Raw genomic sequence first — 288,358 nt, 5'->3', positions numbered from 1 at the left:
AAGATGAAATGCGGAATTGATACAAGGAGAATGCTTATATTTTCTTCTTAGAATCTTTGCAGGGCGCTGATCCATGAACTAGCAGAGAAAACCCGGGCGTTAACGAGTAAGGCGAAAAAAGAAACGAACTTCAGCACAAAAAAAAACGGTACAGCGTACCCAGAGTAAGACAATGGAATTGCCATCCTGAGTTTAATTGGACCTGATGAACTCTAAGTGATGACTTTATGAACTTTTTAATTGAAAAACATCGACTAATTTTTGTGAAATGAAAATGAAGCTCAAGGGGAATAACGCATAGGATTGAGAATTCCCCTGGAGCAGTTGACATGCAAATTGTATATATTAGAATTACAGAATTTATTTTATAAATTTTTATGTATGATAGATGGTCCAATACCTCCTATTTTGTTTACCTAAATGGATCAAAAAGGGTTGTAAATTACATTATGATGACCGAACTTATATATGTATCACCCAAATGTTACATCTCTCTGTTGCAGATATTGACAGTGGGAGATCTCTGTTATGGACATGCATCAGAAACAGATATGTGTCATTGAATCTCTCCATGCAGAAAAAAATCAATAATTCACCTAACCCTGTTGAACATTTACAACACCGATGCAGTTGATGTCAGCACATTTCAGACATGGGTTCGTCGATTTCAGAGTGGCGACAAAGATGTGAGAGGCTAAGCATGTTCTGGGCTTTTACAACGGAGGCATCTAAAGAAGCGCTGGTGAATAGTGATCGGTTCAATTTTTTCTGCGTGAAATGGGTTGCTTTACTAGAGTCTCACACTGTCAAATTCTGCAACAGAGAGATGAAACATTCAGGTCATAAATGCATAAGTTCAATATCATAACAATGCAATTGCAACCTCTTTTGATCCATTCGGGCGGAATAAAAATAGAAGACATTGCTTATAGAAGTTCTATCGTATAATATGGAAAACTAACGTTAATTCTGACACTGCTATATTGACACTTCTGATTTTTGGCTGTGATGCCTCTCTTCGGTTCAAAAATTATTCTAGGAATTGTTTTGATAAACAGTATCTTTGATATAAACGCACGGCTAAAAATCTGGGGCTTAACATTTGATGAGTATAAGACACAATTGGGATCACTCTTCTTACTGAGGAGACAACCATCAAAGTGTCCCTTCATATATTTAAAATTTAAATTGTGAGACAAGTGAGGGCTTTCATCGGTATGCCTTCATACTATCGTCGGTTTATAAAAAAAATTCCGATATCGCCGAGACATTATTTCGTCTGACGAGGAAACCTGCACGTTTTCAATGGGACGACACATGTCAGTCTGCCTTTGACAAACCAAAAAAGAAGCTCGCAGATATGGTAATACTAGCTTATCTCAGTGAAGACAAGGACTACAGATTGTATACGAACACCTCCGATCATTCGATCGGTGCATGTCTATCACAAATAGTCTATGATCAGTGGGAGGGTAACAAGGTAGAAAAACCTACTTACTTTTTATCCCATAAATTGAGTAATAGATGTCACAAATTGTCTATGATCTCATGAATTGACGACGAGATGGTCAACGATAGAAAAGGAAGCATATGCGATAAACTATGTCCTTAATAAATTAAATCACTATTTGCGTAGTGCAACGTTCACCATTTATTCGGATCATAGACCCTTAGTAGATTTATTGAACTCATCCATACAAAATAGAAAAATACAGACATGAGTTTAAGTATGGCTGGCATAATTGCATCAAACAGTACCTGAAGTGTAAAGACAATGTTTTTGCGGATCTCTTGTCACGCACTGCGGATTCGATCCAGGACAATGATCATCCCCCGGTAGAGACAGACAGCAGGAATTTTGTAGTGATTGCAATAAACTCGAATCCCTTCGAGTTTGCATCGTATAAGAACGCGGAGGACTCATTGGTAGAGCATGAACGACCAACGTTATAGGGTATAGATTTAATTAAGAAACAGGAGAACGATAAAGAAATTCGAGATTTAAAGATGCAGATGAAAAACAGTAAAGCGCTCATAATGGAACAAAAGAAGTTTATAGTAATGAACAGATTAATGATTAGATTATATGAACCGTCGCATCTTAGGTAAAGGATATTAGTACAATATCATATGGGCGCAGAAAAGATATTTTATGCTAATAAACAAAAATATTTATGGCCGTGTTTGTTTTGGGGGGAGAGGTAAATGAATACCTAAGTAAATGTATCCAATGTCAATTTAGGAACAATACTAGAAAGTACAGTAAAAAGATGATTCGCATAGTAAAACTGAGTCTGTAGGATTTACGATTGGTGAGTTAGTTTGCTATAAAAACCATCAAAACGGGAGTAAGTTTGATGTAGTCATGGTAAAAGCAAGATATGTCTCTTATAGAATTAAGGATCAGTTAAGAGTTCTCTAACAAAGGCGCATGCAGAACATCTCTAGACAGCGTCTATCGAGGAGTAGGAAGTCCTTACGACACAGAATCCGTTAACTGCATTGGCTGCTCCAAGGCAAATCTAGTAATTATGACAGTGAATCAGGCACAGAGCAGGTTGATTTTCCTGTGCAGAAGTGTTGCCATCAACACGAGAACTCGGATGACGAATCTGATGTACCGTCGATGGAGTAAAAAGTCATGAAGCGTAGTATGTTGGTAAATAGTTTAGATGCAAGTTGTCCCCTATTCGCGTCACTGTTTGAACCCTAATATTTGATAGTATTAGAGCTCAAACGGAGATAAATAGGAGTAGCACTGAGGCTGAGAGAGTTGAGAATAACGAGGAGAAAGGAAATTTTTTAGGGTGAGAAAGGGTTTCTAGAAAAGCTATGATTCTCCCATTCTATAGTAATGTAAATTATTTCTCCGATGGTTCAAACAGAAAATGACATTTGGAAAGATAGTAGCTGCTACCTGTTACAACAGAATATGTGAATAGTTGAAAAGGTTAAACATTAACGAAATTAACTCGAGCAGAAGCACGGGACTATCTAATGTCATTTATCTGATGTTTCCTTATTATGTATATGCATTTTCTTTGTTTGTTTATGAACGTATTGTTTTTACAAATTAGCATATTTATATATTTTTCCCATTCCAATGACATTTTTGTTTTCACTTCAAATAAAACACCATTGTTATCCTTGTCTTTAAAATAATTCTATTTCAGTACTTTGCTTTGTTTTAGGAGTCATTCCCGACGCATGTTCATTAAACATCGACGGTAAATTGAATACATATACATGAGCAGAAAACTGAAAAAAAAAGGAAAAAGAGAAAAAAATCTGATTCATGAACATGAAATTGATTCCATTGAACAAAAACACTTATGTGTTTTTGCATTATTTTGTAGAACTGTGGAATGCATTCTGTTTTTTCTTTCTTTTTTGTTTAATAGTTATTGTATTATTTTGCTGGTTGATGTAAATATTGGACATGGCAGAGAGGAGACTTGAATAATAAAATATATATGTAAAAAATATTTTTTTGTAAATGAAGGAGAGGAATGATGGATATTGAGTCGAAGCGACGCCGATAAAATAGTTGTGTGCACACACGCACATTCAAAATTTATTTTTGATCTACATTCTTGTGTTCTATAAAAATAATCTGAATTGTAATTATCACTGAAAACAAAGAAAGGCTTACATTCCATGTCAAGGAGTTAGAATTGCGTGACGCAAAATAAAGAAAAATAATCAATTATTTTAAATATTTACATTTGAATTTAAGAATATTGGTTGATGTTTTTATAAGACATGGATAACATAAACAACCAGAGAGGAAAAGAGAAGGCCGACAGTCGTCCAGCGTGGTTAACATTTTCCGTCGTCACCTGGCACATACACACTATTACAGCTAAACGCAGTTGTTTGTTTCGTTTCTTTCTCTTCTCAATGGCCAAAAGTAAATTGTAAATAAACTTGTATGTTGACAAAATTCGTCTGTGTTGATTTTGAGAACAATGATAAAAAGATTGTCAAGGTACATAATTTCGTAAACATCTGAAAAGTGCAAACTAGAAACGTATATATACATTCAATAACCCAACACTTAGATATATCTAGGGCTACTACCCTAGTATCCCATGCCATATCTAGTGTGTGATATATAAGTTCAGTGTTTATGGTTAGGATATCTCTTGTAGAACGAGCTTACCTTAATGATAGGAAAAATGTGTAATATCTATTAGGTGGTGGACTAGTACTTGATTGATTAAGAACTCAAAGATTTTAGCGAAGAGAGAAAGGAGGTTAACGGGGCGATAATTGAGTGGGTAGTTCTTTCACTAAAATCCTTGAAAACTGGTATCATAGAAGCAATTTTCAGAAAAGCAAGATTCGATAAGGCATTTACTGAGGAGTTTGGAGAGAACTTGGGCAATTTCAGCAAAACATCTTTAATAGTAAAGTCGGGATGAAACTAGGCATACACGCCTTCAAGATGTCTAGGTGTTTTATGATACCACGAACATGAGAATGGATGATTTTCGAATCATTGAGTGTGGCTTCTCTCCTAAAAGGGACATTTGGGAGGGGGTGGTTTATTGGGTCTAAGGTGAAGTTGGAATCAAACGTTGAGCAAGTAGGTCAGCCTTCTTGGCTGCCATGCAAATAATCTCATAGTTGTTGGTTAGAGGGATAATTGTTGATTAGTCGTTATTTACAACACTGTTTAAAACTTTTCAGAAATCGAGTTCATAATTTCTGCGAATAAATGCTTGTGATCTCTGTATTGTTTCTCTTCTTTTCGGTTATTTCACAATTATTTTTAGCTCCTATATACTTTTGTTCATTTGTACTGGTTTATCTCGAATAAGTTTCCAGAATACATGCTGCTTTTGAGCAATGGCAGCTGCACAAGCCGGAGTGAACCATTGGGGATAGTGAGGCTTACTATAAAACTCTCTTGCGGGGACATGTGCTTCAATTGCTGCTTTAACCGATTCGGTAGCCTCATTTGCACACTGTCTCACAGGAAGAGAAAAATAATACTCTATGTGGCATCTCCGAAGTGATTCCGTGATAGCTTCCCATTTAGCCTTCTTAAAATAACTTGTCGTTTTGAGCAGTGCCTCTTCAACTTGGGGGTCGATAGTTTTAGGTAATGTTTCTAATATCCCAACATAATCAGCATCCTTGTGTGGGATATGGACATTTGTTATACAATCCTCAGGGGCTATGGTCAGAAATAGGTCCTGATTTGTGACTTTCTGATTCTGAGAGTCTGGGAGACGTGTCCAAAACGTGACAGTCTGTTTCAGCAAATCAGATATAGAAAAGCCATGTATTATCGACTGGTAGTTCTTTTCGGACCCAAATAGCTGATCAACTGACAATATCAATTTCGAAACGCACACGTGAGACTTTGCTGTCAATCTAATCACGACCTCTCCTCTGTGGCGGAGACAAACGTTTCCTTGTGCTGTTAGCATTTGAGGTTGATTTCAATAAATAGTTATTTTATTTTCGACAATCCAATATATGTTTTATTCTAGCCATGTGGCTCAGCTTCAACTAACGATTATCTAATTTTAGACAATCAAACAATAATGTTTCAGCTAGCTATGTATCTTAACCTAGCACACCTACTCTGTCGAACGACCTGTTAGTAAACGTAATTATTATTTTATTTTTGACAATCAATCATATTATAACGTGTACTTCCAGTAAAGTGCGTATCAATGCTAAGTACACATTATTTTTTGTCCGATGACCTATCAATGCTCCCCGGTCTGTATATTTTACAATTCTCTCGCAGAGCTTTATGTGTCGTGTTATGATAATATTTACGAAAATCATCCCCAACAGAAAAGGATTATCACAGTGCTCAAAAAGCTGTGGGCTCTTGATTACATTGGTGATCTTTTAAAGCAACGCATTTCAGGTGAAAACAGTACTACCTACTACTTATGTGTCATGGAGAAATTAGCATAAATTTTAAAAAATCATTCCGAAAAAATGGTCCAATAGATGATGCGGTAGAAATATTTTAAATAAAAACATAATTACGTTCCTTGTTTAAAGATGGCGGACCCTAAATTTATGTCAATTAAATCAAGGGTTATCTCCCTTGTTTGTCATACTGGACTGGTTAAACAACTCTTCCACATTAAAACATGCGATGAAATTGTTTTTTACTTCTAATTATTTTTCTACTGGAATAGTTTTCGTAACTTTTTTGCATTTATATTATTTTTGACATCATATGTACATGAAATTCGTTGCTTAAAAACATTATTGATCTAAAAACGCACAAATATGTGATTAGTAGCATTTTAGAGTCACTCTGTTATCTTGTTACGTTCATGATTTTGGAGGATTATATAACTTTCTTCTTTTGCTAATGAGATTGTCTTATTAATATCTTATCAGTTTTGTTTTTAGTTGAATATAAGAGAACATGTCCGCTTTCGTAAAATCTTCGGCAGCTGCTTTTAAAAGTTTCTTCTCGACTAATTTTATCACGGCTTCAGCAATTATGTGTTTCTTTTTGAGCGACCATATTGCATTTGATATCATGGTTTTGGCTATAAGAAAACGTTAAAAAAATATAGAATGTTGGCGTTATATTTACCTCTGCAAGTGCAAGACAGGTTATGTTTTTTTTAATTTTTTTTTTCACTCCAAACAAGGCACATTGCCACTTGGAACGTAAGAGGCTACTGTTTAGGATCGTGTCTAACAGATGACTGTGGAGATTAAGCAGCAAAATGTCTGGTCACATTACATTTAAACTTCTATGGATTAGTACCGTTAGAAAAGCAAGAAACAGGATACGCATTTCAACGTCTAGTAGTCCGACGGAAGAAACCTTTTTTATTGCATTTTCATCCCAACCAAGGCACAGTGCCACTTTGATGTAGGGGCCTACTATCTGGGGCATAATTTGTAGGGATACTATGTAGGGAACTGAGCAGCAAGATGTCTGTTTACATTACACTTGAACTTCTGTATGTCAGTACAATTGGGGAAACAGGAACCTGGAAGAGAATTCCAAAGTTTAGCAGTCCTAGGAAATAACTATTAGAATAGAAGTCTTTCTTACATTTAGGGATTTCTACTGTGTAGGGGTTGGAGTTTGCTGCTTGTCGGGTTTGTCGGGGGTATTTACGTCGAGAGGAAACTATTTGCATAGAATACTCTCCGGTATCTATGGATCTCAACAATAAAGGGGGATTTTTCTGCGTGTCTGGTTAGTCTGGGTTATGTACTTCGAGGCTGGCACAAGTGTTATGAGTTCCATAAAATTACTTGTAAAACAGGCGACATTGCGGCAATTTGATAAAGTTTTAGCTTGGCTGATAGAGTAAGACTTGTTAGACTCTTTTTTTACTATAGCCAAGAGTGAATGACTACTGGTAAATGCATCAGTCCAGATGTTAGCGGTCACGTTTGTTGGTTGGCGTGTCATTATGTTTGTATACCAGCTAGCATCGACAAAACTTGATCAACCGTCATCAGCAGTATTCATAACTAGCAGTTCAGTCCGGCATTGCTCAGGCCCTATGTACTGTTTATAACTTTATGTGCATATGTGTATATATATTAAAAAGTTTGGGCTCACGTCCAGGTAACCTACATCTAAAATTTCAAGTGTAAAGACCCAAAATTGGCGGAGGAGTTTGGTCAGGTTTGCAAAGATGAACTCTTTCAACTTTGACCTTTTAGCAGCCAAATATTCGCCCAAAAACTGATTAAAAAGCTTGCTGTATGTCTGAATACCCTTTATGTAAAGTTTCAAATGTTTAGACCCAACATTGGCTTAATAGTTTGCTGGAGACCGCAAAGGTAAAATTCTTTTGAACTTTGACCTCTTGGTAGCAAAATTTTCGCCAAACCCCGATTAAAAAGCTTGCCCTATATCTGAATACACTTTATGTAAAATTTAAAAACTTATTGAAGGAACCTCGTCATTCCGACCGCTTTTTTTAGGAATAAATCTTTTTAAATGGTGTATGCTATCGTATTTTTGCCTAGCAAGTAAATTCTGTCCAATGTCTCTGTAGCAGAATTAGCAGTAACCAAAATGAGAAATAGAGCTTACCTCGGATACGTCTGTTTTGGGTTGAGCGAAAGAGAGATTTCCAAGATGGCGTCCATGGGCTTTTATTAGCGTTTACCCAATGTGATTATCGTTGAATCACGTCTGCTCTCGCTAGATTATGCAAATATGTCGTTCCCGGCCGCTATAAAGGCAGGACACTGGAAAGGAGAGGGAGCGTTCTGCACATTGTGTGTAGGTGATTCTGGCGAGTAGATTGTGCTTGTTACGACCCACGTGTCTGCGAGAAGCGAGTTTTTGTTCCGTCTGTTTTTAGTTGTATTTTTTTGTTTTCCTACTACATTTTTGTTTCAAGCTATTTGGGCTCGACTATGGCGAAGGTGCGGATAAGCAGTGATATCATCAAGCCGTTCTCTGGCGAGGGAGACGTTGTAGCGTGGCTGAAAAAAGTTAGACTTGTCGCACAACTTCAGCAGGTGGATGATGTAGCGAGTCTGCTACCTTTATATCTGGAAGGTGATGCACTGGCCCTCTACATGGAAATGGAGGAGGACGATCAAAGAGAAATAGAACGGATTGAGGCCCGATTAAAGGAGGCATTTACCGACGACGCGTTTGCAGCATACAGAAAAATAACTATGGTTAGATGGGCTGGCGAACGTGTGGATGTTTACGCCAACAAAATCAGGCAGTTGGTTGGATTGGCCGGATTCACAGGAGATGGCTTAGAGAGACTCACAAAATTGACTTTCGTCACTGGGTTCCCTGACGCTATCTCAATTACTCTTCAACAGGTACCGAACATCAAAGTCCTGACCATGGGGGAACTAATGTGGAGTACAAGAATTTTGACGACGACTGGGGAACACAATCAGGACGTGGTTGCGGCCACACGCTCACCCAACAACCACAGGGCCCAGAATATTCCTGTTAGTGTGACCTGTTTCAAGTGCAATACGAAAGGCCACTTTGCAAAGGACTGTCGAAAACGTGGAACGCAGTGTTACCGTTGCGGTGAGAGTGGACACTGGGCTCGGAATTGCTCGGGAAACGAGCACGGGGAGGACGCATAAGCGCTAGTCTCCTTCCCCACCAAGATGCGAGCACGACGCTCCCAGTGATAAGCATCCAGATTGACAGGACGCGATGTTTGGCGCTTATTGATACAGGATGCTCTAGGACTATTTTACATGCAGACCGGTGTCGGTCTTGGAGAAAAACGAACATAGATGTCAAAACAATCGGTGGAATGTCCCATGCATGCTGCGGTGTTGGAGCGGTCTCTGTGTCCACTGACGAAGGTGTGTCTGCCAGAATCGATATGTTGGTGGTGCGTGACAAACCACTGGGGTTTGACTTACTTCTAGGGATCGATGCCATAAAAGCTCTGGGCGGTGTCGTTGTCAACCCTACAGGATCAGTGCGGCTGGGCGACAGGAAAAATATTAAATGCGCAGCCATTTCTATTAATGAACCAGATTTCACCGCCACCTTTGATCATCAAAACCGAACGTGGACCGCATCGTGGAAGTGGTCTGAGGACCACCCCCCTGAAAGACTACACAATCGAGTATCAGAATACCCAGTGCCGGCGGAAATCCGTGAAGAAAACACGCAGGAGCTCCGCACCGGGATAGATAATGGTTGGCTCGTGCCGTACCCAGAGGATAAATTGGGACCTCCCAAAGGCCTAATTCCCCTGATGGCTGTGATGCAGCAGAACAAAGCCAAAGTGTGCCCGGTAATGGACTACCGGGAGCTAAATCATTACGTAGACGCGTTTACGGCCAACGCAGATGTTTGTGCGGCTAAGCTGCGCGAATGGAGACAAAAAGGTGCTAACATGTCTCTACTGGACCTCAGGAGAGCATACCTACAAGTCCGGGTCCATGAGACACTGTGGCCATACCAGACTGTGGAAATCGATGGGAAAAAATATTGCCTGACCCGTCTGGGGTTCGGTTTGAATGTGGCTCCCCTGATCATGAGAGCAATTGTCAGCAAAGTACTGTCTCAGGAAGAAGTTGTAAGCCGTGCAGCATCTGCTTACATCGATGACATTTTTGTCAACGAGGATGTGGTGCCCGTGACCCATGTAAGAGAACACCTAGCGCAGTTTGGGTTAGAGTGCAAGAACCCGGAGCGGTTGAAGGACGGTGCACGGGTGCTGGGATTGGCGGTCTGGATGGAACACAGTGAACTACGGTGGAAGCGAGGAAATGCAATTCCAGAAGCTCCCAGCATTGTTACATGACGGACAATGTTTTCCCTGTGTGGTCAACTTATTGGGCACTTTCTGGTGTGCAGTTGGCTTCATGTGGCTTGTGGAATACTCAGAAGGAGAGTAAGTTCGGTAACGAAGGGCTGGGACGATGAAGCAAGGGACGCCGTACTGCATCGTATGATGTTCGAAACCTTGGAATCTGTGCAGCGGAACGATCCGGTCCGGGGAAATTGGTGTGTGGATGGCAAAGAGCTGAATGTATGGGTCGATGCTAGCTCCCTAGCAATTGGTGCAGCCTTGGAGATGCACGAAACTGTGTTGGAGGATGCATGTTGGCTGTGACCTGAAGGTGACTCTCAACATATCAACTTAGCCGAGCTGGATGCCGTATTGAAAGGTATTAATTTGGCTCTACAGTGGCAGAGCAAAGTGCTACACATAAAGACAGATTCTGTGTCTCGGACACACTAACTGGAAAGGCGCGACTGCACACCAAAGCAGCAAGCGAGATGCTTATTAGGAGGCGACTAAGCACTCTAAAGGAGCTCGTGAAAGAGTATGGGCTGACAGTGGACATGACGCTGGTTCCTTCAGCACGAAACATTGCTGACCGATTAACACGAGTACCACAGACATGGTTTGAGGCAATGAAAAAGAAAAACGGGCCTGACCCGGTGATAGGCGCGGTTCACACAGATGAGCCGGATGAGAGTCAAATCATGGCTATTCACAAAGTTAGTGGACATCCGGGGGTGCGACGCACTACCACTTTGTCAGGAGAAGGTGCCCAACCACAACAAAAGCAACCGTTAAAACGGTCATACGGAAATGTGAGGAATGTCAGTCCATTGACCCAGCGCCGGTCAGGTGGGAAAAGGGAAAGCTGGAAGTTAACAAGAATTGGCAAAGAATTGGAATGGATATCACGCATTATAGCACCTTCCATTTTTTAACTCTGACAGACTGTGGCCCATCGCGTTTCTCCATTTGGAGGAAATTGGCAAGGCAGGACTCGGCAAGCATGATCCATCAGTTGGAAACAGTGTTCCTCGAGCATGGCTTGCCGCACGAAATCCTTTTAGACAATGACACGGCTTTCTGCAGCAACGCATTTCAAGCATTTACACATAAATGTGGAGTTCACTTGCGATTCCCTTGTGCGTACGCTCCAGCCGGGAATGGCATAGCGGAGCGATGTCACCGTACAGTGAAACGAATAGCGGCTAGAATGCGCTGTCCCATACAGGAAGCTGTCTACTGGTATAACATCACACCAAGAGACAACACATCTGCCTTCACTGCACCTGCCAACAGGATTTATAGATACGAAGTTCGAGTAAAGGAGACCAATCTCGCAACTGCGTCCGCAGATCCCAAGGACAGCTCTTACCAGGTTGGAGATCGCGTGTGGGTCAAAAGACCGCAAAATCGATGTACCACGAGGTTCGGCAAGGGTGAGGTGACCAAGGTAATCAGCCCGCAATCGATTTTGGTGGACGGTGTGCCTCGCCACGTGAAAGATCTGCGCTCTCGCCATTATGTTGTTACATCAGAGGAAGAGGAAGACAGTACAATATCTTCTGAACGAGCAGAGAGTATGATGTAGGACGATGAAGAGCCATATAATGCACATACGGAAGAAGCGGAAGAGGGACCACCCGTCTTGCCTTTACGAAGGAGTACCCGACAAAGACGGATACTGCCCCCCTGTCCCTGACCTGATTGTAAAACACTGCCTATGGAACAAACTGGTGGCAATAACGGTGGTAATGAGGAAGATGACAGGGAGGAAGTGCTGCCTCCATTTCTTCGAAGAAACACCCGGCAAAGAAGCCTGCCCCCATGCCCCGTTTGTGATCATGAGATCAGGGGGGGGGGAGTGTAGCAGAATGAGCAGTAACCAAAATGAGAAATAGAGCTAACCTCGGATACGTCTGTTTTGGTTTGAGCGAAAGAGAGATTTCCAAGATGGCGTCCACGGGCTTTTATTAGCGTTTACGCAATGTGATTATCGTTGAATCACGTCTGCTCTCGCTAGATTATGCAAATATGTCGTTCCCGGCCGCTATAAAGGCAGGACACTGGAAAGGCGAGGGAGCGTTCTGCACATTGTGTGTAGGTGATTCTGGCGAGTAGATTGTGCTTGTTACGACCTGCGTGTCTGCGAGAAGCGAGTTTTTGTTCCGTCTGCTTTTAGTTGTATTTTTTTTTGTTTTGCCTACTACATTTTTGTTTCAGTGTCAATAATGATATTCAATCTATTGCACTGCTGGTATTCTTTATTCCTATTTACAATGCCTCCCCACGGACAGAGTTAGACACCAGGATCATTTTTTTAACATGGAGAAAAGGAACAAAAATAAAAATTGTCTCAGTCGTGAAGGATTTCTCCTCCACTGACAGAGAACAAAAAATTGAAGTGCAGCATCTGAAGAACAGATACTACACTTTGAGATATTAATATTTTATTCACAGGAAAAAATACAATTGGGAAAATGAACAAAAAAATTTAGGCACAGGGCCAACTCAAAAACAAGGGGGGATGGTGAAGTTCGATAATCCATCTCGTCTTTATTGGAAATTTTTAAAGATTTCTCTCTCGGTCAGCATCTTTTATAAACTACAATCCGTTATTGCCAAGAGATGAACACGTTCTGTTATATTTTGTGGTAGTACCAAAACACAGAAGGAACCTGCTTCTCGTTAGGTAAGTTTGTAAATGCAAGCCATTGACAATAGTGAAGCCACTGTTTCAGATGTCGTTAGGTAAGTTTGTAAATGCAAGCCATTGACAATAGTGAAGTCACTGTTTCAAATGTTGTTAGGTAAGTTTGTAAATGCAAGCCATTGACAATAGTAAAGCCACTGTTTCAAATGTTGTTAGGTAAGTTTGTAAATGCAAGCCATTGACAATAGTGAAGCCACTGTTTCAAATGTTGTTAAGTAAGTTTGTAAATGCAAGCCATTGACAATAGTGAAGCTACTGTTTCAAATGTTGTTAGGTAAGTTTGTAAATGCAAGCCATTGATAATAGTGAAGCCACTGTTTCAAATGTTGTTAGTTAAGTTTAGTAAATGCAAGCCATTGACAATAGTGAAGCCACTGTTTCAAATGTTGTTAGGTAAGTTTGTAAATGCAAGCCATTGACAATAGTGAAGCCACTGTTTCAAATGTCGTTAGGTAAGTTTGTAAATGCAAGCCATTGACAATAGTGAAGCCACTGTTTCAAATGTTGTTAGGTAAGTTTGTAAATGCAAGCCATTGGTAATAGTGAAGCCACTGTTTCAAATGTTGTTAGTTAAGTTTGGTAAATGCAAGCCATTGACAATAGTGAAGCCACTGTTTCAAATGTTGTTAGGTAAGTTTGTGAATGCAAGCCATTGACAATAGTGCAGCCACTGTTTCAAATGTCGTTAGGTAAGTTTGTGAATGCAAACCATTGACAGTAGTAAAGCCACTGTTTCAAATGTTGTTAGGTAAGTTTGTAAATGCAAGCCATTGACAATAGTGAAGCCACTGTTTCAAATGTTGTTAGGTAAGTTTGTAAATGCAAGCCATTGACAATAGTGAAGCCACTGTTTCAGATGTCGTTAGGTAAGTTTGTAAATGCAAGCCATTGACAATAGTGAAGCCACTGTTTCAGATGTCGTTAGGTAAGTTTGTAAATGCAAGCCATTGACAATAGTGAAGCCACTGTTTCAGATGTCGTTAGGTAAGTTTGTAAATGCAAGCCATTGACAATAGTTAAGCAACTGTTTCAAATGTTGTTAGGTAAGTTTGTAAATGCAAGCCATTGACAATAGTGAAGCCACTGTTTCAAATGTTGTTAGGTAAGTTTGTAAATGCAAGCCATTGACAATAGTGAAGCCACTGTTTCAGATGTTGTTAGGTAAGTTTGTAAATGCAAGCCATTGACAATAGTGAAGCCACTGTTTCAAATGTTGTTAGGTAAGTTTGTGAATGCAGGCCATTGACAATAGTGAAGCCACTGTTTCAGATGTCGTTAGGTAAGTTTGTAAATGCAAGCCATTGACAATAGTGAAGCAACTGTTTCAAATGTTGTTAGGTAAGTTTGTAAATGCAAGCCATTGACAATAGTGAAGCCACTGTTTCAAATGTTGTTAGGTAAGTTTGTAAATGCAAGCCATTGACAATAGTGAAGCCACTGTTTCAAATGTTTTTAGGTAAGTTTGTAAATGCAAGCCATTGACAATAGTGAAGCCACTGTTTCAAATGTTGTTAGGTAAGTTTGTAAATGCAGGCCATTGACAATAGTGAAGCCACTGTTTCAGATGTCGTTAGGTAAGTTTGTAAATGCAAGCCATTGACAATAGTGAAGCCACTGTTTCAGATGTCGTTAGGTAAGTTTGTAAATGCAAGCCATTGACAATAGTGAAGCCACTGTTTCAGATGTCGTTAGGTAAGTTTGTAAATTCAAGCAATTGACAATAGTGAAGCCACTGTTTCAAATGTCGTTAGGTAAGTTTGTAAATGCAAGCCATTGACAATAGTGAAGCCACTGTTTCAAATGTCGTTAGGAAAGTTTGTAAATGTAGGCCATTGACAATAGTGAAGCCACTGTTTCAAATGTTGTTAGGTAAGTTTGTAAATGTAGGCCATTGACAATAGTGAAGCCACTGTTTCAAATGTTGTTAGGTAACTTTGTAAATGCAAGCCATTGACAATAGTGAAGCCACTGTTTCAAATGTTGTTTGGTAAGTTTGTGAATGCAAGCCATTGACAATAGTGAAGCCACTGTTTCAAATGTTGTTAGGTAAGTTTGTAAATGTAGGCCATTGACAATAGTGAAGCTACTGTTTCAAATGTTGTTAGGTAAGTTTGTAAATACAAGCCATTGACAATAGTGGAGCCACTGTTTCAGATGTCGTTAGGTAAGTTTGTAAATGCAAGCCATTGACAATAGTGGAGCCACTGTTTCAAATGTTGTTAGATAAGTTTGTAAATGCAAGTCATTGACAATAGTGAAGCCACTGTTTCAAATGTTGTTAGGTAAGTTTGTAAATGTAGGCCATTGACAATAGTGAAGCCACTGTTTCAAATGTTGTTAGGTAAGTTTGTAAATGCAAGTCATTGACAATAGTGAAGCCACTGTTTCAAATGTCGTTAGGTAAGTTTGTGAATGCAAGCCATTGACAATAGTTAAGCCACTGTTTCAAATGTCGTTAGGTAAGTTTGTAAATGTAGGCCATTGACAATAGTGAAGCCACTGTTTCAAATGTCGTTAGGTAAGTTTGTGAATGCAAGCCATTGACAATAGTGAAGCCACTGTTTCAAATGTTGTTAGGTAAGTTTGTAAATGTAGGCCATTGACAATAGTGAAGCCACTGTTTCAAATGTTGTTAGGTAAGTTTGTAAATGCAAGCCATTGACAATAGTGCATCCACTTTTTCAAATGTTGTTAGGTAAGTTTGTAAATGCAAGCCATTGACAATAGTGAAGCCACTGTTTCAAATGTTGTTAGGTAAGTTTGTAAATGCAAGCCATTGACAATAGTGGAGCCACTGTTTCAGATGTCGTTAGGTAAGTTTGTAAATGCAAGCCATTGACAATAGTGAAGCCACTGTTTCAAATGTTGTTAGATAAGTTTGTAAATGCAAGTCATTGACAATAGTGAAGCCACTGTTTCAAATGTTGTTAGGTAAGTTTGTAAATGTAGGCCATTGACAATAGTGAAGCCACTGTTTCAAATGTTGTTAGGTAAGTTTGTAAATGCAAGTCATTGACAATAGTGAAGCCACTGTTTCAAATGTCGTTAGGTAAGTTTGTAAATGCAAGCCATTGACAATAGTGAAGCCACTGTTTCAAATGTTGTTAGGTAAGTTTGTAAATGCAAGTCATTGACAATAGTGAAGCCACTGTTTCAAATGTCGTTAGGTAAGTTTGTGAATGCAAGCCATTGACAATAGTGAAGCCACTGTTTCAAATGTCGTTAGGTAAGTTTGTAAATGCAAGTCATTGACAATAGTGAAGCCACTGTTTCAAATGTCGTTAGGTAAGTTTGTAAATGTAGGCCATTGACAATAGTGAAGCCACTGTTTCAAATGTCGTTAGGTAAGTTTGTGAATGCAAGCCATTGACAATAGTGAAGCCACTGTTTCAAATGTTGTTAGGTAAGTTTGTAAATGTAGGCCATTGACAATAGTGAAGCCACTGTTTCAAATGTTGTTAGGTAAGTTTGTAAATGCAAGCCATTGACAATAGTGAAGCCACTTTTTCAACTGTTGTTAGGTAAGTTTGTAAATGCAAGCCATTGACAATAGTGAAGCAACTGTTTCAAATGTTGTTAGGTAAGTTTGTAAATGCAAGCCATTGACAATAGTGAAGCCACTGTTTCAAATGTTGTTAGGTAAGTTTGTAAATGCAAGCCATTGACAATAGTGAAGCCACTGTTTCAAATGTTGTTAGGTAAGTTTGTAAATGTAGGCCATTGACAATAGTGAAGCCACTGTTTCAGATGTTGTTAGGTAAGTTTGTAAATGTAGGCCATTGACAATAGTGAAGCCACTGTTTCAAATGTTGTTAGGTAAGTTTGTAAATGCAAGCCATTGACAATAGTGAAGCCACTTTTTCAACTGTTGTTAGGTAAGTTTGTAAATGCAAGCCATTGACAATAGTGAAGCAACTGTTTCAAATGTTGTTAGGTAAGTTTGTAAATGCAAGCCATTGACAATAGTGAAGCCACTGTTTCAAATGTTGTTAGGTAAGTTTGTAAATGCAAGCCATTGACAATAGTGAAGCCACTGTTTCAAATGTTGTTAGGTAAGTTTGTAAATGTAGGCCATTGACAATAGTGAAGCCACTGTTTCAGATGTTGTTAGGTAAGTTTGTAAATGTAGGCCATTGACAATAGTGAAGCCACTGTTTCAAATGTTGTTAGGTAAGTTTGTAAATGTAGGCCATTGACAATAGTGAAGCCACTGTTTCAGATGTTGTTAGGTAAGTTTGTAAATGTAGGCCATTGACAATAGTGAAGCCACTGTTTCAGATGTTGTTAGGTAAGTTTGTAAATGTAGGCCATTGACAATAGTGAAGCCACTGTTTCAAATGTTGTTAGGTAAGTTTGTAAATGTAGGCCATTGACAATAGTGAAGCCACTGTTTCAAATGTTGTTAGGTAAGTTTGTAAATGTAGGCCATTGACAATAGTGAAGCCACTGTTTCAGATGTTGTTAGGTAAGTTTGTAAATGTAGGCCATTGACAATAGTGAAGCCACTGTTTCAGATGTTGTTAGGTAAGTTTGTAAATGTAGGCCATTGACAATAGTGAAGCCACTGTTTCAAATGTTGTTAGGTAAGTTTGTAAATGTAGGCCATTGACAATAGTGAAGCCACTGTTTCAGATGTTGTTAGGTAAGTTTGTAAATGTAGGCCATTGACAATAGTGAAGCCACTGTTTCAGATGTTGTTAGGTAAGTTTGTAAATGTAGGCCATTGACAATAGTGAAGCCACTGTTTCAAATGTTGTTAGGTAAGTTTGTAAATGCAAGCCATTGACAATAGTGAAGCCACTTTTTCAACTGTTGTTAGGTAAGTTTGTAAATGCAAGCCATTGACAATAGTGAAGCAACTGTTTCAAATGTTATTAGGTAAGTTTGTAAATGCAAGCCATTGACAATAGTGAAGCCACTGTTTCAAATGTTGTTAGGTAAGTTTGTAAATGCAAGCCATTGACAATAGTGAAGCCACTGTTTCAAATGTTGTTAGGTAAGTTTGTAAATGTAGGCCATTGACAATAGTGAAGCCACTGTTTCAGATGTTGTTAGGTAAGTTTGTAAATGTAGGCCATTGACAATAGTGAAGCCACTGTTTCAGATGTTGTTAGGTAAGTTTGTAAATGTAGGCCATTGACAATAGTGAAGCCACCGTTTCAGATGTTGTTAGGTAAGTTTGTAAATGTAGGCCATTGACAATAGTGAAGCCACTGTTTCAGATGTTGTTAGGTAAGTTTGTAAATGTAGGCCATTGACAATAGTGAAGCCACTGTTTCAAATGTTGTTAGGTAAGTTCGTAAATGTAGGCCATTGACAATAGTGAAGCCACTGTTTCAAATGTTGTTAGGTAAGTTTGTAAATGTAGGCCATTGACAATAGTGAAGCCACTGTTTCAAATGTTGTTAGGTAAGTTTGTAAATGTAGGCCATTGACAATAGTGAAGCCACTGTTTCAAATGTTGTTAGGTAAGTTTGTAAATGTAGGCCATTAACAATAGTGAAGCCACTGTTTCAGATGTTGTTAGGTAAGTTTGTAAATGTAGGCCATTGACAATAGTGAAGCCACTGTTTCAGATGTTGTTAGGTAAGTTTGTAAATGTAGGCCATTGACAATAGTGAAGCCACTGTTTTAGATGTTGTTAGGTAAGTTTGTAAATGTAGGCCATTGACAATAGTGAAGCCACTGTTTCAAATGTTGTTAGGTAAGTTTGTAAATGTAGGCCATTGACAATAGTGAAGCCACTGTTTCAAATGTTGTTAGGTAAGTTTGTAAATGTAGGCCATTGACAATAGTGAAGCCACTGTTTCAAATGTTGTTAGGTAAGTTTGTAAATGTAGGCCATTGACAATAGTGAAGCCACTGTTTCAAATGTTGTTAGGTAAGTTTGTAAATGTAGGCCATTGACAATAGTGAAGCCACTGTTTCAAATGTTGTTAGGTAAGTTTGTAAATATAGGCCATTGACAATAGTGAAGCCACTGTTTCAAATGTTGTTAGGTAAGTTTGTAAATGTAGGCCATTGACAATAGTGAAGCCACTGTTTCAAATGTTGTTAGGTAAGTTTGTAAATGTAGGCCATTGACAATAGTGAAGCCACTGTTTCAGATGTTGTTAGGTAAGTTTGTGAATGCAAGCCATTGACAATAGTGAAGCCACTGTTTCAAATGTTGTTAGGTAAGTTTGTAAATGTAGGCCATTGACAATAGTGAAGCCACTGTTTCAAATGTTGTTAGGTAAGTTGGTAAATGTAGGCCACATGTTTCGATCTTGCTTTCATTCACCATATGCCTCTGCATTCACCAAATTAGGTCTGTGTTTTGTGAGGGAAGTCATCCTTCTGTTAAATGTGTTTCTGTGTTTATCTGAACCAAGATAGTTTCTTATCACACAAAAGAAGACAGCTTCTGCTACTTTACTCCTATCACAGAAACCCAGTTTGGACTAAACCGCAATTTTGCCAAAAGGAAACAACAAGCAAAAGAGAGATCACTTTAAACAGAATTACCTTTATCTATAGACGGATACAACTCAACACTCTTAATTCAGCTTAACAGATATTCATCAGCGTTTATTTTTTATAACTATCTTCCTCTATATTTTCTTTGCATAAAATACATGCTACAATATTCCTCAGTTTTTTTAATTGTATTATGCTTTATAAGACTTCCGTTTTAATTATTTAATTAGCCATAATTTGTAATTTAATAACCCAAGTTTATAAGTGTCTGTCTATGATCTTTATTGTTTAATTCTCTTAACTAGTTGCTATCAGTCCCGCCTCTATCATTTTCTTTCTTACTATTGACAGTAGAAAATAAGAAAAACAAGTAAAAGAATAAATACTGAAGTAGTCGATTGTAAATAAAAATTGTAAATATATCATCATGGGCAATAAAATCATTTTATTCATAACACTAGCCAACACATTTTTGGTGCACAAGATTTTTAAGCTGATTTAAACTAATTTGGGGGTGCTGCTTCATATTCATTTTTTTATCAGGTTAATCTGTTGAGATACTTGCTATTTTATACATTTATTCCTTTAAAACTAGGTGTTCTGCCTATCTGTCTTGAAGCCATTATCTCCCTTTAAGTTTCTCCTAACTAAAAAGTTACTTTCTTCCTAATTTCCTCTTTCAGTTGGTCTTTCCTTCGTTTTTGTAACCACTGGCGACACAGCATGCTTCTTTCGTTTTTATCCGCTCCCATCCCCGGCATCATTTCTTATTCTGGACAACGTGTTTGTTTACCTTGTCATGCAACGTGACATTTCATGTTCCATTTCTTTACGAAATAATTCGGGTTTTCAAATTCTTTGATTGCTTCATTTTTCTACCCTCATTTATTTTTTTTTTTTTTTTTTTATTACATTTTCACCCCAAACAAGGCACATTGCCACTCAGGTGTAGGGGGCTACTATCAGAGTCAGCAACTACGGGGGCACTATGTAGGGATTTGGGCAGCAAGATGTCGGTTCACGTTGCACTTGAACTTCTGCATGTCAGTACAGTTAGGGAAGCATGATCCTGGAATGGAATTCCAGAGTCTAGCGGTTCTGGGGAAGAAACTACTGGAGTAGAAGGATCTTTTGCATCTAGGGATCTCTACTGTGTGGGGGTGGGATTTAGCTGCCTGTCGGATTTGTCGAGGGTGTCTGCGACGTGGGGGCACAAGTGTCTGCAGTTCGTCAGAGCACTCACCATTAAAATACTTGTAGAACAAGCAGAGGGATGCAACGTTTCGTCGATGGGACAGAGGCTGAAGATTAGATGCCAGTTCAGGGCCTATCAGATTTGCGACTCTTTTTTGAATCTTGTCTAGGAGCAAGAGACTAGTAGTAGACGCACCAGCCCAGATGTGACAACAATACTCCATACATGGGCGAATGGTGGCCTTATAGAGATACAGGATACTTTCAGGTGTCAGTAGTTTTCTAGCACGGTAGAGAGAGCCTACCTTTTTTGCAGCGACCCTGGCAATGTTTTCAATATAATTGTTCCAGCTCATGTTTCCTGTGAACGTTAGGCCAAGCAGTTTGAAAGATGTACTCTCAGACAGGGAGTCACTGGCTATTGCTATTGGTGGCAGAGAAGGTTTCTTGTAGTTATTGAAGGAAACCAGTTTATGTCCCCATTCCACTACAGATTGGAGGTCATCCTCTAGTGTTTTTGCCATTTCTTTAGATATGTGTTCATTTGTTTTCCTGTCATGCCTTTTATAGAGTGTAGTGTCATCAGCATATATACCCATCTCAGAGGCAGTTTTGTCGGGGAGGTCATTAATAAATATCAGGAACAATAGAGGTTCAAGAATAGACCCCTGAGGCACTCCCGCATTTATATCACACTGTTTAGATGTTCGACCGTCGAGGACAACCTGGATTTTTCTCTTGTCTAAGAAGGATTCAATTATGCTAAGTATTCTACCAGTGATACCGTATGATTTAATTTTCCTGAGGAGAGCCTTGTGCCATACCCTGTCAAAAGCCTTAGATATATCTAGAGCTACCGCTCTGCCCTCCCCCGCTTTATCCAGTGAATGGTATATACGTTCAGAGATTACAGTGAGAATGTCAGCTGTGGAACAGGCTTGTCTAAATCCATATTGTTGGTCAGTCAGAAGTTTAGCGTCTGTAAGGTGCCGGACTAGAGCATGGTTAATTATGGTCTCAAATATTTTGGCGAAAAGTGGGAGGAGGCTAATGGGGCGATAATTTGATGGGTCAGTTCTTTCGCCAGAATTCTTAAATATTGGTATCACAGAAGCGGTTTTCCAACAGCCCGGAAAGCATGATTCATTAAGGCATTTGTTGAAGAGTTTGGAGAGAACTGGAGCTACTTCGGCTGAGCACTTTTTTAATAGCACAGCTGGGATGAGATCAGGTCCGCATGCTTTGGAAGTGTAAAGTTTTAATATGATAGCATGTACCTGAGCAGGGGTGATTTTTAGATCGTCTAGCGTGGCGTCTGTCCGCAAAGGAAAGTCAGGCAGGGGGTGGTTGGTAGGGTCCAGTGTGGAGTCCGAGGCAAACCGGCTGGCAAGCATATTAGCTTTGTCGGTTGCTGAGCAAACAACCTCGTGATTGTTGGTTAGTGGGGGAATTGTTGATTGCCCATTGTTTACTACACTGTTGTAGATTTTCCAGAAGTCACGATTTCCTAATTTTTGTGCTTCGATGCATTTTTTAGTGGTTTCAGTAAATTCTCTCTTAGCTGTCGCTATTTCTTTCGTAATGTTATTTCTCGCTTCTATATACTTCTGTTTGTTTGAACTGGACTTATGTCGGTTAAGTCTGCGGTATGCATGCTGCCTTTGAGCAATGGCAGTTGCGCAAGTCGAAGTAAACCATTGGGGAGAGTGGGGCTTGCTATAAAATTTCCGCACGGGAACATGTGCTTCCATTGCTGTTTTGAACCATTCAGTGGTCTCATTTGCGCACTGTTCAACAGGAAGAGAAAAATATTTCTCCATGGGGTATCTCTGATAAGATCTCTGATGGCTTCCCAGTCAGCCTTTTTAAAATATCTCGTTGTTTTGAGCACTGGCTCTTCAGTTTTGGGTCTAGAATTTAGGGCGATTTCTACCATTATCACTGCATGGTCAGCGTTCCTAAGTGGGCTGTGGGCATTTGTTGTACAATCCTCGGGAACTGTGGTCAGAAACAGATCTAGAAGTGATGCTTGTTGTTCTTGCTGGTCAGGGAAACGGGTTGGAAACGTAACAATTTGTGATAGGGAGTGAGATATAGCAAAACTATGTGTTGTGCTGCCCGCTGCATCTGTGTGAGTAGAGAATCCAAGCCAGTTTTTGTGGTGAACATTAAAGTCGCAAAATACATGGACTTGGGCGCTATTTTCAAGGGAGAGTGCTGTGTCTATACTGTCGGAGACTTTGTTTATTATTATTATTATTATTATTATTATTATTATTATTATTATTATTATTATTATTGTTTTACTTTCTCATACCTGTAATTTTTCTCTTTCAGTTTTTACTTTTCTCGTTAAATAAATACACCTGTGGATTAGTTATAGTCTTTAGAGTCGTTATTTTTAAAATAGTTTATATGACTGTAAAGCATAGGTGCGTTCGACGACAGTACATTCTAGTTTCATAATTAAAATTTTAGGTTGGTATTGTGGCGTGTGTTAATTGATTATGACATCACAAATCCAAAGTAAACGTCAAATTCGCTATACAATGAGGCATGCAGTTGGTAAGAAGTGGCCACTGAGTATTAAATAGGCCTACCAATTGTTAAATATTTTTGTTGATTTCTGGGTCAAAGTAAGGTTTATTCTTTTAATGTTAGGAATCTATAATATAAATCTCACCTGTCTGCTTAAATGTATGTATGTATGTATGTTTCGATAGAGACGACGGATTTTCACAAGATCGGTATCATAAAAATTATGACATTACAAACCATAAAGTAAAAACTCAAATTCGCTATACAATGAGGTATGTAGTTTGTAAGAAGTGGACACTGAGTAGTAAATAGGCCAACTGATTGTGGCATGTTTTTGTGGATTTCTGGGTCAAAGTAAGGTTGAGTCTCTTAATGTTAGGAATCCATTTATAAATCAAACAGGAAATGCATTATTTTACTTTTGTTATAGATTTTTGAAACAAAAATAAAGCATAATTACATCATCTCCTAGGCGACGTTGTTTAAACAACCAAATGTGTTTTGCTATATTTGCGGGGAATATACGTTGTAATCCAACAAGAAAAAAATCAGTGAAGTTGTTAAATGGGCTTATCTTGCTTACTTCAAGTAATGCTGGATGATCAAGATAACGCATATTGTATGTGTTGAACATCTTTGACAGTGGACAAAAAAGGATAGAAAGTAACTTCGATGTGATATTCCAATGGTCTGGCGTGAACCGAAAAGCCATTTCGATGACTGCTATTCTGCGCAGTCAAAGCGAAGGTAATGAACAGAAAGGACAGGAATTCGTTGACTAGAGATTGCAATCTTTCCAAAGAATCTTCTGAACGTTTTGCACCAAAACTCAAAGAAAAAAATATACTTCAGCCTGGAACTCTCATATCCCTTTACAGAAAACACCATATTGCATTCTTGCTATCCATATATTTATCTTAGATAAACGACATAGTATATTTCAACGATGTTGCTAGCCTGCTGCGGCAGCTTCGTGTCAAACAGCATCATTCTCAAGATTGGCGCCTTTTTATAGACAGTTCCTAAAGAAGTTTAAAATGTGTTCTGTTAAAAATGGGTCCAAATTGAAAAAATCGTTATACATTTTGTACATTCATCTTAGTTTATTTTGAATTTTTAATCAGTTCATATGAGTGTCATGTTGGTAGAGTGGTAACGTCACCAGCTTTGAATGCTACAGTTTTGCTTTCGGTTTCGATTCTATCTGATGGCACCTAAATACTTGTTTTTACTTTTGAAACCAGGACTAAATAATAACATATACGAACTCTGGACAAATTAAACTATTTAAGCGTATTCTACGACCGAGCAAAGTGGGGCGACCCCCCCCCCACAAGTTAGTTGCAGATAGATGTGGTGTTATCTGCTGAAATTTAATATTAAAAGATGCAAAATAGACATTATCAAAGCTAATCTAAAACACATGTTATATTTTGTGTCAAATCTATAGTTATGCAATAATAAGCATTTAATCGATTAATTTATATCTATATATAATATATCATGTATAAATTTATATCTATATATAATATATTATGTATAAATTTATATCTATATATAATATATTATGTATAAATTTATATCTATATATAATATATTATGCATAAATTTATATCTATATATATAATATATTATGTATAAATTTCTAGAATCTTTTATTAATCGCAATCCTATTTTGTGCAGAAACACGCTCAAATTTAAATATTTAATTTATTTATTTTGGACTAATCAGAAGACGTACAAAGCTGAAGCTCAAAACAAACTTTTGTTTTTAAATTTCGTTTTCGTTTGCGCGTTGTGGTTTTGATTTCAATAATTATTATCATAATAGTAGATTAAAAATAAATGATAACACTAGTTAACAAAAATATTTTTGTCATGAATAGGTGTTTTACTCATTTGTGTGTACTTAATACAAATTTATAAAACAGTTTTATGGTTTTTAAATAGTCTCATTTAAGTATATAAACATTATATACGTGCTTATTTCAATGACTGCTGGATTTTTCGTCTGGACCAAAGTGTCGTAGGTTTACAGTAACAGATGCCACATACAAATTCATTACATTTAGATTAATAACTACTATCCTATAAAGCTTACGAACACCATTTCAGACATATTTAGTCGTGAAATTGCATCTATGAACAACACCATCACAATCGCAACATCTTTAGAGAAAGGGGTCCATATTTTTCTCTTTGAATATTAAGACCTACCATTGCTACAAGTTGTCATCGGGACAAATTCTACACGTTCCATAGATTATGTGATTTCACCGACCGTAACTGGCTTTCACATACATAGACCTAACATAACCTTTCCAATTACCGATCCATAAATGATAATGGCTTCGTCAAAGTCTGCCCATTCTGATTAGCTGAGCTCTGAAAATTCTCATATCAGAATGCAAATCTTCCCTTTATAAACGAACGATTACTAAAATTAAAATATGGTGTCACTAACAAACATATTACTTCGCTCGGCGTCAAGTTCATTTAATGCTTAGGTCATTACAGTCGTTTGTGTGTGTGCGATACAAATCACTCCAATGGTTGCTGTGTAGCTGTCAGACTGCTGTTCCCTATTATTCTGTGTGTAAAGGGGTTACTCTTCCCATCTCTCTCTTACTATCTCTATCTCACTGCGCGTATTTCCCTTCGCTGATGGTTCTTATTATAGTTCATGCATGCGTGTGTTTGTTTAGGGGTGTTCAGTTGGACATTCGTCTTAAAAAAACAAATAGATTTTGTTGTTAAAAAAAATGCAAAATAATATTAGCTGTAAATAAATAATACAAAATGCAATTTTTCTTGAAAAAATGCATACGAGGGTCGTGCAATAAGTAATGTCCTGACCCACTTCAAGTTGCCTGTGCAATGACTTATATCATTACGGGTTATGTGGCAAATTACAGCTCTGAACTAATTGTGGTTTCTGTTTTACAGGTGTTTGAACTGAGTCAGGTGTGAAATGGAGCCTGTTGAATGTCGAGCAGTGATCCGGTTTTTGTATTTGAAAAAACGCACACCACAGATGACTTTTGATAAAATGAAAGGAACTTATGGTGATAATTCCCCATCATATGACCTTGTAAAACGCTGGCATCGTGAATTCAAACATCGCAGGAAGTCTGCGGAAACATCTCCCAAACCTAGTCGCCCCCCCCTTTTGCCATTGATGAGGCATCTGTCCATCAAGTTGAAGCTGCCATTTTTGAAGATCGGTACATTACTATTCGCCAAATAGCCCAAGATGTCAAGATTAGTACAGGGTCTGTGGAAACTATCATTCATGGCCATTTTCTTATGCATAAGGTGTCTGCCAGATCGATTCCCAGGTTGCTCACATCATTCCAGAAGCTAGAACGCGTCGATTGCTCGAGGATGAATTTGGAGATGTACCAAGAAGATTAGTAACAGTTTTTTAAAAGACTGATTACACAGGATGAACCTTGGGTCCATCACTATGGTCCAGAGACCAAAGCCCAGTCAATGCAGTGGAAGCACTTGGACTCACTACCTCCAAAGAAGGCAGGGGTTCAGCCCTCCGCTTGCAAGGTCATGCTCACAGTCTTCTAGTACCAGGACGTAGTAGTGATGACAGATTTCCTGGCAAAGTCTACCACAATTACAGGAGCCTATTATGCTTCAAGTTTGAGGAAATTAAGGGAAGCTATCAAAATCAAGAGGCGGGCAAGATCAGCAAAGGTACCCTCCTTCTGTTGGACAACGCTCTGGTTCACAACTCGCATGTCGCCAGATCAGGAGCACGGGCGTGTGATTATAAAATCATCCCCATCCCCCATCCTCCCTCCTCTCCTGACCTTGCACCCTCTGACTTTCACCTCTTCCCAGCCATGAAGTTGTTTTTGAAAGGAAAGCGTTTCCCAGATGATGCAGCCTTGATTTCTTAAGTCACGTCGTGGTTGGAGGACCAACCTGGGGTGTTCTACAAAAACGGTCTCCAGAGCTGCATCAAACGATAGGAGAAATGCATAACTCTGGGCTGTTCCTATGTAGAGAAAACCTAATAACTGTGCCAAGTTTCGTTGCTCTACTCCTATGAGAAGAGGGCCAGGAGCATTACTTATTGCACGCCACTCGTATATATATTCAGTAATATTACATTAGATGTTTACTTTTCTATTTATTGTATTTCTATTTTTTCCGGCTAGTTTGTTTTGAAATTCGTCTTCGTTTATTACTTTGCTCAGCTTCATCCGGCGACTGCCGATCGAGGCCTAACCATAATTGACGGAAAATCACGATGATCCGAGTCAAATTCTGCATGAGTACTAAATAAAAATATGATGGGCGTTCTATTGTACAGGTCGGCCGATAAAAAGGGTGCTTCTTCGTTAGTGTAGCGAAATCAGACAGTCGAAAAGATTATTTTAAAAAAAAATACACAAAGATTACTACTTACAGTTTTGTCAATTTCAACAATAAGCAATGTTATTTACCTAATTGTCATGTTATGTCAAAATTAATTAGGTCTTCCATAATTAAACGAAAATGTTTGTTTTGTCTCAGTAAACACAAAGAAAATAGCTAAAGCTTCTATTTTCTTTGAAAATTATTTTTTTAATAATTATCGTTTTTCGTGAGTTTTGGATATTTTCATTACTGCGACATTGCAATTCGTTAAATACTACTGGTTTCACTTGAACATCAATATTGCGATAACAATTTTTCTACAATACCGAAGAAGCAATAAAATGTTTACGAATATTTTTATCCAAAAGAAATAAGGATATCTATTTGAGTAATAAAGCAACAGTTTGTCAAACTATTTCATTTTTAAAACTTATCCTACAACATTTTAAAATTCTTTTCTCCTTTCTTTCTTCCTTCTGAATTATGATTGGTTTTCCACTTACTTTTTTGGTTTATTCTCTTAAGAGTTTTATTTTTAATTTTTCCATCGGTTTATAAAACACTATGCTTTCATACATAAAGAAAATGTAAGTTTTTAATTTACTCAATTTTCTAGTGCGTGCTCACATAGATGTCCATAGTAAAATTAAACCCTAATGTTTCGCCTCTTTAAATCTAAGGAGTAACGACAGCAAACATTCATTGAATGGCTTCTACGGATATACCATTTTAATTTAAGATATTGCACTTCACAATTCGCTGGGCGTTTGCAATAACCATAACACGTCTCAAAATATTGTGTATTCTCAAATACTGAGAATATAAACATAAGAAACGTACATTTTGACTTTTTTTTTCATTTATGCAAAATGAGCCACAGCAACGCGTGGCCGGGTACAACTAGTTACAAATAAATAGGATACATAAAGAACATTGACGGGATACATATACTTGGATGAGAGATGGACACATTGTACCGCAGACAGTTAGAAATACGTTTTCTTAAATGGTCATATGTAGTTTGCATCTTAAATGTCACACAAGAGAATCCAACAGAAGTCTATCATCATACCGGGGATCCACTTGTCTTGATAGTTGATCTCTATCTTCGTAATGAGTTGGTGGATCTTTTTTCGTGCTCACAGTTTGATCTTCCAGGAATAATATCTAAGTACTTTTTTATTGGCCCAGTTGTCTCTATCACAATCGATATTCATTCTTTGCATATTGATTTTAATAAATTCTTGATATTTTCAGAATAATTTTTACAAATTGCATTATCTATCCCTCCACCTATAAAGTTGAGTTTTTCTCGCTCTGACATTGATGTTAAGAGCCTACTTTTTCTTATTATTTGGATTCATCGGACTATTGTTCTCATCTTGAGTGTCATTTTTACAACATTTCGGTCGATATAACCTTCACTCTTCTCCAGCTATTTCTTGTTGAACTCAGGAATGTTTTGTCGAGTCGGGAATTTGGGTGGAAACTCAAACGGAACCATTTATTTACTTCATATGGTTAGCATGCTATCGTTCAGTTAGCCATGAATGGGTAGAGGTTGTAAATAATTCGCAATAAAGTTCCCATTAAGATAATAGAGCGATACTAGAGCTATAAATATTTTTCTTTAAATGCTCCACGTTAAGAGGAATAGACACACAAGTATTTACTAATTTTCAAAAAGCTCTTCCTTTCATTAACATCTTGCGTGTTTCGTCCCTGAGCGTTGTCATATAAGAATAAAATCGTTCATCAAATTATAATTTGCACAACTTGGGCTTCATCAGCGCGTAGAAAGACAGCATTTCAAAAATTGTCACAGGTTTACGAATTTGACCTTTCTTATTAATACTTAATGTTTTATCGACAAGCGGAATTTTTCTGCATTTTTAAATTAAACCCACTTACTTTGCATGGCAATAAGCACTTGGACACTTATATATATATATATATATATATATATATATATATATATATATATATATATATATATATAAGTGTCCACGTGCTTATTGCCATATATATATAAGTTTGTTGGATATCTCATCGAACCAAAGGAGATACCAAGGAATCATGCCTACTTCGAATTGTTACATTGTCCTTTGGGGGATTTACGATACGCAATGGATCCTTTTACCTCCTTGTTATCAAATACTCTCACTTTAGGATTTACCATTCAGTTTGGATATGAAGTTCAATATTTTTCATTCTGAACCAATAGATGATTTTCCTTACTCTATGATTTAAAAACTTTACAAACTTTTAATTATCATTTTCTATGTTTATTATATATAGCAAATTGGTTATAAACCATTATAATATTTGCTAGTATATTTCCTCTGAAGAGATGGGTAAACATCGAAAACCTATAAGTTAAGGAATTCTTTGCTTTGCATTACTCTAGATTTGAAATTTAATCGTTTTACATCATAAAATATAATTTACTAAATTTTGATGAATATATATATATATATATATATATATATATATATAGTCTTTAAAGTTTTTAACATTTAAAACTATACAAAAAATATTTTTTATCATTCGTTAGAAAACCATCTAGTCAGTAAGTCATTTAATCACCTGCAATCACTGCATCAACTCGCTCTCGAATTTACTATGATACCAATAATTTATTTTTAAGGGATCATCAGTTGTTTACCATGAAACACTGTTTCGGGGATTTAAAAACAAAACAGTATGTTACATCATGGCTCCCCAGCAGTGTTGATCAAACACCACCTTCCTTAATCTTAGAAAGAAGACATGCTACAAACATTTGATCCAATTTCCTATTCTTAATCGCAATTACTAACCTTTTCATACTATAAAAATGTGCGTAATATATATATATATATATATATATATATATATAATGTATACATCCTATATATAATATTTTGATTGCAGAATTCCCCTTTAGACCAAATTACGGTAGGTTTGCAATAACAGATGCCAGATACAAATTCATTTTGTCTAAACTTTTACCCACCATCTTATGTAATTTTTTAATGCCATTACAAACACATTTATTCATTATAATAAAATCCTATCTTACTTCCTACGAACGACATCATCACGATTGCAAAGTTCATGCTGACAACATATATCAATGTCTATTCCGAAAGCCGTTCTCACCATGGCGAGGTTGGTCGTGTCTATATGCGGCGTTATTAATATGAGGAGAGTACGGTGTGTCTATTCCAAAACTCGTTCTTAACATTAGGGCGTTGGGGATTGGCCACCAATAACAACTATAGTTTCATTTTTTACGAGGCGGGGGCATGCTTCCACCGGGCAAGGCCTGTTAACGGGTCCTGCTAGTCATAATGAAAAAACGGAAAAAAGTATACAGTACCTAAGTTGGATATACCACAACTATCTCTCTCTCTCTCTCTCTCTCTCTCTCTCTCTCTCTCTCTCTCTCTCTCTCTCTCTCTCTCTCTCTCTCTCTCTCTTTAGACGTCTTACATACCATCTATTCGACACCAGCGTAATTTCACGACACAATTTTCACGGAATACACTACAGTCAGTAAGCAAGAACGACCGACCGGTCCACAGAGTTTTATAATTGTATTAATAATTTTATAATAATAGTTTTATAATTGTATTAATAATTTTATAATAATAATTTTATAATTGTGTTAATAATTTTATAATAATAGTTTTATAATTGTATTAATAATTTTATAATAATAGTTTCATAATTGTATTAATAATTTATAATAATAGTTTTATAATTGTATTAATAATTTTATAATAATAATTTTATAATTGTATTAATAATTTTATAATAATAATTTTATAATTGTATTAATAATTTATAATAATAATTTTATAATTGTATTAATAATTTTATAATAATAGTTTTATAATTGTATTAATAATTTTATAATAATAATTTTATAATTGTATTAATAATTTTATAATAATAGTTTTATAATTGTATTAATAATTTTATAATAATAATTTTATAATTGTATTAATAATTTTATAATAATAGTTTTATAATTGTATTAATAATTTTATAATAATAATTTTATAATTGTATTAATAATTTTATAATAATAGTTTTATAATTGTATTAATAATTTATAATAATAATTTTATAATTGTATTAATAATTTTATAATAATAGTTTTATAATTGTATTAATAATTTTATAATAATAATTTTATAATTGTATTAATAATTTTATAATAATAGTTTTATAATTGTATTAATAATTTTATAATAATAATTTTATAATTGTATTAATAATTTTATAATAATAGTTTTATAATTGTATTAATAATTTTATAATAATAATTTTATAATTGTATTAATAATTTTATAATAATAATTTTATAATTGTATTAATAATTTTATAATAATAGTTTTATAATTGTATTAATAATTTTATAATAATAATTTTATAATTGTATTAATAATTTTATAATAATAGTTTTATAATTGTATTAATAATTTTATATTAATAGTTTTATAATTGTATTAATAATTTTATAATAATAGTTTTATAATTGTATTAATAATTTTATAATAATAGTTTTATAATTGTATTAATAATTTTATATTAATAGTTTTATAATTGTATTAATAATTTTATATTAATAGTTTTATAATTGTACCACCTAAAAGTACTTCCCTTAAACTCATAGGCATAACATTCAGAAACAACATGAACTGAAACAAATACATTTAGATAATTGCCAACTGCGAGGAAGGTGTCCTTTTTTTTCTTTCTTTTTTACACAGTGGTCACCATTTATCAAGGCCCGGAAGCCAGTCAGGGGTAAGGGTTATTGCAAGTACATTACGTTAGTGTGGACATTTGATGAAGTGTTTACTTAAGGGGGCGGTTCATTAGGAATTTGTTAACGTTGGACTTGAAGACATCCAAGTTGTAGTCAGGTGGGAAGCAGGCAGACGGAACAGAGTTCCACAGGCGTACAGTTCTAAGAAAGCAGCTTTGTTCATGGAATCCACGTTTTGATTTTGGCACAGATAAAGAGTAGGGGAAAATTTTCACAGTGGATTCAGCTAGACGGGTGTTTCTCGTGAAAGATTGGCGAGGACGGACCAGTGATTGGAGTTCAGACGAGCACCTGCCATGGAAATAACGATAAAACAAGGAAAGGCTCGCAACGTCTCTTCTGTGGGAGAGAGGTTGCAGGGTAGAGAAAAGGGCATCCCTCACTAAGCCACGAAGTCTATTTTGTACTCTGTCAAGGCAGGATAGGCTTTTTAAGCAGCTCCTGCCCAGATATGGCAGCAGTATTCCATCCTTGGACGTACTTGGCTTTTATATAGATAGAGAATTGCATCAGTAGTGAGATATCTTCTGGGGCGGTAGAAGGATCCCACCATCTTTCCAGCGACCTTGGCAACAGACTTGATGTACGTGTTCCATTTCAGATCAGGAGTAAAGGTCAAACCCAGAAGCTTATCAAAACACGGAGCCTCTCCCAGACGAAAGCCATCCATCACAATTTATGCCAGATGGGGATCAGAGCGTTGATGATGTAAGGATAGGAGCTTGGTTTTGGATGCATTAAAGGTAACCAGCCACGTCTTCCCCACTGAACCACGCGCTCGAGATCAGAGGAGAGAGAATCAGAGAGAACTTTGTCATTTACAGCCTTTGATGTGTTGCCGTAGGTGGTCGTGTCATCAGCATAGATGTCAACGAATGATTTAAGTATGTGTTTAGGGAGGTCATTGATGTAGATCAGGAAGTGAGTTGGGCCCAGGATTGACCCCTGGGGGACTCCAGCATTAATACTACAGGCCTCTGATTTTTGTTCACCGACCACTACTCTTATGAGCCTATCGGAGAGAAATGATTTAATGATTGAGAAAACATTTCCAGTTATACCGTAGCTGGAAATCTTGTGAAGTAGACCCTTATGCCATACCTTGTCGAAGGCCTTCGATATGTCAAGAGCAATTGCCCTAGAAAGGAAGCATTTGTCAAGAGATTATGTAATCCTGTGAGATATAACCGTCAGCACATCTGCAGTAGATCTTGCAGAGCGGAAACCATATTGCGTGTCACTAAGAAGGTTGTTTCTGCTGAGGTGGTTGACTATTTCTCTATTTAATATGGATTCCAGCAACACACTCATAACACACAGGAGACTTATTGGTCTGTACTGAGAGGGGGATGACTTATCACCTGAATTCTTAAATACAGTGCAAACTGATGAGGTCTTCCAGGGAGTCGGAAAGCACTTCTCCTTAAGGCAGTGCTTAAACAGTTTCGTGAGTATGGGAGCAAGTTCTGGTTGAAGCTTTTTTAACACTATAATTGGGATGCCGTCAGGGCCAGTTGCTTTGCTGGAATCAAGGTTCTTGATTAGCTTGGCGACCTCATGCACGGATATTTGTATGTTACATAGCATGTTCTGTGTTATAGGAGGAAATACGGGGAGTTGATGGCCTTCGTCGCATAGGGTAGAATTAGCTGCAAAGTTCTTTGCAAATAGTTTGGCCTTATCTGATGCTGACGAGATGACCTCTGGTCCATTGATAATCGTTGGGATAGAAGGCACACTTCTGTTCAGGATCCTATTTGTTATTTGCCAAAACTGGTGGGAACTAAGCCGCTGATCAGCAACTTGGATTTAACAGACTAGGCATATAGCTCTCTTGCATTTTTTATTACTCTTTTACAGTGGTTGCTGGCAGTCTTGAAAGCAGCTTTAGTCTCAGTGCATCTATTACATTGGTAGCTATGGAAAAAGTGATTTCTATGCGCGATAGCAGCAGCACATTCTGGGGAGAACCATGGCTGGCTGTTAGGTTTTTGTTGGAATTTTTTAGATGGTATGAATTGGTCTATGCCTACAATTAACCATTCGGTCAGATCTGATACTATAGAGGACACTTCCTTTTTAAACATGGAGTGCAGAGGTAAATCAGATATGAATGTACGGAAGCTATCCCAGCCAGCCATAGAGTATCGGTATACAGCACGGTGGAGGGGTACGTCTGGGGACTTCTTACATTTCGTTTTTATCTTAACTGATACGACAGAGTGGTCGGAGGATCCTAGAGGAGAATGAACGAAACATGGCCTCTCTTTACTGTGCTAGAAGTTTACTCACATCCGAGATTATCCTTTTGTTCTAAAGCCACTATTCGCCCATGCCGATGAAATATTGTTGTCATATATGGGCTGGTGCATCTGCCATTAGTCTATCGCTTCTAGATAGCGTTCGAAAAAGAGTCGCCAATCTAATAGGTTCCGTATTGTCGGCCAAGGTCCTGTTGTATAGTCGGGGGTTTCATATTAAGAATAACATTCATATTAATGGGAGGAAGATACATTTATACATTTTATAATCTGTGGTTTCTTATAACATATATCGTACGAGGAGAGAGGGTGATCAATTCTTTTAACACAGGAGGAGACAGACATTACTTATGATGGTGAGGGGGACACATAACTTAGGATGGGTTATACAAAGTTTATTAAAGATGATTACACATTACCTTTGTTGTAGAAAGACGACACGAAGACGGCAGTTACAAAAATATGAGATGTTCTTTTATTCCATTTTATACGTCGAAATAATGATGACATCCAGGAATTCAAAGTCGACTACATGATTAAAGGTTTTCCCTTCGCTTCTAAAGGGACCCTCCTCTGACTGCCTTTGCTGACTACTCTCTCTGCCCGACTGCCCAGACTGCCCCCTACTTCGACTGAACTAGCTCCTATATTGAGAATTCATTTCTGCCATGACGTCATACGTGCGTCTGTAAACGTAATCGACCCACATGGCCTAATATTGCGTGGTTCGGCACATGTTTCCAAACCATTTCTGCAGGCAAAGAATTCTCACTAACCTATTTTTCGACCTAACTTATTTTTCAATATGTTTTTAAATTGCTATTGTTCGTTCTTCTCTAGCTGACCTTATTTTAATTCAGTTTTCATAAAAAGAATTAAACAATCAAAATTCCTTTACAACAACATATCTAAACTATTTTATGTGAAACTGAACAATGCAAAATTCCATTTCTGAACCTTGCTTACAAAGTTCAAATCTCGGTCTCATTTTTACTTATCTAATGTTTTTCTTACTTACAAGAAAAGGGGAACCTTTTCTTGTAACATTCCAACCTCTGACATAGCGCCGAAATTTCGCATCTCTTCACCTGTTTAACAATTACTTTAATGTAAGTGCTCGGACTTACTCAAAGTACTAGTACCTCCTTAATGTAAATACCTCCGACAAACCAGACAAGTAGAAAAATTCCACCTCTGCACTGTAGAGATCAGTAGATGCCGTAAAGCCGTTTACTTAAATAGTTTATTCGCTCGAACTGTTAGACTTGGAATTCCCTCCCAGCCCCCTGCTTCTCTGACTTTATTGACATGCAGAAGTTCCAGTGTAATATGAACAGATATCTCGCTGCCCAACTCCCTACATAGTATCCCGGCAAATATGGTCCAAAATAGTAGCATCTTACTACTTAGTAGCACTATGCCTTGTTTGGGGTGAATAAACAGTAAAAAAAAAATAAATAAATAAGCAAGAGACTTGTCCCCCCCCTCGACGAAAATACCCCCGACAAATCCGACAAGCAGCAAAGTCCCACCCCAACACAGTTGAGATCCGTAGATGTAAGAAATCCTATTACTCTAATAGCTTCTTCCCCAGAACTGCAGGACTTTGGAATTCTCTTCCGGTTTCCTGATTCCCCAACTATACTGACATGCAGAAGTTCAAGTGTAATGTGAACAGACATCTTGCTGCTAAACTCCCTACATAGTACCCCTGCAACTTAGGTCCCTGATAATAGCCCCTTACATCAAAGTGGCAACGTGCCTTGTTTGGGGTGAAAATTGAATTAAAAAGAGACTCAATGATGTTCACCCCTCCCCTTTTTATTTTGTATTTTTTATTTATTCATTTTATTTATTTATTTACTTTCCTTCTCTCACTCTCTCTCTCTCTCTCTCTCTATCTCTCTCTATCTATATCTCTCTCTCTCTCTTCTCCAGACAAAACTTCGAACGTCATATAGAATAACAAAAAGAAAAAAGAAAAACAGACCTCATGAAAAAAACGTCGAAAATGTTTGTTTATTTTTGTTTGTTGTTTAAGTGAGTCATTTTTGTTATTACTCGTTAATATACTATTATTGTTTTTTTGTTTGTTTGTTTGTTTGTTTGTTTTTTTTTGTTTTTTTTTTTTTTGTTTTTTTGTTTTTTTTTTGTTATTGTTATGAAAGAAAAAGTCACGAACTTTGTTATTTCAGATTTGGTAAATATTTCTTTGTTTTTGTCATGGGTGACTATAGCATTCAGCCAATTATAGACACAACTGATAACTACGCAACTAACATTATTTTATTGACGATGAAAAATGGCCCTCTGTGGCCATTAATGTGATAAAAGGGTTCGTCGATGACGCCAAATAATGTCTACGTCGTCATAGACAAATAACTACTGGTAGACATAGCTGCTTCCGGGGTGTTTTCAGAAACGACTATATATATATATATATATATATATATATATATATATATATATATATATATATACTAGCATTTCAGCCCGGCGCTTCCCGGGTGTTTGGGGGTGTATTTTGAGCAAAAAAAAAAGTGGTAGTAGGAAGGGAGGCTCGAATCCGTACCGCGAAGGGAGGAAAGAATGGGAAAAAACATGACTTCTTTGCTGTTATGACCACCAAACTGGAAGTGACGTAGGTTTAAATTAAGGCTAGACAATCGAAAGCGGAGGATTACTTTCGAAAATATCGGCGAAAAAGGCGACCCCCCCCCCTGTAAAAAAGTGACCAGTTGAAGGTGAAGTTATTAAAGTTTTTAGCCAATTTTCGATATTTGTCGTTTGAAAGGTCGAACTTCAACACGATACTGATCTTGCAAAAATCCGTAGCCTCTCTCGAAAGTTTAGGCCGACATGCTAACATACATAGATACATACATTTATATATAGACAACAAAAAATTTTCGAGCCAAACCGATTAAAAAGCTTGAATACACTTTATGTACAATTTCAAATGTTTCGACTAGAAATTGTCTGAGTAATTTGGTAATGACAGCAGAGGTCACATTTTTTTATAACTTTACTCCCTATTATGATCCCTTAGGCTTTGGTGTTTTGGGCTCAAATCATGTTTTTAAGTTAGATCCATGTCCGAGGAACCTATATCTAAAATTTCAATTGTTTATACCCAAATTGGCGGAGGAGTTTGGTAGAGTTCTCAAAGGTCAAATCGTTGAACTTTGACCCCTTAACAGCCAAATTCCTGGTCAAAAATGGATTACAAAGATTTTCCCAAATCTCAGTACCCTGTATATCACATTTCGAGTTTGTAGACTGAGAATTGACAGAGTCATTTCGTAGGGAAATGTACACAGATACATAGACACACACACAGAAAGATAGACAGACACGTTCACTTATATATATATATATATATATATATATATATATATATATATATATATATATATATTAATAGTTGTGATCTTACTAATATATACTACCGCCGGTCGTAAGATACTCTTAAATATGTTATTTTAATTTATGCAGATTACTTATCTATTATTATAGAGACAATTCTGTATCAATTATTATATAAAACATAGTATATATTAGTAAGATCACAACTATTAAAATATATATATATATATATATATATATATATATATATATATATATGATTAGGTGCCCTCAGCTAGAATCGAAATCGAAACATACAACTCTCTATCCTCATACTTTATCCATATATATATATATATATATATATATATATATATATATATAACTACTCCATTTACTCACATAAATTTAATATACGAAAGTATAGATTTATGCGTAAACTTAAAATATTTACTTCAAAAGTGCTCAATACGTAGGTAGAGCGAGTTAGTAATTTATAAAATATATATGGCGATTAAGCTACACTGAATATTCTGCGTTTCATCCACTATAGGATTCGTCAGGCTTATGCGCGAATTCTGTGGTTGCTTCTTGTTTTTATATATGTTGAGGATTTCTAGTTAGCCAATCAGCTTTCTAGTATCCACCGCGCCCCTTCCTATCAGCCAATGGGCATGCATTTTATCGAACAAAGGATCTGTTTTAGAACTAGGTTAGTGGTTTAAGGTAGATCTTTTCCATCCTTTTTATATATATATATATAAGTATACCTATGTGTACCCACATACATGCACATATATATATACATATATATATATATATATATATATATATATATATACATATATGTGTGATCGTTTATGAATATTCATGTTTGTTTAATTTATTTATTTGTTTGTTTTCTATTGTTATTGTTAGTTTTAAAGCTATTTTGTATCGCTATCCTAGAGTAAGTTTTATTTTGTGAACACAGTTGTTTGCTGTTTCTCGTCTACAGTTTAATAGATTTTGAGGTTCTTTAAAGTACAGGATATATATATTTTATAAATTACTATATATATATATATATATATATATATATATATATAGACATTCACCTGTCATCCGTTTTATAAAATATGGAATTACCCGATTGCCGAAGACAAAATTCAAGCAATTTCGTTTATATATATATATAAAAAAATATATATGTGTGTGTGTGTGTGTGTGTGTGTGTGTGTGTGTGTGTGAAAGAAAATTAAAACTATAGGTTAAACTTTGCTATCAAAATTTATTGTTCGACTGAATACTCCAAAAAACATTTTACCAATTTACAAAGTCCTTATTCCGCGGAGTTTCAAAGAATGCTATTTTTGTTATTCTTCTCATCAAAAGACATGAAGAAATCAGCAAATTATATTTGTACTAATGCTAGAATTTGCTAGCCAAGGCATTAAGTGAAACCGCAATTTATTGTAGTTAACCAGTTCTCTCTCATTATTCTATGATGTGACGTCACCGTTCGAGGGAGCGATGTTGCTCCCCATTTGGGATGTTGAGACCCACCCTAAACCCTGAGGGAGGCCGGGTAAATATGCTAAGATTGTCAGTTGCTGACCTGAGTACGGGAGACTGGCACATTTGATGTCCGTGACCTTCAGGATTGTGACCCTGATGGTGTAATTGATTTGCCGCTGAAAAAAGTACAACGACGAACACAAAAAAAAATTAATAATAGAAAGAGAGAGAGAGACAGAGAAAAACTTAAAGAAAGACACAAGGACGGTAGAAAAAAAGCACGAGTGATACACACATTTGAAAATAAGACGATCGCGAAGAAAAAACTATAATAGAGAAAAATTGACTGATAGTAACCCCAAAGAGAAAAAGAGAAAGAAAAAAAGGAAAAGAGAAAAGTTAAGAGAGACAGAAAAACGTGAAATTATAAAACACGAAGACAGTGAAAGAGAGGGAAAAGAAAAAGAGAAAGAACTTTTTCCAGATCTTTTTTGGAAACACGCGCGAACAAGAGAAGGGGAAGACGAAACAAACAACGAGGAGGAGAGAGGAGGAGGAGGATGAAGAGAGACCGGGACAAGAGAGGGTGAGTCTTGAGTTCTATTGTCTGCTGTCTGCTTAGCCTGTTCTCGGTGATAGCAGGAGAGAGAGATAGAGAAAGAGAGAGAGAGAGGGGCATATTAACGATAAAATTGTCGCCTGCATCAACGAATATGCTAAAGAGACAGTAAGGGGGTGTTGTTTAAAAGTGTTGATGGCACAGAGAATGTGAATAAAATTATGAAAGGGGTACTAAACGTGCTCGGCGTCCAGCATGTGTTGACCTCCCCTTACCACTCCCAGAGTAACTCCAAGGGTGAGCGATTTCACAAGACGGTGGTGGATATCCTGAGTAAGCTTGTTACTGATAATCCGGCTGAATAGGATCGGTCCCTCACGCAAGCCTTAGTAGCAGTGAGGTTCACGATGAATGAAACCTCGGAATTTTCGCCATTTGAGTTGGTGTTTGGGAGGGATATGATTCTCCCAATCGATAATCTCCTGAAGCCGCGTAGGAAGTATCTGGGGAGAAGCATCACCAGTTATTGTTGGAACAGCAACATAAGAGATTTGTCCAGGCCAGGGATAGTATTAAACGAGCACAAAAGAAACGGAACGCTCGGGTGAATAAAGATAGAAGGGAGGTGGAGTTCAAGGTGGGAGATCCCGTTTACTACAATGTGCAAACTCGAGAAGGGAAGCTGGATAAACGTTGGACTCCTTACTACCGAATAGTAGAGCAGATCGGCCCTCTTTTCTTTATAATCTGGGATTAGATTGCTGGAAAGATAAAAGAGTTCATGCCTATGACCTTAAGCTGGCAAAATTGGAATGTGATATAAAACTCGTCCCGCGAAAATCGGGGGGGGGGGCGCCCACGTAAGGCTACCTTGGTTCCACCCCAGGAAACGGAAACCTCCGATGAACAGGGTGTGTGTCCGTTCAACTCAACATAGATGTTATGAGGACGCTTAGAAACCGGGCTAATAAGGCAGCGACGCCAGTCCCTCTGGAACCCCAAGTGGCCGGAATTCGGCGCCAGTTCGAGCGGATTTCCGATCCGAGAACTACAGAAAGCGTCGGCATTGGAGATGGCACTGGGGAGGGATCGAATGCGGACAGTGAGACTCCGGAAGATTCTGACGGTTTGGGGGAGGAGGAGGATCAAATTTCCCTATCCTTATTGAAAGAACGGCTGTCGCAGTGAACGGAGGGTGCTGGTGGGGCGATGTTTCCAGTGGAAACGTCCCTAAAGGACAGGCTGAGGGGGGGGGGCACGGCCAGAGAGCGGAAGGGAAACTTTTGACCCCTAAATTAACTCGGATAATAACCTCAATGAGGCGAAATGTTGTTCGCTCAGGGTGAAAAATTGATGGAAAAGGGGAGAGAACTGTTGACGTCTTATTTGGAATATGAGTTGAATCGACTTCGTTTTTATATAGAATATGGAACAATCATTCCTAATTGCGAATTGTTACGAATATATATATATATATATATATATATATATATATATATATATATATATATATATATATATATATATAGTAATAATTGAACAAACATCGAGAGCGAGTTGGCTCTGATGGTAATGATTTTGATTAAATTACCTATAAATTGTGAAGGGAGTATTCCGGTGATTGAATTTAATTGAAAAAAAAACTGAAAAACAATGAGAGTATTATTTTTACAGGTTGTATGAATCTTGATGATCCCTGTTAGCTGAACTAGCATGTGTCTTATCTAGCGATATTCAGTGTTGTTGGGAATTAAACTTTTGAGAGTTTGTTTTTATGATTTCCAGCGGGAATAATTAGAGGTATTATTTTTGAGAATTGAATTTATTTGGGGGAAAATTATTTTTTCCCCTCGATCTCATCAAATTGAACAGATTTTAGTTGAATTCAGTTGAGAATAATTGAGGGCATTAATTTTAGCGATTAACGACTTTTGAGAAGAAAATAGAATTTTACCTCAGTCGGGAATGGTTTCTTAATCGAGAAATAAGAGTCAAGAGGCCGCTAATTGAGTGTGATTAATTGAAAATAAGTGTCAGTATTACTGAGCGAGGTAATAAATTAATCGTACTGCACCCAAATTTAATTCGAAAGAGATTTATATTTTTTTTAGATGGAATTTTCATTGCGAGTAAATAGTGCGCGTGGTATTCGCACATGAAGACATTCGTCAAGAACAGAATTTCTTGCGAGATATCGGGGCGTTAACTGGCCCTACGTAACTGCTTGGCTGGCGAGGCCGTTAAACATTACGCATTTTAATTAGCATTAATTAATTGGGGGCGTGTTAAGAAAAGTAAAAGGGCTGACGGTGGAAGGGGGCGTGTTCCGTTGTAATGATTGTCGGATGGCTCTCGGTTTCGGATCCGGACGGGGCTGACCTGACCCCAATGGTGATGCCTCCCCCCTCAGAGGCCCTGTGGCCATTCATGGGTGTGGTGTACGAGAATGGGGGGGGGAAGTAAGCGCACTATGAATGATATTATGCTGCTAGTGATAATGGTATGTGTTGTTGCCTACCATCATATGGTGTGTAAAAAGAATGAATGAGGAAATAAGGTGACAAGCATCTCGAGACTGGTTGCGCTGATAGCAAGGGAAACTCTGGCCCGACCTGCCTATAATTCCGGAGGAGAATGCAGATTCCTGATGCCAACATAAGATAGATCAATGTGCATGCCGAACCATTCCCGACGCCGAGATCCAGAAGCACTAAAAGACGACTTGAATATATATATATATATATATATATATATATATATATATATATATATTCTTCTCTTTCTTTTCTTTCTGTTTTATTGGAGTTCTTGCAGGACACTGAGCTGTGAGTTGCCAAAAGAAATCATAATGTAACTTGAATGAGGTGAGAAGAAGTCCTCAGTTCAAGAAAACTCTTACAAAGTGCTGAACTGGGAATTGCCGGTGAAATCTCAACTGCGACTGGTTAAGGTGAGAGAAATCCCCCAAGCTCAATAAAAAGCGGTGCTTAAGTACCCTGATTATTGAGAGACTGTGTTGTTAATAACAAAAAAATCTTATAAATTATGACTGAAACTCTGAAAAAAATGATAAGAAAAGGGGAATAGCTCTTGTAAACCCTTGATAAAAAAAATCCGAGTACTATTTTGAAAAAAAAAACATTACAATTTTAAATAAGTTCATAATTAAGAAATACAAGATTCACGAACTGAGAAGACTGAGTGACATTTGAAATTTTTGGAGTTGTAAATTGGGTAAAAAAAAAAAAAAGAAAAAACTTTCATGATGCAGGATGAAAAGAAAAAAGAAACTTAATAATCCTGAATGAAACAGTGGACTTCTAAATTTTATCACTTTTAATGAATTGTTTGTAATGACTTTCTTATGAACTTTTCTATGGGAAAAAGGGGAGAACACTCGTTTAAGGGTGGCTATCAGACTATGTGCATGTTATCCTTTATTGACAGGTAAATCAACGATGAGGAGAGGGTGTAAGAAACTTGGTGGCGAGCTGTGAGAAGGGCGGAACAGTGTGTTGGGTTTAGACCTATTGGTTCCGTACGAAGCAATATGTCTAAGGGGACGGATGTGACGTCACCGTCTTGAGGGATTGATGTTGCTCCCCATTGGGGAGGTTGAGACCCCCTAAATCCTGAGAGAGGCCTGGTAAATATTCTAAGATTGTCTGTTGAACGTTAATTGAATCCCGGACATCGGCGCGTGACCTATCAAAAAGGATGAGCATTGTACTTAAAAAGAAAACAGACATAAATTTTATTGTTTAAAAAATCCAATAACAGGAAACGTCAGAATAATGTAGAAACGAGAGTTGTACTTGTTTGCCTGGAGAACACCTGTTCAGACTATGGCTTTCTGAATGACAGGATTTGACCCCTTAGGGTCGTGTGAAAAGATTTCATTTTTGGTCCCAGATTTTCAAACCATGGATGATTTGCTTAATTGCACACTCGCAAAATGGCTGGTGATTCCTCTTTTGACTTTTGGTTGGTCTGGCAGATTACCCAACCCAACTCTGTTACCCTAATATTTAAGCAAACGCCCAGGTTGGTTTGAGCAGATTGATGCCAATTTTTGAGAAAGAAACACACTCCCAGAAACCCGCCCGAGACACTCCTCTTCATCGTGACCGCCATCCAGTGGACGAAGAATGAGATTTTTGTGAAACTTAAAAAGTTTTGGTGAACTGACGATGTACATATGTAAAAATCTGTAACTTTTGTGAAATTAACTTTTCGTAGCTAGAAACTGCGAGTGTCTCCTTTCCGGCGTGCATGCAAAGCTTTGCTTTTGCTTTTCAGCAGAAATCAACACAGAGACGAGAAGAATTTTTGAAGCCCTCCCGGAAAAAGACGATTACAAGCCACAGTTTCCGATGAGGTTAGAGGTCAGTTGCTGATCTAAGTACGGGAGGCTGGCACAATGGGACGAGCTATTGCCATCCAATCCTCATCAATGCTTGAGGAAACCCAACTTGCAAAACTGTTTAAACGTTGTCTTAAGGAGAATTGCTTCCCATCACCCTGGAAAATCTCATCAGTATGCCCTGTATTTAAGAATTCAGGTGATCGTTCATCCCCCTCTCAGTACAAACCAATAAGTCTCCTGTGCGTCATGAGTAAGTTGCTGGAATCTGTGTTAAATAGAGAAGTAATCAACCATCTCAGAAAAAATAACCTTCTTAGTGACACACAATATGGTTTCCGTTCTGCTAGATCTACAGCAGATGTGCTTACAGTTATATCTCATAGGATCAGCGAATCTCTCGACAGAGGCAACCTTTCTAGGGCAATTGCTCTTGACATATCAAAGGCCTTTGATAGGCTATGGCATAAAGGTCTACTTCACAAGATCTCCAGCTATGGTATTGCTGGAAATGTCTTCTCAATTATCAAATCATTTCTCTCTGATAGGTTCATAAGAGTAGTAGTTGATGGGCAAAAATCAGAAGCTCACAGTATAAATGCTGGTGTCCCTCAGGGGTCAATCCTGGGCCCAACTCTTTTCCTGATCTGTATTAATGATCTTCCAAATCACATCCTTACATCATTCGTAGACATTTATGCTGATGACACTACCATCTATGGTAGTACATCTAAGACAGTAAACGACCAAGTTCTCTCCGATTCTCTCTCCTCTGATCTTGATCATGTTGTACAATGGGGAAAGAAGTGGCTGGTTACTTTTAATGCATCTAAAACCAAGCTTCTATATTTACATCATCAACGTTCTGATCCCCATCTGGCATCAATTAAAATGAATGGCTCTCGTCTTGGGGAGGCCTCAAGTTTTGACAGGCTTCTGGGCTTGGCCTTTACTCCTGATCTTAAATGGAATACGTACATCAAATCTGTTGCCAAGGCCGCTGGAAAAATGGTCGGATCCTTCTATCGATCCAGTAGATATCTCACTGCTGATGCAATTCTCTATCTATATAAGAGCCAGATACGTCCAAGGATGGAATACTGTTGCCACATATGGGAAGGAGCTGCTAGAAAAGACTTGTCCTGCCTTGATAGGGTTCAAAATAGACTTCGTGGCCTAGTGGGAGATGTACTTTTCTCTTCGCTGCAACCTCTATCTCACAGAAGAGATGTTGCGAGTTTGTCTCTGCTTTATCGTTATTTTCATGGAAAGTGTTCAACTGAGCTTCAATCTATGGTCCCCCCTCGCCAAACTTTCACAAGAAACACTAGACTAGCTGAAAACATTATCAATAATTTTCCCCACTCTTTATCTGTACCTAAACCTAAATATAGATTCCATGATCAAAGCTTCTTTCTTAGAACTGCACGCCTGTGGAATTGTCTTCCGTTTTCCTGCTTTCCAGCTTTCTATAATATGGTTGTCTTCAAGTCCAACATGAGCAAGTTTCTGATGAGCCGTTCCACTTAAGTTAACAAATTTACCGAACTTCCATTACTATCGATTACTATATTGTCCTTTTGACTACTGTACACTCTTTAACCCTTATCCTTGAGTGGCCTATCGGCCTTGATAAGTGGTGACGTCTATGTAAAAAAAAAATAAATAAATAAATAAAAATCCAAAGATCTGCAATGGCTCTCAATCGAACTAGTTTGAACATCCCGGCTCCTGAGATCCAGTACCCGTACATTGTTTTTTTTTTTAGGGACTTTTCAAGTTTTGGAGTTGTTATATTTTGTACCATCAGAGAGATCCGACTTTGCCCGGTATTTATTTATGATCAACGAATGTTCCAATACTGTTATTGTCATTTAAATCGGTGAAATCGCCCAATTTTTAATCAGATCGATTGATTGCTAGCTCTAGTTGGGGACTCACCGTATTGCACCAAAAATAAAGTTTAAAATGCATCCAACTTCATCATTTAGAAATTCGACACAGAAACCGCTCTGATCAATTTTAATTGGTCCAAAGTATTCAATAGGGTTGACAATCACTACTTGGAAGCTGTTTTGTCTTTGGTGGACTTTTAGTCTACCCTTTCCATCCTGAATCCGTGCAATGGTGAATGGTTTAAGGTCTAACCTCTTCAATTGGTCCAGCTAATTCATCGGGGGCATCTTTTGTTTTATGGAAATCGAGGGCATCTTTTTGTTTTATGGAAATCGGTCCAGGCAATATATGAAGCCACTTACTATAAGGAGCTTAAAAGTACTACATACAGGGTCAAAAACTTGCCAACATTAAGTGTTAGATAGAATAGATACTGGCCCAGAAAACATCAAATCTTCCCTCTTTGTCAGAAACATCGCTTCTGGAATATGAGAACTAGAGAACATATATCGATGCTCTGTTTTTGCGTTTCCTTCGCAAGCTTAGAGTGAATCTGGTCCAATTCGGCATTACTTTGGGAGGTTCGTGCACTATATAATATTGAACAGCTGGGCTAAAATGCTTCCATAACGATGAAACATTTCTGGTATAGCAAGCGATTAAAAGTGCATTCTGGTTAGGCAAAAGCTTCAAGTAGCTGGCGTGGTGAATTCGCTTCTTTGTGGATTTTGAATTCGTCCCTGCGTGTTGTAATTAGTCATCAACACGTGATAAGCAACAAAGATGTATTTTGGGGGGCTGGAAATTATGAGGGGCGTAATTTGGCCTGTTCGCACGAAAGCATTTTACGGAAATAGGGGTGTGGGACTTTTGGTCCTATCACCACTTATTCGAATTTTCAAACACTCCCTGCAGAAAAATTTGGAGAAAGATTAGTAATTGTTGAGCAATTGCGTAGAGTTAGATGATTGAGTAGCCACAGTAAAAAGAAGGCCGTTCTGTTGAATCTGTTTTCTGTTAACGTCACAAAAGTAGGTGTTAAGAGTCGCTTATTAAGACTTGAATTAAATTCTTGAAATGAACTGAGTTTTACAAGTTTGTTTTTTTTCTTGCTATTAATCTAAGCACGGGATCTCTTTCGCGATTAGGATCACAATATTAATATAAGAATAAAAATAATGCTTGACTGGAGCACTTTAAATTCTTTGTAAAATTATTTATGTTGTAAGAAAAACGATAATATTACAGGGTGGAACGATAAAATTGTCGCCCTAGAAAAATGATATTATTCCATTTCCGTTTGATTAACACCGGTTTTCCTTATTTTTCCCCCCTTTTTGGCAGACCCTCTACTAGTTAGCCAGTCATATACAAATCCCAAGAGAGATAAGAGCTTTCTATCGTGTCGGAAATGATACAATGTTCAATGAGCGAGATTCGAGACGCACCGCAGTACATCCATCATTGTTCTCTACAGATCCAAGTTATGACAAGACCATTGCCAGCAGACTCAAAATGTAAATCCGGACGGTTCAATGCTCGCGGTCAGAAGTCAATAAAGTTTCTGGCCACGGCTATGGTCTTTGGTGTGGTTTCAAGTGAGGGTCACATCATGCGACTCGCATCTCTGAAGTCGTCTTGAAAGTCAGCACTAAAGTGTATCTGGATGTGTTAAAGAGTGTGGTGCAATTAGGTGGCTGCTGGCAGAACCTGGGTGTGGCAACAGGACTCGGCGCCTGCCCACAAATACAAAGAGACACAGGATTAGCTTCAGGAGTGCTACGACTTTGTACCCTTCTCTCACTGCCTCCTATCCTCCCCCGACCTGAACCCGCTGGACTACTTCGTTTGGTCATACGTCGGGAACATCACTAACATGACCAACCACAACACTAAAGCTTGCCTGATCGCCGCCATCCTCCGAGTATTCGCAGAACTACACCCGGCACTTGTGTAAAAGGCATGCTCTCAGTTCCGGACACGTATTGAGGAGGTGATTGAGGCTGAAGGCGGCTATATTGAATAGATGTAAGCTCAACTAAAGTTATCTGAATTGATTTTTTCAATAAAAGTTTCAAAATAAAGCTGTGGTGTTGTTTGCTTTAGGGCGGCAAATTTATCGTTTCACGCTAAGAACAAATTAAATAATAAACGTTTGAACATTCAACTAAATTTTCCAACAGATTTTCTATCAGTTTGATATTTTTTTCTTTCTGTACCAGGAACTTTTTTCGCATTGAAACCGCTATCTTTAGACAATGTTCACGTGCAACCGTAGAGCCTCAATACCTCCATACTACCCAAAGCAGGCCTGAAGATTAGTTGGCCAAAACGTGGTGAAACATTAACTAAGAAGACAATAATTACGGGGGGGGTATGTTACAAGACTCAGCATTACTATCCCGTCGCGATTAATCATCTGAAGAAGGCCAGAGGATGAGTGTGCCAAAACGTGGAGAAACAACAACAACAACTATGGTGATAATAGTCCGCAAAAAAGAATGAATTCATACATTATGAAACCTCGTCTCGAAGGATTTCAAAAATAATAAGAAAAACAATGAGCTTTTTGTTCGCCTGGATTGAAACGATTTGTTTGCTTTTCATTTGTTCTTTTTTTACATAAGCCAAGAGGCCACTCGAGGATAAGAGTGTACAGTAGAAATTGGACAATATAGGAATCGTTAGTAATGGAGATTCGGTAAATTTGTTAACTTATATGGAACGGCTCATCAAAAACTTGTTTACGTTAGACTTGAAGATAACCATATCGTAGTCAACTGGAAAGCAGAAAGACGGAAGACAATTCCACAGGCGTGCAGTTCTAAGAAAGAAGCTTTGCTCATGGAATCTACGCTTAGATTTAGGCACAGATAAAGAATGGGGGAAATTAGTGATAGTGTTTTCTGCTAGACGAGTGTTTCTTGTGAAATTTTGGCGAGGGAGGGGCATAGAATGGAGCTCAGCCAAGCACTTTCCATAAAAAAAAACGATAAAGCAGAGACGAACTCGCAACATCTCTTCTGTGAGAAAGAGGTTGCAGGGAAGAGAAAAGGACATCCCCCACAAGGCTACGAAGTCTATGTTGAACTCTATCAAAGAAGCATAAGTCCTTTTTATCAACTTCTGCCCAGATGTGGTAACAGTACTCCATCCTTGGATGTACCTGACTCTTATATAGATAGAGAATTACATCAGCAAATCTACTGAATCGATAGAAGGATCCGACCATTTTTCCAGTAGCCTTGGCAACGGATTTAATGCATGTGTTTCATTTAAGATCAGGAGTAAATGTCAAGCCCAGAAGCTTGTCAAAACATGAGGCCTCCCCAAGACGAGAGCTATTCATTTCAATCGATGCCAGATGGGGATCAGAACGTTGATGATGTAAAGATAAAAGCTTGGTTTTAGAAGCATTAAAAATAACAAGCCACCTCTTTCCCCATTGTACCACTTGCTCAAGATCAGAGGAGAGAGAATCAGAGAGAACTTGATCGTTTACTGTCTTAGATATTCTACCATAGATAGTAGTGTCATCAGCATAGATGTCTACGAATGATGTAAGGATGTGATTTGGAAGATCATTAATATAGATCAGGAAGAGAGTTGGGCCCAGGATGGACCCCTGAGGGACTCCAGCATTAATACTAAGAGCTTCTGATTTCTGCCCATCAACCACTACTCTTAAGAACCTATCAGAGAGAAAGGATTCAATAATTGAGAAGACATTTCCAGCTGGAGATCTTGTGAAGTAAACATTTATGCCATACTCTATGAAAGGCATTTGATATGTCAAGAGCAATTGCCCTAGAAAGGTTGCCTCCGTCGAGAGATTCGCTAATCCTATGAGATATAACTGTAAGCGCATCTGCTTTAGATCTAGCAGAACGGAAACCATATTGCGTGTCACTAAGAAGGTTATTTTTGCTGAGATGGTTGCTTACTTCTCTATTTAACACAGATTCCAGCAACTTACTCATAACGCACAGGAGACTTGTTGGCCTGTACTGTGAGGGAGATGAGCGATCACCTGAATTCTTAAATACAGGGCATACTGATGAGATTTTCCATGCTAACGGGAAGCAATTCTCCTTAAGACAATGTTTAAACAGTTTTGTAAGGATGGGCGAAAGTTCTGGTTGAAGTCTTTTAAGTACTATAATTGGAATACCGTCAGGGCCGGTTGCTTTACTGGAATCAAGGTGTTTGATTAGCTTGGCAACATCACGTACACATTTGCATATCACATAGCATGTTTTCTGATACAGGAGGAAATATTGGAGGTTGGCAGCCTTGGTCGGAAAGGTTAGAATTAGCTGCAAAGTTCTTGGCAAAGAGTTTGGCTTTGTCTGATGCTGACGAGATTACCTCAAGTCCACTTATGAGAGTTGGGATAGAGCACACGCTTCTGTTCAGGATTCTGTTTGCTATTTTCCAAAACTGGTGGGAACCAAGCCGCTTCTCAGCTACTTTGTACTTGACAGACTGAGCATACAACTCTCTTGCGTTCTTTATTACTTTTTTACAGTGGTTGCTGGCAGTTCTGAAAGTGGCTTTAGTCTCAGTACATCTATTACGTTGGAAGCAATGGAAAAAGTGATTTCTATGCGTGATGGCAGCAGCACATTCCGGCTGTTAGGTTTTTGCTGGAATTTTTTCGAGGGTATGAAATGGTCTATATCTACAATTAACCATTCTGTCAGGTTTGATACTATAAAGGACACATTCTTTTTAAACATGGAACGCAGAGGTAGATCTGATATAAATGTGCGGAAGCTATCCCAGTCAGCCATAGAATATCGATATACTGTACGATGGAGAGGTACATCTGGGGACTTATTACATTTCATTTTAATCTTAGCTGTTTGTTTGTTTGTTTGTTTGTTTGTTTTTGTTTTGTTTTTTGTTTTTTTTGTTTTTGTTTTTGTTTGTTTGTTTTTTTGTTTTTTGATAAAGTATAAATCGGATGGTGTTACATTTTTATTTTATTTTCTACAAATCGGAACTGCTTCACTGTGAGTCTGACATCGGATGCCAGGGATATGGGGGAATAGGAGGTATGTATGTTTCTTTGTAAGACACAAAATCAGGTCAGACAATATTTAATAAAAATATTTTTTAATTTAACGTAATAATAATGTACCAAAGCGTATGACGTTATTATGTTTTGTTTTGTTTTTGTTTTTGTTTTTTTGTTTTTTCTGACAAAGTATAAATCGGATGGCGTTACATTTGTATTTTATTAAAAACATATTTTCAATTTTTTCACTATCAAAATAAATAGATTTTACTCTTTTAAACTTTATCAAACAATCTTATATTCATAAACATTACGTAACAATAGCACCTAACGTTCATTTTGAATTTTACTTTATAAATAATTCTGTATAAAATCGGGTAGTATAATTTTCTTTTCTACTTTAAATGCAATTTTTTAAGTTTTAGAAAATCTTGAAAAGCTATCATTCAATATGTTACTTTTCTGTACGTTATGACTGCACCAAAATCTATGACGTCATTACGAGTTTTTATATATATTTGTAATTATTTGTTGTTTATTTTTCATTTGTTTGTTTATTTGATTAATAATTGCTTGTTTCCTAAATTCGTATTTGTAGTATTTAATTGTTTTCTGTCTAAATTCAAAATAGTATCGTCAGCAACAATATTTCTGTACTATAAATAGTTTGATATTGTAACTTTAAAACATGTTAATCTTTATTGTTTAAGTTAATTGCTTAATTTGCATGGTGTTACTTTCTTTTTATTAAAAAAATAACATATTTTCAATTTGTTCACAATAAAAATACATAAATTTTACTCCTTAAAATTTAGGAGACAATCTACGCAGCAATAGCATCCAACCTAACTATTCATTTTGAATGAATTTATATTCTTATTAATATTTGAGAAAGTATAAATCACATGTTCTTAATTTCTTTTCTATTCTGAATGTAACTTTTAAACTTTTAGAAAACATTATTTTGTAAAAGCAGCTATTATTCAATATCTTACCTTTTCGTTATGTCGCGACTGTACCAAAGCGCATAACGTCATTATCATTTGCTTTCATATTTTTGCAGTATTTATTGTTTGTTTTGAATTTGTTTTCATTTAATGTGTTTGTTCATTTAATTTGTTTGTTCATTTTAATTTGTTTGTTCATTTTAATTTGTTCATTTTATTTGTTTTCATTTAATTTGTTTGTTCATTTTAATTTGTTCATTTAATTTGTTTTCACTTGTTTGTTAATTTAATTTGTTTTTATTTATTGTTTGTTTTGAATTTGTTCATTTAATTTGTTTTCATTTAATTTGTTTGTTCATTTAATTTGTTTTCATTTAATTTGTTTGTTCATTTAATTTGTTTGTTCATTTTAATTTGTTCATTTTATTTGTTTTCATTTAATTTGTTTGTTCATTTTAATTTGTTCATTTAATTTGTTTTCACTTGTTTGTTAATTTAATTTGTTTTTATTTATTGTTTGTTTTGAATTTGTTCATTTAATTTGTTTTCATTTAATTTGTTTTCATTTAATTTGTTTGTTCATTTAATTTGTTTTCATTTAATTTGTTTTCATTTAATTTGTTTTCATTTAATTTGTTTGTTCATTTAATTTGTTTTCATTTAATTTGTTTTCATTTGTTTGTTCATTTAATTTGTTTGTTCATTTTAATTTGTTTTTATTTATTGTTTGTTTTGAATTTGTTCATTTAATTTGTTTTCATTTAATTTGTTTGTTCATTTAATTTGTTTTCATTTAATTTGTTTGTTCATTTAATTTGTTTTCATTTAATTTGTTTTCATTTAATTTGTTTTCATTTAATTTGTTTGTTCATTTAATTTGTTTTCATTTAATTTGTTTTCATTTGTTTGTTCATTTAATTTGTTTGTTCATTTTAATTTGTTTTTATTTATTGTTTGTTTTGAATTTGTTCATTTAATTTGTTTTCATTTAATTTGTTTGTTCATTTAATTTGTTTTCATTTAATTTGTTTGTTCATTTAATTTGTTTTCATTTGTTTGTTCATTTTAATTTGTTCATTTAATTTGTTTTCATTTAATTTGTTTTCATTTAATTTGTTTGTTCATTTTATTTTTTTGTTCCCTAAATTTATAATTTCAGTATTTAATTGTATTCTGCCAAAACAAAAACATCATAACCAACAATACTTCTGTGCAACAAATAGTTTGATATTGTAACTTGGAAATATGATAATCTTCACTGCTTAATGTAATTGCTTAATTTAATATTTTTATTTTAACATCAAAAAACATATTTTCAAATTGTTCACAATCAAAATAAATTAATTTTACTCCTTAAAATTCATTAGAGAATATTATATTTATTTTACTTTATGCATCAATAGCACCCAACCTAATTATTCATATTGATAAAGTATAAATCAGATGGTGTTATTAAAAATATTTTTTTAATTTAACGTAATATTAATGTACCAAAATGTATGACGTTGTTATGTTTGTTTCTTTCTTTCTTTATTAATATTGGTAAAGAATAATTCAGATGGCGTTACTTTTTTTTCTATTTTACTAAAAACATATTTTTTTAATAATAATAATAATAATAATAATAATAATAATAATAATAATAATAATAATAATAATAATAGCTATCATTCAGTATCTTATCTTTCGATATGTCACGATTGTACTAAAGTGCATGATGTAATTTTCGATCGAACATGCCTGCTTAACAAAGGTCGTGTCTTGTGACTAACTTTTCACTCGTAGAAAGGCAAGTGGGTACTGAGTTAATCAGATGAAGTCGTTAATGTCCTTTCGGGTTTACCGTTCATTTCAATTGCAACGCACGTTAACATTATGAAGTCGTCGTAGACAACCCTTAATGTTTTCTATTTTCAAAACGTGATGCATAACACATTCGCCTTATTTTAAGAAAGCTAATCGAAGTTTCCCCGTCCAAACAATTTATTTCAAGCCCAAGTGAATCCTTTTATTGTCCTTTCCGTCTTATTGAAGCCGAATACATCGTTTTATATCTTTACTGACAACAGCGACGACTAAAGTTCTGCGTCACTATGTTAAGTGAGGTGATAACTTCATTTCCTCTTTGATGCGCGATGGTAATTTCCGTACGACTCGTCTATGCAGCGAATCAATCGACTTCTGTCCGCACTTTCTAGTATAAGCATCGATCTACAATTAACAATTACAATTGGGCTTTCCAAACATCTATATAATACGACGTTAAGGCATTTCATATTTGTACTACGTCTGCAACATAGTGCATATTGGTTCTTGTGTAAATATCAACAGCAGCAGAGGATAGCTGGCTTGCGAACAGATTAACAGCAGCAGACGAAAAACGTGCAAATGCAAATTAGAAAGTGTACGCAAGTCGGCGCGACAAGAAAAAGACAAAAAGGACACCGCATGCTCGAGAAGGAAGGAAGAATGTCCGCGTCGAAGAGAATGGACGTGTAGAGCGGAGGACTGGAATGGTCCGGCTGTGGTCGACTTGCGGTCGGAGGAAGCAGAAATGTGTACACCAAGCGAGATGGATGATGGCGAGAGACTTTTAAGTGGTGTCGAGACGTGAAAGTGACAATAAAAACTTTTGTTAAAAAAGAAAAAATGTTAACCCAGATTATTTATTTATTTTTTTTTTTAATTCTATTTTCACCCCAAACAAGGCACATTGACACTGTGCCGTAAGGGGGCTAGTATCAGGGAGATACTTGCTGGGATACTATGTAAAGAGTTGAGCAGCAAGATGTCTATTCAAATTACACTTGAACTTCTGCATGTCAGTACACTTGAGAGAGCAGGAACCCAGGAAGGGAGTTCCAAAGTCTAGCAGTTCTGGGGAAGAAACTATTAGAGTAGAAGGCCTTCATACATTATGGGATCTCTACTGTATAGACGTGCGATTTTCCTACCTGTCGGGTTTGTCGGAGGTATTTACGTCGAGGGGTACAAGGGCGTGTATTTCATCAGAGCATCCACCATTAAAATACTTGTAGAACAGACAGAGGGATGCAACATTTCGTCGATGGGACAGAGGCTGAAGCCTAGATGACGGTTCAGGACCTCTCAGGTTGGCGACTCTCTTTTGAACGCTTTCCAGGAGCGAGAGACTAGCAGCGGATGTACTAACTCAAATGTGATAACACTACTTCATACATGACCTTGTAGAGGTACAGGATACTTTCAGGCGTAAGTAACTTTCTAGCATGGAAGAGAGAGCCCACCTTCCTCGCAGCGGCCCTAGCAATGCTCTCAATGTATCTGTTCCAACTAATAATCTCTGTGGTCGTTAAGCTGAGGAGTTTGAAAGAAGTACTTTCAGGTAGTGTCTTTAGCCATAGCTATTGGTGGTTGAGAAGGTTTATTGTAATTATTGAAGGAAACAAGCTTAGTCTTGGCAGCATAGAATGTGACCATCCATTTTTTACCCCATTCAACCACAGATTGTAGGTCTTCCTCTAGTGTTTCTCCCATTGTTATCTATTCGTGCCTGTTTCTTTCTTTATTGGTTGTATGTAACGGTAACCTTACACGTTATCACCTTACACACATGAGAGCAGCGAAAATGATAATTGGTAATTAATCGATTTTAAAGTAATTGTTCCAAAATCAAATTAAGTAGTCCCGTCGATGAAAAGTTCAATTTTAAATAAACACATTTTATTAGTGACATTCGTTTTATTGATTTCAAGAATATTTTGTCGACAATTATTTTTACGTTAAGAAGATTGAGGATATTTATTGTTTAAAAAGAAATTAATTGCTATGAATGTGTACATTTTATTTATTTAAAAAATGGCGGTCGTAAAATACGTTTAAATATATTTTAATTTGTACAGATTTTGTATTTATTATTATAGAGCTAATGCGTTATTGATTATTATATTGTACCCAATAGGATTTAAAGCAATGATTTAAAAAGTAAAAAAAATATAGCTTGTCTGGACTATTTGATGTTTCCTTCTCAACTCCTTTCCTGTCGATTCTTTCCCTTCCTACCTAACTTGCCTGTATATATTAAAACTAATTCTTTGTGCTTACGTCATTCGCCTACACAAAGACCTAACAAGGAACCTCTCAATCACGTTTACTCTTTGAAAACCTATTTTGTTTATGTATTTGACATTTTTCTTCATTTATTAATTGTTTCTAAGATCTCCTCTACATTCCAAAATTTAAAAACATTATTTGTCCTTGTAACACAATCTAATTTTCATACCGATAATCATAATAATACTCTTTCATAATACAATAACTTCTTTATATAAACATCTAACTTTTAATAATAATAGTCGATCTTAAAATCGACTATTAGCAAGGTCACACGGTGTCTCCAAGGAGGTATATATATATATATATATATATATATATATATATATATATATATATATATATATATATATATAACAGTCTTAGTCGTTACAGTTTGTGCTGTCGTCAGCTGGATAGAAAATAGCTAAAAATGAACTAGAACTAACCTTAACGTATATATATATATATATATATATATATATATATATATTTGTGTGTGTGTGTGTGTGTGTGTGTGTGTGTGTGTGTGTGTGTGTGTGTGTGTGTGTGTGTGTGTGTGTGCTTTCTTATTTATATTATGTCTCGGCAGTAGAATGAAAAGCATATCTTATTTTTCTTTTATTAATATTATTGGAGTTTTTTCCTTTTTCCCCTTGTACACATTTTTGTGAATTTTTCCATGGATTTCTGCCTATGGATTATTTTTGACCATCTTCTTCCAATTACGGGATTTCCTTGGATTTTACTTATGCAAATGGAAATTCAATTAACTTTCTTGAAGTTATATATTTGGATTTTACCGTCACTGGATTATTTATCTTCCACCAGACTATCCATTCACGTGTAATCACGTTTTTCTTCACCATATTCCCTCTGCTTCACTTTTTTGTCATCAACTAAGATCTTTGACTTACTTGTCGTTTCATCAAATACTTTTGCATGCAAAATCCGATCCCGCATTTTGCTAATTCCTACCCTCTGATGAGAAGGAAAGTATTTCTTCGAAACTCCGCGGATTAAGGACTATTCACTAATCTAGTGTTTCCTTTTCAGATTTAATATGTTTTTACCTCTTTTTCAAAGTATTTTTAACATGTTTTGTTAACTGTTTGCTCGTGTATATATATATATATATATATATATATATATATATATATATATATATATAGTCATCCACATACCGTACTGTTTCGCTGTTTCACAGCTCATCATATATATATATATATATATATATATATATATATATATATATATATATATATATATATATATTAGTAGTGGGACGATTAATCGGAATCGGAATCGTGAATCGGAAAAATCGGAAGATTTGGTGGTATCGGAATCGGTATCGGAATCGGAAAAATTGATGCCTATTTTCCGATGCCAAAACGATTGTTTTAATTGTCTTTTTTATTTAATCTTGTTTAAACCAAACTCTTCCATTGCTGGTAATAATGATAAAATAATAAATATTTATTGATTTTAAAATACCAGTAAAGCTAAAATCGATAGACCATGATCCACAAGTGCATTTTACATTTACGAAAATATCTGCATATTTAAATTGTGTTTTTACGAAAATCAGGAGAAATAACAATCTTATAGTTAAATAATTAGAGATTTATAAAGAATCGGAATCAGTAATTGTATTGGAATCCGGAATTTAGCACAGAATCGGTAATTGTATTGGGATCAGGTAAAATATTGGAATCGTCCCATCACTAATATATATATATATATATATATATATATATATATATATATATATTATATATATATATATATATAATATAAAGCTGACTCTGTGTGTGTGTGTGTGTGTGTGTGTGTGTGTGTGTGTGTGTGTGTGTGTGTGTGTGTGTGTGTGTGGTCATGAATAGGCTTCTATATAGTTGACTATTTTAAAACATTGATTACATATAATGATAGAAGATGTATCGAGACACAGGAATGGGTATGTTTGATCTGGCAGAACGGTGGTTCATTAAAATTGTGGGGTCTGCGTTCGCGCCTGGTTCATAAAGTATGGAAATAAAAAATTTAAAAATTTTTAAAAAATCGTTTACAAGTGTTGTTGATATAGATGTACATAAGAATACTTTGATAAGCATGTTTTAACTAAAATAGGGATGGTATAATAAAATTGCGGGTTCTGCGTTCGTGCCTGACCTCCATGGAATGGAAATTGGCACAAACTTTAATAAAGACTTTTCATATCTATCTGCGTAAGTATACTTTGATAATTATGTTTCAGTTTGAAGAAATATGGTATAATAAAATCATGGGGTGTTCGTTCGCGGCTGACCTCCATAGAATGGAAATATGTCACAAATTTTAACAAGGTTTTAATATAAATCCACAGAGTATTGTGATAAGTGTTTCAGTGTGAACAGGTATGGTATAATAAATTATGAGGTTTATCTATTTTATTCTTACTTTCATCATATTTTGCTTTGGTTTTGATGCCCCGAAATTCGAAGCTATCTCTTTACAACCCTTCCTTTTCATAACTTATCATATTTTCATAAATCAGAGTCTATTTTCTGTAGGTTTTTTTGAACCCAGTCAACGACGGGTACTTTTGCTAATATATATATATATATATATATATATATATATATATATATATATATATATATGCGCACGCGAATAAAAGAAATTTGAAGTTGATTTACGTCTGTTAAGTCCCTTTTTTCAAATTTAATTCCTTTAGTTGTTATTTTTATTGGTTATTTTTAACAGTTAATGACCCATAAAAAGGTCCAAAAAATGAAATCATTCTACCTGCCTCGTGTTTCGGATTGGAATGTAGTTTGTGAAAAAAAAATGGAGACAAACAAACATACACACAGACAGACATAGTGAGTTTTATATATAAGATTCAGCTTAAAATTACAGTTATTTGTACGGAAAAAGGAATAATATTTTTCTTAATAATATTGATTACTAGCAGACATTTATTATTTCAAAAAGTATATTAATTTTTAAGTTTCAAATTCACATTGTAGAAACTACTGCCTTAGTAATGTGGACTCTGCCTATTCCAATCTTACGGGTTTTTAAAACGGATTTCCACTTATTGTGAATTAAAATTATCAATTTTGAGCTCATGTATAGAACATTCGTGTATCGGGACGCAGTGTCTATTATTTACTAAGAAGACCCCACTAGAAGCCCTATAATGTAGAAGATTCCATATTTTTTGTAATAGACCGAAACTGGTTGGAATGTGCCTTGATATATGTGCTTAATGTAGCGTATAAATTAAATACACTCTCTTATCTCTATTATAGAAGAGACTAAAGATATACACGTAACTTTATTTAATGTCAAGGAATACTATTTAAGAGGCATTCTCATGGTTACCCAACTATTTAGCGAATACATAGTTAAAACGTCTCATTATTTGATAAGAAATTACATTCTTTACAGATATCATTTGCATGATTGCTGTAGGTTTTACAGGGTGGAACGATTAATTTATCACCCTAAAGGAAACAACACTACAGTTTTATTTTGAAACTTTTATTGAAAAAATCAATTCAAGTAACTTGATTATGTAGTAGAGCTAATATCTATTCAATGTAACCTACTTCAGCCTCAATCACTGTCTCGATGCGAGTCCGGAACTGAGAGCATGCCTTTTCTATAAGCGCCGGCGGGAGCTCAGCGAATACTCGGCGAATGGCGGCCATCAGGCTGGCTTTAGTGTTGTGGAAGGTCATATTTGTGATGTTCTCGACGTATGACAAAACGAAGTCGTCCAGTAGATTCAGGCCGGGGAGAAAGTGGGCCAGTGAGAGAAGGGTACAAAGTCGTAGCACTCCTGAAGCCAAGCTTGGATCTTTTTGTACTTGTGGGCCGGCGCCGAGTCCTGTCGCCACACCAAGGGTTTGCCAGCGGCCACCTGATTGCACCAGGGGATCACCACACTCTTAAGCAGATTCAAATAGACTTTGGTGTTGACTTTTAAGCCGACTTCAAAAATGTGAGAGTTGTAACGAAAACATAATTTCATTTCCGATGCCAGCGAGTGATGACTCAGGATTGTTTGACCTTTGAATGCAGTTACCAGACCAACGAGGTAACGGGGTTAACCTTTCGATCGTGAGAATAGCGCCTGCAAACCACAGGTGCAGCCGAGGAGGAGAGGATCTCCCCTGAGGTGATGTAACTAGTTGCGATTGGTCCAGAAAGCAGCGCCGGCCACCCTGTCATCTCACTGCATAAAAAAGTCCCCGCGCCGAAATCGGCAGATCAAGCTGAAACTTTGAATCAAATAAAATCGAAGGGTCGTCACCCCCTTCTCTTCCCGCATTCTTCCACCGCCATATCGAGAGAGAGAAATCAATCTATTGTTAGTCTTTTGGCTCATTGGAGTCTGTCAAAATACGGACAATTGTATATAAATATATATTTTTTACATCTATCTTGAATTAACCAGTAGAATAGATAATCGAGTATGTCTTCCTTTTATGTGCATGAGATTGATTCACTTCCAGCGTGACAGACCGACGAAACAGTGGCATATCAACCCGAAGGTGAAATTAATTCCGACATAATCGATGTACGGGTCCTACTACGCTGAGATACCTTGCGAAGGATCCCCTGCGAAGGACGTGCACGAGTCACATTTTATTGACTTGCGACAAGGATCGCTTCACATGTGGAGCCAGTAAACCAGTATCGAATCACACTAGAATTGCATCTGAATTGCAATATGTATTTTTTTTTTAACTCTGGATTACTGAGTTCGATTCTAGCATTTTCCTTTAATAAATATTATTTTCGATCTTATTTACTTCTGTTTCTCTAATTACCGGAGTTGCCCCCTTCCATCTGCAACACGTAGACAGACTGGCAGTTGTGACCAGTTCGATATATAGAATTAGGAATCATGGTCATTATTTTACATTAGAAATTTGCGAGCGTGACTGTAGTTTGTTTGTTTAGCTAATGTGTCACAACAAAATAGAAAGATGGTTCGAATAATAAAGAACACGTGTCGTATTACAACGTCACAGAATCGTTCGTGGAATTATGAGATCGGGTATTCTGATTTTGGGTGGTAGATACGGCGAATCGGAAAGCCGGTCTTTGGATCTCAAAGAGATGCGCAAAGACTTCTCGTGGAGGCGGCGAGAAGAGCCACATGGATATTGAAATTATAGAAATAACTACCCTCCCTTGACAGAGCTCAAAACAGACTTCGTAATCTAGTAGGCGATGCTCTTTTCTCTTCTCTGCAACCACTTTCCCACGGAAGAGACGTTACGAGACTGTCCCAGCTCTACTGCTATTTTAATGGCAAGAGTTCAACTGGGCGCCAATCTATGGTCCCCTTCGCCAATCTTTCACAAAAGATCATCTAGCCAAAATCACTCTCTATCGGTGCCCAAACCTAAACATGAACTCCATGAACAAAATTTCTTTCCTAGAACTGCCCATCCGTGGAACTCTATTCCGCTGGTCTGCTTTCCAGCTGACTATGATAATATTGTCTTCAAGTCCAATGTAAACAATTTCTTATTAAATCATCCTCGTAAATAATCTAATTATACCAAATTACCACAACAAACGATCATTACGTATCTGTTCTAATGACTACAATACACATTAAACCTTATTCTTGAGTAGCTTTTTGGCCTTAATATCTGGTAACCTATTTGTAAAAGAAAAAAGATAAAAATCTCCTCCTCCATTGAGGTAGCGAATTGGTAACGCACTTTCAACGTGGTAACACCAATGACTGAATAAAAACTCATTTGTGTTGGGAAATGTTTGTTTCCAGAGCCGAGGAGCAGAGAACATACGCAGGCAACTCATGGAATAAACACGCGAACGAAATAAAAGGTGCGTTCGATTTTATTGTGATGTAGATCACATTCGGTTCAACTACTGTAGACGGCTTTCTGGTGCAAGAATACTTTTATAAACTTCCGATTGTCGATATGCCGTAATGGTGAACATGTGGAAGTAAATAAGATACGATTCCCTTTATGAAACGAACTAAATAACAAACAGATATAATACTACGAACACTTAATGAACAATAGACGAACTGTATACAACTTATTACCGAGATGTGTCACATAATTGATTGCTATGTGGCAAGTATAGTTGTATTATGCAAGAGAATTTAACGAGTTATAAACACTATGTAAGAACACAACGAAATACAAAATATTACATACGTGCAATAGTTCAAAAAGATTAGGTAGTGTGTGTATGCGTGTTGCCTTTGTCAGTATGTATATGCGTGAATGTGTTGGCGACGGTAGTAGACACTGAGTGTACAGGTTTTGGTTTTGCTTTGTTGGTGTGCGCATGCGTTTTACAATGTGTGCGACTTGAGAGTTGCATTTCTCTCTCTCTCTCTCTCTCTCTCTCTCTCTCTCTCTCTCTCTCTCTCTCTCTCTCTAGCTTGATGGGCAGGGAAATGATGGAACGTAATATTTTGTTTGAAACTGTCTTTTACGGTGGCATAGCTGCTTGTACTGAATAAAATGTGAGAATAATGAAGCTTTTATTCAATTCGCCCGGCTCGAAAGAGTTCATTCTTCATTTAGGCTCTAATTATAATTTTCCAGCGCGCATAATTATTTTCGTGTGCGCGTTACATGATCGTTATTTTCGTCATTATTTCTTTGAGAGGCCGTGAGTTAGAACAGGCTAGCGTTTTCTTGACAAACAACGTATTAATCACTCTGCAATCGAGAGCATACCTGTGCAAAAGAAAATAGTTCGTAATTAAGTAATCCCCGCCCCCCCCCATAGGATACTCAAAACTTTTGTAGCGAAGATTTCGGGGTGAGAGTTCTGGCCCCATGTCCAACCTTCCCAGAAGGTACATACAGCACCTAGTCTTCCAAAATGGTTACCCATCTGGTACTGACCAGGCTCGACGTTGCTTAACTTCGGTGATCTGGCGAGAACCGGTTTGGCAACGGATTGTGCAGTATATTAATTAACTGATACATTTTTATTTATTTATTTATTTATTTATTTGCGGACTGTTATCCTCACCTTTATAGTTGTTGTTTCACCACGTTTCGGCCAACTATTTTCTCTAGCCTTTTTCAAGTGGTAAATAATAATAATAAAAATAATAATAATAAAATAATAATAACAAAAATAATAAAAAAATAAAAATAATAAAAATAATAATAATGATAATAATAATAATAAAAATAATAATGATGATAATAATAATAATAATAATAATAATAATAATAATAATAATAATAATAATTTAGCTGTCCCAGCTGACCACGGGGTGATTACGAAAGAAAAGGAGAAAGGGAGCAAATACGCAAAGCTAGCCAGAGAGTTAAAAGGGATTTGGATGATGAAGAAAATCAAAATAATATCTATAATAGTAGGAGCACTAAGAACATTCCCGAAAAACCTTGAAAAAAGGATGGGAGAAATTGGAATCAGAGGAATGGCTGCAAAGACATAACGACTAACGATAAAGAAAACGGCTGAAATATTGAGGAAACCCTTGAATGCGGAGAATAATACACATGAACCAGATGCGTGAGCCAGACAAACTGCTGCAGAGGCAACACACGAAGAAGCTTTACAGGGAATGAAGAACACTGAAACTGCATATCAACAAGTTCTACATTCCCAACACGCATCCCCTCCCATTGTCCCATCACCGTTCCCCCTCCCCCAAAAAAAGTGTGAAACCAAATAGCCGAGAAGGGTCAAGGAGGAGGGAAAGACTGAGAAGAGAGCGCTGACCAGACCTCCGCGGGACAAGCGCGAAGAAAACTGGAACCTTGGGGAGGTTTAGTGCCACTCAAATTCCAGTACAGACCAATGGTTGCTGCCAGCGAGAAATCAATGGCGAGAACTGTTGCGATAATGTAAATTTATTTGCAAATGTCATCGAAGGAGGTGGAGAGTGCTGGACGTCTGGGGAGACTTGTTGTCACTCAGCTTCCAGGGTATACCACAGGTTTTCAATCAGATATTTGATGACCTGTGTGAAAGCTCCATGTGAGCCAATAATAATAACTAGCAGGACCTGTGGAAATTCCACAGCGGCGTCTTACATATGTAATATATTGCTGCTGGACATTCTATGGGCGTTCAGCATGAATGAAGACCCCATCATATCATTCTAGCCTTTTTGTTAAAATTGTATCGCCCCCCCCTTACTAAAATAATAACTTTGATATATTGTCTGGGCTGATGATTTCATTACAAACACACCAATCAATTAATTACATTTCATCATTTTTCATAATTTTTGGATATGTTACCAATTTCGACTATAATTTTTCATAATTTTAACCCACATTAATGCCCAACCCTGCTAAAATAATAACTTTGATATACTATCAAAATTATAATCAAATAATGATGTAATGTTTAGCGTGTAAACGGTTTCAGGTATTCGCGGGACTGTTTTCATATCCCCCCACCCCACTGTTAAAAATATACATGAAATAAAGTAATGTTTAAATCGTAAACAGTTTCAGCCATTTTCGGGACTGACTTCATGTCCCCCCACTCCACTTTTAAATATATACTTTACTAAAGTACTGTTTAAATCATAAACTCTTTCAGCAGCTTTTCAAAATTAACACTGTTAGGGATTAGGCAACTATTACTTCGACATTAATTTCTGAGTGTAGTATCAGTCTCAGAATTCCAGTTACTTTGATAATTATATATATATATATATATATATATATATATATATATATATATATATATTCGAGAGAATTGTGTTATTTTTTTACCTACAGAATAACTAATAAAAGCAATTATTTCTTTAAAACTTTTGCATGTACCAGAAAGATAAAATCCTAAATTTTATAGAATAAAAACAAAATAATATAAAACAATATATAGAATTTTTAATTGAATTTGAAATTTTAATTTTACCCTAAAATCAATGGACACTTTTTTCACTCTCATATTAAATATTTTTTAATATTTTAAAATCGATTGAACTATTTTTCTGTCTAAATAAAAATTGAGAACATTTGTTATAAGAATAGGTTAAGTAAAACTTGTGAATAAAAAAAGCAAAGAAATAATTACATTTTTAACGAAATTAATTTTATTTTGTTTCGATAGACAAATAATAGAATTATTTCTTTTTATTAAACAAATAAGAAAATAGAAAATTAAATAAAACCACTAACGCCTATTATGAACCAATGTCAAATCAGTTGCACATATTTTTTTTAAATATAAAAAAATACTATCAACATGCCCCCTTTTTTAATTATGAAATAAAATAGCCTATTTGAAACAGTAAACATGTATTTTTTTTAGTTTGCGAAAGTTTTTGCAAAGTAAATCGGTTAATTGATCTATTGATTGAGTTATTTTAAAAGAAAGATAGATAAAAATTAAACGACAGTCATTTGAAAGATAACAGATGTAAGTGTGACACACAAAATAACATACACTATCGTATTGATATAGAGAGTATATAGAAGATAGTGGAATCCGTGTAAATTACATGAAATGATATTATTTCATAATTAAAAAAGGGGGCATGTTGATAGTATTTTTTTTTTATATTAAAAAATATGTGCAAGTAATTTGACATTGGTTCATAATAGGCGTTAGTGGTTTTATTTAATTTTCTATTTTCTTATTTGTTTAATAAAAAGAAATAATTCTATTATTTGTCTATCGAAACAAAATAAAATTAATTTCGTTAAAAATGTAATTATTTCTTTGCTTTTTTATTCACAAGTTTTACTAACTTGTACAGGTTTGGATAAAATGTGATGAGATTTGAGTTGAATATATAATTTAAAAAATGAACAATACACGAAATAATTTACAAAACTTCTTTATATACAATATTTCTAGTGAAAGTTGTTCCTCTTCTCTGGCCATGAGTAGATTTATTCTGAGGACAAATTTTCACTTTTACAATGTTCATAGACCTTGCTCGTGAGAAGGCTACATAAAGTTGTCCATGAGTAAAGCAAGGTTGTGGTAGGTAGATCCCAAATTTATCGAATGTCTGTCCTTGAGCTTTATTAATGATCATTGAATATGATAGGCGGACGGGAAATTGTGCGGAACAAATGAAATATTTGCATAATTAAGTTTAATTCTTAATTAAAACTCGTGCTTGAGCATTAGATCCTCTTATGATTGAAGCTAGAATACTGTGGTTATGAAGCTCCAATACTTCTAAACGTGTTCCATTGCATAGCCATTGCATTAATGACAGGTTACGAAGCAGCATAATAATAGACTCAACTTTGAGATTAAGACGACGAGGAGGCATACCGAAGGCGTAAGTGAATTTATGAATTCCATCGAATAATTATTAGCTTCCATTTCATTGTCTTCGTAGAATATCTTCATTAACTTCCAAACAATCTGCATTTTTTTTTTGTGACAAAATAACTCTACTTTTCATTTCGTCTTGTGTACAATTATCAAATATGTCTGATGCTAAAGAGTCATTGCATACACATTGTTCTGGAATATCGATCGTGTCATGAGAAACATTATCAAGTGAACTATAAAATTCCCAATTTGTAAAAGGCATTGTGAGAAAGCTTGTTCGTTTTCATTAGTCCTCATATTCTGAGAGCGCTTCAGTTGATGAAAATGGTGCCACATTGGAGACTTCTTTAGGCAAACATCCAATACTGCAGCAGGGGGAGCCCTAGGAACCACAGGCAGAATTTGCCTGAAGTCTCCTCCTAATATAATGACTTTACCACCAAATATACTATTATTGTTCATAACATCCTGTAAACAATTATCAATGGCATTCAATTCAATCGAGGGATCATTGACACCTCGTCAATATTGAAAACTTTCACCTGCCTAAGAATATTTGCTTGGTCAGAATTATGTGGAATATTTCATGAAAATGTCTCAGTACAAGGAAAAAGAAATTTGAAGATACTGTGAAGCGTTTTCCCATTTTTCAATAAAGTTACAATACCTGTCCAAGCAGAAGTACTAACAACCACATTTTGAACCATCAGGTAATCATGATCCATCTTAAATAGAAAGGTTTTACCAGAACCGCCGGGTGCATCCAGATAAAACAGTCGGTGCTCAGTCTCTAATCCTCTATCTATTGCACTTACAGCGTTAATGACAAAATCAAAAACATTTCTTTGCTCAATATTTAGTACTTCAGGATTAACTTCTTGAATTTCTTCCACATATTGAATGAAAGGAAAGCCATTGATTGGTTCTGGCAGACCATGCATCGCACAATTCATGCCATTTTCATTCAGAATCATGTTTACGTGATGCAGAACGATATTTTCTGCAATATTATTATCATATTGGCGTAAACGGTCCTCTATCATAAGGTGTTTGTTATCATTTCATAATTGTAAAGCATTTTGTAGTGTATTGAATAAACAAATCATTGCAAACACGTTAAGAACCTGCCGTGGCATTTGATATACAGCTGCCTCACTCAAAGCCATTTGTAGTTCGTTGTCATCTTTAAGCAGTTGTAATCGAATACAGGCATCGTTAAAGGTCGGCAATTCTTCACCTCCTACAGTTTTCAAGTCATCAAAAGAAGTTACACCTGGTAGATGAAGAAGAAGACGCATCCTTAAATGGAATTTCTCAGAATTTCTAGGACTGGCAGAGTACATTCTTGTTACAATCTGGCGGTGGCGTTGTCTTCTGGTCCAGGTGTTACTTTGCTTGTTGAATACATAATATTCAGGGATATCAATATAAAGGTGGGCTCTTGCATCCACGCCACTTTGGTTAAGTTAGAACCATGCAGTTAATTGTATGTCGTGCCCTTCTGCACGGGCAGCAGCCTGTCTTTGTTCACCTGACCTATAATAAACTTGTTGCTCATCAGGTAAATGGAGCGCCAGTCGATAAACTGTGTGTGATTATCCATATATTTTATATTCTGACAAACGCCAAAATGTTTCAGGCGGGGATACGTATCTACACGAAATATATTGCTTAATTTCATTATATTCATGTTCATTAGTTTCATTATTATTTGTATTCATTTCCATCATTGCGCAATCATAGACATATTTGCAAAGATATTTCACACTTTTTACCGAGATACACGCTTCTACATTAATGTGAGCACCATATTTTCTGAGTAAATATTTATTATATGGTACTACAAACCTGCAGTCAACCTCATGAACAACTACTCCAGCAGAATCTCCATTATTTCTGCGTCTATATAGAGGATATCCAGAAATATTTGTAATAGTCTCCTCCTGATACGACATAGGAGATTTCTTCTGATACTCTCCCTCTACCATACAGATTGATTTGGGATTAAATGTACCGCAGGGTCCATGAGTCATGATTTTTTTTCACTAATTGTCTCAATTCTTGATCATGTTCTGATGGTAATTCAGTTGAAACAATATTATCAATTTATTCTTTAGTTCTAATTTATCTTCTGCACGCAGCATGATTAGCATGTGAAAATGTGGGAGACCTCGTTTCTGAAATTCAATTACATGTATCGCAGCAATAGGTAATCCAAGTACGTGTCTGTCCTTTATGTCAATCATTAATTCATTGAGATGTTGTTTAAAAACTCGTGCCAACAAATCAGGTCTGTTCTGTGCCGTTTCATGCGGCTGTAAGTTTTCGATTACTTCTAGACATTTTGGATTGCAAGTATATGTTATGAATAAATCAGGCCTTCCATATTTGCAAACTATTGCCATTGCGTTTTGATAGCATTGTTGCATATTTCGTAGGTTCCCTGTGAAGGATGATGGTAAAATGACAGGTATTCCGGGATCTTCAGTTTCATCATTTCTTGCAAGGTGATCCATCAAGCCAGAATACATTGCAACTTAGTTGTGCTTGATTTTCTGCAATGAATTTCAAATGACAACCTTCTACTTTGACATAAGCATCAACTATATATTGCTGAAATAGTTTTCCACCATTGTGTATTGGACTGAAGTCACCTCTTATCGATAGAGGATATGCATAAAATTTTAGCATGGAAATTTTATTACGAACTCTAGTTTGCCTATTTTCTACATGAGGAATGTTTATATGCCATCCAAATTCGCCATGAGGAAAGAGAAGAGGGTAAATCATTGCGTCAAGATGGCAAGAGAGGTAAGATATCCTCTCCCTCTGTTGTCCTTCTGGATACACTATAATGTCACGATGGACAGGAGGTGTTCCATTATCACCGAAAAATATTACTGCAACTCCATCATTTGTTGGATTATTATATCTCCTCGCATCAGGGGCGGCAATAAACTGCATAGTTATTTTTCTGGGGGTAACATTTTGTAATGTAGGCCTCTGTTGCTCTTCAAGTTCGACATGTTTTTATATGCCCCTACATAAGGATTATCAACAATTGCTTGAGATATTTTTTCGAAAACTGAATATAAGCAATCAGAACTTTGAGTAGCATTTAACCTTAGATTTAATGCTTCATTTGTCTCAATTATATAGAGCTGTCCATATTTTCCTTCTTCATTTTCATTTGGATGTAAATTTGTTGCATAATGATATATTTGTCCTTGCAATCGAAAACAATACGGACCATGTCCTGGGGGTGGCTTCACTGCAGCGCCGAAAGAAGCAAAGACAAAGGAGGAGTTATAATTCCTAATGTTTTTTCTAAAGTCGGTTGAATCCTTGTCATTTACTTCAAACCATTCCCTTGGAATGACCGGATATTCTAGCAGGGGCTCAAGTGAAACTTTTCCATTATGACAGCAATTCAGAGACTCTCCGAAGAGCCTGGCAGTGTTCACAAATTACATTCATTGGGCCAATATAGAATCTATCAGGATTTATAAACTGAACACCATATGCATTATTTCTTCCTGTGTTATTTCTAGGTCTCCTATTTTCAAGTTCATCAGTCCTTCTCCTTCAGTCATGTCATTTCTTCTAACTCTCATATGTTGTCTGTTGGTGCTTCGTTGCTCTTGGCTTTCTTCTTCGTCCATTGCATACTTTCTTGTTTGCAACCGTTCTCTTGCTTGAGTGTTATTCAATTCTCTTTCTTCTTCATTCATTTGGGTCATTCTTCTCTGCATTAATTCTCTACTACGATCATTATATGCATTTCTCTCCTCCTCGCTCATTTGACTCCTTGTTCTTCGCATTGGTTCTCTGTTTCTATTTCGTTGGGCTTGTCTTTCATCCGCCGTGAACTGATTTCGCCTCCTGTTTTGTTGTTCTCTAGCTGCCTGTCTTCGTTGCCTTCCTCGTTCGTCCATTTTGAAGGCAAACAAACACAGTAGGCTAAAATTATAAAATCACACTTGAACAGAAAATGGTAATAAGTGTGATAAGTATCTAGCGTAAAAAAGTAATACTCTGTCAGCAAAAAAAAATTAAATTTAACCAAAGTCCGTGAACCAAATCCAAGATGGCCGTAATCGTCTGCTTAAAAAACCGTCAACACAATTACCTAAAAAAAGTGAATACGCTGGTACACGAAATTAAAACCGCACGATCCAAAATTGAAAGTTTGAAACCGAAGGCAAATTTTGAGAAACAACTATAAAAATATTTTATTGAAAACAATGTATTAATAAAAATAATTTATTTAGACAAATGAATTGTCATTTAATATATATATATATATATATATATATATATATATATATATATATATTAGATTTAATGTTTCAATAAAAATATTTTATGTAGAAAACAGGTTTCATTTCGCTAATAATGTGTCGCTTTTTTGGTTTGTAAGGTCAAGGATTTTCATGAAAGTTGGGGTTTATTAACGAAAACATCAGCCGCTCGCTTTCTCTCTCTCTCCCTCCTTCTCCCTCTCTCTCTCTCTCTCTCTCTCTCTCTCGCTTTCTCTCTCCCAATACACAAATGTAAAAAAATAAACAATGAAAAAAAAAACAATGAAAAAAATAACTGCTCAATATTTTGTCACCGCCGGCCGAGAGATTTGTTATCGTTTTTTATTACGGAATAACTTAATATTAATTATTTTTTAACAACTTTTGAAAGATAAAACCCTAAATTTTATAGAATTAAAAACATATATAGTGTTCGTTTATACAATATTGTAATAATAATAGTTTATTAAGAAAAATGAACTGTCAAACACAACCAAATTCCCGATGAACCGCCCCTTTAAGTAATGACACCTCATCAAATCCCCAATACTATAACAACGATACTATCCCTTTGATTACTGTACACACAATAACCCTTATCCCCGAGTGGCTCATGTGACCCTCATGTAATATATATATATATATATATATAGTTAATGTTTTTAGAAAAATATTTTATGTACAAAACAGGTTTCGTTTCGGTAATAATGTGTCGCTTTTTTGGTTTGTAAGGTCAAGGATTTTCATGAAAGTTGAAGTTTCATAATGTTGTAGTAGGTGTAATAATATATTAACGAAAACATCAGCCGCTCTCTCTCTCTCTATCTCTCTCTCTCTCTCTATCTCTCTCAATAAACAAATGTAAAAAAAAATAAACAGTGAAAAAAAATAAATACTCAATTTTTTGTCTTCGCCGGCAGAGTGATTTTTTATCGATTTTATTACGGAATAACTTAAAATTAATTATTTCGTAACAGCCTTTGAAAGATATAACCCTAAATTTTATCAAATTAAAAACAAATATAGCGATAAGAACACGCTAATCAAATAGAACCTCGGGCGTCCGTAAATGTGTATTCCAAAATTAAATGCCTATTCCAGAATTAAATCTCAACCATTCAAATTTGCCGGAAAGCGTGTCACACAAAAGAACACACACGCTATCGTATTAATATATAGATAATAATAATAATAATAATAATAATAATAATAATAATAATAATAATAATAATAATAATAAGTGTGAACAAAGCAGAACGTCCAACTTTTCCTCCTATAAAGTTTGCAAATTGTCACGATAAAAGTATGCAGCTAGCAAAAGATTAATTTTGTATTTTTTTATTTTGTTTTTTATTTATTTATTTAATTATGCTTCAGCATTACTATCGTATTTTAAACGTATTTCTCTCAAACTATATTAACCAGACATATCTTTAAGCATGGTAAAAAATGCATGTTGGTATTTAGCCCACCCTTCCCTATAACCATACTAAAAACATACCATGTGCTTATTTCAATAATCGGTCTGAACGAAGCCGGACTAGTTCAGTTTTTCATGTTAAGTTTGCAAGGTGTCGCAATGAAGGTCTGAAGTCTTGTAAATGCTATTTTTTATTTATTTACTAGCACTTGCTCGAGCCCTATATACTGTTCATAACTTTATGTGCATATATATATATATATATATATATATATATATATATATATATATATATATATATATATATATATATATATTAAAAAGTTTGACTCATGTCCAGATAGTCTACATCTAAAATTTCAAGTGTCTGGACCCAAAATTGGCGGAGAAGTTTGGTAGTCTGCAAAATTAACTCTGTAAATTTTGACCTCTTTGAAGCCAAATTTCTCCCCAAAACTGGTTAAAAAGTTTGCTGCATGTCTGTTTACCCTTTATGTAAAATTTCAAATGCTTAGGCACAAAATTCGCAAAGGTAAAATCTTTTGAACTTTGACTCTTAAAAACGATTAAAAAGCTTGCTCTATGTCTGACTACACTCTATGTAAAATTTCAGAAGTTTAGACCATTGGCTGGGTAATTTAGTAGAGACCGTAGAGGTCAATTTTTTAAAAACTTTGATCCCAATTATGACCCACTTAACATTTATTGTTTTTAGGCTCAAATCAAATTATGAAGCTTGATCCATTTCCTAGTAACCTATATCTAAAAGTTCAAGTGTTTAGACCCAAAATTGGCGGGGGAGTTTAGTAGAGTTCTCAAAGGTATAATCATTGAACTTTAACCCCTTAAAAGCCAAATTTCTGGCCAAAAAAAAAACGATTAAAAAGATTTTCCCAAATCACAATACCCCTTATGTCAAATCTCGAGTCTGTAGCCTGAAAATTGAAAGTGTAGTTTGGTTGGGAAATGTACGCAGACAGACAGACACACACACACAAACACACAAATGTTTTCACTTTTATAGATACATTATCATGGGTGCCCGGCATTGCCCGAGTGTTTGGAGGTGTGTGTTAAGCAAAAAAAGTGGTAGTAGAAAGGCAGGTTCGAACCCGTACCGCGAAGGAGGAAAGGAACAGGAAAAAACGTGACGGCTTTGCTATTGCGACGATCTCCAAACCGGAAGTGACATAGGTTTAAATTAAGTCCAGACAATCGAAAAGAGGAGGTGACTTTCTAAAATATTGGTGAAAAAAGCGATCCCTCCCTGTAGAAAAGTGCCCAGTTGAGGGTGAAGATATTAATATTTTTAGCCAACTTTTCGAAAGGTCGAGCTTCAAAACGATACTGGTCTTGTGAAAATCCGTCGCCTCTCATTTTTGCGTGTGGATCGTTTATATCTGTTGTCTTTTATGTAGATGTGATAGTGCTCCTTGTCCCTCTTAAAATGACAAACACTTTTTCTGTGACAGAACTACAAGTAAAACAATTCTGGGCTTGGTCTTGCCACAAACACCGCAACATGAAAAATGCAATTTATAAGTAACTAGCGGGGCTACCTGGCGTTGCTCGGGACCGTATAAACAATGAGAAAATTGAATTTGATTTTGAATATATTTGTTATTCTTAGAAGAGAGGAATTTTTAATGTCTATGTATCATTTGCTATTTCGAGCAAAAGAATATTTTACCTACCTAGGACGGGTATTACACGTATGAAATAATTGTATCTCCCTAGAGTAGGTAATTTACAGCATGTATATGAAATAATTTTACCTTTGCAAGGACGGTGAATATACAACACATACTTAAAATTATTTTACCTACACTAAGACGAGTAATTTAAGTACATATATGAAACAATTTTACATACTTTTTTACCTCAAAACGGACATTACTCTTTCCAACCCAACCCCCAAAAGAAAACGCAAGAGAACGTTTAAAATTAACATAATTATGCTTCTTTCTACCCACTACTATAACGATCATTCCCGGATAATGACATGAAATTTTTTTTTAAATATAGATTACCCCTTACAGAAACATGCCTAGTAAACTTTCATAGAAAACCAACAATATATATGTATTAATCTAATTTTGAGATTGTAAACCGTTTAAGCCATCAAGGAGACTGAGAAGCGGAGCAAATACATGGAACTGTCCAGAGAGCTCAAAGGGATCTGTAAAATAAAGAAAGTCAAGATAGCACCTCTAATAGTAGGAGCACTAGGAACAATACCGGAAAACTTTGAAACAACATGAGAGAGATTGGAATCAGAGGGATGATTGAGAAGATAAAATGGATAACAATAATGAAAACTGAAGAAATATTAAGAAAACCCCTTCAATGCGGAGACCAACACCACATATGAATTCAGACAGACTGAACATACAGAAACTGCTACAGATAAAAAAACACGAAATAACATCATATGGAATTATGAAAACTGAAACTGTATAATTGTAAGGTACCCGCTCTCCTGCGTTCCCTCTCATATTTTGCGTGTGTGTGTGTGTGTGTGTGTGTGTGTGTGTGTGTGTGTGTGTGTGTTGTGTGAGTGTCACCAAAACTGTGACCACAACAAATAAGTGAGGAAGGTAAAGAAGGATGGAAACACAGAGGAGAAAGCACTAGCCTGAACTCTGATGGATGTGTGCGCAGAGGACTAGAACTTTGGGGAGGCTTATTGCTACCCAAATTCCAATAAAGACCTATGATCGTTACCAATGAAGAATTAATGGTAAGCAGCTGTCACGATAACGCAAATACTTTTGCAATAGTTATCGAAAGAGGTGGAAATCTTGAAAGATTTGTTGTCACTCAGATTCCAGAGAATACCACTACTTGTTCTCAAAGAGTAATTTTTGATGATGGCCTGTGTGACTACGCCTATAATAATAATAATAATAATAATAATAATAATAATAATAATAATAATAATAATAATAATAATCATTATTATTATAAGAAAAAATAATTATAATAACGATAATAATAAAATAAAATAATATTAATAATAAAATAATAATAATAAAGTAATAACATAATTATTAATAATACTAAAATAATAATAAAAATATTAATAATAATATTAATGATAACAATAACAATAAAAATAGTAATAATAATGACAACAATAATAAAAATATTAATCATAGAAACATAATAATAATAATAATAATAATAATAATAATAATAATAATAATAATAATAATAATAATAATAATAATAATAATAATAATAATCCTGGTAGTGAAGGACACTAAGAAAATCAACAAAAGAGAAAACAGAAAGATAAAGGATAAGACAAGAAAAGAAAAACGGGAAGAAAAACAACTACATGGAAGATTCATAAAGATGACAAAAGATGAGAATAACGAAAATACATGGACATAGATGCGAAAACGACATATTAGCCGAGAAACTGAATCTCTTATAACCGCAGCACAACTCGATAAGAACCAACCACATCAGAGCAAAGATCGATAAAACACAAGAAAACCGTAAATTCAACCTCTATGAACAAAGAGACGGAACGATAAACCATATGGTAAGTGAATGCAGCAAACCGGCCCAAAAAGGAATACAAGAACAGACACGACCAAGTACGAAGGGCAGTACACTGGAAAATTATGCAAACAACTGCATCTCGAATGCACAGAAAAGTGGTAGAAACATTTTTTTTACACAGTGATCACCACTTATCAAGGCCCGAAAGCCACTCAGGGATAAGGGTTATTGCAAGTACATCACGTTAGTGTGGAGATTTGATGAAGTGTTTACTTAAGGGGACGGTTCATTAGGAATTTGTTAACATTGGACTTGAAGACATCCAAGTTGTAGTCCGGTGGGAAGCAGGCAGACGGAACAGAGTTCCACAGGCGTGCAGTTCTAAGAAAGAAGCTTTGTTCATGGAATCCGCGTTTTGATTTAGGCACAGATATAGAGTGGGGGAAATTTTTCACAGTGGATTCAGCTAGACGGGTGTTTTTCGTGAAAGATTGGCGAGGGGGGACCATAGATTGGAGTTCAGGCGAGCACCTGCCATGGAAATAACGATAAAACAAGGATAGGCTCGCAACGTCTCTTCTGTGGGAGAGAGGTTGCAGGGTATAGAAAAGGGCATTCCCCACTAAGCCACGAAGTCTATTTTGTACTCTGTCAAGGCGGGATAGGCTGTTTTTGGCCGCTCCTGCCCAGATATGGCAACAGTACTCCATCCTTGAACGTACTTGGCTTTTATATAGATAGAGAAATGCATCAGTAGTGAGATATCTTCTGGAGCGGTAGAAGGATCCCACCATCTTTCCAGCGACCTTGGCAACAGACTTGATGTACGTGTTCCATTTCAGATCAGGAGTAAAGGTCAAACCCAGAAGCTTGTCAAAACACGGGGCCTCACCCATACGAGAGCCATCCATCACAATTGATGCCAGTTGGAACTAAAAGTACTTTAGCAGCGTAGTCCGGTTGTAAAATATGCTCAAATATGATATTTTAATTTATGCAGATTTCGTATATATTATTATAGTCAATTTTCTATCGATCCTTATATATTATAAAGTTGTGATTTTGAAAATAAAAAATTATATCCATATGAGTTGGGTGCTTGAATCGAAACAGAAACCAAGACTTATGAAGAAAATAATGTATATATATACATATATATATATATATAACTACTTAATTTACTCACATAAAATTAATATACGAAAGTATAGATTTATGCGTGAACTTTAAGTATTTACTTCAAAAGTGCTCAATACGTAGGTAGAGCTAGTTAGTAAGTTATAAAATGTATATGACGATTAAGCTACACTGAATATTCCGCGTTTCATCCACTCTAGGATTCTTCAGGCTTATGCGCGAATTTTGTGGTTGTTTGTCGTTTTTATATGTGCATCTTCTATTGAGATTTTGATTGGCTAACTAAAATCTCTAGAGTGGATGAAACGCGGAATATTCAGTGTAGCTTAATCGCCATATACATTTTATAACTTACTATATATATATATATATATATATATATATATATATATATATATATATATATATATAACTTAAGTTCCTTCAGCTGAAACCGAAACCAAAACTTAATAAAGAATTCTTGGTAAAATTATTCATTAAAAGAAATGGAAGGTCATAACAATTGAATGACAGTCACTCGGAAGAAAAAAAAATGTAAGCGTTACACACAAAATAACACGCACGCAATCGTATTAATATATAGACAATAATTATAATGATAATTGTATGGTGTATCACTTCTCATGAATACAAGAGATATAAATAGTTGTTTTTGCAGTAATATGCATTTTCCCTTGTGTAACTAATCATCGTTTGTATTCCAAGGTGATTCTAAGAATTGTATATGCGTTATGTATATGCATGTGATAGGATGGGAGGGTTAAGTAATATGTGCTCTCTTTGTCCGTATGTATATGCGTGAACGTGGATCCTAGTTGGAATTACGAGCAGGCGATTATCACATCTTTGAAAACACTAGTCAGTGATTAAAATCTAATAAATATTTTTGTGAGAAGGGAAGTAACTCTTTTCTTTAGGGATCTTGCCTGTCTCAAAGGGATTTGGAAAGTCGGGTTATGCCTCCTTGCACTTTGCTTGGGAGAGATCATTTTGGATTAATACGTGTTCGAGGACACTCTACACGTAAGACATTTTTTGGACTAGAAGCTACAAAGCTAGAAAAAGGATCGAATGTATGTACAGTGGGCGCAAAAAGTATCCGATACAAAGCAAAAAGTTCATTTATTTTTATTACACAAAAGCAATAACAAAGTGTTATTCTAATGTATTTTTGTTTGATAAATACAAATCTCGTATCAAAAATCTTACATAATCACGCATTCACTAGATAATTACATAAATGTCATATCTAAGGTCCAAAAAGTATCCACCACAAGGAAAAAATAATATTAGTATTTAGTAATATAGCCTTTACTCGCCATAACAGCTTCCAAACGTTTGGAATACTTCCTTAGTGTGGCGAAAATTGTGGGAACGCAGACTTTCCTCTTAAACGGCCTCGGTGTGCGCTTTGCCGACGCAGGGTCATGATGATGAAAAGGGTCCAAGATGGCGCCTGCGGCCTTAAATACAGTCTCGCAGAATCTCGTGTGCTCTCGCGTACATATGCAAATATGCAAATTTGGAGGACTCTGTCTTTTAGAGAAACAGGCCATTAGAGCAGATGGGACAAAGGTGAAAACAAGTCTACTTAAAAAGTACCGACGGACGACGCTGCTGCAGTGAGTTGAGGTTTTGTGTACTCTTTTGTTTTTTCTTTGCAACAACACTTACAAGATTGTTACAAATGTTAACTGGAATTTTACCCCACTCTTCTTGGCAGATACGTTTAAGTTTTCTCAGATTCCTCGAATCTCTTTTTTGTACCATCAACTTCAATTCTCGTCACAGATTTTCAATTGGGTTGAGGTCAGGTGATTGACTTGGCCAGCCTAATACCTTTATTTCTTTCTCCTGAAACCACGCTGTAGTTGCCTTAGCCGTGTGCTTGGAATCGTTGTTCTGCTGGAATATCCAACCATTAGGCAAGTTCAAATACTCTGCAGACTTCGAAAGAGTATCGTCAAGTATAGCATGATACATTTGAGAATTCCATTTCCTTTCTATGACGTGAAGTTTCACAGGGCGGCTAAAGAGAAACAACCCCAAACCATTATACTTCCACCTCACTGTAGATATATTTTAGGGTCAAATGCTGAGTTCTTCTGTCTACAGACATGACTTACATTATTTTGACCAAATAACTCAATTTTCGTTTCGTCTGACCATAATATTTTATCCCAAACATTTGAAGGGTTCTCCAAAGGTTTGGCAAATTTCAGACTATTCTTGATATGAATCGACTTTAACAAAGGAGCTTTTCTTGGTTTCCACGATTGGAATCCATTCTTTCGAAGCACTCTCCTAATTGTATTTTTGCATACACATGTCCCAGATGTTTCTACTATTTTCTGGAGTTCAGAACGAGTTATTCGTGGATCCTTCTTCACTTCACAGACTAAAAGTTGAGCCATACGGTTAGAAATTTTTGAAAGACGCCCTGAACGTGGTAGATTTGAAATGCACTGGTAGGACTTCCATCTACGAATCGTGCCACCGACAGTAGAAATTGAGATATTCAACATTATTGAAATTTTTCTATACCCTGAATCATCCATGTGTAGTGGAACAATTAATTTTGTCTTTTTCGACAATTCTCTAGTTTTAGACATCGTATAAACAGTGCGACTAAGTTGAACAAAATAAATAATACGCCGTCAAAAGTTATCTGGATTTATGTAACTCTCTGAAGCATCACATAACAAACATTTGACTAATTAAAAAAAATATATATTACAGTTACATTTTCACCCCAAACAAGGCACATTGCCACTTTGATGTAGGGGGCTACTATCAGCGACATAAGCTACAGAGGTGCTATGTGGGGAGTTGGGCAGCAAGATGTCTATTCACGTTACACTTGAACTTCTGCATGTCAGTACAGTTGCGGAAGCAGGAACTCGGAAGGGAATTCCGAAGACAACGATTCTGGTGAAGAAACTACTGGAGTATAAGGCTCTCTTACATCTAGCGATCTCAACTGTGAAGGGGTGGGATTTTGCTGCTTGACGGGTTTGTCGGAGGTATTTACGTCGAGGGGGTACAAGTGCTTGCATTTCGTCAGAGCATTCACCATTAAAATACTTGTAGAACAGGCAGAGGGATGCTACATTTCGTCGATGGTACAGAGGCTAAAGCCTAGCTGACAGTGCGGGACCTATTAGGTTGGCGACTCTCTTTTGAACCCTGTCTAGGAGGAAAACTATTTTTCTTTGTGTTGGATACCTTTTGAACCTTAGATATGACATTTATGTAATTATCTAGTGAATGCATAATTATATAAGATTTTTGATACGAGATTTGTATTTATCAAACAAAAATACATTAGAATAACACTTTGTTATTGGTTTTGTTTTCGTGCAATAAAAATAAACCAACTTTTTTGCTTTGTATCGGATACTTTTTGCACCCACTGTATGTGTTTGTTGAATCTTATTTTTCTTAACCTTTTTCGCTGATCAAGACAACGTATTAAAATAGAAGTACTTCATTCCCTTAGTGATCTCGTTTAATGTAAAAAAATATTTTGAGAGTTAAGTTATGTTTCCTTGAGGATTCCAGAAAAAGAAAATCTTAGATTAACACGTTTTACAAACATCTTTTCAGATAATACGTTTTTAGACTAAGAAGTAATTCTTTTCTTCACTTGTAATAGGGAATAAATGTTGATAGTCGATAGATGAAAGACATTTCTAATTCTTTTTTTATATTCGTCGTGTATTTCACAAATACCATGAGTACACATCAATGTGAATAAAGATGAAAACATAGATATTAAATAAAAGATAAAAGCCGGTTAACAATCACAAAATATTCATAAATGCACACATTTGCATAAGGTTGAAAGCCATTTTATTTTAATAAAATGTTCATTTAAAAAGTTGAGTTCCCATATTGTAGATCGTTCAATGAAAAAATCAAATAATTTTATTAATGTATCTATATGTTAGTTTCTGTCAATGTGTATAAACGTGTGATAGTTTGATATTATTAGGCAGCGCATGTTGGCTTTATCAGTATACATATGCGTGAATTTGTTAGCGCAAAAAATAGTAAGAAAATTCATTCCGAATTAGTTCAAAAAGAATTGTTTTTGCTTAAAAACATACTTTCTAGTGTTTTTACCAATAGAAAATATATGTAAATACATTCATCGCCATTACTTAGTCTCTCATGCAAAAACTAAGTAGCGTATTTTTTATATAAAATTTCGCCAATATTTTTCTTCGTATTCGCTACAAAACTGTAAGGTAAGTTAAAGGTTCCTTCAGTTTTGACAGACTATGAATACTACCGATGTGAAATTTAATATTACGGACATGAAACTTAATATATAGGATATTCGAACCGATGCTAAACTTTATCTTTGGATTTTAGCCGGGAAAAATCGTTGCAAAATGTGAAAATTAAAAAATGGAATTTGCCAGGTGAAGGTCGAACAACGGCATTACGAATATGTATGCGTAACGTAATAGCTATTTGTTCATGTTTTGATTTTTAGCCTTGCAGCAAACATGTCTTCATAGGTCAGGAATTAACGTCAAAGGAAAAAGTAAATTGTAAGCTAAACGTTTGGTTTGATTCTTGGTGGTGGTGTACGAGTCATTTTTTTTTTAACTTTTTAAATCAATACTATATATGGGGTCCAATATAATATAATAATAAATACGAAATGTGCATTGATCAAAATATCATATTTAAACGTATTTTACGACCGGACAATGCCGGACGGCCTACTGAGATAGTTGCTTGTCAAGCCGCACTGATGAGCTGTAAAGCAGCGAAACAGTACTGTATGTGGATGAGTATAATGCTCCCTATCTTGGGTTGAGCATATTGAAAAGTGATATACAAATTAACGTTAGCGTATGAAGCGATGCTCTTTGTGTAAACAAATTTAGCTTAGGTACTTTGGACAATGTCAAAACATTGTTAATTCACTGCCCACATAACAGTAGCCATATAGCGCAATGGTTAGAAGCTCCGACTGTCGTTTGGGCGATCGGGTTTCGATCCTGGCTTGAGGTAGTTGCTTGTCTAGCCGCACTGATGAAACAGGGAAACAGTGCTGTATGTGGATGACTATATATATATGTGTGTGTGTGTGTGTGTGTGTGTGTGTGTGTATTCAGGACGACTGAAAACAGTGTCGAGATAAGCGCAGAGCACATATAGCACATAGAATTCTCAAATGGTCACCCATCTGGTACTAACCAGGCTCAAAGTTGCTTAATTTCAGTGATCTGACGAGAACTGGTGTGTTAACGTGATTATGTTATATTTATAAAACTGTAGAAACTAAGTAAAGATGACACTGTGTCGTTCTAAGTATATCAATAGGTACTTTTATATTCAATACACGTTTTACGTTCAATACAACTCGAACGGTCTTAATATAATTTCAGTTTAATATACATCAGAGGCCAATTAAATCTAATAAGCATAATTGTCGGTGAAAATTATGGTGCATAGTGACGATTGTAGAGACACATTAGTTTAAAAACTAGTCTGTACTTTCGCGCATAGCGAACACATAAAAGGAAAAGAATAGACAATTATCGCCCTTTTGATCTCACCTCTGTCAAACAGACGTCGACACTAGCTTCCGTTGTTTAAATATCTTTTCCTTTTTTCCTCTTTCCTCTCTCATTACTTTTCTCTTTATCTTTTTCCCGTTGCAAGCGGCAATGACGGACGACACACTACGCTTTCCAAGTCTGGTTTACACACGCAAACAGACTCGGTAATAAAACTATGGCGTACTGATACAGCCTTACAGAGGTAAGCTAAACTTTGCAAAATCATGAATGAACACTACAATCCATGAATTACGTCTGTAACAACTTGAAACAAATATTTAATCTCAGTTCACGCATAATCGTAAAGATCAACAAACAGAGGCGTATGCAGCACACACATGGTCTTATACATTTTCCACCAAATGGTACTGTCTTTATATAAAAATGTATAAACATTTTTTTACTTGTTTTAAATAAAGTCTACGGTTGTACATAAATAAAATCGGTATCAATTTGCATTAATTTACGTCGTCGAACACGTAATGCTACTGCAATAAATAATAACCGTAAATACATTCGTCGTAGTTTTTTACTCTCTCTCTCTTTCTCTCTTTCTCTCTCTCTCTCTCTCTCTCTTTCGCTCTTTCTTTCATGCTAATATTAAGCAGTGCATAGTTTTCCACATATTTTTCTTAATACTAACTATAAAGAGGTAGAATTAGGTAAAGATAGAAATTTACATACTGTATCAACACCTCTTACGATACGGATACGAAGTAGTACATTTAATTACGTAATTACTTTACAAAAAGGAATAGTCAGAGTGCACATTACTAAGGCAGTAGTTTTTAATGATGTGATATCCGAGTCTGAATTTCATGTAAGTCTAAGAAAGATTTTTGTGGCGGGATGCGCGTTTCAGAAATAATTGTTTTTCGCTGTAAAAAAAAACTACTTAATCAAATGAAGTGAAATTTTTTTTTCGGAGAACTTCAGTCTATAACAGTTACGTACAATAAAAATTATTTTTCAATATTTCCATTTTTTAATGTCGTCACTAAACTGTATAAGTACCAATTGTTTTTATTGGTAATGGAGAAGTTTGTCTAACTGTAACCAATTTTCTTATTAGCAAACGAAGAATACAGATTAGATATCAACATAACTCGTTCCTATTTAAAATAAAATTTTAAAAATTTCATCTTTTTTTTTTACAACTGCAATATGGCTTGGTGTGATTTGGTTTGGCTGTTTTGTTTTACGACATAGCAACCATTTTAGGGTTATTTCATGCTAAATCTAGCCATTTTGGTAAAAGAAAATTATGCTTCAGGTTCTTTTTATCTTCAAATATTTATTTGTGCTGTTTGGGTTTTTTGGTTTTTTTTCTTTTTTTGGGGGGGTCAGGTTTAATTATTTTGGTAAAACCTTTTATGGTTTAATTTTTTTAATATATTCAAATATTTATTCATGATGTTTGGTTTGGTTGTTTTGTAGAGAAAACTTTTGTTTTTGACTTTGCACAACATGACTAAGTTTTGCAAAGGGAAAGTGGGAAAACAATAACATCAATGTTTTGTTTATTTTAGGTCAGGAAGCCAGAATCTTCAGACAGCCTAATCTGGGAGCATCAGACTAGAAAGGAGAACGAGACGACAGTCTTCTTGAAAAATATTTTTTTAATTTATATTTGGTATAAATAAACTTCAGTATATGACTGGCTTGTCCAACAAGTTTCAGTTATCAATATCCAACAGCATTTGTTTTATTGCTATTTAACAAAATGAGATAAATACACACCTCTGCATTGATCAATATTAAATTCTATCTAATCGTGCTTTTTCTCCGAAAAAAAAAAAAGTTTTTGGGACAGCATCGAATAGATGAAGAGGATTTTTTGTGATTTCAACTGGATGAGACGATTCTCCACACTTTAATTGTCTTATTGGAATGGCTGTAGGTGGGAGGGGGCACTGTGGTGATCGTATAATAAGTATTAGATGTATTTTTAAAAAGCGTCTCACCTTCTTTAGAACAGCAGCATGGCTTGGTTCGGTTTAGTTTTTTCGTTTTACGGCATATCAATCCTTTTCAGATTATTTAATGCCACATCTAGTCATTTTGGTAAACGTTTTCTATGCTTCAAGTTCTTTATTTCTTCAAATATTTATTCATCGTGTTTGGTTTGGTTGTTTTGTTTTACGACGTATCAACTCTTTTCGGGTTAAGTTATTTGGTAAAAGCTTTTATGGTTTAACTTTTTAATATTTTGAAACATTTATTTGTGCTGATTGGTTTGGATGTTTGAGAGAGGAAAATTGTTGCTTTGGTTTTTGACTTTGCAAAACATGATTAAGTTTTGCAAAGGGGAAGGGGAGAAAACTATGCCATTAATGTTTGGTGTATTTTACGTCAGGAAGTAGATTTCTTCAGACCGCCTGGTCCAGCATAGACAAACATGTTTGGATTGTAGATTATTCTATGCGTGGCATTTTGTTTCATACGCAATAACTCTGACAATTTTAAGTCTACAGACTCGAAATTTGATATACAGATTTGGGAAAATCTTTGTAATCGGTTTTCAGACCGAAATTTGGCTGTTAAGGGAGTCAAAGTTCAACGATTTGACTTTTGAGAACTCTACCAAACTCCTCCGCCAATTTTGGGTCTAACCACTTGAAATTTTAGATATAGGTTTCCTTTTACATGGATCTAATTTAATAACTTTATTTGAGTCCAAAACAATAAATTTTAAGGGGTCATAATAGGGGTCAAAGTTTTAAAAAAATTACTGCTTTTTTATTTTTTTTTTAATTTTTTTTTTTTTTTTTTTTTGCTCAACATACACCTCCAAACACTTGGGGCACGTCGGGCTGAAATGCTAGTTTAAATATAAAAATCAGTATTTCTAGTATAGTTCCATGCTTTGAAGATATCCTCGATTTGTAAATGCATTAGTTCTGTTGTCATGAGATTATCCTTCTACGCATTACGTTCTCCTTGGAGACGGTGTAGTATCTGTTCTGTTTTCACGTCATCCTCACAGATTTAACCCTGCCAGATTTTTTCTTCTATGCAATCTCAAAGATAAATGGTGTCTTTTTTGCATTTGTCAAAGTCCCCCAGCATATGGCGTGAAATATTCAAACGTCTTTTTTTTTAAATATGAAGAGGCGTATATTTTCTGCACTTCTGATTAACTGAATTAAGATTCCTATGCTATTAACAATTGATATTTAAAAAAAAAAATGCATTCACTTCCATGAGCGAAGTTTCATTCTGAAAATTGTCTATCTCTAGAAAACAATACTGCCGGGCTGCTTCTCAGCTGACTATAACATGGTTGTTTTCAAATCTAATGTAAATAAATTTTTGCTGAGCCATCCTCTTACATAATCAAACTCTGATCAAGTTCCATATAATCGATCATCATAGTATTGTTTCATAGTCTACCTAACTTATTAATCCTCATCCTCAAGTAGCCCTTGGGCCTTGATAAATGGTAACACTTTAGTTTTAAAAAATTACTGCCATTGCTGATTATTAAGCACCATTCATTGATTTCGTATGAATCAGATGATTATTGTTGCCATTCATTTCCTTGGTATCTTTCTAATTAGAATTCTTTCTAAAAAAACGTGGACTAGTTACTGATGGGATCAGGTAGAGGTTGCTAACATCTTGATGTGAAAGTGTTTCTGTGGAACGAACTGGATTCGAACTTGGTATCTAGGTTGTCAGCCCGTGTCCTTGGCCACCGTTATCTCCCGGCTGCTGTTGCTCGAACAAGGTTCGATAATCTCGCGAGAATCGGTGTGTCAACGTGATTTATTCGTAATATATTATGTCAAACGAAACGCTCGTTTGTCATGTGGAAATAATTTATCGATAAATTTTAGTGTTGGGTCGATTAATCGGAAGTGGGAATCAGAAAAATTTGAATTTTGGGGTTATCGGAATCGTTATCGGAAAACTTTGTGCCTATTTTCTGATGCCAAAAACGATTCCTTTCATTATCTTTTTTTATTATTTGTTTTTTATAAACCAAATCTTCCACTGCTAGTAGTAATAATAAAATAATAAATATTTATTGATTTTAAACTAAAATCAATAAATATTTATTATTTTAAAGCTAAAATCTCTAGATCAATCCCCACAACTTTTTTTTTTTACGTTTGAAAAAATATACACACCATTAATGTGTGTATTTATGGTAATTGGAAAAAAATTATAATAAAACGTTTAGATATTCATAAAGAATCGAAATCTATAATTGTACCGGAATCGAGAAGTTATCAAATTTAGTATGGAATCGGTAATTGTATCGGAATCAGGAAAAATATTGGACTCGTCCCATCACTAATAAATTTATTTAAAAAAACAACTATTCTACAAAATAAAAGTCATCGTGCATTCTAGGGGTCGGGGATGTATAATAAACTTTAAACACATATGATCTGAATTTGTTGGTAGATTCTGCCACACGGTTAGTTCGGTGTTTCGTGCTGTAAATTCAATTCAAGAAGATCATGATTAAAAATTGAATTAACAGTCATGATGATAACCGATGCACGAATTCTTTCACAATTAAAAAAAAAATGAAATAATATGAAAACAAAAGTAATAAACAAGGTTCAAAATAAATTTCGACAAATTGCAAATCAACGATAATGTTAAGCATTTTTCATATCAATTGGTGGAAACCGACTTTTTACGATATTTATTTTAATGTTTCTTGGTTTAACTAAAAAGGATTAGATTTTCTTTGTAATTCAATAGGATCGTTTTTGTTTACGTTTATTTTTTTTTTTTAGACTGGAGGTATTCTTCATTTCGCTCGGAAGCTATGTATTCAAAGTATTGGGTTTAGCAATAGTTTGAATGATAGCGAAACGTAAAAAATGCTTAAACATCAATGTGGGAAGCGGCTCGTTAAGTGGTTAAAGATAAGGACTGACAACCTTATTTGTATTCTCTTTTAGGGTGGGGAGTTTAAAGAAGAATAAAATAAACTGTCTAAGCAAAACTGGGATGTAATTCCTGTCCAAGTGATTTATTAAACAATTTAGATGTTGGTTTACTATGTTGTTCGCTTAAAATGACATTCACATTATTTCTTTTCTTACGCGTAGCTCATCGGTTAGAGAAATCAGAAATTATTTCTCTTCTTACGCGTAGCTCATCGGTTAGAGAACTCGGAAAGTATTTCTCTTCTTAAGTGTACCTCATCGGTTAGAGCGGTCGGAAATTATTTCTTTTTTATACTCATCGTTTAGGGCACTCAGAAATTGTTTCTCTTCTTACGCGTAGCTCATCGGTTAGAGAACTCAGAAATTATTTCTTTTCTCACACGTAGCTCATCGGCTAGAAAACTTGGAACTTATTTCTCTTCTTACGCTCATCGGTTAGAGCGATCGGAAATTATTTCTTTTTTTACGCTCATCGTTTAGAGCACTCAAAAATTATTTCTCTTCTTTCGCGTAGTTCATCGGTTAGAGAACTCGGAAATTATTTCACTATTTATGCGTAGCTCCTCGGTTAGAGCGCTGGAAAATTATTTCTTTTCTTACGCGTAGCTCCTCGGTTAGAGCGCTGGAAAATTATTTCTTTTCTTACGCGTAGCTCCTCGGTTAGAGCGCTGGAAAATTATTTCTTTTCTTACGCGTAGCTCCTCGGTTAGAGCGCTGGAAAATTATTTCTCTTCTTATGCGTAGTTGGTCGATTACAGCAATCGGAAATTACTTCTTTTCTTACGCGTAGCTCCTCGGTTAGAGCGCGCGGAAATTATTTCTTTCTTGCGCGTAGCTCATCGGTTAACGCGCTCACAAATTATTTCGCTTCTTACGCATAGCTGATTTAACTGGCTTCATTGGTTAGAATTTTCGGAAATTCAATTAAAGGTGCTTCGTATTCCTGAGATTAGAAATATAAAACCGGCTGATACAGTGATCTCCATATTGAAGGGTTAGACGTACACCTATGTTGATAATTTTGCAATATTTAAAAAATTAATAATTATATATAGGAATGACGTCCAAACAGCAATGCCACCTATTTTTATCCCGCCCAAAGCTCCACACTTATTACCTGAAAGTTTCATCTATCTCTTCCAGATGTTGACAGTGTAAATCTCTAATAAATCAACCCATATTATTGACGTGTGTCAGATGCAGAGATGCGTCATTACATTCCTGGCAAAGGTGAATTTAGAATGGTGGTGGCTATGTAGAAAAATAAATTCTGGATCACAAAATGTCGCTCGTTTTAATGGTACCAGTCTCGTCTTTATAGATCTTCAACTTTTCTTAGTTTAAAAAATAGGAGGCATTACGTTGGGAACGAACCTTGTACACCATTTTGTTTTACAACCCTCAAGCAGTCCTTTCCATGCAACTTTCCATCTACAACTTCAGCTAATTGGTCCGCTACAGATCTAGCAAGCTCTTGGCGTGTTTTCGTGACTAGTTAGTTTTGCAGCGACATGACAATTAACTTTTATAAAATTATCGATAAAGAATCCTATTCATTGTCTGCAAGCAATTAATGTCACGAAAACATTGCTTCCAGCATCATTATGGTTGATTATTAAAGATTGCATGTATAAATGGTTCGATTCATTATATTCACTTTATATCATGTTAATTTGATTTATATGTTTTAGCGGTGAAAAATAAAACATTTGCACAAGTTTTCTGTAATATATTTTGTTATTATTTTTTTTATGTAATGTAATTTTCTAGATGTTTCAAGTCATGTTTAACGCACTTGAATGCTTTTAGTTATGTGTATTTATTTTTATGACATTTTTGTTAGCCCATTCTCTCTATAAAGTTTGGCATATTTGTATACGTTTATATATTTTTGTATACAGAATCTATTCTTTTTTTTTTACATGGGGGTCACCACATATCAAGGCCCGAAGGCCACTCAGGGATAAGGGTTAATGTGTGTACAGTAATCGATGAGATAGTATTGTAGTAATCATTAGTATTGGAGATTTTGATAAAGTGTCTTACTTAAGGGGGCGGTTTGTAGGAGTTTGTTTATGTTGGACTTGAAGACGTCCAAGTTGTAGTCAGGTGGAAACAGGCAAACGGAACAGAGTTCCACTGGCGTGCAGTTCTAAGAAAGAAGCTTTGCTCATGGAATCTACGTTTGGATTTAGGCACAGATAAAGAGTGTGGGAAATTATTGACAGTAGTTTCAGCCAGACGGGTGTTTCTCGTGAAAGATTGGCGAGGGGGGACGAGAGACTGGAGCTCAGACGAGCACCTGCCATGAAAATAACGATAAAACAAAGACAGGCTTGCAACGTCTCTTCTGTGGGAGAGAGGTTGCAGGGAATAAAAAGGGCATCCCCCACTAAATCACGAAGTCTATTTTGTACTCTGTCAAGGCAGGATAGGCTGTTTTTAGCAGATCCTGCCCAGATGTGGCAGCAATACTCTATCCTTGGACGTACTTGGCTTTTATACAGATAGAGAATTTGCAATTGAATTCTTAAATACAGGGCATACTGATGAGGTTTTCTAGGATGTTGGAAAGCACTTCTCCTTAAGGCAACGCTTAAACAGCTTTGTAAGTATGGGGGCAAGTTCTGGTTGGAGCTTTCTCAGCACTATACCTGGAATGCCATCAGGGCCAGTTACTTTACTGGAATCAAGGTTCTTGATTATCTTTGCGACCTCACACACAGATATTTGTATGTTGCATAGCGTGTTGTCTGTTATAGGAGGAAATACAGGGAGTTGATGGTCATTGTCGCATAGGGTAGAATTAGCTGCAAAATTCTTGGCAAATAGTCTGGCCTTGTCTGATGCTGACGAGATGACCTCAGGTCCATTGATGGTAGTTGGGATAGAACGCACACTTCTGTTCAAGATCTTGTTTGCTATTTGCCAAAACTGGTGGGAACCAAGCTGCTGCTCAGCTACTTTGGATTTAACAGACTGAGCATATAGCTCTCTTGCATGTTTTATTACTCTTTTACAGTGGTTGCTGGCAGTCCTGAAAGCAGCTTTAGTCTCAGTACATCTATTACGTTGGTAGCTATGGAAAAAGTGATTTCTGTGTGCGATGGCAGCAGCACATTCAGGGGAGAACCATGGCTGGCTGTAAGGTTTTTGTTGGAATTTTTTGGATGGTATGAATCGGTCTATGCATATAATTAACCATTCGGTCAGGTCTGATACTATAGAGGACACATCCTTTTTAAACATGGAATGCAGAGGCAGGTCAGATATGAATGTATGGAAGCTATCCCCGTCAGCCATAGAGTATCAATATACAGTACGGCGGAGATTCTAAGCAACACGATAAGTAACATAAACAGATCATTTTTGTGTAAAGTTAAAGGTGTGTGCCTCCAACGTATGTGTATATGCTTATATCTCTATTCATATAAAGTTTGGTATGTATAGATGTTTATATATTTCTATGTATAGAATTTATTCTTAAGCTAATTAGTTAAGAATTTGGGAACACAACAATGTAACAGTATGATAGAGTGTTCTTCAACTCTGGCAGTATTTACACTTTGTTGATAGAACCAGCTTGTTGAATTTATGTGGTCGTAGTGGTGATGTAGCATCCAAAGTTTTCATCTTCCTCTCTCTTTTGTGAGAGACTTATTTATATTGTTGTTGTTGTTGTTGTTGTCGTCGTCGTCGTTATTATTATTATTATTATTATTATTATTATTATTATTATTATTGGCCTAGAGAGAGTACCGCAAAAGACACAATCGCATGGGACTCCGGATATATTGGGAGGTGTGTAAGAAGGTTGGGGTGAAGTGTGCTGGAAAATGGTTTGAGGAGGTGGCTGATGAAGTGAGAACAAGTGAGGACGGCAAGGTAGAGGTATGTTTTTTTTTGTTTTGTTTTTTTACACAGTGATCACCACTTATCAAGGCCCGGAAGCCACTCAGGGATAAGGGTTATTGCAAGTACATTACGTTAGTGTGGAGATTTGATGAAGTGTTTAATTAAGGGGGCGGTTTATTAGGAATTTGTTAACATTGGACTTGAAGACATCCAAGTTGTAGTCCGGAGGGAAGCAGGCAGACGGAACAGAGTTCCACAGGCGTGCAGTTCTAAGAAAGAAGCTTTGTTCATGGAATCCGCGTTTTGATTTAGGCACAGATATAGAGTGGGGGAAATTTTTCACAGTGGATTCAGCTAGACGGGTGTTTTTCGTGAAAGATTGGCGAGGGGGGACCAGAGATTGAAGTGGGACAAACGTGTCATAACGACCAAGCAATTGGGACATAATCGTCCGGATTTGGTCATTATTGACAAAGTGTCAAAAAAACTGGCAGATTATAGACTTTTCAGTACCCTGCACAGGAATATGAGAGAGAAGGAGAATGAGAAGTGGAGCAATCATGCTCCATTGGCCTTGGAGATAAGGCGTATACACGGCGTTAAAACACAAATAATTCCGGTCGTAGTTGGTACACTAGGAGTAGTATCAAGTCGTCTGGAAGGACAATTGAAAAAACTACAAATCCTCGATGTTTTAGGCGGCCTTCAGACTTCTGCTATTGTAGGTACCACCAACATCCTTAGAAACCCCCTTGATCTTTGAAGCTCATGGTTTGGGGCCGGTGTTGAGGGAAGTCCTTTGGAAATGAATATCATCCCTTCCCAGAAAGATGTTGATAAACGAAATCAGGATTATTATTATTATTGCTGTCGAAAGTCATAAGCAGGTCATATACAAGAGCATTCTAAAAGTAATGCCTCCTATTTTTAATTCTGTTCTTATGTATCAGGCGGTATTATAACGTGCACTGTTATGATGACGGAACTTATGCATTAATGATCTGAAAGTTTCATCTCTCTGTTGCAGATATTGATGTTGTAAGGCTACTCCTGTAAGCTACTCCTGACATCGACGTGCGTCAAAAGCATAGATGTGTCATTGAATTCCTGGCTAAAGTGCATTAAGAGTAGTGATAACCATGTAGAAAAAATCTGGAACACAAAAGGGCGGTCGTTTTAATGGTATCACTTTCATCCTCGTGACTCTTCAACTTTTTGAGTTTAAAAAGTAGGAGGCTTTACTTTGGAAATTCTTTCATGTATCAGGTTGACAAGAGGTTTCTTGCGGAATTTTTAATTATATTTCAAATGATGTATTTTCAAATAAGTTTTCGTTATAATACCTTTACTTTATATAACATTTTAAATACCGTTTTTCGCGCTATCTAATCGTTTAAATTATAATCGTTTTAAAACAATTATGTCTTTTTTCAGAACGTTGAATATAAGATGGAAAAAAGCAAATTCGCAAAATTTTCTTATTTCAATTCAATCTAGGCCGAAAAAGGCAGCTTGCGATGTCAACGAAGCATTTGGCCCAAGAGCCACTACAAAACACACAGCTGGTTTAAGAAATTTTGTGGCGACAACGAGGGTCTTGAAGATGATGAGCGTAGTGATCGGCCGTCGGATGTTGACAACGATCAATTAAGAGCCTTAGTTGAAATCAATCCACGCATAACTGTTCGAGAACTTGCTTCTGAATTAGACGTAACGTATACGACAATTTCCAACCACTTGAGAGAGAATGGAAATATATATATATATAAATATATATATATATATATATATATATATATATATATATATATATATATATATATATATATATATATATATATATATAACGCGGGCCAAGACCTTGGATTAACCACTAAGGAGGCTGTCCTATCAGCAGGTGCAAAGTACTGAGGCTGCTTTGTTGCCATTTGGTGAATGGATTCTGGACCATGTAGTAGCTTCTGGTGGGGCCTCTCGATGCCATATTAGTGGGTGATTGTTACGGCTTTACCTTATCATGTTCTACAAAAGAAATTTTTTTTAAGTCTTCGTTTCTTTCTCTCTCTTAGTTTCCCCTCTCTGTCCTGCTCTAAGTAAATCTGACGACCTAGTCCACAAATTCCAAAATTCCATCATGACAAGTTTCAAGAAAAAATACACGATTAAACCCAGTTCTCCAACTTCCAACGTAGACCCCTACTACCATGTCTCCTTCTCCAACATCAGGAGTCTACGTTCTAACCTTCCAGAGGTTGAAACACAATTACAGGAGATTAAACCAGACCTTTTATTTTTAAGCGAAACTGGCATTGGACAGGCTATTTCCCTAGAAGAGTTCGCAATTAAAGGATACTCTAACTTAACTTCTAAATCTGACCCCCAAGATCGCCATAGGCATGGAATATGTGCCTATATTAAAGATAGCTTTCCATGTGTAAGGGACATCTCCAGAGAAGATCCTAACTTACTCTATATGTGCTTTCAGGTTGCATTAGCTCACACTACGGCATTTATATTTACTCTCTATCGCCCCACAACAGCGGAGTTACTATCTTTAAAAGCATATCTGAGAAAATTGACCAAGTCCTATCAACTTATCATTCAGCTAACATTCACGTATGTGGAGACTTCAATGTTCACAATGTGGAATAGTTGACCCACTCAAACAAGACCGATGATGAGGGGAGGTTCTGTTATGATTTCTCCATTGCTTATGACCTCACTCAGATTGTTCACGAACCCACCCGTGTGCCCGACAATGACGGCCAGTATGCGAGTCTACTAGACCTTTTTCTCACAACTTGCCCTGAACTATGTTCAGTTTCTGTTCTGTCTCCTCTTGGATCTTCCGACCACTCTGTTGTATCAATTAAGATAAAAATGAAATGTAATAAGTCCCCAGACGTACCTCTCCATCGTACAGTATATCGATACACTAAGGCTGACTGGGATAGCTTCCGTACATTTATATCGAATCTACCTCTGCATTCCATGTTTAAAAAGGATGTGTCCTCTATAGTATCAGACATGACGGAATGGTTAATTGTAGGTATACACCGTTTCATACCCTCGAAAAAGTTCCAGCAAAAACCTAACAGCCAGCCATGGTTCTCTCCAGAATGTGCTGTCGCTATTGCGCACACAAATCATTTTTTTCCACTGCTTTCAACGTAATAGATGTATGGAAACTAAAGCCGCTTTCTGGACTGCCAGCAACCATGGTAAGAAAGTAATAAAGAACTCAAGAGAGTTCTATGCTCAATCCGTCAAGTCCAAAGTAGCTGAGCAGCAGCTTGGTTCTCACCTGTTTTGGCAAATAGTAAACAGAATCCTGAACAGAAGCGTGTGCTCTATCCCAAATATTATCAATGGACTGGAGTTAATCTCGTCAGCATCAGACAAAGCCAAACTCTTTGCAAGAACTTTGCAGTTAATTCTACCCTTTGCGACCAAGGCTACCAACCCCCAATATTTCCTCCTGTATCAGAAAACACACTATGTGATATACATATATCTGCACATGATGTTGCCAAGCTAATCAAAAACCTTGATTCCAGTAAAGAAACTGGCCCTGACTCTATTCCAATTATAGTACTCAAAAACCTTCAACTAGAACTAGCGCCCATACTTACAAAACTGTTTAAACGTTGTCTTAAGGAGAATAGCTTCCCATCACCCTGGAAAATTTCATCAGTATGCCCTGTATTTAAGAATTCAGGTGATCGCTCATCCCCCTCTCAGTACAGGCCAATAAGTCTCTTGTGCGTCATGAGTAAGTTGCTGGAATCTGTGTTAAATACAGAAGTAATCAATCATCTCAACAAAAACAACCTTCTTAGTGATACTCAATATGGTTTCCGTTCTGCTAGATCTACAGCAGATGTGCTTACAGTTATATCTCATAGGATTAGCAAATCTCTCGATGGAGGCAACCGTTCTTGGGCAATTGCTCTTGACATATCTAAGGCCTTTGATAGGGTATGGCATAAAGGTTTACTTCGCAAGATCTCTAGCTATGGTATAGCTGGAAATGTCTTCTCAATTATTAAATCATTTCTCTCTGATAGGTTAGCTGCTAGAAAAGACTTGTCCTGCCTTGATAGAGTTCAAAATAGACTTTGTAGTCTCGTAGGAGATGTCCTTTTCTCTTCCCTGCAACCTCTATCTCATAGAAGAGATGTTGCGAGTTTGTCTCTGATGTATCGTTATTTTCATGGAAAATGTTCGACTGAGCTTCAGTCTATGGTCCCCCCTCGGCAAACTTTCACAAGAAACACTCGTCTAGCTGAAAACACTATCAATAATTCCCCCCACTCTTTATCTGTGCCTAAACCTAAACGTAGATTCCATGAACAAAGCTTTTTTCTTAGAACTGCACGCCTGTGGAATTGTCTTCTGTTTTCCTGCTTTCCGGCTGACTACAATATGGTTGTGTTCAAGTCTAACGTAAACAAGTTCTTGATGAGCCGTTCCATATAAGTTAACAAATTTACCGAATTTTCATTACTAATGATTACTATATTGTCCGATTTCTACTGTAAACTCTTTTACCCTTATCCTCGAGTGGCCTCTTGGCCCTGATAATATGGTGATGCCTGTGTAAAAAAAAAGACTCAAATACTGTAAAGTGAATTTTTTTTGTTTTTGTTCTTTCATTATTTCTTATATTATTGCTCTATCTACAACATTGCAAATCCCTTTATTACGATAGGATCTAATATAATCTTAATATTATTCAATTAAGTATACATATACATACATAAATCAATAAATAGAAATAGATAGAAATAAATTAATACAAATATATAAATATATATAAATGAATTTTAGGTACAAACAACAAACACATATCGTTCACGATGTCGTCTACTATACCGAAACGTGCAAACAGTTCATGTAAAAAGTGTATTGCTGTCCCTAATGTGGGTCTTTTGCATCTTAATACCTCCGGTTGGTCAGTTTTCGGCCAAGGTTTAATTGTGCCAGGTGATGCTTTTGCAGCTAGGGCGCAACCTCTGCAAGAGTCGATCGTCTCCATTCCGTCTTCGTTCCTGTTAGACCAGTAGACAGAGCTTCTCATTAAGTTTTCATGCGATTTTTCCAGAGTTTTCCGTGTGTAAATCCTGTAGAATTCTTTTCTGGGGAGTTTTCAGAATAATCACTCTTTTGTAAAATAGTAACACCTCGTCGCAGAACGTTATTGTCTGTCATAGCGATCTTGCTCTTGATGTCCGAAATAAAGTTGTCCTTTTCTGTTTCTCTCTCAGTTTCAGGTAGGGATACTGGAAGCTCTCCAATTGTGTTGCCTATATAATAAAATGACTGCAATAACAGATGACATATAAACATTCAATACATCTAGCCTAATGGCCAATATTTTATGTAGCTTTTGAACACCATTTCAGTCGTGATAATAAAATGCTACATTGCATTCGACTAGCAACACCATCACAATCGGAACATCTTTAGAGGAAAGACTCCTTACTATTCTCTCTAACTATTTAGCCCTAACACTATTACCAGTTGTCATCGGGGCCAATTATACTTTTTTCTACAGATACTGTGATTACACCCATCGTTTTTGGCTCATAGACACATAAACATAACACAATCTTTCCGATTTCCGATCATAAATAATATCGACTCCCTTCCAAAATCAGTTCATTCTGATTGGCTGAGTGCTGAAAATTATCATATTCCGATTCTTATAAATAAACGAGGAGTTACTAAAATTCAAACACGGCGCCACTAAGATACATTTTTTTGCATGGCGTCAAGTTCATTACATTTTTAGATTATTACAGTCGTATTTGTGTGTGTGTGTGTGTGTGTGTGTGTGTGTGTGTGTGTGTGCGTGTGTCTGTGTGTGCGTACGATACAAATCACTCTAATACTTGCTTTAACCAAACTGAGCATCAGTAACGCGTGCCCGGGTACAGCTACTTAAATATAAAATATTAACATTCGACAGTAGTCATTGAAAAAAAAGAGTTAAAATGAAAATAGGCTAAAACTAGTTTTACTTTTCATTAAAAAATTCGTAGACGTAAATAATAAAATGGTGCTTATGCATTTATGTTACCGTGCTATTTTTTAAAATCATATTTACAGTTGCATTTGTGCGTGTGTGCGTGTGTGCGTACGATACAAATCACTCTAATATTTGTATTAAACGAAGTGAACCACAGCAACGCGTGGCCGAATACAGCTAGTTGCTTATATTTCGGAATCAGTACGAAGTGCAACAATTATGGAATCATCAAAAGGTTCTGTCCTCTTTGGTATCAATCTTGATAGTCCTATCCGCCTGGCAAATTTGTTTTGATGACAGCTACTTCAACTTAAAGTCTTAATCTAGTAGGATAGTACCCAATCTCAGTAGTCTATTGGCAGCATACGTCTATAAACCTTTCTTGGGTCCGAAAATCGTCAGTAACAACTTATGATCGGTTTGTAAGTGAAAGTTCTGCCATGTAAATTACCGCGAATATGACACTTAAAGCTTCTTTTTCGATTTGTGAGTATTATCTCTCGGCTAAAATTAGGCTTCTCGATACATGGGCGATCGGGTTTTTGGTACCGTCGGGCATTATATGTAGTACACAAGCTCTAATACTATATGAGTTTGTGTCGCTTGTTACTATTTTTTCAGATTTGGGTCATAGTGCATAAGAATCAGTTTCGATATTAGAGTATCCTTGATTTTTTCAAACGCCGTTTGACAGGCGTCCACTTCCAGGTTGTTTTTCCTTTTTTAGTAGTTCATTTAGTGGGGCGCGCAAATCATACACGTTATTTATGAAGACTTGATAGAAGTTTGTTAGTCCCAGAAAACTTTGGAGCGTTTGTACATTATCGGGAGCAGGCATGTTCTTTATAGCTTCTGCTCTCTCACCGTCGGGGCGTCTTCCATTTTTATCAATTCTGTTTCCTAGGCACTTTATCTCGTTCCTGAGGAAATCACACTTTTCTTCTATTACATTAAATCAGAAATTTTGAATTCTTTTAAAGATCTCATGTATATGTTTGGGATGATCGTCTGCAAATTTACTGGCAATAACGATGTCGTCCAAGTAGATGAATGCGAAGTCGAGTCCACCCACCATGGTATCCATGACCTGCTGGAAAATCGCAGATGCGACCTTGACCCTGAAGACTAACTTCTCAAACTTGTAGACTCTCCTGTGTGCAAAGGAGTTTGGAGCATTCCTCTTTGACGGGGATATGTAGATATGCGTCACTTAAATCCCCCTTAGAGAATATTGTACCACCGTTGAGTTTGTGGAATACCTTCTCTGGTTTGAGGGGAGGGGTTACGGCATATTAAGCCTTCTATAATTATTTAATGCCGAATCCAGTGATTTTGAAGAAAAATATTTTAATAGAATATTTTTTAAGGTCGGTTTCTATTGAACCCATAGTTGGGACCCTAACAGGTACTACGATTCCAGGTAAAAGTGGACCTGAGAACAATGGTAATTAAGAAGTAGTTCCACATTCGCCAAAGCCCATAAGCTGGGACCTCACCATCGCATATAGTTAAAGATCCCGGATCATGTGAGGAGGGAATAGTGGTAATCTTTCAGAGCTGCATCAAGGCCTGTGGAAAAATACGCACAGACACAAATTTTGTTCGTTTTTTTCGTAACGTATACAGTAGTGGCAGTCCATTCACTGCTGGTATAAAAATTTGTTCGGCGTTATTAGAAAGGAGAATATCGTCTACAAATCTTACATAAATAGAGGGTTTATTGGTGTTGTTAAGTATCAGGTTTTTGAAATGACATGTAGAACTCACTAAAGATGGGTCCATTGATACACCGTCTATTTTGGTGTAAATGTTCTTTATGTGGTCGTAAAAGGGTGCTCCTGTGGTGCAGACTAGAAGTAATTTTTTAAGTATTTTTTCGTTAATTTAAGGGGAGGAAGAGATGGGTTTTTGTATGTGTGGTTGAGGATTATATCAATAGTTTTTTTTTGTTTTTGGGGGGAGTGTTTGTAAATAAACTTTCAACATTAAGAGAGGTGATTATTTTGTTGTCAGGTTGTTTAGGTTTAAGGATTTGTAAGAGTTCTTGTGTGGATTTTACATTATATTTACTTGGTAGATACGAGATAATGGTGTAATGTAGGACTTTTGTTAGAGAATAGAATGGGATGGTGAAATGATAGGTCGGAGAGGAGAGTTGGGTTTATGGATTTTGAAGGTTCCATATAGGTATCTGGGTTTGTAGACACCAATGATTTTGGGAACGTAGTGATTACCGATTTGGGCGTTGTTGGCAGTGATAAGTCTGTTGATTTGCGTTTTCATTTCATTCTTAGGGTTATTGCTGATTTAAAAATATTTTTGCGGTCGTCGAGGATGGTTTGTAGTTTTTCATGGTAGTTGGATTTATTTAATACTACAAATATATTTTTGTCGGCTTTTTTAATCGATAAGTTGAGGGTGGTTGTGGATTTCTAGCGCGACTTTTATAAGGTTGCGGGTTAATATTGTGTTGGAGTTTTGTTTGTTGAGACGGTTTTTAATGGATTCAGCTTTTAGAAGATCACGTAAACCGGGTTAGGTGATAATTTTGTTGTCCGCTTCGAGTTGGGTAATGTTTTCATATAATAATTCGATTTCCGCTTTTTTTTTGGGGGGGGGCGAATTAAATAAAACACAAAAACAAAAAAGCAGAAATTGAATTGCTAGGTTTATTCAGCCTATTTAATAGACACAATCTTTATATATATATGTATAGGGTGCGTTTTTGGAGCGGTAAACTTAAATTTAAAATATTTGGTTTATTTCAAAGAATTAATTCTTAGCATTTACAATTTAAATACAATTTCTTAGCATTTACAATTTAAATACAATTTCTGGTATATGGCCACGTGGACTGCACGAATATGGTGTAATTTAGAGGTCTAATTTTCACAAAGTCTACGCATTAAATTAGGTTGTATTCAGGCAATAAGATAGTGAATATTGTATTCTGAATAGTCTATTGTTTTTGGTTTATCCACAGGGACTTAACATATTCCCAAAGAAAATAATATAGTCGGGTTTAATCGCACAAACGAGGTTGTCAGTTGACATGTTCATTTTATGAAATTAATCCTTCATCAAATGTTTCTCTCAATAATTTGATCGTGTTATTTGCAATTTGCAAAGCTTGCTTGCTTGAGTGTCAATCTTGTTGTGATGAATTGCCAAACCAAGCTGAACTCAAAGTAACCGATAGTTGTAAAAAAACGTAATTAAACAAAATAGAGTTGTCAATTTAAAGTTCGCTGCTTCTAAAAAAAAACAATCTGCGTATGTAATAGCAGAGTCATGTGAACTAATTTGCATATTAGTTTTGAAAAGGTTAATTTAAGTAACTATTATTTGTTATTGATTATTTTCTTTTAAATAGAGAAAGTAATTATGTTTTGCAATAGTTTAATTTTCTGGATAAATATTTAGCACTAGCAAGGAGGGGGATGCTCAACCTTGCCGGGTCGTAAAATACGCTAAATATATTTTAATTCATGCACAGTTCGTATTTATTATTATTATTATTATTATTATTATTATTATTATTATTATTATTATTATTATTATTTAGAGCCAATTCTCTGTTAAATATTATAGTGTAACTATTACATATCAGTGATTTCAAAAGTAAATAAATGACTTGTATGCCATCAGTTAGAATCGAAACCAAACCATCTAGTGCTCCAGCTGTGTTTCTTATCGTTGGAGCTTACTTAACAAACAGATAAAAAATCTTTAAAAATTAAACCATTTTAGCTATGATTAGTTTTACGCATGCACACAAGTAATAGAACTATGTTGACAAAATGAAATGAATATTTTGCATTTCAAGTTGCAGATATATGTTTGTATTCGTTATTCATCCATCCAAACAAAACTTTTACTCGTTATAAACCATTCTTGATATATGATTACTATTCCCTGCTAATTCCAGTGTTATATGACTAGTAGTTTAAGAGTTTATCGTTTAAATATGTACACACACACACACACATCTACTGTTTTATTTATATAGATGTGTTCAAATGTTCCTTTGTTGACGTGGTCGTTACGCTTGGACCGTGTTCGTTACAGTTCAAAACTCTCTCCGACCCTTATTATTGATGGGAGATCTATTCTAGGGACAACTATCTTCATGATCATCATTAATACCATTTCATATCCTGATATCATTCATCGATAGATAGATAGATAGATAGATAGATAGATAGATAGATGGATTGATAGATAGATAAACAGATAGATAGACTAGCTAAGACATATAGATAGATAGATAGATAGATAGATAGATAGATAGATAGATAGACGGAAAAAATAGATAGATAGATAGATAGATAGATAGATAGATAGATAGATAGATAGATAGATAGATAGATAGATAGATAAACACTAACAAATGTTATTTAACATATCTGACATAGCTGACCATATCTGGAAAGAAAAGGAAAACCATCTATCATTATGGAACGATGTAAAGATTATAAATAGAGAGGAACGGTGAAGACTAAGGCGACTGAAAGAAGCAGTTAGCAGCACATATGCTGGTGATTAACCAAATGCTATAGAATAATTTTTTTTCTTTTGTATAATTCTATGTCGTCAAAAAAGTTTTATGGAAGTTCTTGCTGAGAGTGAAATACTTGGAGAAAAATAACAGCAGGCTATGTAACGTGGCCATTATGCTCAAACTGTTTTCGCTACAGTTCAAAACTCTCTCAGACCCTCGCGCCGTCTGATACCGTTAAAAAGGAACAAACAAACAAACAAAAATTCGACTCTGCTTTTTTTTTTTGTTTTAGCAAAAGGCATTTATTACCATTATTTTGCAAACAATTCCTGCTTTTTGTTTTTTTCTAACTATTCATTCCGTCTGCCATGAGATTAACAAAACCCAGATGTCTTGACACCAGCTTAAAATTATCTTCCCACCATCACGTGGCCACACGTCCATCTCATCGACCTGCGTTTTCCTTTCTCCCGACCTCACGCTAACCATAGCCAACCATTTCTTGCCTTCGACTTTACACGTCCATTATTTAATCTACGTAGGTAGCATGCTCTCCGTCAGCTATGGTTAGTTAGATCTTAGTTCGCAATTGCAAGGACCCGTGGCGCTGTGGATAATGTACTAGGTAAAATTCAGTTGTAAATGTTACATTCCTAGAGATTGAAGCTTTCATCTTAGTGCATGCGTCAAGGATTACAATGACTTATAAATTATTTTTTATTTCTATAAAAATATTTTTATTGTCAATTAAAAATTCTTTAAATAAATAAAGCTAATACGTCTCTATATTTATTTACTAACAGGCCACCACGCGTTGCCCGGTCGTAAAATAAATATTATATTTTAATTTATATAGAAACTGAGACATGTGCATGCGAGTATTATGTTTTTCCTAAACAGTTCACTTCTTGTAAGTAAAAAAAAATTCTCAGTTAGTCAAGTACGTTAACCATTAGGTTGACACGATCTTTAAAAAGTGTTCTCAAACCTACTTATTCTTAACATAAGAAATATGTCACGTGAACGGTTCACGCATGCGCATTCGTGAAATTGTTGACAAACAGATAAAAATCAGATGACTCCAAGTACTAATATTTCAGTTTTTACTTCTTAGCAGCCCTTGTTCCGGATGAAAACCTATTAAAAAAATGTCCACCTGTCTGAATACCTTATATCAAATTTCAAGTCTGTAGATAAAATACGTATAGTATATAGTGTTACATGATAAGGGCTGTCCCCTTTTCATGTAAGTATAAAAATAGAGAGATTTAGTTAAAATGAAAATGAAATAGAATAGACGAAATTCGAACCTCGTAATTTAGGTTTAGAAATAGATTACGAGAGAGAATTAGAAAATGGAATGTAAAAACAAACCATTGTTTAGCTTAGAGATAAAATAGTTTTAAGAAAAGGAATGTGCATTTGTCAATTCTGTTATGAAAATTCAATTGAAGAATGCAATAATAAGATAATTTAATAAACATGTTTTTAACATATTGGAAATATAGGTTACTGGAAATATAGGTTAAAATTCCTTTTGTAAACAAAAGAAAAAGTTTTGGACATGCATTTCCAGAACACGTGAAAGAATACACGTGTTTTAACATGTGTATGACGTCATGGAAAATAGGAAGTTCTCGATATAGTTAGAAACTTTATAGTTAAGCAGAGAGAGTCTGAGGACGAGAGACGACAGTCTGGAGTCCAGAGATGGACAGTCGAACGTCTGGAAGCGAGACGGTCACCTTTGAAACATAGAATTCTTGACTAAGAAAACCACCGACCGTTCGAAGAAGAAATAAACCCATCATGTGTTTTTATAAACGTCACCTTTGTGTTGTAATTCTACCAAAAGGTAAAGTGAAATTGTCATTATATGTCTTATATATCCTGTGTTTTAAAATGTCTTCACATACAATGTCTCTACATCTCATATCTACAATGTGAACACTAAGACTGTCTCAACACTGTCTCCTCACTACACTTCTAAGTATGAACATTTTATATATATGAATCTCTTCATAACACGAACACAGAACGCAACATCTCTCTTAATAAGACTCTCTAAGACTCACTTTTAATAAGACTTCTTAACAACGAACAATAACACCAAACAAAAAGAACAAATATAATAATAACAACGAATAACAAATAACAATAACAACAACAATAATAATAATAATAATAATAATAATAATAATAATAATAATAATAATAATGAAACCTATATAACAATAGGTTGAGAAGTGTTCTCACACGCACATTCTCAATTTTATAGAAATATAAATTTAGAGTGAGGACAGTTACCGTTTGAACAATCGTGTGAGGGATAAGGAACAGTTAAAAATGACCCAACCTTAATGTATAAATGTATATATTTGCACTTTGAGTCAACTTATGCCAAAAAAGTTCCATTTTTTTTTTCAATTTTGAACCCTTAGAAGCTATTTTTACTCGCTTATATATATATATATATATATATATATATATATATATATATATATATATATATATATATATATATATATATATATATATATAAAACGCTGGGAAAATGGTCGGATCCTTCTATCGATCCAGTAGATATCTCACTGCTGATGCAATTCTCTATCTATATAAGAGCCAGATCCGTCCAAGGATGGAATACTGTTGCCACATATGGGCAGGAGCTGCTAGAAAAGACTTGTCCTGCCTTGATAGGGTTCAAAATAGACTTTGTGGCCTGGTGGGAGATGTCCTTTTCTCTTCGCTGCAACCTCTATCTCACAGAAGAGATGTTTCGAGTTTGTCTCTGCTTTATCGTTATTTTCATGGAAAGTGTTCAACTGAGCTTCAATCTATGGTCTCCCCTCGCCAAACTTTCACAAGGAACACTAGACTAGCTGAAAACATTATCAATAATTTTCCCCACTCTTTATCTGTGCCTAAACCTAAACATAGATTCCATGATCAAAGCTTCTTTCTTAGAACTGCACGCCTGTGGAATTGTCTTCCGTTTTCCTACTTTCCAGCTTTCTATAATATGGTTGTCTTCAAGTCCAACGTGAACAAGTTTCTGATGAGCCGTTCCACTTAAGTTAACAAATTTACCGAACTTCCATTACTATCGATTACTATATTGTCCTTTTGACTACTCTACACTCTTTAATCCTTATCCTTGAGTGGCCTATCGGCCTTGATAAGTGGTGACGCCTATGTAAAAAAACAAAAAAAAAACAAAGGCCTACAAAAATGCAATCATTTGACCTGTCTCGTGATACTCTACAACCTTGCGTTTCGGAAGAGATGCATTTTAAAAAAAATGGAAATAGACAGACAGGCAAGATTAGTTTATAAATTAGATTACAAAGACGTTTTTTTAACTTTGTATTCATGTATGATATATATTTCCAGTCTAGAGTTTACAGATAAGTGTGGCAATTATAATTTCCCCAACCGTATTAATGGCCAATTAACAAGTGTTCGAGTTATCGATGTTATCTTTGCGCTTAACAGACTAGCGCACCTGCTCACGATATAACTAGTTTAATTAAACCCCAGTGTAAGAACATTAAAATCTAGAGGCGGAAAACCAATAAATTGCTCAGATAAGATGAAGTCATAAAACGATGCCGAACAAAATAACATCCATGACATGTAATGCATATTTGCATGAGCCTTGTGACGTTCTCATTGCAATTCTGAAAAGTAATCGTGCCGATGATTATACGTTTAACGTGTACCCAATTGTCAATCAGTTGACACTATGAGACGCTTATATATGCCAACCCCAAATCTGCTGACATTACTGCTCACGAGATATCTGCATCTGTAACCGGCAAAATGGTTACTGGTGCGGAAAATGAGTCCGGCATGTTGAGTTCAAGTTTCTTTAGGGTTGAAAAACTCCTTCAGTAATTATATTGGGAAAAATTATCACTCACTGACTGTTACTCTCTCTCTCTCTCTCTCTCTCTCTCTCTCTCTCTCTCCATCTTCATATATATATATATATATATATATATATATATATATATATATATATATATATATATATATATACTAGCAGGCCGCTTGGCATTGCCTGGTTGTAAAATATGATATTTTGATTAATTCAGATTTCGTATTTATTATTTTATTATATTGGACCCAATATATAGTAATGATTTGAGAATCGAAATAAAAAGGTTTAGCTTACGATTTACTTCTTCCTATGACGTTAATGCTTGAGCAAGATATGTTTGCTGCGAGGCTAAAATTTAAACATGAACGAATAGCTATTACGTTACGCATGCGTATTCGTAATGACGTCGTTCGACTTTCATATGGCAAATTCCATTTTTTAATTATCACACTTTGAACCCATTTTCCCCGGCTAAAACTCAAATATAAAGTTTCGCATGTGTTCGAATACCCTATATATGAAGTTTCATGTCTGTAGACCAAAAACTGTACCAGGAGTTTGGTAGGCAAAACTTTTTAAACAAATACATAAACACATACATAAATATATATATAGAAAGAAGTTTGTGTTTGCTATAAACTTTTACACAAATATTCCATTCTAGAGGTTTCGTTCCTCGAATTCCTAAACTTTGGAATTCCTCTTTGTACCCGTCTGCTTTGACTGTACTGACATGCATAAATTTATCACGAAGGAAAGTTTATTCTAAAAGTGTAGCTATTTAATGTTGAAAGGGAGCTATGTGTGGCACTAATTGAAATGAATGGCTCTCGTCCTGGAAAAGAACTAGGTATTGACAAGCTTCTGGGACTGGTCTGAAATGGAACACATATATCAAATCAGTTGCCAAGATTGCTGGGAAAATGGTTGAATTATTCTACTGTTTCAGTAGGTATCTCCCTGCCGATACAATCCTCTATCAGTATAAGAGCTAGTTACATCCTAGGGTGGAGTGCTGTTGCCACATCTGGGAAGGAACTGCATGGCGCGCCCTATCCATATTTGATAGCGTTCAAAAACGGCTTCAAAACATAGTAGATGTTGCCCTTTTCTCTTCCCTGTAAGTTATTTCCCACAGAAGAGTCATTGCGAGCCTCTCCCTGCTCTATCGTTATTTTCTAAGCTCCAATCCATTATCTCTGCTTGTAAAACTTTCACAAAAACACTCGACTAGCTACAACTACTATCAACAATTTCCTCCATTCTCTAACTGTGCCTAAATCTAAACGCAGATTCCATGAACAAAGCTTCTTTCCTATTACTGCCGTCCTGTGAAACACTGTTCCACTGGTCTGCTTCCCGGGCGACCACAATATGGTAGCCTTAAAGTTCAATGCAAACAAGTTCTTGTTTAGTTGTCCCCTTAAATAATTCAAATTCTACCCAATCTACGCCATTAACGATTATGACACTACCGGCATTAACCTTTATCCTCGAGTGGCCTTTGGACCTTGATTAGTGGTAATTTCATTGTAAAAAGAAAAAACTCCACCTCTCCATATATAATAACAGTATTCCCTCTTTGAGGTATCTGATCCTTATAGAGATAGAATATTGCATAAGAACTCAGATATTCTCTGGAGCGACAGAAGGATTCAACCATTAACCCAGCGACCTTCGTAACGGGCTGAGTATATGTATCATGGACAATTTACCACCCGTCCATGCTGCAGAGTGTGTTAGAAACAGTGGCACAAGGAAATAGTGCCACAACGGGCTGAGTATATGTATTTCTTTTCAGTCGTAAAACCTTATCAAAATACGAGCCCTTCATTTTGACTGGACCAATTAGTAGTAGTAGTAGTAGTAGTAGTAGTAGTAGTAGTAGTAGATGTTTACAAACGATCATCACAGCAGGGAGGCGACAATGGTTCAGTGGTTAACGACACGAACTGACAATCTGTGTGTGTCAAATTCAAATCCAGTTCGTTCTACGGAGACACTTTCAGGATGTTGGCAACATTCATGTGGTCCCTCCCGTAAGTACTCACTATCCTTCTAGAAAGAATTCCTAATAAAAAGATATCGGGGAAACGAATGCCAACAAAATCATCGTGAATTATGCTTAACGACAACAATAGCAGCAGTGACAACTCTCGGTTTACGATTTTAAATCATTTTAAGCTCGGCGCTGATTGGTGCAAGTATTTAAATAATTTTCTGACTTTTAAACGTGTTAGATGTGTAACAAGTCATTTTTTGTCCGCTGCACTATATGTCCCACGTTAAAAGAGAGGAAGTCATTGAAATGTTGATTTCTAGTGCTCTTCGAGATGCGACTATAGTTTGCGTATATGTCTATGAATGATATCAGGATATGAAATGGTATTAATGATGATCATGAAGATTGTTGTCCCTAGAACGGAATCCTTATCAACTCATCAATTAATATCTCCTGAATTTAAAATACATATGGCGCCACTAAAAATATTGATATCATTTTCATAAATTACGTTTTTTGTATTGCATTTTCATCCCAAACAAGGCAAGTGCTACTTTGATGCGGGACGCTACTATCTGGGGATAAATAGCAGGAAGACTATGTAGGGAGTTGCGCAACAAGATGTATGTTTATATTACACCTAAACTTTTGCATATTAGTACAGTCGGGGAAGCAGGAACCCGGAAGGGAATTCCAAAGTCTAGCAGTTCTGGGGAAGAAACAATTAGAGTAGAAGGCTTTTTAGCATCTGGAAATCTCTGCTGTGTAGGAGTGAGATTTTGCTGCTTGCCGGATTTGTCGAGGGTATTTACGTCGAGGGGATACAAGGGTTTGTAGTTCGTCAGAGCATGTAAAAATACTTTTTACAAAAACAGGTAGAGGGATGCAACATTTCGTCGATGGGACAGAGGTTGAAGCTTAGCTGACAGTTCGGGACCTATTAGGTTGCCGACTCTCTTTTGAACCCCGTTCAGGAGTGAGAGACTAGTAGCAAATGCACCAGCACAAATGTGACAATTGTACTCCATACATGGGCGAATTGTGACCTTGTAGAGATACAGGATCCTTTCAGGCGTAAGAATTTTTTTATCTTCAAATGCCATATGTTAAACTTTGAGCCCTATCGGATTATTAATTTACAAATTACAGTTATTTACGTGAAACTGTTGTCGCAAATTTCTGAACAATGAAAATATCAGAATTTCTTGTGATCATAAAGCGTTGCGTTCAAATAAAGCAATAGCTTTCTATATGCTTTTTGGACTGTTTTGTCAGTTTTCCGGACATTCTCATATCAATCAAGTCCGACAATTGTTCTAGAAAACATTTTCCAAATGTCCACGAACTCGTTTTGGCCGATCGTAAATTAAAGTTACGTGAGATAGAAGATCTGCAAATACCAGAAAACAGCGTATTCATCATTTTGTATGAGCATTAGTCAATGAGAAAGCCATATTTAAAGTGGGTGCCGCGTTTTCTCACAGTCGAGCAAAAATAACAATACATCGACGATTCAGAGCATAAGTGAAATATGAACCACTCTGGAGTCAAATTGATAACACGCTAAGTCGACAGCAGCAAATGAAATCCGTCTAGAGCGATCAAAGATGTAAACATCAGCAGGAAAGGTTTTGGTCGCACTTTGCAATGCGCAAATAATTTGTTCATCGATTACCTTGAGAAAGAGAAAATCATCAATAGCAAATATTATATAGCATTATTGGTGCGTTTGCAGGAAAATTAAAAAAATAAAACGACCGTAAATAAACTGTAAAGGAAATCTTTCAACAAGACAATAAAACATGTCACAACTCTATCACAACGATGGCAAAACTATATCTATTTCACTTTAAATTGCTTTCGCAACTATCCTAGTATTCAGATCTAGCTTCCAGCGATTTCTAGTTGTTTGCAAGCAGGAGTGGGGACTTGGCTTCAGGGAAGAAGTTATATCGGAAACTCGGGCGTATTTTGAAACCAAAGACAAATCGGAATACGAAAAGGCACCGAATTGATAGAGAAACGTTGGAATCGTTGGATCACTTTAGGAGACTATGTTGATGAATGAAATCGAATTTTGCCTAAAACTTATTTTTTAGTTAGGGTAGGGACTTTTTGATATGGAATGTGCGCCCGACCTCTACCCATCAACAATTATTTTTATCAAACTATCCGAGAGGAAAGGGTTGTTTGTAAACAATTCGAAAATAAAAGCGTTAATTTTAAATTGTTTTTTTTGTTTTTGTTTTTGTTTTGTTTTTTGTTTTTTTGCTTCTTGTGTTGTTGTTGTTCTTGTTGCTGTTGTTTTGTTAGTTTTTTTTATTATTCAAATGTTCAAAAGAATGATTTTGTCCTGGAATGACTTTACCGTAATGAACTCATTCAATTCTTTCTACTTAAAGAAATATTTGCCAACCGATGGTGCATCCGTTGATGACAAATAATTAATTACAACAACATTGGGGTAATTTCTTCTAAAATGATGTTAAAATTGAATGTTTAAATGACTCACGTCTCTCCTGGAATCTTTGCCGTAATGGATTCATTGATTTGTATGCGTCTTTAATTTATAAAAGGCCAACATTTACACACGAAAGGAAATCGCTGTAATTCATTCAGTTTAGAGCTTGAAAAACTTAGAAATTCTAAAAAGGACTTTGATGAAATGTAGGCTACTTATTTATAAGCCCCGTTCAAACCTGATTAAACGCTCCGAAACACGTGTAATAAGTCTAGCAGTTCTTTTCTTCTGTTATTCGATTTAAAATTTGATTTATATACAGTAGCGTCCAAAAGTTAAGGAACGGTCGATCATTTTCTTTTAAATCATTTCTAACTTTATCTAAAAAAAAAAAAAAAAAGGGTAAAACTTTTTTTGGTGAATTTTCCAATGTTTAATATTGGTATTTGAATAAAAAAAATTTTTTTTTTTTTATTTTTGATTTTGAATATATATTAGTTTTTTACGTATAAATAAATTTTAAAAAATTACAGGTGTCCAAAGTTAAGGAACGGGGGAAATTATTAATGAAAAAACAAAGAATCCTTTCAGTATTTTTGTGAAAAGCCTCTTGTTTTCAATCACACTATGGCATCTTTTGCTGCAAGACAGAACTAATCGTTCACATGTTATAGGTGAAATATTATTCCAGAATTTTCTTATGCATTCCCATAAATCATCAAGAATTTTTTTTTCTGTGATTTTATCACCAATAATTTTCAAAACATTTTCAATTGAATTAAGGTCGGGTCTCTGAGCTGGCCAATCCATAACGCAAATATTGGATCTATTTAGCTCTTCTAAAATTATTTTTGCTTTATGGTATGGTGCGTTGTCTTGCATAAAGATATCAGAATCAGAAAGATTAGGAACCACATGTTATATAATCAATTCTCTGCACATTCGGGCATTAACTTTTCCATGAATCCTCACAAAAGGGGCATTTCCTTTTGAATATATAATGTCGATACTATTATACTACCCCCCCCCAATTTTACTGTTCTTTTAACGCACTTAGGGGACAGTCTTTCTCCATTTTTTCTACAGACATGTCTTTTGTCGCATCCAAAAAGATTGAATTTAGATTCATCACTAAAATGAACTTTTTCACATTTTTTTTTTCTCCCCAAAACAAATGTTTTTCGGTGAATAACAATCTGCTTCTTTTTTTAATAGGAATTAAAGGCTTTGAGCATGGACTTCTTGAAAATAATCCAACTTTGTTTAATCTTCGTGAGGTCGTTGTCGGGAAATGTTTTGTCCAGTATCGGATGTAAAATCACGGGATATTGAAGCCGCAGTTTTAAAGCGATCAAAACGAGATGATCAAGTGATTTTTCTATTCTCCCTCTTAGTTGTTATTCGGGGTCGGCCAGATTTTTTCTTTTCAGTCAATAGTAAACTACTTTTTCTATTTTCAATAACCCGAAAAACAACGCTTTCAGACCTTTTCAATATTTTAGAAATCTCCCCTATGGCATTGTTTTTCATCATAATTCTCCCAAAAATAGCTGTTTTTCTTGTACAGATAGATTTTTTCGAATATTCGGAGTCGACATTGTGTTAAGTTGTTATTAAAATTGCTAAAGTTTGTTTTAATTTTCCTTTTCCCCGTTCCTTAACATTTTGACGCCTGTAGTTAATTAAAATCATTCATATGTAAAAAACTAATATGTATTTAAAATCAAAAATCAAAAATTTATTTTTTATTTAACTATGATTATTAAACATTGGAAAATTAACAAAATATTTTTCCCCCTTTTCATAGGTAAAGTTAGAAGCCGCTCAATAAAAAAATGATCGACCGTTCCTTAACTTTTGGACGCTACTATATATATATATATATATATATATATATATATATATATATATATATATATATATATATATATATATATATGATTTTCAGAATGTGAGAGATTGTATAATAAATTCCACAGCCAAACAACCCCGCAGCTCACAAGAGCCATGACAGTCAACGAACCGGAAGTCCAAGACTCGAGTTTCGCCCTCATTTGGGCTCATCAGTTAGACACATCCGAACTCAGGATTCGAAACCTGAGTTCAGATGTGTCTAACTGATGAGCCCAAATGAGGGCGAAACTCGAGTCTTGGACTTCCGGTTCGTTGACTGTCATGGCTCTTGTGAGCTGCGGCGTTGTTTGGCTGTGGAATTTATTATATGTATATATGTTTACAAACCTACTTATTCTTAAAATAAGGAATCTATCATGTTTCAAGACCGCGCATACGCAGTCATGAAACAGTTGGCCAACAGATAAAAACTCGATGGCCTTCAAGTGCCAATTTTCTTTCATTTTAACCTCTTAGCAGCCCCTTTTCCGGATGAAAACCGATTAAAAGGTTTTCCACGCGTCTTAATACCTTATATACCAAATTTCAAGTCTGTAGATAATAAATTCGTATAGTATGTAAGTTGATAATAATCCCCACACACACATTCTCATATATATATATATATATATATATATATATATATATATATAGAGAGAGAGAGAGAGAGAGAGAGAGAGAGAGAGAGGGGGGGGGGGGGAGAGAGAAAGAGAGAGAGAGAAAATGAGAGAGATAGGGAGAGAGAGAAAGAGAAGGAGAAAGAAAGAGAGATTACAAAACGAAAAGACAATTATATTTCTCAATTTTTGCGATGAAGATTAATAATTTGTATTTTTTAGATAATTCGGACTACTGTTCTCACATATAACCTCCAATCTTTTTTAGTTGTATCTTGTCAAACTCGAGAGTTATTTTGTCGAATTAAAAAAAAATTTTGCCGAACAAGATACACTTGAAGAAGATGTGAGATTACATCGGGCGAAACATTGTTGGAATAGTACTCATGATGAGGACAGCAGTCCGAATAATCCAAGTAACACGAAAAGAATCATTGTTGTGTTCAGCCTTTTGGCTATGATCACAGCGTAGTATCTGTGTTATGTAATGGCAGGCAATGCCAAATGTCTCAACGATTAGTAATCTTATTGATTTGTTAACGGCTATGTTGAAAAGATATGCACAAAGAATGTTTTGAAAGAAAGGAATGTTTAGCTAACATATTTATGCAATATGTTATAGTAATCTAATTTATAAAACGCATTATGTCTGTTTGTCTCCATATTTTAAAACTATCTCTTCCGAAATTAAAAGTCCCAGAGCGACGCTATGGGCCTCAAATGATTGGATTTTTATGGACCGTTCTTTTATGGGTCTTTAGCCGGTTAAAATAGTTTTGAAGGAGTCAAAAAGGGGTCAAAATTGAAAAAAAAAATCGTTATACCTTTTGTATATTCATCTTAGTTTATTTTTAATCAGTTCATGTGCGTGTAATGTTGGTACAGTAGTACCGTCACCAGCTTTGAATGCTACAGTTGCTTTCGGTTTCAATTCTAGCTGATGGCACCTAAATACTTTTTTTTTTTTAACTTTTGAAATCCCGACTCTATAATAATATATACGAAATCTGGACAAATTAAAATGTCATATTTAAGCGTATTTTACGACCGGACAAAGCTGTGTAATAAAATAGATTTAGGAATTCAGCTTTATAAACAATAAAACAATGGAATCGACTTGGTAACAAAGAAAGAGTAGGTTTTTATATATTGACTAGAAATACGAGTAAGAGACAGTGAGAACGTGGGAGCCGTCCACGAGAGGAGGTTGACTTTGCCAATCGTACAAGCATTCGACTGAGCTACAAGACGATGTAAGGGGAAAAGCTTTGTAAATTCCTGAGGAAAACTCCTAATTGTGAAAATGAGAATAAATGAGGAAAAACAAACAGAAGTCCTGTTGTTACTGCTTCACAGTGAAATGTTTTCTTGCAGTGTTCAAGAGACGAAGGGGGCCACAATCTAAGGTTAGTAGTCCGTTATCAAACGACCAATCTGTGCTTATGTGTTTGTTGAACTCGTCCCGAACTAATGACTGTTACTTTGTTCATGTTACATGAACTCTGTTTGAAAATGTGTAAACACACACACACACAACGAATATTTCTAACCACTAGACGATACGAGTATCGGTTTCATACACACCTATATTTATATAGACTAGGCGTGCATAAACACACGTATATACAATTTCAAAATAGATTTCGATTCATAGCAGGATTTTCATACACTCGTTTATACACAACCACACAATCCAACACAGTATATTTCAATTCGAATAAGCAAATTTCTTTTTAACAAATGTCCGCATAGAACTTGTGTTTTCTATTTGATCGCAACTAAACCTGAAATCGACAACGTGTGACGTAAATCGGTAATTAAGAACCGGATTTGAATTACTGTTGGAAAGTTATGCAAATACATCAGTTCTAGTTCGTGTGGTCATGTATGAGTGCGTGTGTTGGTTGTGCTTTGTCTACGCTGCATGATATGGAAATGTGGGTGTGTAGGATACGAAAATACACACACACACACACACACACACACACACACACATATATATATATATATATATATATATATATGTGTGTGTGCAAATATATAAAATGTCCAGCATGCGATAAATCCTACATAGGCGCTACAAAAAACCTTAGTAATAGAGTAGCCCTACACCGATCCAACATCAAAATCGCGGAAAATAGACACCTACATGTATCACAACATATACACACATGCAGTGGAGGCAGATTCGAGATAATGCCCATCTTCCAAACCGACAACTACTTCTACTTGCTAACACAAGAAAAAAATTTCATAGCAAAGTTTAACCCCGCCTTAAACATCTCTCCATAATTATACACATAAATAGGCAAAACACAAAATACACTTACACGCATGCATGCTTGGGTAGGTGTGCACCCTCACACACGAAACAACAAAAAAAGCACAACAGGGCACACACACACTTTCGCGGGTGCGCGCGCCCATACCCAGTACAGTACCATTTCTCTTAACTAAACAAACAACTAGAAATTATACGTATGTATGTGTATGTGCACACGTGTGTGCGTGTGTATATGTGTGTGTGCGTGGGTGTGCACATATGATTGTGTATGCGTGTGTGTATATGTATATATCATCTGTTATCTATGCTACATCTTGTTTGTATGTATACGTGCACTTATGTTTGAGTGACCGAATCCATGTATGCATATGTGCTTGGATTGGAAAGGAAACTTCAACCAATATATACATAAGGTGGGATGTATGAATATGTATGTGTGTGTGTGATTGTGAGTGCATGTGCCCATATATATATATGGGTGGATGAGTGTATACACATCCGTATGTATGTGTGTGTATATATATATATATATATATATATATATATATATATATATATATATACATATGTATGCACATGTATGAGTGGGTAAATGTGTTCGTATGGATATGGATATACGCGTATGTGTGAGCCCCTACATATGTCTGTGTGTGTGCATGTGTGTGTGTATGTGTATGTGCCTACATAGTATGTGGATGTTTGTGAGTGTATGTGCACATACATATATGTGTGTACATATATGTGTGTATGTGCGTGTATGTGTGTGTATATATATCTTCTACCTATTCTCCATCTTACTTGTGTGTGTGTGGGTGCGTGTACGTATGTCTGAATGATTAAGCGCATATATACATGCGTGTTTTGGTTGGGAAGAAAAAAAAAGTATATATATAAAATAAAAAAATAAAAATAATTGTTAGCGGTGGATGTATGCGAGTACGTGTGTGAGTGTGTAGGTGGGTATGTATATATGTATATATGTATGCTCCTACATATATTTCTATGTATGTACGTGTGTGCATGTGTGTGTGCCTGCGTACGTGTGCGTGTGCATGTGTACATGTACATGAATGTATATGTATGCGTGTGTGATTGTGTGTGAGTGTATGCTACAAACTCCCATTTTAAAGAAATACTTTTTACGAAAATATCTGAAGAGAGCACACCCTAAGCTCGAAACGCGTTATAAAAATATTTTAAAATAAAAATATGATGAAAACCTTTAAAAAAAACCCACAATTGTTGATGGCTACACTCTTTTAAATATATATATATATATATATATATATATATATATATATATATATATATATATATATACTAGCAGGCTGCCCGACCGACATTCCCGGTCGAAAAATACACATAAATATTATATTTTAATTCGTCCAGAACTTGAAATATTTGCATGCGACTATTATGGTTTTTTTTCTAACCAGTTCCCTTCTTGTAAGTAAAAACTAAAATACTCGAGGGTGAGTCAAGTACGATAACCATTAGGCAACCTTGCCACGGTATTTAATTCGTGTTTTCGAAACTGACTTATTCTTAACATAAGGAATTTATCATGTGAACGATTCGCGCATGCGAATTCGTGAAACAGTTGACAAACAGATAAAAATCCGACGATCCTCATATACAAATTTTTCAATTTTGATTTCTTAGCAGCCTTTTGTTTTCAGATGAAATCCGATTAAAATTTTTTCCACATGCCTGAACATCCTATATACCAAATTTAAAGTGTAGATCAAAAATTCGTTGAGTATGTTGGTTGAGAATTGTCCACGCGCATACACATACACATTCTGACTTCTATAGATATGCGATGATGTGTTCGTATCCAGATTCAAAAGGGTGATTTAATTATGGCTGACAAGATGTAACTCCGGGCTCACATATTGCTTGGTACAAGATCTTGTAGCAATATTAACTAAATAGTGAAATTTCATAATTAAATTGAGAGCTACGTGTCTTGACGGTTATGTAGCGCAAAGAAAGTCGCTAGAGTAACGTGGAAAATAGATAAAAAATTATTTCAATCGTATTTATGTATATATATATATATATATATATATATATATATATATACTTCTATGAATTCGGTTTTCTTTTGTGTGTATCGATATTCATATTAAAGCCCCTCTTTTCTATTTATTTAAAACGAAAGTACAATTTTCTTATATATTGGTTGTGGAATTGCATTCACAAGCAAACGATCTAGCTAATTTACATATTCTTTTAAACATTCATTTTAATTAATTCCCTATTAGTTGCTTCGGTTTTTTAATGGGATAATCATCTTTAGTTAGCTATTACCTGTAATTATATTCATGCAGATATTCTACATCGCATAATATTTGCGAAAAAAGTTTATAGTAAACACAAAATTGTTGCCATATATATTTATGTATACGTATATATTTTTGTTAAATAAATCTATCTATCTGTATATATCTATATATCTATAAAAGTGAACGTGTCTGTGTGTCTGTGTGTCTGTCTGTCTGTGTACATTTTCCTTCGCAATAACTCTGTCAATTTTTAGTCTACAGACTCGAAATTTGATATACAGGGTACTGAGATTTGGGAAAATCATAATAGGAGTCAAAGTTAAAAAAATTAACCCTTTTTTTTTGTTTTTGTTTTTGCTCAGCATACACCTCCAAACTGAAATGCTAGTATATCTATAAAAGTGAACGTGTCTATATGTCTGTCTGTCTGTCTGTCTGTCTGTGTGTCTGTGTACATTTTCCTTCGCAATAACTCTGTCAATTTTTAGTCTACAGACTCGAAATTTGATATACAGGGTACTGAAATTTGGGAAAATCTTTGTGATCGGTTTTCGGCCAGAAATTAGGCTATTAAATTGTCAAAGTTTAACGATGTGACCTTTGAGAACTCTACCAAACTCCTCCGACAATTTTGGGTCTAAACACTTGAAATTTTAGATATACATTCCTTGGACATGGATCTAACTGAATAACTTGAGTTGAGCCAAAATCAATAAATGTTAAGGGGTCATAATAGGGGTCCAAGTTAAAACAATTGACCGCTTTTTTTTTTTTTTGCTCCGCATACACCTCCAAACACCCGGGCAACGCCGGACTGAAATGCTAGTATATCTATAAAAGTGAACGTGTCTGTGTATCTGTCTGTCTGTGTGTGTCCCACACAATAACTCTGACCGATTTTTTTTGATTTTTTTTTTTTGCTCAGCATACACCTCCAAACACCCGAGCAACGCCGGGCCGAATTTTTTTTTTTTTTTACACAGTGATCACCACTTATCAAGGCCCGGAAGCCACTCAGGGATAAGGGTTATTGCAAGTACATTACGTTAGTGTGGAGATTTGATGAAGTGTTTAATTAAGGGGGCGGTTCATTAGGAATTTGTTAACATTGGACTTGAAGACATCTAAGTTGTAGTCCGGAGGGAAGCAGGAAGACGGAACAGAGTTCCACAGACGTGCAGTTCTAAGAAAGAAGCTTTGTTCATGGAATCCGCGTTTTGATTTAGGCACAGATATAGAGTGGGGGAAATTTTTCACAGTGGATACAGCTAGACGGGTGTTTTTCGTGAAAGATTGGCGAGGGGGGGGACCAGAGATTGGAGTTCAGACGAGCACCTGCCATGGAAATAACGATAAAACAAGGATAGGCTCGCAACGTCTCTTCTGTGGGAGAGAGGTTGCAGGGTGGAGAAAAGGGCATCCCCCACTAAGCCACGAAGTCTATTTTGTACTCTGTCAAGGCAGGATAGGCTGTTTTTAGCAGCTCTTACCCAGATATGGCAACAGTATTACATCCTTGGACGTACTTGGCTTTTATATAGATAGAGAATTGCATCAGTAGTGAGATATCTTCTGGAGCGGTAGAAGGATCCCGCCATCTTTCCAGCGACCTTGGCAACAGACTTGATGTACGTGTTCCATTTCAGATCAGGAGTAAAGGTCAAACCCAGAAGCTTGTCAAAACACGGGGCCTCACCCAGACGAGAGCCATCCATCACAATTGATGCCAGCTGGGGATCAGAGCGTTGATGATGTAAGGATAGGATGCTTGTCTATCTATATATCTATAAAAGTGAACGTGTCTGTCTGTCTGTCTGTCTGTCTGTCTGTCTGTGTACATTTCCCTACGCAATAACTCTGTCAATTTTTAGTCTATGGACTCGAAATTATAAATACCGGGTACTGAGATTTGGGAAAATCGATGTGACGGGTGTCAGCCAGAAATTTGGCTGTTAAGGGGTCAAATTTCAACGATTTGACCTTTAAGAACTCTACCAAACTCCTCCGACAATTTTGGGTCTAGACACTTGAAATTTTAGATATAGGTTCCTTGAACCTGGATCTAACTTAATAAAGTTATTTGAGCCCGAAACTATAAATTTTAAGGGGTCATAATAGGGGTCAAATTTTTAAAAATTAACCATTTTTTTTTGTTTTTTTGCTTTTTTTGCACAGCATACACCTCCAAACACCCGAGCAACGCTGGGCACCCCTGCTAGTATATCTATAAAAGTGAACGTGTCTGTGTAGCTGTGTGTCTGTGTGTCTGTGTGTGTGTGTGTGTGTGTGTGTGTGTGTGTGTGTGTGTGTGTGTGTGTGTACATTTCCTTATGAAATAACTCTGTCAATTTTTAGTCTTTAGACTCGAAATTTGATATATAGGGTACTGAGATTGGGAAAATCTTTGTGATCGGTTTTCGGCCAGAAATTTTACTTTTAAGGATCAAAGTTCAACGATTTGACCTTTGAGAACTCTACCAAACTCCTCCGACAATTTTGGGTCCAAACACTTGAAATTTTAGATAGATGTTTCTTGGACATGTATCTAACTGAATAACTTGAGTTGAGCCCAAAACAATGAATTTTAAGGGGTTATAATATGGGTCAAAGTTTTAAAAATAGTTACCTCTGCAGGCTCTACCAAATTACTCAGACAATTTCTGGTCTAAACATTTGAAATTTTAAATAAAGGGTATTCAGAGATAGCGCAAGCTTTTTAATCAGTTCGTGTCGAAAATTTGAGCTACGAATATATAAATGCATGTATGTAGGTATGTTTGTATGTCTGCCTAAAACCTTCGACAGAAGCGACGAATTTTAAGATCAGTATCGTTTTGAAGCTCGATTCTTTCAGACGACAAATATAAAAAAAAATTGGCTAAAAACATTGATTTCTTCATCCTCAGCTGGGCACTTTTCTACAAGGGGGGTCGCTCTTTTCACCGATATTTCCGAAACACATCCCCTCTTTTCGATTGTCTAGCCTTAATTTAAACCTACGTCACTCCCTGTTTGGCTGTGGGTGTGACAGCAAAGACGTAAGTTTTTTCCCATTTTTTTCCTCCTTCGGGGTACAAGTTCGAGCCTGCCTTCCTACTACCACTTTTTTATTTTTTTGCTCAACACACACCTCCAACCAATAATCGTATGAATAATAATAATAATAATAATAATAATAATAATAATAATAATAAAATAATAACAATTAAATATAAAATAATAATAATAAAATATAAAATGATAATAATAAAAAATAAAATAATAATAATAATAAAATATAAAATAATAACAATAAAATATAAAATAATAATACTAAAATATAAAATAATAATAATAAAACGCAAAATAATAATAACAAAATATAAATAATAATAATAATAAAATATAAAATATCAATAAAAAAAATGTAAAATAATAATAATAATAAAATAATTATAATAAAATATAAAATAATAATGATAAACTATAAAATACTAATAATAAAATATAAAAAAAATAATAAAATATAAAATAATAATAATAAAATATAAAATAATAATAATAAAACATAAAATAATAATAATAAAATATAAAATAATAATAATATAATATAAAATAACATTAATAAAATATAAAATAATAATAATAAATTATAAAATAATAATAAAATATAAAATAATAATAATAAAATATAAGATAATAATAATAATAATAAAACATAAAATAATAATAAAATATAAAATAATAATAATAAAATATAAAATAATAATAATAATAAAATATAAAATAATAATAATAAAATATAAAATAATAATAATAAAATATAAAATAATAATAATAAAACATAAAATAATAATAATAATACAATATAAAATAATAATGATAAAATATGAAATAATAATAATAAAATATAAAATAATAATAATAAAATATAAAATAATAATAATAATACAATATAAAATAATAATGATAAAATATGAAATAATAATAATAAAATATGAAATAATAATAATAAAATATAAAATAATAATAATAATAAAATATAAAATAATAATAATAAAATATGAAATAATAATAATAAAATATAAAATAAAAATAATAAAATATAAAATAATAATAATAAAATATAAAATAATAATAATACAATATAAAATAATAATGATACAATATGAAATAATAATAATAAAATATAAAATAATAATAATAAAATATAAAATAATAATAATAATACAATATAAAATAATAATGATAAAATATGAAATAATAATAATAAAATATAAAATAATAATAATAAAATATAAAATAATAATAATAAAATATAAAATAATAATAATAAAATATAAAATAATAATAATAAAATATTAAATAATAATAATAATACAATATAAAATAATAATGATAAAATATGAAATAATAATAATAAAATATAAAATAATAATAATAAAATATAAAATAATAATAATAAAATATGAAATAATAATAATAAAACATAAAATAATAATAATAATAAAATATAAAATAATAATAATAAAATATAAAATAATAATAATAAAATATAAAATAATAATAATAAGATATAAAATAATAATAATAAAATATAAAATAATAATAATAAAATATAAAATAATAATAATAAAACATAAAATAATAATAATAAAACATAAAATACTAATAATAAAATATAAATAATAATAATAATAATAAAATATAAAATATTAATAATAAAATATAAAATAATTATAATAATAAAATAATTATAATAAATATAAAACATTGATGATAAACTATAAAATAATAATAATAAAATATTAAATAATAATAATAAAATATAAAATAGTAATAATTAAAAATTAAATAATAATAATAATAAAATATATAATTATAATCATAAAATATATAATAATAATAATAAAATATAAAATAATAATAAAATATAAAATTATAATAATAAAATATATAATAATATTTATAATTATAATAATGATAATAATAATGATAAACTATAAAATAATAATAATAATAAAATATAAAATAATAACAATAAAATATAAAATAATAATAATAAAATATAAAATAATAACAATAAAATATAAAATAATAACAATAAAATATAAAATAATAATAATAAAATATAAAATAATAACAATAAAATATAAAATAATAATAATAAAATATAAAATAATAATAATAAAATATAAAATAATAATAATAAGACATAAAATAAAAATAACAAAATATAAATAATAATAATAAAATATAATATATTAATAATAAAATATCAAATAACTATAATAATAAAATAATTATAATAAAATATAAAATAATAATGATAAACTATAAAATAATAATAATAAAATATAAAATAATAATAATAATAAATATAAAATAGTAATAATTAAAAATTAAAAATAATAATAATAAAATATATAATTATAATCATAAAATATATAATAATAATAACATATAAAATAATAATAAAATATAAAATTATAATAATAAAATATATAATAATAATAATAATTATTATTATTATTATAATGATGATAATAATAATAATAAAATATATAATAATAATAATAAAATATAAAATAATAATTATGATAATAAAATATAAAATAATAATAAAAAAAAACTAGCGAGGCCTGTGGAAATTCGACAGGGGACTCATTCATGTTGGCATTCTGTAGATGTTCAGTGTAAATGGAGACGCTCTGATATTATTGTAGCCTTTTTGGTAAAACTGCAGAAGTATTTATCTAAGCTATCACGAACGTCCGGTAAAGCCTGGTCGTAAAGTACACTTAAATATATTTTAATTCTTGCAGATTTCGTAAATGGTATTATAGATTTAATGTTCTATCGATTTTTATATGCTATAAGGTTGCGATTTCAAAAATTAAAAAGTATTTCCATATGACTTGGGTGCATTAACTTGAATCGAAACCGAAATAAAAACCGAAACCGAAAAAAAAAAAAATATATATATATAATTTAAAGGAGATTAGAATAATAGTCTAAAGAGCTAAGTGTATTTTAATGTAATAGTGAAATTACTAGTTTAATTAAAATACAGGAAATGCTCGTTGTAATTTAGATATATAATAAGCTCGATAGTTAAATGTCCTAGAGCTAATTCAATATTAAGTAATGTGATTTATAATTTAAAAATTTTTAAAAAATTTTAAAATTTAAAAATCAAAATTTAATTAAATATAATAATATAATATAACCCAAGACGAAACTAAACTAATAGTTATAGCTAGACAGTCTTTAATAACATTTGATAATAAATATTGGACCAGGAAAAATACCCCTAACCACTTCAACATTTTAATGGGATCGACGGACTCGACTCAGGTCACTGATCTAGTTGGCCTTTTCCTTTTAAATGAAATACATTGTATATTCCATAAACAATTCAAACTTGAAGGAGGGCTATATAGAGATGATGCACTTTTCATAACGAATTCTACTAATAAAAATTATGAAAATGCAATTAAAGCTCTACATAAATTATTTAAAAATTATGGACTTAGTATAAAAATCGACCCTAATAAAAAAAATTGTTAATTTCTTAGACATAACCTTAAATCTTGAAAATTCTACCTTTGAACCATACCATAAACCTAACCAATCACTTCTATATGTCCACAATCAATCAAACCACCCTAAATCAATATTAAAATCAATAGTTCCCAATATCGCTCTAAGAATTTCTAGACTGTCTTCTACTAAATCAATATTTACCAAAAATGAAAAATACTATAATGAAGCCCTTAAAAACTCTGGATATAATTCACAAATTAAATTCATAAATGAAAATGATAGAAACATAAACTGCATTAAAAATAAACCTATTAAGAGCGTAATAACATATAATATGGCAATGTCTTCCCGTATACGAGTTAAGAAAAATAACCAGGAGACAAAAAAAGATAAAACCAAACTACAAATATTAGATAATAATATAAATAAACAACAAACTAAAACCCGCAAACGTAAGAATAGACACAAGGAGATCCTATGGTTCAACCCCCCGTATTCCAAAAACCTAGAAACAAACATAGCTAGAGAATTTTTTAAAATATTAGATAAGAACTTTAAAGCCCCCCATAGATATAATAAGATTTTCAATAAGAACACAATTAAAGTCTCTTACTCTACTATGCCTAACCTTCATCAGAAAATAATTAGCTCTAATAATAATAAAATTAATAAACTACAAAATGCAACTATACAAAATACATCGGACTGTAACTGTAGAAGAAAAAATAAATGTCCCCTACAAGGCTCATGTAAAATTAAAAATGTTATCTATAGCTGCACAGTATCAAAAACTCCAAATATACAAGAACCTATCAACAGCCATAAATCAACTACCAGATTAAATAATAACACCAACTTAAATCAATCTACCGATCAATTATTAACCAACCCACCACATTATAATCCAACAATAGACCTAACGGAAAATAATCATAATAATCAAGAGGTAATATATATTGGTTCCACATCTGGCCCAATAAAACATAGAATTTCAACGCACAAACATTCTTTTAAAAATAACTCTCTATCAAACCAAACTACTCTATCCAACTATATTTGGCAACTAAAAAATAGCAATATTTCTTTCAACTTAAAATGGCAAATAATTGAGACTTGCAAATCATATAAACCAGGAGATAAATTTTGTACATTATGTACAAAAGAAACCCTAAAAATTTTAAAATATGAAGATATAAAAAGCACAACCAAACTAGTAAATTCAAGACACGAGCTCCTATCATGTAATCATAAACGTTGGTTTAAATTTAATAAATATAAACCACCTTAAATCATTAAAAATTACTCATTAGTAAAAATAGATTACTTTTTTTTTTTTTTAATAAATTAAGTTAGACCAATTACCGCCCTTAGACTCGTAAATCAAATAATAAATAAAGCCATGACAATTATCTCCCCTTAAAAGCTTGCAAAATAAATACTCTCTCTCTATAGATATTAACTGTAGCGTCTTTAAATCAAAATACGCTAACGGAAACAATTTACTGCACGAGCGTCGCCCTTTTAAAATTCATCATTCAATAAAATAAAAAGCTATAGCAAACATCTAAATGACTACTTTAAATACAGTTCCTGATTTCAAAAAAAGAAAAACTAAAAGGTAACTATATCTATATATTTTTAAATCAAATTTATTATGTAAATTCAAAAAAATATATTTTTTTTCTACTCATTTCTATCTCTAACCTATACCAATTTTCTTATTAATTTTCTTATAAATTTTAAATCCAAACCTTTTACTTCAATTTTTCAGATTCATCTGCCTTACTTTTAATGCTAGGTTTATTTTTGGTGTCCTTTCAATTCAATAGAAATCCTCCTAAATTTGCTGATGAGGAGACCGTGCTTACCAAAAAAACTATGTATAATTGTTCTACGTGACTTCATGTATACCACAAATAAAGCACGGATTTCCGAAACGATCGTACAGATAATTGACTTTGTTGTTGTTCCTTCTTATGAAACTGATTTTTAATTTATATATATATATATATATATATATATATATATATATATATATATATATTATCATACAACATGTGAAAGCATGTGCAATACCCTGCTCTCACCAGCTGTCAGCCAGAGCGATAACACAGTTTCGGTGGCCCAAGACAGGACTGCCACTTCTGGTGCCACCAGCAGCTATGAGAATTAAGAACTTAGCTGCGGAGCAGGGTATTAATAAAAAAGACAACAACAAAAAAACTTAATCAACTAGAAAAGAAGAGAAAAAAATATAGTAAAAGTACCGTTTTTTATGGACTCTTCCAGGTGTCGGTTTTCCTACTGAATGTATCCGATCAGAGCCCTTCGAATTTGCGACCGTTACAAACGGTACGTTTGGAATTTTGGTAAAAAAAAAACAAGAGAAAGAAGAGAGAAAAAAAAGAAATAAAAAAAACTAACATTGAACGTGCGAGAATACACGCAAAAACAAAATAAACAACAAGATTTCTTTCCTTTGAGTAAGATATTTTGAGGTTTGAGTTATCTCCCTTGTAGTTTGATAATTTAATTGACGCAGCGTCTTTTTTTTTTAATAAAACAAAACCGCCGTGAGCGAAGTGCATTTTATTCTTTGAAGAATATATCAGATCATGTGACTGCTAGTCTGCTTAAATAGACTGTTCGTGATTTTATGAAAAAAAAATAAAATAAAATAATAATAATAATAATAATAATAATAATAATAATAATAATAATAATAAATAAACTAATGAATAAATAAGAAAATAAAACCAATACCGTAAATAACTACATAAATGCATAAACGAAAATAAATATTTAACGTTCGTTTTTTTTTTTTTTTTTTAATTTTATTTTATTTATTTATTTTATTTATTTATTTATTTTGCCAAGTAACGGTTAATATTGAATGTTTTTTCATATTAATTATTTAATGTTCTTTTAATTTTGTTTTTTTAACCTGCGACTGTTAATTCAATTCTAACGACTGTTCATGCTGAAGTTTGTTTTTTTCCTTCGCCCAGATCCAAGCTGACGCTTGTTGAGTTGTGGTTTTAAGTCGATTAGAGGCAGCTTTCAGCTTCTGGCCGGTTATTCCGTTTTGTAAGAAGCGAAATGACTGAGTGGCTTAAAAACCCACGACAGCCCACCTCAACAGGAATTACAATACACTTCTAATTCTTTTCTATGCAATCGGCGCGTAGTGTTTCGTAACGATTTTTCTTTCGTTCATGTGCATCTTCTACATTCTCCTCCCAGGGAACCGTCAATTCTATCAGGAGGACACTCTTCTTTGTGTCAGACCATGCTACAATGCCTGGTTGTTTTTTAGTTTGGATTATGTGGGCTGGAAATTGTAGAGATGTAATCAGATCCGCCGAGATTTTCCAGTCATTAGTTCCATTCAACAGCTTCACTTCAGAATTTTTCCTCCTCGCAGGACGTTCACCTTCTTTGTGAAACTGGATTGTGGGTTCCTTTACTCTCACTGGTAGTTGGTTTACTGACTCACATTGTGTTTTCAGCAATTAAATAACTATCTCCAGTACCTGGTTGTGTCGCCATGTGTACAACTGAAGCAATTTGGGGCATGCGGATAGCACATGGTGCAGAGTGCCCCGATCCTGTTTGCATGAAAAACACGGATCTGAATTGGTATGCCTTCATAATTTTAGATTGGTCGCATTAAGCAGAAGACCATACGTAGAACGAAGAAGAAATATCGCCAATGGTTCCATCGCAATTAATGATTTCCATGATAACTTAATTGATTCGATGTCATTCCGTTTTGTCCATGCACACTGTTTGGCCTGAACGACAGCAACGGTTGTTCTTTGCTCCTCCTCAAACACCCTGACCTCTTCGAGCACCATATCTCTTTTTTCCTTTGGATCCTCTTTAGAGAATATTTTGTTAGTCGTACTGCCTGGTCCAGCTCTGTTGTTTTAAGTGACGCCCATTATATTCTTTATTTGTAGGCTACATTCCGCCTCTTGTGTGGTCTTACTGGCCACCCATTTTGTCCATGATCTTATTTCTTGGTGTATTTTTTAATGATCTCGTCGGCTGAGTCCCTCATCATCGCATGAAATCTCACTTTTCCAACTTTGAACTCTTTCACTGGGGAGGATATTGGCAACTGTAGGTTTCCAAGATTAGTATATAGGCCTACTTTCGAAAAAACGAGGAGGAACGCCAAGCAACTTGCGCATGTATGTATTACACACCTGTTGAATGCGTTCAACGCGAGAACGTGCAATTTCATATATCTGTAAAGGCCACAAAGGGCGTGGTATTATACTATGTCGGTAACACCAAGCCTTCATCCTTCCGGGTAGATCCGTCTTTTCAATTGACTTAAGACCCTTTAAAGTTACTTTTTGGATTTCTATACCCCGATATCGATCAGTCAAGGAGATTGAGTCCATACGCCCAGGGCTTTTAACCGGAATCTCCCTAACTGTTGGGATCGTATCACTCCCAATTTTGAAATGGATTTCCCTAACACATCTTTTGATGAACGAAAGGCTTAAACTTTTCTTTGATTTAACCTTCATCCTCGTCCATGTAAAAAGGTGATGGTATTTTTGTAGAAGTGCATCGGCATCATTTTTTGGATGGGACAAGAAGAGTGATGTCATCCATAAAACTTGGGATGGAGGAAGATTCAGCTGCTCGGAAGTCATCACTCCTTTTGATGTGTTTGCTGCACCACACAATATGATTTCCATTGCTAGAATGAAAAGAAGTGCGGAAATCACACACCCCATCATAATACCGAGTGCCTGCCATTTTGTGGTATAGTTTTTTTACAGTAAATTTCATGAAGGGTGAGTTAAAATATTTCATAATAATTTCACTCACCTTCTTCGGGAAGTTAAAAAATTCAAGGGGCATTCGGATTAATTGGTGCAGAACTGATCCGTATGCATTTGCAAGATCCAGCCAAATTACATGAAGTTCCGCTTTATCTTTCTTCGCCGATGTTAATGAATTCCAGATCATTTGTGAATACTCCAAACATCCGGGGAAACCGGGTATTCCGGCCTTCTGGACAGATATGTTTACATCCTGGTTGTTCATCAGGAAGTTTGTCATACGACGAGCAAGAACTCCGAAAAATATTTTCCCCTCTACATTTCGGAGGGATATAAGGCGAAAATTTGTGATCCCTTTCGATTTCATTTCCTTTAGTATCCAAATGCCATCAGCCAGACCCCACTTCTGTGGTACAATAGTCTGCCTCCAAACTTGCCGCATGAGGACAGTGAGTCTCTTGAGGACGCCTGGGCAAATTTTATATAGCTTCTACGATATTCCATTTATACCTGGGGAGCTACCAGCACGGGCCTTATGGACAAAGTCTCGGACTTCTCTCAGTTCTATTCTGTTATCCTTAAATGTTACCACTGGGTTTTTGGGTTTTGGTAAGTCTTTTAGATGGGGCATTGAGCTGTTTAATCCATCCGAATATGTCAGCTTCAAATGACTTTTGAGTTCCTCCCTCGGCACATCTAATTTACCACTCTTTGACTCTGTGAAAAGTTTTTTTTGCATAAGGATTTTTGTAGATTTTTTTCCGTGCCAGGCGTTTCTTCTTTCGGTGCTTTCTTTGATTCTCAGCTCTGAATATCGCCAAAATCCTCTTTTGAATATCGTCAATGATATTTTGAATTTCCAACTTTTCATGGACAGGGGAAACTTTTAAACGGCGCCTCAGCATTTTTTGCTCTGATGTTAGCTTTCCTTTCTGTGCCTGCCGTCTATTTGGTCGCTATTGTTCTTTTTTATCTTTATGTGCTGCTACACCATGAATATATATATATATATATATATATACATATATATACATATGTTTATATATACATATATATATACATATGTATATATATATATATATATATATATATATACATATATATATATATATATATAATAAAAAAATTACAATAAGTTTACCAAGGTAATCAAAATGGTAAACTTAAAATATATTATAAATATCAAAGAGTTAATATTTACAAGTAAAATAAACTCAGCCAGATGTAAAAGCTCAATAAAACCGAAAAGGAAATAGAGCTTATAATATGAACAAATGATTAATAAAACATGTTAAAAGACATCTTGAAAAAGAGTTAAAAACATATTTAATTTTGAAAAGGGAACACAAGATAAGTGGATAGTCCTTAGGAACTCAAGTTATATATATATATATATATATATATATATATATATATATATATATATATATATATATATATATATATATATATATATATATATATAACTTGAGTTCCTTCAGCCATAAATGAAACCAAAACACAAAACTTAATTAAGAATTCTTAGTAAAATTATTTATAGAAATAAAAATTATTTATAGAAATAAATAGAAGAACATAACAATCAAACGACCAGGATGTAAGCGTGACACACAAAAGAACACACACGCTATCATATTAATATATATATATATATATATATATATATATATATATATATATATATATATATATATATATATATATAGAAAGAGAGAGAGAGAGAGGAGAAGAAGAAGAAGAAGAAGAAGAAGAAGAAGAAGAAGAACTAACAACAGCCTACATCACCACTACGACCACATAAATCAAAAAAGTAGGAATACTGTGAGAACTGAAGAACATCCTATCATACTGTTAGAATAAGCAGGAAAATAATAAGAAAAAAAATATGAATAGCAATATATATAATGATAATTCTAAGAAGACGCATAATAATAAAAATAATAATAATAATATTAATAATGATAATAATAATATGAGGAAAAAGAAGAAGAAAAACCAACCACAACAACAATAACAACGACAACGACGACAACAATAAGTTTTCAACAATAGAGAGGGTAAAATTGAAACTTTTGATGCCGCATCAACACTACGACCCCATTCCATGAACAAAGCTTCTTTCTTAGAAGTGCACGCCTGTGAAACTCTCTTCCACTTGTCTGTTTCCCACCTGACTACAACTTGGATGTCTTCAAGTCCAACGTAAATAAATTCCTGATAAACCACCCCCTTAAGTAAGACACTTATCAAATCTCCATTACTAACGATTACTACGATATTATCCCATTGATTACTGTACAAACAATAACTCTTATCCCCGAGTGGCTTCCGGGCCTTGATAAGTGGTGACTACCATGAAAATAAAGAATGCGACAAGCTGGTTCTCTCCACAATGTGAGATTATTATGAGAATTTAAGACCACTCTCCCATACTGTTACATTGTTGTGTTCCCAAATTCTTAGTGATCGTTTAATTAATACATTCTATGCATAAAATATATAAACATTTACACATACCAAACTTTATAGGACTAGAGATATAAACATGTTTGTATTGTTTTGGTTACTCAAAAAATTATTCTCATCCTAAGTGTTATTGGCACAACGTTTCGGTCGTTGTGACCTACAACCTTCCTCGTGTGTTAAATTCATGTTTCCTGTTCTCTACTAATGAAAAGAGGGGTGATAAAAACATATACACATAGTTTGAAGGCACACCCTCTTAAGTTCACATAATAATTATGTTACTTGCCGAGAATGTATATTCCATAACTAATAATGATCGGTTAATTAGTTTACGAGTAGATCCTATATTTAGAAATATATAAACGTAAGCATATGCCAAACTCTATAGAGAGAATGGGCTAACAAATATGTCATAAAAATAAATACATATGATTGAAAGCATTTAAGTGCGGTAAACATGACTTGAAACATCTAGAAAATTGCGTTACATAAAAAATAATAACAAAATATATTACGTATAACTTGTGCAAATGTTTTATTTTTTTACTGCTAAAACATATTATAAATCAAATTAACATGATATAAAGTGAATATAATGAATCGAACCATTTATACATACAATCTTTAATAGTCAATCATAATGATGCTGGAAGCGATGTTTTCGTGACATTAATTGCTTGCAGACAATGAATAGGATTCTTTATCGATAATTTTATAAAAGTTAATTGTCATGTAGCTGCAAAACTAACTAGTCACGAAAACACGTCAAAAACTTGATAGATCTGAAGCGGTTTAATTAGCTGAAGTTGTAGAGTATTACATCGCATGGAAAGGATTGCTTGAAGGTTGTGAACCAAAATGGTTTACGAGATTCGTTCCAAACGTAATGCCTCCTATTTTTTAACTAAAAACGTTGAAGATCTACAACGACGAGACTGGTACCATTAAAACGAGCGACCTTTTGTGGTCCAGAATTTATTTATTAACATAGTCAACACCATTTTCAATTCACTTTGCCAGTAATTTAATAAAGGAACAATATTGTAGTCATCGTTAGTAATGAAAATTTGGTAAAATGGATTTACTTAAAAGGACAGCTCATCAAGAACTTGTTTATGTTCGACATGAAGACGACCAAATTGTAGTCAGCTGGAAAGCAGACAAACGGAAAAGAGTTCCACATGTGTGTAGTTCTAAGAAAGAAACTTTGTCCATGGAATCTGCGTTTAGGTTAAGGCACAGATAAAGAGTGGGGTAAATTATTGATAGTGGTTTCAGCTACACGAGCGCTTTTCGTGAAAGTTTAGGGAGAGGTACCATCCATTGGTGCTTAGACGAACATTTGCCATGAAAATAATGATAAAGCAGAGACCGGCTCACAACGTCTCTTGTGGGAAAGAGGTTGCAGGGAAGAGAAAGAGCATCCCCACTAGGCATCGAAGTTTATTTTTAACTCTATCAAAGTAGGATAAGGTCTTTCTAGCAGCTCCTGCCTAGGTGTGGTAACAGTACTCTATCCTTGGACGTACCTAGCTCATATAGGTAGAGAATCGCATCAGCAGGATATCTACTGGAGCGATAGAAGTTTCCTATCATTTTCCCGGCGATTTTGGCAACAGACTTGATATAGGTGTTCCATTTCAGATCAGGAGTAAAGGTCAGACCCGGAAGCTTGTCAAAACATGAAGCCTCCCCAAGACGAGAGCCATTCATTTCAATTGATGCCAGACGGGTATCAGAGCGCTGATGATATAAAGATAGAAGCTTGGTTTTAGATGCACTAAAATTAACCAGCCACCTTTTTCCCCATTGTACCGCGTGCTCAAGATCAGAGGAAAAAGAATCAGAAAGAATTTGACCATTTACATTTGATACGTTTATGTAATAATAGTAGGCATTAAATGTTTTTCTGAATTATATATATATATATATATATATATATATATATATATATATATATATATATATATATATATATATATGAGAGTAAATAGTAAATAAAACATGTTAAAAAAACACTTTGAAAAAGAGTTAAAAATATAGTTAATCTGAAAAGAAAACACTTAATTAGTGGATAGTCCTTAATCCGCGGAATTTCAAAAACATACTTTCCTTCTCATCAGAGGGTAGGAATTAGCAAAATGCGGGATCGGATTTTGCATACAAAGTATTTGATGAAACTGCAAGTAAGTCAAAGATCTTACTTGATAACAAAAAGTGAAGCAGAGGGAATATGGGGAAGAAAAAGGTGATTACACGTGAATGGATATTATTATAAGCTCTATCTCCTATTTGGAAAGAAAGAAAGAGAGAGAGCCCATTGAACAATATCAGCCAAATTTAACTATTGGACCAACAACACTAAGAAATATTTTATTTTACTTTTTGGATTTTACGCTGTCTTTATTTGTGATTAATCCTTTTTTTACCAACAAATTCTTTTAATCAATACCATATAATATGAATAATATAATAATATAATAATCAATACCAGGTAATATGAATAATATAATAATATAATAAACAATAGCATATGATATGAATAATATAATAATATAATAATAATACCATATAATATGAATAATATAATAATATAATCATCAATACCATATAATATAATAATATAATAATATAATAATCAATACCATAAAAATATATAGGAGCACAATCCAGAAATTAAACGTTACAATAAAATAATGAGTGTATTTACATCCGGTTAGACACAAGGTCAAATGTGAAGATATTTATACAGAACGAATTCGAACTTGGTGCACTTAAGTTTTCAGTTCGTATTGTTAACCACGTAGCCACCGCCAACCTTTTATTTATTTATTTTTATTTGTTTATTTTTTATTTATTTTGGGGGGGGGTCTCGTTAGATTTGACTATTTGTGTGCGAAAATGCATGACAAACGTACGACAAATACCTCCTGCTCATTCGGTATTCATGTGCCTGTCATTCGAGCAACTGTAGATTTCTACGAGACGCAACCGATTTTAATTTGAGCAGACTGGCATAGTGTTTTTTGTTGTTTTTTCTAAAATCTTTGTAAAAAAATAAACAGGTTTTATAGAGACTGGAGATTTGGGGGAATTAAATAATTTATTGATATATTTACATTTCATTGTAATATTTTTAATAAAGATTTACTCTTAAAAATACATTTACTATAAAGACAAAAAAAGAAACATTAATACTTTTTTCTTTTAACTTGAAGAAGCAATTTTTTTCATTTTTACGTTTGACTCGTATTTTTTTTTTTTTTTAATATTCCCACGAAGTTTAAAAGTTTATTTCTTTACACAGACGTTTTTAGCAAACAAAGCAGCAGGGACCATTTGTAGTGTCATAATTTGAAGTACTTAAATATCACACAAATAGAGAATCAACATTTGTCGTGGCGTAATTTGTCGTGATATAATTTATGGTGCCTAAATATCACACAAGTACAGAATCAACATTGGCTGTGCCTTAATTCGCCATGCCTAAGCAGAATTCATTTGTCGTGTCTTAATTTGTTGTGTATGAACAGTAAAACCTGGTCTCGAACAATTTCTTATATCTTTTGATTATCTACGATTCCCACCCAAACGTCGCTACATAAGATCGTCTCTTTGTTGGGGTCAATTGTGTCCGTAAATTGTCGCAAAACGTATAGAACTTTAAAAACATGAAACGTTTATAGATGTTTCAATTTTTTTTTTTTTTTTTTACAGAAAGATATTTTCACAGTAAGATTGTATAAACATGTCAAAATTTAAAAACATGAAACATTTATAGAGGTTTAAGATTTTTTTTTACACAAAGATAGTTTTTTCACAGTAAGATTGTATCAAAATATAATTTTTGTTCGTCAATGTAGCAAAATATACTTTTAATATAGACGTTTTTGATTTATTTATTTATAAAAATGTATAGAATTTTTTTAATAATATTACTTTTTTGTTGTTGCTTTTTTTTTCACAATGAGTGATTTTCACTGAAACTTTTTTTGGAAAATGTTGCCATTCCATTAATTAACTCTAAAATATTGATCAATCTTTTGTTCCTGATACCGCCACATCTTGATAAACAACTTCCTATCCCTTTATTCTGCTGATAAACTTATTTTCTTTTGTGTTATATTTTTTCTTTTTTTTTCCTAACATTTTCGGAGGAATGTCGATAGTATCACAAATCTTGCAAATTGGTGGAGAAACGATATCACAAGTAGTTGTTATTAATCTTAGTCACGTGTTTCGTGGTGTTCATTTCATGTTAATTATTATATTTCGGCCATTGTGCTCTTCGGTTTCTTTTCAATGGCTTCTATCAAAAAATTTCTAACAAAAATCTCTTTGCAATTTTTCTTCAGTTTTCTAAATATAGCTCAGTTTGCCTAAAAGGACTCGAGTCTAATTCAATTTTATGAAGGGCAATCAAACCGTGATTCATGAACGTCTCTGAATAATTCAGCCTTTGAACAAAAAATACTCGGCACTTCTGCATAACAGTGACATATTAGCAACAGAGACGAGTTATCGACCCCTGTTCTTCGAAAGAGAAATGTAATCTAGCGGCCATTATATGAACCTCAAATATAAACAAGTGTTTACGATAACGCAAAAATATATAACGAAATAAATAACACAAAAATATATGAAAATCGAAAAATTTATTAAGTAAAAAATGTATCAAAATATAATTTTAATGTATTAATATAATTTCTTTTCAATGAGTGATTTAATGTATCAAAATATAATTTTAATGTATCAATATAATTTCTTTTCAATATTTAACGTATCAAAATATAATTTTAATGTATTTAATATAATTTCTTTTCAATGAGTGATTTAATGTATCAAAATATAATTTTAGTTTGTCAATGTAGCAAAACAGAATTTTAAAAACATGAAACGTTTATAGAGGTTTAATAATATTTTTTTTACAGAAAGATTTTTTTTTCACAATAAAATTGTATACACATATATCAAAATATAATTTTTGTTCGTCAATATAGCAAAATATAATTTTAATATAGAAGTTTTTATTTATTTATTTATAAAAATGTACAGAAATTTTTAATAATATTGATTTTTGTTGTTTTTTTATGAGTTATTTTCATTGAAACTTTTTTGAATTACAGTTTTTTTTCACAGTTACAAGTTCCTTTATTTGTTCAAAAAAACCCTTTCAAATTATTGTCTTTGCACGAACTTTTAGAAAGGTACGAGTTATCGACCCCTGTTCAGGTGACACACGCCCTCTAGCGGTTGTTCTTGAAACTAAAGTACACAAATAATATCACTGTCATGCAGAAATGTCAAATATTCAAACCAGTAATGCATTGTTTTCTAACAAAATTTTGATTCTCAAAGGTTACTATTTCTGCGCAGATTCTCAAAGGTTACTATTTCTGCGCAGAATTGCCATTTCTGTGTATTTTTTTTTTTTTTTTTATCTAGATCTGGGTTTTGTAAATCAAAATGTTTATGTTTTTAATCTGAGTCTTTTAGTTAAGAATTGTGACAAAACCACGTAGAGTCACACTAACCAAAAAACGCCGAAACCAACTTTCTTTCACTTTCTATTCTGTTGTGTCGTCATCTCTCACCGGCGGGATAGGACGCACAGAAATACAAAAAATAAAATAAATCAAAACTCCAAAAGAAACGCAAACTCCGACTCATTCTAAAAATATCAATTGTATTCCGAGTGTTTATGTGCGTGACACGATCGCCTCTCTTCATTCTATTGGGGTCGTGTTCCTCTGTTGACCCCCTCTTAATACCATTCAAACCACGGCCTGCCTTCAACTATGTCGAACTCGCTACTATCCTCTGCTTAAAAACTGTCCCCAACTATCGTAAACCTAAGACTGTCCGTTAATCGTCCTCAACTGTCGTAAACTGTCATAAACCGAATTCTAAAATATATGCTCGGCGGATGGCGGCGATCAGGCTGGCTTTGGTGTTGTGGGAGGTCATGTTGGTGATGTTTTCGACGTATGACCAAACGATGTAGTTCAGCGGGTTCATGTCGGGGAAGGTGGGGTAGTGAGAGAAGCGTACAAAGTCGTAGCACTCCTTCTGAAGTCAAGCCTAATTTTCTTTGAACATGAGCGTCGGTGCTGAGTCTTACCGCCACCCCAAGAATCTGCCAGCGGCTACCTGATTGCACCAGGGGATCACCACACTCTTCAGCACATCTAGGTAAACTTTAGTGTTGACTTTCAAGCCGACTTTGAAGATGTGAGGTGGCATGATGTGGCCCTCACTTGAAACCACATCAAAGACCATAACCGTGGCCGGAAACTTTATTGAGCTGGTCCCTCAAGCTCTGAACCGTCCAGATTTGCATTTTGAAGGTTCTGGCAATGACCTTATTGTCATAACTTGGATCGGTAGAAAGCATGAGTTGTACAGCGGCGCATCTCCGAGCTTGCTGGTTGAACATTGTATAACTTTCAAACATGATATAAAGCTCCTATCACTCTTGGGATTTGTGCACAACTAGCCAAATAGTAGATGGTTTGCAAAACATAAAAAAGCTGACTTTTATTAAACGGAAATGGAACCATGTTGTCTTTTCTAGGGCGACAATTTTATTGTTCCATCCTATATAATACTAATCAACGTGCAGTTTATATATTTATATGTGAAAAAATTACTCCTAAGTAAATTAACCGATCATTATGAATTTTAGAACACGGCTACTTGATACAATCGGTGCAAATGTGGGTTGTATTATTTGAATTTAGTTTTATGGAAGGCGGTAAAATAAACATTGAAACTCTTCGTGGAACGTCAGATGTCTCTGTTTTTTTATGAAAATGTTAACAAAAGTTATTGCACATAAACTCCCCAAATTTAAACTTCTTCGGAATATTCGATCGGGGATTAAGGTTGGGATATTTTAATACATTCGGTGGGGAGAGTGCGATAATATGAACAAACCTTCCATTTGAAAGTTCAATTGTATCAGATTTGCATCGGATTTGATCAATAGTGACGAGTTGAGAAAGATCTCCTTCGTTTCTTTCTTTCCTTTTGTTATTTTTTACTGATTGATGCGCTTTCTTCGAAGGGAGTCACCACTTATGAAGGCCAGAAATCACTCGAGGATAAGGGTTAATGAGTGTATGGTGGTCACCGCGACAAAAGTATAGTAATCGTTAGTGACTGAAATTGAGTATAATTTGATTATTTAAAGGGCCAGTTCAACAAGAACTTGTTTACATTAAACTTGAAGACGAGCATGCTGTAATCAGCTGGTCAGCAGGCTAGCGGAACAGAGTTCCACAGGTAGACAGCTGTAGGACAGAAGCTTTATGCTCAAATAGGGAGAGGGGGAAATTATTGATAGTGGTTGTATGTAGACGGGAGTTTTTTGTGAATGTTTAGCGAGGAAGCATAGATTGAAGCTCAGACGAGCACTTACCACGAAAATAACGATAGAGCAGAGAAAAATACGCAATGTCACCTATATGTGAAAGAGGCTGCAGTGAGGAGAAAGGGGTGTCCTTTACTTGGTTAATGAAGCCGGTTGTGAACTCTGTCAAGGCAGGGTAGAGTAATTCGAACAGCTTCTACCTAAATGTGGTAACGGTACTCCATTTTAGGACGTATCTGTTTTTATATTTTGCTTTTCTTTTCTTTTCTTTTCACAACTTTCGGTGCTAATGAATTAGAGTGGTATCAATTTGAAAGATGAATTTGGAACATTTAATTGAAAAATGCGTTGAAAGCCAACGTTTTATCTTCGTATGCATTAACTAGAACTAAATCTTAAGAATAAAATTTCAATATATTTAAAATCACTGAGATTGGAAAAAATTGTAATCTTAAAAATATCATTAATAATTCATGTGCGCGACGAAAACAAAGATGAACGCTGGATTTGAGACTATTTTTCGATTGTGTAGGATTTTTGCGTCACAAATTCGTCTGAAAAACTGATACCAGTCTAATGCACTAGCACCCAACTTTCCAGTTTGAGACATTTTCTTTCTTATTTCTTCTTCCTGCTTGGCAAAATGGGCCGTTTTTTATGTTAATATGAATACTAGGAGAATATTAGCGAAGCAAAATATTGTGGCATCATATTTGATAGCGGGTATACATTCAATTAAATATTTTTCTATAAATTATAAACCATCTAAAATTATCAATAATAATTATAATATATATAATAATATATAATAATTATATAATATTAAATACAATTATTATTGTATGGAATATATGTAATTAATAAAAAGAAAACATAATAAAAAAATAATTAATGGTGTTGTTGTTGATTGTTAACAGTTATCAGCGCCTTTTTTTTATTTTAGAATGGTGCTGTGTTTTTGGAAAGTCGCCAAACCCAGGTAGATGCTGTGTTTCAATGTCGTCTTATGATCACTGGAGAAAGTCAATTTATGCCCTAACTAAATGAATTGGGTGAACTGTTTGATGGGTTTATTGTGAATAGTCATGTCTTAATGTAATTGCGAAAACTGCCCATTAATCAATAACTGTTTAACGGTTAATGTTAAATAATAATATTAATAATGAAGAGAAAGCAATTGTGGGGCTAATTGCATGGGTAAATATAATTATTATATGATGACAATAACGGGTGAAAAAAAGGGGTTCAACGTCGTCCAAATAATTAAGGGAGCAACAAAAAGATGAACTTTTGTAGACAATTTCTTTATCTTAAAAGTATCTCCTTGCAAAATAAAGAGTCATCATGAGTCACATCTTCTGCTTCGTGCGAATTGCGAATCCACGTGATTTATTTTTCGCCATTTTTTTTCTGGTCTCTTAAGAGATATCCAATCAAAATTATTTTATCTCCTCCTTCTACTTCTCCTTGGCCTTTCTCTTCCTCTTTTGCCTTCTAACATACCCTCAAAGCATAACTTTGACTGACCAGTGGTTAATCTTTTAACATGGCCAAAAAGTTTAAGGGTTTTGCTTTGATTTTATCAAATAGAGGGGGGTAGTTTGGCGAAGTGTGGATATTTTTTTCGATCAGGCGATGTCCCGTAACGAAATCAGTTACCATATTTTGAAACACCTCAATTCGATTGGCTAGTTGTTTAGCCCATGTGGTACAATCAAGACCCTATGAACTACTGAGAGAACATGGATTAAATAAATTTTTACTTTAACAGTTATGGGCGCCCTTTTTGATTTTAGAATGGTGCTGTGTTTTTGGAAAACCACCAAACCCAGGCTGATTTAGTGTTTTTTCAATATCGTTTCGTGATCACTGGAGAAAGTCAATTTATGTCCTAAATAAATAAATTAGGTGACATGTTTGATGGTTTTATTGTGAATGTTTAGGTTAAACTGTGATTTATCTGCATACAAAAATTTTGTTTTCTCTAAGATTATTTTTAAGCCTATCTTCTTTTGCATTCTTTGCTAATACGTTAACAACCCCCTTAAATTTATGTGTGCATTCATTAATAAGGGTGATGTCATCAGTGTAGGAGAGGTTGGAGAGGATTTGTCCACTTATAGAAACCCCGCTTTGACAAGTCCTCTTTTGTCTTAAGCATAACAGCATCCAGTACAACACAGAACAGGATTGCTGAAAGCATGTCTACTTGCTTGATGCGGTACTTCTGTCAAAACATTAGCCAGGAACAGTCGAGAGATCGAAAGCAGCTTTTAGTTTCAGAAATAAGAATATTCACCCACTAGATATTACTAGTAAACAATAACCCACTGAAGATTTACCTTCAATCTGTTGCTAAGATTGTTGAAAAGCGGTTGGATCATTCCACCACTCCAGAAAGTAGTTGATTACTATGCAGTCCTCTATTTATATGAGTCAGATACACATTAAGATGAAATACTTCTGCCATATCTGAGGAGTTTTTTTTGTTTTTTTTTACACAGTGATCACCACTTATCAAGGCCCGGAAGCCACTCAGGGATAAGGGTTATTGCAAGTACATTACCTTAGTGTGGAGCTTTGATGAAGTGTTTACTTAAGGGGGCGATTCATTAGGAATTTGTTAACATTGGACTTGAAGACATCCAAGTTGTAGTTCGAAGGGAAGCAGGCAGACGGAACAGAGTTCCACAGGCGTGCAGTTCTAAGAAAGAAGCTTTGTTCATGGAATCCGCGTTTTGATTTAGGCACAGATATAGAGTGGGGGAAATTTTTCACAGTGGATTCAGCTAGACGGGTGTTTTTCGTGAAAGATTGGCGAGGGGGGGACCAGAGATTGGAGTTCAGACGAGCATCTGCCATGGAAATAACGATAAAACAAGGATAGGCTCGCAACGTCTCTTCTGTGGGAGAGAGGCTGCAGGGAAGAGAAAAGGGCATCCCCCACTAAGCCACGAAGTCTATTTTGTACTCTGTCAAGGCAGGATAGGCTGTTTTTAGCAGCTCCTTCCCAGATATGGCAACAGTATTCCATCCTTGGACGTACTTGGCTTTTATATAGATAGAGAATTGCATCAGTAGTGAGATATCTTCTGGAGCGGTAGAAGGATCCCACCATCTTTCCAGCGACCTTGGCAACAGATTTGATGTACGTGCTCCATTTCAGATCAGGAGTACTTTTTCTTGCCACAAGAGTGTACAAAATCGACTTTCCAATCAGGTGATAGGGGGGGGGTAATTGAATTTGCAATTGCTTAAATTAAAAAAAAAAGATAATGAATGAAAATTAGATAAGAAAACTGGTGAAAAGACTAAGTGATTAATTAGTCTCCAGTCACATTGGCGCCCACTTCAATTTCGGATCGTTTTTTTTTTGTTTTGTTTTTTTTTTACCGAACTATTTCAGCAGACAATTCTCTGAACGTCACTAGAATCCAGACTGTAAATGAGAAGATGAGCTCAACACGTTACACTTTCAAAAATATTTTTTCTGATGAATTTATAAATAACTTAATAGACTTTTAAATGCATGGAATATTTTCTTTATTCATACAATTTGAATTGATATTCGTAAATTCACTGATACGAAGATGTGATTAAGTCCCTTCTATTTAAAATTTCGCGCCACCGTGAAAATTACACATCGTCCCAGACTGAAAACAAACGTCAATAACAACGGAAGTATCTTTTCCTCTCTCCACAAAGGGCTGACTTCGCGGGGTTAATACCACCAGAAAAATGAAGAGAAAAAAAACAACAAAAACAAAAAAAAATAGCAGTCTTCTTTGAAACAGTGCCTTACACTGAAAGTCTAGAAAAAAAAAGAAAAAAAATTGATTTTAATCATTTAATAAAACATTTTAACATTATTTGATTTTCTAATGTTATCAACTTAACCTTACGACATAATGTTTGCAAAGATGTGACCAAATTCCTTTTATGATACTCTTTTCTTTTTAATATCTTGTTTTTGCCCGATAACCGATTTAAGCCAATATATATATATATATATATATATATATATATATATATATATATATATATATATACATATATGTATATATATATATACATATATATATATGTATATATATATATATATATATATATATATATATATATATATATATATATATATATATATTACAATAAGTTTACCAAGGTAATCAAAATGGTAAACTTAAAATATATTATAAATATTAAAGAGTTAATATTTACAAGTAAAGTAATCTCAACCAGATGTAAAAGCTCAATAAAACCGAAAAGGAAATAGAGTTTATAATATGAACAAATGATTAATAAAAAGAGTTAAAAACATATTTAAACTTTCTAAATTTTTTCGAAGGAATTCTGCCTTTTGGATCATTTTGGACCATTTGGAACTTACCTGTTGGATTGGAAATTTTTAATTCGACCGTGTTTGGATTTTACCATTCTTGGATTTTTTACCCTTCACTTGACTATCCATTCATGTGAAATCTTTTTATCATTTTTTCTTTTACCTCCTATTCCCCTTACCTCACCCTTTTTTAACCAAATAAGATCTGTGACTTACTTGTGGTTTCATTAAATACTTTTACATGCAAAATCCGATTCCGCACTTTTCTAATTCCTGCCCTCTGATGAGAAGGAGAGTATTTCTTCGAAACTCCGCGGATTAAGGACTAGCCACTTATCTTGTGCTTCCTTTTTAAAATTAAATATGTTTTTAACTCTTTTTCAAAATGTTTTTTAACATGTTTTATTAATCATTTGTTCATATATATATATATATATATATATATATATATATATATATATATATATATATATATATATCAGAATAGGGAAATACAATAAATCTACTGGTGTGCCAATCCAGTGATTACCGGTCTTACAAAATATTATTGGATGTAATATTTTATATAAGACTAAAATTGCTCAATATACTAAATAGAGCAAATAAATCATAATTTAGAAATTTTATTGTATGCAAAACAAAGGATACAATATAGTAAAATATAGTAAAATATTTTACTATTTTAATATATTTTACTATAATACTTTTTCTTGCATACAATAAAATTTCTATATTTGAAATTTAACTTTTTCAAATTACAAATTTAAAATTCCTAAATTATGATATGTATGTGTGAGTTCTTACTTGAGTAATACCACATAGTGAATTCTATAGAAGAAATGTTAAACAAAAGTTTGATGTTATACAAAACTGTCTACATAGAAATAAATTCCTATTATCACGCCTAGGACCTGATTAAAATAACATGTATATAAAAATAATAATTAAAGAATATGTTGCGAGTGAAATGTAAGTGTTGTAAGCGAATTTTAAATTTAATACGAGGAATTTAGGATGGTGCAATAGATAAATTAATAGGTCGTTAACTTAACATAAAGAAAATAAACTAAATATAACCTACATAAGGGAAATAGAATTAAATTAAAATTTAATGAGTGTTATAGGCAATAAACTAACACCTGGGAGACTTCAATAGAACAAAAAAGAAATCAAATATTAATTAATTTAAAAATATTGAGATGAATTGATTATCATGGATTAAAATAGACTAAATCAGAAAATAAGTTTAAAATAAACTAAGAAAGAAATTTTACTTAGATTACTATTAAAAAAATAATGTGAGAACTACAAGTTTCAAACTTAGCATTGGGTATTAATAAAGACAAAAATCAATATAGTGAATTAAAAATATAAAGGAATTTCAATAAAATCATTAATCGATAAATGTGGACAAAATCGAGTTATGTCCCTTACACTGTCTGAATATACTGAATGATACGGGAATAGTAAAAAATGTTAAAATAAAAATAGCATGTTTATATTAAGATAAGGTTGCAAATGATGGATTTAACATTTAAATTTATTACATAACCAGTATGAGGTGAAAATAAATATTTACTAAAATTATTTAAATAAACCTTTTAATTTATAGTTTTTATTAAGAAATAACAAATAAAAAAGGAAAACAGGTATCTAACAACATGCAAATAAATATTTATACGGTACTAAGGCAAATTGAGAAATGAATAGTTGGACATATAAATAGAGACTAAAATTTGGAAGGTGTAGTTTAGGAGTTGGAAGTAAATCAATAAATCAGCGGCCACCTGATTGCACAAGGCGATCACCTCACTCTTCAGCACATCCAGATGTGCTTTAATGTTGATTTTCAAGCCGACTTCGAAGATGTAAGTTGGTATAATGTGGCCCTCACTTGAAACTACGCCAAACGACCAGAACCGTGGCCGAAAACTTTGTTTTCATCACCCTAGGCATGTCCTTGTTATTCGTGGCAATCCAGCGATTCATTTTGAGGATGCTTACAATGGTCCGGTGGTCATAATTTGTATCCGTAGAGAGCATGAGTTGTACAGCGGCCCACCACTGATCTTGCTCGTTGAACATTATGTCACTTTCAGACATGACAGAAGACTCCTATCGCTCTTGGGATTTGTACACAACTGGCCAACTAGTAGATGGTCTGCAATAAAAAAAAACGGTTTTAATCCAACGGAAATGGAATCACGTCGTCTTATCTAGGGCGACAATTTTATTATTCCATCCTGTTTATAAAGAAAATTCATCAAAAGCAACGATAAAAATAACAGTACGTAGGACAATTATTAGTAAAACCTGAAGTGTAATAGAAATAGCCAGATAGTATTGAGAACGTTAATAATTAAAAGAAAAATTTCCATTGTAGAACTCGTGCACTTTATCCACCGCAAAACAACTGTCTAACAAAAGGCATAGTTTACTATGCCTTACCACAAAACATATTAAATATGAATTTTTCTAGAATTGAAAACCAGGTATAACAACCATATAATCACATTCAATATTTTAAAAAAAAACGCCTACTCAAAACAGCACTATCGAACAATTACTAGGAACTCAACGAAAGCGGCTGATCGTCAAGTGCAAATAGTACAGTAGGACAGTACATTTAGATATTTAGACGAGTCATATAGATTGTGTTTAAAAGAGAAACTTGAAATATTCAGTTTTAAAAATTAAACTGCAGAAATGAAATAACTATAAACTATAGACATACAATAAACTTTACTTTAAAATAACCATATACAAAACAAAACCATATATCTAACAGAGGAATAAACTAGATAGTATAGAGAAAGGTCGAAGGATAAAAGAAGGTGGCTAAAGTCTGGGGGTACACCTCTTGTACTAAATATATCTAACTGTCAACTATGAAAGATCACTGAAAATGGCATTCATAGGTACTTAATTTCATTCTATTTACGTGTTAGTTGCTGAAAGCCTAGAGAAAACATGTTAGACTACTAAGACAAAGGTGGATTTGAATCTCCCGAACGTACACCGATAATTAAACAACATAAAACACTTATAACTTTAGGCAAGAAATTGTTGATATTTATTTAAAAATATTGTATATATATTTCTTTCTTTTTTTAACCTTTAAAGCTGTACGAAAAACATTTAGTCTCAAGTCCTTTGTTAGTCCTTACCAGTCACTGTATGAGTTTACAGCCAAGAATTTACGTTAGTTAATTATTATTTAAGGAATCATCAGTTGTTTACCATGTAAAAATGTTTCAGGTGTATAAACAAAACATCTCATTCCATGGCTTCCCAGTTGTGTTCATCAAGCACAACCTCCCTTAGAAGTAAGATTGAAAAACTATATATATATATATATATATATATATATATATATATATATATATATATATATATATATATATAGTTTTTATTTTATATATATATATATATATATATATATATATATATATATATATATATATATATATATATGTCTGTGTGTCTGTGTACATTTTCCTACGCAATAATTCTGTCAATTTTCAAAAACGAAATTTGATATACAGATTTGGGAAAATCAATGTGATTGGTTTTCGGCCAGAAATTTGGCTGTTAAGGAGTCAAAGTTCAACGATTTGACCTTTGAGGTTCCTTGGATATGAATCTAACTTAATAACTTGATTTGAGCCTAAAGCAATAAATGTTAAGGTGTCATAATAGGGGTCAAAGTTTTAAAAAATTTGATCTCTGCAGTCTCTACCAAAAAACTCAGACAATTTCTGGTCTAAACATTTGAAATTTTACATAAAGAGTATTCAGAGATAGGGCAAGCTTTTTAATCGGTTTGTGTCGAAAATGTGAGCTACCAATATATAAATGTATGTATGTATGTATGTATGTTTGCATGTCTGCCTAAAACTTTCGACAGAGGCGACGGATTTTCACAAGATCATATCGTTTTGAAGCTCGACCATTCAGACAACAAATATCGAAGAATTGGCTAAAAACATTTATTTTTTTGCCCTCAACTGGTCACTTTTCAACAGAGAGGGGTCGCTTTTTTCGCCGATATTTTCGAAAGCTATCCCCTCTTTTCGATTGTCTAGCCTTAATTTAAACCTACGTCACTTCCGGTTTGGCAGTGGTCGTAACAGCAAAGACGTCATGTTTTCCCCCGTTCTTTTCCCCCTTTGCGGTACGGGTTCGAGCCTGCCTTCCTACTACCACTTTTTTTTTTTGCTCAACACACACCTCCAAACACCCGGGCAACACTGGGCTGAAATGCTAGTCTATATATCTATAAAAGTGAACGATTCTGTGTATCTGTATGGCTGTATGTCTGTGTGTGTACATTTCCATACGCAATAACTCTGTCAATTTTAAGTCTACAGACTTGAAATTTGATATACAGGGTACTGAGATTTGGTAAAATCTTAGTAATCCGTTTTCGGCCAGAAATTTGGATGTTAAAGGATCAAAGTTCAACGATTTGACTTTTGAGAACTCTACCAAACTCCTCCGATAATTTGGGGTCTAAACACTTGAAATTTTAGATATAGGTTCCTTGGACATGAATCTAACTTAATAACTTGATTCCAGCTCAAAACAATAAATGTTAAGGGGTCTTAATAGGGGTCTCTACCAAATTACTCAGACAATTTCTGGTCTAAACATTTGAAATTTTACACAAAGATATTTAGAGATAGGGCAAGCTTTTTAATCGGCTTGGATCGAAAAATTTTCTTTACTAATATATAAATGTATGTATGTATGTATGTATGTCTGCTTAAAACTTTCGACGGAGGCGACGGATTTTTATAAGATTAGTATCGTTTTGAAGCTCGACCTTTCAGACGACAATATCGAAAAATTGGCTAAAAACATTAATATCTTCACCTTCAACTGGGCACTTTTCTACAGGGGGTCACTTTTTTTTTGTTACACAAACAAATGAATTCACCCATGGTATTGGTTCTGTCACAGGAGATATGATTCATTGGCTACTAAGGAATCCGATTCCATTTTTAACTTCTCTTTGAGAGCTATCGGTACTTCTGGATCCACATGAATGGTATATTCACCAGGTAGACAACCAATAGAATCAAAAACATTAAAAAATTCTTGAATGATTTTTTTCTTTCGTTTAAATTTCCTTTACAACTTGATCTTAACATTGGAACTGGTTTTGTATTTTGCAGGCATTCTTTTGTACCCGATGTTTTCTTGTAGCTGTAGCGACTGATTTTACTGCTAAGTTTGGAGTCATTAACTCTGACTCCCGTGATGTTTATAGTACTATCAATATTGGCCCTTTTGAATTTACAACACGGAATGTTGGACCAACAAATCTGTAGCAGAATCTTACCTCTAGCCTACAGGTTCCTTCTGGACAAATTGTTGTTCTGCCGAAAATAATTAACCGTATTGCTATCGCTCTGAGTGGTCCTTCATGTAGTTTTTTATATACTTCCTTGAGCAAAAAGGTTGCTCACAGCACCTGTATCGATCTTCGCATTGACGTCTATCTGCATTTGTCTGTTGTTAATTTATAACTTGGCATATGCTTCTGTAATAGGTGATGGCAACTGCTAAACAGTGTGGAAAATATATCTTTACTCAAACTATTAGCATTAATATCGTTTTGTGATGTTATGTGAATATTCCTGTTTTTATGCCATAGTGAATGTTTCCCTCTTTTACTTGCTTGTTTTTTATATCTTCCATCTTGGAATGGCAAATAAAATGTCCGGTTTTTTGTTGCATATTATGCATGATTTTCCGTTTTCTAGGCAATCACCTCGGGATGTCTTTTGCCACAATATCCACACTGTGTTGGCTTTTTTATTATTCTTAGCCTGAATTGCATGCATACTTCTTTCTTCTAATGGAATGTATATAGCTTTAAGTTGTTTGAAAGTCAACTCCTCTGTCTCTTTTGCTCAGATTATTACCTTCTTTAAACAAGAATTTCTGCGTTGACTTTTGATAAATGCCGATTATGAAGAAATCGACTATAAAGATGTCTTCCACCATTTGGTCATATTCACACTGTTTGACTATTTGGCGTTTCAAGAATGTGTCGATTCATCTGAATTTTATTTACAGTACAGCAATCCGTGTCTTGTGACACGAAAATTAGATCTTGTCTGTCTAAAGTATTTAATTTAGGGTTCGATGGTCCTTTCTACTTCATGCCGAAAAACAAATGTGTCACTTGTTTTTATCCTTCGACACGGACCCATAATAAAAGACATCTAAGTTTGACTTCGTCGTCAACGGTTACATAGTTGTTCTGGGCAATGCCAAGTTAATGTGACGATTACCATTATGATCGTTATTGGTATTTGTAAATAGAAACAGAAAGAATATTATCAAAACGAAATAAATATGTAAAGATAAATTTATTTATGTTAAAATGATTTCCAAAAATGTGAACTTGGTGAACAGAATGTTAACTAACACAAACTAAATACGTGACGAAGGTGGATCATCCGATTTGTGTCTTTGGTCACGTGGAGTTAATGACGTAACGAAATAGTTTGAAAAAAATACATGTAATCAGTTAGTTAGGAGTAAGTCAGAAAGTTTCGAGTTGGGGGAGAATGGACGAATGAGTCCACGGAAATATTCCAGTGGAGACACCAGAAAAATGTAGAGATGAAACGTGCCGACTCCGAGAAAAGTGATCACCCATAGAAACGAATAAAAGCCATATAAAAGCATAACTCGTTGTTATGGGTTTTTCTTGGAGGAAAGTGTCTTCCATTAAGTGTCAGTGTTTATGTTAAAAATATTTCGATAACTAAGAAAGAGATGTTTGAATAACAGAATAATGTTATTGAAGCAAAAAAAATTATTTAAAGATAAAATTATTTGCATTAAAATATTTGTCAAAAATGTTAACTTGGTCAAAATGTAAACTAACATAAACAAAATACGTGACGAAGAAGGATCATCCGATTTGTGTCTTTGGTCACGTGAGGTTAATGGCGTAACGAGATAATTTGAAAAAATACGTGTAATCATTTCGTTAGGAGTTAAGAGAGTTTCGAACTAACGAGTTGTGGAAGAACGGACGAAAAAGTCCACGGAAACATTCCAGTGGACACACTAGAAAAATGTAGAGACACAACGTGCCGGCTTCGATAAAAGAGATCGTCCATAAAAACGAATAAAGACATATAAAAACATAGCTTGTTGTTATGGGTTTCCTTTGGATGGGAAGTGTTCTTGGTTACATGACTTCGCGACAAAAACAACCGCCGGGAAAAAGAACTATACAAAAAAGAATGTTTGTGTAATTGAATAAGTATATCCACCCGCTTTCCTAAGTCTGAACATCACACGTTATTTAGATGAGCACTTTATATACACAGAAGTATATAACATATACGTTAAGATCATCTATACAATAAGTACAAGACAAGAGGAACATTAGAACAACTAGATGATACAAAAACCAACACACATACAAGACACAGTATAAACAGACTGCAACGTTATTTAGATGCACTATTTATAAACACACAAGTATATAATAGATACGTTTTAGATCATTTATACAATACATAGAAGAGACGTTGCGAGCCTATCCTTGTTTTATCGTTATTTCCATAAAAGGTGCTCGTCTGAACTCCAATCTCTGGTCCCACTCGCCAATCTTTCACGAAAAACACCTGTCTAGCTGAATCCACTGTGAAAAATTTCCCCCACTCTATATGTGTGCCTAAATCAAAACGAATAAAGACATATAAAAACATATATATATATATATATATATTAATATATATATATGTATGTATATATATGTATGTATGTATATATATGTATGTATGTATGTATGTATGTATATATATATATATTAACATACGATATATAGCATATTTGTATCTTTAAATACATCATTTTCCTTAAGGCCCTGTCGGTGGGGCATTAGAATACGCCGACTGCCCCCCTGCAGAGGGTAAAAGTCCCTCAATGGGGGTCCTGGATATGACCTTAAACTATATCCAGTGGTAAGGCCCCAGCTTTTGGGCTTTGGGGAGTGTGGAGCCACTCTTTAATTAGCATTGCTCCCAGGTCCACTCTGACCCAGAGTGTTAATACCTGTTAGAGTCCCAACTATGGGTTAAATAGAAACCGACGTGAAAACAACAAATATATTCTATTAAAAAAAAATTTCATCAAAATCTTTGGATTCGGCATTAAATAACCCGAAAAGGGTTGATATGCCGTAAAACAAAAAAAAACAACCAACCAACCATCATTTTCCTTAATATTTTGGGTAATAGTCTTATATGTAGAATAATTGATAAATATATTGTACTACGTAATAATTGATAAATATATTGTACTACGTAATAATTGATAAATATATTGTACTACGTAATAATTGATAAATATATTGTACTACGTAATAATTGATAAATATATTGTACTACGTAATAATTGATAAATATATTGTACTACGTAATAATTGATAAATATATTTACTACGTAATAATTGATAAATATATCGTACTACGTAATAATTGATAAATATATTGTACTACGTAATAATTGATAAATATATCGTACTACGTAATAATTGATAAATATATTGTACTACGTAATAATTGATAAATATATTGTACTACGTAATAATTGATAAATATATTGTACTACGTAATAATTGATAAATATATTGTACTACGTAATAATTGATAAATATATCGTACTACGTAATAATTGATAAATATATTGTACTATGTAATAATTGATAAATATATTGTACTACGTAATAATTGATAAATATATTGTACTACGTAATAATTGATAAATATATTGTACTACGTAATAATTGATAAATATATTGTACGACGTAATAATTGATAAATATATTGTACTACGTAATAATTGATAAATTGTTATATTCCTAAATACTTAGGAAATAAAGACAAACGTGAGTTACACCGAGTGGTATGTGTAATGGGGTTTATTTATAATACAGAAACGTAAGGCTGCTCGCCTAAGGTAAATAGAAGTACATAGTAACAAGTATGGGGAAGAAAGTCTGATAATCAACACGTAAGACTATCCGTCTTACTGCGACTGCTTGTCTGCCGCTGTCTGCCGCTGTCTGCCAAACAGTCCAATATATATATACAGTTTGTAACCGGTGTATAGCCAGTTATGTTCCTTCACAACACCTCCCCCTGAAGCTGAAATCTTCCTGATTTTAGCTTAAATACCTCTTCCTTTTAGGGTCAGGGCTTAATCTCCTGGTAACTTTTCTCTTTCTTGCGCTTTTCCTTCTGGTCCGCGTTACCCGGGGTAAAGGTTTCTGTCCAGCCCGTATGGTCGGTTCAGGCGAAATATTCATTGTTTGCGGTACACACGCTGGTTTTGGTATATCAAAAATATCGCACAATGTTTCCATTGGTGTCTCTTCCACATTTGGAGACAGTCTGGGACGTATTTGATTTCTGTGTCTTTTGCAGACAAAACTTAATCCTTGGATGGTATAGACCATGCTCCCAATCCTTTTTTTGATAATACCTTCAACCCACTGATTTCGTCCATTTTGAAAATTTTTGAAATATACATTTTCACCTGGGGAGAAGCACTTGGTATTAAGGTTTTCTTTTTTGAAAACTTTCTTTTTCTCTGGTAGCAGCCTATCGAAGACAGATCTTATCTTTCTTGCAAACATTAGCTCAGCCGGGGAAGAATTGACATTATTATTATTAGGATTTGGTGTCACCCTGTAAATTGCTAAAAATGTTTGAATACATTGTTCGTCTGTGTCCGTAGTAAGATTTTTCTTAAGTGCCCTTTTAAACGTATCTACAAATTTTTCGGCCAACCCATTCGATCGTGGATGGTACACAGGTGTTGTCATATGTAGAATATTTAGTGAGTCACAGAATTCTTTGAATTCATGAGCAGTAAATGCTGTTCCATTATCGCTCACTAAGGTTTTTGGCACTCCAAAACGGCTAAAAATTTCATTAAGCGCACTCACAGTGTTTTTTGCTGTTGGATGTCTAAACTTAAATATTTCTGGCCATTTTGAAAAAGAATCTACAATAATCAAGTAAAAATAACCATTTATAGGTCCCGCATAATCAATATGCAGACGTGACCAGGGTAGGTCCGTCTTTGGCCATGGCGTCGTTTTTACTGGAGGATCTCGAGCTGCTAATTGACATCCTCTGCATGTCTTGACACATTTTTCAACTTCCTTGTCCATACCAGGCCAGTACACATATCCTCTCATAAGGGATTTCATTCTCGAAATGCCCGGATGACCTGTATGAAATTCCTTCAGAATTTTCCTCCGTAACGTTAGTGGAATTACGATCCTCTCACCATACATGAGCACATCTTCACAGATGGAAAAAGGCGTTGTTTGATCTACCTTTTTATTTTTTTTTATCCATCCCAATTGATTTTTCATTTTCTTAATGAAAATGTCATTTACTGCCTCTTTTTTTATTTTTTCGAAAGTTACCGGAAGTTCACGTATCATATTACACATTGAACTTGTACATTCACTTTCGTCTTTAAGCGCAGCAATTACCGTTTCTTCGAAACTTTCGCTTCTTTTAGGGATCAACCGTGATAATGCATCTGCGTGTCCTAACTTTTTTGAGGATACATGTTCCATCTTAAACTGATAGTTTAAGAGGGTTACAGCCCATCGCTGTAATCGATTCGCAGTATGTGTGGGAATGCCTTTCTTTGATCCAAATATGGTAAGTAGGGGTTTATGGTCGGTTTGCAAAATAAAAGATCGTCCATGGAGAAATCGATTGTACTTTGTAATTCCAAATATTATCGACAGCGCCTCTTTTTCAATTTGGCTGTAATTTTTCTCCGCTGCAACCAACGTTCTTGAAGCATGGGCGATAGCTTTTGTCCTACCATCCTCATACTTGTGAAGTAATACAGCGCCAACACCGTAATCACTGGCGTCCGTTGCTAGTATTAGTTCCTTTTCTGGATTGAAATGTGCCAATGCTAAGTCTGACAGTAGACATCTTTTGATATTTTGGAAAGCAGATTCACATTCCTTATTCCAGTTCCATTTAACACCCTTTTTCAGTAACTCGTTAAGAGGAGCTCTTAAATTATGTATGTTAGGGATGTAAATTGCATAGTATTGAACTAATCCCAAAAACGATTTTAATTTTGTCACTGAATCTGGAGCAGGCATCTTTTCAATTGCTTCAGTCCTTTGTGGATCCGGTCTTCGACCCTCTTTGTCGATTATTTGACCTAGATATTTAATTTTTTTCATAAAAAAATCGCATTTTTCTGGGCTCAATTTAAAACCAAATTCCTGTATTCTTTTGAATACTTCTTTTACATGCTTCTTATGATCTTGCAAATTTTCACTTTTAATTAGGATATCGTCAAGGTAGGCCATTGAAAATTCCAACCCTGCCAGCATCGTGTCCATAATTTGCTGGAAAATAGCAGGAGCAACCTTTAATCCAAAAGGAAGCCTCTTTAGCTTAAAAATGCCCTTATGAGTATTTATGCCTAAGTATTTGGAGCATTCATCGCTGATCTTAATTTGCAAGTAAGCATCTGAGAGGTCTATCTTAGAAAAAAATTTTCCTCCGTTAAGCTTAGAGAACAGATCTTCTGCGGACGGAAGGGGATAATTATGGTCCAATAGACAGTCATTTAAACCCGTTGAAAAATCTCCACAGACCCTTATTCTGTTATTTTTTTTCTTTACATACACGGTTGGACTTGCCCAATCTGTGTGGTTAACTTTTTCAATGACTTCCAGCTGTTGAAGTCTATCCAACTCTTTTTCGATTGCGTCCATCGCTGAAAAAGGCACATTCCTTTTAGGTTTGAATACTGGAGTGGCATTTTTCTTTAATTCAAATTTTGCCTCTGTCTTAATACAGAGTCCTAGTCCTTCGGCAAAAACATTGGGAAATTCAGTTTTCAAATCCTTCAGGAAGTCTTCCCTTTGGTTTGCTTTTTCTGCAGTTAAAACGTTACAAAACGAATTTATGGGTTTCTCCCATAAATTAAACAGGACAATCCAATCTACCCCAAACAGGCATGTATTCTTTCCTGGTACGACGTACACTTTGGATTTATGAGTCTGGTTAGCGAATGTCACTTTGCATTTTAATTCTCCCTTGAACTCTAATCTTTTGCCGCACACACTTCTCGCCGTCTTTCTGGTTTTCGCTAATTCAGGTCGACCTATCCTTTTCCATATATCTTCATTTATAATACTAATATCTGCACCGCTATCCAGAAGCAATGTAACCAGATGTCCATTTATCCGAACATCAACATATTTCCGTCTTTCGCAGCTTTTTTCTTTATTCATGCGAAGCGTATTTACATTATCGGTCCCTTGTCTTTTCTTCTGGGCACAGTATGTTCCCTTGTGACCTCTGAGACCACATTCATAACATATTTTGTTCCTAAACCAGCAGGTCTTATTGTTGTGTCTTAAACTACCACAACATTTACACTTTAGCTTTGGGTCTTTGTATCCTTTAAGGATCCTGTGTTCTTGGAACCTGGACTTTCTTGTGGTCCCTTGCCTTTTTACTTGCTGCACCTTAAAAATATTTTTCTCTTCAATGCGAGTGTTGTCTTTCTTTATGTTAATCAGACGTTGACACTCTTCAGTGACTTTTTGCAATGTTATGTTAGGATCCGCCTCCATAATTGTTAGGATCCGTGAACGTATATCTTTGTCCCTTGGTGCTGTGAGACCTTGTACAAAGATTAAACATTTAAATTGGTCTGCGGAAATTTCATTCAATTTAAATGATTCGCATAAACAGTTCACAGTGCAAGCATATTCTAGATAGTCTTCAGCTTCTGCCTTCTGAATGTTCAAACATTTGTATCTAGAGTGAAATAGGCTATCCCTTTTATCAAATATTTTCGACAAGGTACTAATTGTTTCCTCGAACGAAACCTCCTCCGGTTTTTTTGGTAGAATTAGATTTGCATACTTGGTGTTTTCATCAGTACCCAGTTTTTGTAGTAGCAGGGTAACTTTTTCCTCATCGGTCCAGTCTAAACATCTTTTCGTAAAAATTGTTTCGTATCTTCTGTAGTATGCAGGGAAAGTAACACCAGTATCCGGGGAGTAACGAAATTCCGTTAGTGAATTTGAAATACCCTCGGCAGAAAAATTAGTCTTCTTCCCGGTCGACGTTAGAATTAGCTTTTCTAAATTCTTTTGCTGTGTCGACATTTGTCGTTGTAGTATGTTTGTTTGTTCTTGTTGTGCCTCTAAAGTTTTTTGTGTTCTTTCTTGTTGTTGTTGCAGCTGTTGCTGTAGCTGTTGTTGTTGAATTTGTTGTTGTTGTTGTTGTTGCGCTAAAAATTGTTGAGTCATTTTTGTCTGTTCCTGGATGCTAAGGGCTAGAGCCTTAGTTAACTCTGCTAATTGTTCCATGTTAGCTTCTAGTACAAAAATGTCTTTTCGAATTCTACACAATAATTCCAAAGAAAAATCGTAAATTTACGTATATCGTAAATTAGTAGCAATATGCAGACACAACACGTTTCAACAAAGTTCATCCATAGTAATTCAACAGGCTTTGTAAAATAATTCTTTTTTTTTTTTTTTTTTTTTTTTTTCAACAACGTAAGTTCATACACAAAATATTTCTTACTTCCCACGACAAATAGTTCCAATTATTTATATAAAGGCAATAACAAACAATTAATTTTCCAAAAAAAAAAAAAATATATGGCTGCTGTTCCCACGTGGCATAAAATGGTACAATAGTCGTTGTATTTATATTTTTTCTTTCGAAACTCGTAATCCTTTAGTGTAGTTTCGAATTCAACTTGCGACCATTTTTTTTTTTTTTTTTTTTTTTTTTTTTTACTTGTCAAAATAAATATAAATTCCACTTTACCTTGAACATGTTTCTATAATTTCTTGTGAGTTCTTTACGAAGAAAAATCCGTACTTTTCGCTACTTTAGGTAGGAAAAATTTTTAAATTCATTGACGCACGTGGTCAAAAATCCTTGTGTAGTTTGTTTTTTTTCGTAAAACAAAAAATCCTTGCATTGTACACAGTCCTTGGTACGGTAATTTATCTCTGTTAAGAGAAAGAACATCCTTTCGTCGCCATTGTTATATTCCTAAATACTTAGGAAATAAAGACAAACGTGAGTTACACCGAGTGGTATGTGTAATGGGGTTTATTTATAATACAGAAACGTAAGGCTGCTCGCCTAAGGTAAATAGAAGTACATAGTAACAAGTATGGGGAGGAAAGTCTGATAATCAACACGTAAGACTATCCGTCTTACTGCGACTGCTTGTCTGCCGCTGTCTGCCGCTGTCTGCCAAACAGTCCAATATATATATACAGTTTGTAACCGGTGTATAGCCAGTTATGTTCCTTCACAACATAAATATATTGTACTACGTAATAATTGATAAATATATTGTACTACGTAATAATTGATAAATATATCGTACTACGTAATAATTGATAAATATATTTACTACGTAATAATTGATAAATATATCGTACTACGTAATAATTGATAAATATATTGTACTACGTAATAATTGATAAATATATTGTACTACGTAATAATTGATAAATATATTGTACTACGTAATAATTGATAAATATATCGTACTACGTAATAATTGATAAATATATTGTACTACGTACGCTGCATGAGATTTTAATTATGTTATTTCTCTCTTCTTATTTTGTCATAGCCGTACATGTAATGTTCCTCGAGGAAATAGAAAAATTTTTTCATGTAATTTCTAACTATATGCTGTTGAGCATAAATAATTTATTACCGAGAAATTTGACTATTTCTTGATAGTTTGTCCCATTTTCCGTTTCAAACTTGGATACGTTATTTTAAGAAAGAGTTTTAAAAGCGCTTTGTCATCACTTAAATTTGCACTTGATTATTTAAATTATTTCTAATTTCTTATATTATCTACATCACGTGGGAGACGTTTTTAATATCTTTGAATTTCCTTTGTTTGCGGAAATATATATTAATTATCTCCCTTGTGTGTTAGCTGCCGTCTTTTAATACATAACTTCTAATTGTCTCCCTTTACTTGTGGTTTTGACAGCGGACGTACAATAAGCTTATTGTGACTTAGTTGTGTTGGTCTTGATTCAGTTTTTATAATTACCCTTTCATTGTTTATTAACGAACGTCATTCTTTATGTGTGACATTTAAATGCCTTCGTTCTATTTTTACTTTCCAATTCTATTAGATTTGTCTAGAATTTTGAAAAGACAGCCAAACAATACCGATCTGTTCATCTCTTACTTTCCTTTGTTTCATTTCAGAAAATCAAAATCTACAAAAACTCGTTTCTGCATTTGACTTGTTGAAGTCTAAAGAAAAGTTCTCCCGAGCCTTTTCTTCTTGCAATGAAATCTTTCATAGCAGTGTGAGTGAAGGAGAGGGTTCAAAATTCTACTACGCACTCTGCCTTGACAGAGTATAAAATAGACTTCGTGATTTAGTGGGGGACTGGGGGGGTGCCCTTTTCTCTTCCCTGCAACCTCTCTCCCACAGAAGAGACGTTGCGAGCCTGTCTTTGTTTTAGCGCTATTTCCATGGCAGGTGCTCGTCTGAGCTCCAATCCTTCGTCCCCCCCCTCGCCAATCTTTCACGAGAAACACTCGTCTGGCTGAAACTACTGTCAACAATTTTCCCCACTCTTTATCTGTGCCTAAATCCAAACGTAGATTCCATGAGCAACGCTTCTTTCTTAGAACTGCACGCCAGTAGAACTCTCTTCCGCTTGCTTGTTTCCCACCTGACTACAACTTGGACGTCTTCAAGTCCAACATAAACAAACTCCTGACAAACCGCCCCCTTAAGTAAGACACTCTATCAAAACCTCCAATACTAATGATTACTACAATATTATCTCATTGATTACTGTACACGCAATAACCCTTATCCCTGAGTGGCCTTCGGACCTTGATAAGTGGTGACCTCCATGTAGAAAAAAAAAGGCACTATTCTAGAATGGCTTCTGTCTCTCTATCGAAAAGTTTGTCAAAACTCATTTACTTTGTGATGCTTCGTGATACAACTCGAACCAAAGGAACATAGTATTCACAGCCTAAATAAGATCTCATCTATTAATGACAATACTAAGTGCGATACTCCACCAGACTAGATGGATTTCTATCCTAGTTTTCGGCAAGAGCAAAAAGAAAAAGACCACAACAAAAATAAACTTTACCATAAGCAAGTGGTCAACTGCGAATATGGAAATTAATGCTAACATCGGGCTTTCGAAGTAGAAGAGAAACTAAAATAAACGGAAATTAAAGAAAAAGCTTCCTTGATTCCTGGGTGTTAATTGAGCTAAAAGCTGTTATAATGGAATGACCTAGCACCCCTACGTACAATAATATTAGACAATGTCCTCCGGAAATCAGAGAGTTCTAAGACACCAAGAGAGACAGACTATCGCCTTTGCAAATAAACCTTTGTGTTAACCTTAAGTGAATGTCCTGTGTTATGATTATATAAAGAAAGATATATCAAAAGCAAAACAAACAAAAAATAGGCGAAACGTTATATTTTTGAACAACGTTCTCAACATTCTCTTTAATTTGATACTAAGACGTGTCTATGGTGTTTTTATCCCCAAAAATGTTTTGTTTTACGGCATATCCACCCTTTTTGTTATTATTTAATGCCAAATCCGGTCATGCTTTAAGTTCTTTATATTTTCAAATATTTATTCATGGTGTTTGGTTTGCTTGTTTTGTTTTACAGCATATCAATCCTTTTCAGGTTATTTAATGCCGAATCCAGTCATTTTTTTTTTTAGACATTGATCACCACTTATCAAGGCCCGGAAGCCACTCAGGGATAAGGGTTATTGCAAGTACATTACCTTAGTGTGGAGCTTTGATGAAGTGTTTACTTAAGGGGGCGGTTCATTAGGAATTTGTTAACATTGGACTTGAAGACATCCAAGTTGTAGTCCGGAGGGAAGCAGGCAGACGGAACAGAGTTCCACAGGCGTGCAGTTCATTTTGGAAAAAGGTTTTTCATCTTTCAAATTCTTTATATTTTCAAATATTTATTTATGGTGTTTGGTTTGGTTGTTTTGTAGACAAAAGTTGTTTTTGTTTTTAGCTTTCTCAAGAAAGAATACGTATCAATTTAATTGATTTATTCCTACATCAAAATCTTCTGATGTCTGTTCGCTAAGTACTGGTGCGTTATTTCAAAACTGCATTATTAAAGCAGATAATGAAATGTGATATACCTGGCTTGCAGCAAACTGTTAAGAATATTTTCAGGTAGAATATTAAAATGGAAATTGATTTCGCAGTCAAGTTCACAATTTATTATTAATGTAGGCTTCCTTAGGAATGTGCATTCTTTGTATTTCGTTAGAATTATACAAAGCATAGATTAATAGATTGTTATAACTTTTCAGTAACATGAGACTTTGTTACGTGTGTGAATTTCTAGGAGAAACAGAACAGCAATAAGCAAAAACTGAACCGACGAATTATCTGTATTTTTAATGTTTATTAGAGGAGAGGGGATGCCCGGCATTGGTGGGTCACGAAATACGCTTAAATATATTTTAATTCATCCACATTTCGTATTTATTATCACAGAGCCAATTTTCTATAAAATATTTTTGTAACTCAGATTTTCACCCCAAACAAGGCACAGTGCAACTTTGAAGTAGGGGGCTACTATCGGGGACATAAGTTGCGGGGGTATTATGAGGGGAGATGAGTAGAAAGATATTTGTTCACATTACATTTTCACGTCAGTACAGTTGGGAAAGCAGAATCCAGGAAGGGAGTTCCAAAGTCTTGCAGTTCTGGGGAAGAAACTATTGCAGTAGAAGGCTTTATTACACCTAGGGATCTTTATTGTGAAGGGGTGAGATTTAGCTGCTTTTTGGGGTTTGTCGGGGGTTGTTCACGTCGAGAGAGTACAAGTGCTTGTAGTTCGTCAGAACATTCACCATTAAAATACAGAACAAGGCAGAGGGATGCAACATTTCGTCGATGGAACATCTTGGGACCCATCAGCTAGAATCGAAACCAAAACATCAAGAATTACAGCACGTTCCGTATCGATGAAGCTATCCAGATATAAATAATAATGGTTTAATATTAAACGACTTTAAGAAATGAATTGAATTTGAGCATGCGCAGAAAGTAATAAAAAAAAATGTCAGCAAGTTGAAATTAACATTTTTGTATTTCAACTTGCTGATTTATGTCTGTACGCGTTATTCATCCATCCAAACTAAGATTTTCGTTATAAACTATTCTTAGTGTATGATTACTATTCCCTGTTAATTTCAGTGTTATGTGACTAGTAGTTTAAGAGTTTATCGGTTAAATATTAACACACACACACATGTGTGTATGTGTGTGTATGTGTGAAGATTCCCGAAAGGATGAAACGCTAGTGTCTGTAGGTATTTAATTATTATAGTGAAAAAAGAATTATATATATATATATATATATATATATATATATATATATATATATATATATATGTACTTTTATTTGTATAGAAGAGAATTAATAAAGTTTATTTACTGTTAAAAATCTGAGACAAAAAAAAAACGTTGACTCAACCGGAGGATTTTTGCCCTTGGCTCAAAAATCAGTAGAGTCTCAGTCATTTAAGGAAATGTCCTTTTCCCTGTTGATTGTAGTATGTTTTTGATCCTGTGCAGTTCTATGAGGTCTGGCATCCCAGGCCTTACCTTCACTCTGAGAAGACATTATTTTATTGTTAATCGTCGGAGACGTCTCTAACAGGGAATGTCGACGAGACTCCCAGGCATTCTTTACAGATCAGAATACTTTTCCTCTGGGACGCTGGTTCTTCAATTTCACTTTCCGACCCTAGTGTCACATCTTCTTTCCTTGGGAAAGGAAAAATACCCCTAAAAAAGCCGCTTCCTTTCTTAACCTAGTAAACAATTCGACAATACGTCCTCGACAATCAGCTCAGTGGAGACTTTGCCTGTGAAGAAACCTTTTTTTCTGTCAGGCTGTGGTATTCTTCTGCTCAGTTTGACAACGTGTACCAAACCAGGCCTTAGCTTCTCCCTTTGGAAAGGAGTTATTTTAAAGCTAAATGCTTGAGACGTCCTTACCAGGGAATACCGATGAGACTGTCCAAATAATTTTTAAGGAATCAGAGTGCATTACCTCTTGTGTGTTGGCATTTTTAATTTGTCTTCTGCCTGTGCGCCGCATCACCATGCGGTGAAAAGAAACAAATAACTAGAGTCAAATAAAGTAACAGTAAAGGGTGGAAGTCAGAGAAAACATCTACTGATTATCGGCTGCATTATTTTATTTGCTGTGACAAGTCCATTATCATTTTAATTGTTATTTTGTGAAATTAGATTCTAAAATAAGTTAATGTTGAAATAAGATATAGAAATTCCTGGAGGCAAACGATACACGTGCATATTTTCCAAAAACATGCATCAGTTCTTCACATAAAGCGTGACCATAACGGAATTCTTTATAACGCTTGTGAGTGACCATCTTGTTTTAGGAAGCAAAGTTTAAAATATTGTTTACTGTTTTATATATATATATACTAGCAAAAGTACCCGTCGTTCAAAAACAGCCTACAGAAAATGGACTCTGATTTATGAAAGTATGATAGGTTATGAAAAGGAAGGGTTGTAAATTTGGGTTGAATTTGGAGGTATCAAAACACAAGCAAAATATGATGAAAGTAAAAATAAAATAGATAAACCCCATAATTTATTATACCATACCTATTCACACTGAAACATTTATCACAATATTCTGTGGATCTATATTAAAAAAACCTTGTTAAACTTTGTGACATATTTCCATTCTATGGAGGTCAGGCGCGAACGAACACTCCATAATTTTATTATACCATATTTCTTTAAACTGAAACATAATTATCAAAGTATAATTACGCAGATAGATATAAAAAGTCTTTATTAAAGTGTGTGCCTATTTTCATTCTATGGAGGCCAGGCGCGAATGCAAACCCCACAATTTTATTATATCTTCCCTATTTAAGTTAAAACATACTTATCAAAGTATTATTATGTACATCTATATCAAAAACACTTGTAAACGTTTTTTTTTTTTTTTAATTTTTTAATTTCCATACTTTGTGGACCAGGCGCGAACGCAGACCCCACAATTTTAATGAACCACCGTTCTGCCAGATCAAACATACCTATTCCTGTGTCTCGATACATCTTCTATCATTATATGTAATCAGTTTTAAAAAATAGTCAACCATATAGGAGCCTATTCGTGCCCAGACACACACACGCACACACACACACACACATTCAGTTTTATATTTGTTAAGTTTGCAGGTTGAAACAAGTAACGTAGAAAGCAATACAAATGACAACTCAACAAACAAAGGTAGATCAAATAAGAAGTGTATTAGGAAAAGGTATATTTGCAGGATATTTACATAACGGTGTCAAATAAGAGAGTCTTTGCTGGAGAAACATATCTGCTCTCGGCGGCCTTCGGTGGCTTCTGGTGAACACACACTCAGACTAACTGAGTCTTCCTATTTATGTGTAATTACTATCCACATATGCAAATGAATGTGTGCCACCACAACAATTATATATATATATATATATATATATATATATATATATATATATATATATATATATATATATATATATATATATATATATATATATATGACAAAGTCTATATTACAAATTTCATGGATACAAAATCAGAAAATTGGGAGAAAAAAATGGTGTAATAAAAATGGAAATAAAAAGTAATTGCAACTTCTCTTCCAATTTTTAGATTTTGTAATTCTGCTCAGATACATTATATTTCCTTTTGGTGGATTGATAGCTGCCATTTCTTTTGATGAGTTAAGGAAAAATAGATTCATTAATTGATATGATAATTAAATGAATGATTTTGCGTTACGAAACCGTTACTGTCAAGAATTGTAACGTTCAACGTAGTCAAATGATTAAATTGTAGGATGGTCAACATCATGAAATTTGAAATATAGACTTTTGTCATTTATTTGTCATATGCTTTGTAATTATATTGAGCTTCATAAATTAAGGATTGGTATATAAAAAAGTTAAATATAATTGAAAAATCATATTTCCACAAATATATATATATATATAAATATATATATATATGTATATATATATGTATATATATATGCACGTATATATATATGTATATATATATATATATATATATATATATATATATATATATATATATATATATATATATATCAAATTGTAATTCAATGAATTTCAAAAAACTCTCATTGAAATGAAATGAACTGGTTCAGTTTCATATCAAAGAATTTTTATTATTCTAAGCGAGACAAAGAATGCTTTAGAAAATTAATCTCCTTAACCTATAGGGTTTCGATGTCTACCATCTCATCAGAGGATAGAAAATATTAGCAAATACTTATAAAGATATGCACCCTATTTGCTAAAGTCAGTGAGACATGGAAAGTCAAAGTGAAAATAATACATTTATATATTATAATATATAATATTATATATTTATATATATATGCAGGTATATATATATGCATGTATACATGTATATATATATGTGTGTGTGTGTGTGTGTGTGTGTGTGTGTGTGTGTGTGTGTGTGTGTGTGTGTGTGTGTGTGTGTGTTATTGGCAAAAATATTTTTATTCAATTATCTTCCACACTTCATTCATACAAATCTTTTAATTATGAAGTTCGGTGCATGTTAAATACATCTATAGAAAAACGTCGATATGCCAAATTCCAAAATGTTGTCCACCTTACTATTCATTTCTTTCGGCATGTTAAATATTCAATTCTTGACAGCGCATGCTTCGTAGCACAGAAGCAATCATATAATTATTATGTAAATTTGTTAATATTTTCCGCCCTCATTCATAAGAGCAATAAGAACTCATTAACTTAAAAAAAGAAAAAAGAAAAAGGAGTTTGAGCATGATTACTTCATTTCGAAAAAATCCGAAGAATATCGTATATACTTGTGCATAAGTTGATCTTGCGTATAAGTGGATGTGCATTTTTAGACCATAAATTATGTCATTTCAGATATTACCTGTCTATAAGTTAACTATAGATTTTAGACGAGTTAAATGGTCCGTCTTATGTACAGATAATTTTCTTTTTTACTGTTTTTTTTTAAATTGTTTCTCGACATCCACGAGCGATAATATGTGCATTTACGCAAGTATGCTCTATTCGATGTTCACATATAGAACCAACCCGTTGCACACTTGTATGCAACGAACGTAAATGTTGCTAATCTGACATTCTGATCAATGACATGCTAAAGATTTTTGTTTTACGTAGGCGTCACCACTTATCAAGGCCGAGAGGCCACTCACGGATAAGGGTTAAAGAGTGTACAGTAGTCAAAAGGACAATATAGTAATCGATAGTAATGAAAGTTCGGTAAATTTGTTAACTTAAATGTAACGGCTCATCAGAAACTTGTTCACGTTGGACTTGAAATCAACCATATTATAGACAGCTGGAAAGCAGGAAAACGGAAGACAATTCCATAGGCATGCAGTTCTAAGAAAGAAGCTTTGTTCATGGATTCTACGTTTAGGTTTAGGCACAGATAAAGAGTGGGGGGAATTATTGATAGTGTTTTCAGCTAGACGAGCGTTTCTTGTGAACGTTTGGCGAGGGGGGACCATAGATTGGAGCTCAGTCGTACACTTTCCATGAAAATAACGATTAAGCAGAGACAAACTCGCAACATCTCTTCTGTGAGATAGAGGTTGCAGCGAAGAGAAAAGGACCTCCCACGAGGCCACCAAGTCTATTTTGAACCCTAGCAAGGCAGGACAAGTCCTTTCTAACAGCTCCTGCCCAGATGTGGCAACAGTACTCCATCCTTGGACGTACCTTGCTCTTATATAAATAGAGAATAGCATCAGCAGTGAGATATCTACTGGATTGATAGAAGGATCCGACTATTTTTCCAGCGGTCTTGGCAACAGATTTGATTTAAGATCAGAAGTAAAGGTCAAGCTTGTCAAAACTTGAGGTCTCTCTATGACGAGAGCCATTCATTTTAATTGATGCCAGATGGGGATCAGAACGTTGATGATGTAAAAATAGAAGCCTGGTTTTAGATGTATTAAAAGTAACCAGCCACTCCTTACCCCATTGTACTACTTGCTCAAGATCAGAGGAAAGAGAATCGGAGAGAACTTGGTCGTTTACTGTCTTAGATGTGCTACCATAGATGGTAGTGTCATCAGCAAAAATGTATACAAATGATGTAAGGACGTGATTTGGAAGATCATTAAGGTAGATCAGGAAAAGAGTTGGGCCCAGAATGGACCCCTGAGGGACTCCAGCATTAATAATGTGAGCTTCTGATTTTTGCCCCTCAACTACTACTCTTATGAATCTATCAGAGAGAAATGATTTAATAATTGAGAAGACATTTCCAGCTATGATATAGCGGGAGATCTTGTGAAGTAAACCTTTATGCCATTCCCTATCAAAGGCCTTTGATATGTCAAGAGCAATTGCCCTAGAAAGGTTGCCTCTGTCGAGAGATTTCCTAATCCTATGAGATATAACCGTAAGCACATCTGCTGTAGATCTAGCATAACGGAAACCATATTGTGTGTCACTAAGAAGGTTATTTTTGCTAAGATGGTTGATTACTTCTGTATTTAACACAGATTCCAGCAACTTACTCATGACGCACAGGAGACTTATTGGCCTGTACTGAGAGGGAGATGAGCGATCACCTGAATTCGTTAATACAGGGCATACTGGTGAGATTTTCCAGGGTGATGGGAAGCAATTCTCCTTAAGACAACGTTTAAACAGTTTTGTAAGTATGGGCGCAAGTTCTGGTTGAAGTTTTTTGAGTACTACAATTGGAATACCGTCAGGGCCAGTTGATTTACTGGAGTCAAGGTTTTTGATTAGCTTGGCAACATCACGTGCAGATATTTGTATATCACATAGTGTGTTTTCTGATACAGGAGGAAATATTGAGGATTGGCAGCCTTGGTCGCAAAGGGTAGAATTGGCTGCAAAGTTCATGGCAAAGAGTTTGGCTTTGTCTGATGCTGACGAGATTAACTCAGGTCCATTGATGATAGTTGAGATAGAGCAACGCTTCTGTTCAGGATTCTGTTTGCTATTTGCCAAAACTGGTGGGAGCCAAGCTGCTGCTCGGCTACTTTGGACTTGATGGACTGAGCATACAGCTCTCTTGCGTTCTTTATTACTTTCTTACAATGGTTGCTGGCAGACCGAAAAGCAGCTTTAGTTTCCGTACATCTATTACATTGGAAGCAACGGAAAAAGTGATTTCTGTGCGCAATCAGCACATGCTGGAGAAAACTATGGCAGGTTTTTGCTGGAACTTTTTCGAGGGTATGAAAAGGCCTATACCTACAATTAACCATTCCGTCAGGTCTGATACTATAGAGGACACATCCTTTTTAAACATGGAACGCAGAGGTAAATCCGATATAAATGTACGGAAGCTATCCCAGTCAGCCATAGTGTATCGATATACTGTACAATGGAGAGGTACGTCTTAGGACTTATTACATTGCATTTTTATCTTAATACAACTGAGTGGTCGGAAGATCCAAGAGGCGACAGAACAGAAACTGAACAGTTCAGAGCAAGTTGTGAGAAAAAGGTCTAGTAGACTCGCATACTGGCCGTCATTGTCGGGCACACGGGTGGGTTCGTGAACAATCTGAGTGAGGTCATAAGCAATGGAGAAATCATAACAGAACCTCCCCTCATTATCGGTCTTGTTTGAGTGGGTCAACCATTCCACATTGTGAACATTGAAGTCTTCACATACGTGGAATGTTAACTGAATGATAAGTTGATAGAACTTGGTCAATTTTCTCAGATATGCTTTTAAAGATAGTAACTCCGCTGTTATGTGGGCGATAGAGAGTAAATATAAATGCAGTACTGTGAGCTAGTGCAACCCGGAAGAGCATATAGGGTAAGTTACGGTCTTCTCTGGAGATGTCCCTACCACATGGAAAGCCATTTTTAGTATTGGCACATATTCCATGCCTATGACGATCTTGGGGGTCAGATTTGGAAGTTAAGTTAGAGTATCCCTTAATTACGAACTTATTTAGGTAAATAGTCTGTCCAGTTTCGCTTAAAAATAAAAGGTCTGGTTTAGTCTCCTGTAATTGGTCTTCAACCTCTGGAAAGTTAGAACGTAGACCCCTGATGTTGGAGAAGGAGACATGGCAGTGGGGGGGGTCTACATTGGAAGTTGGAGATCCGGGTTTAATCGTGTATTTTTTCTTGAAACTTGTCATAGTGGAATTTTGGTGTTTGTGGATTAGGTCGTCAGACTTGCTTAGAGCAGGACAGAGAGGGGAAACTAAGAGAGAAAAAGAAACGAAGAAAAAAAAATTTTTTGTAGAACATGATAAGATAAAGCCGTAACAATTACCCACTAATATGGCATCGAGAGGCCCCACCAGAAGCTACTGCATGGTCCAGAATCCATTCACCAAATGGCAATACAGCAGCCTCAGTACTTTGCACCTGCTGATAGGACAGCCTCCTTAGTGGTTAATCCAAGGTTTGGGTCCCTGACTATCAAGCGGATAACGTCAGCCCAGACAAAACGTTTACCTCTAGCACCCTTACTAGTGACATGACTACAAGGATAGACATAGAAACAGAAAAATTCCGTTATCTCTGTCGACTGTTCACGCAAAATACTGCCAACCTAGAATACAGATTCCCGGCGCAATTACTATTTTTAGACGTAATTTATGGCGTGTACATTGCAGGAGACGTAATCTACTATAATAATATGAACGTATGTGTTGTCAGTAGATGGTTTCATTAAATGGTTGTCATTAAATTGTTAAAACTTGTTGAACGACGTTTCCTAACCTACTAAAAACACCGCCATATCATCACCGACTATATCATATCAGACTGAGGGCTATAGCCACGTCTAGAGATGGACATTGCGAGAGCTATTCCAATTATTATTAAACCTCCCACTGAAAAACCACGCATGTGGTTACATGCTGATAAACACACTGGAGTGGGGTTCGGAAGGAGTGCGATTAATTACGAGGATTACTGGTATATACCAAGTGCACAAACAAAATGGTGTTATTATATTAAGATCAGGCACTGAGTCGCTCTTTAACAACATTTCCAAAACCATTACTTATGTATAAGTTGACCCCCAAAAAGTAACCTTAAAATCGTCTCCCAGAAATTCGATATACACAAGTATATACGGTAGTTGCAATTGTGTGTTATGATATTTACGCCATGTTTTGATAGACTTTTTTCATTTATATATATATATATATATATATATATATATATATATATATATATATATATATATATATATATATATAACAATTTTACTAGATTTCAAAATCCAATATTTTATATACATTACCAATCATTACTTTTAAAACAAACGATTTATATTTAGTTCAACTCTTGTCAAAATTAACACTAGCTGATGTAATCTCTATCCGACAGAAACCACCCATTATGTAACATAAGAAGACGTTTGTCAAGCAACTTTCAGATTTTTTGCCAAATTGCTTTATGGTAGAATGTTTAAAATTTATTCTTAACAAATACATTAATTTCTATATTTGTGTTTTTTTTATGTGTATTATTCCTTCGTCATTTTTTATTTATCACTCTTGTTTCGTATTTTTATCTTATTTGATTAATAGAATAACCATGAGAACTCGGAGAGCATTTCCCACATGGAACGGATCTTTACAAAACAGGCCTGGGGGACTCTGTACCGAGCAAGAGCGAAGGTTGAAACTACAGCCAACAATATACACAGTGGGGACCAACAACAGCCTCAATTAACTGCCTTTTAATAGAGTTATTTCCTAAACTTCACGTCATTTCGATCTGTACTTGTTTCGACTATTGTCAAGATTAACACTAGCTGATATAAACGCTATCCGACATATGGCCATATGTAACACAATATTCATTTTTTGACAATGATGAGAAATGTTTGTAATTTTTGCATTCGAATGAAGTTGACATTTATGCACAATAATCATCTGTCCATTTTGTCACTGAGTGTATATATACATATATATATATATATATATATATATATATATATATATATATATATAAAGTAGTAGCGTTCGTGTGTGTGTGTGTGTGTCTTACTAACAGCATAATAAGCGTCCTAAATTATGAGATGAAAAAATGAACGCATCTCTTAGTTAAAAAAAACCGCCAATTTTCGGGGGTGCTGAAAACGAATATCACAGTTAAATTTGGTTTATGATATGAAGAAATTACTAGATGACCAGAAAGTGGGTGCTCATTTTACGTTTAATTTATATAAGAAAGTGATCCCCCACTTTTTGATAAAGTAATTTCTTCATATCATAAAAACTACTTATCTGCCCCAAATTTAAACGTAATATTCATTTTCAGCACCACCGAAAACCATTAAAAGTCGTCATTTTAAAGTTTTTTGAGGGAGTTGGAAAGAAACTTGACATTGATTCCAAAAATTAAGACCGGGTTTTTTTGTTTTTTGTTTTTTTTGTGGCCTAATACATTTAAGCAGTCTTTATAAATAATATGAAAGAAGCAATTTTGAAAATAAATTTAACATTTTAGCGTAGGTGATAACTTTTCTATATAAATTTAACGTAAAATGAGCACCCGCTGTTTGGCCACAAAGCGTTCAACTAAACATGTCATCTCTAGCATTTTTTTTTCAAATTTGGCGATCGAGAGGGGGGAGGGACAAAACATGACAAATACAAAAATTTTTAGTTTTTTGTGGTGGAGGGGGCGGGAATTACATTTGAAACATAAAATAACGATAAATTTAATTAATTTTTATGAAACCATTCTGTACTTTCACCTAACAATTTTATAAGCAGAACAAACCCCAAAATATGACAAATTCATTTTTTTTGGGTGTGGGGGGATTACATTAGAAATATAAAATGACGAAAAATATCATTTAATTGTTTTTGTAATTAATTTTTGGTAGATCTTTTTTTTTCTTCTTTTTTTTTGCGATCGCACGGGCATTCGCTGCTATTTTTATTGAAACAAAAGTTGTAATGATTTATTTTTAATTATCTTTTCTTTGGGGGAGGGGGGGGCTTTCTAGTGCTCAATATCCGGAGAATATTTTTTTCTCTTTGTAGCCTTTCTGCCGAAATATCTGGTGGAGAGGGTATCACATACTTCTTTTTTGGGGGGCGATTACATTTGTATGTTTTCATCCGTTCTTTTATTTTTGTTGCGGGGATATCCACGTTGCCCATGATGAAAATGATTAGTATACCAGTGTGTTTCAAACAGAACTTCATGTCAACCCATGCAACGCTGGGTACCAATGCTAGTATATATATATATATATATATATATATATATATATATATATATATATATATATATATATATATATATAAGTGAAAATATCTCTGTGTGTCTGTCTGTGTATATTTCCCTACACGATAACTCTGACAATTTTAAGTCTACAGACTCGAAATTTAATATAAAGAGTATTGAGATTTGGGAAAATATTTTTGATCCATTTTCGACCAGAAATTTGGCTGTTTAGGAGGTCAAAGTTCAACGATTTGACCTTTGAAAACTCTACCAAACTCCTCCGACAATTTTGGGTCTAAACACTTGAAATTTTAGATATAGGTTCCTTAGACATTGATCCAACTTAATAACTTAATTTGAGCCCACAATAATAAATGTTTAGGAGGTATAATAGGGGTCAAAGTTAAAAAAAATTGACTGCTTCGGTCTCAACCAAATAACTCAGACAATTTCTGGTCTAAACATTTGAAATTTTACATAAAGCGTTTTCAGAGATAGGGCAAGATTTTTAATCGGTTTTCGTCGAAAAATTGAGTTATCAATAGATAAATGTATGTATGTATGTATGTATGTATGTATGTATGTATGTATGTATGTTTGCGTGTATGCATGTCTGCCTAAAACTTTCGACAGAAGCGACTGATTTGTACAAGATCAGTATTGTTTTGAAGTTCGACTTTTCATACGACAAATATTGAAAAATTTGCTAAAAACATTAATATCTTCACCTTCAACTGCGAACCTTTCTACAGGGGGTCACTTTTTTCGCTGATATTTTCGAAAGTCATCCTCTCCTTTTGATTGTCTAGCCTTAATTAAAACCTACGTCACTTCCGGTTTGTCGGTGGTCGTACGGGTTCGAGCCTGTCTTCCTACTACCACTTTTTTTTTTTGCTAAACATACACCTCCAAACACCCGGGCAACGCCGGGCTGAAATGCTAGTCTATTTATATATATATATATATATATATATATATATATATATATATATAAAAGTGAACGTGTCTGTGTGTGTACATTTCCCTACGCAATAACTCTGTCAATTTCTAGTCTACAGACTCGAAATTTGATATACAGGGTTCTGGGATTTGGGAAAATCGATGTGATCGGTTTTGGGCCATAAATTTGGCGATTAAGGGTCAAAGTTCAACGATTTGATCATTGAGAACTCTACCGAACTCCTCCGACAAATTTGGATCTAAACTTAAAATTTTAGATATAGGTTCCTTGGACATGGATCTAACTTAATAACTTGATTTGAGCCCAAAACAATAAATGTTAAGGGGTCATAATAGGAGTCAAAGTTTAAAAAATTGACCTTTTTTTTTTTTTTTTTTGCTCCGAATACACCTCCAAATACCCGGGCAACGCCGGGCTGAAATGCTAGTACATCTATAAAAGTGAACGTGTCTGTGTATCTGTGTGTGTACATTTCCCTACGCAATAACTCTGTCAATTTTTAGTCTACAGATTCGAAATTTGATATACAGGGTTCTGAGATTTGGGAAAATATTTTTGATCCGTTTTCGGCCAGAAATTTGGCTGCTAAGGGGTTAAAGTTCAACGATTTGACTTTTGAGAACTCTACCAAACTCCTCCGACAATTTTGGGTCTAAACACGTGAAATTTTCGTATAGGTTCCTTGGACTTGGATCTAACTTAATAACTAGATTTTAGCCCAAAACAATAAATTTTAAGGGGTCATAATAGGGGTCAAAATTTTTTTAAAAATTTGACCTCTGCGGTCTCTACCAAATTACTCAGACAATTTCTGGTCTAAACATTTGAAATTTTACATAAAGGGTATTCAGAGATAGGACAAGCTTTTTAATCGGTTTACGTCGAAAATTTTTAATTACCAATATCCTCTCATTTGGATTGTCTAGCCTTAATTTAAACATAAATTTAAAATGCATGTATGTATGTATGTTTGCATGTCTGACTTTGGCTAAAAACATTAATATCTTCACCTTCAACTAGGAATTTTTCTACAGGGTGGGTCGCTTTTTTCGTCGATATTTTGTAAAGATATCCTCTCATTTGGATTGTCTAGCCTTAATTTAAACATAAGCCACTTTAGTTTTGGCGGTGGTCGTAACCGCAAAGATGTCAGGTTTTTCCCCCCGTTCTTTTCCTCATTCGCACCAGCCTTCCTTCTACCACTTTTTTTTTTTTTTTTTTTTTTGCTCAACACACACATCCAAACACCCGGGCAACACTAGGGCTTAAATGCTAGTGTGTATATATAAATATATATATATGTGTGTGTGTGTGTGTGTGTGTGTGTGTGTGTGTGTGTGTGTGTGTGTGTCAAGGGCCGAAAAAAAGGGTCGAAAAACGATTATTGTGTCAAAAAACAATAAAACATTTTCAAATCTAAAATATTAAAATAAACTTTGTACATTTGTATCATGAGATTTATTCGGATTACTGTTCACATATTGGATGGTATTCTCACAATGTTTCGGCCGAGGTCACCTTTCACATCCGCCAGGTGCATCTTATAGAACTCGGGAATCTTTACTTATAGCTCTGGAATCTATACAAAATTTCGAAATGAAACCTGTATTTAATCGATAGGAGTAGATTGTTCTCGTTTCGTTAGCTATGACAGGATAGAAGCTTGCGTAATTATTACTTATATTCTTCTGTACATCGCCTGTACTGAGGATTATTTTTATTTGGCTGGGAGATTGAAACCAAAAAGCAGTTTAATGGTCAAAGATGGTATTGGTCGTGCACGGTCACATTACTACCGCATTGATAGCTGGAATATTATGAATGCCCACGAAAACACAGATTTCTCACATGGGACGGATCTCCCAAAAAAAGATTCGATAACTCTGAACCGAGAATGTTGGAAGAACAGTTAGCAACCACTACACGTAGAAACCAGCAGCAGCAAGCAACTGCCCTTGTGAAACTCCCAGACACAATGGAACACATCATCAGTGACTGCAGTGATTGACCAACTTATACTGATAAAAATTTGATGGACTGTAATCATGATGCCCAATGATAGCTCAAGTATAGGCATGATAAGATGACTTGATTGAAAAATAGGCGGTTTTCATGCTAGGCCCTTCTGCTTGTATGGTAATAAAACTTTAAAAATGGACTTGTGATGTTACGTTATATTAGGGTCAATCTCGGACTGTTCCTTTTTTTACTGGGTTTATCCAGACACATAAAGTACGTTTTAAAAAATCAGACGAGACATTTCTAAGTCCATAGGGAACAAAATCATACACACAGACAAAATGACTTTTATATATAAGTAGAGATTTTCAAAATATAAAATAATTATTTTCACTAAAAACTTAAAATTCCAAATTGAAACGGATACTGAGAAAAAGAAAATGTTTATTATTTTGTTTTTTAGTCCTCATATTCCAGTAGCGATGTTTCTGACAAAGAGGGAAGAATTGATGTTTTTTTGGTTCTGAATTTATAGCATCTAACACTTATCTTTGGCAAGTTTTTTTGATGTTAAAGTATTATATATTTTAGCTGCATACATTAAGTGGCTTCATGTATGCAGCGATTTCCATGAATAAAATTCTTTGTGCAATGGAATAACTTCTCAGTTTTTATCATGTTTATTTCTATATACAAATCAATAATTTTTAGCCATTGTGGTGTGTTTTAATATTTCCAAAATATAACAGAAGAATAATTTTCATTAGTTTATTTTCGCATTGCATTCAAAATTCGAAATTGAAATGGCTACTGAGAAAAAGAAAACGTTTTTTAATGATTGGAAATGAATTTGATATGAACAAATTGCTAATGCTGCGAAAAATATAAATAATCACAAATAAAACAAATAAATTTAAATTTTTATTTCACTTTTTTCTTTTAATTCTGTGTACATGAGTGTTTGGGGGGTATTCGATCCCATTTTTCATGTATGCAAAAGGTGATAACGTACGTACGAATGCGAAATAGGAAATAGAACTAAACGTGAAATTATAGAACAAGAAGTTTATGAACCAAAGTTTGATCAGAAATAAAACTAAACTTTCTTTTTGCAACAAAAAAAGTGTGAATTGATTTTTTTCGGTAGGCAGACGGCACTTCAAACGTAAATGTCAGACCTACGGCAGAAATTGTCAATCCTGTTTTTGTTCAATTCTCTCGATCAGCAAATTCATTCTTACTAATAGTTTGTCTTGTTTTTTTTTGTTTTTGTTTTTTGTTTTTGTTTTTTTGTTTTTGCATGTATCCCAGGAGTTTATTTTTTTCTGTTTTGTTTTATTTTCTTTGTATATATTTTGTTCTTTCTGGTCTGTGGTCCAGAGGTTAAAGCTGAAAATCTGTTCTTAAACTCGGTTTATGCTTCTAGCAATTTTCCCAAATAAAGCAAACATATATATTATAAAAATAAAGGATAAGAAGAAAAACAGAAATATCAAATAAATAAGAGAAAACGAATAAAACAAATAATAATATAAATCCAAATAAATAATAGAGAACAATATAACAATATTAACATGTATTATATATAAATGTGTGTGAGCGTGAGTGTGTGTGTATATGTGTGTGTATGTATGCGTGTATATGTGTGTGTGTGCGCGCGCGCGCGAAATGGATTAACGAGATTAACGAGAGAAAAATGTATATCTAAATACATGAGGTCACAAATAATTGTTATATTTTTTCATACTTGTCATATTATTTGATATTTTCATCTTTCAAATTATAGAAATAATATTTTGAAATAATTCTAACGCGTTTCGGACGATCTTTGTCTTTTTAAACGACTTCTTCAGAAATTTTTCTAAAAATAGATGTTTTGGCAAAACCATTTTCAGGATAAACGCTTTTCCCAAAGAGTAAAAATATGCTATGTGTCTCTAAACATTTTCGAAATCGAGTGCGTTTCACCTTTACCCTGGTTTCGCTGAAGCCAGTTCAAGGTCATTGAATGGGAAACTGTTGGAGGTTTTGTTTGCTTTACACTTTTTCTTTTTCCTTTTTTTTTTTCTTGCTTGTGTGGGAGTGTGGGATGACACCGCTACTTCGTCTCATAAGTATGTCTGTCTGTGTTCACGTGTGGAGGAGAGCGCGCGTCTGTGTGTGTGTGTGTGTGTGTGTGTGTGTGTGTGTGTGTGTGTGTGTGTGTGTGTGTGTGTGTGTGTGTGTGTGTGTGTGTTTCTTGTATTGACTTGTGAAATATAAGTCATATTTTGTTATTTCAATAAGTATTGTCTAGTGTCTGTTTTTTTTGGGGGGGGGAGGCAGGCGAAGTGTTATTCAATTTTGATTTTAGATTTTAATTTTTTTATTATGACTTTCGTTTTAGTCTGCTAAGATATCCAGAATATTTTGTATTAGAAGTACATATAATTTAATAGTGAAAATTTAATAACTAATTATGTCATTTTGGATACTGGTATTCTGTTGTGTGGCTTAAGTTAGTACTTTCTGGATTGTTCTTGGTTCATGCTCCTATATCTATGTAAGAACATAGATCAAGAACAATCCAGAACATTCTAATGCTATGAATTTTTGAGATAAGGATTGCTTATTTGTATTATTTGGATTCTTCTGGCTACTGTTCTCATCTTGAGTGTGATTTTTACAACGTTTCGGTCGATATAACCTCCGACCTTCTTCAGGTGTATTTTGTCGAACTCAGGAATGTTACTGTCGAATTCGGGAATTCGGACAATTTCGAGCGGAACCCTTTATTTACTTCACGAGGAGGGTAACGTGCTCTTGTTCCGTCAGCCATGACTGGATAGAGGTGCTAAGTAATTCGCAGTCGTATTTTTTGGTCGCCCACACTGAGGATTGAATCTTCAACCTTCAGGAGAATATCACTTTTGCAAGTACTCTAACCACTACGTCATGGATTCTTGCAGTCCGCAAGGACCCGTGGCGCAGTGGTTAGAGTACTTGCAAAAATCAATTGTAAAAAGTGATATTCTCCTGAAGGTTGAAGATTCAATGTGGGCGACCGAAAAATACAATTGCAAATTACTTAGGACCTCTATCAAGTCATGGCTGACGGAACAAGAACACACTACCCCGTGAAATAAAGATAGGGTTCCGCTCGGTGAGCGACCAAAAATACAATTTCAAATTACTTAGGATCTCTATCCAGTCATGGCTGACGGAACAAAAACACGCTACCCCCGTGAAATAAATATATGGTTCCGCTCGAAATTTCGTCCAAATTCCCGAGTTCGACAGAAACATTCTCGAGTCTGACAAGATACACCTGAAGAAGGTCGGAGGTCATAAGATGAGAACAGTATTCCGATGAATCCAAATAATACGAATTTTTATGCTTTTATTGATAAAAAGCATTTGTTGGTTAAAAAAGGGGCGACATTCATGAGTAAATATAAGGTATTTCTTACTATTGTTGGTTTTACTAGTAAGGTTTGGGTGATATTGTTTAATGTGTGACATTAGAGATGAGGGAAATTCTGTGCCTGTTTGTGTGCACGTATGTGTGCAAATATATATATAAAAAACATACCAATTGTTGATGAGCCCATTCATTTATACATAACATCATTTATATAAATAATCTATATAAATAACTAGCAAGGAGTACCCGGCGTTGCCCAGGTGTTTGGAGGTGTGTGTGGAAACTCCGGGAGGGGGGTAAAAAAAAAAGTAAGTATGAGGATCGAACCCGAACCCTTGAGGCAAAATTGTAAATTAAAGTGTGAAAAAAAGCGTGCGACGTTAACCATTGTCCCACCGCAAAATGCTAACGGAAACACGTTTGAATTTAATTACTTGGATTTGGCAGGTGCCCGTTTTTTGACTATTGACGAAGTTTCTGATACATTTCATCCACTTGTTGATTTCGCTTCAAAAAACTGTAATGGATGAGACCGGTCGAAGACCAGCAAACAGTCAGCATGACCTTCTTTTGGTGCAACTATGGCTTAGGAAGTGTCGTGGAACTACATCAGCGTCTAAATCACTGAGCTGGGTGTCGCCGGTTGTCGTAAAGAACCAACTTTTCATCGCAAGTCACAACCCGCTCGGGGAACAGGTCATTCTTGTTGCGTAAAAGAAAAGAGAACACTTCATAACGGCGTTTCTTTTGGTTGTCGTTTAATTCATCAGGCACCCATTTATCAAGTTTCTTTTGTTTTTATCTTTCCAATCTTTCTAAAGTGGTTAGAAATCGTCGTATACGTTACGTCTCATTCAGAAACAAGTTTTCGTATAGTTGCGCCTGGATTGGCTCTTAATTGATTGTTGTCAACATCTTATTGCCAACGACTGTTATCATCATCTTCAAGACTCTTGTAGCCGCTACAAAATTCTTAAACCATCATTGTGTTATGCATTCAGTAATGGTTCCCGGCCTAAACGTGTCATTGTTATCGTGAGCTGTTTCAGCAGTTTTTTTCCGGTCTATTTTGAATTGAAATAAGAAAATTGTGCGAATTTGCTTTTTCTCCATCAATGTGCTGAAAAGAAGACATAATTGTTTTAAAATTATTGTAATTTAAACGATTGGATGCAGCAAACACCGCTCTTTAAAATAATATATAAAGTAAAGCTATCATTTGAAAATAACTCATTTAAAATTAAAATTTAAACTACCGCAAGAACTTCTTCTCAACCTAATATATATATATATATATATATATATATATATATATATGTATATATATATATATATATATATATATATATATATATATATTAAAAGATGAGGTTAGAAAGAACGACCACGTGCAATTTTTTTTTAAATAAATAAATATAAATAAATATTCATCTATTTAAAGTTTCAAATGTTCGGCTTATAAAAAAGACCTCATCAGGAATTTTTTGAAAAACAATACATTTTGTTTTTTGTTTCTTTTTTTCTGACTTGTCATGGTGTCGTTTGGCACAATGTATTTGTCGAATATGGTGATTGTGCATCATCCAGTCCAGTGGGTAGTCACCCATTCATACGTAAATGTGTAGCAATTAGAAGTAATCCACTTTTTAGAAGCACGGAGAAATTGAAATTCAAAACATTGGGTTAGAAATAATGACCAAATGCAATCTTTTATTTTCTTAAATAAACAAATTTAAACTTTCAATTTTTCGGCTAATAACAAAAGCCTCATCAGAATTTTTTTTTTTTAAACGATACATTTTGTTTTCTTTTTTTTTTTTTTCTTACTTGCTATGATGTCGTTTGGCACAGTTTATTCGTCGGAGATGGTGATTTTGTGTTGTTCAGTCAAGAGAGTAGGCGCACGTTCATGCGCAAATGTGTAGCCATTAGAAGTAATGCACTTTTTAGAATTTATTATTTTAAAAAATATATATAGGTTGACGAAAATATGTTGAGAAACACAATAGCAAGAGTTAATTTATTATTCAGAATGGAGACACAAATGAAGTCCTTAATCCGCGGAGTTTCGAAAAAATATTTTCCTTTTCGTCAGAATGGAGGAGTTAACAAAATGCATAAAGAAATTTTACCTGTAAAATATTCAAAGAAACTAAGTTTGAAAAGAATCATACTAGCGTGAAAATTAAATGTATAATAATGAAACAGACGAAGTCGGGTAAAAAGGAAAAATGGTTTCACATGAGAGGGTGCTCCTATGGTTGTTGAGTGAGTCTTAAATCCGGTGAATCCGAGAAAGTGGTAGAAATAAAATATCGATGTTTATAATAGTCCGTGTGCATGTTGTTGGAGATTATAAATGATACAAAGAATAAATATCTTAGTGGATATGCGCAGATGATGAAGTCCAGTCTGTGAGGTTATTCAAAAATAAGGCGATTTGAAGAATAAGTGTATAAAGTTATCATACGGTGGACTGAGTTCATTCAAAGGCGAGGGAGGGTATCAGGCCAACGTCAAGGCAGTTCAATGCTGTGGAGCAAGGGCAGATGATGATCTGGTTATATTGACAACCTATCTTTGTAAAAATAGTAATTGAGACAGTGAAGGGGGCGGGGGAGTCAAATAGGTGAGTGGATATGGTTTGGTGGGATTATGGGATTAACGAGGATGAAGCATAAATATTTAAAAAAAGGGTTTTGGGAAAAGAATTTGGGGGCTCTAATCTTATCGTGAGAAAGAATTTATCTGGAATATTAGAGGGCTTTTATAAAGAGTTTTTGTGGATTGTGACGATTGAGGAAAGAATAAATGGCAATTTATATATATATATATATATATATATATATATATATATATATATATATATATATATTTAATGGGCATCTGATGAGATGTTTGCAAGAACCGATCCATGTGGTTAGAACTGCCGACTATCAACGCGATGATTGTAGGTTCAATCCATGGCTAGAGAAAGTTGCTAGTCTTGTAATACAACGACAAAAGTATTGTATGTGAATTTATATATATATATATATATATATATATATATATATATTAGCATATATATATATATATATATTAGTACCCATCGTTGAGTGGGTTCAAAAACAGCCTACAGAAAATGGACTCTGATTTATGATAGGTTATGAAAAGGAAGGGTTGTAAAGAGATAGCTTCGAATTTGGGGGTATCAAAACCAAAGCAAAATATGATGAAAGTAAAAATAAAATAGATAAACCCCATAATTTATTATACTATACCTGTTCACACTGAAACACTTATCACAATATTCTGTGGATCTATATTAAAAAACCTTGTTAAACTTTGTGACATATTTCCATTCTATGGAGATCAGGCGCGAACGAACACCCAATAATTTTATTATACCATATTTCTTCAAACTGAAACATAATTATCAAAGTATACTTACGCAGATAGATTTGAAAAGTCTTTATTAATGTTTGTGCCTATTTCCATTCTATGGAGGTCATGCGCAAACGCAGACCCCACAATTGTATTATACAGCTCCTATTTAAGTTAAAACATACTTATCAAAGTATTATTATGTACATCTGTATCAAAAACTCTTATAAACGTTTTTAATTATTACATTTTTTATTTCCATACTTTGTGGACCAGGCGCGTACGCAGACCCCACAATTTTAATGAATCATCATTATGCCAGATCAAACATACCCATTCCTGTGTCTCGATACATCTTCTATCATTATATGTGATCAGTTTTCTACAATAGTCAACCATATAGGAGCCTATTCGTGACCAGACACACACACAGAAGTTCAGCTTTATGTTGATTAAGGTCGGTTTTGGTGTGGAGAAAATCCCGGTGAGGATGCTCAAGGCAACAAGCGGTAAACTTGCTCCTCAGGAAAACCGGGAGGCAAAGCCTGGGAGGACCACCTAGTGCTACACAGAACATTTTGCATCAGTTTGACAGCAAAAAGGCCATCTAGTTTCTGTCGGGCTGATTGTCGAGGTTCGTACCTCGACACACGTTAACTTACAGGCTGACTAGAAACATGTGCGCCGTCTATTTATTTAAAGGTGTCTGTGTGGAGGAGAGAACATCCCCGTTAACCGTTCGCACAAAGAGTGTACCTTCTGATCTGTCAGTCCCTCAGTACAATCGTTGGCCAATCCATCCGGGGTAAATATATCTGATTTGTCACCGCTAACCTTTAATGACCCCGTTTGTACAACTCGACACAGTTGGGTTCAACTCGTACTGCGTTAACCATGTTATTGACATATAACACGAGCTGAACGTGTTGTGTTAAACTCTTGAAAAATTAACTAAATAATTGCATTTACTCCATATCCATTGATACGACACAATCACGTTGACGCACCGGTTCTCGCCAGATCACCGAAGTTAAGCAACGTTGAGCCTGGCCAGTACCAGATGGGTGACCATTTGGAAAGGTTAGGCGCTGTATGTACCTTCTGTGAAGGTTGGGTGTGGGGCCAGCACCCTCACTCTGTAGAAAGAACTCCTCGCTACAAAACCATCTACAAAAGTTGTAAATGGCCTATGCACCTCAAGGGCTATGGATGGATGGCCTCCATATCCATTACAAATTTGGTATCTGAGAGGATACGGAAAGTGCATATATGACAAGGATAAAAAGGAAGAAAAGGGGATATGAAAACAAAAGAAAAAAGGAGGGGGTTATTCTTTTTAAAGAGTTTTCTTTTATAAAATATTTATTTCAGGCATGAGGTCCCGCTGGATACGATTTTCTGTTCAATTACAAAAAAGATTGAAGCAAGAAGCACGATTTAATGAGACAAGCGGGATACAGAATAACAATGGTTGAACACAGCGAATGTGAGAAATAACGAAGGCGGCACAATTCAAACCATACAAAACAAATTTATTAACAGATGGAAAAACAATCAAAGAAAAGAAAATATCCGAATTACGGAGTTTGGAGTATTTCTAGTTATCATGAAAAGAAAGAAGAGATTAAGAGCGTAACTGGAAATTATGCAACAACACAGAAGATGTGGTTTTCAGTCTGTTATTGAGAAATGAGAATATTTCCATCAGCAACTCACAGTGGTCTTTTGTTTCTTTTTTTTTTTTTTTTTTTCTATATCTTGTCCATAACATATTCAGTCTGAGATTAGACGAGAAAGTTCAAACAATAAACTCACAATTTTTGTTAGTCTTTTTTATCATGTTCTTTTAACGATATTTTTTTACATGGTAGTTACCACTTATCAAAGCCCGAAAGCCACTCGAGGATAAGGGTTATTGCGTGTACAGTAATCAATAGATATATTTTGTTACTCGTTTTTAGTTTCCAAGATGCTATTTTCGTCTTCGTTTCCTTGCTTGAAGGCGCATCATGCTTGCTTGAGGGTCGCAGAGTAATGAGATTATTACTAGAAAACGGGGAAAGGAAGGGTTTCGCCTCCTGCTTTTTTTCTCTGCTTCGCATCTCAATCTAAAAATAGATTTGATAAAATCTTTTTTTTCTTTTCCGTGGCTGATGAAATATCCGATAGCTGACTTTTCGGCGTTCGAGGCCAAGATCATAGTGTAGTATCTGTTCTGATGCTACACTTCACTTTTTCTGGGCTCAGTTAGTGGAGGAGAAATCCTTTATGACTGAGGTAATTCCTACTTTTGTTCACATCCAGAGTGCCCTTCTCTGGGGAGTCGGATTTCCCCATATCCAAACCGATCTTGTGCCCAACTCTGCTCTCGTGGGGAAGCGAGTAAATAGGAAATAGATATGGCTGCACGCTCTCGTTCCTACAGACTGACTTTAGTAGCAAGATTTTTAAAAAGAATGGATTGGTGAACCCTTGCTCAGTTCAAACAAATATTAGTATTTAGTCTATTGCTAACACATAAGGAGAAAATATATAATGTCGAGGTGGCCGTCTGTAACAATACATATATATATATATATATATATATATATATATATATATATATATATATACATATATGTGCTGTATGTGGATCTATAATATATATATATATATATATATATATATATATATATATATATATATATTATAGATCCACATGCAGTACTGTTTCACTGCTCATCAGTGCGGCTAGACAGGTAACTACCTCAAGCCAAGATCGAAACCCGACCGCCTGTAGGACAGTCAAGGCTCCTAACCATTACGCTAATCGGCGGCTGCTGTGCGAGTCTTGAATCAACGATGTTTTGACATCGTCCGAAATACCTAAGCTCGATTTGTTTACACAAAGAGCATCACCTTATACGCTAATAGTAATTCGTGTATCACTTCTCAATATATATATATATATATATATATATATATATATCAGAGAGGCGGTAGCACTCTCTATATAGGGATGGCCCGTACACGCCTATATACGCCTACAAAACAAAACTATCCAAATCTCAACTAAAATCAACTTATAAGTTTCAAAAAGCACATATTCTTACAGAGAAGCGTCTTACGAATCCAGCGAGTGTCAGAACGTCGGTTAAAATGTCAAAAGAGAGCAAAAAAAAAGGGTACAAAAATGGCCAATTGTTCTTTCTTCTTTCTTCTTTCTTCTTCTTCTTTCTTTTGAGACGATGTATCTCGGTGTACGAACGGTCTCTGACAACAGTTCAAGCATCAATCGACTGCTCTTTACACGGAGAAGTGCAGTGACCCATCGCTTTTTAGCTAACTCCATAATTAAATAAGATTACGTGTAATAACAAGTTTTAAACACTATATACCCAATGTAGACAGACCACTTCGAACACGGAACTTCTCTCAAAAGGGACAGCTCCAAATAATACACTGGATGCTCACAGACGTTCCAGTTTGCCAGTGGCCTATATTTCTTGGACGCTGAATATTTGAGGTGAACGTTAAGGTTTTTTCTTTAAACAGTAACCCACCAGCGTTAATGAAACCACGAAATCTTTATCTCAGTTGATCAAAATTGTTATAAGAGTAACCTATCAGCAAGTACGGCGTCAAAAAACAATGTTATAAAAACAAATAATTCTTCAGATTTGGGACTGTAAAATATGTACAAAATGTCAATGCTGTGACCAGGATTCGAACCTAGGTTAGCACGGCCACAACGTGGGGTCCTAACCTCTAGACGATCACGGCTAACACTGACGTCTGTCGCTCTTGGCAGAAAGACACATGACTACTGTCAAACTATTGAAAAATAAGGAGGAAACTTGAAATTCTCACGCATGCGCAAAAATACACTATAGCAACCATTGTTAAATGCAGCTGAATCTCTTCGCTCGCTAAGAAAAGTAGATCAGATCAGTTCTTCTAAGAACTCACCAAACGCCAAAGGAAATAAGTTAAATTAACCGCAAAAGAAACTGCAAGAAAGTCATCTTCTAAGAACTCACTGGAAGCTGACCAAAAAGTATCAAAATCCAAGCCCTAGCCACAAAAATAACTAGATATTGTGGCTACTATACACAATCTACTAATAAAAACAAGTAAGTTTTCTAAAATAAACTACAATAAATTAACCAAGTAACCTCACACTGTCACTGATTAGGACTTCATATAAAGATAACAACTACACTATTGGTGTATATACCGTTCCACACTTTAACTATTGGTGACGGGTCAGTATCTCAATTCTACGAGAGTTGTCTTGCTATAAGATAAGTGATATTATAGTAAGATACACATAAGTGTTATATGTTTACATTTAATAAAAAATGCCAAAGTCAGCACGTAGTAAAAAAGCTCAGAGAAATATAGACTATGAAAAAAACAAAGTCAAGGTATTATCTGCGCAAAAAGAATACTATCGGAAAAATGCTGAAATAATAAAAATTAAGTATCATACAAATCCTGAGGCAAAGAAGGCTGCCTCACGTGCTGACTCAAAAGCACGGTATAACAGGGATTCCGAGGGGAAAAAGCTGCCTCACGTGCTCTTTATAGCAAAGAACCAGAAAAAAGAAGGCTGCCTCACGTGCTGACTCAAAAGCACGGTATAACAGGGATCCCAAGGGGAAAAAAAGCTGCCTCATGCACAAACTATTATAAATATATAAATATCAAAAACTGACAAATCTTTGCCAAAACGCCAAAGAATGAACCAAGAAAAATTTAATAGTGAAGGTATGAACATTTTAGAACTTTATAATACTCTAACTGTTTTATCAGAGAGGCGGTAGCACTCTCTATGTAATATAGAACCGATGGAGGACCAAGAGGCAACTCCTAAGGCCCAAAACCCAAAGACCTAAAACCCAGCAGGAAGCGACCTGCTACTAATGGAGGCGGCAATGAGCCGCCTCCTAAAAAAGACAATACTATCATGAATGTAAGTTTAAAAATAAGACTGTAAGTAAAAATACTAATTAACAAGAATAAAAAAGCATTGGAAATGCAAAAGGATATAGGGATGGTATGCCAAAAAGTATACAAGCAAGATAGCTATGAATGGCTAGGCACATGGAAATAGAATTGCATCCAAAGTATAGCGCTATAGCTTTTTACAACCGTAATGATGGCACGGAATGAAGATTGGAGAAAAGCTATAGGGCTATACTTTGGATGCAATTCTATTTCCATGTGCCTAGCCATTCATAGCTATCTTGTTTGTATACTTTTTGGCATATACTTTTTGGCATACCATCCCTATATCCTTTTGCATTTCTAATGCTTTTTTATTCTTGTTATATATTATGTACTAGTAGTACCCGCTCGGTGGAAGCAGGCCCTTCTCGTAAAAATTAAAGTACTGTTTGAAATGGCCATAGCGCCTTGTCGACGTGGATTTGCAGATATGTATTCCGCAGATCCATAAGCAACACATTGACTCATCATCACCGCCACTATCTTAATTTTTGCCCACAGACTTCTGCATTGGCAGTGAAAGCATCTACAAACTCATTTAATTCCCGGTAGTCAAGCACCGGATGTACCTTTTGGTTCTGTTCCTGCACGACCGCCATTAGACCCTTGGGTGGGCCAAGTTCTTCTTCAGAATATGGCACAGCCAGCCATTCTGCTACATCTTTTGACTCCCGTTCTCACAGGCATCTCTGGCATGTTACTCATTTCACTGGGAAAGGAACCGTTTTCCCATTTCAACGATGCAATCCATTCCTTGTTACTGCGATCATAAGTCACGCTAAAATCTGGCTCGTAGATCGAGATGGCGGCACATGTGTTTTGGACTCCGAAACGTGCTTCGCCTGATTCTGTGAAATAAACTCCACTGAGATCGCATGAATCCTCAAAAGTAGATCGAAACCCAACAGCTGTTTATCTCCGACCAACTCCGCAATGTCGACAGCTGGAACTTGGCCAACCTGTACATTTATTCTGCCGTATCCTCAGCAATTCAATGTCCTGTCGTCAGCTGTTAAGACTCCTGCTAACTTCCGCTTTCTAAAGCGACACACGGCTTTACTCACTCGAGTCTGCACACACCTGGAATCGATCAACCCCGTGCATTCTAGCTCATTTACACGTACTTTTTTTGGAGAGGAGCTTCTTAGTGTTCAGTTAGTCCGGGAGAAATCTAATGCTAATGCCTCCTCCCCTTTGGTGTTTCTCTTGCGATGCTATATTTCCAAGGGCATTGCATCTGAAGCAACGTATCTTGCGATGAACTCTGTGCATCTGACTGTCCGTCATCTCTTGGCGATTCTGTAAGCAGTCCTTTGCCAAGTGGTTGGGATCACCACACCTGTAACAAGCATTTTTTTTACTGCCATTGCACACTTTTGATTCTGGAAATGTTCGTCTGGCGGAAGTAGCGGCAGCAAATTCTTTAGGGCCTTCGTTGTCCGGCATGACTGCTCTCGTTCGAGTCAACAGTTGTTCCGTCCTGGATGAAGCACATCATATATCTGACATGTTGCGGTAGTCCAGAAACGAATGTGCACATTAACCAACGTTTGGGCAATAGTCTCCCAACCAACTGGGATAGTCGTCGCAGGTCAGCAAAAGAAAAACTTGTCCACCATTTCATCGAAGCGAAGTTGTCGAGTCATATATCGACAATTTTCATAGTGCAAAGCTCACACACGTTCCACATTTTTGATCCACTTGATAATCCCTCCATCGCCAAAGGTAATAAAAAGTTGAAATAGCTTCTAACATTGAACGTGTTATCAATAAATTGAGAAGAAAAAAAGAATTATTTTCTACGCGCGCCAAGTTCACCGACAACAGTTCCACTCCACCGTGTCGAGCTGACAAAAAAGAAACTCATCCCGATTCAAGAAATGCTGGCTTTTTATATTTCCAACCCCGACCGCGTCTCAATTTGCATGAGACCCGTTTTTGTTTCATGTCGGTCGTGTTTCGAGTTGAAGACTCTCTCTCTCTCTCTCTCTCTCTCTCTCTCTCTCTCTCTCTCTCTCTCTCTCTCTCTCTCTCTCTCTCTTTCTCTCTTTTAGGCAAATGACACCCGCTCTAACCAGGTACGCTACGATTTCCCCTACAATATATATGAGATTTAATCTAATTAAAACAAAATGGCATTCTACATACATCTAAAAAAATAAAAAAAATATTTTTTCTTTATTTAATTGTTATTTAAATTGTTTTATGCATACAAATGTGTCAGATCATTTTGGGACACCCTCGATATATAAAACGTTTAAACAATGAAAAAAAAAACGAGTTATAACTGCAAGCAAATCAATTCGCTAACATGGATCGGGATCTTCGATGGTGCAACAATTTATTAATATTACTTGATATTGGTGATCAAGATTTGAGTTGGAATCTGTTTCATTAATGAAAGCGCTGGTCAATAAGAAGGTTGTATCATAGCATCTTAATTTACTTGAGCACGGTCTAAACTAGGTAGACTTGGTGTAGCTTCTATTTATCATGATCGCGTTCTAACTACTGCCACTGTATAATATTTGTGAAGATCGGAATTGTCTCATCTGCATGATGTCCTCCTCATTGATCGCAGCTATCCGTTAACCTGCAAGATTACAAATTTTTATGCCGACACAGAGAATAGAAAGGTTACGAAGTTTCCAGACTTTTTGTGCAGGCATTTAAATTTGTCATAGACTCTTGAAAATTCAGTATGTTATTGCTATACATCTTATGAGACGACTGACCCATTGTTATGATTTCAAGTTCAAATGAACAGCTACAACAGGAATTGGAATACACTTTACTAAAGCCTGGTTGTCAGCGCTGGTGAATTCCAAAAATGCAATCTTGATTGATGCATAAAGTGAGGACACTTTAGAATTACGATATCCAATAAAATTCTGTTTTACATTTTGAAAAAATCCCACAGAAATGTATGAAATGTTTCAGACTTCTTTTGGACTATCTTGTATGAATTGAGCATTAGTTTTTGAGTGGCATAAGAGATTCAAAGAAGGCAGGGAGTCTGTGAGGGATGATGAGAGGTGTGGGAGGAGTAAAGAAGACAGAATACCAAAGTTGATTGGTCAAATAAGGAATTTCATAGATAAGGACCATCGTGTGTCTATAGAGACAATAAGTGCATAGTTTGATGTCAGTGTGGGAACTGTACACACAATTATTCACAAGGAACTGAAGATGTGGAAGATTTAGATGACGTTTGTCCCAAAGGTGCTCAGAGAAGATCAGAAAGAAAAACGTTGTCATGACAACAAGAAGATGGTTGAACTGATCAATTCAGATCCTGCAGTTCTTGATGCTCTGGTGACCTGCAAAGAAAGCTGGATCTACTGCTGTGACCCAGCGAAGTCGTCGTTATGAGACAATTGAGGAGATGAAAGAGGTTGTGATGAGGATCATTGCCCACACAAGAGCACTTCCATGGGGCTTTTCAAAAAGTTGTTGGAATGGTATAAGTGCATTACAGCCGGAGGAGATTACTTCAAAGGGGATTGGAGTTTCATGTGTATACTATCAATAAAAGTTCCCATATGAAAAAAGTCTGGAAACTTATTGAAGGCACTTTGTATATAGTTGCATACAAAGTCAGGGAAAGTTTGACTCAGAACATCAATTATCATCCCAAACAAGGCACAGTGCCACTTTGAAGTAGAGGGCTACTATCGGGGACATAATTTACAGGGGTATTATGAAGGGAGATGAGTAGCAAGATGTTTGTTCACATTACACTTGAACTTCTGCATATCAGTACAGTTGGGAAAGCAGTATCCCGGAAGGGAGTTCCAAAGACTTGCAGTTCTGGGGAAGAAACTATTGGAGTAAAAGTATTTCTTACACCTAGGGATCTCTACTGTAAAGGGGTGGGACTTAGTTGCTTGTCGGGTTTGTCGGGGGTAGTCACGTCGAGGGGGTACAAGTGCTTGCAGTTCGTCAAAGCATTCACCATTAAAGTATTTGTAGAACAGGCAGAAGGATGCAACATTTCGTCGATGGGACCTCAAAAGCATGTGGACCTGATCTCATCCCGGCTGTGCTATTAAAAAAATGCTCTGCTGAGGTTGCTCCAGTTCTCTCCAAACTTTACAATACCTTAACGAATCTTGCTTTCGCGACTGCTGGAAAACCGCTTCTGTGGTACCAGTCTTCAAGAATACTGGTGAAAGAACTGACCCACTAAATTATCGTCCCATTAGCCTCCTCCCACTTTTCGCCAAAAGTAATAGCACAGTTGTTAGTCAAGTATCTCTGACACTACCGGTTTGCCTCAAGTACAATGAGGAACGGTTGCTAATGTTGCTTGTGTGTATTGTTTGAGTATCATTTATTATGATTTCGTTAATATTCGTTTCCTTGATATTTTTCTGTTAAAAGTTCTTTCTAGAAACATATCAGGTGCTTACAATAGATACCATGTGAACGTTGCCAACGTGCCTAAGAGAAAGTATTTCTGTGAAACAATCATTATTCCGTATTTAGTACAGCCAGGTTGTCAGTCGGTGTTATTAACCACTGAGCCACCATCATCTCCCTGCTGCTGCTGCTGCTGCTGCTGCTGCTGGTTAATTGTTCTATTGATTGCTAGTAGTTCATAAAAGACACAAAAGAGAAAACTATATTGACCAATTTCTACTGTACACTCTTTAACCCTTATCCTTGAGTGGCCTCTGGGCCTTGATAATGTGGTGATGCCTTTGTAAAAAAAAAAAAAAAAAAAAAAAAAACAACGGTTTTGTTTTAAATTGTAAAAGAAAGTTTTCTATTTTCTTACCGTTTTAGAACCATGATTCTGTTATCAATTTATTGGTGCTTTAATTTATCAACCAAATTATTTATCGACTGTGAATTCTTTGTGCGTATGTTAGCAAATGTCTGGATGATTGGTTACTATTCAGTAACCAGTGTTGAATTGCTCCGTGCAAACCTGCATTTGCTTTCGCTAGTTTAACTTACAGTAGTTTTGATTTTGTCTGTTTTAACGTAAATTTGCTCTTTATGGCAAGTGTCTCTTCAGATAATCTTTACATGCTCGCTTTTCCCCATCTGTTGGTCTATTTATCTACGTCGCAATCGTCGCATACGTTTTAATTGGCATCGATAAACATTCTGCTGATTTTCGTTAGTTTAGTCCGAATTCGGATATTGTCCATCTACTTTTTGGAGATGCAATCTTCTTTCGTAAATCTTAATTATTTTATTCATTATCTGCTGACTGACATCATAAATAAAATCGTAACATAAAATCATGTTCCAAAATTCATAAAAAGTAACTTTTAAACATCTAAAAAAAAAAAAAAAAAACGGACTTTTTTTTTAGTTTCCAGCCATTCATCAGTAATTTATAAAATTATTTATATATATAAAAGTCACGCTCTTTGTGTGTGTGTGTGTGTGTAAGTTCCTTCCTTATAGGTTCCAAAACGGCTGAGCCTATCTTTGGCAAATTTCACACAAAAGTAATTTATATTTCTGGCAGTGTTCTTAGATATATTTTGCACAGAAATTCATCCGATAAGTATTGAAAATCAAAAAAATCCTATCTTAAAAATAGTCTTTCTTCTCTTATAATAAAAATAATTTTTACAGGGGAATATTTTATGTTACACCGGTGTAATATTGGCTGGTATAACAAACTATTCTCTTGTAAATTTTTTTTCTTTTTTATCTATGAGAGAAGATAGACTCTTTTTTAAGGTCATCAAGCCCAAATATCAGCTGACGTGATATTGCAAACAAACACAGACAGAATTTGATGAACGGCATTATCTTTATTATCTTTATTATTTTTTTAATTTTTTTTTTTTTTTTTTTTTGCGAATTAGTCGACCAGGCAAATTAATCTCATAATATTCAATAGAGAATTGATTCTATAATAATACATACGCAATCTGCATAAATTAAAATATCATGTTTAAGCATATTGTATGGCCGGGCAACGCCGGATTTCCAGTTAGTTAATTATATGCCTAGCATCACTTTTTGTTATATGAACACAGTTTAGAAAAACTATATGGAAAGATTATAATAAAAAGCTCAACTCATTTATTGGCAGAACCTTTTGGCTATGAGCAAACTGTAGTATCTGTTCTAATACTACACTACATCTTTTCTGTCTTCGTCAGTGAAGGAGAAATCCTTCTAGACTGAGGAAATTCTTATTTTTGTTCCAATCCAAAGTATCCCTTTTTAGGGGACATGGATTTTACCTATATTAAAAGCCAACATTGCATTTACATTCCATTTCTTGTTCTCTTTCGGTGGAGGATTAATCCTTCACGACTGAGACAATTTTTTATTTTTGTACCTTTTCTCCACGTTAAAAAAACGACCCTGGTGTCTAACTCTGTCCCGTGGGGAGGCATAGTAAATAGGTACATTAAACAACAGATTAGACAAGAACATCAAAGGAAAACGAGCATTTTTTGGAAATTGGTGATTGGAGCGTTTCTTCACAGATGGGTGAAATTTTTGTAATGATGTATAATGTGTTAATTCCTCTCCAGGGAAAAGAATTAAAAGATACATTACTGACCATAAAATTGTTTGACTGCCTGGTTGGGTAGATGCAGTTCAATACTCATCATCATCAGCCTTGCTGTTTTTTTTTTTTGTTTGTTTGTTCCTTCTTTTAAAAGCATCAGTGACCATGGCTCTCCAAATTGTAGAGCCATGATAATCTCGGGAAGATAAGTAAAGACGGTCGTTTCCCATTGCTCTACATCTTGATTCAGGGGTGTGTCTCCCCTTGCAAGTTAAACGTGCCTCCAGATACCAACCTTGAAATTTCTATGAGTCGGGCAGCATAGCCTTCCCAAATGGCCACCCATCTGGTACTGGCCAGGCTCATCATTGCTTAACTTTGGTGATCTGGCGAGAACCGGTATGTCACAATGACTGTGCCGTATATTAAACGGTATTGAGTTCAATATTGTTTGGAAGGGCAAGAGAGACAAATTTATTCAACTTATTCAAATACTTCTATAAGGCCACCATTCGCCCATGTATGGAGTATTTTTGCCATATTTGGGCTGGTGCATTTGCCACTAGTCTCTCACTCCTAGATAAGGTTCAAAAGAGAGTCGCCAATCTGATAGGTCCTGAACTGTCATCTAAGCTTCAGCCTCTGTTCCATCGACAAAACGTTGCATCCCTCTGCCTGTTCTACAAGTACTTTAACAGTGAATGCTCTGATGAACTGCAAGCACTTGTGCTCCCTCTACGTAAATACACCCGACAAACCCAACAAGCAGCTAAATCCCACCCCTACACAGTAGAGATTCCTAGATGTAAGAGAGCCTTCTACTCCAGTAGTTTCTTCCCCAGGCCAGCTAGACTTTAGAATTTCCTTCCGGGTCCCTGCTTCCCCAACTGTACTGACATGCAGAAATTCAAGTGTAATGTGAACCGACAGCTTGCTGCCCAACTCCCTACACAGTACCCCTGATGCCTATGTCCCTGATAGTAACCCCCTACAACAAAGTGGCAATGTGCCTTGTTTGGGGTGAAAATGTAATAAAAAAAAATATATGCAGAAAATATTGGTCTACAAATGAGGTAGTAAAGGGCAAAATGATGGAAACTCCTGGTTTAGAAATTGCTTTAAACTTTTTTTAAAGTTTGTAGTTCTTTTTTTGTTTGAATTGTAAAGTACCTCAAGAATTAAACAGACTTTATATTACTGAATTTTTTAGATGAGGATATATGATTTGTAATATTTGGACTGCTGTTCTCATCATAGGTGTTGTTTGCACATTTTATGTAATCTCAGACTTTCTTATAAGGCATTTTGCAAACTCAGGAATTTGGTCATTGAGGCTTCGTTGTGTTATTACAGGCAGCATTTCCATCATCGTTAATGGCTGGCATTCTTCATGACAGGAACAGCTTCTCTAAAAACTAAATGCTTCACAAAACAGCAAACAAGGGCATTTTTTTTATAAAAATAAAATTTTTATTATTTACTGTTAAGCATTTTTAACTTGACCCGACGCGTGTCAACAATGGCCTGCGCAAAACTGCTATGCATCCGTGTTGTTCAGAGTGGCAGCTTCAACTGTCTTTTACAATGCAATTCAATTCTCCTCTTTCTTCATTGAAAGAGAGAGAAAGGGAGTGAGAGAGAGAGAGAGAGAAAAGAGGCACACACATGCATAGAATTAGACACAAGCTCAAAAATGAAATGTTATTTGTTCTCCGAACTCTTGTCAGCCAGTAGGCATGACCTCTTTCACTTATTCATACCTAGCTATACAAAACATCTGTTAATCAAGATCATGCTAACTCATGCTGACATTTTACGGGCAGATTGTGCTTGTCGCTGCCTGTATCTGCATATCTCCCCCCATGCGTGCAAGGCAAGTTTGTAGCAGCCGACACTCACTACAAAACAGGCAGGAGCTACTCCTCACGACTCGAGATTTGAAATCCATTTTCCCCCTGGCTTGTCTAATCACAAGCCAGCTCTCAATCACGTGACAGAGTATATAAAAGGCGAAATTTGAAACTCTCAACACTCTCTTTTTCTCGCTGCTCTGCCAGCAGCACACATCACCAGGGGGGCTTCATTCCTCGGCCAAACGAGAGTACAACGAGCTAACAATGGCTCTCTTCTACCACGTGCGGTACCCAAACGAACATTCTTTATCCTGCTAAAGAACATACACTGACACACACCCACGCCAACACATCAATACACTGAAGACTTTGCCCTTTCTTTCTTCTTTAATCAGTTTCCTTCGTACCAACGGCTACTAGCTATAAACATGTGTAAACGGAACTGAACTATTCTCTCTTTCAACCAACCGGCAATATATTAATTCTATCTTTACGCAAGAACACTTCAACCTACTAACACCTTTCTCTCTTCTACTAACGCCACTAACGAAAATGACAAAGTTTGCTTATTATTATAGAATGAAACGCCATTTCGTTGTCCCTTATTCTATATTTTGGTCAACCCAACATGATATGAACACGTAACCATCCCGTTTTGTCTCTATAAGTTTGCTACAAGGTTTGTTAATGTAGATGCCCCAGCTCTTCAAAAAAAAGGAGCTTCCTCGTTATGCCACACATAGAGAAAAGAATGTAATAAAAGTTAAACATAAGAAAATCCTTTTCGCTTGTGCTATCGTTGCATTCCGCATGATCACCTGCCGAAAAATAACAAGTGCAGATTTGCAAATGTTTGTTTTCATACATAGTACCTTAGCAACTTCTCCTTAATGAAGGTTATGGCTATCTGAAACATAACAATAAGAAGCAACGTCATGCATCATCATTTGAAGTACATTATTTGATATTCTTAGGGAGAATTAATCCATAAAAAAAAGATGAAATAAAGTGTCACGTCTGCAACATATGGAGAAATATCACTCAAAGCATTCTTTGATGCCTAAACAGTTCAACATCGACTTTGAAATCTAATGTCAGATGATCTCCTGTTGTAGCAGAGCGTATGAGTGCATATGAAAATATCAGCAGAAGTCGAAGGATAGATGACTAGCAAAGGTAGCAGCAGCAGCAGCTGTTTGATCACTATGCAAATTAACAAGAGTGTGTGGGCTTGCGTGAAAAGAAAAAGGAAAATAGGACAACACGTGCTCAAGGAGAAGAAAAACCAGGTTAGATGGACATGTGGCTCCATGATGGCAGCAAGATTTAAGCTGGTATCAAGATAATGGGATTTTATTTAATTTTATTTAAGCTGGTATCAAGATAACGGGATTTTATTTAATTTCATTTAAGCTGGTATCAAGACAATGGGATTTTATTTAATTTTATTTAAGCTGCTATCGAGACAACAGGGTTTTATTTAATTTTATTTAAGCTGCTATCGAGACAACAGGATTTTATTTAATTTTATTTAAGCTGCTATCGAGACAACGGGATTTTATTTAATTTTATTTAAGCTGGTATCGAGACAACAGGATTTTATTTAATTTTATTTAAGCTGCTATCGAGACAAATAAAATTAAATAAAATCCTGTTGTCTCGATAGCAGCTTAAATAAAATTAAATAAAATCCTGTTAAGCTGCTATCGAGACAACGGGATTTTATTTAATTTTATTTAAGCTAGTATCGAGACAACAGGATTTTATTTAATTTTATTTAAGCTGCTATCGAAACAAGAGGATTTTATTTAATTTTATTTAAGCTGCTATCGAGACAACAGGATTTTATTTAATTTTATTTAAGCTGCTATCGAGACAACAGGATTTTATTTAATTTTATTTAAGCTGGTATCGAGACAACATGATTTTATTTAATTTTATTTAAGCTGGTATCGAGACAATGGGATTTTATTTAATTTTATTTAAGCTGGTATCGAGACAACAGGGTTTTATTTAATTTTATTTAAGCTGGTATCGAGACAACAGGATTTAATTTAATTTTATTAAAGCTGCTATCGAGACAACAGGATTTTATTTAATTTTATTTAAGCTGCTATCGAGACAACGGGATTTTATTTAATTTTATTTAAGCTGCTATCGAGACAACAGGATTTTATTTAATTTTATTTAATCTGCTATCGAGACAACGGGATTTTATTTAATTTTATTTAAGCTGCTATCGAGACAACAGAATTTTATTTAATTTTATTTAAGCTGCTATCGAGACAGCAGGATTTTATTTAATTTTATTTAAGCTGGTATTGAGACAACAGGATTTTATTTAATTTTATTTAAGCTGGTATCAAGACAACAGGATTTTATTTAATTTTATTTAAGCTGGTATCGAGACAGCAGGATTTTATTTAATTTTATTTAAGCTGGTATCAAGACAATGGGATTTTATTAATCTGATAACAGATGAAATGAGCAGAAAAAAAACAAGAAGCAGGCATTGTTTCGAAAGTAACGGCAATAAACGACTTGTGTTAAAACAGAAAAAAAGCAAAGTCAGATTTCATACTTATTTCCTTTATTCCTTTTCAATGGTACCAGATGGTGGGGGGGAGTTTGAAAGAGGTTTGAACTAACGAACACGGTTCGAGCATAACAGCCACGTTACAGTGTTTCTTATGGATGCTTTCTCACAAAAAACGGACATTGCTAAGCTCTCTCTACTCTATCATTAATTCCATGGTAGACGCTCGATTGATCTTTAATATCTTGTTCCTCTTGGTAAGTCATTCACAATAAGAACTTTTTAGTCGCATGCAAGCGACTCTATAAGTCACTCCGTCGGTCAGTCCGTAATACTTTTGTGCTTGGCCTTTTTGGTTAAGATCAAAGGTCTGTTGTTAATAGATGCTGTTCTTAGCTTTTTAAGCTTTTGGCCAAGATCAAAGTGTATTATCTGTTCTTACTACATGCTCTACTTATGTTTGTAACTTTGTTATACAAAGTGAGGGATCACTTTTCTGTATTAATTTAATGTAAAATGATCACCCACTTTACAACCAGTCAGTCTCAAAGTCATTCAAGTCATTCTCCAGATCATTCAAGTTGTTTTTGAAGGATTCCAGTTATTTTTTAAGCATTCAACTCATTCTTAAGGTCATTCAATTCCTCCTTAAGTTCATTAAAGTCATTCTAAGTCATTTACTTTTTATTTATTTAAGTCATTTTAGTTTATCTTTAAGAATTTCATGTCAATCCTACATTCACGCATTCATTCATTACACGAGAGCATGCGACTATTGGCTATCGGCCTTGTTTCTAACACAAAATATAACAAAAATAAAAAGCTTTTTCTTTCTCTATGAGTCTAATGCGAGGCAAAATCTCTTCAAACAGGGCTTCTTTGCATGAGCTTCCTATCTGTGTAACACCTTCCTATGGGACTACTTCCCTTCAGATTACAACATAATCTTCAAATCTGGTGTCAACAGATTAACCATCCTCCAAAAGTTCGCACACTTGAGTCATTCTATTAATTTATTTTATTTGTGGACAGTTATCCTTATCTTCACAGTTGTTTCCCGACATCAGATGGTGAACTGCGACGGGATTGAAATGCTGAGTTTCTTAACCGTATCCTCAGTAATTGCTGCCTTCCATAGTTGTTGTCGTCTCACCACGTTTTGACCAATCCTCTGGTTAGCTTTGGGTAGGATTAAAACTGCTATCTTCAAACAATGCTCACCTGGAACCGTAGAGATTCAACGTCTCTATCCACTGTGCCACGGGTCCGAAAGGGCGATCAAGGTTGGATTTTTTGGTCTTATATGTCCAAGGTTTTCGTTCTTATCTGGTCTTCCGTCGTCAGGTCTGTACCAAATCATATATTTTTATTATTTGAGATGAGAAATTTGTATATTTACTATCCTCATCTTTATAGTTGCTGTTTCATGATGTTAACCACTTGATGAAAGCCAGTAGAATAGTTGGCCGAAACTTTTTGAAACAACAACTATGAAGATGAGGATAACAGTTCACAAAAAAATAAAAAGAAATATACAAATTATTCATCTCAAAGGATTCCAATAATAAAATAATATTCCATTAATTGTTCTCAATCCTCCTATAATATTCATGATCTCTCAACTAGCAATCATTTTATCTAATTAACCTTTATTTGTGAGTTGCTTATGGCCTTGATAAGTGGTGACTCATTAATATAAAATAAAAGTATCTGCTATTTGTCGTTGTTACATGATTGCCTGTTTAGAAAAGACAAAGCTAAAAACAATTGCTTGTTTAGAAAAAAAGACAAAGCTAAAAACAATTAGAAAAGACAAAGCTAAAAACAATTTCTTGTTTAAAAAAGAAGACAAAGCTAAAAAAATTGCTTATTTAGAAAAGAAGACGAAGCTAAAAATTGCTGGTTTAGAAAAGAAGACAAAGCTAAAAAAATTGCTTATTTAGAAAAGAAGACGAAGCTAAAAATTGCTGGTTTAGAAAAGAAGACAAAGCTAAAAAAATTGCTTATTTAGAAAAGAAGACGAAGCTAAAAATTGCTGGTTTAGAAAAGAAGACAAAGCTAAAAAAATTGCTTATTTAGAAAAGAAGACGAAGCTAAAAATTGCTGGTTTAGAAAAGAAGACAAAGCTAAAAAAATTGCTTGTTTAGAAAAGAAGATGAAGCTAAAAATGTCTTGTTTAGAAAAGAAGACGAAGCTAAAAAAAATTGCTTGTTTAGAAAAGAAGACAAAGCTAAAAAAATGAGAAAACAAAAATCAGTTTTTCGTTTTCTTTTAATTCTCAATAACCATGACAACAAGAAATGTCTTTCTGTCCATTTGATCACTACTGGACAGAATGTAACAGGTGACAATGAAGGGTGAATGCGATGAGAAGTGGTGAGAAGGCGGCAATAAATAGAAGAGGATGTATTCAACACAAATGTTTCATAATCTGAACACTCAGAGTTCAATCCCTATGCAAGGCAGTACATTTTTCATTTTCTTCTAAAACCAAACCCAAAAAATAAATTTTTAGTAAACAACTGAGAAGAAAATGTTGACATAAAATAGTTGATTGAACAGAAATAAATTTTATATAAAAATGTCACCAATGTTTTTCATTTATTTGTTTTGAAAAAAGATGTAATATTCCTGGCATTCATTTTTGACAGGAAAACGATATTTTAGTTTCAAAATAAACATTAACTTTTGTTGTTAAATAAATTATGTTGTTTTATTGATATGATTTTGTCACAAAGTTTGTGTTTGAAAAAGATGAGAATTTAAAACTTTAATCAACTTTGAAGAAAAAAAAAAAAAAAAGAGAGATTCTGTGCTAAACGGACGGAAAAAGTTTTTTCTGCATTTATAAAAATAATTCTGTAAACTTGAATGACTCGTACTACTATTCTAATCTTGGATGTTATTCTCACAACGTTTCAGCGTATGTCTGCCAATTTATAGAAGTGAAAACGGAAATCATTTACACTTGTGGGATGACTTAAAAGTTACAGACAGAAAAATGGTGTAGAGTAAAACATCTCAACAAAGCAGTGCATATGTTTTTTTTTTTTTTTTTTACATAGGCATCACCACTGATCAAGGCCAAGAGGCCACTTGAGGATAAGGGTTAAAGAGTGTACAGTAGAAATTGGACAATATAGTAACTGTTAATAATGGAAATTCGGTAAATTTGTTGACTTATATGGAACGGTTCATCAAAAACTTGTTTACATTAGACTTGAAGACAAGACTTGTTGGGTAAAAATGGTTTCCTAAGTAAATATAGCATAGAATTTAATATATTTCAAACAATAATTATAAGTACTATAGAACATGAAAGGTTTTGAAGCTCGACCTTTCAGGCGACAAATATCGAAAAATTGGCTAAAAACATTAATTCCTTCACCCTCATCTGGGCACTTTTCTACAAGGAGGGGTCGCTTTTTTCGCGTTATTTTCTAAAGTCATTCCCTCTTTTCGATTGACTAGCCTTAATTTAAACATTCATCAATCCCAGTTTGGCAATAGGCGCAACAGCAAAGACGATACTTTTTTTTTTCCATGTTCTTTTTCTCCTTCGTGGTATGGATTTTTTTGTTTTTGTTTTTTTTACATAGGTGTCACCACTTATCAAGGCCGATAGGCCACTCAAGAATAAGGGTTAAAGAGTGTAGAGTAGTCAAAAGGACAATATAGTACTCGATAGTAATGGAAGTTCGGTAAATTTTTAAGTGGAACGGCTCATCAGAAACTTGTTCACGTTGGACTTGAAGAAAACCATATTATAGACAGCTGGAAAGCAGGAAAACGGGAGACGATTCCACAGGCGTGCAGTTCTAAGAAAGAAGCTTTGATCATGGAATCTATGTTTAGGTTTAGGCACAGATAAAGAGTGGGGAAAATTATTGATAATGTTTTCAGCTAGTCTAGTGTTTCTTGTGAAAGTTTGGCGAGAGGGGACTATAGATTGAAGCTCAGTCGAACACTTCCCATGAAAATAACGATAAAGCTGAGACAAACTCGCAACATCTCTTCTGTGAGATAGAGGTTTGAGCCTTCCTGACTGCTACCACTTTAAAAAAAAATTTTTTTATTTTACTCAACACAAACCACCTAACACGCGGGCAATGCCAGGCACCCAGGCTAGTTATATATATATATATATATATATATCATAATTCAATGTTATAGGAGAAATAACAAAAGTGCTCAATTACTTGTGCAAGAGCAATAATATTTATTCAATACTTATCATTCATCAATACTTTCATTCGAATGAAAACACTGGAAACATAAGCTACATTGTTAAAGATATTAAATATTCATGAGTCGATGTAATGATAGTATGACTCATGATTGTCATTCTCCACCAAGTGAATAAAAAAATTAGGAATCTGTATCTTTGGAAAGGCATGTATTAAAAGTTACGGAAACCTACAAATATATTGTATTAATAAATATTGAAAAATAATACAAAAGAATATTTCAGAATTTTTGAAAAAATAAATGAAACCTATTTAATTAAAACACTACTCTTTTTCATATATATATATATATATATATATAAGTAGTAAGAGTACACATTTAAAACAAGTTTAGGTTTAAGGTTAATAAAAATGCATGCTAGAATTGTCCACAAGAACACATGGTACAATCAATAAAGTTTTTCAACGATAATGTTTTGGAGGTTGATAATTCAATCCTCACTGAAGGCGATACTAATTAATAATAAAATAAAGTTTGTTTTTAATTACTTAAAATTTCTACCCAGTCATGGCTGACAGAATGAGAACAATCTACTCTTGCGGATTAAATAAAATGTTCAGTTCAAAGTTCTGTATAGATTCCCAAGATCAATATAAAAATATCCAAATTCAAGACACGCTTGAAAAAAGTCGAAGGCTACATGGTTTAAAACGTGAGAATAACACCAGATATAAAAGTAGTAGTTGTCATGGTAATTCTGCAAAAGTAATTCTTTTTTTTATATTTAAACAAAATTACATTTTATTAAACAACTTTAATAGAAATTACTAAAAGTTTTGCAAAAATATTTGGGTTCAAAAGGAAAAAAACAAGTGGTAATTCCGCAGGATGGTTAACAGCCAAGAAATCAAAAAATCTAAACAAGAAATAAGTTTAACCAAACACATTCAAATTTAATTTTCTACTGACTTGTATAGCGTTAAAAGGCAGAAACTGGTCATAAGATATATTATCTGTAAATTTGTTATTGTTAATTTAACTTATCCAAACACAAGAAAATCAAAATGACTTTGATCTGTTTTAGAGGTAGTCATTAATTTCAGGTTTAAAATATAGGGAAAAAATAAACAATGACTTACTCTATCACTAAACTTAAGTCTGGAGGCTTGCAAGTCAGATTTAGAGTTAGTGGTAAGGTAAGTAATTTTTTGAATTATGTTTTTAAAGGATAAAATCAGAGATGGTGTTGGTTATGTTGGATTTTGAATAAGTAAAAAAAAAAAACAGTTATCAACGAAATATTATATTGAAATAAAAAAACTATAAAACAGTTTCAGAAATTAAAAACTTTACAAGTCGGTAGAAAATTAGATTTTATTGCTTTTGTTAAAAGTCATTTGTTGCATATTTTGTTTGGGCTGTACAGTTTCTTTGTTATTATCTATAGTACATGATTACCAAAAAGGTTTTCAGTTGATGCATAAAAGAAAAAAAGAAAAAAAAACATGGTTTAAGTGAAAATCATTGTTTTACTTTTTGTCAATATTTTTGGATTTGTGTGATTTCATGATTCTTCAACCTCTTCAGTAAACACTTGAGATTGTGAAACGTTATGCTCACCAACGCATCGAATGACACATCGCACACATCGTTTAAGCATTCAATGGGTTCCATAAACAAAGTTCTGCATTGATCTTAATGCTTTTATAAAAACAGTCTGGATGTAAACTGATAATGGAAAACTTTTGCAATAACTTTTGCGGAATCAGAAATAAAAAAAAAGCAAAACGAAAACCTTCGGAAGATATGATGATTCCTGAATTTGGATGAAATGAAAAATTGTTTTTTTATATCATCAGACAAGTTCGTAATATTTTCTGCTTTTCGGGTCGTAATAATAACTAAGAACAGGATCATAAAGAAGTTGTAATTGTTCTTTTTCGTCTTCATCTTTTTGGTCAACAACATCTGTAAAAGTCAATGTTAAGTCAAAAATAAATGATTACAAAGTTTGACTTCAGTACAAACAACAAATAATCATTACATATAGTTTGTTTATAAAAAGGTTGTTCCAAAAAATAAAGCTTCCTATTTTTTTTTTAATTCAAAAAGTTGAAGAGCTCCAAAGATAAGAGTAGTACCATTAAAACAAGCAACCTTTTCTGTGCCAGAATTTATTTTTCGACATAGTCACTAACATTCTCAATGCACTTTTGCTAAGAATTCAATGATGCATCTTTGCTTCAGACGCACAAAAGGTGCTGCTTTCTTAGAGTTTCACACAATCAATATCTGCAACAGAGAGATGAAATTTTCAGATCATGAATGCATAAGTTCAGTCATCATAACAATGCAATTTGCAATCTCCTCTGATCTATTCAAGCAGAATAAAATAGGAGGCATTATTCTTGGAACACCCCTCTCCTTAGTGTTATCGGTTTTTATCTCGCATTTATAAAATATTTCCAAGGTTAGACATTTCCCATCCATTTTTTCTTTCTATTCAAAAAAATGCTACATTGCCAAAAGTGTGTTTATTCATAAAGTCTAAAGAAATGCTGGTTTTTGAAAATTTTCAAACGATATAATGCTTGAAATTGTCGAACTAGACATTGAAACAATTGTAACGTAAAATGAAATACACTTTTCGTTGCCATCAACACCTTGTCTTGAAGTCTTGATTTTGCACACATAGCATATATATATATATATATATATATATATATATATATACATACACACACACCACACACAATGATTTAAATTATCTGATTCCTTAGCATTCTAGAATAAACTTTTGTTTTTCCCCATCAAATAAGAAAAAATACATAAATAAGATACAAGACAAGGTTCTATCTAAATTAGAGTGTATATGGAAATCCCATAGAGTGACGACAATCCAGCTAAGTTTGGTAGTATCATGATATACTGCTGGGCTACTGGTAATTTATGCTTCAACCCCAAAATCATGCCTGAATCCAGAGCCATCATCTGATGAAAGCTTTGTTGGAAGCAATGCTGTTGTACATGCAACAGTTATTGTATGAACATTTTAGATTAAAAATATATATATATATATATATATATATATATATATACTAGCTGAACGCCCGGCGTTGCCCGGTCATACAATACATTTAAACATGATATTTTAATTTATGCAGATTGCGTATCTATTGTTATAGTATCAATCCTCTGTTGATTTTCATATTACGAGGAATAATTTTCCCAGTGGACTATTCACGAAAATAAAGTAAAAACAATAGTAATGGTAATGTCGTTCATCATATTCCGTTTATGTTTGTTTACAATATCACATCAGCTGATATTTGGGTTTGACGATGAATGCCCTGGAAAAGTCACTTCCTTTAGTTTTAAAATATGCAAATGAAGAAGTGATTTGCGGCGATTTTAAATGCTACATCTTTTATCGTAAATTGAATCCATTAATATAAGAAAAAATTAAAATAAAATGGTGAGATACACCTGGGCTTGAAAACGGGATCGTTCAATCAGTAGTCGAATGGTCTGCTACTGAGCTATATATGCAGATGTCAACAAATCTGGGGGTTTTTCTAAAAAGAAATTATTTGTTGAGATTTTATTTTCTCTTTTGCCGGTGTAACCTAAAATATTCCCCTATAAAAATTCTATTTTTATTTATAAAGAATGAAAGACTATTTTTAGGATTGGATTTTTTTGATTTTCGATACTTATCGGATGAATTTCTGTACAAAACATATCTAAGAACACCGCCAGACATATAAATTAGCTTTGTGTGAAATTTTCAAAAGATAGATTCAGCCATTTCAGAACCTATAAGGAAGGAATTCACACACACTAAGTGACTTTTACATATATATATATATATATATATATATATATATATATATAGATAAAAATATAACACGGAAATTACATAATTGTCGATGCAATAATTTATTTCAACCTTGTGGTATTTTCAAGCATCTAAACTAGACAATTACATTTTTGATACTGAAATAAAGAAAGAAAAAAGAATCGGGCCTCGACCGTCAAAAAACCAGAGGGGGTGGTAGTAGCAATCCACTTAATACATTTTATAGAGAGGGTGGGAGGGATTTTTTAAAAGAAAAAAAAAAAAAAAAAAAAAACATTATGACACTTATAAACAGCAGCTCGATGTAACCACACACACACACACACACACACACACACACACACACACACACACACACCTAAATATGCACGTTCTTACACGTAAATGCCTTGACACGCTTTTACTAACCTAGGAAGAAGAGGGGGAAATATACGGATATAGAGAGAAGGAAATATAATAAACAGCGGGTAATGGAAAAAGAAGAAGAAAGAAAAAAGAAGAGAGTGACCATCCGCTGCCTGTCATATGGTTTCATTAGTCTAGAATCTCTGAGAAAAAGAAGGGAAAGAAAATGGAGATTGTACGCGCGTCCTAAAGTTAATTGAGTCATGGAAAGTAAGTCTATTGAAAGATAAATAAAAAAATATAAAATAAAAAATTTTATATACAAAGTTTTAAAACTATCTGTATGTTATCATGTTAAAATTAGTCAGAAATAAATATTATCTTATAATACATTTAAATATTGTATTTGTAATATATTACTATGAATTCAAAAAATTGAGTCTTATGTAGTTAATATTTATTATATTTTTATGTAATTAATTTTATTGGTGATTATAGCGGTCGTTATAATTTTGCTCACTAATATTTCACTTCTTAATTGATTAAGATGCAGAAAATTGCATAATAAGTCGCCCCCAATTCCATAGGACGTATATAGTTTCGGTTAATATATACTTTTATTCATTCCGTACACAAAAGTACTTTCATGCACGCATAAAGAAATAAATAAAATAGTTATTATTTTAAAGTTTTGTGTTGATTTATATTAAATCTAATAATGTCTAGTGGTAGTATTTGATCTTTTTGACTTAACTCAGTTTAATAACTAATGTATTATCTGCAGAGAAAAATTATTTTCTTAAAGCTATCTCATTTATTTATAAGTAATTTGGATAAACAGGTACTTCGGAAAAAGTACACCCAACTTAGATTTCGGACAACTAGTCATCAAGTAGGTATTATCGAGTATATACCGGACAGCACTATAATTGCCAGTGGGGTGGGGTGGGAGGGTTTATCGTAAATAATCTAGTGGTGTTAAATTCGGTCTCTTTACCATTATAGAATTATCTGTTCGTCGGATCTGGAGTTATTGGTTATTTTAAATTTACATTTATGTCTTCATCTGGCCATCAGTTCATCTCGTTTATTTAAGAGATTATTGTGTTCGTACTTCAGGATTCTTATTTTTTCCTCGAGGCATAAACTGCATCTCTGCCTAAAGCCGTTTGGAACATCCGAATAACATAGGATTGACCATGAAACCACTGGGGATCGGTTCTCATTTTTTAATAACCACCATTGTTTAGCTAACTCGGTTTTGTTCTTAAGTTCTGGGTTATTGAAAGAATGTTTATGGTCATAAAAACGCTGTTTCCAGTTTCCGGCGGAGATACCGATATATATATATATAGAGAGAGAGGGTATAAACTTTTGAGTTTGAGTATATATATATATATATATATATATATATATATATATATATATATATAAAGAGTTTGAGTATAAAACGCGATAAACACCATTTTTAAAAAATTATGAAACTATTGCCACAAAAATTTCAACATTCTACCTGATCCAAAGTCATGCTCAACATATGATGATAGTGGCATCATTTTGTTTTGCTTGCAATTAAAATAAACGTTTAGACAAAGTGTACACTTAGTCTATTCACCTTTTTATTGTCTAATGTCTTCATTTTAATTAGTTCTGATATTATAGTCCATTTTTTTCTATTTGTGGTCAGTGAATGAGAAATCTTTCTAAACCGAGGCAGTTATTTTTTTGTCCCAATCCAGAGTGCTTCTTTTTGGATAACTGGAGTTTCCTTATATTAAAAACCAACCATGAGTCTAACCCTGTCCTTCAGGAGGGGAGGTAGGTGGGTGAGGCAAGTAAGAACATACCTGTTGTGAGGTTGTCATCTGTGTATGCTTCAAGAGAGGCTTGCAAGGGTTTTTGGCTGATTTCACTTGCAAGTACAATCGGTGGACTAAACAAATTACTCCAATCTCTGTGCAAAAAGAAAAAACAAATCATGGAATAGAGTGAAACAGTTTGTATTCAAAAAATAATTCAAGTTTTAAAATGGAACTAATATTCATGAAATTCATATTGTATTAAAATCAAACTTCTCTTCTTAAACCATCAATACTCAGATTTCTAGTTTTCTCTACTTGCAATTGTTATCTCTTAAGGAGGCTCTTTAGATTGACTTTCATTCCAGACCAGAAATAGAAGACTTATATCAAATCTGTTGCTATGGTTACTGAAAAAATACACTCTTCCTAATCTTCATTAAATTTTGAAATCATTTGTTGACATCAACGCAGATGATTCGACTGTCTATGACTGCACTTCAAAGCGCATTGATAATAAAAACTTTGTTGATTTTTTTCTCTTGGAACTTGAGATGTGTGGTGCACTGTGGAAATTTGACTAGTTATGTTTAACACCTTTAAAACCAAGATGCTCTCCTTCTACCATTCTGTTTTGCCCCAATCGAAATAAAATGTTTTTCTCTCTCTCCTTAAAGAAGCTCCTTATTTTGATAAGCTTCTTGGTGTGACGTTCACTTCAGAACTAAAACAAGACATATATTGAGTCCATTACTAAAATTGCTGGAAAAATGGTTAAATAATTCCACTGCTCCAGAAAGTACCTCACACTAGACGCAATTCTCTTACTTGTATAACAGTCAAATATATTAAGATGGAATACTGCTGCCATACTGAGGAGCACTCTTTCTTACTTTGACAGAGTACAAAATCAACTTTGAAATTGAAAATATTTTTCATGATAGGTGCTAGACTGACCTCCAATCTTTAGTTCTCCCCTATAAAACATTCACAGTAAGAACTCTTCTAGCTACGAACACAGCAAAGAACTTTTCTTTCTCCCACTGTGTACCTAAAGTAAAGAAAACTTCCATGAACAAAGTTTCTTTCTTAAAACTTCCGATTTGTGGAATAAAATGCCAATGGGCTGCTTCCCAACTAAATACAACATGGTTGTCTTCAAATTTAATGTGAACAAATACCTGTTTAGCCATCATCTTAGATAATCAATCACTCAAAATAATCAAACTTTGTCAATTTCACCCATCATTTTCAATCCCCTCAGAGCATTGTTCATTGTCCAACTAAAACTCATTAACCCTTATTCTTGAGTAACCTTTGCGCCTTGATAAGCAATGACTCATCAGTAAGAACAACAACAAAAAAAAAAGGAGTTACAAATAGAATGGAAGAAAGCCGGAACATTAGGGCTAGAAGTGTATATGTCTTGATGTTTGTTTTCTGACAATGTGAATATGCACATATGTAAAGTGGACGTTGCGTTAACTTTCAACAGCCTCATATCGTTCGCTTCCCTTATTTTGTGTTTTAGTTCTCACCTTCCACAAGTGATTTTTCTGACAAAGGAGGAAGAATTGCTGTTTTCCAAGTCATTTCTATATCTAACTTTTATCGTTAGCTTGTTTTTTTTTGACCTTGAAGTAGTATTCATTTTTTTTTTAGCTTTTTACAATAAATGGCTGCATGCCTTGTTTGAAGAATTTCCATAAGAAAAAAAGAGGCAGTGAAACATTATGATTTATCAGCGTGTGAACTTTTTAAAGTAGAATAGTTGTTTGCTGCCCCTCAAAATGCAGGGAAGGAGTGAGGCGTAATACTTGCTGATTATTTTATCTCTAGCTAACTGGGCTCTCCATTTCGTCCTACAATTCAGGTTGTTGAGTTGTTTGTCATTATTAGAAATTGACATTTCACACTGGCTCACTAAGAGAACCGTTTTAAACCAGCACGAATCATTTTCATTGATTTAAAAATGTTGAATTAACACCTTTATGTTTTTTTATGTTTTTCTTTATTACAAAAGCAGACTTAGCATGAAACTATTGATTTAACCACAGCCTATTTCCACCCAATAAAAAGATATGAAAAAAGGAAAGTTAACCGAGTGGAGAAAGAAAGTAGCTTTTTAGAAGCTAGTAACTTTTTACGTTTGTTTGCATCAGATTTTTACCTGCACAAATATTCTTGAAAATTAATGAAAACAATAATAGTTGAATTCTTTTTCCTGTGCAAATGGATTGAACTGAACTAATAATCAAAGAGTAAAACATTAAAAAGAGTGCACCATTAAAAAGAGTGCACCATTAAAAAGAGTAAAACATTAAAAAGAGTAAAACATTAAAAAGAGTAAAACATTAAAAAGAGTAAAACATTAAAAAGAGTAAAACGTTAAAAAGAGTAAAACGTTAAAAAGAGTAAAACATTAAAAAGAGTAAAACATTAAAAAGAGTGCACCATTAAAAAGAGTAAAACATTAAAAAGAGTGCACCATTAAAAAGAGTTTCTGCTGTCATTAAATGATGATTGTGATTTCCCTCATTTTGAAAGTTTACCAAAAGATTTTCTTTTTTCATGTACTGAAGCCGACAACAATACTGTCACAAAACTCGCTTTAAAATTAGAAATTACTGTAAAGTGCCTGAAAGGAAGGTCGATGATAAAATGGGCAGACAACCTGCACAATGATCTCTGTAAAATCAGCCTTCACCCAGACCAAGCGGAGACAAAAATTCATTATTGCAGACCCCACCATAGCTCAGGAATAATGCAAAAGAAAAAAATCTTGAAAAAATGTGTGGGAATAGAATTTACCGTGGATTTGAAGAGCTTAGTGTATCCGAGCTGTGTCGGCATGGATATTTCATTTCTTCTTTGTAGTTGTGTGCAAATCTTAAAGCCAACTGTAACAAGATAAAGAGAGAGATTAAAAGCTATACAATTAAATCAACCAATCAGATAACAGTTTGTGGTGCTCAGCATGACGTGTTCAAATCTCATATTATTTCTATTATTCCGATTACCATTTCATGTAATTTGTAATTGTCTTCTTAGTATCACCCATATTGAGGATTAAGCCATCAACCTCCAGAAAATTGTCACTTAAAACTGATTATCACTTTATCTGTTGTGCCAAATCATCAATCCTCATCTCAAAAATTCTAAAAAATGATAAATCATATTCTCCAGCCTGCAGAAGGCTAATTTGATGCTAATAACATCGGTTAACTGCTGCAATGCATCAGTTTAATTCAAGTATACAGCTTGTTCTCATACTCGACAAAATGTTGAAATATACTGATGTTAAACATTTCATCTGATGATATAATATCAAAGTTCTTATTTAGAATTCAACCTAAAATAATAAAAATACAAAAAAAATCTTTATGATGTACTTTCTCATAGCTTAACAAAATTATATATTTTTATACAGAAAATGATTTTTTTACGATTTTTAATAATTAATAATATATCGTAGCCATTACACGACTAATTTTTAAATCTTGATAGCACGAATAGAATTGACTCCCTTTATTTAAATCAAGACACATTGTTCTCACCTTCTCATAAAATTTGATTTTCTTAAAACTATTCAATTTATGTAAATTTTGGAATATGACATTTTCATTCCATAATAAGTATCTACCTCATTCCAGGAGGTTAGACACAAGGTCAGATATGGGTTGGATCTGAGTAACAGAATTCAAACCTGACACACTCAGGTTTTCAGCCCATGTCGTTAACCACTTAACCATCCTATTCTGTGATGAGTACATACATGATAAAAACGTTTCTGTATTTTTGTTTTTTAATTTGAATTCTGAACTTGCACCCACATCTCTCCTTTATTTAATACATGTGAGTAGATTAAATTGCCCGAAACATAAAACTAATCTCTAAGATTAGAACAGTAGTCCGAATAAAACAAGTTATCAATCCTTATCACAAAAATTGAAAAACACAGGGTTCAAGGTTCGTTGGTTTTAAAAACATTTTCATGAGTGAAAATTATTTTTCATTTCAATAATAATCAAAAATTTGAAACAAAACAAAGAAAACATTTCATGAAAAAGGTGCAAAGAATGAGCAAACGTATCAAAATTTTTTTTTTTTTTTAATATTTTGTGTGTCGACAATTCATTTTTATTGAATAACATTGACCAGTGGCGGCGTTGAAGCTGATACCATAATAAAATGACGTAAGAATAATCAATCTATATATCTATAAAAGTGAAAGTGTTTGTCTGTGTGTGTGTCTGTGTACATTTTCCTATGCAATAACTCTGTCAATTTTCAGTCTACAGACCCAAAATTTGATATACAGGGTACTGAGATTTAGGAAAATTTTTGTAATCCATTTTTGTCCAGAAATTTGGCTGTTAAGGGGTCAAAGTTCATATATATATATATATATATATATATATATAAGTTCCTTGGACATGGACCTGACTTAATAACTTGATTTGAGCCTAAAACAATAAATGTTAAGGGGTCATAATAGGAGTCAAAGTCAATAAAAATTTGACCTCTACCAAATTACTCAGACAATTTCTGGTCTAAACATTTGAAATTTTACATAGAGGGTATTAAGAGATAGGGCGAGCTTTTTAATCAGTTTGGGTAAAAAATTTAAGCTTCCAAGAGGTCAACGTTCAAAAGATTTTACCTTTGCGGTGTCTAGCAAACTACTCACCGAATTTGGGGTCTAATCATTTAAAATTTACACATAACACGTATTCAGACAGGCAGCAAGCATTTTAATCAGTTTTGGAGTGAAAATTTGGCTGCCAAAATGTTAAAGTTGAAAGAGTTGACCTTTGTCGATTCTATGAAATTTCTCCAATTTTGGGTCTAAAGACATGAAATTTTAGATGTAGGTAACTTGGACATGGGTAAAATTTTATATTTTGATTTGAGACCAAAATAATTAATGTTAAGGGGTCAAAATTGGCATCCAATTTATAAAAAGTTTACCTTCGCGGTCTCTACGAAATTACTCAGACAATTTTGGGTCTAAATATTTGAAATCTTACATAAAGTGTATTCACACATAGGGCAAGTTATGAACAGTACATAGGGTCCGAGCAAAGGCGGGCTGAATTGCTAGTACAATATGATATCTAACATCATCCGAATGTTTTCAATTTCAGATTTCTATCAAAGACAAAGAACTGAAGAAAATGGGTATTTATTTATCTGCAGACTGTTATCTTTATCTTCATAGATGTAGTTTATTCAATGCTGAATCTCAAAATTGTATCCCCAGTTTATAGGGAAAACATATGAGAAATAGAGTGGAAAAAGAAAAAAGAATATAAACTTACGGGTACTTTAAGCGAATTAAACGTTGTGTCATCATCGCTGTTTGTTGTTATCGAATCATCATACAGGTGATTTGCCAGAAGTGGGTCAGCAGAACCTCCCCCAGACTCGGAAAGTTTCTTCTGGTAAAGTGCCAATTCTTCATCTCGCTGCCTTTTCATACTGGTCAACATTTGTTCTTCAAGAGAATCCATCACATCCATTGTTTGGTATTTGCTGCTGTCATACGGTTTCTAGTATCAAATGAAATTGGATAGTGATTGAAAAAAAAATGATTTCACAAAGAAAACTTTGATGCCTAGATAAGGTCGAACCTTCACATTGGGATTAACAGATGAAACTTTATGCTGAGACTAAACACGAATCAAGCATTCATGATGGTATAAGAGGAGTCGAAACTTTATATATAGAAACTATCAGCTTGTAAAAGAATGCCAATGCCATTAGCACCAGCAACAGGTATGCATATCTGCATTATGAGGCTGAAGCCAACTCTTTGTATATCATCAAGATTATTTATTAGATAAGAGCATTGTTCTTTATTATTCTTGTCTGAATTACGAAATTTTAATGAAAAATATCAGGAAAAAATCAGAAAAAAAAAATTAGAAAGAAAGATTTTTTTAATTTTTTAAATCAGGAAAAAAATAAGAAACTCAGAAAAAATTAGGAAAAAAATCAGAAAAAAATAAAAGAGAAATCAGGAAAAAAAATATGAAAATGCTGACTCACCTCCACAGACCTAGCAAGAGATTTTGGTATATTTGATGGGCTCACTTCCCTCAGTGATTTCCGACTGAGTTTAGACAATGAATGTTGATGCTCATTCGGTGCGATTGTCAAAGTCGTGTATTGCCTAGAATCGTACGGAATCGATTTGGTGTGATGAGGCAATTCTGATTGATGGCTGAGATTTGATTTGGATTCAAACACTTGAGGTGGCACAACTTGACTATGGACTGGCAACTGACTACCTTTCTCAGGTAAAGGGATATTCACACGAGAACTGACACTCTTGCTCGAACTACCACGACTTGATGTTGCACTATTGCTTTGCGTGTGCATGCAATGGCTGCTGCTGCTTCTACTGCTCATTGCAGTATCAGCAGCAGTGGAACCAGCATCATCATCATCGTCGTCATCGCTGCCATTCAATGTGGATATAAAATCATCTTCAGGTTTGGCACCACGGACAGAATAAATAGCATCAACAGGATGACTTTTAGATTTGACCTTTACAAAAAGAAGAACAAAAATGAGCTTCAGATTAAAAAAAGACTCAGGAAGCAAGATACTTTTATGGACACTGTACACATATCTTAAAACGTTGTCATCAGAATGAACCTTTATTCTTTACCTTTAAATAGATATCACAAACTAAAAGTTTAGAAATGTGAAAATACAATAAAATTCCTTTCAATGTGATAATTCATTTATTTTCATTAAATTTGGACCTAAACGAAATGTAACATTTTTTCTTTATAAATGTCAATTTTTTCTATTGTATAATTAATCATTTTTTTCCAAGTTACTTCATAGGTTATTATTTTCAGTGACGGTTATATATTTTTGATGTTGGTGATTTTAACATGCAAAATATTGTCCAGATCTTTTTTTAGATCAGGGTTTATACAAAATTTTAATGTCCATTTTTAAGGCTTTTTCAAAGTTTTTCAAGGCTTTCTCCAGACTAAATTTAACTTTTCAAAACAAAATTTGGAATTTGTTTTACAATTCGAAAAAGTGGTAAAAAAATGAAACATACAATAAATAAATGTTACTTTGCAATCTGCCTGCACGGTTTTTTGGTGTTTTTAAGTAGTTTTAAATGATTTTTATTTCATCTCAAATATTAACTCTCATTATGGCTTTTAATTTCCAACCAAGATAGCTGCTGTCTTGGTCATATTTTATTTTGGCCCAGCTAGTTTAATTTTAAATTATCACAATTGGAGGGGGGGGTCACTATTGAAGAGTCCCGTCCGTGCAAGGAAAGTATTGGGGGGGGTGTAATTTTATTTATAGCGGTTGCCACTACTCTTCGTCCCTTGCACCCCCACCAAAAAAAAATTAAATTATGAACGAGAACAAAAATAGACTGAGATCTGAACAACAATACACAGAGAGTCACATCGCTTTATCACAAAACTATCTTGGGTAGTTTTCGGATAAAGGGACGTAACTCTTGTATCCACAATACGATGCAATGTCAGAACATTGCATTTCGATTTTATTTTCAGTACTTAAAAATTATTTTAATGGTATTTTTATTAATATTTTAAAAATAATTTAATAGTATTTATTTACATTTTGTTTTTACATGTTCAAAATGTATCCATTCTTATTGTCCCTTTTGAATGGTGTTCATTTCTGCTGCACTTCTTCTCCCAAACATGTTTAGACATCTTTTGCTTTCTTTCAAATTTCTTTCATAACAGATTTATATTTCAAACATATTTATTCGATAAAAGAATTTGTGGGTTTTTTTCAAAATTTTTTACATGAAAATTTCACAGTATTACGCAGATTTAATACTGCTGCCACATCTGGGGAGACTTTGCAATCTAATTTAGGATAATCACTTCTCTACAGCCTCTTTCTCAGAGAAAAGACATTGCTATTCTTTTTTCTACTCCATGATATTTTTCCATAGAAGATGCTTGTCTGAGCTCCAATCTCTGGTTTCTCCTCTTAAGACATTCACATCTTCTTACCACAACTGCAAAAAAGAACTTTCCTTCCTCCATATGCCTTTCATCACAGAAGAATTTCCATGAACAGAGTTTCTTTCCAAAGAATTCTCATTTGTGGAAAACATTACTACAGGAGTACTTCACTGCAGACTACTACATGATCATCTTCAAATCCAATGTCAAAAAATACTTGCCATAAACTGTTTTCATAAATAATCAAATGTTGTTTACTCCATTTATTTCAATCTTCTCATAATATTCTTCATCATTCAAATGACAATCTATCCATCTCATTATAGCTTATCCTTGAATAACTTTTAGACTTGATAAATGGTGTTTCATTAGGAAAAATAAAAAATATTGTAGCAGCGATCATGCGGGTTCACGAGATAAAAGAATGAGGATTATGCCGTGTATCATTCATCAGGGATTGAACCCAGGGTGTTCTGCTTACAAGATAGAATCTTGTTATTTTTGTGCAATGATATCATTTATGCAAATGAGTATTCGATTTGCATGGGTAAATTCTTGTTAAAATAAAAAGAATAAAACCTTTCTCGCTGGGAAGAGAGTAAAGTTGACATAACTAGTTGGGATCACATTAACTGTTCAATGAGAGAAAAATATAAACGATTAAGTTGGTGTCATATTTGTAGTGGGTTACTTGATTAATAGGATTCACATTTGGAAGAATTGTTAATTAGAATTTAAGATTCTAACTTTTTGAGAGTTGGTGTCATTGTGCTTTGGTGAATTGTTTATATAATTTTGATAATCAAATTTTTCTATTTTTTACTCGTGTTCACCCCTAATAATCGCCACTCAGACGTAAGGGGCTACTATTTGGGAACATGTCTAGGAAAGATTAACAAAATGTTTACATTACATTTAAACTTCTGTATATCAGTACAGTCAGGGAAGCAGGAAGGAAATTTCAAAGTCTAGTTGTTTGAGGGAAAAAACTATTAAAGAAGAAAGCTTTCTGGTATTTAAGGGCCTCAACAGTGAAGGGGTGAGATTTTTTAGAGTCAGCATCATGTTTTGGAGAATTGTTAATTTGAGAATTAGACATTTTGATTTTTTTTCTTTTTTATACACATTTTTATCTTTCGCTATTACAAATATATCATCAGATTCAACTTACATTTGCTGTACCATTATCTTGGATGGGTGAATGGCTGCATTCTGGCGCTGATTTTGGCAATGACGTGAAAACGTAAACAGGATCGTTTTTCACATCAAATTCTCTGGAAAAAAAAATTGAAACCATTTTTTAAGACATGCATGCATGCAGCAGCCCTACTGCTTTAATAGCATCGGCAACCACAGCTCTCCAAATTGTAGATCATAATGGAAAATACAAGACACAATTTGTTATGAAAGGATATTCTCAGATTCCAGAATCGAAATTATTTCCATACATTCACGTCTTTGTTTTTACGTGTATTGTTTTGAATTGCACTATCATTATTACATTTTTATAATCATGTTCTTTCAACTTTAGTATTAGATTCTCATTAGAATGTTTATTATAATGGCTGTGGCATTAGAAATCCCATCGGATGAAGAAAGTTCCCCTGCTCAGATTCTGGAAAGGGAGTTGAGTGCAATTCAAATTTTTGTAGTACTTGTAAGCATTTCATACACAAAAAGGTGCAGTGGAATTACTGGTTGATTTCTATGCAAGAATCGTAAGGCAATGGAGGTGGATGAGGCCTCATAGAGAAAGCATATGTTGCAATATTTTTGATAGGATAAAAAGAGTATGATCACTGAAAATTGGAAGGTTCTATTTATAAAAAATGGTGATAGGAACTGATGAATCAAATTAAGCCACGTTCTGCTAGCTACCAATTAGAAACCAGAATTGCTCCATAAAAAAATATTGAATTTTTAGCATTGCAGCACATAAATTTTTTTGTCAACATGAGAAAAATCTTTTGCACTTTGCCTGCAAAATTATAAAGTTCAGGACCTGTACAGAAGAGCTACCCACTAAAAATTCTTCATCTCTAGAACTCGTACAGAATAGCTACCAATCTGAAACTCTTCTGAAATTAAACATCGTTTCCAATTCAAGAGTATATTTCGATAGCAAGACTATTAAGGTTGCTCAGAGTTCTGTTGCTTTTGTGATATTTGGAGCATAGAGAGGAATAGTTGCTAATTTTATTGAAAGTTTTAGGGAGTGGATGGAGTTTAAGGAACTTCTGCCATTACTAATAAACAGAGCATAACTACAGTTGACCAAGGGATGAGTACGTCAGGTATTAGTACGCAGTGTGATGATGCATGGAAATGAAACTTGGCAATGGTTAAGGAAATGTGTTGCATGGAGAAATATCAGAATGATACGATGGATTGTAATGTGAGTCTTAAAGACAGGCTCTGATGATTTCAGAGGAAGATTAAATCTGAAGAGTACAGAGATGTACAAAAAAAAAGGAGACTGATAGCATGGTCATGTTAAAAAGAATGGATATGATTTCTTGGATTAGTAGATGTAGAACAGTTGAGATAGCAGGTTCAGTTCATAGGAACAGATCGAGGAAAACATGGAAGGAACTTATAACAATGGACTTATAGGAAAATACTTGGCCAGAGATAGTTTTGTTGGGAAATCAATTTTTAAAAATTGTTCAACACATGCCAGCATGTTAATCGGATTTTAAACTAAAAATGATGATGAATGTACATGGTGAGAGCATGTTTTACACATCTATTGTAATTGGATTATTTAAGATAACATGGAACTAACAACTATTGCATTTTTATTTGTCTTTCAGATATCACAGATGGAATCTCCATATTCTAAGAGAGCTGTTTCTAAAAAAACTGTATGCTCATCGGAATTATTTTTTCTGGAGCTACAAACATCAACTAACAACAACAAACTGAGGGTCACTAAGTACTAAGAAATTACAGAAATACTACAGCAGGAGTACTTAAAAAAATCACTAAATGAAGCAAGAGTACTTAACACATCACTAACTGCAGCAAGAGTACTACAAACATCAATAACTGCAGCAGGAGTACTACAAACATCAATAACTGCAGCAGGAGTACTACAAACATCAATAACTGCAGCAGGAGTACTACAAACATCAATAACTGCAGCAGGAGTACTACAAACATCAATAACTGCAGCAGGAGTACTACAAACATCAATAACTGCAGCAGGAGTACTACAAACATCAATAACTGCAGAATGCGTACTACAACCAGCAATAACTGCAGAAGGAGTACTACAACCAGCAATAACTGCATAAGGAGTACTACAACCAGCAATAACTGCAGAAGGAGTACTACAACCAGCAATAACTGCAGAAGGAGTACTACAAACATCAATAACTGCAGCAGGAGTACTACAACCAGCAATAACTGCAGAAGGAGTACTACAACCAGCAATAACTGCAGAAGGAGTACTACAAACATCACTAACTGCAGCATGAGTACTACAAACATCACTAACTGCAGCATGAGTACTACAAACATCAATAACTGCAGCAGGAGTACTACAAACATCAATAACTGCAGCAGGAGTACTACAAACATCAATAACTGCAGCAGGAGTACTACAAACATCAATAACTGCAGCAGGAGTACTACAAACATCAATAACTGCAGAAGGAGTACTACAACTATCAATAACTGCAGTAGGAGTACTACAAACATCAATAACTGCAGCAGGAGTACTACAACCAGCAATAACTGCAGAAGGAGTACTACAAACATCAATAACTGCAGAAGGAGTACTACAACCATCAATAACTGCAGAAGGAGTACTACAACCAGCAATAACTGCAGAAGGAGTACTACAACCAGCAATAACTGTAGAAGGAGTACTACAACCAGCAATAACTGCAGAAGGAGTACTACAACCAGCAATAACTGCAGAAGGAGTACTACAACCAGCAATAACTGTAGAAGGAGTATTACAACCAGCAATAACTGCAGCAGGAGTACTACAACCAGCAATAACTGCAGTAGGAGTACTACAAACATCAATAACTGCAGTAGGAGTACTACAAACATCAATAACTGCAGCAGGAGTACTACAACCAGCAATAACTGCAGAAGGAGTACTACAAACATCAATAACTGCAGAAGGAGTACTACAAACATCAATAACTGCAGAAGGAGTACTACAACCAGCAATAACTGCAGAAGGAGTACTACAACCAGCAATAACTGCAGAAGGAGTACTACAACCAGCAATAACTGCAGAAGGAGTACTACAACCAGCAATAACTGCAGAAGGAGTATTACAAACATCAATAACTGCAGCAGGAGTACTACAACCATCAATAACTGCAGCAGGAGTACTACAAACATCAATAACTGCATTATTGAAAAATAATTTTTAAAAATAGGTGTAAAATATTTAAGTTTCCTTCTTATTGTTGAATATCTAGACCGCATGTACCAAAAAGGTCACCAGGCACAAATAAACGCACTAATTTTTAGTATGTAACACAGATATGCACTTGGTTGGAAAAAGCAATATGATTGATTATAGAAAATAAAATAATTGTGGATTGAAACCAGTCACAATAAAGTTGTAAAAATTAAAAATGGACTTTGTCCTTTTTCTTTAATACTATCTTAAATGTTTGAATAATGAAAGACTCCAGAAATCATCTGCATTTTATTTGGAAAAGAAGTCACGATTTTAAAATATCATTTTTTTAATAAATGAAATCAAACTTCACAGCTTTACTTAAAATCATAAGTATAATATTTACTTAATAATACCATTAATATTAATAATATTTACTTAATAATACAATTAGTATTAATAATATTTACTTAATAATTCATTACAATTAATATTTACTTAATATCATTAGTATTAATAATATTTACTTAATAATATCATTGGCATTAATAATATTTACTGAATGATATCATTGGCATTAATAATATTAACTTAATAATATCATTAGTATTGATAATATTTATTAATAATATCATTAGTATTAATAATATTTACTTAATAATATCATTTAGTATTAATAATATGAACTCAATAATATCATTAGTATCATTAAGTAAATATTATTAATATCATTAGTATTAATAATATTTACTTAATAATACACTTAGTATTAATAATATTTACTTTATAATACCATTAGTATTAATAATATTTGCTTAATAATACCATTAGTATTAATAATATTTACTTAATAATACCATTAGTACTAATATTATTTACTTAATAATACCATTAGTATTAATTATATTTACTTAATATACCATTAGTAATAATATTTACTTAATAATACCATTAGTATTAATATTTACTTAATATCATTAGAATTAATATTTACTTAATAATATCATTAGAATTAATATTTACTTAATAATATCATTACAATTAATAATATTTACTTAATAATATCATTACAATTAATAATATTTACTTAATAATATCATTAGTATTAATAATATTTACTTAATAATATCATTAGTATTAATAATATTTACTTAATAATATCATTAGTATTAATAATATTTACTTAATAATACCATTAGTATTAATAATACTTACTTAATAATACCATTAGTATTAATAATATTTTCTTAATAATATCATTAGAATTAATATTTTCTTAATAATATCATTAGAATTAATATTTTCTTAATAATATCATTAGAATTAATATTTACTTAATAATATCATTAGAATTAATATTTACTTAATAATATCATTAGAATGATAATTTACTTAATAATATCATTAGAATTAATATTTTCTTAATAACATCATTAGAATTAATATTTTCTTAATAATATCATTAGAATTAATATTTACTTAATAATATCATTAGAATTAATATTTACTTAATAATATCATTAGAATTAATATTTACTTAATAATATCATTAGAATGATAATTTACTTAATAATATCATTAGAATTAATATTTACTTAATAATATCATTACAATTAATAATAACTTAATAATATCATTGGCATTAATTATATTAACTAAATAATATCATTAGCATTAACAATATTTACTTAATAATATCATTAGAATAAATATTTACTTAATAATATCATTAGAATTAATATTTACTTAATAATATCATTAGAATTAATATTTACTTAATAATATCATTAGAATTAATATTTACTTAATAATATCATTAGAATTAATATTTACTTAATAATATCATTAGAATTAATATTTACTTAATAATATCATTAGAATTAATATTTACTTAATAATATCATTAGAATTAATATTTACTTAATAATATCATTAGAATTAATATTTTCTTAATAATATCATTAGAATTAATATTTACTTAATAATATCATTAGAATAATTATTTACTTAATAATATCATTAGAATTAATATTTACTTAATAATATCATTGGCATTAATATTTACTTAATAATATCATTAGAATTAATATTTACTTAATAATATCATTGGCATTAATATTTACTTAATAATATCATTGGCATTAATATTTACTTAATAATATCATTAGAATTAATATTTTCTTAATAATATCATTAGAATTAATATTTACTTAATAATATCATTAGAATTAATATTTTCTTAATAATATCATTAGAATTAATATTTACTTAATAATATCATTAGAATTAATATTTACTTAATAATATCATTAGAATTAATATGTACTTAATAATATCATTAGAATTAATATTTACTTAATAATATCATTAGAATTAATATGTACTTAATAATATCATTAGAATTAATATTTACTTAATAATATCATTAGAATTAATATTTACTTAATAATATCATTGGCATTAATAACATTAACTAAATAATATCATTAGCATTAACAATATTTACTTAATAATATCATTAGAATTAATATTTTCTTAATAATATCATTAGAATTAATATTTTCTTAATAATATCATTAGAATTAATATTTACTTAATAATATCATTAGAATTAATATTTACTTAATAATATCATTAGAATTAATATTTACTTAATAATATCATTAGAATTAATATTTTCTTAATAATATCATTAGAATTAATATTTTCTTAATATCATTAGAATTAATATTTACTTAATAATATCATTAGAATTAATATTTTCTTAATAATATCATTAGAATTAATATTTCCTTAATAATATCATTAGAATTAATATTTTCTTAATAATATCATTAGAATTAATATTTACTTAATAATATCATTAGAATTAATATTTACTTAATAATATCATTAGAATTAATATTTACTTAATAATATCATTAGAATTAATATTTACTTAATAATATCATTAGAATTAATATTTACTTAATAATATCATTGGCATTAATAATATTAACTAAATAATATCATTAGCATTAACAATATTTACTTAATAATATCATTAGAATTAATATTTTTTTAATAATATCATTAGAATTAATATTTTCTTAATATCATTAGAATTAATATTTACTTAATAATATCATTAGAATTAATATTTTCTTAATAATATCATTATAATTAATATTTACTTAATAATATCATTAGAATTAATATTTACTTAATAATATCATTAGAATTAATATTTACTTAATAATATCATTGGCAATTATAATATTAACTAAATAATATCATTAGCATTAACAATATTTACTTAATAATATCATTAGTATTAATAATATTTACTTAATAATATCATTGGTATTAATACTATTTACTTAATATCATTAGTATTAATAATATTTACTTAATAATATCATTAGTAATTAATAATATTTACTTAATAATATCATTAGTATTAATAATATTTACTTAATAATATCATTAGTATTAATAATATTTACTTAATAATATCATTAGAATTAATAATATTGACTTAATGATACCATTTGTATTAATAATATTTATTTAATAATATCATTAGTATCAATAATATTTATTTAATAATATCATTAGTATTAATAATATTTATTTAATAATATCATTAGTATTAATAATATTTATTTAATAATATCATTAGTATTAATAATATTTATTTAATAATATCATTAGTATCAATAATATTTAGTTAATAATATCATTAGAATTAATAATATTTATTTAATAATATCATTAGTATTAATAATATTTATTTAATAATATCATTAGTATTAATAATATTTATTTAATAATATCATTAGTATTAATAATATTTACTTAATAATATCATTAGAATTAATAATATTTACTTAATAATATCATTAGAATTAATAATATTGACTTAATGATACCATTTGTATTAATAATATTTATTTAATAATATCATTAGTATCAATAATATTTACTTAATAATATCATTAGTATTAATAATATTTATTTAATAATATCATTAGTATTAATAATATTTACTTAATAATATCATTAGAATTAATAATATTGACTTAATGATACCATTTGTATTAATAATATTTATTTAATAATATCATTAGTATCAATAATATTTACTTAATAATATCATTAGTATTAATAATATTTATTTAATAATATCATTAGTATTAATAATATTTATTTAATAATATCATTAGTATTAATAATATTTACTTAATAATATCATTAGAATTAATAATATTGACTTAATGATACCATTTGTATTAATAATATGTATTTAATAATATCATTAGTATCAATAATATTTATTTAATAATATCATTAGTATCAATAATATTTATTTAATAATATCATTAGTATCAATAATATTTATTTAATAATATCATTAGTATCAATAATATTTATTTAATAATATCATTAGTATCAATAATATTTATTTAATAATATCATTAGTATTAATAATATGTATTTAATAATATCATTAGTATCAATAATATTTATTTAATAATATCATTAGTATCAATAATATTTATTTAATAATATCATTAGTATCAATAATATTTACTTAATAATATCATTAGTATTAATAATATTTAGTTAATATCATTAGTATTACTCACAAGTCACTGTCTGCATATTCACTTGAACTACTTCGCTCAGATAATTCGTTGTCCGCCATAACTGAACCAGTCTTCAACATTGCAATCACTGCACTGAGTGAATCATCCATTTCAACTATGAAATAAGAAACAAAAATTGAAAGCATTTTCATTAAAAACAATGAATCAAATTTTTTTTAAAAAATCAGATTTGTTATCGTAATTGAATACAATCAACTCATATTTCTGCAATCACCTTGTCACTTCATGTCAGATAGGAAAATGGAATCATTTCGGCTTTTTTCTATAAAAAGAAAAAGCTAACAAGATTTCACAGGATTTAAAAACTATATAATATATCAATGAAGAATTTATGCAAATCCTAATTAATTTGCAATCATATTTTTAGTATGAATTACTTAGGACTTCTACCCAGTCATGGCTGACAGAATGAGAGCATGCTACCCCGATAGATTAAAGAAAGGGCTCTGTTCAAAATCCTGAGTTTAACAAGATACACCAAAAGATGTTTAAAGGTTACATCTGCCAAAACATTGTGAAAATAACACTCACGAAGAAAACAGTAGCCTGAAGAATCCAAAAAATATGTAGAATCAATCCTCATCTCAAAAATTAACAACCTATGGTGGTTTTCTTCAATATTCAAACATCTCAAAAAAAAAAAAAAAAAAAAAAAAAAAGGCAATCAACAGAAAACTGAAAGGTTAGAGATAAAGTGAAAAACGAAAACTCCTAAGTGAGTTAAATCTTAACAGGAGAGATTTTTTGTTTGCATTTTCGCCCCAAACAAAGGGAAGAAACTGTTAGAGTAGGTTGGTTGGTTGGTTTGTTTGTTTATTTAACCAGCATATCGACCTTCATTGGGTCATTTAATGCTGATGATCGTTTGGGTCCATTTTTTTTCCATAGTGTTTGTTTGCTTAGTACTTTTTTCTTTTGGGGGAACAAGTTTTATCTGTTTTAGTTGAAAGTTTTTGTTTTTTTTTTGGTAAGGCCTTGATGTTATATTTTTTGATATAGTTGTATCTCTCTCAGAAATGAGAGAATATTGTCTGTGCAGGTGTTTTTAAAAATGTATTTTATATTGTTGGTTTTTAGGTAGCGATTTCTTGCGGTAGCGTAGGCTCCACATTCAACAAAGATATGTTTTATTGTGTAGGTCTTCTGGCATGTTAGGCATTGTAGTGGTTGCTCTTGCCTGAGTATGTAGGAGTGAGTTAGGTTTGTGTGGCTAATGTGTGTTCTGGCTATAACCACTTGTTCTTTTCTTGATTTTTGTGGGGATGGTCCCCATTCTCCTAAGGTCGGTTTAATCTGGAAGAGCTTGCTATTTGTGTTATTATTCCAGCACTGTTGCCATTTTGCATAGAACAGTTTATTGCTTTTGTATTTTAAGTTTGTGTAAGAAATATTGATGGGTTCAGGGTTTAAAGCTGATTTTGCTGCTGAGTCTGCTCTTTCGTTACCTTTCACTCCAATATGGCTTGGAATCCAGCACATGATTACCTCTTTGTGGGTAGTCATCGAGTTTAGTCTATTCAATAGTTTGGTGATTAGTGGGTTCTCGAGCTTTATATTGTTCAATGATGATAGAACAGGGAGCGAATCTGAGAAAATTATAAACTTCTTGTGTTTGTTTTTTGTTAAAATGTTGAGAGCAAGTTCAATAGCACCAACTTCTGTGGTGAAAATGGAGCTTTCAGTTGGTAGTGCCTTCTGGTGAGTTGTTCCATTCAGAACAGCTGCACATGCTGTCCTGTTGTGGTCCTTAGAGCCATCTGTGCAGATGTGCAGATGACCAGGGTAATCTAGAAGTATGTCGTGGAGTTTTTCCTGGTAGATGTTAGGGTGGGTTTTTGCTTTGGGGAGTTTACTTAGTTTGAAGATCCTTTTGGGGTTTTTTGAGTATCCAACGTGGAATTTCAGTGTATGATCGTGGATATTTTTGGTTGTTATCTCAGATTCTTGTCATATCGTTTTCATTCGTAGGCTGAAGGGTTTTATAGCTTTTGCTTCGAATAGTTCACTGTGTCTTGGATGGAATGCGTCATTGTATGCAGGGTTGTTTGGACATGATTTTAGTTTAGTATAGTATTGGGTAGCTAATTTATGGCTCCTTATATCTGCTGGTATCTCATTGGCCTCTACGTGTAGACTTTCCACTGGGGATGTTCTGAAGGCTCCGAGTACCAGTCTCAGCCTACCGTGGTAGATCGAGTCTAGTGTCTTTAAGTTCTTCTGGCCGACCAATAAATGAAACATCCATAGTCAAGTTTTGACCTGATCAATGACCTGTATAATTTCAGAAGGTTTTTTGATCTGCACCCCATTCTGTGTGGACTGTAATGTGCAGCAGCTGCAGTCTTTTATTGCAGTTTGTTTTCAGGTTCTTCAGGTGGGGGATGAATGTCAGTTTTTTATCAAATGTCAAACCTAGGAATTTATACTCGTCTACAATAGGAATTTCTGTATTTCCAAGTTTCAAACAAGGGTCGTTATGGAGTTTCCTCATTTGGCAGAAGTGTACACATTTGGTTTTTTTTTCAGAGAATTTAAATCCATTTTTTATTGACCACATTTTTAATCTATTATCATTGTTGGAGCTTGTGTTCTATGATATGTATATATTTTGACCTGCAATATATCAGGAGGTCATCCACATATAAAGATCCGTCAACACTGGGAGTTAGGCACTTTGTTATGTTGTTTATTTTGTTACAGATAGAATACTCCCTTGTGGGACTCCCTTTCTTGGATGTTGGTATCTGAATAGGTTGATCCAATGCGGACTTTAAATTTGCGATCTGATAAGAAACCCTTTATAAATTATGGTTGTCTGCCTTTTAGATTGAGGTCGTTAAGATCTCTCATTATTCCAAATTTCCAGGTAGAGTCATATACTTTCTCCAAGTCAAAGAAGATTGCCGAGAGGTGTTCGTTCCTTATAAATGCTTCTCTTACAGTTGTTTCTAGGCGAATCAGGTGATCGATTGTACTTCTTTTTCTACGGAAGCTGCACTGTAGGTTAGAGATAATGTTGTTGGATTCTAAGTACCACACTAGTCTGTCATTGACTATTCTCTCTATTATTTTACACAAACAACTGGTTAGTGAAATTGGTCTATAGTTTTGCGGGTTTGAGTTTTCTTTTCCTGGTTTGGGGATTGCTATTATTGTGGTTAATCTCCATATATCTGGGAATTTGCCTTCTATCCATATTTTGTTAAAGATTTTTAATAGGAGTTTTAGTGTTTCAGTAGGTAGTTGTCTCAGGAATTCGTAGTGAATTTCATCTGGTTCTACAGCAGTGTTATGGGATCTTCTGATGGCATCTTCTAGTTCAGTTAGTGAAAGGAGTTTATTATAGTTTTCAAGGTTTTTTTGATTTGAAGTTGAGTTTATATTTCTTGGCATTTTGTTTGATTGTTGTAAATTTTGTACTGTAGTTTTGGTTAGAAGAATTTTGTGAAAAAGTTTCAGCTAGTAAGTCTGCTATATTTTTTCATCAGTTGTGTTAGAGTTATTTATGACGAGGTGTTTGATTGGTATGGATTGCAATTTTTCGGATCATTTCCCATATTACTCTTGGTTCAGTGGAGGAATTTAGTTTGCTGACGTAATTTTGTCAGCATTCTTTTTTTTCTGTTCTTATAACTCTACAGGCTTTAGCTCTGTTTTGTTTGTATTCTATAAGATTTGGAGTAGTAGGTTGTTTCTGGAATTTTTTTAGGGCAGCTTTCCATAACTTGATAGCTTGTTGACATTTAGTGTCGAACTAAAGTCTGTTGTGTTTTTTGTTGAGGTTTTTGGGATGCACGCATTTGCTATTTCTATCAGTGTTTTGGTAAAAGATTCTACTGTGTCATGGATAGTTTCGATGTGGTTCAATCTAGTTTTGCATTTTTCCTTTAATATTTGCCAGTTGGCCTTGTTTAGGTTCTATTGTAAATGTTTTTGACTACTGGGTTCGGAGGTTTCGATTAGAATTGGGAAGTGGTTGCTGCCACAGGTGTTCCGTCTGCCTGCTTCCCACCGGACTACAACTTGGATATCTTCAAGTCCAACGTTAACAAATTTCTAATGAACCGCCCCCTTAAGTAAACACTTCAGCAAATCTCCACACTAACGTAATGTACTTGCAATAACCCTTATCCCTGAGTGGCTTCCGGACCTTGATAAGTGGTGATCACTGTGTAAAAAAAAATTTTTTTTTTTAAATCATACACACTCCAATTGAAATCCAAATATATTTGGGGGTCACACATACTTATATTAATGGCGGAGTAGTTTCCATTAGCTGGACTGATGTATGTGGGTGAACTGTTGTTAAGTAAGCATATATTGTTTTCGTTAATGTCCTTACACCCGCATAGTATATTGTGGCTATTAAAGTCACCTAACAGGATGAAGGGTTTGGGCAGTTGATCGATTAGTTTTTTTCAATTCGTCTTTGTCTATATCTTCGTTTGGTGGGATATATGTAGAGCATACCATTATAATTTTGTGCAGAGTGGTCTTGATGGCAATTGCTTGGATATTTGTAGTGATATTTACTTTACTGTGGGGTGTGCCGTTTTGGATCAATATCGACACTCCCTAAGGCTCTGCCTCTGGAATTATGGGTGTAGTTGAAGGATTAGAAGTTCTTGATGTTGATGCTGTCATGTTTCAGAAAGGTTTCTTGAAGGCAGATTATTGTAGGTTGTTTCTGTGTTATTAATAGTTGTAGTTCACTCATATTTGCTTTCAAATCACGACAGTTCCATTGGATTATTTTTTTCCCCATGGTTGGTTTTAAGTTTTTTGTTATTATTCTTCTGTGTGTTTTGTTGTTTCTGTCGGCTTTTTTATTTGTCTGGGGATGTTTTATCTTCTACCTCCATTTCCTCCAGTGTTCCTATTTTGTTTCCTCCTCTTGAGGTTGATTGGGATCTAGATCTTGGTTTGTTAATTGCTTTTCCTTTAGTTTTTGTTTTATTGTACATATAGTACATTAAAAAATTATGCCAAAACTCAAACAAAACCAACCTGCCTTCTCCCTTGAGGCTTGCATTTACGAACATCCGTGGGCTTAGAACTAATTTAAATGATGTTGAAGCATTTCTCCTAACAAACATCCCGGATATCTTAGCACTAAGTGAGACTAACCTACACTCCTCCATCCCTTCTAACTACTTTAACATGCCTGGATACCTCCCACTCTGCCATAAGGACTCTGACAGACATATGCATGGGCTTGGAGTCTACATTCGAAACACCCTCCCCTTGACTAGAGAAACTAAACTAGAATCAGACGATCAAGCCTTTATGTACTTTAGACTTAACATGCAACATAATATTAGTTACTTTTATTTTCTCTACCGCTCTCCCTCAACCCAGGACTGTACCCTAATAAACAGTCTCTGACAGCATAGATACAGCAGCACATAGATACACTAGCGCACAAGTACATGTATTTGGTGACTTCAATGTCCACCACAGTAACTGGCTTGGATTCTCTACTTACACAGACGCAGTTGGTACCACGACACATAACTTCTCTATATCTCATTCCCTATCACAGATGGTTACATTTCCAACCCGTTTCCCAGACCAGCAAGAACAACATGCATCACTTCTAGATCTGTTTCTGACCACAGTTCCCGATGATGTGTAACGAATGCCCACAGCCCTCTTGGGAACGCCGATCATGCTGTGGTAATGGTTGAAATCGCCCTAAACTCCAGAGCCAAAACTGAAGAGCCACTGCTCAAAACAATGAGATATTATAAAAAGGCTGACTGGGAAGCCATCAGGGATTTCATCAGGGACGCTCCATGGCAAAATATCTTTTCACTTCCTGCTGAACATTGCACAAATGAGACCAATGAATGGCTCAAAACAGCAACTGAAGCACATGTTCCCACGTGGAAATTCTACAGCAAGCCCCACTCTCCCCAATGGTTTACTTCTACTTGTGCAGCTGCCATAGCACAAAGACAGCATCCATACCGCAAATTAAACTGACATAAGTCCAGAGCAAACAGACAGAAGTATATAGAAGCCAGAAATAACTGTAAGAAAGAAATAGCGACAGCTAAGAGAGAATTTACTAAAACCACCAAAAAATGCATCGAAGCACAAAAATTAGGAACCCGTGACTTCTGGAAAATCTACAACAGTAAATAATGGACAATCAACAATTCTCCCACTAACCAACAATCATGAGGTTGTTTGCTCTGCAACTGAGAAGGCTAACATGCTTGCCAGACGGTTTGCCTCCAACTCCACACTGGACCCTGCTAACCACCCCCTACCTGACTTTCCTTTGCGGACAGACGCCACATTAGACGATCTGAAAATCACCCCTTCTCAGGTGCATACTATCATAAGAAAGCTTGACACTGCAAAAGCATGTGGACCTGATCTTATCCCAGCTGTGTTATTAAAAAAGTGCACCACCGAAGTAGCTCCAGTTCTCTCCAAACTTTGCAACAAATGCCTTAATGAATCTTGCTTTCCTGCCTGCTGGAACTGCTTCTGTAGTACCAGTTTTCAAGAATTCTGACGAAAGAAGTGACCCAATAAATTATCGCCCCATTAGCCTCCTCCCACTTTTTGCCAAAATATTTGAGACCATAATTAACCAAGCTCTAGCCCATCACCTTACAGATGCCTAACTTCTGACTGACCAACAATATGGATTTAGGCAAGCCCGTTCCACAGCAGACATCCTAACTGTAATCTCAGAATGTATATACCATTCACTGGACAAAGCAGGGGAGGGTAGAGCAGTAGCTCTAGATATATCTAAGGCTTTTGACAGGGTATGGCATGTGGGTCATCTCCAGAAAATCAGATCATACGACATCACTGGAAGGATACATAACATAATTAAATTCTTCTTAGATAAGAGAAAAATCCAGGTTGTCCTTGATGGTCGTACATCTAAATAATATTATATAAATGCGGGAGTGCCTCAGGGGCCTATCCTTGGACCTCTGTTATTCCTAATATACATAAATGACCTCCCTGACAAAATTGTCTGTGCGATGGGTATATATGCTGATGACACCACGCTCTATAACAGACACGACAGGAAAACAAATCAACACATATCTAAAGAAATGGCAGAAACACTACAGGATGACCTCTGATCCATAGTGGAATGGGGACGAAAATGGATGGTCACATTCAATGCTGCCAAGACTAAACTTGTTTCCTTCAATAATTACAAGAAACCTTCTCAACCACCAATAGCTATGGCCAATGATATATTACCTGAAAATACTTTGTTTAAAACTCCTCAACTTAATGTTCACAAGGAACACGAGTTGGAACAGATACATTGCTGTTGCTGCTGCAAGGAAGGTGGCATCTCTCTCTACCGTGCTAGAAAGTTACTTCCTGTACCTCTACAAGGCCACCATTTGCCCATATATGGAGTATTGTTGTCACATTTGGGTTGGTGTATGTGCTATTAGTCTCTCACTCCTGGACAGGGGTCAGAAGAGAGTAGCCAACCTGTCAGGTTTCAGACTCTGTCCTATTGATGAAATGTTACATCCCTCTGCCTGTTCTACTGGTAGATACTCTGATGAACTACAAGCCCTTGTACCCCTTCCATGTAAATACTCCCAACAAACCTGAGAAGCAGTAAAATCCACAGTAAAGATTCCCAGATGCCAGAAAGCCTTCTACTCTAACAGCCTGGTGCTACCAGATCGGGCTGTCTATTGGCTTCCTGAGACGAAATGCATCTACATTGATGTTCCTTTTTGTTTTTCTATTCTCTTTTGTAAAACTTAATTATGTTATACAAAATCAAAAACAAAAACAACAGCCTCCTTCCTTCCCCACCTCTTTTTTTCTTCCCCTACTTCCCAACTGGCCCTGTCGGTGGGGCATTAGAATACACCGACTGCCCTCCTGCAGAGAGTAAAAGTCTCTCAATGGGGTCATCTGTTGACCATAGGTGGCAACCTGTAATGCCTAAGGACGGGATCCTGGTGGTTGAGCAGATCATGTTCAAGGTCCTATTAGGACATGAGGTGCAACACGCCACTTTGGCTCTTACTTGGGTTAAGACAGGCGGTTGGATAGGCCCGATCCAATCAATCGGTTGGTCATGACTAGCATTAAATCAGACAAACACAACAAGAAAATACGCTCACGCTCCCCACATTAGGCAAAAAACTGATTTAGTAAGCGGTGGCTGGAGGGTCAATCAACTTGCTGAAGAATGGATAAAACACGGCTGGAAAACCAACATCTTTTCTAGAAATGATGCCATTAGAAAGGACGAAGGAAACATGGGTGTTTGAGTCCATTAGCAGGAAGAGTATACTTCTCCTGTATCCTTGTTGTGTTGGGGCGAATGGGTCCACCCCCCTAACACTTCCCAAATAGGGCTCCAACGCGGGTGGGGAGCAGGAGAAATGAAAAATTCAAAATATTTAAATGGCAAATAAAAAGCCTCAAAAAAGAAACCATTGTGAAGTTTCAGACAAATCTAGTTCAGATTCAGAAACAGAATCACAATACCAAAATCTCGTTCAAAATCTACCTTTTTTCATAATCATTGAAGCAACCAAAGGAGAACCGATAACAAAAGTGTCTTCCTTCAAAATAGAGAAAATTTTCTCAAGTATCAAACCAAAAATGGTCAAAAAACTAAATAACGGCACACTACTAGTGGAAGTAGAAAGCCAAAATCATATCGCAGAAATCTTTAAATGGAGACTTTTTAATAAGCAAAAAGTAAAAATCTATTCCAACAAAACTTTGAATACTAGTAAAGGAGTAATCAGGAGTTCAGAATTATCACTGTGTTCCTTAGAAGAAACTAAAATTAACCTAAAAAATCAAAACATTATCGATGTAAAAAGGATCCAAATTAAAAAATATAGTGAAACCATCGATACAAACTGCTATATTCTAGCATCAAATTCAAAGTAACATTAAAATAGGATATGAAAAAATAAATATAGAACCATATATACCAAACCCTCTCAGATGCTACAATTGTTAAAGGTACGGACACCATCGAGACCGGTGAACACGCTCTCCAGTATGCATGAGGTGTGGAGAAAAAGAAATCCATACAGATTGCCAAAAAGATCCAAAATGTATTAACTGCCAAAAAGGCCATAGTGCAAATTCAAAAGAATGTGATAAATGGAAACTTGTAATTATTAAAGGAAAGAAGTCTACCATCCATTTTTGTCCCCATTTCACTTCAGATTGGAGGTCTTTCTCTAGGGTCTCTGCGATTGCCTTGGATATGTGTTCATTTGGTTTCCCCTTGTGCCTGTTATAGAACATGGTGCTATCAGCAAATTTACCCATCTAAGAGACAATTTTATCAGGGAGATCATTAATGAATATATGGAATAATAAAAGTCAAAGGATTGACCCCTGAAGTACACCCGCATTATATCTGCAGTAAAACAGGCTCGTCTAAATCCATATTGTTGGTTGGTCAGAAGTTTAACAGCTGTAAGATGATGGACTAGAGCTTTGTTGATTATGGACTCAAATATTTTGGCGGATAGTGGGAGGAGGTTAATGGGGTGATAATTTAATTGGTCAGTTTTTTCGCCGGAATTCTTGTAAACTGGTACCACAGAAGCAGTTTTCCAGCATTCAGGAAAGCAAGATTCATTACGGCATTTGTTGTAAAGCTTGGAGAAGGTTGGAGCAACTTCAGCAGAGCATTTTTTTAATAGCACAGCCGGGATGAGATTGGGTCCACATACTTTTGAGGTGTCTAGGTTTTTTATGATATCATGCCCTGAGAAAGGATAATTTTCAGATCATCTAATGTGGCGTCTGTCCACAAAGGAAAGCCAGGAAGAGAGTGGTTTGCTAGGTCTAATGTGAAGTTTGAGGCAAACCAACTGGCAAGCATGCTAGCCTTCTTGGTTGCCGTGCAAACAACCTCGTGATTGTTGGTTAGTGGAGGAATTGTTGATTGCCCATTATTTACTACATTGTTGTAGATTTTCCAGAAATCACAAGTTCCTAATTTCTATGCTTCGATGCATTTTCTGGTGGTTTTGATGCATTCTCTCTTAGTTGTCACAATTTCTTTCTTAGAATTACTTCTAGCTTCTATTGTCTGTTTTTCAAATTTCAGAAAGTAAAAAACTAAATAATAAAAAGTAAGACAGTCGAATTTTAATAAAAAAATAAAATTTAAAATTCATAGTCAATGAACATCGACTCACAACACATGTCATCATATTAGAGGAAGGAAGATAATCTTCTATGATGTATCTTCAATGCATACAAGGAAGAAATGAATTTTATTTATTACTAAAATTCTACTTGATAATTTTCCATAACTTTTGTTGTAGATATCTATTTTTGCTTGATACGTTAGTATAGCAAAAAGTTTTCCTGTTATTTTGAATTGCCACCTGCATATTTTTTGTCAATAAACACCCAAATTTCGTTTTTTAAATGGTTTACAAATTGATATATGAAATTATCTATATTTTGTATTTGTTCTACTGGTACATAGAGAAGGAACAGACTGAGATATATCAGAGACTCTGATTGGTTAAGCTTGGTTATGTGTTCAGAAAGGAAGCTGGTTTAAAATAATCAGTCTTCAGTAGGCCAAGCTGCAACATTTGTCCCATCATTGCATCTCTGTTTTACAAGTATTTTACTGGAATGTGCTCCAATGAACACATAGCACTTGTGCCCCTTTGACATAAATACCCCAGAATAACCCAACGTGCAACAAAATCCACCCTCTCACTGTTGAAGTTCCTAGATGCCGAAAAGCCTCTTACTCTAATAATTTCTCTCTTCAGACTACTATTCTTTGGAATTCCCTCCCTGTTTCCTGCCTCTCTGACTGTACTAACCTGCAAAAGTTTAAATGTAATGCAAACAGATATCTCACTATTCAACTCCCCTCAGCTCCCTGTTAGACACAATCCCAAATTATAACCCCTTACATTCAAAGTGGCAGAATGATTTGTTTATGGTGAAAAAAAGAGTGAAAAAATAGTACTGCTTGGGAGAATATTAAGGCATTCTAGGGCCTCTGTCATCATGACTAACCTAGAAGATAAATATTGAAAATACTTAGGAGTTTATTCTTTGACTAAGAAATCATCTGAATTATACATGAAAGAACTGAACTTGTCAATATTCAATATTTCCATGTTCATCTGTTCGGCTTGAGTCATCGCTGAGCAACCAAGATGAAGTCAAATATGGCTACATGATTACACATTGTTCATACGAAAACTACTAGATTATAATTCTCTTTTTCTTAAAAATGTATTTTCTTTTATAAATTTTTATTTACTTATCAAACTAATTTAAATTTCATCTGTTCACAAATTCAACGTTAATAGTTGGTTTCAACATATTGGAAAGCTTTTATGATCTCAAAATGGTGATAATTCCTTATGGAATTTTAATCAGACATGCAAAAAAAAAAAATCATAAAATAGGGTGACTAAAAAAAATGTGTAACTTTTGGAATCATTGATATTATTTCTGCAATCTGGTCATATTTAGTACAAATAAGCCTGGCTTGTCCACCAAGTTCCAGTGATGAATGTTCAACAGTCTTTGTTTCATTATTGTTCATTAATATGCAAAGGACTTATCAGTAGGTGTGATCTTGAATAGGTTTTACATTCACTGAACTTTAATTTCCTCCAAAACTAATCTGTGACGTTATCTCAAGAATAATGTTTATCAAACCAATTTCTGAACTGAAGAAGGCCGTCACAGGCAAAGTCAGGTCAGTGCCAAGAGAAGTGCATGTCAGAGTTATTGGTAATTTTTGCACGTCATATCCAGGTGTGCTTATCATTAAATGGCAATAAACAGCAATAAAAAAAAGACTACTCTGTATTTGTAACTGAAATTTGGTGGACAAGTTAGGCATAGACAAATGTTTACTTGTACCAATTATGGTTGGATTGTAGAAAGGATGGTGAGTTTTATTAACAATTCCATGGGTGAGTGGCATTTAATGTCACTATAATTCAGTCGAATGGATGAGTAGCGCTTTAAAAATGTCATACCTGGTTTCCGAGGTGATTGGATCTCTGGAACATCTGGTGCAACATCATCATCTATGAATTCAGAGGAAAAACTACCATCACAAGTTTTATCATCCTGGCATTTCTGTAAGACCATCTCAGAATGCATCACAGACTCATTGTAACTTTTCTTGGAGCGGTCAGCTTGAGAAGCTGGCTTTTTCTGTAAAATCTTTTGGTTGGAAATAAGTCGATTTTTTGGACCTTCTCCTTCGGAGACGTTCAGCGGAGTTTTTCTATGAAGAGACAAGTGTGATTCAGAATTTGCCAGCGTATTTGAAGTCTTAGCACTAGTTCGTTCTGAATTCAATTCACGACCAGCACTCCTCACTCTAATTCGTCTGCGATTTTTTTCTGATGAAGGTTCATGGGGTGGATGGGGTTTAAAAGACATGTTGCATTCTAAGAAAGAAAAGAAAAATAAATATGTTTAAAGCAAAAATAATTGAACATATTTAACATGTTCAGTTTAAACAAATACAGAAAAAACATTCTTTGGACTACCGTTCTCATCTTAAATGTGATTTTCACGTTTCAATCGATGTAACCTCAAACCTTTTTCAGGTATATCTTGTCAAATTCAGAAATCTTTCTGTCAAACTTGAGAATCTGCACAGAATTTTGAACGGAACTCTTCATTTAATTCATGTAGGTAGCATGCGGTTATTCCTTTAGCTATGACTGGGTTGAAGTCCTAATTTACAATTGTATTTTGAGTTGCCCTCATTGAGTATAGAACCTTCAACCTCCAGAAGAGTGTAACTTACAACTGAATTTTTACCAAGTATTTTATCTACTACGCCACAGGTCCATGTTGTAGTGGATAAAGTGCAGACAACACTCAAAAATACCATTGGGAATTACTTAGGACTTCTGCCCAGTCATGGTTGATGGAACAACAGTATGCTAACCCCTTGGATTAAATAATCGGTTCTGTTTGAAATTTTGTGCAAATTCTCAAATTTGACAGAAAGATTCTTGGGTTTGACAAAATACATCTGAAGATGTATTCTGTTGCGGTGTACTACATCATGGTTCATATTTTGTTATGCCGGCCATTTTTTCATTTGTGAACAATCTCATATACACCGCCTGGCAGCAAACAATTCTTCTTGTTGCGAACTGAGAAGAAAGAAATATGAATTCAACCCTTTCTCTATTAAATAAAATAGCAAAGACTTTGATTCTGAGCTAAATCAGACATAAATACAATCAATTTACACTTGGAACTCATTTGATTGTATTCGATTCGGCAGAGAATCAATTCTAATCATTTGTTTGATTTTTACTGAGAGCACGCCTGTTGTAACAATAGCTTCTCATAAATATAGAGCGTAAGCAGCCGGCAAGATATACACGGCCAGGAAGCAGGAAGCGTCCAGAATGCAACTTTGATAACAGCAACAGCTCAGCAGCCGTAGTCTCTCATCATCAGCAGCAACAACTTCCAAAGGCATTCCAAGTGTACTTTTACATTTGCGGAAATACATATTTAACCTGTTTTTATGGTAATCACAAAAAAATATAAAAATTATGGTTAAATATTTAGAGATTTATAAAGAATCAGATTTGGTAATTGTATCAAAATCAGAAATTTTGTATGGAATCAGGAAAATATTGGAATCGTCCCATCATTATTACCTTCTTTATTTATTTGGGGGAGAGGGCATAGTGTAGAATCTGTTTTTTTATTATTTTCTCAGGTATCATCTCTTCCTTTCAGAAGCAGGAGGATGCTGTACACGTTCATCCTTCATATAAAATGCCATTAGATAGAGCATATTTTTGCTTTTTTATATATAATAGTCATATATTAACATACAGCATAATCATGTTGACACATCCATTCCTGTAGTTAAGCAACATTGAGCCTGTCCAATTCTAAGATGGGTGACACTTTGGTAAGATATGTACTCTGAAACATTAAGAGGAGTTGGCATTGCTAGGCTATTCTTGTCCTAGACACACTGCATAATATAATGAAGATCCTATGCAGTCATGATTAATGCAACAGATATCATTGTTGATTATCAAATAAGTTATGTAAAGTTCAAATCTTACCTCACATCTATTTTGTTTGATTATGTACTGATACAATTAGGAAAGTTATGAATCTGTATGCTACCCCAGCTATGGGTAAAGTAACAACTTATGTTTAATATATTGTATACATTTGCAATAGGTATGGTGTTCCAACATAAAATAATTAAACAGATTGGCAAGTCTCAAAACAAGCAAACTAAAAATGTGCACGTTTCTGAATTTTGGAGATGAGAATTGGTTATTTGTATTATTTGGATTCTTCAAACTACTGTTCTCATCTTGAGTGTCATTTTCACAATGTTTTCGTCGATATCACCTCCAACCTTCTTCAGGTGTATCAATTGTAAATGTGATATTCTCCGGAAGGTTCAAGGTTCAATTCTCAGTGTGGGTGACTGAAAAAAATAAAATTGCGAATTACTTAAGACCTCTAAATCATGGCTGATGGAACAAGAACATGCTATACCCATGAAGTAAATAAAGAGTTCCATTCAAAATTCCATCCAAATTCCCGAGTTCGACAGCATACACCTGAAGAAGGTCAAAGGTTACATCGACCAAAACATTGTGAAAATAATACTCAAGATGAAAATAGTAGTTTGACAAATCTAAATGCGTAAAACTGTGCAGACTTTCTATAAACTCAATCGGCTTAATAGAACACAAGAATAAAAAAAATTTTCAAAACCAGGAATAGTGAAAGGATTCTTACCCAATTGCTTTGTTTCAACTGGGCTGTTATAACGATTAGTATTGGTCCGTGTCGAAGGATGAGCACAATTTACAGATGATGTTACAGAAGAACATGAAGGGAGGTTCTTTTCTGCGTTTGATAAGGCACTGCCATCTTGCATAACAAAAAAGGCAAATAGAAAGAATCGAGAGAAGCAAAGTCACATTTTTTGATAGTTTGGTAGATCCGTTCATAATATAAAGGGCATGTTTAGTATTATATAATATTTGTACAATTTATTGAGATTGTCAGACTGACTTCCTCATCTTGGTTGTTATAGTCACAACGTTTCGGCCGTTTTGCCCTCCGGCCTTCATCAGGTGTTTTGTATCGAACTGGGGAACCGTTTGTTAGGAGTCTCAAACCCAACCCTTTATTATTATTACAGAGGTACGGTGTTCGGACTCCAGCTAGGCTCTGGGACATAGTTGCTGATTCTCTGTTTTTGAATGGTACTTTTCACTGCCTTCGTTCAGGATTGAACTCAGCACCTTTGGGTAACTGTAAACTTTGATACAACGTCTAGGACCACTCGGCCATTCAAAAACAGAGAATCAGCAACTATGTTCCAAAGCCTAGCTGGAGTCCGAACACGGTATCCCCGTAATAATAATAAAAGGGTTGGGTTCGAGACTCCTAACAAACGGTTCCCCAGTTCGATACAAAACACCTGATGAAGGCCGGAGGGCAAAATGGCCGAAACATTGTGACTATAACAACCAAGATGAGGAAGCCAGTCCGACAATCTCAATCAATGAAAACACCTCATCTCAAAAATACAGACAATTACTATTTGTACAATTTATTTAAAACTATACATTGATACATTATATATATATATATATATATAATCGTTTTTTGTTTTTTTTACCCCACTTCATATTTACCCCTTTTTGTCTACTTTATGTTTTTTAAACAATAAATTAAAGCTAAGGAGGGGGAAAAAAAGATTTTAGAAGTATATTTTAGTTTCGTTTTGTTGTTAAAATTTATCTTCTTTAATAATATATGGTTAAACTATAAAACTATATACGACTTTTAATCACGTTTGACACACCAGTTCCCATCAGATCACCGGTTAAGAAACGATGAGCCTGGTCAGTAATAGATGGGTGACCATTTGGGACTTCCAGGTCCTGTACATGCTCTCCGCTTATCTCGGCATTGTTTCTAGTCGTCCTGGACTTCTCCTTGCCACTGGATTCAAGCAGTACAGGTTCAGGAGAGGTGTGTTTGAGATTGCACAACCCTTGCCTCACAATTACACGTGCAGCTGCCCAAACAGGGGGTATCCTTTGTCTTTCGAGATTGAATGGATGCATTGAAACTATAAAATAATTTTTCAAAAATCAACGATTGATAATAATGGCACTGCATCTAGTATTATTCAAATGTTTTATAGATATGTTTTAAAATATGATGTAAATCATAAATTTATGACATCACACCAAAGCTATAATTATTTTGTTATGGTAATTTATTTATGAGAAAATGTGAATAGAAAATCAGACAGATCTGAAGATTTCAGTTTCGATTTCTGGTCATGATATTCACTTTATTTGTTGAGTATTTATTATTTAGTATGAGTAGAATATTTTCCATTTCTAAATGAAATTAAGATATTTTGATATGAAAATGTATTTCTTCCATTTACAAAAATTGTGACTAACATACAATGTGCCCCTTATAATATGAGTGTTTCTTGTTTTAAAATATTTGTTTTCTTTGTATTCATTAATTTTACATTAAAACGCAGATAAAATGTATAGATCTAAGAATTGAAAGAAGTTGAGGTAATTATGCAAAATATGACAGAATATTCTGGGGAGCATTATCACCATATTCTCACAAGGTGCCAAACAAAAGCTTTGTATTTTTTAGGTCATTTTTAAGAAAGGTATCAAATGAAAATTTTGTGTTTCTTTTACGCAAAACAATGATTCATTGTTAAAACGTGAGAAATCAGTTAAAAATTAAACATGATTAAAAACAGTTATCGTATGCTAACTACAATAAAAAAAGATTTGTGCGATATACGGACCATGCTTAAATAATGACATTATTTAGAAAGTCATTCTTTACATAGGGAATGGGGGGGGAGTCATTTTAACTATTTTATACTTTCACCTAACAACTTAAACAAAAAATACCATAAAAAAATATTTAATAAACAAAATATACTGTTCACTAATTGTCAGCTGCTGTGATATCATTGGCTAAGCATATAAGCACCTTAACAGTTATCATATGGTAACTTTATCAATAAAAAAAATGTACTTGTGCAGTTTACAAGCCATGCTGAAATAATATTATTTAGAAAACCATTCTTAACATAAGGAGGGGGAGGAGGGACTTTTAACTATTCCATACTTGCATCTAATAATTTAATAAACAAAAGATAATGTTTGCTAATTGTCATCTACTGTAATTTCATTGTCTAAACATTTCAACACCTGACAGTGGTTAATATAACCTGCCTGGAATATACTGATGATAACGCAGCCCCTATTCTGCATAAATACCGAAGTTGATGAAATTAATATTTTGTATTTAAAATACATCTTTTCGCCCAACCTCATTGTAAGTATCCGTGGCTAAACAGATTCTCAAAAAGTTGATTGTAAAAACCTTACAATATTGAATTCTGAAATAAAAATCAATTTATTAATTAAACTCTCAATCTCCATTTGTATGTTGTTGTTTTTTTATTAAAAAATAAAATTAATACAATTGTCAGTGAAGACAATTTCATGCAACATATAAAGAGATCATCCCCTCATTGTCTTTTTACTCAATTCCTTTTTCTCTACTAAGAAACCATCTCCTCCCATTCTACCATAACTTTATTTGCAATTTTGATGAAGCACAAATCGTTCATGTCCGAATGTGATCAGATACGTGATGCACTGGACACATACTTTACTTCAATTAAACATCATGTATGGAGTATTGTTGTCACATTTGGGCTGGTGCATCTGCTACTAGTCTCTCGCTCCTAGACAAGGTTCAAAAGAGAGTCGCCAATCTGATAGGCCCTGAACTGGCATCTAAGCTTCAGCCTCTGTCCCATCGACGAAACGTTGCATCCCTCTGCCTGTTCTACAAGTATTTTAATGGTGAATGCTCTGACGAACTGCAGACACTTGTGCCCCCACAACGTAGACACCCTCGACAAACCCGACAGGCAGCTAAATCCCACCCCCACACTGTAAAGATCCCTAGATGTAAAAGATCTTTCTACTCCAGTAGTTTCTTCCCCAGAATCGCTAGACTCTGGAATTCCATTCCAGGTCCCTGCTTCCCTAACTGTACTGACATGCAGAAGTTCAAGTGTAATGTGAACCGACATCTTGCTGCCCAAATCCCAACACAGTGCCCCAATAGTTGCTGCCCCTGATAGTAGCCCCCTACACCAAAGTGGCAATGTGCCTTGTTTGGGGTGAAAATGTAATAAAAAAAAAATAAATAAAAAAAAATGACAATAAAAATGACAATAAAACCCAAAATTGGAAGATTAAAGAAAAAAGCAGTTGTTTTTTATACTTACTAGTTTTACGAGAAGTCAGTTGGCTGTTTGCATCAGCAGAATGTCTCTGAAGACAAAATAAAATATATATATATACATAATAAGAAATAGTTTTCTTGTTTTATAAAGTATTGTTTCTATATGAAATTAAAACTATTAAAAATAATAAGTCATTAGAAAATGATATGCAATTTTGTTTTATTTTCTTTTTCAATTGAATTTTCAAAGACCTCTCATACATAAATGGTGGGCATAAAAAAAAAAAAAAAATCACTGCAGAATTAATGATGAAATCCTAAAAGAACATTCACCATAGGAAAAGAAAATACTCATTATAATGTACCTTATTAGGTAATTATTTGTCATATGATACAATGTCACTCCAAAAACAGTGCTTTTGCATAAAACACACAAAGTTTAATTGAAGTAAAGTATGTGTCCAGTGCATCACTTATCTGATCACATTCGGACATGAACGATTTGTGCTTCATCAAAATTGCAAATAAAGTTATGGAGGAGATGGGAGGAGATGGTTTCTTAGTAGAGAAAAAGGAATTGAGATGAGTAAAAAGACGATGAGGGGATGCCAAGGTTTTTAAACTCTCAAGACAGGAAGATACCTCATGGTTGTGGTCAGTTTCTGAATAACCAGTCAGAAGTGGCTGATAGAGCAAGTGCGGGCGTACTCAGTTACTATTAATTACGTGTGGCGATGATTAAAACAAATGACCAAATATAGAGGTCAGTATATTTAGAGATAGTTTTGGACAGTTTTCAGTTGACAACAGTTTCAAGTTAAGGACAGTCTGTGGCTAGAGAGCTTGAGCTGACTCAAGATGGCTGATAGACAGCTAAGATGTGGACGTTAGCATTTGGCAGGTTGTTTTCTACAATTGAATCACACATGCTCCCAGAGTAAAATTGATCTACCCACAATGTGTTGAAGTCTGTGCTTTTTTTGTGAGTTTGAATTCTTCTATCTTTTTAGACTTGCAAACCAGTGCTCGCCCTCTTGGCAATCTCCAATGTGAGAGACGATGACATGGTCAGAGCAAAAAGAAGGGATGAAGACTAATAGAAAACTATGGCCGACAGAGTTGAGATATGTGATTGTTTTCATGAGAGATGCACATGGCTTTACAGTCATGATAAAATTTTATACCACAAAATATATTCCAATCTCAGCTTAGAATGTAACTCAGGGGAGTAAAAACAAACAATCGTGATTGTTAAGACATGAGTAGAATTTCATGCAGACCAGACAATCCTGAGACACGATCTTCATGAGTTCTATGCAGAAGTTCAATTCACTTAAGAACAATAACAGCAACACAATCCATTTATTAAGGCTTAGATTTATCACATAACCAACCTACATGGTGGAACAATAAAATTATCTCCCTAGAAAAGATGACATGATTCTATTTCCGTTTGATGAAATCAGTTTTCTTTTTTGTTGCAGGCCATCAACTAGTTGGCCAGTTATGTACAAATCCCAAAAGCGATAGAAGCCTTCTATCATATCTGAAAGTGACACAATGTTCAACAAGTGAGATCAGAGATGCGCTGCTGTACAATTTATACTCTCTATCGATCCAAGTTATGATAGCATTAGCACTGCCAGCACCCTCAAAATGCCAATCTGGATAATAGGGATGTGCCCAGGGTGATAAAAACAAAGTTTCTGGTCATGGTTATGGTCTAGTGATGTTTCAAGTGAGGGCCACATCATGCCATCTCACATCTTCAAAGTCAGCTTGAACATCAACACCAAAGTGTACCTGGATGTGCTGAAGAGTGTAGTGATCCTCTGGTGCAATCAGGTAGCCGCTGGCAGACCTTGGGTGTGGCAGCAGGACTGGGCATTGGCCCACAAGTTCAAAGCGACCCAGGCTTAGCTTTAGAAGGAGTGTTATGACTTTGCACCCTTCTCTCACTGCATCCCCTCCTCCCCCGATCTAAACCCGCTGAACTTTATTTGGTCATACGTCAAGAACATCACATCACCAACATGACCTCCCACAATATCTGATCATTGCCATCTGCTGAGTATTTGCCAAGCTCCTGCCGGCGCTTGTGGAAAAGGCATGCTCTCAGTTCCAGACCCGTATCAAGGCGGTGATTGAGGCTGAAGGCGGCTACATTGAATAGATGGCTAGCTCTACTACATAATCAAGTTACCTGAATTGATTTTTTAATAAAAGTTTTAAAATAAAGCTGTAGTGTTTTTTTTTTTTTAGCTCAACAATTTTATCGTTCTACCATGTACTGTATATAGCTCGGTGTATATTTATAATATACTTATTAAAAAAACTAAAAATACAGGAAAATATTTATGATTTATATACTTCTCATGCACCAAAGATGTCATATTCCAAAAATCACATAAATTGATCAAGTATTTTTTATAACTAAGAAAATCAAGTTTTATGACTAAGTGAGATGTAAGGATTTTTGGTCAGACGTTTTTTGGTCCAGCATAAAATAAGGGGAGACAATTCAATTCGAAGTCTCAAGATCAAATTAGCCTTATAATGAATACATTAAGTATGAGAATCTTTTCTTTTCTTAGTTAAAAAACAATACTTCATCAATTTACATGATTTTTGGAATATGACATCTTTGTTCTGTGACCGGTATGTATATGATAAAGAATTATTTGTATTTGTTTTTTTTAAATAAGTGTAATTCTAAATAAACACCAATAAAAACCTAAATAATTAGTGGATTAAACTGAACATCTTAAGATCCTGTTTCTGATCTTAGCTCCAGCAATCCACTTTTTTCTCTCTTTAAAAATCCATTACTTTTCCTTTTATTTTTATGAAAATTACTCCAGACAAGCCACTTGATGTAAGAAACTAACAAGAAAAAAGATAGGAAATGCCTATTAGCTTTTGTAATGAAAAGATCAAGGTTATAGACAGAAGGAAAACAGTCAGCAGCAAGTGAAATATCACAAGCCTAAGTTCTTGTAAAGAAGCTACTGGAATAGGAAGCTGTATTACAATGAGGTATCAAAACAGTGAATTGATGAAGACCACTAGACGAACAAGTTAAATGAGCTGGAACAAAGGAAGCATGGAATAGATCAGATAATTCTGAAGAACGCATGCCAGAATAGTATTTGTAGAAAAACTGAGACTAATAACATCACATATGTGAGAAAAATAATACATTAATCTCAGGCAATGATGAATGGGTACAGCTATTTTTTAAAAATAAAGAAAAAAAATCTGATATAAAATACATTTATTTCGGTATAAAAGAAAAAGAAGAATCAAAACGTTATAATTTTACGGCATGTCAACCATAGTTGGATCATTTTATATCAAAACTGTAACTATGTTTTACATATGATTGATTTGAAGATTTATTTTGTAGGTCTATATTTGCATACAGCTCCTGATATTCATGAATAGTCACCTATCTAGTATGGGACAGACTGACCATTGCTTAACGAATCAAATCAGAAGCAAGCAAAATAAAACTACCATAAAAAGAAATAATGATCTGACCTTGTGTGAATTTCTCTTCGGAGCTAAATATGGCACTTTGGAACCGAAGGCAATGTGGCTTTTATGTTTCTGATCTAGAAAAATAGGAAAGAAATACCAGAAATAAAATTTGCATAAATTTCAATAATGAAATGTTTCAATTGGTTGTTTCAAATTTGCATCAAGTGCTTCATTTTTCTTTATGTGGAGACAAGAATGGCAAAAATAAAAACAATCAGTTTTGTTTAGATGTTTTTTTATATTTGAAGAAATTATATTAATTTTACACTAATTTAACAATGGGCATATTAGGTAAGAATAGTTATTTGCAGATGAGAAAACAAGTAACAATGACTGCAAAACTTCTACCAAAAAAATGCCAAACAAAACTTTGAGATTTTTTCTTATTACAGAAGACAACATCTAATATATAAAATTAAAACAGTTGGATTTTCAAAATTAGATTAAAAATGCAATGCAACTGTCAAATCAATATTTGATTTTGACTATCCAAGCAATTTCAAAATTTATTATGTTCTTTGCAAGTAAAAGTTTAAATTCCAATCGCTTTCATTGATTACATATTCTATCCATCCTAATATATCTTTTAGTAAGAAAAACTTCCTAAAATATATAACTTTTTGGGATAATGAACAGATATAATTATCCAATAAAATTATCAGACAAACGTCAAAGTTTCTTGTGTTCACTAGCATACAACTTTTTCAACTTTCAAAGGGATTACAAAACATTAATACTTTCTGTCTTCAATTTCAATAACACTATCATTTTAAGTTTTCATATATTAATGGTATCATATACACAACAACAAAAGAAATTAAATATCACTTTTAAGTAATTTCTATCATTTACTAGCACTAAAATTCAATGTATTTTAAGAAGTGTTGGTTGTTCAAAGAAATTTTAGATACAGCAACATCATCCTAATCTTTCTGTAGGTTATCATTGCTACAAATTATTTGTGAAGACCATTACTGCTTAGGGAGATTTATCTTTGCCAAAGTTTAAAAGAAACACATTTTATGCTAACAGAATTATTCATAAATATTTATTGCTGTCTTTTGAAATTTGATTTGCTTTGTTTTTCATTTCCTTGATTTATTTTTTTAATCAAATTGCATTTTACTAAATTGATTTTAACCAGATTGGATTCTCCAAATTTTAGAAGATTAATTTTTTTCTCAATAAACAAGTCAAAGTTGGCTGTGCTTGTTAAGCCAGAAAAGTCAAAAGTGCAAAAGTTTGCAAATTTGTAAACAAACAAAAGAAAAATACTTGAACATTTAAAAAATATATTTGGAATAGTCTCGACATTTAATAATATAATAATAGCTAATTTACACATATATATATATATATATATATATATATATATATATATATATATATATATACACACCAAGATTTATATATATTGAGATAAATTACCAATTTTTATCATATTTTACCTGGTCCTTAAAATGTTGATCGTAAAATGATAGACTGATTTTATGATTGAGTCAATTACTGAATTTGTTATTTCTTTGTCGGTTTCTTTCATGTAAAACTGGAAAGTACCAGTGATGAAGTGGATATCAATATGGAATGACAACATAAACAAGCTCTTGATGAGCCGTTCGCCTTAATTAATCCAATTTACCAAACTTATACTTCTAACGATTACTATGATATTGTCCTTTTGACTACGGTACACTCTTTAACCCTTATCCTCGAGTGGCCTCTTGGCCTTGATAAGTGGTGATTCCTTCGGAAAAAAATAAATAAATAAATAAAACTTGGATGTACCAAGTTCAAATCTAGTCAGTTCCATACCAACACTCTCACTGTGTGTTAAATAAAGAAAGGACCCAAAGGAAGGTCACCCTAAAAGGAGGGCGAAGCTGAAAAGCAGAAGTCAGAAATCACATCTGGAGAGCAGTTCTGTCTCTTGGCTGCTGACAACCAATCCGAATAGACATTAGACAGTGTTGTCCGGAGAGGGAGGGGGGTACAAGAAGCTGGAAGTCACCCTATTTTTTATATTTTATTAGCCTGCTTCCAATTCTTTCCCTCTCATGCACACACATTTCAGTTTTCTGTATTGTTTTGTTAAAATATATTTTAAAACAAACCAGAATCGACAATGTTTTCTGTTAACAGCCAAATTCAAAAGTGCAAGCATTGCTGTCAACCTGGTTTATAGCAGAGAAGATACACAGGTATTGATAATGTTATACAACTGTGATGGTAAGTAGTATACTACATATGGATGTTGGCAACCTTCAAATGGTCCCTCTTGTAAATATCTGATTCTAGAAAATATTTGAGAAACCAATGCCAACAACAAAATCAAAATGGTCACAAAAAGTTGCAGTGAACTGATTCATATGGATTTACTTTAATCGTTAAATTCTTCTAATTTGTGAAAATCAAACCATTTCTCTTACCAACGTCTAAGGATGAGTGAGGCTGGCTGATTGAAAATTGATTTTCTCTTGTATCATTGTTTTGGAGTTTGTCGCTTTTCTCAATTCTCTTCAAGTTTATCATCTGAAAAAAAAAAAAAAATCAAAACTAGTCTTCAGAATTCAAAGAATGACACAAGGTCAATTTTTTAAACTAATACAATTTTTTTTCTTTCTATAAAAATATCCAAATAAATACTCATTCAACATACAAATATCTTCAGATATTTAAATCTATTTTGTTTGTTTTTAATTTGGATTTTGGATTCAACATTTTCAATTCATACAGACATACAAAACAGTTGCATAAACATTTGTCATTATAATAAGCCGAGTTGATAAATGCTTGGACTCTTTTTTACTCCGTATTTTAATTGCATAAAATACGTACTAAAATATTCCTCAGTTTTGGGATTGAATTATGTTTAAAAAATTTTAATTTTAATTAGTCATAATTTGCTATTTATTCACCAAATCATTCATTCTTTACATTATCAACGCTCTGATCCCCATCTGACATCAATTGAAATGGATGGCTCTCGTCTAGGGGAGGCTCCCTGTTTTGATAAGCTTCTGGGCTTTACTTTTATTCCTGACCTAAAATGGAACACATACATCAAGTCAGTTGCCAAGGTTGCTGGAAAAATGGTAGGATCCTTCTACCACTCCAGAAGATATCTCACTGCTGATACAATTCTCTATCTATATAAAAGCCAAGTACGTCCAAGGATAGAGTACTGCTGCCACATCTGGGCAGGAGCTGTTAAAAACAGCCTATCCTGCCTTGACAGAGTACAAAATAGACTTAGTGGCTTAGTAGGAGATGCCCTTTTCTCTTCCCTGCAATCTGTCTCTCACAGAAGAGACGTTGCAAGCCTGTCTTTTGTTTTATCATTACTTCCATGGCAAGTACTCGTCTGAGCTCCAATCTCTGGTATCCCCCTCGCCAAGCTTTCACGATAAACACCCATCTAGCTGAAACCACTGTCAAAAATTTTCCCCACTCTTTATCTGTGCCAAAACTAAAACGTAGATTCCATGAACAAAGCTTCTTTCTAAGAAGTGCACACCTGTGGAACTCTGTTCCGTTTGCCTGTTTCCCACTTGACTACAACTTGGATGTCTTCAAGTCCAACATAAACAAATTCCTGATGAACCGCCCCCTTAAGTAAGACACTTTATCAAATCTCCAATACTAACAATTACTACGATACTATCGCATTGATTACTGTACACGCAATAACCCTTATCCTCGAGTGGCTTCCGGGCCTTGATAAGTTGTGATTACCATGTAAAAAAAAATAAAATAAAAGCTTCAAGTTTTTCATGGAAAAATTAATATTTTCAGTTTTCATAAACTGCCATAAGAGTGAAAACGCATAAGATGGAGAGAGGGAAAGAGAAAAAGAGATAAAACGAGAAAGAGAAGAGAAAGAAAATCAAGCTGAATAAAACATAAGGAGATAAGGCTGTAGTAATTTAGTAAAAATTTGTTTTTTCTTTAAAAAGAAAAAAAAAAACAGATTTTTACCAAATTGCGATTTAAATAAAATTCGCTTTTTCTAGATTTAAAAAGAAAAGCAGAATTCTACTAAAAAATGGAGAACTCACATCCCTATAAATAGCACCATCCCCAAGCATACATAGCTTTATGTTTAACATGCATAAGTTTATGTTTAACATGCATAGCTTTATGTTTAACATGCATAAGTTTATGTTTAACATGCATAAGTTTATGTTTAACATGCATAGCTTTATGTTTAACATGTATAAGTTTATGTTTAACATGCATAAGTTTATGTTTAACATGCATAGCTTTATGTTTAACATGTATAAGTTTATGTTTAACATGCATAAGTTTATGTTTAACATGCATAAGTTTATGTTTAACATGTATAAGTTTATGTTTAACATGCATAAGTTTATGTTTAACATGTATAAGTTTATGTTTAACATGTATAAGTTTATGTTTAACATGCATAAGTTTAAGGTGAGATGACATTTTTTGTTTTTGCAGTGAAGGAATATTTTCTTTTATTGTTGATTGATATTTAAAGCAGCATTTTGCAGCATTTCTTCCTCTTTCTCTCTTCATCATTTCTGTTTCACTCTTTGTTCTTTTCACCTTCCTATTTGTTTTCTCTCCAACAACACCCTCTTATCGCAACGCTGGACACAAATACATTCACTTTTTTCATGACATAAACAAGACAAACAATTCAATCACTAGCCAATCTGTAGTTAAAACTGAAAAGGAAATTTGTTAGATTTCTAATGACAAACTTTAAACTTATTTTGAAATACAATTTCAAGAAGGAAAACGTTTTCCATACTTGAGTTTCTTGTTGGACATCATTGGCAAACTGACACTGTTTGGGAATCTGATCACAGTCAGTTTGGGAATTCTGGTTAATATCTGCAGAATGAAAGAAAAAAATCAGAAACAATTTATTTTTAATCAGCAAACATGAATTTTTTATATTTGTAATATTTTAATTTTATAAAAAATCTTTATAAAAAACATCACAAGTTTTTAAAATTGGAGGACATTCAAAAAAAAAAAAAAAAATCGATGACCTTATTTTGAGCTTATGTTGTAAATATGTAAAGGAGCCTTTTACTTAATTTTCGGATCCATTTTCTCATTTCTATGATCACTTGTTTGTGTTAATCATATTTATATTCAATTTGTTGTACTCCACTACCTGAAATACAAAAGGCCAACATTTGTAGAATCCTGATAGGGTTCTTCTATTCTTGTGTTGGCTATTAAAGGAGTCCATGCCAATCATGACACAAATCTTTCTTTTGATCACCAGGGTTTTCATATCTCTTTCATACCAATTTTTCATAGTTCATGTGTCGACACCTGATCTAGATTTATTTCTTACCAGTAATTCTGTCATAAGAATAGTGTTTATCTATCTGATATATAGAAATAACTGTGCACCATTACAAACATTGTACGTCTTAGGCATTTACAATAAACAATGTTAATGAGTATATATAATAATATAAACATACATGACATGAAAAGAAACTGGAATCTTAGGAAGATCTCCATCAGAACAATTAAGCTCATAAAAAGGAATTTCAAAAACTGCCTAGCATTTATACCCGGTGAATCAAGTATATCTGCATGGCAGAACTGTTGCAGTTATCAAGAAATGTTGTTAGCTGGGTGATACCTTTGAAGTACAGGGTGGAACAGGTGTTAATGTGATTGCAAGAGTAAAGAGTAGATTCAGCAAGTTCTGCCTTTACTAATCAGCAAAGCATTACCTATCAGCATGTGATGTATGGAAGTGAAACTTGGTTGACAAGAGTTAAGGACATGCATTGTACAGCAATACCAAAGCAGCATTAACCCCAGATGGATTGAACTAGCTTCCTCCAAAGCATTTTATAGAGAGAAATGATATGAGAACAATATGATGGATGTGCAATGCAAGTTTTAAGGCAGGTTTAGTTCTGATGATCTCAGAAAAAGATTATATCTGGATAGTATAGAGGTATGTGTGTAAAACAGGAGACTTTGATAGTATGGGCACGTTGAAAGAATAAATGAAAGTTCTTAGATTAGTAGATGTAGAACAGCAGGTCTAGTTAACAAGAGAAGGTTAAGGAAAACATCAGAGGCAGTGATAAAAATGGGTTCAGGGAAAGATAGAAAACAAAGACCTGGTCAGAGATAGGTTAATTTGGAAGTCAATTTCTTAAAGTTGTCCAACACATACTAACATATAAAATGGATGTGAAACTGATGATGATGATGATGATGATGATGATAATAGCAGTGTGGACTAGTATAAATGGTGTTTATAAAAAAAGTGTAATTTTTTCTAACATTTGTTCGGAGTGTATTTTGCACATTTGCACAGAGTTGGATTAGGATACATGTCAATCTTGTATAAGTATAAGGTTAGACTCGTATAAAATTCCATTAGATGTTAACAGACTAGAATTAACATTACACTGCAAACTATGAAGTGATAGGAGGAAGTACATGGCAAAGGAACGAGATTGGTACTGATGCAAAATACTGTGTTATCATCGGCATATTCTAGTAGGTTACATAAACCACTGGAAGATGCCAAATAAAATCTTTGTACGTTTTATTTTGCAAAATCTCTGACCAATGTTTAAAATGCTAGCAACAGTTAAAAATTAGGGGTAAAAGTCATTGTAAGATAATTTCAATAAAGAAAAAAATTTTTGTTGTTACAAAGAAAATTTTTAAAAATTAAGGAAAAAAAACTTCACGAAAATTAAAAGAAAAAGTTCAAATCAAGGGAAAAAAACAATCATCATATGGTAAGTTTCATGAATAAATATTTATTTTGTTAGCAAGAAAATATAGTGCAACAACTAATAGCAAACAATTGGTTTTTATTATTTTTTGTCAACTCCTTTTCAACCATACCAAATATCAGTTAAGCTTAGGTTATTTTTCTATTAGGGTTAGGTTGTCTTCGCGTTTATGCACCTCCTAGCGTATTTGTAATTTAAGTCATTTTTTTATAGCATATTTGTCATTTAAGTCATTTTTTTTAGCGTATTTGTCATTTAAGTCATTTTTTTTAGCATATTTGTCATTTGTCATTTTTTTAGCATATTTGTCATTTAAGTCATTTTTTTTAGCATATTTGTCATTTGTCATTTTTTTAGCATATTTGTCATTTAAGTTATTTTTTTAGCGTATTTGTCATTTGTCATTTTTTTTATAGCATATTTGTCATTTAAGTCATTTTTTTTAGCGTATTTGTCATTTAAGTCATTTTTTTAGCATATTTGTCATTTAAGTCATTTTTTTAGCGTATTTGTCATTTGTCATTTTTTTAGCATATTTGTCATTTAAGTCATTTTTTTTTTTTAGCATATTTGTCATTTAAGTCATTTTTTTTATAGCATATTTGTCATTTAAGTCATTTTTTTTATAGCATATTTGTCATTTAAGTCATTTTTTTTTATAGCATATTTGTCATTTAAGTTATTTTTTTTAGCATATTTGTCATTTAAGTCATTTTTTTTAACTTGTTCGGCAACTCTTCTTTTTTCATCAACCAGTTTCCCATTTTTATGACAAAATTCAATAACTGCTTTCAGAGACAGCAGATTTGAACCAATTTTCATAAATTTATTAAATTTTTAATAATATTTTTATCACATTTGCCAATCACTGAATGCTGAGATTTCATTGTCTAAGTGTTTTGGCACATTCCAGCAGATTATGTAACCTGAATATACCAACGAAACTGGTTTTAGCACAGTCTATATTCTGCAAAACTAACACAAGATTGATTTTGTCTTTTGAGTATACAACATCAAAGTGACTAGACATTTTTTATGAGGGTGAAGTAGGAAATTGCAGCTCATTTCACTATAAATTAGTGAAAAAGCTAAACTGAAACAAACAAATAATGGGTTTATTTTCACATTCTTACAATAATTACATTTCGCAAGAAAAAGGGAAGAAAAATAAGCTGAAGACATACATATATACAGAACAAGTTATGACACGTCACCAGAACAAGATTTCAGAAAAGATGTCGGCCAAAGATATCCTGTGACAGTCTGCGATCAAAGAATGCCTCAAACTGTGTCACACATGGGGAAAATATACTTGTTCCATTTCAATCAGACGTCCTCATGTTCTTCGTACTGAAACCGCTCCTAAGAATACTTACAAAATTTTTAGCTTTTTTATGCAAATAATTTGATTAACAGCAAAAAATGAGGTAAAAAGTGAAGTAACTCACCATTTTCAACGGCAGTTTCATATGGTGGTCGTTTCATAGAAAATATTTTGCGCAGCTGACAGGTGGCCGTTACACACACACTGTCAACAGCCTTAAAGGTTTGTCCCTTCCACAAATCACTAACCAAAGAAACAAGGTCAATACACAAATTTAGCCACTGAAACAAAAAAAAAAAGGATTTTCATTCAAAATAAACATAAGGAAAGGGGGCTTCTTATTGCAAACAACCTAAATGCAAATTTGTACATTTGGGGGGGGGGAACAAATTTTTATAACTGATGATCATTTCTTAATGTTTTCTGGAAAATCATCTCACAAGAATAAAATTGATCTTTTTTCAAGAAATCTGTGTTTTTAAATATGTCTATACATAAACATCTGTCCATCAGTCTGTCATGTGTCCATTTAAAATAAAATTTTTATCGCTAAACATATAGATCGAAAAGATCATATTTTACATGAATCCAAACAAATATAAAAGAAGCTTTGTCTGCCAGTCACTTTGATACGTCTATGTACAAAAATAGGATTTTGCTCAGTTTTGACATGCTTAGATAAAAAATTTAAAGTATTTTCTGCAACATTGAAGTTAAAAAATAGCATTTCCTTTCGTCTATCATGCTTGTTAGAAATAGCATAACCTTTGGTTTATCATGCTTAAGTTAAAAATCAAACTTTCTTTGATTTGTCATGTTTCAGGTAGAAATAGCATCTCCTTTGATCTATCTTGCTTCAGTTAAAAATCAAACTTTCACTTATTTTTAGATGCATATTCTATATTTTAAATCTAGACAGCCTCTGTCATTCATGACTTAATTAGACAAAGCAATTGTTGAAGATAGATAAGTGTAAAAATTATAAATAAATTATATAAACATAAACAATTGCTTGTGCAAATTATGATTAAACTGGGCTCATGTTCAGAATAGATGGAGACCACTAATGCCTGACAGCTGTGTTCAAAACTTCATAATGATCTGTTAATTAGTTTTGGAGTGAATTCTGTAAATACAAATATAAAAACATACACATACTTAATTTTATATAAATTAAGTTAAAAGGATCGACCATAGTCAAGGCTGACACAAAGGCTCTCTTTTCAGAGATGTAGGAGAGGGTACCACTCCTTTTCTTGCATTGCACATTACCCTTGATCCTTATAATATATAATGCTGAGTGTGGAGTAAGGACGTATCAAGTACCATTTTTTTTTTTAGTCTTTGATAAGACTTGACTGGCGATTGAACCCTGTTCTTCCAGACCATTATCGAACATTACCCATTATAACAAATGGTCCGTAACTATAAAAGTTTAATTTTCAGAAATGAATGCTTGCATGAAAATTATCTACAATTGTTTGAGAGAAAAAAAAAAAGGTGAGAACACTTACCATTCCTCTTTTAATGATATTTAAAGGAACTTTTGCATGAAGCGGGGTCGATTGAACTCCTCTTTGTGAGGTTGATAACAGAATACGACGCTTATTGCAGCTGATATCTACAATTCTAAAAAAGCAAAAAAACATTTTCAAACTTGATTTTCTTTCCATAAAAAAAGGGAACTTCTTTAATAAAAACGCAAAATATTACCAAGTGTAATGGTATTATTATCTCATACACATGGGAAATTCTCAGACAAAACATTAGCAGTGATTACTCAGTGGTAAAAACATCATATACTTCCCTGAATTTTCCCCACACTATGCTCCATTTAATTATTATTGTAACTGTTTGATGTTTATCCATGATTTCTAACTGATTACAGTCTATGGTTTTCTCTGGAACCTGAGTGAAAATGTCTCTTTAAAATTTCGGCATTTCTGTATCTTAATAATCAAGGTTTGGATGCTGCTATTTCTTTGTGGATTTTTAATCTTCTCAAACTCTCCAGGGCCACTTTTCATGGTATCACTACAGGTTATTTTGTAAAGATTAATTTTTTTTTTTTATTATTTATGTAGAGATTATAGAAAATTAAATTATTAAACGAAAGAATAGAATTAGTTATTTTATTAATAGATGAATGGAAGATATAAATCAACAAATAATCATTAATCAATATTAGGTACTAGTGCTTTCTTTGACCCAGACGTAACTCAGCGTTTGCTCGGATTTCCCTGGAGCATGACATCAACAGCCGGATTATGCCAAGCATCGCTGATAAAATCATAACGCTATAGAAAAGAAAATTGCAAAACGTTAAAATGTAGAAACATAAAAAAAATTTTATTAACTGTGTGAAGAAAAGGTTATAAGAAGCAAATAGTAAAAAAAAAAAAAAATTATTCGTTACCAAGTGATTTCTTAATTAATTTTGGGGGCGTTTTTTTTTTTTTAAATAAATAATTTTAAGCAAATGTTTTCAAGAAAACGTTCAAAGGAACAAGTTTTTTCTTTTGTAAACAAGTTTGTTTAAAAATGTGACCATTTATTTTATTTTTAGGAATGAAAATTGGAAAAGAACTTTTACTGTCAACACTTCACATTCACACATCTCCATCCATAGCCATTGGTAATTCTCCCTCTTTTTACTAGGTTACAATTGTGACCGCATGTTACACATTGTATTATTTTTGCCAGTAGTTTCTGCTTTTGACAAAAGCTGTCGTTGGCCCAAGACAGTCAAATTCATGTTTGTGCTCTTCTCTTCCTGACTTACATGTAAGAAATGTTTTTTTTTGTTTTTTGTTTGTGGATCTTTTTCTCTTCCACTATTTATCCAATTTCTCATCTGCTGATCGCACACGCGTCGAGTTGAAACCAAGCACTCGGCATTGTGATTGGCTGATCGCCATGTTACATCAGACAGCAGCTAAACCCGAGCTGTTGACATCATATTCCAGAGAAAGCTGAGTGAATGCTAAATTACATCTGGTTCAAGGATGCACTAGCATCCAATATTAATATTATGATATTAAATCAATATTATGATATTAAATCAATATTATTATATTAAATCAATATTATTATATTAAATCAATATTATTATATTAAATCAATATATGATATTAAATCAATATATGATATTAAATCAATATTATGATATTAAATCAATATTATGATATTAAATCAATATTATGATATTAAATCAATATATGATATTATTAAATCTATATTATGATATTAAATCAATATATGATATTAAATCTATATTATTATATTAAATCAATATATGATATTAAATCTATATTATTATATTAAATCAATATTATTATATTAAATCAATATTATGATATTAATCTATATCTATAGATAATTATTTTTGTCCCAATCTAGAATGTCACTTTTTTAAGGAAGCTGGATTTTCCACACATTAAAAACAAACATATTGTTCAACTTGGCTCTTGTGAGAAAGAAGGAGGCAAGTAAATAGAAACTATTATTTGTTGCTGTTCATTGAATAAAGGCATTTGATTATTATTCTATCAATTACTAAACTACCCGTCAGGTCAGTACATGTCATAGCTAGCTATGGAATAGTGAGTACATGGAATTAATGTACAAATGCGATACTCACGATGGAATGAAATTATTTTTTTAAATTACATAAATGGATCAAGAATATATATATATATATATATATATATATATATATATACTTGTTATATAACAGAAACATTTGTGTGAAAGTGTGTGAGAGTCATTTCAAAATTAAATCTAACTATACTCATGTGTGTGTGAGTATCTTCCCTCAATTTCATGTAGATATGTAATGAAAAATTATTCACTGACGAATGTTTTATCATGTTTTTGTTATGATCAGGTGGAGTAAACTAAGTAGTATCATAAGTCAACGGCAATATCTTTTGCCAGTTTTAAACAAACTAAAAAATCTGGTTTCCATAACCTTTAAAGTAATGAAAACATTTGCAAGTAATTTTAATGTCTTTAAACTATCAATTACGGAATCTAATGCAATAAAAAATTATGGAATCTAATGCAATAAAAAATTACGGAATCTAATGCAATAAAAAATTACGGAATCTAATGCAATAAAAAATTACGGAATCTAATGCAATAAAAAATTACGGAATCTAATGCAATAAAAAATTATGGAATCTAATGCAATAAAAAATTATGGAATCTAATGCAATAAAAAATTACGGAATCTAATGCAATAAAAAATTACGGAATCTAATGCAATAAAAAATTACGGAATCTAATGCAATAAAAAATTACGGAATCTAATGCAATAAAAAATTATGGAATCTAATGCAATAAAAAATTACGGAATCTAATGCAATAAAAAATTACGGAATCTAATGCAATAAAAAATTACGGAATCTAATGCAATAAAAAATTATGGAATCTAATGCAATAAAAAATTATGGAATCTAATGCAATAAAAAATTATGGAATCTAATACAATAAAAAATTACGGAATCTAATGCAACAAAAAATTATGGAATCTAATGCAATAAAAAATTACGGAATCTAATGCAATAAAAAATTACGGAATCTAATGCAATAAAAAATTACGGAATCTAATGCAATAAAAAATTACGGAATCTAATGCAATAAAAAATTATGGAATCTAATGCAATAAAAAATTATGGAATCTAATGCAATAAAAAATTACGGAATCTAATGCAATAAAAAATTACGGAATCTAATGCAATAAAAAATTATGGAATCTAATGCAATAAAAAATTATGGAATCTAATGCAATAAAAAATTACGGAATCTAATGCAATAAAAAATTACGGAATCTAATGCAATAAAAAATTACGGAATCTAATGCAATAAAAAATTATGGAATCTAATGCAATAAAAAATTACGGAATCTAATGCAATAAAAAATTACGGAATCTAATGCAATAAAAAATTATGGAATCTAATGCAATAAAAAATTACGGAATCTAATGCAATAAAAAATTACGGAATCTAATGCAATAAAAAAAAAACTTTAAAATAGTTAAATAATAAAAAGCTAAATCAAATGCATAGAAAAGTAACTGCTATTGCATTTGGTTACAGTTACAATGAGATATTTACTCTAAATAATATTGCATTTGGTTACAGTTACAATGAGATATTTACTCTAAATAATATTGCATTTGGTTACAGTTACAATGAGATATTTACTCTAAATAATATTGCATTTGGTTACAGTTACAATGAGAAATTTACTCTAAATAATATTGCATTTGGTTACAGTTACAATGAGATATTTACTCTAAATAATATTGCATTTGGTTACAGTTACAGTGAGATATTTACTCTAAATAATAAAGGGGAGTGAAATAGAATTTGCTGATTAGATAGTTTTAATTTATTTGTTTGTTTTTTTCTTAAACTGGTTATCAATGAGATATAACTTTTATTGCCTATTATTATTTTTCTTAAACTGGTTACCAATGAGATATAACTTTTATTATGTAGAAATGTAAAAAAGAAAAAAGATATACGAAAAAGAACGGTTCATAAAATGCCAATATAAAAGAAAATTTGCATTTACGGTTTTGTTTTTATTTCAAAACGAGTATGTCAAAACACAAGAAATCTACTCATGCGCAGAATGTTTGAAAACTGGAAACACGGTTTCAACAACCGGACAATTTGATCTGGGTTTTTATATATATATATATATATATATATATATATATATAGAGAGAGAGAGAGAGAGAGAGAGAGAGAGAGAGAGAGAGAGATTATTTAATTGATAAAAATTGATAAGAACTTTCTGATGCAAGTGCAAGGGAGATAACTCTGGCAGAACGATGCCATTTGAAAAAGTTGTTCATTACATTTTGATTGTAAATGTTTTTGTTTTCCGACTTTAAAAACGAAATCATGTTTGTTTATTGTTTGTGATTGAAATAAATTTTAGCACCAGTCTGTTTATTTTAGAGATAAAACTTTTAAAATAAGAATAAAGGGGAGAAAAAATTCTTCCATTTTATGACAATCTAAAAATTTGTATTATTTGAATTATTATTTTTTTTTTTTTTTCACCTCAAACAAGGCACAATGCCACTTAGAGGTAAAGGGCTACTATTTGGGACCAAATTTACAAAGATACTTTGTAGTGAGTTGGGTAGCAAGATGTCTGTTCACATTAGACTTGAACTTCTGCATGTCAGTACAGCTGGGGAGCAGGACCCAAGAGGGAATTCTAAAGTTTAGCAGTTCAAGGAAAGAAAATATTTGAATAGAAGACTTCCCGGCATCTAGTGATCTCTACGGTAGATGTGTCAGAAACTTCGTCAAAAATATTGAATAATTCGACCCCCTGTCTTTCCAAACTTATAACTACTCGAAAAATGTAATTCAAACCCTAAATTTTTTTTCAATTAAAGGAGCAAGGACCAAGGTTTCATTTAAAAAAACAAAAAAAAAAAAAAAAGTGATTTTAAAAAGAAAAAAAAGGTTTTAAACTTCGGACTTTACAGGTAAATTTCTAAAAAACACTTCTTTTTTTTGTTTTAAATTTGAATATATTATTTATTGATCTTTTCTCTTCAATTTGTGATTTATAAAACTTTGGTGAGTAAATTAATTATTTACTTTTTAATAGACATTTCAAAATAGGGTGGCGTGAATTTAAAAAAAACGTTTGTCTAAAATATTATATTCGGTTTATTGGAAAGAGCATAAAATTTCACATTGACCCTGAAATATCGTAAAAATAGAATGAATAGAAAAATTTTGATAGATTTTTAAAGTTTAAAAATTGAAAAATACTGAACTTGTAAAATTCAATTAATTTCATTACTGTTTTTTAAAAAATAAAAAAAATAATATTTCTATTACTTTTTATACAACTTTATTTTGGAAGTATAATCCATAAACAAAATAAACAACCCACTTTTAAAAGAGAAATTACAAGTTTTTTATATTTTATTCGCAGTTTCGTGTTAGGGGTTTCAAAAATTCCTACAAAAATTCTGATACACCTATCTCTACGGTATAGGGGTGGGATTTTGCTGCTTGTCGGGTTAGTCGAGAGTACTTATGTTAAAGGTGTAGAAGTGCTTTGAGATCATCAGAACACATTTCATCAAAATACTTGTAAAACAAGTGCAGAAATGCCATATTTCGGCAATGGCACAAAGGTTGGAGTTTGGTTGTTAGTGCAGTCGACTGCTTTTCTCATCTTGGATATTTATTTTCATGTTTTAATCTATGTAACCTATGCGAGAGTCTTTCTGTTAAACTTAGTAATCTGTATGGAATTTTGAACAAAACCATTTATTTAATCCATGAGGGTAGATTGGTCTCATTCTATCAGCCCTGACCAATTAGAAGTTTTAAGTTATGGCTGATACAACAAGAGCATGCTACCCCCGTTGATTAAAAAAAAAGGTCCATTTGAAATGCCAAAGTTTGACAACACGCATTTACCTGAAGAAGGTTGGAGATCACATTAACCGAAACATTGTGAGAATAACACTGAAGGTGAGACCAGTAGTTTGAATAATAGAAAATATCCTCATCTAAAAAAAATTTCAAAACATAATTTACAAATTTTGCATTTTTTTAACATAAACGTCTCCTTCATCAAAGATATAAAATAAAGAAAAAGTGGAATTCTGAACAGAGGAATGATCCCCTTCCTATCCGCTTGATACTCACCCAAGTTCAATTGCAAAATCCTGGCCTCTTTTCACATAAGACTGGAAAATTAGATAATGTTGGACAAGAACCACTGAAATGGAATAAAATGTTTTTTGAACAAAAATGAAAAAGAAAATCCAAAAACAAATTTTTCTGAACAATCATCATCATTGTTATCATCATCAATTTAGCATCCATTTTACATAATGATATTTGTTTGATAGCTTTGAAATCGGAATTTTTTATCTGACTCCAACTCCTTAAGTCCAATAAATTTATTTTTTTAAATGGTTTTCCTGTTTGATTTTACCAGTTGCACAATTTAGCAGTCTTTGTAATGTCTTGTTCTTATTTTTTTAGATATATCATATTTTGTACTGTACTGCAATGCTTCTACTTCAAGATATTTCGGTTCATCGGATCACTGCAAATCCTGTCTGGACAGCTGATCAATGAAAATTCTGTCTTTGAGTGAGATCACTGTGGATTACATCGGATAACAATAGGATTGTAATCCGAAAGTTACCCAGTTCCTGAATCAAATGGAATTTGGCAATTGGATTAGTCCTAGATCGATCCAGAATTACAATCTTATTCGAAAAAAAATGGGCCTAAATCAATAAGAAACAACCCATGCGTCTATAGCCCTTTATAGCTTTTTCCTGTTTTTCCTTTGATCCTCTTTCCATAAAGGCAATATTATCTCTTAAAAAATTTCTTCTCTGTATAATATGTGTCTTTACTCCCCTCTTCTGATGAGAAGCATTTGGCTTTAACATGCCATAGCCTAAAGAACTTTCCCTATCCTTAAATATCGTATTATTTTTTGAACTGATAGCATAATAATGTAAATTTTTTATCCCTTTGTTATCTTAACTTATTCTATAAAGCTGGTTGAGTGTATATGTGAGTATTTTTATCGTACAAGAAAATGTTAAACGTGAATGAAAAGTATTTATAAAATGTTTGCTGAATAGGTGTGGGAGTCTGGTATATGGATCTGCAGAATAGATTTCCACATAGAGGTCAAGGAGTTCAAAGTCGGAGATATCAAAGGAGTCAGAGTCAGCATCCTAGGAATTCTAGGATTACTCCACTTGTCCTTGATCCTCTCCTTATAATACTGAGTGTTTACCAAGAGGGTATATTAAGCACCATCTTTTAAGTCTTTAGTATGACTTGACTGGGGATTGAACTCGGGTCTCCTAGCCTATTAGTAAACACTCTTACCATCATGCCAAAAGGGGCTGGTAATTCTTCACACAGTAACAATCAAATCAACTTACAACTTTGCCGCAAATCTTTTGGGAGCGTCATTTTCGTGGTGCTGCTGCTTCCTTCTAACGAATAAACAAATCCTTTCACTTCCTTCTCGTAAACCTACAAAAATAAAGCAAACAAAAAGTCAACAAAAAAACGGATTTGTGAGAAAAAAATATTTTTAAATCTAGCCTTATTGCTTCGTCTTTCCAAATAATTTGAAAAAGATGCAGATATGAAAACGAGGAGGAGACTGCTGTTATATAATAACTCCTTTTAGATATTGAAACTTTTTTTGCCTCAAGGATGTTTCATGCCAATTCTGGCACAATTCTGCCATGTAGTTTTGTAGCTTATAAGTGACCTGTAGTAGAATGAGTTCAAAAATGGATGGCCACATTTAATGTTACCAAGACAAAGCTCCTTTCCTTTAACAACTATAAAAAAAAAAAAACTTTTTAACCACTGATTACTATGGTTGATAACACCATTCCAAGGATTCCAACATTTAAACTCCTCAGTTTGACATTTTCAGGCAACATGAAGTGGATTAAGTACATAGAAGATGCTGCCAAGTCTGCTGCAAAAAATGGTAGGCTCATTTTACCAGGCTAGAAAACTTCTTTAATATTCTTTATCTCTATAAGGCCAGCATTTACGAAAGCGTGAAGTATTGTTAGCATTTCTGAACTGATGCATGAACCTTAAGCCTCTCCATCTTGGACAGGATGCAAAAAAGAAAACTCCAGCCTCTACCACATCGTTGCAGTGTTGCATCCCTGTACTTGTAAAACAAGTACATCCACGGAATGTATCCCAATGAATTTACTGCATTTGGATCCCCTCAACATAAATGGCCCGGACCCACCCAATTAGCAGCAAATTTTCACTCCTTAACTGTTGAGATCATTAGGTACTGAAATACTCTAATGATATTTTTTTTCCTCAAAGCACTTGCCTTTGCAATTCCTTCCCTGCTCCTTGTTTATCTGAGCATACAAACATGCGGAAAGTTAAGCGTAATGTAAACCATTATCTTGCTGCCAAACTCCGCATCCAGGTTGGTTCCTATAAATCTGGCTTCTACTACAGTACTTCTTAACACTTCAGTAGTAAACATACATTCAGTTTAAACTTCAAATTGACATTTTAAAGAAAATTTCTGACTATTAAACTGAACATTATCTTTTATGAATATATTCAAACAATAATTCTTAAAATGTCGTCTATATATATAAAAGGCCGAACACATTTTTGTATGTCCAAGAAAGGCTTTTTTTCGGTGGTTCTCGAAAGAATTACTATTTTGTAGAACTTTTTATATACTCCCTAGATAATAATATCTACGATTTGTGAACAGACGTCGTATCTACATTTATTTACATCGACTTTTAAAAGATTCCCTCTATTCCTTCCTTTCGCATGTTTGTTAGTCTTTTCCGTATAAATAAAGCGAACCTAACCAGAGCGAAGGTACAGCACCTGGCCTTTCGTGCCAGGACGTCTTGAAAGCAATTAGTTTTGATCAATGTAGGGGAGACCCTTCATATCAGACAATCGCTATTCATTTGGACACTGCCAGAGTTCCCCCTTTTTCGGTGGAACGATCTCATGAGGAAGAAAATAAATACCACAAGAGAAAGCTTGACTGGCCTGAGGCCAGACCTGCCTACTAACATTTTTTTTTTTCTCAACACACACCTCCAAACACCCTGGGAAATGCCGGGTACCCCCTCTAGTTCATTAATAAAATACAAATGTGAACAAGTTGAATTTCAAAGGTCATATTCCATCTTACCTTTTTTATACCTGGACTTCCAACAAGTTTCCAATTGACCAAACCATCTTTTCCCTGGGCGGAAAATATTTCAAAATAGGGCCCACCCTTTAAAACAAAACAAAGCAAAAAAAAATATGAATCATACATAAATAAAACTTAGTTGTTAACAAAAGCAAGATACGGTTAATATGTAAATGTACTCATGCTGATAAGCAAAATATTGCCTGCAAAAAATCAATTTTAAAGTAATTTTAATTGTAAAAAAGGAAATCAAATTTTATGGCAAATCAACGATTTCTCAATGGCATTTTGCAGGATAAAGGAGATAATTCCAAATATTTCAAACTTTTGTGAGATTTTAGAAAGCCATTCTTAACATGGAAAGGTTGTAATACCTACAAATTCCCACTAATCATTTGGTCCTGGATATGACCTTAAACTATATCCAGTGGTAAGGCGCCAGCTTGCAGGCTTTGGGGAGTGTGGAGCCACCTTTTAATTGCCATTACTCCCAGATCCACTCTGTGCAATCTCAAGATAATGACGCTGCCACTTTGACCATTGTGCCATGAACGCATGGGCGAATGTAGGTCAGTTTTTATAATATTTAAACGAAATCAAGGGACAATGTCTTTTGTGCATGCTTATGCATGTGTATAAGCTAGATTGTCATGAAGGAACGATTTTTTGCTACCCCTCCCTGTAGAAAAGTGTCTGGTTGAGAGTGAAGAAATGAATGTTTTTAGCCAATTTTTCGATATTTGTTGTCAGACGGTTCGAGCTTCAAAATGATACCTAGCTGGTTAAAATGTGAAAAGTTCCGCCCTCCAACCTCACTCAGCATTAATTTACAATAGTAAAATCAAAAAAATTTTGGTTTTTGTTTATCTCACATAAATTTATTCTTAATATCAGAGTTTCACTCTGAAAGACTCAAAAGACATTCTAACATGGAAATGTTCAGTGGGTTAAAGCATTACCACCATTATTACCAATGAGGTCACAATCAAATCAAGGGGGGGGGGAATAGGCATCACTAGTAATATGAACATGCACCTGTGATCACTCACCGCACACAATGTACATTTGTTAGTCGTCGTCTTCCACATTATGTCAGGCCAAAGTTACTCATCGATTCATCTGGTCAGTGCTGCAAATGAAAGAGTCCTCACACCAAGCAGAACCAGAAGTCAAGTTTACAAAAAAAATAATAAATATTTTTAGTTTACAAAAAAATAATAAATACTTATTTTTAGTTTACAAAAAAATAATAAATATTTTTAGTTTACAAAAAAATAATAAATATTTTTAGTTTACAAAAAAATAATAAATACTTATTTTTAGTTTACAAAACAATAATAAATATTTTTAGTTTACAAAAAAATAATAAATACTTATTTTTAGTTTACAAAAAAATAATAAATATTTTTAGTTTACAAAAAAATAATAAATATTTTTAGTTTACAAAAAAATAATAAATACTTATTTTTAGTTTACAAAAAAATAATAAATATTTTTAGTTTACAAAAAATAATAAATACTTATTTTTAGTTTACAAAAAAATAATAAATATTTTTAGTTTACAAAAAAATAATACTTATTTTTAGTTTACAAAAAAATAATACTTATTTTTAGTTTACAAAAAAATAATAAATATTTTTAGTTTACAAAAAAATAATAAATATTTTTAGTTTACAAAAAAATAATAAATATTTTTAGTTTACAAAAAAATAATAAATACTTATTTTTAGTTTACAAAAAAATAATAAATACTTATTTTTAGTTTACAAAAAAATAATAAATATTTTTAGTTTACAAAAAAATAATAAATACTTATTTTTAGTTTACAAAAAAATAATAAATATTTTTAGTTTACAAAAAAATAATAAATATTTTTAGTTTACAAAAAAATAATAAATACTTATTTTTAGTTTACAAAAAAATAATAAATATTTTTAGTTTACAAAAAAATAATAAATACTTATTTTTAGTTTACAAAAAAATAATAAATACTTATTTTTAGTTTACAAAAAAATAATAAATATTTTTAGTTTACAAAAAAATAATAAATATTTTTAGTTTACAAAAAAATAATAAATACTTATTTTTAGTTTACAAAAAAATAATACTTATTTTTAGTTTACAAAAAAATAATAAATATTTTTAGTTTACAAACAAATAATAAATATTTTTAGTTTACAAAAAAATAATAAATATTTTTAGTTTACAAAAAAATAATAAATATTTTTAGTTTACAAAAAAATAATAAATATTTTTAGTTTACAAAAAAATAATAAATACTTATTTTTAGTTTACAAAAAAATAATAAATATTTTTAGTTTACAAAAAAATAATAAATACTTATTTTTAGTTTACAAAAAAATAATAAATACTTATTTTTAGTTTACAAAAAAATAATAAATATTTTTAGTTTACAAAAAAATAATAAATACTTATTTTTAGTTTACAAAAAAATAATAAATATTTTTAGTTTACAAAAAAATAATAAATACTTATTTTTAGTTTACAAAAAAATAATACTTATTTTTAGTTTACAAAAAAATAATAAATACTTATTTTTAGTTTACAAAAAAATAATAAATATTTTTAGTTTACAAAAAAATAATAAATATTTTTAGTTTACAAAAAAATAATAAATACTTATTTTTAGTTTACAAAAAAATAATAAATATTTTTAGTTTACAAAAAAATAATAAATACTTATTTTTAGTTTACAAAAAAATAATAAATACTTATTTTTAGTTTACAAAAAAATAATAAATATTTTTAGTTTACAAAAAAATAATAAATATTTTTAGTTTACAAAAAAATAATAAATACTTATTTTTAGTTTACAAAAAAATAATACTTATTTTTAGTTTACAAAAAAATAATAAATATTTTTAGTTTACAAACAAATAATAAATATTTTTAGTTTACAAAAAAATAATAAATATTTTTAGTTTACAAAAAAATAATAAATACTTATTTTTAGTTTACAAAAAAATAATAAATACTTATTTTTAGTTTACAAAAAAATAATAAATATTTTTAGTTTACAAAAAAATAATAAATACTTATTTTTAGTTTACAAAAAAATAATAAATATTTTTAGTTTACAAAAAAATAATAAATATTTTTAGTTTACAAAAAAATAATAAATACTTATTTTTAGTTTACAAAAAATAATAAATATTTTTAGTTTACAAAAAAATAATAAATACTTATTTTTAGTTTACAAAAAAATAATAAATACTTATTTTTAGTTTACAAAAAAATAATACTTATTTTTAGTTTACAAATTCTACTTATGTCTACTTATGTGAATTACAGACTTGTAGCATTGAAACTTTACTTGACCAAATTAAAACATACTCTTGGTTGAAAGTTCAACGGACTCAGCCTGCTCAGAGGAGCCTTGTGACTAAACTGCACACTAGCTCCCCCAAAAATCAACTGTCTACTCTGGAAACATTCAACTCCTCCTTTTCCTCCTCCTCTTCATGGGATTTGCTATGACCACATCTCATATTCTACTGAGATCTGGTCTGGCCCTTTATTAGTGTTCACTATTCATTTTTCCCATGGTTAGCTGCTCCAGACATTAACTTAAGATAACATCTAAAACTGTCTCCATTCATGGGGCTTGCCTGCAAATAAGCTTGGATATTTTTTTTCTTTACAAAGTCACCACTTATCAAGGCCTAAACGCCACTTGGGGATGAGGATTAATGAGTGTACGGTAGTCAATGGGACAATATCATAGTAGAAATTTGATAAATTGAATTACTTGGACAGCTCATCAAGAACTTGTTTACATTGGACTTGAAGACGACCATATTGTAGTTAGCTGGAAAGCAGGGAAATGGAAGAGAGTTCCACAGGCAAGCAGTTCTAAGAAAGAAGTTTTGTTTAGGTTTCTTGGATCCCTAACCTCCCTCCCCTCTCTTTATGCATGTTCAAAAATGGCAAACCAACAATTTCTTTGGTCATATAAAATACAGTTATGTCCCTTGGATATAATTTACCTTTTCAGTAGATAGCCTGATGATCGCGTGCTTGGTATTTTAGGAATTGTAACTGGAAAATGGCATTCTCTATCAGTGAAAGATCTTTAATTAGATAGGTCAGGTATCCCAGGACTTTTCTCTCTAACACACCTTGCGTAATAACTTCTTGCTACACTTTCATGTGTCACATATGCATCTTGTATTCGTGATGCCAATTACATTTAACTTGCATGACGACATTTGTGTCATTCTTATTCTGTTCACAGTACATTCAGCGTTAGCATCTCACAGATATACTAATGCTAATATCGGGCTCTTGAGGATAGAGTAATTCTTTCTCTCGTGCATCCAATAGTCACAAACAAAAATAATTTGACCTCACAGAACAAAAATATTAGTCAGTCATAAAAACTGCATAACTCCACCTAACATCATAAGCATAAATCCAAGTCTTATCTTTGCCTTATTTCTCAGTATTGTTTGAAGTATTCACAAATTTATGCCATAAACAATGTTAGTAACTCAAAAAACTATTTGATAAGGTTGAAGTTTTGCATGTTGGTCACTGTTATCAAAGAGTATCAAGTCTATACATCAAATTTGAAAAAAAAGACAGAAGTTGAAATTTTATTAAAATTTTAACCTTGAATGAATTTTTCAAGGTCATATAAGATGTGAGCATTCAATATGAGGCAAGTAGCAAGTCTATGATAAACAGAACCTAAGTTATGACTAAAAGTGTAACTTTCACCATTTCTGTGACTTTAATATTTTAGCCAAGTTTGGTCAAGTGATATGGACAATAGGCTGGACACAAACAAATATAATGACAAACTCAAGCAAAAGCATATCATCTTCACTGAAGTAATACCACTTTTGGTTTCTTTCCCTTCACTTTAGAATTAAACAGTTTTTTATAAAACTATTCGTTATACACATAATCATTAAAACTTCAAAACTTTCCATATTTTAATTAAATGAGAATTTTCACTAAGAATTTTACAGTCAGTTTAAATGACTTCCTATTCAAGAGTTCAAATGCTTCCAAATTTCTTTCGAATTTCAAAGCGTCACAAAGTGATTCATTATTTTTTCTCTTTTTTAACTATTAACAAGAGATTAAAAAGGCTGACTTGTTCACAAAGAAACCGAAATGCATTCTGATGAATTTCAGTTTATAATTTAATTATTTTTTAAATAGGATTTTTTTAAAGTTTGTTTAGTACCTTATGCTATTGCATTTTTAATTCTAATCAATCATCAATTAATAGTAAATAATCAATCAATAAAAAATTAGTTAAGTCATTTTCATATCAGATTTCATAGCTAGCAAGCTTGTGAAATTTTTGTGTCAAATTGTATCAAAGGCATTTGATATGTCAAAATCTTTGCAATATTTTTTGCTTATAATGGGGTATAATTTTTTATTTTTTGCTTATAATGGGGTAGAAAGTTGGAAGGTTCTACTTATAGACACTGGCAATAAGAATTGACCAATCAAATGGAGCCACATTTTGCTAGCAACCAATCAGAAACCAGAATTGCTCCATAAAAGTATTGGATTTTTTAGCATTCCAACACATAATTTTTTTTGTGTCCACATGAGAAAGATCTTTGCTCTTTGCCTGCAAAATTTCATCTCCAGGACTTGCACAAAATAGCTACCCATCAGAAACTCTTCTGAAATTAAACATGGCATTCAATTCAAAACTTATCACCCATAAACTAAGACCATTGATAGATTCATCGATCCTATACAATATTACAGTGAGCACATCAGCTGTTGATCTTGCAGGATGAAATCCATATTGCTCATCACTAAATAGGTTGTTTCTGCTGAGGTGATTGACGACAACTTGATTCATCACAGATTCAAATTATTCATGCTGCACAGGCATAAAGAAAATAACGTGCAAGTCACAGAGAGACGAGAAACACATACACACAAGAAATGGTCACACAATTTTATTGATATGGAATTTAGAAAAAGTATTTCTTCTTACCTGATAATCGTGCTTAAACATTCTAAATAACTTTTCTGTTTCCCTTTTTATTTCTTCGGCTTTAAAAAAGAAATGACAAACAAAAATTCTAGATGAGAAAATAATGCAAATTGAAACAAAAAACATAACAGATGGTCATAATTTCAGTCATTTCATAGAATATTACAAATATATATATATATATATATATATATATATATATATATATATATATAACTGATAAAAAAAGCTATATTCCAAAATTCATGATGTTGACCATCTTATAATTTATTCCTTTAATTCAATTGAAATTTACTGAATTAAAGGAATAAATTATAAGATTGTCAACATCAAGAATTTTGGAATATAGTCTTTTGCCATTTATTCACTATATTGCTCTGTAAATACATTGAGCTTCTTAAATAAGGATTGGTATATATTATAAGAATATATACAGGGTGACCCCCAAAAAATGGGCCCAACTCTAATTAGGCCTTGTTTCTTAGTGTTTTGTCCGAATGAAATGAAACTTTGGTCATAACTAATTTATTATATTCAAAACATCACATCAAAACACTAGGGTCTTTGACCTTTTTTTTCTCTGTTCTACAGCATATGTTCTAGATGGCCTCCATTTAGCTTTTATTTTGGAGGGGTCACCCTGTATTTCTACAACAAAAATGGTTAGCACTGTATACTAATTTTTATAAAATCCTTTTTTTTGCTTTTTTAAAACAATTACATGCAAACAGCTTGAAAAAGTTAACGGTAAAAGGAAATTTTAAAAAAGAACAAAAGTTGTGACTTTAGAAAGGGCATCACTTTCAGATATAAATTAAATGTAAATGATCACACTCTCCAATACCACCAGGTGATATTGATCACCTACTTCCGGATCAGAGAGGGTTTTTTAAGAATAACATAATCAAAATTTTTTTTTTAAATAATACATGGCCGCCTATTGATATAATATTGACCTTATGAAAAAAAAAAACTGATGCTTGTGTATCTATGTTACAGTGCTATTTTTAGTATTTTCAAGTTAAATTTTTTAGGGTATTTTTGTTTATTTGATAGGTGAAAGTACAGAATATTTACAAAACACCCTCCCTATGCGAAGAATGGGTTTCTAAATATTATTTCAATGCAGTAACATAGATGCATAAGTACCAAGAGACAAAAAAGGCATGGCCTTTAGAGGTTAGCACAGAAAGATGGGGGAGATGATCCCAATACGTGGGAGCAAGCTAATGAATGAATGGACCAGCTCATGTAATTTTTCTTTTTACAAATAAGTCACCACTTACTAAGGCCAAAATATCCACCCTCCGTCAAACTACTTCCTTACCCCTTCTATTTGATAAAATCCAAAATAAAAACCCTTAAACTTTTGGCCATGACAAACGATCAACCATTGGTCTGTCAAAGTTATGCTTTGAGGGTATGTTAGAAGGCAAAAGAGGCAGACGAACGCCAAGAAGGTGGCTGGAAAATGTTTTTGATTGGACAGATCTCAACAGTTGGGCGTCCATCAACCAACTTGCCCTGGATTGGAAAGAATGGCGAAAAATAAGTCACGTGAGTTCGCAATCCACACCAAGCAGAAGATGTGACTCATAATGATGATAAATTGTATTTGATTATAACTAATTTTTTTCTTCTATTGAGATTGTCAGTTTGATGATGAACATTATTATGAGAGGATTGGAAATGATGAATGAAATGGACAAGATTTGATTAAGATGCCTCAACAAGCATTTGTTGACATTGGACTTGAAGACAACCATATTGCAGTCTGCAGAGAAGTAATACTGTGGTAATGTGTTCCATGAAAGGGGAGTTTTTGGAAAGAAACTCTTTTAATGGAAATTCTGTTTGGTTTTAGTTACAAATAGTAAATAAGGAAAGTTTTTTGTGGTGATGATAGGTAAAGTTCTTACTGTGAATGTTTTCAGAGAGGAACAAGAGAGTGGACATCAGTCGAGCACCTTCCATGCAAACAGCGATAGAGTAGAGGAATAAATAATTTCCCCCACACTTTATCTGTGCCTAAACCTAAATGTAGATTCCATGAACAAAGTTTCTTTCTTAAAACTGCACACCTGTGGAACTCTCTTCCATTTGCCTGCTTTCCAAGTGACTACAATTTGGTCGTCTTCAAGTCCAACGTAAACAAGTTCTTGAGGAGCCATCTCCTTAAGTAATCTAATTTACCAAATTTCCACTACTAACGATTACTACGATTTTGTCCCACTGAGTACTGTACACTCATTAACCCTTATCCTCGAGTGGCCCCTGGGGTTTGATAAGTGCTCACTCCCATGTCAAAAAAAAACAAAAAAACTCTTCTGATTGAAAAGAGGCTGTACAGAAGAAAATCGAGTTCTTTGTTATTGTACGTATTTACTATGCCTCCCCATGGGACAGAGTTAGACACCAGGGTCGTTTTTTAACGTGAAGAAAAGGTACAAAAATAAAAAATTGTCTCAGTCGTGAAGGACTGATCCTCTACAGAAAGAGAACAAGAAATGGAAATGTAGCATCTGGAGAACAGATACTACACTTTGATCTTGTTTATATATTTTATTGCTTTTAAAATTTTGTAAATACAATTAAGTAAAAATAAACAAAAGATTATCAAACAACAAAATTAGGCACAAGGCCCTACAAGAAATTGGGGAGGGGAAGGGTTCAGGGTCTTTGTAACTAAAGTGATTAAAAGTAATAAATGTAGACTTTGGAGTCTTACTCTTGACTGGCAACATTTACCAAAATACCTCATTCACTCTATGGATCTTAATCTAACTAATAAATCCCCAGCGTTTAAGAATCAAAACCATATTTACAATTAATAAACAGTTGTCTATGTGTTTGTGTATGCATCTTTTTTTTTTTTTTTTTTTAATTTTGTGTGTGCATGTGTGAAAAAATAAAGTTCAATTTCATTAGAAAAATAAAAAGTTTTTGAATTAGGAGAAAAATTGCTCGTGGAGAGGGGAAAACTAATTAAAAGTGTTCATATCAAAAACAAAAAATAAATCCTACTGGGTTGTTAGTGAGACCCCCCTGTACAAATCTAGGTGACTAGACCCCCCACTGTTTTCCGGGGAACCGAAAACAAGCAGGGCGATCCCTAATGGGGATTGGGGAGAATATCTTAATGGAAGTGGGAGAAAACAAAGCAACGGGTGGAGGGGGGTTGGAAGGTGACCTTTGCATAGGGGAGTGACCGGGGATGTTGAAAAAGCAAGGATGTGGCACAAAGGGGATGGGTAGACTCAGAGGTTCTCTAGTACCAAAAAATAAAATCAGGAACAGGATCTCATTTGTACCACCAGTCAAGAGTCTTCTTAAAATGACTTAGCTAGAACCTAAGCGGGATGGGTTCCGAAGGACCCAGCACCGCCCGTGCCATGCTTAAGGAGGGAACATGTATTGAAACTTGGCTCCTCGACGGATGCACAAACTAGTGCTGTGCACCCACCTCTTGTCAAATTCCACTCTAGGCAACCTCCTCCAATCGCATCTGATCTTTACTTTAAGCAAATGTTTAAAGTAAACGATCAGATCCCGATCCGGAACAGATGTCCCTTCGCGGACCAACTTGAGGCGCGTGATCCAAATCACCATGCGCGCTACTGCCAGGATCGCCAGGACAACCATTCTTTCCTCCCTGGGGAACGGCGGCTCCATGTTGTACACAAAATAACCTTCATCGAGATCGAGTGGACATTCGGCATTGATGCAAGCCGTTACCCCCTCGTACTACACTTTGATCTTGACCAAAAGGCCAAGTTGAGATTCTTTGTTATTGTAGTGAAGTTCGAAAATTGAAATATTTAATTTCAAGTGCAACCAATAGTATCTACTGAACTGTCATGTCACAGTAATGAACATATCCAAAAATTATGAAAAACGATATGATAGAAAATTAATAATTAATGAAAATAGTTTTCAAAGAAATTAGCAATTTTAGCTTACATAAGAGCTTCTACTTCATTTCCCTTGTGTTTAAATCACATGCCACACGTGACAAAACAAACACTGCCAAAATATCAAGGTCTCATGTATGATATGAAAAGAAACTGGAATCTTAAGGAAATATCAATCATACCAGTTATTATAGGAACTACAGGGCTTATGAAGAAGAACCTGAAGTCCTATCTAATCAATATTCTTGGTGAACCAAGTGCAAGAGAGATCCAGACAATTGCACTAAGGAAACAGCAAGGATACTAAAAAGAGCTCTCGGTTGGTTTCAATAAAAAGCAGGGGAATATTGGCAGCTGATTTGGCTGCCTCATAGCCAGCATTACAATCTTCAAAGAAAAAAAAAAGCGAAAATAATTTTTTCATTGAATCATCGAAATACATGTTGAGCCTGGCTAGTACTAAAATGGGTGGCCACTTGGGAATTCTCGGCGCTATGTCTGTTCTCCGCTTATCTCCACATTGTTTCCAGTCGTCTGGTACTTCTCTTTGCCACTGGACTCAAGCAATGCCGATTAAGGAGTGGTGTCGGAGCTTGCACAACCCTTGCCTCACAATTACATGTGCAGCTACACTTACAGGGGGTATCCATTGTCTCCTGAGACTGAATCGAGGCATCACATGTAATATTCTAGAAATATTTAACTCATTGTAACATGACAATTAGATAACATTACTTACTGTTGAAATTTTAAAAAAAATCTCAGTAGGTATCATTGTTTTTAATTAAAACTCAATTTTTCGACTGTCAGGTTTCGCTACAATAACAAAAAACAAACAAAAATCGATCATTTCCTACTAGATTGTGTAATCGATTTTATACTTTGTCACGGTTAAAAAAAAAAAAAATGAGATCTCCCTAAATGTGGTAACAGTATTCCATCTTAGAATGTATCTGACTCTTATACAGATAAAAAGTATTGCATTTGGAGCCAGTTTTCCGGAGCAGTAGAATGATCCAATCACCTTTGCAACAGATTTGATGTAAGCCTTCCATTTTAAGTGTAGGAACTTATCAAAAGGGAGCTTCCTATGAGAGAGAGAGAGAGAGACATTAAATTTAATTAAGGCAAAACAAGAATCTGAGTATTGGAGGTGAAAGGAGAGCAGCTTTTTTTAATTTTTTTTTTTTTTTCTCCACCCCAAACAAGACACAGAGCCACTAAGTAGTAAGAGGTTACTATTTGGGACCAGATTTGTAGGATACTATGTAAGGAGTTGGACAGCAAGATGTTTGTTTACATTATACTTGAACTTTTGCATGTCAGTACAGTCAGGGAAGCAGGGACTTGAGAAAGAATTCCAAAGTCTACCAGTTCGAGGAAAGAGACTATTTGAGTAGAAGATTTTCCAGCATCTAGAGATCTCTACAGTGTAGCGGTGGAATTTTGCTGCTTGTTGGGTTAATCGGGAGTATTTACGTCGAGGGTGTACTAGTGACTTGAACTTGTAAAACAGGCACAGGGATGCCATATTTCGACGATGGGACAGAGGTTGGATTTTGGCTGACAGTGCGAGACCTAGTTTAGTTTTAAAGGTGTTAAAAGTAACACGCCATAACATTTTTATGGTTTTTTTTTTTTTTTTTTTTACACAGTGATCACCACTTATCAAGGCCCGGAAGCCACTCAGGGATAAGGGTTATTGCAAGTACATTATGTTAGTGTGGAGATTTGATGAAGTGTTTACTTAAGAGGGCGATTCATTAGGAATTTGTTAACGTTGGACTTGGACACATCCAAGTTGTAGTCCGGTGGGAAGCAGGCAGACGGAACAGAGTTCCACAGGCGTGCAGTTCTAGGAAAGAAGCTTTGTTCATGGAATCCACGTTTTGATTTAGGCACAGATATAGAGTGGGGGAAATTTTTCACAGCGGATTCAGCTAGACGGGTGCTTTTCGTGAAAGATTGGCGAGGGAGGGCGAGGGATTGGAGCTCAGACGAGCACCTGCCATGGAAATAACGATAAAACAAGGATAGGCTCGCAACGTCTCTTCTGTGGGAGAGAGGTTGCAGGGTAGAGAAAAGGGCAGCTCCTGCCCAGATATGGCAACAGTATTTCATCCTTGGACGTACTTGGCTTTTATATAGATAGAGAATTGCATCAGCAGTGAGATATCTTCTGGAGCGGTAGAAGGATCCCACCATCTTTCCAGCGACCTTCGCAACAGACTTGATGTACGTGTTCCATTTCAGATCAGGAGTAAAGGTCAAACCCAGAAGCTTGTCAAAACACGGGGCCTCACCCAGACGAGAGCCATCCATCACAATTGATGCCAGAATGGGATCAGAGCGTTGATGATGTAAGGATAGGAGTTTGGTTTTGGATGCATTAAAGGTAACCAGCCACATCTTCCCCCACTGAACCACGCGCTCGAGATCAGAGGAGAGAGAGAATCAGAGAGAGCTTTGTCATTTACAGCCTTTGATGTGTTGCCGTAGATGGTCGTGTCATCAGCATAGATGTCAACGAATGATTTAAGTATGTGTTTAGGGAGGTCTTTGATGTAGATCAGGAAGAGAGTAATATTTGCGATTATTTTTTTTGTTGTTGTTTTTGTTTGAAAGATTATAGCCTAAAGTTAATTTCTAAAAGGAAAAATATAATTTTACACGTGAAAAAAATATATAATGATTATTATTAAGACCTAATAATATTAGGTTATCCCCAAGTTCCGCGTGTGTTTTTTTTTTTTTGCTTTTTTTTGTTGTTGTTGTTGTTTTACTTCTTTTCGGTTCCTGCTGACAGTTCTGATTCACGATGACTGCCCTGGAAAAGTTCCTTCAGATTAATGTTTTCCGGTTTGAAAATAAGCAAACAATCTTTCTTTTTTTTTTTTTTTTTTTAAGAATAACAGAATATTTTAAAACTGGTAAACATTAACCAGAAGGAATTCTTCTAGGGCAGTCATCGTGGAGCCGAACAGTCAACAGAAACCAGAAGTGTATAAAAAAATAAATAAATAATAAAAAACACGCGGAACTTGAGGATAACTTTTTTAGGTACTCATGCACTACTGCAGTGCATGTACTTATTGATCCGTTTTGAAACATTACGGTTATTATTTAAAAAGCCATTCTTAACCTGGGGAGGGAAGAGTGTTTTGTACCTACATTTCTTACAATTGAATAAAAAAAACATATCATAAAACTTGATTTAAACTTGGAAATACGATTTAAAAAAATAACGCGGATCAGTAAGTGCATTAGCACCCTTTTTTATTATCATGCTATTCAATAGCAGCTATTGTTATGTAATGTAAAGAATTTTTTATAAAACAATTATTTAAACACAGACCCTGCATACTTAGTGTCGTCTGCCTTTCTACATTTTTTTTTTTTTTTTTTTTTTTTTTTTTTTGCTAATTTTAAAGTCGTGAACTGCTTCAGCAATTTTCAGTATTGACTCGAGATTCTCCGTCTATCTCCCAAATTAATTCCTTACAAGTGTAAGTTTATGGGCAAAAGTCAAGTATCACGGTTCGTTTGTGCTTCTAAAACAAAAGTAGTATTTTTCGACAAGTAACCTAAATTTTTTATCGTGTTGTTTTGTTTTGTCCGAAAAAAAAAAGAAATACATAAAAAGTGACAAAAATATTTTTTTTATTTTATCGATATTTAAAGAATTTTTGTTTTCGTTCAAAATAAACAAATAGAAATACTAACAAAAAAAAAAAGAAAGAAATGAGAAAACAAAAATGCGTTTAAAACGGTTATTTTTACCTGTAATTCACTTGCGAGACGAATAGAGGGCAAAGTAATTGAAACCATTTGAGGAACAAGTTAAGTGTGATGAAAACTTTAAATAATTAATTCTTGACAGGAAAGAAAAAAATGTCAAAACAAAACTTGTCGTCTTGTATGAAACGCCATCTTTGAGGAATTCAAGGGAGATCATTTTAGTTTCTACGAAGAAAAGATAACTCTTGTAAGTTTTCATAAAAGGGGGATAACTCTTTGACTTTTACACAAAAGTTAAAAATGAAAGTGCTTTTACCTAGCAACCTCAAATCAATCATAGACTCCCCCCCCCCCCCTGCATTCGGCATAATTACGTTGACACACCGGTTGCCGCTGGAACACCGAAGTTAAGCAACGTTGAACCAGGTCAGTAATAAATGGGTGACCATTTGAGACTTCCAGGTGCCATATGTGCTTTCCGCTTATCTTGGAATTGTTGCCAGTCGTCCTACTCCTGGACTTCTCCTTGTTACTAAACTCAAACAGTATCGATTCAGGAGAGGTGTGGTTAGAGATTGCGCAACCCTTGGGTCACAATTACATGCGCAGCTGCCCCTACAGAGGGTATCCTTTTTCTTTCGAGACTCACACAAAGCAAAGTTAGACATTTGAGATCAGTTTGAATTTGTATGAGTGCAAAACTAGATGTGATCGATCGGCCTGTCGCCATTCTACGACGGGGCGCCTCAGACAATAGATAATAAGCCAAACACCCTACTGAAGGAGAAGGTAAGGCCTAGGAGGGTAATCATTACTATTATGAACATGAGTTATTTTCAAAGAAATACCGTTGGAAAATTAGTTTAAAAACAATTAAGTTTGCTTCGCCTATGTATTTGTGACATGTTTGCACTAAACAAAAATTATTACTTAATATTTAAAAGAAGTTTTAACCAATTTATTGTCAGTAAAATAATCCAATTATGTACTTACTTTCTGGAATGGCTGAATGCAGATTATTTTACCCAGTCACTTTTTATCACAAATTAAATTACCTTCAACTTCTTTTAAATATTCAACTCTAGAAGAAAAACCCGATGTTGCTCAGGATTGAATGAGGAGTACTCCAGTAGTACTTGCTCTAGTTCTTTCCTGCATCAGAACTTCAAACAGTTCCTGCTCTAGCTCCTTTCAGTTGTTCTTGCCTATAGCCTCCAACTCCTTGCTTCAGTGCTCATTGATGCCTGATTTCAGTGCCCAGCAGCATCCAGTACCCTGTCCCAGTGACCGTCAATGCCCAGCTCCAGGATCTAGCTTCCATCCCTTCAATTTTCGTTCCTATTAATCCAGCCCTTAGCCATGTCCACACGGACCAAATACCTGAGGTATCTTATCACACCTCAAAACCGTCCACATCAGTCTCCATGTGACATCTTTCCATGTTATCCAGGATCCAGTTTCCCCACTTATATTCCTGCAAACACTGTTCCTGTCAATCCAGCCCTTGGCCACATTTCTACAGACTGGACCTACCTGAGACATCTCATCACATATCGGGTACATCTCTTTGTGATGTCATTCCATCCTGTCCAGAATCCAGTTTCCACATCTCCAGTTACCCAGCGCCCTGTCAATACTGTTGCCCAGGTACAAAATTTCCTGTTCTCCAAGCCTCCTGCTTCTAAAATTTTCATTGGTCGACTTCCTTGTGTATTTATGGTGGAATAAATATGTTTATTTTATAACTGTTTATTTGCATTTGCACTCTCTTCTTTGCCATTTGTCATATTTTGTCTGTGTCTACTTTCTTTGTACAGTCAGTTGGCATCTGACCATCATCAGCTCAAGTGTAAGACTACTGAAAAGTTGAAATACATACATACATCTCATACATATGGTTTAAATTTCATGAAAAGTGAAATATGCATTTGAAATTTTAAGCAGATTCTGCCTGCCATAAATGTCTTGTAGAGTAACATAGAGATTCTGGATCACTTCCATTGTCTTCCCCGGAAAACTTCATACATATGATATAAATTTCATCAAAATAGAATATATTTGAAGTTTTAAGAGGTTTATGTCATCATGGCCATACACTTGGAAACTGGAAAATTCATTTCAATTTTAATATTGTATGTCTTACTTTGCTTTCAATTCACATTAATTCATTAGATCTACGCATTGGAATAGCTTCCTAGAAATGATCTATCTATCTATCTATCTATCTATCTATCTATCTATCTCTCTCTCTCTCTCTCTCTCTATATATATATATATATATATATATATATATATATATATAAGCGAGATAGGACACTGATAGAATTCAGATGAAATTCTGATATACATTACTTAAAGTAATACTTTCAGGGTGATCCTAGCCAAAAAGGAAAAGCTCAATATTTAAGAATAGAGCAATATATGAGTTTGGTGGTTAAATTTTAAATTCTGAAAAAAACAACATATAGACACATATATTCGAATTAAGAATTTATTGTTTGACAAAGGAATATATAGTAGGGGTTATGTTAATTTCCTTAATCCGCGGATTTTCAATAATGGCTCATATCATCAGAGGAAATGAAATGCAAAATGTTTAGTTGTGAATAGACGCTTATTTTGCTTTTCAGCACAAATATTGAAAATAGTTTTTTGAGTGGTTGTTGATAATTATATGGAAATGATTATAGGAAAAGAGAATTTAATACAACCTGGGCAGTCCATTATCGGAAGGAGTACAATCTCCTCCGGGGTTATAAATCCAGGTAGGCAGAAGATAAGTCCTGTTGCAATTTAAAAACATTATCTTTCATCTAGCAATTAATGATATAGATATAAAATTTTCAATGATTTTTGTTTTTAAAGTTCAACAGAATGTACATTACATAAAATAAAACCAAGGTAATTTTTTTATTCAATTTAAATTAAATTTTTATACCTTACTTTGTAAAATTTATAAAAGTGCACTTTGAAAATAAATAAATTTCAAATTGAATCTTGCACCTTTATTTTTAAAGCCTATAGTAAAAACATTTTGTTTAACAATTTTCATGCCTTGGATGAAATGCTTTTCCAACTTATATATATATATATATATATATATATATATATATATATATATATATATACTAGCATTTCAACCCGGCGTTGCCCGGATGTTTGGATGTGTATGTTGAGCAAAAACAAAAAAAAAAGTGGTAGTAGGAAGGCGGGCTCGAACCCATACCACAAAGGAGGAAAAGAAAGGAGAAAAAACCTGACGTCTATGCTGTTACAACCACCGCAAGACCGGAAGTGACATTTTTTTAAAATTAAGGCAAGACAATCGAAAGGAGAGGATGACTTTCAAAAATATCGGCGAAAAAAGCAACCATCCCCCCCCCCGTAGAAAAGTGCCCAGTTTAAGGTGAAGATGTTAATGTTTTTAGCCAATTTTTCGATATTTGTCGTCTGAATGGTCGAACTTCAAAACGATACTGATCTTGATAAAATCCGTCGTCTCTGTCAAAAGTTTTAAGCAGACATGGAAGCATACATACATACATACATACATACATACATACATACATACCTTTATATATTGGTAACTAAAAATTTTCAACCCAAACCGATGAAAAAGCTTGCCCTATCTCTGAATACCCTTTATGTAAAATTTCAAATGTTTAGACTAGAAATTGTCTGAGTAATTTGGTTGAGACCGCAGAGGTCAAATTTTTTTTAACTTTGACTCCTATTATGACCCTTAACATTTATTCTTTTGGGCTCAAATCAAGTTATTAAGTTAGATCCATGTCCAAGGAACCTATATCTAAAATTTCACGTGTTTAGACCCAAAATTGTCGGAAGAGTTTGGTAGAGTTCTCAAAGGTCAAATCGTTGAACTTTGACCCCCTTAACAGCCAAATTTTTTGCCGAAAACCGATCACATAGATTTTCCCAAATCTCAGTACCCTGTATATCAAATTTCGAGTCTGTAGACTTTAAATTGACAGAGTTATTGCGTAGGGAAATGTACACATACAGACAGACAGATACACAAACTTTTATAGATAGATAGATAGATAGATAGATAGATAGATAGATAGATAGATAGATAGATATTTTTATATATGTTTTTATTACCGTTTTTTGGTCTACTTGGTTATATGTTTCCACTACCAGAATCGAATTAATATCCGATTAGTACAAAGTGTAATATCTGTTCTGATGCTACATTCAGTCTATTCTGTCATCGCTCAGTGATGGAGAAGTCCTTCTGAATTGAAACAATTCTTAGATTGTTGCAATCCAGAGTGTCCCCTATTTGGGGAAACTGGATATATTCCACATTAAAAATCGATCTTGTGCCTAATTCTGCCCTCGTGGGGAGACAAGTAACTATGTACTTTAGTAGCTGTGATTAATACAAGGGCAAAATTGGATACAAGGTCGAATTATATTGTGGGAGAAATCTATCTCCCTACAAAGGGATACTCTGGATTGAAATGAAATAAAAATCGCCTCAGTCTAGGATTTCTCATTCACTAACCGAGGAATGTATAACCTAAATGTACCACCAGAAAAGACACTACACTTTTCTCCTAACCGAAAGACCAAAGAAAATGCTTAGTTCTCTCCCACTGCAAAAAACTTAGACATCAGGTTCAGAAAATGGGATTGAGGAGGAATGCTCTGATCTGCAAAAGTGCCTGGGCAGCTCAGTCGGCATTCCCTAATAAGGACGCCTCAGACGACTAGCAATAAACTAACCCTTTCTCAAAAAGAAATCAAAGCTTGGGAGAGTGGACCTCCTAGGACTACACAGAACTAAACTCCCACCGCAAAATCAACAGGGACTGTATTATTACAAGAATGGTCTAATGTCAGTTGATTTGGGGGGTCCAGAATAAAAAAAAACTAGAAATTTGTTTGATGTATATTTTGTATCTATAAAAGAATACAACAACTTTATTTCATTAATCACAACTTTCTTGCATTAATCGCAACTACTAAAATGAATTCTGTTAAAAAAAAAAAAAAAAAAAAAAGACAGAACAAGTGTCATATTACTTCAACAACAAAACAAAAATAATTTTCATTCTCTTTTTAAAAGTAAAAAGAAAAAAAAAATTTTTATGGAGGGTAATTTCTTTTTTCAATAAGCCCTAAAGAAAAAACTATTGTCAAATCACTAAATATTTAAATCTCAAACAAAGTTTTAAATTTAAAAAAAGCCACACTGGCTTTCATTTTGTAAATCTTGAGAGCAGACGACTTTTTTTTTTTTCATTATCAAAAGGATACACTTGACTAGTCACATAAGATAAAACCTTGTCTGGTTTGGTGGCGGACAGTGGTGGGCATAAAAAGTTAAAATTTGAAAAATGAAATTTATTTGAAAAGGAACAGATATTTAAAATTTTTCTTTTCTTAGAGAGGAATTAACATTATATTCTCTGTATTTCCAATATTTATAACAGTTTACAATGAGGCTTAGTTACCATTTGTATAGAATCTGAAAATTGTTACTTTTTCTTTTCCAGATTTCAATTTGCATTTTAATAATTGATTAGTTTAATGTCTTAATTATATGGTCCGTTTGAATCTTTGTATTTGCATATTATGTTTGTTCATATTTATATATCACTAGCAAAAGTACCCGTCGTTGACTGGGTTCAAAAACAGCCTAAAGAAAATGGACTCTGATTTATGAAAGTGTGATAGGTTATGACAAGGAAGGGTTGTAAATTTGGGTTGAATTTGGGGGTATCAAAACCAAAGCAAAATATGATGAAAGTAAAAATAAAATAGATAAGCCCCATAATTTATTATACCATACCTGTTCACACTGAAACACTTATCACAATATTCTGTGGATCTATATTAAAAAATCTTGTTAAACTTTGTGACATATTTCCATTCTATGGAGGTCAGGTGCGAACGAACACCCCATAATTTTATGATACCATATTTCTTCAAACTGAAACATAATTTATCAAAGTATACTTACGCAGATAGATATGAAAAGTTTTTATTAAAGTTTGTGCCCATTTCCATTCTATGGATACCAGACGCAAACGCAGACCCCACAATTTTATTATACAATCCCTATTTAAGTTAAAACATACTTATCAAAGTATTATTATGTACATCTATATCAAAAACACTTGTAAATGTTTTTTTTTTAATTTAAAAATTTTTTATTTCCATACTTTGTAGACCAGGCGCGAACACAGACCCCACAATTTTAATGAACTACCATTCTGCCAGATCAAACATACCCATTCCTGTGTCTCGATACATCTTCTATCATTACATGTAATCAGTTATTTAAAATAGTCAACCATATAGGAATCTATTCGTTACCAGACACACCCGCGCACGCGCGCACGCGCACGCACACACACACACACACACACACACATACAGACATTCAGCTTTATATTATAGATTTTGATGCAGAAACGAAATAGATTTGTAAAGGGGGATTAACTCTTATTTACTATCCTTAGTTATCTCCCTTTGACTATCTTTTTTGGATTCTTGTTATGAAAAATATGTATAGTTTGTGAGAAAATTTTGGCATTCCCCTGGCTCCCCCTCTCTCTCTCTCTCTCTCTCTCTCTCTCTCTCTCTCTCTCTCTCTCTCTCTCTCTCTCTCTCCTCTATCTGTGAAATGACAATAAGCGTCTGTTCCAAATTTACGTTAGGTTTTGTTTTCGTGTTTTTTTTTTAAGAAAGAAGGAAAAAAAACTATTCTTGGTAATTTTTTCCATTGATCATTCTGTGAAAATGATAGTTATCACCCTAAACTCTCGACCCAAGTTGAAGAGCTACTGCTCAAAACGATAAGGTACTACAACAAGGCTGATTCGGAGGCCATCAGGTATCACATCAGATATGCTCCATAGGGAAATATCTTTTCTCTCCCTGCTGAATAGTGCACAAATGAGACCACTGAAAGGTTCAAAGCAGTAATTGATGTACATGTTTCCACACTTAAGTTCTATAGCGACCCCAATTTCCCCAATGGTTTACTTCTCCACGTTAAAAAACGACCCTGGTGTCTAACTCTGTCCCGTGGAGAGGCATAGGTACTTCAACTTGTGCAGTTGCCATTGCTCAAAGGCAGCATGCATACTGCAGATTTATCCGATATAAATCCAGTACAAATAGACAAAAGTATATAGAAGCTAGAAGTAATTGTAAGAAGGAAATAGCCACAATCAAGGGAGAATATACCGAAGCCAGCAGAAAATGCATTGAAGCACAGAAATTAGGAACTCGTGACTTCTGAAAAATTTATAACAGTGTAGTCAATAATGGGCAATCACCAATTCCCTCACTATCAAACAATCTTGAAGTTGTTTTCACGGCAAACAAGAAGGTTAATCTGGAACAGATACATTGAGAGCATTGCTAGGACAGCTGCAAAGAAGGTGAGCTCTCTCTACCGTGCTAGAAAGTTATTTATGCCTGAGAGTATCCTGCACCTTTACAAGGCCACCATTTGCCCATGTATGGAGTATTGTTGTCACATTTGAGCTGGTGCATCTGCTACTAGTCTCTCACTCTTAGATAGGGTACAAAAGAGAGTCGCCAACCTAATAGATTCTGAACTATCAACTAGGCTTCAACCGCTATCCCATCAATGAAATGTTACATCCCTCTGCCTGTTTTACAAGTACTTTAATGGTAGATGCTCCGACGAACTACAAGCTCTAGTACCACCTTGATGTAAATGCCCCCAACAAACCCGACAAGCAGCAAAATTCCACCCCTACGCAGTAGAAATCCCTAGATGTAAGAAAGCCTTCTACTGCTGGACTTTGGAATTCCCTTCCAGGTTCCTTTTTCCCCGACTGTACTTATATGCAGAAGTTCAAGTGTAATGTAAACAGACATCTTGCTGCTCAGATCCCCACATAGTACCTCTACAAATTATGTCCCATATAGTAGCCCTTACATCAAAGTGGCACTGTGCCTTTGCTTGGGGTGAAAAGAAAATTAATGGGAATTCGTAGGCCTTACAATGTAAATCTCGCAGGCTTGCATTATTGTTGGGTTAGTTCCCTTTGTTTCTTGAGCTTGTTTTCAGAATGGCAGGCTGGTCCTTCTTGGTTTTATTAAAATAAAACTACTTGATCAATTCACATGAATTTTGGAATATGATATATTCGTTTTGGGGATATGTATATATGATATTTTTATTTTGAAATATGATATTCCCGATCTACCAAGGATACAGATTTTTCTTTATTTTTGTTTCTTATGTAGGAAAAATTCTTGACAAAAACCAAAAAAACATACGCGACCGATCATTTTTTTTTTTTTCTGGATTCCTAATTAGAAAGAGGAATTTCAATAAAAATAGAAATAATACATCGTCTGTTTTAACGAATGACATCATCTTTTTGTTACTGTAGCATTTATTACATCATAAATGATCGATAGTCTACTATAACTCTGTGGATCTTGTTTGTTTTGTTTGTCTCCATGCACAATGGATGCTGTCATAAAGGGATAATATCACAAAAGGAGTGACGTCATACACTAAAACAAATTGCATCAAATTTGATAAGTTCAGAAAGGGTATTTACTTCTCATCCACTACAAGAACTGTGACACCAAGAGTCAGAAAGTCGGATTGAAAAGTCGGCACTCAGACCTGCAAAAAGTGCCTAAGCAGCTCTGTCGGCATTCCCCGATTGGCCATAAACTAACCACTTATCACAGAGAGAAGGTAAAGTCTGGGAGGGTGGATCTCCTAGTACTGCATAGAGTCAATATTTGGCTTAAAATGTTTTTATTTTTATTAATCCAGGTGGATGAATGCTGGGAATTCTGTGTGCAGAAATGATTTTGAGCACATTCATTCTAGGCACGAAACTGTGCTTTAGAGTGTTTTTTTTTTCTTTTTTTTTTTTTACACAGGCATCACCACATTATCAAGGCCAAAAGGCCGATCAAGGATAAGGGTTAAAGAGTGAACAGTAGAAATTGGAAAATATAGTAATCATTAGTAATGAAAATTCGGTAAATTTGTTAACTTATATGGAACAGCTCATCAGGAACTTGTTTACGTTAGACTTGAAGACAACCATATTGTAGTCAGCTGGAAAGCAGAAAAACGGAAGACAATTCCACAAGTGTGCAGTTCTAAGAAAGAAGCTTTGTTCATGGAATCTATGTTTAAGTTTAGGCACAGAAAAAGAGTGGGGGGAATTATTGATAGTGTTTTCAGCTAGACGAGTGTCTCTTGTGAAAGTTTGGCAAGGGGGGATCATAGACTGAAGCTCAGTGGAACACTTTCCATGAAAATAACGATACATCAGAGACAAGCTCGCAACATCTCTTCTGCGAGATAGCGGTTGCGGGGAAGAGAAAAGGACATTTCCTACGAGGCTACGAAGTCTATTTTGAACTCTATCAAGGCAAGACAAGTTCTTTCTAGCTGCTCCTGCCCAGATGTGGCAACAGTATTCCATCCTTGGACGTACCTGGCTCTTATATAGATAGAGAATTGCATCAGCAGTGAGATATCTACTGGATCGATAGAAAGATCCCACCATTTTTCCAACGGCCCTGGCAACAAATTTGATGTATGTGTTCCATTTAAGATCAGGAGTAATTGTCAAGCCCAGAAGCTTGTCAAAACATGAGGCCTCCCGAAGATGAGCACCATTCATTTCAATTGATGCCAGATGTGGATCAGAATGTTGATGATGTAAAGAGAGAAGCTCAGTTTTAGATGCATTAAAAGTAACCAGCCACTCCTTTCCCCACGTGTTCAAGATCAGAGGAGAGAGAATCAGAGAGAACTTGGTCGTTTACTGTCTTAGATGTGCTACCATAAATGGTAGTGTCGTCAGCATAAATGTCTACAAATGATGTAAGGATGTGATTTGGAAAATCATTAATGTAGATCAGGAAGAGAGTTGGGCCCAGGATGGACCCCTGAGGGACACCAGCATTAATACTGTGAGCTTCTGATTTTTGCCCCTCAACTACTACTCTTATAAACCTATCAGAAAGAAATGATTTAATAATTGAGAAGACTTTTCCAGCTATACCATAGCTAGAGATTTTGTGAAGCAAACCTTTATGCCATACCCTATCAAAGGCCTTTGATATGTCAAGAGTAATTGC

At 34.0% G+C, this 288,358-nt stretch overlaps 1 protein-coding gene across 6 annotated transcripts; it reads right to left on the bottom strand.

Annotated features, from left to right (window-relative positions):
• Nucleotides 1-142,020: 142,020 nt before the first annotated feature.
• On the bottom strand, nucleotides 142,021-278,435 carry LOC145294099 (protein CFAP20DC-like). Of its 6 annotated transcripts, none has more exons than XM_080141167.1 (20): nucleotides 278,273-278,435; nucleotides 270,582-270,640; nucleotides 264,587-264,673; nucleotides 262,815-262,908; nucleotides 261,547-261,619; nucleotides 255,363-255,477; nucleotides 253,973-254,129; nucleotides 250,547-250,629; nucleotides 248,196-248,298; nucleotides 245,770-245,843; nucleotides 242,273-242,318; nucleotides 238,705-238,839; nucleotides 235,932-236,351; nucleotides 223,897-224,011; nucleotides 216,074-216,176; nucleotides 212,969-213,469; nucleotides 212,239-212,469; nucleotides 209,729-209,817; nucleotides 206,966-207,072; nucleotides 142,021-142,235 (listed from the first exon to the last, which is right to left on the bottom strand). In XM_080141167.1, exons 2-20 carry the CDS (start codon nucleotides 270,600-270,602, stop codon nucleotides 142,036-142,038), a joined length of 2,754 nt encoding a protein of 917 aa, XP_079997293.1. In that variant the 5' UTR covers nucleotides 270,603-270,640; nucleotides 278,273-278,435; the 3' UTR covers nucleotides 142,021-142,035. The 6 variants fall into 6 exon arrangements, with proteins under 6 accessions (XP_079997293.1, XP_079997297.1, XP_079997292.1 ...); XM_080141169.1 differs by lacking the exon at nucleotides 142,021-142,235 and adding an exon at nucleotides 202,424-202,882; XM_080141171.1 differs by lacking the exon at nucleotides 238,705-238,839.
• Nucleotides 278,436-288,358: the final 9,923 nt, after the last annotated feature.

Source organism: Euprymna scolopes, chromosome 15, assembly GCF_053919585.1.
Source record: "Euprymna scolopes isolate OS-2025 chromosome 15, ASM5391958v1, whole genome shotgun sequence".
In the NCBI taxonomy this organism is placed as follows: domain Eukaryota; kingdom Metazoa; phylum Mollusca; class Cephalopoda; order Sepiida; family Sepiolidae; genus Euprymna; species Euprymna scolopes.
Note: the sequence above shows the minus strand (reverse complement) of the source record. Positions and strands in the feature narration are given on the sequence as shown.

What these genes read in the sequence shown, in the direction of transcription:
- LOC145294099 (XM_080141166.1), bottom strand. Translation starts at nt 265,677, where the DNA reads ATGTGGAAGACGACGACTAACAAATGTACATTGTGTGCG. An exon ending in ACAAATGTACATTGTGTGCG is followed by an intron (nt 264,674 to 265,638) that starts GTGAGTGATCAC and finishes TTTGTTTTAAAG; the next exon opens with GGTGGGCCCTATTTTGAAAT. An exon ending in CCAATCACCTCGGAAACCAG is followed by an intron (nt 224,012 to 235,931) that starts GTATGACATTTT and finishes CTTATTTCATAG; the next exon opens with TTGAAATGGATGATTCACTC.